The 288,358-nt window shown below is 38.5% G+C and overlaps 2 protein-coding genes across 2 annotated transcripts; one reads left to right on the forward strand and one right to left on the reverse strand.

The window, feature by feature from the left end:
• Nucleotides 1-5,885: 5,885 nt before the first annotated feature.
• On the forward strand, nt 5,886-9,003 carry POU4F2 (POU class 4 homeobox 2). Its single transcript, XM_080343732.1, has 2 exons — nt 5,886-7,358; nt 7,778-9,003. The coding sequence occupies exons 1-2, from the start codon at nt 7,056-7,058 to the stop codon at nt 8,717-8,719; spliced, it is 1,245 nt and encodes a 414-aa protein (XP_080199858.1). The 5' UTR covers nt 5,886-7,055; the 3' UTR covers nt 8,720-9,003.
• Nucleotides 9,004-42,423: 33,420 nt separating this feature from the next.
• TTC29 (tetratricopeptide repeat domain 29) lies at nt 42,424-221,123 on the reverse strand (the record flags this gene model as incomplete). The annotated part of the gene is made up of 12 exons (XM_080343825.1): nt 42,424-42,509; nt 79,550-79,781; nt 84,402-84,525; nt 89,767-89,858; nt 105,340-105,425; nt 108,351-108,563; nt 127,312-127,497; nt 137,467-137,690; nt 152,776-152,859; nt 156,555-156,651; nt 159,581-159,974; nt 221,019-221,123. The coding sequence occupies 12 exons, from the start codon at nt 221,121-221,123 to the stop codon at nt 42,424-42,426; spliced, it is 1,923 nt and encodes a 640-aa protein (XP_080199951.1).
• Nucleotides 221,124-288,358: the final 67,235 nt, after the last annotated feature.

The following is a 288,358-nucleotide window of genomic DNA, read 5'->3' on the forward strand; positions in this document are numbered from 1 at the left end:
GTTTGTTTCTGGGTATCATTGATTTTCTTTCTGTATTTTTTCTTTATCTTCATATTCCCATTTTCTTATCTATCCTCTTTTCTGTGTCTATATTTGTAGTTCTTAACACAGAACCATTTCATCGTGTTTGATGTTACTGGCAAAACTCCCATTGATTGCCTTGATTGCCTTTGGTAAGAGATTTCACTGGAATTTGATTGCTGTCTCAGGACTGCGAGAGATACGTGATAACATAGCCCTAACAGGCTGTTTCCAATAGGAAATGTTGATATGAGCTTCAGAGGCATTTCACAATTTGATTTCATTGTATTAACAGTCTTCAGAACATACAATATTTCATTTATAAGAAGGGACAGGAGAACACAGGCAGATACCTGTCCATGTGCTGTGTGTGAAGGGAAGGGCTTTGATGTATGCCCAGAGGTTGTAGGAAAGGTGGAATGCATTTCTACTGAATTTTAAGAAAAAAAAAAAAAAAAAGAAAAGAAAAAATGTTGAGGATTTGTGACTAGCTTTGAATAAAACATAGACAAGTGGCGAAGTCCATATATGAGGTGAACACCCGCCAAACCCCCAACATTATCATTGCTCTTATGCACAGACAAATCTTTCGAGAATTTAAGCCTGGTTTTCAAAGAGGATGAGCCTGTACACCACGTCTGAGCTCAGTGTCCCTGGGCCTGCAAGGATGGATACTTCTGCATATAGCTAGTATTTCCAGCAGATGCCAGGCCTAGTAGGCCTTCCTCACCAGCCAGGATCAAGACGTGTATGCTCTGATTGTGTGGACATCGAACCCAAGGGAGAAAGCAGAGTCATTCAGAGACATTTTCCGCTACCCATTCACAAAGCAGGATGAGTCTGTGCAAAACTTCACCAAAACTATGGAGAATGTGGAAAACACAGAACATACAACAGTGCTTACCATATACCACAGCTGAACATTACACACCTTTCACGTGGGGTGGCAGGACCCTGACTACCTAGGCAAGTATTTTATTACGCTATTTAATTACTTTAAAACACAAACACTGATCTAGTGACACACCTGTTAAACCATGTTTAAAATTGTATGTGTCCACTAGTGACAGCCTTCTTAGAAACATGACGTTTCCATCACCCTTTTCAATGCTTATCACCTGTCATAGTTTTTCTTCCTGGCTAAAATGGGAAGGCTGCTCTGTGGTGCCAGGTGAATACTAGGGATGCATAAGGAGATCGGACAACAGTTGACGTTGTGGAAGAGAGAGAAAAGGAACTCAGATTTACCCTGAAAACACTGCAGAAGAAGATGGAGGACACTGAAAATTTGGAAGGGCTAAGGGCTTTGAGCTAAGAACATGCCCATGTCAACAACCAAATGAAAAATCAAAATATTTTCTCTGTATTAGAGCAAGTCCCAAAAGATAGGTGACATGCAAGCACCCTCTTTTGTCATACTGCCTGCCTGCCACCAGCCTCTTGCCACCGGGCTTGCCTGTGCAGCAGTGACGTGCTGAACACACGCAGTCTCATTGTTCCACTTAAATGGCATATGGAGGTAAAGAGGAATTTCGTGCTTAATTAGTGGATGTGTTTGGAATATGATTTGTGATAATACATCTATAACCAGGGAAACTAATGAAAATAATTAATGAAGGGTAATCCAAGATACCAAGGTTTTGTCTAAATCAGCAAGAATAGAGTCACAAGGACATCCACAGTGTGATTTATAGTTGTTTTTTAATGACCCATGAGATCTTTATGTCTTCAGTGCAAGGTGTGGTTGGGGAAGTGGTTAGGAAGGAATCTCACCTGTGAGGCTATTTGTACAATAGGTTCCTGTGAGAGTTAAATCTGAATCCGTTATCTGCTTTGTGTTGTCCGATACTTTCTTTTCCTTCAGAAGCCACTTTATGTCTGTGAAATTCCCTCTTTACAATATTATCTATATCTGTAAGGAAAAGCACTAAAGTTTGCCTTATATCCACTTGTTTAATTTTATACTGTTTTTGAACAGCAGGTACATCTCAAAAAAAACCCCAGATGAACAGGAACACTTGCAAAATCACATCCTTGCAGGATGCTCAAGAACCTTGAGCTATAAAGCATATGATGGAAACAAATTAAAATGGGTGCATTAAAAACAACTTCTGTAAGGAGCCATGGAAAGCAAAGCAGATGACGTACAGTGCTGATATCGGCTGTCATTAAGTAGCACGGCACAGCACAGGGTGGGAGAGTCACCATTGCCACTGGTGCTAGCCAAGGCTATGGTTGAAAAAGGCCTTTTCTGAGGCCTCCAAGCCTGGCAGAGCCTCATCAGAGCCCAAGGAGGCATGAGGACATTCTTGGTCTCCCCTGCCAGACTGGGCCCACCTCAAACAGTGGCTCCAGCAAGAAGGAGGGGTTGAAATCCATGACAGACACCACTGAAAAGCCCTGTACAAAGGCAGGACCTGCCCTCCACCTCCAGCCAGCTTTTACTCTTCCTCCTGGAAAAGTACCTTTTGGATGGTGCCCTGGGTAGCATGGGGAACATGTGCTGTACGCAAGTAGAAGCGAGGCAGTGTGAGCCGGACGGTGCACAGTCTCACCTCGGTGGCTGCTTGGCAGTCTGCTCACATCTTTCTCCCATGAAGAATATTCCACTTTCTTTGTCTAAAATGTTGAGTGGTTATGAATAGTAAGGATAGACTATCTGTAATTATTTTTAAATTATTAATGGTTTTGTTAGATCCCTTCACTTTTACATTACGTTTCTGTTAATGTAAGTTAAATCAAAATGTACTTCAGTTTCCAGGCGGCTCCCAAATGTATTTTTCATTCTTTCATAACATTACTTCAACTTCTCTATGAGGTGTCTATGATAAAGTTTGCTCTTGAGCCAGCAGCCTCCCAGTCCTAATGAATTCAGTGAAAGGCTTTGCCGAGTGGCCTCTCATCCGCCAGATTAGATGGCAAATGAGGCCATGGCTGCGTTGCCAGTTAATATACTCCCACCAGCTAGCAGGTGACATACCCTATTCATAAGAAGGGCTGTGGAGGCCACAGAGGGATCATCAAAGAAAAGGGGGGAGTTTATCAGAATAACTGAGTTACTTTATTGGCACTTTTCATTACACTTTGGAGACTCAGGTTGTTACGCCAGACACTCCTGATCAGAAAATATCGGCTGAGTGCCTCACTCAGGGCTCAGACCTTGCAGGCAGTGAGGAAAGGGTACTGCACAACTCCCTGCCCACATCCCTGTCCCAGGAAATGCTCTCAGACGGGGGGACTCAGCGCCGGGCGACCCCAAAGCCAAACGCGGCCTTCTTCAGAGTCGCTCCTCTCCCCGCTATGCCCCTCGGCCCAGGAGAGGTCTGGGGAGCTGGGGGCGGCAGCCGGGACGTCGCCCCGCGCCGGCCAAGGAGAGCAGTGTTGAGGAGAGGAGCGAGCAGAGTTGAACGCGTGCATTCAACACAAACGCCACGAAAAATGCCTGGATAAATTATGCAGAGGGATTTCTGGATTTCTTTCAAGTAATTAAGTTTCGATTTCTTGCATTTATTTTAGTGCCAGGAAGCACGAGGCACCACAAACGGCAAAAAGTCTTCATTGATCGTTCTGGGCTTTAAGTTTGACTTCGTGACTTGACTTGGCTTCCGACGGCAGCGCGGTCCTGGCGAGGCCGAGGGGTCAGCGGGAGCCGGCGGGGCCGTCACGCCACAGCGGGGGCGCGATGACGAATGCACCTCCATGCACCGGCCCCGAAAACATTTCTTGAGGGGAAGCAGGAGCCGGCACAGGCAACGATGCCGGGGTGGAGGGGGAGGGAGGGTGCTGGGGATGCGGAGGCGCTGCCGGAGGTGGGGGCTGCCCCGACAGGGCGTCCCGGCGCGGTGGCTGCCGCGGCTCCGCGGTTTGCAGCTGTCCGCACCCGCGGTGTTCCCGCGGCGGCAGGGCCAGGTCGTCCTCCGTCCCGGAGTCCCAAGGGAGCGGGCCGGAAGCGGCGGGGGTCGGGACTGGTGTGGGGCACCGGGGCCGCTTCTCCGGCAGAGCCGGGGCAGGAGCTGCCCTGCGCTAAAAATAAAGGTAGAGTTTGCTCGAAGTGTAGCATCTTAATGGATTAAAAATTCATAGGGCGCATTAGGTTCGGTAAAATATGAATGCGAGGCTTTAAATTTTAATCGTAAATCAGAACATGGATACATGAGAGGCGACAGTGATTTCTCCCCAGATGTCTGCGTGGGTCAGAGTGTGGGCGTGGGTAAGCGAGGCGGGTGACTCTCCTTTTATTCAGGTGGCCCACCGGTGCTCAGAGCCAGCTGCGGGGCCCGCGGACCCGGAGGGCCGGCGAGCTGCCGGGTGGCGGCGGGGGCTCCGCACCTGCTTTGGCCCCCTCCGGCGTCCCTCACGACAGCGGTCGGGGGTGCAGCTGGGCATGGTGACTTCTCTCTCTCAAAAAAAAAGCCCCCTCAACATTTTTTTAAAAGGGGGAGAGACGGGAAAGGAGGCGTTTGCTCGGCGGCGGTGCCGCGGGCAGTGCACTGCCGGCAGCGGCAGCGCGGCGGGGCCGGAGGCGAGTCCCTGCAGCACGGAGAGCGACCGTCAGCGCGGCATCCGCGGGGACCCCCGGGGCCCGCCGGGGTCATCCGCGGGGTCCAGCATCGAGGAAAGTTTTCCTGGCTATTCCCCGTGCTGCTCTGCACCCCGCTGCACCCCCGTGGCGGCCGTTCGCAGCAGCGATAAGCGCTCAGCGTTTTGGAGATCGGTTGTCAGTTGCTATTAAAATCAAGATTAATTCATATTAACGATATGCATTCTCAGTTCTCCCGTGTGACAGCATACATTAGAACAACTATTGCGAGTAATTAAACTCAATGCGGGAGGGGTTAAATGTATAGCGTGGAGAGGCTTTTCTCCTCTCCCTTCTCTCTGCCAAAGTTCAGCCGAAGAGCCGGGCGGGCAAGCCCCTTCCGCGGCTCCGCGCACCCGGCAGGCTGGCTGTCCTCGGACTCCCCAGCGCCAACGAGGTATTTCCTTTTATTTTTTGTTTTCCCGGAAAGTGGGAGACTTTCCTGCTCGGCTGGTTTGCCCGCACACCTCCTGGCACGCCTGTGCTGAACGGCGAAGGGCTGCGGCCGCTGCCGGGGAGGCGGGAGCGCAGGAGCGGCTGGGTGCGCTGCGGGGACTCCGGCGGAGGGAGGCACAGGGGCAGCTGCCTCCCTGCCCGCCACGGGCGGGCCGCGCCTCGCGTGGGCTCTGACCGGGATTTGATGAAAACACGCAAAAATATTGATGGGTTTTTCTTGGGCGTTGAAGATGCTCGATGCTTTAGACTAATTAGACAAGCCAAAAGCCTTTTGAAGATAAAGCAAATTGGACAACCCTTGTTAATTAGAACATAATTTAAAGTTTGAAATTATATCACTCATGAAGTCGCCTAATTAGTATGACGATATGTTAATAGCCTACTGAGACACGAAGAGCGGAGGTTTGGCATGAACTCCTTAAAGGCTTGCAAGAAAATCCTCTTTCCTATGTTGTCATTAATAAAAGATTTCTATAGACTTCAGCCTTTCAACGGTGACATACAATTTATAGTACACACAATGCATTAGCCCATAGTGCTGCTCAATTTTTTTACTATTATGAAAACTAATAAATTCGTCAAGCTGAATTAAGCATACAAATCAGATGAGGCATAACAGATTACATATTGAAGCGCTGTGTCTCCCGAGCCTAAATGAAATTTCAATCTAATAATTCCTTCCTGGCCCGGCCATAATTTGTTTAGAGATGTTGTTCTACTTCTTTCCAAGCGCTATTCGCACCATAATTAAATGATACTCAAGCTTTTAACTTTGATTTATTTCATTTCTCCGAGCTGGCGACAGTGCGAGCTGATACAATGTAATTTTTTTTATTTCCCTTAAAATTACCAAGTCTGCTGTTTAGGTGAGAAATTAAACACCTAAGCACTTATTTTAACCTTCCCGCTGCAAAGTGAAATTCATGGAAATAAACCAAGCCACCTTCAGGAAAACTGTCCTCTATTTTATTCATTTTCTTTGTTTTGGTTTGGTTTGGGTTTTTTTAACTGTATTTTTTTATAAATCTCGTATTTTTGGAATAGAGAGGCGGGAGGAAGTTGGCGGGGCAGCCGTGCGCTTTTGCGGAAGGACCCCTCGCCACCCCGCAATGTGGGACAGACCCCGGCCGCCGTTCTCTGCCTTGCCCTCCCGGCCCCCGCGCAGCGCCCTGCGGCCAGCGCCCCCGCCGCCCCCCGCCACGCCGGAGCGGGGAGCAGTGCCAGGGCAGCGCCCGGGACAGTCTGTGGCTATGTGCTGTTTTGAGCCTGGACGGGACTGTTCTCTTTCCTTTCTCACTTTTTATTTTTCTTTCTTTTTTTTTTTTTTTTTTTTAAATGGAGGGTGGATTTAAGTCGCTTTCCCCCTCCCGTGTTTTTTATTTTATTTTATTTTTTTGGCTTTTTCCCTCCCCTTTCGGGGAGGCGGCGAGGCGCGGCGCGGCTGTGAGTGTGGGAGCACGCGTAGGCGTGGGCGCGGGGGTGGCGGGGGGCGGGCAGGGAGCGGCGGAGGAGGGGGCCAAGGCCGAGGAGGCAGGCGCGGAGGGCCCTTCCCGAGGAGTTGGGCTGTAGTGACAGGCGAGAGGGGAGGGGAGGGAGGGGAGAGAGTAAAACCCACAGGCGCGGCGGCGGGGAGGGCACTTCGCGAGAGGCGAGGGCCGGCGCCGGAGCGGAGGCGGCGGCGGACGGCGGCGAGCGCCCGGGCGGAGGGCGGGCGGGCGGGAGGCAGCCCGAGCATCCCCCGCGCAACCCCGGCTCCCCGGAGCCGCCTCTCCCGGCCGCGTCCTCCCCGGCGAGGCTCGGGCAGCCGGCTGGGGGGCGAGTGGGATTTTTATTTTTTTTTTCTTTTTTCTTTTTTCTTTTTTTTTCGGGGGGGTGGCGGCGCGGGGGCGGGCCGGGGCTCCTGTGGCTTTTCCGGGGGGTCCGGGCCCCCGGCCCCGCTCCCCTGCCCTCCTCCGGCGGCCGCTGGCTGGCGGGCCGGGCCGTGGCGGCGGCGAGCACCATGATGATGTCCCTGAGCAGCAAGCAGCCCTTCGGCCTCCCCCACGGCGGCAGCGGCCTCCACGAAACCAAGTACTCGGCCCTGCACACCGCCTCGCCCTGCCCCTCCGCCGGCGCCACCGCCCCCGCCGCCAGCTCCCCCAGCAGCACCGGCACCGGCGGCTCCGCCGGACGCGGCTCCAGCTCCGGCTCTGGCTCCGGCCCCGGCGGCGGCGGGGGCTCCGGCTCTGGCTCCGGCTCGGGCTCCGGCCCCGGCGGCGGCGGCGCGGAGGCGATGCGGCGGGCCTGCCTGCCCGCCCCTCCGGTAGGTGCCCGCCGCCCGCCGCCCCGCTTTAAGGGGAGCCCCTCGGCGGCCCCCCGGATCCGCCTGATGATTTTTTCATGGCCGCGCAGCAAATCACCCGGCGCCGCCGGGCGCTCGCCCAACTTATGCATGCGGCGGCTCCTGCCGCCCGTATTAATTTTTATGACCTGGGATGCTGCGTGCGGCTGGTGCGTGTGTCCGTCCGTCCGCCCGCCGCTGGCTGCCTCTGCGTGCGAGCGGCTGCGCGCCGCGCCCGCTCCCTCGCCCCGCTCGCTCCCTCTTCTCTCCCCCACCCCCCCCCCCCCCTTCACCAGGATTTCTCTTTTAACATGCTGGGGAGGTTTTAGTGGCACGGCGGAGTGCGCGGGGAGGCGAATTCCCCGCTGAGCGTTATGTGTGCCTTCTATTTGCAATTGCAGAGCAATATATTCGGCGGTCTGGACGAGAGCCTGCTGGCCCGCGCCGAAGCCCTGGCAGCGGTGGACATCGTCTCCCCGAGCAAGAGCCACCACCACCACCCGCCGCACCACAGCCCCTTCAAGCCGGACGCCACCTACCACACCATGAACACCATCCCCTGCACCTCGGCCGCCTCCTCCTCCTCGGTGCCCATCTCCCATCCGTCCGCCCTGTCGGGCACCCACCACCACCACCACCATCACCACCACCACCACCACCAGCCCCACCAGGCGCTGGAGGGGGAACTCTTGGAGCACCTGACGCCGGGGCTGGCGCTGGGGGCCATGGCGGCCCCCGACGGCGCCGTAGTCTCCACGCCCGGCCACGCTCCCCACATGGCCGGCATGAACCCCATGCACCCGGCGGCGCTGGGCATGGCCCACGCCCACGGGCTGCCGGCCCACATGAGCTGCATGAGCGACGTGGACGCCGACCCCCGCGACTTGGAGGCCTTCGCCGAGCGCTTCAAGCAGCGCCGCATCAAGCTAGGGGTCACCCAGGCCGACGTGGGCTCGGCGCTGGCCAACCTGAAGATCCCGGGGGTGGGCTCCCTCAGCCAGAGCACCATCTGCCGCTTCGAGTCCCTCACCCTCTCTCACAACAACATGATCGCCCTCAAGCCCATCCTGCAAGCCTGGCTGGAGGAGGCCGAGAAGTCCCATCGCGAGAAGCTGGCCAAGCCCGAGCTCTTCAGCGGCGCGGAGAAAAAGCGCAAGCGGACCTCCATCGCCGCCCCCGAGAAGCGCTCGCTGGAGGCCTACTTCGCCCTCCAGCCCCGGCCCTCCTCCGAGAAGATCGCCGCCATCGCCGAGAAGCTGGACCTCAAGAAGAACGTGGTCCGCGTCTGGTTCTGCAACCAGCGCCAGAAGCAGAAGCGTATGAAATACTCGGCCGGCATCTGAGACAGCAGCGGAGGAGAATCAACATCGTAATAATATCGATAATAAACATAAAATTCAATAAACAACATCAACAAAAAAAAGGGAAAGGAGGAAAAAAAAAATCACAACCGCGTCCCACCGCCCCCAGCCCACCCCATCACCCGCCCCGCGCCCAACTTTCGGGGGGACTTCCCCGCGGAGCCACCGCCCGGACCCGTCCCGGCAAGTACCGCTGGTTTTTATTCTTAACAGACCTCGCCTGAGGGCAAGCGCGAAACATGCCCTTCGCAGCGGTGTGTCCGCAATGTCATGGTTTTCTCGGGACCCAAACTTGAATTTAGAGTTGAGGCTTGCGCCGCGAGAGACGTCTCAAAAGTATTTTGATTTAAATAATAGTAATAATGATTTAAAAAAATAACAGATGGCAGGTTTTTCTGCGTTTACACTGCGTATTATAAATATATAAATATATATATATTTTTACTGTGGTTATTATCCTTTTCCTTCTCTGAAGTTCTAACGCTTAGGGAAAGAGCTGATCCTGCTGTGTTCACTGGTCTTCAAAAGCTATTATTAGATTACTGCCAAACAACCCCTTGTAAATTATTAATTTATCTCTCTAGCAACTTCATTTTGTGCTCATTCTTATTAATTACACCTCTTTAATCTAAGTCTTGATACAAGTAAAAAAAAAATGGGTAGTGAGAATCGAATATTTTGTGTTGGTAGGATTTATGAACGTGAGCTTTTCTCTTCTTCTCAATGTCCCTTTTGGCCATCTGTAAATTGTCACCTGAACCTAAGGTATTTCTCTGGCGAGTATTCTTATTCGTACGGCGTCGGCACCCTATAGTAGATGTTCTACATTATTTGTGTAGCCTGATTCACTGTCCGAGGTATTTGTTTACCGCGTTACATATTTAATGGGGATTCCCATATTGTCCCCACCACACGCTGCTCCCGAAGCGAGAAAGGACGTGGCCGCGTAAGGTGACAGCGTGGGGGGTTTGTTGCTTCGGGTTTCTTGCCAGCACAAGATCCGTCTTTCTCGATTTCAAAGCTGTATCGCGACGGTTTGCAGACCGGCTCGGTTATTTATCTCTCCGATTGCTTTATTATTTATTTATTTGGTCGGTCGGTTATTTATTACCTTTAATTGCAATACTTTTCCGTGGAGGAAAGTCCATTTTGGAGGTCTGTTTGTAGAAAAGCCAAATTTAATTTTGTAGGAAAGGGAGCGAGCGAGAGAGACTGCACTGCCTGTAAATTCACAAACGGTTTGGTACATTTCTTTTGGAACAACAATAAAACGAGGGTACTCGGTTTGGTACCTGTATGTATTGTAAATATTTCATTGGCGTTGACGCACATATAGATATATTCTTACAGATTCCGCTGTATCGCTGTTCTATCCGAGACTGTTTGAAGTCTTAAGTTCTGTACATGACCCGATTTCGTTGGCTTTTTTTTTTATTAATAGGAGGTTTATTTATTCTAGTAATGTACTAAGTTATTTTTAAATGTTGTTAAATTGTCTTTCATTAAAAAAGGAAAAAAAGAAAACAACAAAAAAAAGAAAACATGATTTTAACGTTTTATTGGCAAAACGCGTTTGCGGCTTCTTGTTTCTCCACCGCGAGCCTCTGCCCGAGCTCAGAGCCGCCTCCGGGTCGCGGGATTTGCTCAAACCCCGCGGCATGGGCGGGCGGGGAGGGGGTTTGCACCCCCCTGCCCGCCCGCAGCAGCGCGGCCCTGCCCGGCGTGCGGCGGCTCCGAACTGGGGGGGGGGGCCGGGGGGAGCGGGCTGCAGCACCGCGGACAGCTCCGCTCCGCGCCCCGCCCGCCGAGCGGCTGTCGCGAGTGACCGTGTGCGTGGCTGTGATTGTGATGGGGTCAGGGGGTGGCTAGGGGGGGCTCCCCGGTCGAGTCCCCGCTACCTCAGCCGCTCTGCCTCCCGGTGTGAGGGAGTCAAAGGTGTCACGCACGCACGCAAAAAAAAAAAAAAAGCAAGCCCAAACCAAACGAACCCACAAAATCCAAACCGAAACAACAACAAAAAACAAAACCCAAGAGGGGAAAGAAAAAAGTAATTTTCCCGCGTGGCTCTCACAAAAGCTGGGGAAACCCGACGGCGGCTGGCGGGGAGGGAGAGAGGAGATCATACACAAACCGCTATTAAATATTCATATTGCCGCCCAGCCACCAGCTACAGCTGCATCTTCAAAGCCGCCCGGGCACTCCGAGGGTGCCAGCCTGCGGGCATGGCCGGGCGGTGGCTCCGCGGACGCGGAGGGGCTCGGAGGCAACGTCTCGTCCTCCTGCGGCCCGGCCGGCAGAGCCGGGCGCCCTCTCCCTGACCCCACAGCCCCCTGAGAGGTCAGCGCTTGTCGTTGTCGTTACCGGCATCACTACCTCAACAGCCCCGAACAAGTCCGCGGGCGCGCAGGGCTTCCGCGGAGCCAATGCGGCTTTTCCTCCCCGACTGTCCCTGCTAGAGCTGCAGGCGCAGGGCGGCTGTTTTGGGGAGGGGAGGCGCTTGCCTTGCGCGGAGCCTGCGCATCCCTGCGCGCCCCACCGACCGGGCAACGACCGGGGCTGCGCCCCCAGGCGACATCTCCCCCACAGCGTGGGCAGCGAGGGGCAAATGATGTCGCGCAATATCTGCGGTCGCAGGGATCGTTTTAAGAAGCAAGGAGGGCAGGAAGGGGAGTGGAAAGCGGCGCGTTGGGGGCAGGAGCGAGCCAGCCCAGCAGGGCCACAGGCCGGTGGGACCCCTGAAAGCAGTAAGGGAGCCCCCCAAAACCGTCAGTAGGCGCAGGCAGCCAGCAGCCCCTGAACTGCCGCTTCGCCCTCTTAAATGAGCCATTCACTTAAAGGCTATTACGGGCGAATTAATAAATTACACAGCGAATTATTAAATCCAGATAATTACAAGGAATAAGTAAGTAATCATTAGTTATCTCAGCTAATTACTGTGGGTCAGAGCGAGCGAGAATGTGAAATCCTCCTCGGGAATTGAAATTAACTTTGCACAGTGAGTCTCTCTGCTTGACATCCCCAGTCTGTAGGCACATGGCAGCTCCCCTGTGAGCTCGGCTTTCTATTTAACTTGGAGAGAATGGAAATAAAATTAAGTGGCGATGTGATAATAGGAAGCTGCTTAGAAAGCAAACGCTGTGGGTTTTATTTTTTACCGTTTACTGCCTGGAGATAGACTGCTCTCTAGTTTCCCACATTAAAAACCCGGGGCAATTAGTCGACGTCTCCCTGTACCTGCCTGTCCTACACATGCAGATTATGAGCAAAGGAAAACGCACGAAAGATCCGGGGGGGCATAGGTACCTGGGCTCTGAGAGACCCAGGAGGGCACCTGGGCAGCCCCTCTGCTGCCGCTCGGCAACACCGCATGGGCCGGGAAGGTCTGAGGCAACGGCGCGCTTTGTTTTGGGAGACAATAAGCTGTCGAGCCCTAATGAGAGTCCCTGTCTCTTCCGCTGATCTTTCCGCAGATCTCTCCAAGAGCTAATGTTCCCCCCCCACCCCCCTCCCCAACACCCATCTATAACATCACTTCCCGGCTTCTCTTCACGTGCACCTTTTGTAAACAGCAGATCTATAGGTGGAGACGCTCACGCTGCCCTCGCTGGGCTTTCCCCACATTAAAACAACAACAACAACTGCTGTGTGTGCGCGGCGATGAAAAAGATCTAGGCTTCTTTGCCTTTATCAATTGCAATTAGGTGGACAGTCTTTCCCCTCTTCCCTTGCTCCAGTCTGGGATGATAATTAAAATTTAATGAAGCCTGGGAGTAGCAGAGCTCTGTCTGGGGACTGTGGAATAGAATATTTTAACTGTACATTTACACCAAATGTCTGGCTTCAAAGACGTGACTGCTTTTAATCTCGAATTAGAAAACCACAGACCTGAAATTAAATATTAGCCACCCTCGGCTCCCCTTCCTTCTCACCACACTGTCACGCCTGTGTTTTCCTGCCTTACACCACGACACGCACACACCCACGTCTCGAGTCTCCAATTACACTCGCGTTAATAATAGATGGCTTTGAGAGGGTGCGGATTTTTCCCTTTCCTTTTTTTTTTTCTTTTTTTTTTTTTTTAAATAGGGTTAATGCAATATTAATTGCTCGTAGCTGCTATAAGAATGCGCCGCGTATTTCCAAGAACAAATCGATGGATCGGGGCAGCGAGTGCGGAGCAGGGAGCGCAGCCCCGGGGCCGCCCGGGTGAGTACGGCCGCCAGCGGGGCCCTTCGCGCCGGCGCAACTCCCGCACCGTGTCCCGCCGCGGCGGGGCCGAGCCCGGCAGGCGGCAGCGCGCCCCGGCCGCGGGTCGCTGAATGGGGTGGCGCGTGAAAGGACAGCAGGGGCACCATTTTTTCACCCCAAATCCCCTCTCGGTGGGGAGAGCCCGGACCCCCGATCACCCCCGGACACCCACTTAGCGCGGCGGTGGCAGACCCCAGCAGCCGCCCGGCTCCCAGGGATGCCCGCTTGGTTTGTGGTCCCGCCACGGTAACTGGGGGAGTGAGGACTGGGGAACAACATTCCTCTCCCTCCCTTCTTTATTGTTATTATTTTGGCAGGTGAGACCCCTAGGCTCTCCCAGAGGAGGGAGCCCGGAGGCGCAGGAGGGGAACCTGCCCCGCGGCTCGGCGCGTCCGGCAAAGGTAAACGCGTTTTTTGGAGGAGGACACCTCGCAAATAAGGTGGGCCGGGGGAGGAGGAGAGGGCAAGAAAAAGAATCCCAACCCACCAGCCAAAAAAATCCCCAAGAAAACTGCGCGGATACCCACAGACAGCTGGGACCGCCTCCCGTGGCGGGGGCATTGCTGACCTGCTCACACGGCTCCTCGGTGCCAGAGGCATCCCGGGGGTCGGGGGCTGCCGTGAGCTCGGGTGGGGTGGGTCACGCCTTTTCTCTCCCAGGTCCGGACCCACAGCTGGCATTTGTTGCCAAAAGAAAAATAAAAAAAAGGCAAGGGAAAAAAAAATCCAACTAAAACCTGCCACAAAACTCCGAACAATCCCCCAAACCAGAACAACGGAGGAAGAAAAAAGGTGCTGCAGGAGCGCGGGGCGGCAGAGCCACCGCCAGCTGGGACAGCCTCGGAGCTTGTGTGCCTGCAGGAGCGGGCTATGCAGCTGGGCCCCCGCCTCGGCCCTGCCCCAGCCCTTCACGGCCGCGGAGCCCGCGGGGCGCAGCGCTGCCTGGCCGGGGAGGGCTGGGCCAGCCCAAACCCCCGTGGGTGTCCTGGCACCGTCCTTCCCGGCGGGCGCAGCCGCCGCCTCCCCTGAGCAAACAGCCCCGGAGCCGAACGGACTTCCTCCTCCTCGCCCCAGCGAACCCGCTTGGACGCCGAGGGGGTGGTGGGGCCGATGCCGCTGCGAGCCCCTATGCGCGGCGGAGGGGGGTCAGGAGCAGGTGGGGTGCGGAGCTCCGCGCATCCTCGCGGTGTTTGCACAGCGGGCGGGGCCGGGGGCTGCGCGCCCCGTCCGGCTGCGGCACCGCTCGCCAGCGCGGCGGGGCTCGGCTCGCCTCCCCTCCCCGTTTATACAGAACAGGATCATTTACATAAAGTCCTTAAGGCAAATAACTGTTGGGGCTCTAATTTATATCTGATCGAAAATTAGCCGTCATTATGCGCTCCATTAGCAGCGTCTTTAATGTGCTTCTAAGCACCATTTGTCAAGCGGCTTGTTAATATCCTTCAAGTCTTTAAAGTTGAGAGCTCATTAAAGAGTGCGCTCTGTTATTGATGTAATTTAGATGAGTTTGGAAGAGCAAGTGCGCCGCGGACAACCTGGAGGAGCGGGAAGAGACTCGGGCTCCTCCCGGGGCTGCGGCACCCCCTCACCGTGGCTTGGGCCGGCCCGGGGCTCGCCTCCCTTCTTGGGATGGGGTGCGGGGGATGCCCCGGCAGTGGGGAGTCGGGTGGAGCCTCTTTTAGCTGAGGCGGAGTAAACCTGCTTAATTATGCGCAGACACGATTCCGTCGTCTCTCCTCACTTCATCGGAAGAGCATAAAGGCCAATAAATTACCACCGCTGCTTATCTGAAAATCCGCGTATTCTGTCATACCTTTTTTGTTTCTCTTTCTTTCCCTCTCCTTTTTTCCCCCCCTCGCTGGCGCAGATTGCGTTGGTGCAACACGGCGCAGCAGCCCCGTGAGGGCGGGCTGCCGGGGAGTACCCCGACGGCTCCCCTCGGGGCTTCCTCCCTCGGCCCGTTGGCTCTGCGTGATGGCGGGTCCCGGCCGCCTGCGGAGACCTGCTCCGCCCCTTCCCGCCCGAAATCCTGCTGAAAACCAGGCGGTGAGGGGAAGTCCCGGCTGAGCTGTGCCCCCCTCTCTTTCCCCGGGCGGTGCGGAGCGCGGCGGGGGCTTGCGGGGAGGGGTCGTCCCCTGCGCCGCCGTCCCCGGGCTTCCCCCAGGCGAAAGCAATAAAGCGGGTAATTAGAGTGCTAAAGACGGATGTAAATAACGGGGAGGAGGCAGTGGTGACAGCCGAGCAGCGAGGCCGGTTCTCCCCGGGGAAGGGACTCGGCGCCCCGCAGCACCCGGCCCGAGGCCCCGGAGAGGGGCGCCCCGCTGACCCGGTGGCACTCGGGCCCCTGCAGAAGGGGATGCTCACCACGCATTGGAAAGGCCCCTTTGCCCCCCGGAGTGCCCCAGAACACGCAGGTCGGGGCTCAGGGCAGAAGGGGTTGCGGGGTGGGGGTGGTGCAGGTGCAGGTGGCAGTAGCATTTCAAACCCTGCTGTGGCCCGACAACCCCCCAGCACAAACGCACCCACAGGGGCTCTAACTAGCTTTCCGTGCAGACCTGTATCAAAGGAGCACTTACCTCACACAAGGGTCCCATATGCACACTGACACCCGCGGGGAACATTTATCTCCTCTCCAGCCAGGAGCGTGGTGTGTGAGCAGCCGCACGGCTGCATCCAGCCCTCCCCACCTCTTGGGCAGCGAGGCCGGGGGGTCCCCATCTCTGCGGGGTGGGGTGTGTACTGCTCTGACCCCCCCACACATGAGAGAGGGCTGCTCCAGGGTCATTGCCTGCAGCGTGAGCCCCCTCCTACAGCCACCACCACTATGCTGGTCCCAGAAGCTCTCTGGCCAGACAAAAATACCTTCAGGATGATGAGCAAAAAAATCACCCCGGGTAGGCAAACATGAGGCATGAAGAGCCACAAGAAGGCCCGAGGCTGACGTGTTGCACTGTACATGCAGATGTGCTCACAGCTATTGCCACCAGGAACGTGAAGCAGGTGCAGCACAGAAGTATGTTGCTGGGCATGTGTCCTGCTGGTATGTGTTTTCCTTGTCCATTTACATGTGACATTTGGGGATCAAGTCCTTTCAGGCATGTGTGGGTGCATGCATGCGGCCTGCTGGATTTGACAAGGGCTCCTTGCATAGTGGAAAGCCCTTTCTTACCCATGTACTCACTTAAACCCCTTATAGCTTTTCTCTTGCTTCTGGCACCACGTTGTTACAGAGGGAAACCAGGGAAGTAGATGGGATAAATTTAACATTGAGAACATAACGTTTTGGATGGGTTTTTTTGTTTGTTTTGGTTTTGGTGTGTTGTTGTTGTTGTTGTTGTTTGGGGGGGGTGGTGCACTTTACAGGGAAATGTCTGCCTGCATTTAAAAAAGCCATTAAAAACCATCATGTCAAACATAGCTGGGTGAGTCAGTCTATGCCAGATTAGGGAGGGAAAACCATGGGCAAGTCTTGACAACATTTTACAGCAGCTGTGCTTACAACGTGAGCAAGTGAAAAGAAGTTCAGTTGCTTGCCTTATTTTGTGGGCAGAAATGGAGGGTGTATAGCAGTGAAAGAGCTGTGTACAGGTCCCATTCTCCCATTCCCACCCCAGTAATGGCTGTGGCTCTTGTGGGTGGACTTCTGGCAGTTACATGTGTGGCAGTGCCCACTGGGCAGCAAAACGGAACCCAATGGCCCAAAGAAAGGTGTGATGAGGAGAGCTCACGCAAACCTTAGCATAATAAAAGCCTTCATCCCGCAGGTGTGCACGAACACACACAACAGATGCTGTGCAAAAAAAAACAAAGCAAAAAATGTTGCCTTTTGAAATTGTTTTTACATCTCAAGTTGTAACATTTCTTTCCTGCTTGCTCTTTTTAGAAATTCATATTCTTTAAGAATACATTCTTAAAATGAAGCATCTTTAAAAATGACTGTGAATGGACATGCCTAGTGCCTTGATCCATAACTCTCCTGAGTTTCTTGTACTTAAATATCTTATGTGAAGATGCTCATAAACCCTTCCCATTGGACATTCCTTACAGAGAAGAGGCATTGCCACAGGGGAGGCCCAGCTGGGATCCCCTTGCTAATTGCTGCAGGTCAGCAGTGATGGCTGGGGTGGCTGCCTGCTCCCTGTTACCCTCCCACCTGACTACATTTTAAACCACTATTCATTTCAGCTTACGCTGACAGGCAGATACAAAGTGGATGTCAGTAGTGGGCTGTGGTGGTGGATGGACGATGTGCATGGTTCCTGTGTCTCTGCCCAGGCTGATGCCTTGTCTGCTCAGGAAGGCTGGGAAACACTCACCTCCCGTGGCTGGGGTGGCCGTGTTCAGAGAGAGGTGACAGCTGAGGCAGCCCAGCCTGCACAATTGCTGCTGTCCCTGACACTATTAAAACTTGTGTCAACACCTATGCTACAAGAAGAGTATCACCATTCTCCCAGCATAGCTGAGGGGATGGCATCCTGGGAGGCCATCTAGTGCAGCCCCCCAGAGTCTAGGCTAGCATCGCAGGTCAGCACCTCCTGGGTGACACCAGCACCAGAAACAAAGCAGGACAGCACCAGCCTGACCACAGATGGCTTTGGCTCCGCTCTGCTGGTCAAAGCCAATAAACACCCTCCCAGGCAATGCTTGGTCATGGGCTGGGAACAGGATATGCTCCAAACAGGGAATTCATTTGTGCCCACAGTTTTGGGGAGGAAGGGGAAAAGAGGACGGGAATTAGCAGTCGTGCTCGCCTCGGGGCTGGAAAAGAGTTCCCAGCTGGTTTGGCAGACTGGCAGGGGTGCAGCCACCAGAGACCACCCACCACTTACCTAAAGCTTTTTCTCTTCTAGAAAGCCTCTTCCTCGCTGGGGTGGTCGAGCTCTATTTGGCTTGGATATGAAAGCCAGCGCCTCTCCCCTCAACCTGCTGAGCCACATTTCCCCCCTGAATTAGCCAGCGTTACTTTTAACTTATTGAATAGTCTGGGTTAGAGCCAGTCAGACAATGAGCTCTTGCCTAGATGCAAGTTTGTGAGTCAGCAGCACCAGGACTCGGTGAGGTCTGGACCTTGCCAAGTATCTTATTGCTCATTCTTTGGATGAGTCCAGAGCAGCCCAGCGCCCAGTGGCCTCTGTATGCTCCAGGGCAGGCACGTGCTGGAGCTGAGCGGCCGCTGTCCTGGGCAGCCCGTGTGGATGGAGTACCAGGCAGCCCCGGGAAGATGGGGAGAAGGTTTTACTTTTTTAGACAGCTGTTTAAATGTTTTCATTTAATCAGCCGTGATATGTACGCCTCAGTTAAACAGCTGGCATCTGAGCTGATAAGCATGGATGCGTAATTTTGATTCTTACCTTTCTGTTTCAAAGCTGTCTCGTTTTGAGCACTTTGATCCAAAGACTAAACTCATTGTGGCATATTTATGTATATGACATTTTCATTCACTCCTTTATTTATTTATTTTTGCAAAACACATCACTTAACGAGGTTTCTAGTGCCAAGACAGCAGTGCTCTGTGATGGAAAACACACGGTCCAAACTTCAAAGCTTGCGTGTGCTGCAACAGTCCCATTTTACACGTGTTGCAGGCTCTCATTGCAAGGACAGTGGCAGTGCGTGGAAGGGAAAACTGTTCGGGGGGTGAGTGACAGTATATTTAACACCATGTCCCAATGGACTGGCTGTTTTTTTTACAAAAATGGATTTCTTTTTTTCTAGAATATTACAATTCTTTCTGGGTCTCTATGGCAATTCAGTGCTTTTGCCCCTCTCTTTGGTAGCATCAGTGTCTCAGGATATTTAGCATATTGATGCCCACAACAAACCCTGGAGGCAGGAATGTGCTGCTACCCCACTTCACAACAGAGGAAAACAGAGAAGTTTGTGAGTGATGAGGAACTGTAAAGAAGTCTCCCAAGAAAATTTGCCTGCAAACATCCATAGGTGTACTTGGAAGTACAAAGGCAGGAAGAAGGGATCTGGAGGTGCTCTGCATGGTGGTCCCTGTGTCTTTGTACCTCTGTCCGTGCCTCTCCTGGCTCCAAAACTGGTTTTAAAGCCGTTTTAAGCCCACTTCAAACAAACGTAACAGATAGGAAAAGGGCTTAACTGTGGTTATATACCCACAGATTTTGTGCCGTAAAGCAACTAACAGAGGGGACAGACCCCATGTGTGTCCCACTGAAGGAGAAAGGCAGAAAATGACACATGTACCAGAAAGTCTACTCCAGGCAAGAGGTTTTATTAATGCTCTATCCTCAGGAAAAGCATCACTTGGAGTTTGTGCCTTATTTGACATCAGAGAATCCAACCAAAATACACAAATCTGAGGGAAGCCAGCTTTTGCTGTTCCACAGCCACTCCACCTCCCTGCTGCAGTACCTGTGAGGCTGAGCTTTAAAATGGACTGCTGTGTTGCTGCTGGGGAAAATAAACCATTGCTTGCTGTAGTTTGAGGTGAATTTGTATTTTGTTGGACTCGTCATACTCCCAGTGTCCTGGGAGGAATATATTTAAGCACACTACTGGTACAGCTCTCTGGACATGCTATCAGATGTGGCAGTGTTGGCCCCCTGGTCTGAGCGCTCCAGGCTTCCTAGGAAGAAGATGCTGCTTCACCTTGCCTCTAATTTCAAAGTTACAAGTCTTTCCTCGACCTGGGAAAACACTGTGCTCAGATTAAGGCAAAATACAATGGACCAACATCTTGGTACATGCAGTTCTTTATTTTGAGGTGTCTGGGGGCACTTTTGGATGGCATTTCATCGCATCTCAATCTTTGTTCTACTGAGGCAGAATCACTTTCATACACTGTAACAGCAATGTTGCCACCTTACACCCTAGGCAGTAAGCTGTAACTAAACCATGTACATGCAGCCCGATCTTTTTTTGTGCCAAATACCTCTGCAACGCCAGCTGTATAACAGTGTCATATGTATCAGCCATTGTATTGCCCCACTGACAACCCCAGGTTGGAAGTATTTTGCTTTTCTGAAGCTGAAAATACTCCTGGAGTACAAAACTGCCAGAAGAATATCAATTGCAATTACCAATCTAAACTAAATACACAGTATTGTGGCCTTTTCAATATTACATTTCTGTGGCAAGTTTTTCCATTGTGCATCGTTCAGTCATGTTGGGACAATTTGTTAAATAATGTAGAGGCACTTCATCATGAAACAACATTTGAGGTGATTTACAGTTTGGTCTTTTAGCAGCACACCTGTAAATTGCTATAAATAATGCTAACCCCTATTAAGGAGACATCAGGGTGCTTCCAGGCTGAGAGAATTAATGGGGAGGCAGTTGTGGATGACACTGGATAAAAGCACTACCGGTTTACAACTGATTAGGTTGCCCTGATTACACAGATCTGTTAGCATACCCCACAGCCAGGCCTGAAGATGAAGGTTTCTGAAGGGCAGAGCTTGGCAGGCATTTAGCAGCAGGCTAAAGAGATCAGGGATAGTCTAAGCTTAAGTATCTTCATTTTTCTTGAAGGCATAATGTAACTTCTACAAATCAGCTGTTTGCAGCAAAGTTTAATTAGAAATAACTCATCATCTTGTCACAATATCAAGTTTTCATTCAACAATCATACAAGGTTAAGAAGGAAGGAAGGCAGGCTACAAAGCAAAGTAGATGGACCAAAATACCATGCAGAGCAAATCTGGCTATCTCAAAGGTTGCTGACACCTGAAAGCTGGGCAGAACAGTTGCGAAGTCAAGACTAAAACACATATAAACATAACTTATTCATTTTCATATTGGAAAAAAGAGACACTGGTTCCTCATAAACATGAAACTGCACACATCAACTTTTTGGCAGGTGATGTGAAGGGTGGGTCAATGTGCTTCTGCAGAACCCAATGTTAATCAAAATTGTGAAGACAGAAGGAAACGCTGACTGAAGGGCAAGAAAGAAACAAATGAGTACAAGGAAAAGTGGGGACAAAAGTGCAAATGGGAAAGGATGCAGCAGGCTCAAAATCTCAGTTTTACTGTAATTTGTATTCAGGTCTCAATGCAAAGCCTTTCTGCTGGGGAGTGAGATTCTAACTCAGTTCTGGTGTGAATATCCATCTACTTTAGCTCTGGATCAACAGCTTTTTTTTTCTCATGCTGCAATGCTGCATGTGGAAAAGGGTGAAAAAAGACGATCAAGCTCCCAACCAAGCGATCAGTCATGGCAAAACAGACAAAAGCATGGAAAATACTTTCCCCACAAATGGGAGATCATTATGCATGAACGCAAAAGAACAGCTAAACATGGTAGGACCACTTTAAACTATGAAGTGAACTCTTTTTGGCTCATAGAACTATTATGAACACTTGTGTTTCAAAGGTGTTGAAGATGATTTACAGGTAGAAATTCAAAATGCCTTAGTACAACCATCAGGAAGCAAAGGTGTGAAGACACATAATTCAGGGCTACCACATGCAGATTTTTACTTTGGCTTGCAATATCTCAGAAGGCTTTGAAGCCTTTGCTTCAGAAGTCAAGAGATGACGTGAGAACTGTAGCTTGCATTACAGGAGTAATTGCAAGAGTGAGCTTTAGCATACATCCCAAACAAACTTCAAAGGCTCAGAAACCAGAGGAAAAAGTAGAAGGACATCAGTGTGTCTTCATTGAACACAGATTTTAGGAGGATTTCCTGACTTACACAATGATTTGAGACAATGCATACTATGAGCATATCTGAAGAAGACTATGCACATGTTCTCGTCTCATAGAAGATGAGAGAAAACCTAAACTATTATATGAAACTTTCTGTCCATTCATATAGCTCTGTGGTGCCACCATAGCACTACAAAAGGAAAGGAGATGAAATCTTTGCTACCTTGTGAGGATGAATTCATGCAGACAGGAACATCACCAGCCCAGCCTTGCAGCAGGCATAGGCCCTCTCCTCTGCTGGGCTGCAGCTGTTACCAGATTTGGCCATCTCCAGGCAGCTGCGTGCTGGGCCAAATGCTCCAAACTACACCTGGGATTTGGCCGAACCGAACTGGCTGTATTTTAGATGTGTGAAAGCTTCTTTCTGTCTCACTTAGTCGATACTATGACAAGCGCATCATGTGCAGCCCAGGAGTCTGGCCCTGGTTTCACATGCTCTGTCAGCTGATGAAGACCGCTATGGAGATGCTATTTCCAGGATCCTTTTCCTTTGAAAAAATAGTTAATGCCACTCTCACAGTCCTGAAGATATTTCACTCATGTCCAATATTAAGAAATGTACAACAGGGACTGCAGAAATGAATCACACCATTTGATGGTGAGATTAAACCCAGCAGCTTTCAAGGGAAAGTGCATTGTTTCACTGATGGAAATACTACAGCTCCCTACAAGGGGGATGTGGGATCTGGGAGAAACAGAGCGGGTGACCAAGGCAAGCATACTTCTTGCAAATATATTGGTTTAGTTTTTTCAGTCTTTTACTTTGCTCTCCTTCACCGTCTGCTTTTGTATTTAGTTTGCATAAACTACTAACTTTTCTGGCACAGATTGTCTCAGAAAGTAATTTTCTGTGCACGTGTACAATTTTCTAACCAGAAAGAAGGATGAAAAAACCCTAGAACATGATCATACAAGTGACCCCTAGCAGCAGCACTGATTAAACATCATCTGCTCTGAGGCAGTTTGGCGTGTGCCTACGCATAGCTTGTGCCAGCACAGCACTCCCAGTCCCTGACGGCTGTGCCAAGCCTGGTATGCACAAGTTATCCCAAAGACAATTCCTAGTCCCAACGTCTTACTGGCTCCTATTGCACTTAAAATATTCACAGTGATCCTGGACATCATTCCTCCCACTGCCTGAGTCAACTTTGCTGGCCCACAAGTTTGTGTTTCAGGAGATGGAGCTGGCTTGGTCCAGGCAGGTTTCACACGAGTGCTATCAGCTCCCTGGCTAACGAGAATTTCCCCTATAGGCACATCAGTAAGGCTTGTTCGTGGTGTTTCCCCTTAGTTATTCAGAGCAGGCAGCGCCAAGGCTGGTTGTTTTGCTTATGTAGAGCCCCAAGCACTGGTGGTGTGGTGGGTACACAGCTGCTTGGCTGACCTAAAGCCATCATTTTAAAGAAAAAGCATTTGCCACATAAGGGAGCTGCTGTCTGCTGTTAGAGCCCCCATGCAGCCAGCACAGGAGCAGTTACAGTCCACAAGCCTATGTGGGTGTCACCTGTGCACATGATCTACTCTGTGTCTGCTGGCAAGAACATACGCACTCCTCTCAGCTCCCTGTGCGAACAGGGTACATTTAGTGCTGGATTCCGGCATGACAGGAAGGATTCAAAGTGCTATAAATCCTCACCCCTTTCCTGCTTAACTGTCCCCATCTCAAGCAGTTGTTTAGCTGTTTCTGCCAAATGCACAGCAAAATGTGAATGCATCCGTTATATCGCTCTCCCAGAACAGAGGCTGAGAGAGGCAAAGTATAATAAAAGCAAAGGCTCTAATTCATCAAAATATTCTAATATCAAAGAGCTCCTCTGAGGGTATCAGGGCTCAGAAGACATGAAAGCTCATTGCAATTCAGAATGTAAAAGTGAAAGAGGCTGCTGTGAGAGAGCCGGGCCTGGAGACAGAATCCATGTAATCCTGAACTTCCCTTATCATAAATAAACTTTGTTTTAATCTGTACTCTGAGCCTGGCATGAGCCTGTTCTGCTGAGATAGCAGACAGCAATGCCAGGGAAACTGATTTTCTGGTACTCACATGGAAAGGGAGTGTCTAATTTTCTCAGCCAACTGATGCTGAGGAGCAGAGAGGCAGACAACTCTCGTGAAAGAGAACAAGAAAAAGTAACAGTGATCACTGTGCTTCAGGGAGAGCTCTCTGAAAATGTTTCTAGAAGCACTGCTGTGGTTAAGTCCAGATTCCAGCCACTTCAACTACAAATGGTGAACTTGTGGCCAGAAAGGGCAGTGTTTCTGAAAACATCTAGGAAGACCAGGAAGCAATGCTGCCAGGGATAGAATAGCTCAGTCCAGTAGGTAGCAACCTTTCAAAGGTGATATACCCAATATATGGGTAAGTATTTCCCAAATAATAGAATCATTTTGGTTGGAAGAAACCCTCAAGATCATCAAGTCCAACCATTAACCTAACTCTGGCACTAAACCATGTCCCTAAGAACGTCACCTACATGTCTTTAACACCACCAGAGATGGTGACTCACCCAATACCCTGGGCAGCCTCTTCCAATGCCTGACAACTCTTTCCATTAATAATTTTTTCCTAATATCCAATCTAAACCTTCCCTGGCACAACCTGAGGCCATTTCCTCTTGTCCTATCACTTGCTACTTGGGAGAAGAGACCAACACCCTCCATGCTACAACCTCCTTTTATGCCAGTTACAAAAGCTGGTGTTGAAGGAAGCTGCCTGTCAGAGACAAGGCTTACCTCTCATCGGTCTGTTTGGGGTAGGAGATCTCAGTCCTAGCTGGGTTCAGAGCTAAGTGGGAGCCAGGAGCTACTGCAGTTCCCAGATGTTCCTCCTATGATGCTCAAGTTCCCAGTCCCTAGCTCTTCCATGTGCTGCTGAAAATCTGCTGTCCACTGGTTTTCTGTCTACCTGTACTGCAGGTGGCCAAGCTACAGAACTGATCTGGAGAATCGGTAGCTGTTGGGACAACCTGAGATTTCGTTTCCCCTTCTCTGTGATCCAACAAAGACCTGAGCAATTCTTCTGGGGCTGCATGCCCTCAGCTCCCAGGGACAGCTAGGGCCATTGCCAGCACTTCAGACCAACTTGAGGTTGCCTGTGCTTGAAAGCTGCTCTTGTTGCAGTCTCCTGCCTTTATGTGGTAATGAAGCAAACAGGTAACTTCATTGTTAACCTTGGTAAAACAAGCCTAAAAATTCAGCAGGGACAGGGGATTTTAGTTATTAAATTGCATGCTCACCTATTGAGATTAATTCCTCCAAAGCAGCACAGCAGCAAGTGGGTATGAATATGGGACTCATTTTGTCCATCCCACAGCTCAGTGAAGATTAAACAGCAAGCTTTCAATTAAAGGCATACTCACACCTTTTTCTCTTCTAAATGAACTTGAGAGCCCACTTGACCAACAGCCACTCTGAACTTTTATTTTGTAATTTTTAAAAATAAAGCTTAAATCTTTAGAAAGAGAAGTTTATCTCCAAAGGTTAAACTTCCGGCGATGTGCTTTACCATCATAGCCGCTGGGCTCCTTCATGCTCAGCATCACTCCAGCACTTTGCCTGTGTCAAAAGAAGACTCACACATGGAAATATTCATTAACATGTTTATTTGTTTATCTTCAAAGGCAGCACATACGTTTCTATCTACTTGTAGGTATAAGTGTGGCAAATACAGAGATACTATGAAGTTATGCTGTCAAACAAGGCACAGTTCTGAAAACAATAAATTGTCCTCATTCTCTTCTTTGTAGGAGCTGTCTTCAGAAATATGAGACTGAATCTCAGGACAAGGTCTGTGATGTACACCACTCTGAAGGCTGATGAGTTCTCACCTTGTGTAACAGCTGAATTTCACATAACTACTTAAGACTTCAACCTATGTCTTGCATTTTTACATGTATATTCTTGTTTCTTCCAGTTATGCTTTACTTTTTCCTAGCAGGAAACTAAACTGTGGCTTTAGTAATACCTACAATTAATATTATTTATTCCATCTCTTTCCAGGTATTTATATATAGTGTATTTCTTAAGTCTATATTTAGATGGCCTATTTAGAAATGAACGGATTCCTTCCAGAATGGCAATGACCCTTCTGTGACTCAAACATTAATTTTCTAAATGGCTTCACAGGTAAATGGTGAAATACCTTATACATAATTATAATTAACAAGATATACCCTATTAATGGTCAGAAAACATGCTTTTAATAATTATAAACAGAATCTTTTCTGAGGTACAACCTTCCCCTCTGCTATGAATCCTCAGTCAATACCATCTGATACCTCCACAGTGACACCTATGAAAATCCTATTAAAAAAGCACTCTTAATTGCCAGTTTCACATACCTTAGGCACCCACAAGATGTAGATTTTAGAGACATCAATTTTACATTTCAGAACTATTCAGAGATCCAACTGCTATAATATGTTTGACAAGTCTTTGTTTCGAAACAGACAGCTGGCATTATAGGCTAAATGGATTTACCTGCTTTCTTAACTTCATTCAAGTCAACTATGCCTATAATTTCTCAGAGCACGGAAAAACTTGCAACTGCAATTCATACTCTCCCATGAGTCCTCCTTTGTGATTGCAAAGTCTTAAGGGTCAGGGGATGAGAGGCTTCCTCAAAAAACTTGGTGGAAGGATTGCAATGATAATGAACAAGGCAGAGTAGAGAATGATTCTGTTCCATATGAGGAGCTCTTTAAAGAAATTAGAGCACCTCTCACATAAAAAGACAAAGGACAAAAGTTCCATTATACTAATTTGAGCTGTGATCTCAGCAAGTCTTACAAACAAGACTAAGGAAAGGGATGTTGGAAGAAGCATTGGTAACTCTGGTGGTAATTACAGAGACATGGTGGGACAGCTCACATGACTGGAATGTGGTCATGGATGGCTGTGTCCTTCTCAGGAAAGAAAGGCCAGCCAGGCGAGGTGGTGGAGTTGCTCTTTACGTGAGAGAGCAACTACAATGTATTGAATACTGTCCAGGCACGGATGAGGAGCAAGTTGAGAGTCTATGGGTGAGAATTAAGGTGCAGGCTGGCAGGGGTGATAATGTTGTGGGTGTCTATTACAGGCCACCAGATCAGGGTGAGGAAGTTGATGAGGCCTTCTATGGGCAGCTGAGAGTGGCCTCACAGTCACAGGCCCTGGCTGTCATGGGGGATTTTAACTTCCCTGATGTTTGCTGGAAGGACAACTCAGCCAGCCAGCCACAGTCCAGGAGGTTCCTCCAGTGCATTGATGACAACTTTCTGATGCAAATGGTGGAGGAGCCGACTAGGAGAGGAACACTGCTGGACCTCATCCTCACTAACAAGGAGGGTCTGGTTGAAGCAGTAAAGGTTGAGGGCTGCCTTGGCTGCAGAGACCATGAAATGGTGGAGTTCAGGATCTCCTGTGGCAGGAACAGAATAGCAAGCAGAATTGCAACCCTGGACTTCAGCAGGACAAACTTTGGCCTTTTCAAGCAATTGCTGGGGGAAATCCCATGGGAAAGGCTGCTTGAAGGAAAAGGGGCCCAAGATGGTTAGCTTTCAGGGACTGCTTCTACCAAGCTCAGGATCAGAGCATCCCAACACGTAGGAAGTCAAGGAAGGGAGCCAGGAAACCTGCGTGGTTAAACAGGAAACTTCTGGGTAAGCTCTGGTGGAAGAGGAGAGTGTACAGATCATGGAATGAGGTGCTGGCCACTTGGGGTGAATATAAGGCTGTTGTCAGAGGATGTAGGGAGGCAACTAGGAAAGCTTAGGCCTCCTTAGAATTAAACCTGGCGAGAGGGGTCAAGGACAACAGAAAGAGCTTTTTCAAATACATGGCAGATAAAACTAACACCAGAGGCAATGTAGGCCCACTGATGAATGGGGTGGGTGCCCTGGTGACAGAAGATACAGAGATGGCAGAGTTACTGAATGCCTTCTTTGTCTACTCTGCCGGAGGCTGTACTGAGGAGCCTTGTACCCCTGAGGCCCCAGAGAAAGTCAGGACAATGGAGGAGTTTGCCTTGGTTGATGAGGACTGGGTTAGGGAGCAATTAAGCAATCTGGACATCCATAAATTCATGGGTCCGGATGGGGTGCACCCACAGGTGCTGAGGGAGCTGGCTGAGGTCATTGCTGGACCGCTCTTCATCATCTTTGCCAAGTCCTGGGAAACAGGAAAGGTGCCTGAGGACTGGAGGAAAACAAATGTCACTCCAGTCTTCAAAAAGGGCAAGAAGGAGGACCCAGGTAACTATAGACTGGTCAGCCTCACCTCCGTCCCTGGGAAAGTGATGGAACAACTTACCCTTGGTGCCATCTCAAGGCATATCAAGGATAAAAGGGTGATTAGGGGCAGTCAACATGGCTTCACCAAGGGGAAGTCATGCTTGATCAACCTCATAGCCTTTTATGAGGACATAACCATGTGGATAGATGATGGCAGAGTGGTGGATGTGGTCTATCTTGATTTCAGTAAAGCATTTGACACAGTCTCCCACAGCATCCTCGCTGCTAAACTGAGGAAGTGTGGTCTGGATGATCAGGTAGTGAGGTGGACTGTGAACTGGCTGAAGGAAAGAAGCCAGAGATTCGTGGTCAATGAGGCAGAGTCTAGTTGGAGGCCTGTATCTAGTGGGGTGCTCAAGGGTGGGTACTGAGACCAGTATTATTCAATATATTAATCAATGATTTGGATGAGGGAATAGAGTGAAGTGTCAGCAAGTTTGCTGATGACACCAAGCTGGAAGGAGTGGCTGACATGCCAGAAGGCTGTGCTGCCATCCAGCGAGACCTGGACAGGCTGGAGAGTTGGGTGGGGAAAAATTTAATGAAATATAACAAGGGAAAGTGTAGAGTCTTGCATCTGGGTAGGAACAACCATAGCTTCCATTTTAAGTTGGGGAATGACCTATTAGAGAGCAGCATAGGGGAAAGGGACCTGGGGGTCCTGGTGGACAGCAGGATGACCATGAGCCAGCACTGTGCCCTTGTGGTCAAGAAGGCCAATGGCATCCTGGGGTGTATTAGAAGCGGGGTGGTTAGTAGATCGAGAGAGGTTCTCCTTCCCCTCTACTCTGCCCTGGTGAGACCACACCTGGAATATTGTGTCTAGCTCTGGGCCCCTCAGTTCAAGAAGGACAGGGAACTGCTGGAGAGAGTCCAGTGCAGGGCAACAAAGATGATTAAGGGAGTGGAGCATCTCCCATATGAGGAAAGGCTGAGGGACCTGGGTCTCTTTAGTTTGAAGGAGACTGAGAGGTGACCTCATTTATGTTTATAAATATATAAAGGGTGAGTGTCATGAGGATGGAGCCAGGCTCTTCTGGGTGACAACCAATGGTAAGACAAGGGGTAATGGGTACAAACTGGAACACAAGAGGTTCCACTTAAATTTGAGAAGAAACTGGAATAGGCTGCCCATGGGGGTTGTGGAGTGTCCTTCTCTGGAGACATTCAAAACCCACCTGGACACATTCCTGTGTAGCTTCATCTCAGTGTTCCTGCTCTGGCAGTGGGATTGCACTAGATGATCTTTTGTGGTCCCTTCCAATCCCTAACATTCTGTGATTCTGTGATTCAGTAAATGGTGATTTTTCTTATAAAGCAATACCGAATTGATACTGCAGCCAAGTACCAGTGAGCACTGTGCTTTTGGCTGGATGATGGGAGGCATTACAATGAGGTCTGCTCATCACCCATGGAGCTGACTCCTTCCAAGAGCTGAGCATTTATTCCAGGATCCTGTCTGAAGCGTAATGTATGGAACAACATCCTGCTCAACGTCCTTGCCCCATTAATTTGAAAGGAAAAGCAGAGCCTTTGTTTTCTCTGAAAAAGTTTGCAAGGAACAGAACAACGCCTGCATCCTGTCAGAGAGGTAGTTACTCGTCAGACAAATTATTACTGGGATCAGAAGCAGCTACATTTAGCTCAATAAAAATAATTTTCTCCCAGAGCTTCCTAACTCTAAGGAACACAACTTTTCACTTACATTATTATAGGATGATAGTAGTCCCCTTATTTTTATTAAAAGCTTTACCGCTTAAAAGTATAGTTCAAGAGTATGGGAGTGCTAATACTCTAGAGGATTAATTTGTGACCATTTTTTCACAAGCATACAAAAGTTATCACTTAGTAATGAGTGCAGATTGGCAAAAAATAGTGATGATCACGGATGCTATTTAATATAACCACATAATAACTTCTGGGACACATACACAGGATGTTCACTTGCCACAGAAACATATGTGAGGCTCAAAATCCTTAAGAATTTAGAAACTTGTCCTTGAAAAAATGATAATCATATTTACTGGAATGTCTGATAGGTTTATTTTTTTATATATATTTCTTTACTATGAAGGATAAATTCAAATACTCAGTTTCTAATATCTAAAAATAGCAAGGTCTTACAAGCAGTCTTGCTATCCTTATCAAGATTAGAAGAGTTTGCAGATTAATGGGATTTTCAGATGTTATTTGCAAAGTTGTGCTATTTTAACTATGTTTTTCATATTTCATATTAATAATATTAAAATATCAGGGGTAAATTGGACACTGTTATTGTTTATACTTAATTCATGGTCCTGTTTTCCTTCCTTGTTTTCATAAACTGTTTACCTCTTTTTAACACTCTGTAAAGAGATTTGCATGCTTATATGTGTGCATAATTGTAGGTAGGAAGATTGTTATATAACTTTTCAGCCTTTTAAAAACATTCTAAATGAACATTGTTGTAATAAGTTTGGTGTTCAGACAATAAAGACCTCTAAGTAAAAGAATAAAATTATAAAGGTATTTGTGTTTACATTGCATGTACACAGCATCTTCATCAAAAATGGTCAAATAACAGCTAGTTAATGATACACTTTCACCATGTCTTAACAGGCAGAAATCCTGTTGTCACATGTCAACCAGTTACTCAAATTGCAATGCTGAAGAAAACCAGTGAATTGAGTTATTATTATGGCAAAAGAAATTGCTTGTTCAAAGACTGTCATAAAAACTGATGACGGGTCTAATGGACCTTGCTTCAAACTCTGAATCTGCAAATCTCCGCTTAAAGAAAGTAATGGTTGATTACTGGGATTCATCGGGCTTTGTTTATGTAGTTTGAAAGAACATGTTTTCTAATGCATGAAATGATAAAAAGGTTCCAAATCCTGCTTTTACATATGTTCTGCAAAGTAATAACTGCCATCTTCTGTTCTTTAACTGCTCTTCAGGCCGGCAGTGATGGTAGCTGGAAAATGCCTTCTGAGGACTGTGATGGCCACACAAGTCACTCCAAAATCAGTGCTTTACATTATTTATCACAAAGAATCTAAGCAGAATTTTAGTTTATCTGATTGTGTGAATGAACACAGACTTTGCTAAAAGGGGAATTCTGGGTTCAGTTTTGAAAATGTGACATACAGGTATTCTACCAGATGCACTTTTATTGTTAAATATAGTTGTTTCAGCTGTGCCTATAGATTGATGTTGCACTTGGGACAGTCAATGGCATTTCAAATGCCTTGATTGTACAGGCTTGCAACAGTTTCATGAGCGTGTTCAACCAGATTTTAAACAAAATTAGTTTTGTTTTGGGCCCAACTTGTGTTATAGATTAGATCAAAACTGCACCATAGTGTGCCCTCCAGGCTGGATCTATTCTATCCAAGTTACAGTTGAACCACAACTGTTAAGCACAGGTACTAAAATCACCGATAGCCCTACAAATAAGGCATCAAGCTTGTAGTTTATTTTTTTCTGAAAGGGACAATAATCTGGGATTTAAAGAAAACTCTCCAGACACATTTAGAGCCTGATCTTACAAGGTATAGAGCATCTTGGATTCCCATTCAGTAGGCATAAAGGATGTTTAATACCTGAATAGGAGGATCTCAACACTTTGGAAGGCAATAAGCATCAGAGGCACAAAGTGCAGACTTTCTATTCTATATTACTCTTTTGTATTTATTTCAATGACACCAGCTATTTTTTATAAAAATGTGTAATACACTTCGAAGTCACACTTCAGTCATAAAAGAACTTAGAGTTCTCCGATATTTATACTGCAACACTGTGCTCCCATTTAAATGACAAAATTCCTACCGAAACTGCTACTTTGTTGCATGACTCTTCAAAGATCTTCCTGTACTCATTATACATCTGTCAGCTTCTCTGTCAGCAAGCAGGAATTCTCTATAATGAAAAACAGCAAATAACCAATAGTAAATGTTGTAAGTTTCTATATACACTTTGATAGCTACGTATTTTATATTTGGGTTCAGCACCTGGTTAACAGATTTGTTTCTGCCTCAAAGGGTTATTTCTGTAAATTAAAAGCAATTACATGATCAAAGGCAATTAAATTCTAAAGCTGGGAAAACAAGCTAAAAATCTGCAGAAAGTGTAATTTTGTTCATTTATGAACAGGAAAAATATTTTCATTTGGACAAAGTAAAACAGAGATAATGTACAATTGCTTGTCATAATCAAGTTAAATTTTGATACCAATGACATATCTGCATACTGGTATATAGTCTATGGATTAAGAGCAAATACTGTACCAGAAAGGATCTAGAACTGGTGTCTTTGGAAAAAGATCACAGGGGTTTTGAAGCACTTGCTTCTTTATCAAGTTCTGTTATTAAAAAAAAAAAAAAAAAAAAGTTAATGCTTTAGGCTTACAACATTCTTATTAACAGTAAAAAAAGCCTAGTTGTTTTATTTGAAAAACATGTAATACAGTAAAAAGTAACAAGAGAAGGAACTCTTTAGACAACACAGAGGTGAGCCACATAAGATACAGAAATACAGAACTCCTAGGGATTTCTATTCTTGTTTCTTGCACTCTTGTGTGGCAGTTCTCAACCAGGCTGGTTGTGGAGGATAGGTCCAGGTGGGACCAGCTGTGGACCCAACAAGGAAGATGCATTTGGGAGAAGATGATGGCAAAGACAGCACTGAAAGATAGCAGGCGGTAAGGAGACCATCCAGGGGAAGGAGTGAGCAGTGCAGAAAACACGAGCAGGCTGAGGAGGTTGGATAAGTAAAACTGCCATCCCTCAGTGGGGTTCTCCTAATGGGACGTGACCAAAATAACAGGTGGCTGGGAGGCAATGGCTTAACTGCAGAGCTTTTGGCAGCCACACGCGCCCTTTGCTCCTGTGATGGGTGATGCTCAGCCTTGTTCCTTCCTTGCTCCATTTCCACGTCAAACTCCCGCCTCTGAGCTGCACTTTCCGCTCTGTTCCCAGCGACTCCCCGCCTAGTTACAAGATCCCTGGGGCATTGCTTCCTATTTTGGGAACTACTGATCTGGTTTGCCTCCTCAAATGAAGAAAGTGCACATATATCTAGTCCATCCTTGACATCTGTTTGTCAAATCTATTCTCAAAGGCTTCTGATGAAGGCCATTTTACCACATCCCTAATTTAGCGGTTCCGGTGCTTCATAATCCTATAGCTCAGTTTTTCCCCTAATACTTAAGATAAATATTTGTTGCTAATCAAGCTGTGGGTTTTTTAATTGTTCTACCTTTGATAGACATGAAGAGGAAAAGAACACCATCCTCTTTTATAATAACTCTTTATAGCTTGAGAGACTCTTTTCCTTCCCCTAATCTTCTCTTTCTTGGCTAAGCAAACACAGTCTCTTCAGTATCTGAAAGGCGCTCATGTTTTCTGACGTCTGCATCATCCTTGGCTGGATCGTCCTCAACTTGTCACTACCCCTTCGCACTGTGATGCCTCAAACTGAACGCTGTCTTTCAATCATGGCAATACCAATGGCGCTTACATGGCATATGGATTTAATTTATGTCTAAAATAAATATATGGATCCAGTTCTGGTGGAGATGAAAAATAATGTTCAAAGCAGTGTCACTGCTGGTGCAATGTCTGACACAGATGCGAACTACTGGACCACTCAAGGTAAAATTTGTTTTGTCATATCATGGGCTTTTATTAAGTATAATGGCTAACTAGGACTTCATCTATAGTTGTATGCAAGTAAGAATAGGATAAGTAGACCTATGAAGAATATCTAAAAAATAGCGTAAGTTATCAGATGAAGTCTCATTTTGTATGAGGCCAACATGTACATTAGCAGTTAACTCTGTATTTAACAATGGAGTTATTCCAGGTAACATTTTCTGAAACCAGAACTAAAGTACATAGATGGAAATCACTTTACTGGCAGACCATGTCTAAAAACAATCTAATAAAACCTAATTGAACAAAAGGGGCTCTGTTCATGGCTGCAAAGTCTATAATTTCTCAGGCTGGCTTAAGAACACAAACACAGTGAAGCAGCCGAGAGCCTCACGCAGTTCAGATGTACTAACAGGGAGTCTGAACTACACAGCCCACCCCACCCCAGCTTCACGCCAGTACAGAATTATTGCTTTTTCCAGTGGAAGCTCACTGTTGAAAAAGTGGTGGGTGACTCAAGCCCAAAATGTGACCAGGTATGTAGAATAACATATGTATTTGTGAGTAAACAACACATTAAAGTGTGTCTCTGACAGCAGTGTATCTTACATACACTGACACATGCAAAAAGCAGTGGAGATGTGCACATGACAGATGGGGAATTACAGCATAAATTGCTTTTCTCATGCACCTTTTGGCCTTTTGCCTTCACACTTGGACACTGAGCTATTGTTGTCTGATTAACGGTTCTACCCTCCCAGTAAATACGAAGCATATCAAAGATAACTGATGGAACACTGAGCCCTGGCATTTGTTTGTCCAGTGCTATATGGGAACAATAAAAGCATCTCATATTCATAATGACAATACACATATACCACCACAGATCACATCATCAAGCATTCTCCTTCTATCTTCGTGTGATGTGCAAAATGCAGAAATAAACATTAATATGTACTAATAGTATGTAAATGTAATTAATCATAATAAGATGTTCCTGACATATTATCACTGCTGTTGATAAAATATAATTGAAGTTGCCTAGTCAAATTTTCAGTGTAGCTAGAATTGGCATCTCTGTTCTTGCTGTTTACATGTGTCTATGTAGATAGTTACACTTCTAAAAATTTCATTATTTCATCCTGCTCCTGGGAGAAAGCTAAACAGAGCTGCTAGTCCTTTACACAGTACAATTAGTGAAAAGTCATATAAAATAATTAAAGCCTCACCTACAAAGACTGAAGCTAAAATGATCACTAACTCCAGAGCGGACAGGAATTTTAGGCACTACTTTCTCAAAACATTATAAAGAAAACAAACGAGGCAACACCCATGTTCCTGAGCTTGCATGCCCATGCAATGGGAAAGCATTCAAATCCAAGTTTTGCACTGTTCAGAGGCTGTTTGAATTTATGAAACAAAAGCTGCACTGAAGAGCTCCATGAACAAATGAAGAATCATAAGAAGACTGTTGTTTGGGGGAGCTGAAACTGCTTTGAAAAAAAATGACGATAATTTGAGGAGAGGACAAGAAAAGTAAAAATGAGAGTAGAATGCAGAAGGTGACTCAGAAACCATTTTTCACTGCCTCTTCCAATGAAAGAATGAGGTAGGATATACTCAAAGTCACAGGTGGTGGGCTTGGAGACAAAGGAAGAGGTTCTTTGTGCATTGCCAACTCATCCGTGGAACTCCCTGCTGCAGGATGCTGAAGTTGCCCTAATTTCTGCGGTCTCAAGAAGTGACATGGTGAACAAACAGGAGAAAAGTCCATATCCTCTCCTACATTTCCACCACAGCTAAATTGCTTAAGTGGCATAAAATCCAGCAATACAACACCTCAAACAAAAGACAGCAACAGTGCTATTATGTTTTCAGATGTATTTAGGTACACATTTGCAAACAAACCCACATTTGCAACTGCTGTTAATGTGAGTGAACTCTTACTCTATTGTACATGCAAAAATAGTAACATACAGCAATATAGTGACATCTATTTTCCTTTAATACAATTAATTCCACATATTCAGACTCACTATTAGCCAAAACTGTATTTTTGTCACAAAGGGAGAGAGAAAAAGCAAGATTATCTCACCATATTCTTTATATCCTCCTCATGGTTTGGCAGCGTGTGCTACGTTATCACGTTGGCATAACACAGCTGATGAGTAACCCATTATTGTAATTTTAAAATTACTTGCATTTTTAAAGGTCATGCAGCTGTTTTCAGTTATATAATCTGTAGAATGACATAGTGGAGTAGCAAAAAAGCAAATCCAGCAGCAAATAATATGACTGCCAACACCATGCACATTCCACACTTGTAGATCTTCCTACTTTTTTTTTCTGTTGTGATAAATGAAAATCGATGCAATACTTTTTAAAAAGCAGATTGGGCCAACATGTTTAGCTATGTATCCTGACCAGGTTCACTTGGAATGGATGCAGTTGTACTTGGAGGTTTTATGAATATAGAGATTAATGAATTTGTACAATTTGGGCATGCAAAGCATTTTTATCAGGCATATTCCATTTAGAATAAGCAGTAAACCATATATAAGGGTTGTGTCAAAGTTTACTGAATAGGGCCCTTGGTAGCTAATGTAACATTTCTCCAACAAATCAAAGGTATTGTTCTATGCTCACATGAATATACAGTAGCCATTACCTTAAATTTAAAACTCACTGTGAGCAGCAAACACATGGTGGGGATATGAAGGCCATATTGTATCAGCGGAGTCTGGAGAGATTTTCTTCATATGGCTTTGCCTGGTTGAAATATATGTTGCAGTTGAAAGCTAAAGGGATTACTTTTGAATAGTCATCACAAAGGTTGATTATATTCGTATATCATTTAGCTGGACCCTGCAGGCTATTATTCCATTAGCTGTGCTGGCCCTACACTGTCAAAAAAGTTGATCATATAATGTAAAAAGGTTACATGCTCTGTTAAGGTATGTGAAGAAACTTGAAATAGTAATCTTTTCAGAGCACTACAGCTTTGTACTTGAAGGTAGATTGCATTTAAAAGAAATACCTGCAAAATCAAATAAATACAATTAACCTACCTGTGTTTTCTATTTTTCCTATTTTTAGTAGGCTGTATACAATTTGTCTAAGTTAATTGTACAAGGTAAGATATTGGCTACAGAGTATTTTTTCAACCTCAAATCCAAAGAACTGTACCTCAAAATAGCTGCATCTTTATGTGAAATGCTTTCTGAAATGATGTTTCTGGTGAAAAAGATTTGCTGATTACATTTCCCTTGCACATACAAACACACACATTTTCTTTCACTGCTTAATAAAATGGATCTTCAGATGGTTCCATTATGTGGATGCCTTAATATTATTTTATGCTAAAACATGGACAGCGCATTAGATTGAAAGCATCTTACTGTTCCACAAGGCAGAGTAATCATGGACTATCCCTGGATAGCGAATGCTCCCATTGGGGAAACAATACCAACAACACAGGCTAATGAATCACAGCAGTTATTAATCATGGACATTTGTAAGAGCCACATATAAAGGAGAAGAACTCTCAAGATTAGAGAGGTTAGAAAGTGGGACTGAGAAAAAGGACAGAAGACTGTCCAATTGCATTTGAGAATAAGCTTATGGGTATTTTCTTCACTGCAATTGTGCCCATGCTTGCTTCAGTCTTTCTGAGCCAGCCCAAAAAGATAAACAATTCAGTCTGCTCGGCTCAGTTAAGCTTTCTGATCCTTGTAGGACAATTTGGCGAAAATAAATAAATGCATGCACACAGGCAAGACCCTTAGGGCGTATGGCCTAGTTAGAAATGAGACAGTGCTTCTTTTATTAGACAAAGTTGTTTAATTTAGATTGTAAAAGCGAGAGTTGGTTCTCTTCTCAGTATACCGTATATATAATTCAGGGCAATGAATGAATCTTTATGAGTACAAATGGGAGCCTTTAATGAACTACAGCAAGCAGTTGAGCAGGTAGGTTTCTCTGAATAAAGGCTTTGCAGATGGGTGAGTTTATGAATGAGAAGTGGAATTTATTTTATATGCCTTTAAAGAGTCAGACTATGGCACTGTAATGAAAGAGCAAGGTTTTTCTGGTTTGGATAAGAAAACTAAAGGAAAAGTGATTTTTTCCCTGTCTAATAACTTCCATTGTTTACTTAGCCATATTCAACAGTCCTCAGACAAGTTAATCTTCCTCTCCCACATAGTTTGGGCACGTGTCAGACTTTTGTACAACAATGGAAATCTCTCTTGATCTTACATTTTTCAGTTCTGTTAATTGTGAAAATTATATGTGACAATATAGTATAGCAGCATCTCTTACATAAATCATTTGTTGAGTATCAACTTTAACTAACAGTTCTGTGAGGTCAGACTGTTGACTGTAGGTAGAAAAATGGGATTTTCTCAAGGCTAAAATACAACACTGTATTTTGTGCACCTGGAAATCAGAGCTACATCAAAAAATTCTACACAGTCATCAAGAATTCTTCAAACATGAAGAAACCTAAACAAAATGGCAGACAGTTTTTAGTTTATAGTTTTACCTTTACTGTCAAAAAATTTTATAAGAAATCCAAACTATTATTTTAAAGTTTCCATACAGCATCTCATCTCTGGCTCTACTCCAATCCAGGTTAGGGAGAAATTAAGGAAACAATGTTTCAGATTCAGTATCTTGAAACTTTCTCAGTTTAAGGCAAAGTTTTCCGGAAAGGCAAAGCAAGCTGAGCATCTGCCCAGCTGGGTAATCAAGGTTTCCACAGTGCAAAGGAGAATTCCCAGAAGGCCCAGAGAATGGTTTCTTTTCCTTCACCCCCACCTAGCTGCAGAATAAAGATCACAAGTGGAACCTGCTTGCTCGCTCCCAAAGACAGGACATGGCCCAGGAGAACTCCTGAGAAAGCAAAGTTCTGAGCACACAGGGGCTGCTCGCTCTCCTCGTAGAAGCCAAACACACCCTCTGCTACCTCGAGGAGTTGGTGAGGAGGCAACATTCAAGCAGTATAAAAGCACTTCTTCTACCTCTCTGCTGAGAGCCACCACTAAAGATTGAGCCCAAATGCTACTTAAAAATCCTTATGAAAGGAAGTACTTATCTTGCTCATAGAACTGGTATTTTATAGTCCTGAAGAAATTTGCCAGCATTTTAAAAGATATTCCTACAGGCTTTTCCAAAAATTTGCATATCTTAAGTTTCTAACACGCATCTTTAGAGTTATGAATGAAATAAAATATCATTGCAAGGGGCAAAGAAGCAGTAAGTGGACTGGTGTTTTAAACAACATAATGATCATAACAGAAGCAGCATATTTGTTCCTAATTCGTGTGCAGAATCATCATTGCCACATTCATTGTACAGCAAGGCAAGGTATATCAAGTGCTCAGTAAATAATTACAGTACAGTAGATGTGAAAATACAGATTTCAAACATAGTGGTGATTCTAAGACCAATTCATGCCCAAGTTGATACACTGAAAAATTCTTGCTGTCTTACCCCAAATCACTACAGTCCTTGTCCTATAAAACTTTCAAATACTCTGCTTGAGAACCTACTTTATGCACTTACTGTGCAACCTTATTGCCTGCCTACACATAAAACCTCATATCTTATTTTTTACTCATATAAACATACTGCATCAAGTCTATTAAGTATTTGTCATAAAGGCCCAAATAAAAACTGCAGGACAGGAGAGAAGGACAGTTCATAACTGCATTTTGTAAACACCACCTTCTACCCATTGAGCAAAATATGTCACTGAACAGAGCAGTTCAGTACTAAAATCACTGGTAGCATGTGATATTTATTTATGAATATGCAGCTTGATGTGCCTTCAAAGGATCTAGCGGTCAGAAAGTGCTTAGCACCCCTTTCTCTGCAATTCACGTTCCTCAAAGGTGTCCCAAAGGTAGGGAAAGCTGGAAAGATCAGATTACTTAAACACGTCCTCTTGCTTAATTATATGCCATTAGCATACTGAGGTTCAAATATAGTGTCGGACTGCTCTGATTAGAAGCTCTGATTTCAGTTCTTTTTGCTTTTATCTCTGTATTTTGATATGAGTGCTGTATGTAATTTTGTTGAGAATTTCTTGTTCTGCAGATCTCGTTCTTTATATTCTGATTTGGCTCTGTGGTTTTCTGGCCTCAGAAGGCTTACCTACTCTTTCTAAATGTACGTAGGAGTACTTCTTCATGGTTGAGACTTCTTTATTTCAGCATCTCCAGTGACTGCTTTGCTTGGTGGCTCACAAACTGCTTATCATCTGAGGCTGCTAAAAAGTAGGTTCTTCACTTGGGAAACTGTCTTCCAAGAGCTTAGCCAAAGGTATATTCTGAATATAGAAGCTGAAGCCAGTGAAGCAGAGAAAATTCAGCAATACATCTGCTACAAAAAACAAAAAGGATGCAAGGGAGATTTTTTTTTTTCTCCTTATCTGACTTGAGCTTTACATCTTCTAATGCATCTTAGGCATGAGTGCATCCTCTCTGGCTAAGGAGATGTAGGGGAAGCATCTGGAAGATTATGTTCTTTAAAAAGAAGATACAGAATCCCTTATGGAAGTATCATTTTCCTTGAGACTGAGGTTTTCTAGGGAGAATACCATCCTCTGTAGCAGCTAAAGTTCTGCTCTAAGATTGGTGCAAAATGCTTCTACTTCTCTCCTCTCCTAAAAAAAACCAAAAAAACAAACAAAACAAAACCTACTGGAAATTAAGGTTCAGGTTCAGTTGGGGTCCTTGCATTCAGATGTGATGACACAGATATAATGCTATTGTGAGATACCTCTCCCATGGACACTTTGGAGAAGCTTCTTTGTCTTAACTTCAGACCAATTTCTCTTCACCAGGTATTGGGAACAATACTTTTGGTGGTAAGAGCATCACTCAGTGTTGTTGAGTGATTCTCCCTCTTAGTTTTTGGATTTACGGTCATGTTCTTCTAGACAACACAGGACAACTTGAAAGGCAACTATTTGTCTTCTTGTGTCTTTACAGATAAATAGAAAACTCCAGCTTTCAAGCCAGTCATCCACTTCTGTTGAGAAACAGATTTGCAGTCAGCATAAGACTTGTGAGCTACTTTAGAAAGTTATAGAACTACAGATACTTTTAAGAACATGCTAGTAGAAACTAGAATTTAAAAATAAATGCTCTGGCTAGTCTAGGCTCAATCTTCAGGTGATGCAACGAATGCAGCTTCCCTAAAGTGAGCATGGTCATGTCAGCTTTACCAAACTACTTCAAAACAGATCTTTTTAGAAAACTTATTTTGGTAATTTTAAATTCAATTGGAATAATGCCATACCAATCACTTTGTTTTGCTGTAGGGACAGCAGAGCTTAGAAACATCCGCCAGGCAAACAAACGTCTTCATAAAGTAAAAGATGCCGCCCTGCCACTCCACTCCTTGACTGCAGTGACAGTTTCTTTAGGACCTTTCCCCCAACCACGTTGCAAAGGAAGAAAAGGAAACAGGGTTATTTCTGGGTTGCTGCCATAGGTTAGGCTGTTAAGGGAAGATTCGACTCTCAGTCCTGTCCCTCACAAAGGCATCAGTGGAAGAGGAGGCAGACAACATTTCAGTTGCAGCTGCTGCCAGCTTGAAATGCCTTCCTAAGATGTGCTAAATCATGTGAAGTCACCAGCTGAGAAATAAGGAAAGAATTTTTCCCCTGAGGCACAAGTCTGAGAAGGATTCTGGCAGGCTTTCCTCCTCCTTCCCCCCCCAACTCCATTTTTTTCCTTAACTGTTCTCACAATCCAGGGAATCTGTTTTGAAATTAACATAGGTTTGAAAATAACACAATTTCAACGAATTCACAAAGTGAATGTGGAACTTAACATGATTTCAGCTATCTGAATCTAATACAGATCTGGGGACACCCTGACTGCCATCATCCTCTTCCTGGGAGGAAGAAAGAGTCTCTTGGGAAGCTGAATAAATTCCACACATTAGGTAGAAGACCTGGGCAACAGCAATTTGATAATGTAACACCAGGCTGTACTCAGATGAATGTTTGGTGCTTTGATAGGAAAGCAGGTCTTCTTGATAAAAAAAATAAATACATAGCTTTCCTCTTAAAATCCATGCTGGAATCTGTCTGTTCTGATCAAATCATGTTCCTACCTCATCACAAAGTATAACAGACAAAATTTCTTGCTATAGGTTACAATAATACACTCCTGCTTGGAGGTTTAAGAGTCTTCAGAGCCTTGTTCTAGCAGAAGTAATATTTCATAGGCACAAATTTTGAAGGTTGCCCTTCTTCCAATAGCAGAGCCCCAGTTTGATCCTGGTGTGCAAATTCATTTATATTAGGCATAAAAATAGAAACTGTACTTTAGCTTCTCCTGTGTTCTGTTTAGATTGTATCCATTGTATTATGAACCAGCTAAGAAGAATCTTTGTAATGCGAAAAATAAAAATGCCAGCCGTTCGCAGAGGCTTTATCTGAGCTGAGCTGGTTTGTGGTGAACTCGACAGACCGTGCTAGAGCAGCACCAGGCCAGCGCACTCTGTAACAAGAACAACTGTATCCTTGAGACGCATCCTCAGCGAGCACATAAATAACTCAGCGAGCACCAAGGGAGCACAGGGGGTCACATGCAAGCCTGGCAGAGAGGCGGCAGCGGGCGAACAGTCTTGGAAAGGTTTACTTGCCTGACTGCAAATCTCTCTGGTGAACTGCTTGCTATGGCTTTATTTAATTCTTAATCTTTGCTTCTCTGTTTAATTCCTAGCTGCTTTAGAGACCTGTTGTAACACAGCAGTTAAAAAAAATATTCACATGTACTGTCGGGCCTCCCCAAAGAGCACTAACTTGACACGTAGGCCGTGACAGCTGGGCTTGGACTACTAAGAAATTTAATCCAGGGTTTCCATCATCTTAGTTGTTGCCTTCCTTTCATTACAGTTTGACTCAGCCCCTAATGGATTCAGCTTTATAAAAATCAGAAAAAGAGGAAAAGAAAGCAATTTATTCATGTTTCACTAGAGCTCACAGAAGACACGAAATTTCTCTAAAAATGTAAATTATTTTGTACCACACAAGTGAGACTGGGCGGCTAAAGCTCTTAGAGGAAGGCTCTTTCCCAGGGCTAATGTTTTTATAGCCAGTGATTGAATAAATCAATCCTTTTATTATCACATCTCTTTTACTCTCCTTTTTCTTCAGAAGAATTTAGCCAAAGGTACCAAAGCGCCTTTTTAATTCCAAGAAAATTGATTATGCGTGTTAATTTTGTTTTTAATCCCAGACATATCAAAATAAACACCATAGACACGTGTAGCAGAAATCAATATCTCTTAAGCATCAAGTTGGTAAAAACAAGGATTTAGTAAGAATCCAAGATGTAAAAGACCAATGTACAAACTAAGCCCTTATTTATGTAATGTGCCTTTATATAAGCTCCAATATAAACCTGAAAGAAACAATTTCAGGAGAACAGAAATGGCTTACTTGCACTGCATCAAAAATGACCCCATAAGACCTCCTTTACTGAGATAGCCCAGATATTTAATGTGAACATATGTTTTTAAAGGATTTCTTGTCTTATGTCCAGTCATTCTTGTTAATTCATGGGACAGCATACTGCAGATGTGCTCTTTTTTATGTTACATAAAGCAAAAATTACATTTAACAAGTGTAAGGTTGGTCATAAAAAATAAATAAAAATAGACTCTTAAAAGCTAGAAAATCACAAAGTGAAGCTATCAGTCATTCTTATTGAGAAGGGTGAGGACAATGTGAAATAAAACTTGTACATCTATGAACAGACATTTCTAAAATGCCAGCTCTTGGCTGTTATTTCACATTCTCTATAGGTTGCTTTCATCAGCCCCAATATTTCTTCCTTTAGAGTAAGATGCAATGCACATTTTCACTAGATGTCATTTCTAGTCACTGACTTCAATTTTAATAGTAATTAAATCAAATATTTTGAACGTTTCTGCAAATCTGCGTACTTGAAAGAATAGAAAAAAAAAGTCAATGTAAGTTTTTTTGTGTTCTACTTCTGGTTAAAGAACTTAAACTACACATTTGTTTTAATAGTATTCTTCATTAATGTGACTGTTTAATATGCAAATAAAATAACTTCCACAATTATTTTTCTAATACTAATCCAAATCTATATACCAATTTGTGCACTCTTGCATATGGACACTAATTATACCATTACTACTAGTATTCTGTATGGTTTTACTCCTTCCTGAGTGCAGATGAGATAAATGGTACATATTCTCTCCTGGTTTTGACTGACACTGAAGGTCTCCATCCTGCATACATCATTTGTAGCCAAGTACTATTCTCTCCAAAACTTCTTCATAAGCTGATGTAAGAAGCCATATTCAAAGACTTACTACAAGGAACTTATAATTAGAAGCTCCTCTAAGAGATTGGTTAGAGTATGAATTTAAGTCAAAACATGGAACCAAAATGGCTTGTGAGGCACTGAAGTCTGTTTTCCTTTTATCAACACACAGAACAGACAGACAAGTTGTTCCTTTGGACCACTCATCACCATTTGACACTACCAAAAATTGCTGTCTCACCTCAACAAGATGGATGGAGTTAACAATAAGTCAACAATGAGACTTTTACACAGTTTGAATCTTGCCCAAAAGTGGGCACTCCTGGAATAACACAATCCCAGCACCAGCCCTCTTGGTTGGAAAGTTCCACAACGATTATTGTTGTTTAATTCTTTGTAACACCCAGGTAGAGCCGTGAAGGGGAAAGATCAGACTAGATGGTGCCAAATGGCAGCAACATGTGAGTGATTTGCACAGACCAAGAGGTTTGATTTCAAGCACAAATGAACATCTAATTTTGATGTGTTATTTATATTATTGATAACACTACGCGATTCAGACCAGAACAACTACATCCATGGAGACAAATCTGCATATTAGCCAAATAATTTCTGAATTGTGGTTGGTCTTTCTTACTATTCATTTTTCTAGACATCTAAGTGAAATTCAGAAAGGGGAATAATTCTGTGGTCTTCTCGGACATTGTTAGTTTAGAGATGGCTAAGTAAATCCACCTATATTAAAAGAATAGGCTTATCAAATACACATATTTTTGATATATTTATATTCCTGTTATTGTTTCTAATGTAAAAAAAAAAAAAACTTCACAATTAATAATTATATGAAAAGACATGGCTAGTATGAAATTAGTTTTCCTGTTTCATAGGAAAAACATGTCGCAGAGAGCAATATTTACAACTCGGTTCCCTAGGAGCTTTTAAGTAGTGCTGTAACAAAACAGAGTATTTTATGATAACTTATTCTGAAGTTAAATTACATACACACAGAGAGGATTTACAAGTAAATAAAGACTACAGCTACTGGCACTTTAAAAGTCATTTTAGTAGAGAAGCTTGAATTGTGAAATATGAGACATATCTTTTGAAGAGTTCTGAATCTGTTTATGGACAATTGATTTCATTAAGACAATGCTAATTAATTATTTTAGTATATAATACATTTGCAAGGGTAAACAAACATCTTATTCTGAGCTACATCACTGCCAAATTAATGTTGCAGGTCTGGACTGAATCCTGAGTTTATAAAACTTTGCGAGTCTCTTTTTTATCTACTGGGAGGATTTTTGCTAAATGGTTGTAATTTTAATAATATGAACTGAATTCATCCAGTGATGGTAAGTGAAACATGGTGATTTTAATGACATATTTTTTTTACAGCTAGATATTTTCTGTAAAGTGTTAGTTTGAGGTTTCTACCTCACACTCAAGTCAACAAGGCAATTCAAAATGTTAAAAGTATATTTGTATTCCATCTTTCCCCAACTATACTAAGATTGAAGTTGAACCTTGCTTCTAGCAATGTTATATTAAAAAAAAAATGGTGATAGGGAGAAAGGAAAAGCACACTAACTAGATCCTCAATAGTCTTAAAACAGACCGTAAAGAACTATCTTCAATGCAAGTGATCTACGAAGGGTACACTAAGCTGCTCTCCCAAAACTGAATCACTGAATCAGGCATCAAGGAGTGCATGAGAATCTCAGGTTTAAAGCTTTTCAGGTTATAAGCTTGACTCAATACCCTCCGAATTTTTAGGGTCATGATCCAGCTGTAGCATTCACATGATATAATCTTGTTCATTGAAGTATTAAGGTCTACCTTAACAGAAGTCTCCAATGCTTTATTTTTAGGGTTTCTTCAAAACTTCACTACTTTTAATTCCTGACCTAAACCTACCAATGATCCAGTTCATAAAAAGAAAAAAGAAAAAAAAAAAAGAAGTCTGTTCTTGTGTTAACATTATCCTTTAATTTAAAGAGTCTTCTAACTTGGTATTTATTCGTTTGTGAGTGTGTATGCACTCTGCTAATTATGGTGGGATTTGGAACATGCACTAAGTATTCCATTGTATGCAGGACTTACATGAGCAAGATTAAAAGGATATCTTTCTGGATTTTTTTTTTGTTTGTTTGTTTGTTTTAATATTGCATTATAATGCTACTAAACTAACTTGAAAGCAAAGAGGCCTTACATCTGCAGACAAGGCCCTAATTCAAAAAGTTTATATAATCTCAATTTAAGGCAGCATTTTTGCCTACATTCTCTCATATGTTGTTCTTTTACATGTAGGTCGTGGCTATGTAAAGATAGTAAACACAAAAACCAGCAAGCCTAGAACACTGTAAAAGATCAAAAGCTAAGCTGTCGAAACAACGACATGATATTTTTGTCATTTTCTGTTCCTTAAATTTTTTCAAACATTTAAACAAATAATGACATCCTAATTCAACCATATATCATATACTTGTGAGAAAATGTAATTTGGCAAAAATGTAATATGCCAGCTTTAAAGATAACTTTGAAAAGCTCAGCTCATACTAACGTACCATAGAGCACACACCACATCCTCTGAATGTTCAAAACAAGTTAGCAAGCCTAGAACCTTTCAGGGCACCTTCACAAGCAGAAGATCAGCCCCCCATCAATAAAAATTAAAAAAAAAAAAAAAAAAAAAAAAAAGAGTAAAGGATCACGAATTGAACTTTGAATTTCTTTCCAATCCCTGCCCCTCCTTTTTGGGTGATCAGGAAGAACGCTTAAAAGATACAAAGAGATACAAATCTTTCCTTCTTTGAGTCCTGATGCTGTCTATTGTTTCACTACATTTATGCATTCCAAATTCTTTCTCCCTTTCTCTCAAGTACCCAAAGACTTCTAGGATAGCTTCACTCAACTATTTCCTCCACTTGTTTCCCCAAAGGGCTTCAATTTTTTCCTCCATTGAATAACCAGTAACTAATGCAGTGGTATTTGCCTAAGCTGGCAGACAACTTGAAGAGATGTCCCTTGAGGAGTAAGCTGCTTCTTCTGCTCTTAATTTGATTTATCAATTTGATGTTATCTCTAAATTCAAATAAAGACATTTTGCTATCAAGCCAAACTTAATCTCTGATTATTTAACCGGTGCTGTGAGCAAAGAACTAGGAGTGAGAACTGAAGTCCCTGTGAGCAAAGAAACGCAGGGAAATGATGGAAGAAAGGCCTTAAGATAGCTAAAATGTGAAAAGAAGAATGAAAGACCAAAGAGCGGAAATGGTCATGAACAATGCAACAATATTTTTCAAACAACTAATGAATAAGACAATATAGTGAAATAACAGTAAGTCGCTAAAAATTCAGTTACCACGTAAGGTTTTATTCTGTCTCTAATTACTGTGGAAGCTTCCCCTGGACTTTTCAACATGTAAGAAAGAAGGTACAGGTGTCTCTATCATATAGCTCTTAATTAAAAGCAGAATCAGGACCTCTGTAGTTTGCCATGCCCGTCAGAGATTCCCTTGGATGGCATAGAATGTAGCTGTTTTGCAGTCACTCTGTATCCTGCTCATTTGCCACCGGCACAGAAACCTGCTCGCTGTTACAACCCAAGAACAGCAACTTGACACTGTCACTGCACCTACAAATAGCTGATGACTACATGTTTTTGAACTGAACTCTAATGTTGACTTTCATGATGCCAAGATACTAGAGACAATTTTCTAAAATATAAAAGCTGAAAGATTCAGGGTACAGGCATAAAAATACAACTCAGTCCATTGCTTTATTTTATGCAGCTCACACAAAGATAACACAAAAGCTCACACAAAGATAACAGAGCGCAGACTTCAGGTCCTACATCTTCACAGGTTGCCTTATTTTCCTATTGCTATTTGTGTTCTTACAATAAAACAGTGAGAAAAAGCATGCTTTTGTTTGTTTGTTCGTTTGTTTTAAAAAAAGAGTTAAAAGAGAACCCAAGGAATAAAAGATAACAGCAGAAAGGCAAAATGGATTAACACAAACTGAGAAATGAATGGGGCATGAAAGTGGTATTTGCTCCAGAGGTTTCAAAAAGGACACATACATGGATATTTCTTAAATCAGCCTCAATACCAGAATAATATTAAACACCAAACAAGACATTAATTAAAAACAATAATGCCTGATGGGAGGAGAAAACAGTAAAAATCTGACTTCCAAACTGAGTAAATTAGCCACAACTCTAATAAAGGATATAATGATAGACAAGTGAATTAAAATGCTATAATGAGGAAAAGAAATCAAGATAGCTTTTGTAGAGGTCTCATGAGATTATTGTTCTTTTGAGGAAAGCATGATGATCTGGATGAATATTACCTGGTTGATTAGATTCCCAGAATGCTTCAGATATCTTCTCTGGATTAAAAACTAGTTAAAGGCAGGAAACAAAGGTAAGAATAGATGGATTGATTTTCACTACGAAGACAGATCAGTAGTGAATTCAACAGGGATCTGTGGCAGAATTTGTACAGTTCAACATGAAAAAAAAAAAAATACAAAATGTTAGTGAACAATCAAGTAACAGAATCTACTGCTGATAAAAAATTACACAGAGTAATCAAAACTTTGAAGAACTTCAAAAAGATTTTGTGACTGGGCAATAAAGCATCAGATAAAATTCGGTGTTGATAAATGCAAATTAATGCACATGTGAAAACAGTCTTTTATGCACAGCGAGATTGCAAGTGTCAGCTTCATAGAAAGATGACAGGAAACATGGTGGGATATAAAGAGATGTACCTATTTTCATAAGTGCTGTGAAGCAAAGGAGTGGGAAATGATAACTCACTATTTCTCATGAAGTAAAAGTTGAGGGGAAACAACTGAAAACGAAAGCCCATTAAATACAGTGGGATCTACATTCAACTTCTTCAGAAAGCCCCTAACTTGCAGGCTGCTGAAGACATGGAGGGAATACCAGAGCAAAGTATTGCTTCCTAATTTCCTGTTCTTATATTTTTCCTCATCTCTTAACCAGTGCTAGACAGATACCAGACTAGATGGACCTTTGATCTGGCTTACTACAGTAATTTTTTTGGTATATCATGTTACTACAAGAAAAGTATGATTTCTAATTGTGGAGATTAGAGAAGGGTTAACATAAAAAGAAGTGACATGGGAACTCTCCCAATTGTTCACTGTATGAAAACAGACAACTTGCTTCTGCTAAATGCTATCCCAGGGTTTTCAATGCTCTTTAAATTTTGGGGGTCTGGCCAGTAAGACTCATTCTATTAAACTTGCCATTTTCTGAGCATTAACACCTACTTGACTTCACTCAAGAGCTACTAACAAATGATGGTTTATGAGCACTGGTCTTTCCAAGATATCAAATAACTGTTTTTACTTGCAAAAATAACACTAATTCTACCTGCTGTGCTAAGGCATTCAGACTGTTTTTCAGTGCTTTTTACCAACAACAGAGCATAACAGCATTGCCATAGAAAGACTGGACAGTAAATTATTATCTCAACACTTTACCCAAGAGCTAGATCCTTTGCTCTGTATACTGAAATTGGGAGCACACTTACTAGAAGACCCAAGCCAAGCACTGATATTTAAAAACAGGAGCACCATTTCTAGAGTGAGTGGAGTTTACAGGCTAGTTTTCAGCTTGCAGATCATCTGCAGCAGCCCTGTGGGAGGACAGATTTTATAAATAAAATATTTGTGAACAGCGGTAGTCACAGCATTATTACGAAGTCCAAAAAAAAGATATCAAAGGGCACCGTTGCATGTGCTGAGCAACAAGTCTGCACTTTTTCTTCCCTGAACAGTTGTACACTTCTGTACTATGCCCAGAACAAAAGAATTTTTAAGGTAGTTTAAAATACAATGCAGGTCACATTTTAAAAACCAGTGATATCATGTTTGGGTATACATGGAATTAATTTTACTTACTGAATTAGTGACGAATGTTACTATTTCTACATATTTTGCATTTGACTGAGGATATGGTCTGAAATAATTGTCTACGACCTAGCCCTCTTTTTCAGTGGAAGAGTGAAAGGCTAGAGCAAAGGCTGAGAAAACCTTTTAAAATGAGGAAAAATTGCTCTTGAATTTGGTGTATTCCTGTGCTGTCCAGGCCTTCACACACACACTGGCTCTCGCTCAGAGTCCCTCATTCCTGGCAGAGTGACCTAAAGCAATTGCGGCAGGACCAGAGAGACTGGCGATGGGTAAAGAAGTCCACTAGAAAATGGCTAAAGCTCTAGTCTGTATCAACTTTCAGCGCTCTCTCAACAGCTGGAAAGTTGAAAATGTGCACTCATCTTCACGCTTTCAATTACTGTGTATCTGTTGTCCTCTTCTGTGAGGGAATCACACAGAATCACAGAATGTGAGGGATTGGAAGGGACCTCGAAAGATCATCTAGTCCAATCCCCTTGCCGGAGCAGGAACACTTAGATGAGGTTACACAGGAATGTATCCAGGTGGTTTTTGAATGCCTCCAGAGTAGGAGACTCCACAACCTCCCTGGGCAGCCTGTTCCAGTGTTCTGTTACCCTCACTGAGAAGAAGTTTCTTCTCAAATTTAAGTGGAACCTTTTGTGTTCCAGTTTGTACCCATTACCCCTTGTCCTATCATTGGTTGTCACCAAGAAGAGCCTGGCTCCATCCTTGTGACACTCACCCATTATATATCTGTAAACATTAATGAGGTCACCCCTCAGTCTCCTCCAAACTAAAGAGACCCAGCTCCCTCAGCCTTTCCTCGTAAGGGAGATGCTCCACTCCCTTAATCATCTTTGTTGCCCTGCGCTGGACTCTCTCCAGTAGTTCCCTGTCCTTCTTGAACTGAGGGGCCCAGAAACCAGGAGACTTTGATTCAGTGAGAGAACATTGGTCTATGAGGCCATGGGAAATGGTGCACAGAACAGTGTTTTTAATTGAAATGTTGTTGTGAAAACTGTACAGTAGTTTGCAAGACATCTTGAGGCTTGACAATGCTACACGATTCAGATAACTCAGGAACTGCCTTGATTCCCCATTTACATGTGATAAGATTATTTCCTAAGTGTCTGTGTGGAAGTGGGGAGGACTTAGTACAAGTTTCTTATTCTCTCTGTTCAAGCAAAACACTAAGGACTTTGGGATCTGGGTTATAATACAATAAAGAAAAAACCTTCTTCCTATGCTATTCTTTCTAGTATTGAACAGACTCAAATCATAGAAACTTGTGTTTGAATGGAAATGCTAAATAATTCTTGGATAATATGTTTATAATATATTTATTATTGGGAAGTGATAGACTAGAAACCTGTATAAATGTTTGAAAACAAATGCATTAAGATATATCATCCAGCATGAAGCAGATGCCAGCAGTGAGCCTGCTAGACACAGGGGCAGTATTACAATGCGATATGCAACCTTAGTGCTTCGTAGACAGAGCATTACAATGAGTTGATTAATGTGAAAAGCATGGATGATCCAAGAGCAATCACTGGAATTAAATATTACTACCAGACCTGCACATCACTCACTAAAAGCTGGCAGGATTTTTAATCCTTTGGAGTACTGTACCTGCATCACATTCCAGAACTTCAGAGATGCTGTCACTGAGACAAATACTTGTATTGTTCTTATTGATTCCTACCACACAATGTCATTAACTTCTATCAAAGACTGGAAAATATAGTTGAGATTTGATTTTGCATGATCACCAAGTGCAAGTCTTATGGGTAGCACTAATTTATGGCAAGGCTTTATGGCAATCTGGATTTTTAGTGTAACACAACATGCAAATAAAAATTATTGCAAGCCACTAGACTGGCATGCAGATTTGGGTCAGATTTTTCAAAGAATCTCTGGATCTCATGATGTTATTGGTACCAGTATTTTAGAAATTCTAGTCTTCTTCTGCTGTATTAATGTAAAAATGTTCAGTTTGGTTCCTAACAGTTATTGCCCACAACTGAGCATGATGTCATTGGTCACAGAAAATTGCATGTTAATCTCCTAAAATGATGTCATTTTAAATTTTATTTATTTATAGGAAACACCTACCTCAAGCTCCCAAAAACAAATTGCCCCCTGTTTTTGTAACTAATGTCTACATTTTAATGAAATATTTTTATAAAACACAGTCACTGCTATGTCCATCCTCTAGTAATCACAGTATCAAGCAAGTTTCCAGTGCAGATTTTGCTTCCTGTACAAATGTCAGTGTTGAAACAGGAACTATGCAGAATATTCCTGGATTATATTATCTGAGCTGAGAGTCAAATCCACCTTGTATTCCTTTTGTGGGAGTTGGAGAAGACTTTAGCTGAACATCATCCCCAAACAGGTTGTGGTTTTTTTTCAAACAGCCTGTTGTTCCCCTTTCACTTATTCTATCTTTGGTGTAGTATAGTATACATAATTTAAATAACCAGGGAATCTCTCTGGGCTCAAAACCACCTGCTGGCTTATATTAGCTAATTAATGGTGATTTATCCAAGTTACTAATTTGAATGGAGCTAATTGCCTTTAGGAATTTTGTGAACGTTGTAAGAATTTTGATTATAATTATGCTTATTTGATGGGCAGTCTACTTAAAATACTTAAAAAAACATTTGCCTGCCAGCTGATTTTTAACTGTTCCAAATAAATGACTTGGTGTTGTTTTGTACTTCAGATCATGAATTCAGGTAGTTTGTTTACTCTGCTGCTCAATTTCATCCTGTCTGTCTCCATATCATTTCTCTTTTATATTAGGGTTTATTTGCCTAGCTTTGAAACCATGACTGCTTGAAAAATAGTCCTGATCTTGAACCCGCAGAGCTTAATCATTTTCACAAAAACTAATATAGCAGATTCATTTTAGCCAAACTTCTCTGTCATGCTGACCTGATTCCCAGGGCCTGAAAGTGTGAATTTAATGGTGGTACAATGTCTGAGGTAAGAATATAATAGAAACCTCTCAGCAGTATATCTATTGGATCAGTGTAATTTCTTTTTTTCTCTCCTGGTCTCAGTGTCTCTTAAGGCAATCTAGTCTGCAGACAGCAAAGGAGACTAGACCTCTCTTCTCCTGTCATCCCAACGCTACTTATACTAAACAAAGAATCAACTCCCTAGACAAGGTATAGAGAAGACATCTGTTAAACACATAATCCTAGAGGAAAATTTACTCTATTTAAAAAAATTATTCTTTGCTGTGAATTTAAGAGGATAATCCTATGAGGTCTATCCTGAAGACCAGAAAATAAAAGTATTATAATTCAGCTGTATTATTATTGCTTTTTAATTTTGGGAGTGAGGAAGTTTTTCTCTTAATCTTGTTCAGGTACTAAAATTGAGAATTATACACTACTTTATCTAGAAAGTAATGAGAACCTGGCAGTACATAAGTTGGCCTCATCTACGCATTTGTAGATGAAAATTAAACAAAATTAAAGTAATTCACCAAACTGAAGCAATTATTTTCAATGTAACTCATGCATGAGATATTCTACTGATTTGTACTCTTGCTGGATCTACCAGCACGTTGTGCAAATTCCTTCTACAGAAACTTGTAGGATAAAGGAAACAGGAGTTTCCCAGCAGAAGTGTGCTCTCATAGCTCCTTCTTTAGACTAAGATTTCTGACAGAGCCTTGTCTACTGCTAACGAGATGTAGGAAATTGTAGACGAGCTTCCTTAAAGTCTCAGGTAATTTTTTATGAGACAGTATATAAGCTATAGTTTGTAGAAAGTGTCTTTAAAACTGAAATACTATATTTAGGCATTTAATGCCACATCTTTGGCTGAAATCCAAGAAGCACAAGATAATAAAAAAATGGTCCCGGAATGATACTTTTGATCAGAATCAACTGTACCTGAACCATTTTGGACTGACACTTCTGCAACATATTCTTTCAAAACCTCCAAAGATACACAGATTTCATTCTCTCCCTAGGCTTCTTATAAATAAAGTGTGTATTCCCATTGGGAGTTATGGGTAATCAACATCTCAAACTGATTTAAATATTTAGGTATGGCTTTCACTGCCTAATTATAAATAGCCAATATTAAAGAGATCTGACCTTAGGTTTCAGTAGGCTCTTTTCTTGACTAATGAAAGATTAAGAGAAGAATTAATGAATAACTGTGCTTTTCTGTGATTATTTAAGAAACAAGAAAAAAAAAATATCAGAGAGGAAAAGTGAGTTTTCAACATTTACAAAGCAAATCGGTGGCAAAGAGGGAAATGAATTGCTATCTCATACTGCACAACCCTCTGTGCCTTATCCTCTCCAGGTATTACTCTCTATGTGCTTTTCTGATAGTCTGAGTCCTTCCTATGGTGTCCAACGTTGCTTAGTATGAAAATCAGACTCCATCATTTTTGTCCAAAATAGGATGCTCTTCATTGTTAAGCTTTTCCTCCCTGAACAGTGTTTAGTGAGATAAAACAGAGAAATTCAGAGTAATTCTTTTTCAGTCTTCATTAATTAAAAATTATCTTACTGTTCAGTAAAAAGGGAGGCAAGGGGCAGAGATGTTAGAGTTCACTTCTGCAGCTGAACTGGTTCAGCTCCATGACAGTAAAAGTTACAGAGCTTTTGTTGTTTTCTACAGCAAAATAACACTACTGTTAGTTTTTTCACTACAAAAGCACACCTTTTTTGGCAGAGAAGACAAAGACAAGTCTCTCTCCACTTTCTCTACAATCTTTGATCTCTTTATTCCCCTTTCTCCTTCCTCTTGATGTTCTGGTCTCTCTGATCTCTATTCATCGCTACCATATATGTCCATGTAATCTCCCACTTGTAATAACTTTAGGACAACCAGAACCTCATTGTTTATTTCTGGCAGACATGCATTTTGTTGGAAATAAAAAGCTAGGCAACCTTGCAGTCTCATTTTGACCAGTTTGTGAATTATGTTCTGCAGGACTTTCTGATTACAACCACCCAAATTCAATGAGCAAGTCAGTGAATCATGCCTATGAACACCAGATTTATGAGATTTTATAGTAATGAAAAATAAGTACAAGAAAATACAAGGGACTCTTTATCAGATCAGTGTCATATTTAAAGCAGTGTCTGATTCAGCTCACTCAGTTGCTGGCGTGAACACGTGAGTTTCATTTAATATGTTGACAACATAATGCCCAGCTTTACTTTTTGAGTAGTCTTTTGATGCATTTACTTACAATGTGTCCAATAAAAAAAGCCTAATATTTCAATAACTAACTGACAAAGGGCATAAGTGTTATAGCTAACCTGAAAAAACATGATATATTAAGTGTGTGCCATCACCAAACACTAAAGCAAGGAATGAAAGTACAAGTTACACACAATAGCCTCAGAATCTGACGCATTCCACATTCTGAAAAGCAATTTATTGCAATATATGTGGCCTTGTGATATCTAGAAAATGCATACTTATTGATATTCCCTACTATCTTTATCCTCAGTTCTTCCCTCACAAAAATGAATACGCTGATTAATCAAATTAAATATTATTTAGCTGAAAAGCCACTGTTGAAAGGAATTAAATTATATCTTTAACTAAGTCCTTCACAACTTGAAAAAAAAAATAGAGCTCAAATTCAAACATCTAATCAAGGGATGAGCCAAACTGGCCATCTGTAGAATATATTTTATTTAGGCTCTATTCACATTTAAGACATCTTGAACTGTTTTGTTCTTGTGATAAAAATATCCTTTAACTCAGAGCTACTGTCCTGTGCAATGTACTTATTAAAACCAGCACATGCCTGTAGCCCAGAGGGCTGACAGCTTCCTCCAAAGCTGCGCTGCTGCTCGGAGCCAACCTCCCGGGGCTACTGGAGAGCGCTGCAGCCTTCATCCCCTCCCGCAGAGCCCCAACACATCATACTCACAGCAGTCTCAACCTCAGCTACCCTGAGAAATGCTATTCCGAAGGTGGCTACTGAACTTCACTGCTGGTAAAGAGGCACTTTGGCTGAGCAGAGAAGAAAAATAAAAATCACCTATCATTAAAAAAAAAAAAAAAAAATTCAAATAATTTTATGGAAGAATAAGAGGATGGGTTCAGTGCTTTTTTCCTCCTGCTTAAACACAGGTAACATTTGTTTCCATTATATCACTCATCTGTGACTTTTTATCTCACATGAAGAAAATATAACAAAGAAATAAACCTGCCAAACTCTGAGCTGTATGACTGAGGCAGGGGATGCTTGCAGACAGCACTGAAGAACAAAAAAAGCACTGAACAAATTCAGTTCAAAAAGGCTGATCGTATCCTGAGGTACAGCTAGGCCTTTTTTGTTGATGTCTGTTAAAAGTGGCATAAAATCTTTAGAGATTTTTTGTCTCCAAAGATGATATTTCTCTAGTTTACTAGATACACTCTTTTACTTTGCATGAACACCCTCTTTGACATTAAGTTCAGCCTTAGGGCTAGCACTGCTTAGCTCTGTTCCCAAAAATCCTCATATTTGATCGGCACATTTATTAAGTCAGACTCTGAACCAACTTCCATCATTCTACAGCCCTTTTCTCTTTTCCTTCCTCCTCCAAAACGTAAGCAATCAAATAGTTTAAACCCTGTAGCCAACTGGTGAAATTATAAATACTCTTTAACCATAATGTATTATAGTCTTCATTCATTTTTCAAATAGTTGTTTGAATTTCAAATCTATAAATATTTGTCATTTCTAGAAGCCAAAAGACATGGACAAATGCTCAAACATTTAAAATAGTATTTTATAACATACCGCCCCCCTTTTCTGTTTGCTTAGTTTACCTTCAAAAACCTTAATTTCTTGGGTAACAGACGCCTTAATATTGAGTCAAGAGAGAAACTACTACAGATATGGTAGAATTTCTATCTAATTCATCTTACTTGTTAGTTACCTACACTTGAAGTTGAAAACCACATTATATTGACGTGGAAACACTTCTAAATTGAAAAAATAAATTTTGATGAAAATCATACTATATCAGAATATTTGGTAGCAAGAGAAACCAATTTTGTGGGTGCATTTAAAATGCTGAATGAGAAAATACAGCTTTCAGCTGATACAAGCCAGTGCAAATAAGAATTCCATTTGCAGCATGTGGTCATAGAATGGTTTGGGCTAGAACTGACCTACTTAAATGTTACCTATTGCAACCCATGGCAGGGAGATCTTAGACTAGATCAGGTTGCTCAGAGCCCCATCCAAACTGACCTTGAACACTTCTAGGGATGGGGCATCCACCACCTGTCTGGGCAACCTGTGCCAGTGTTTCACCACCCTCACTGTAAAAAAATTCTTCTTTAAGAATAATCTTCAGATGTTAATTAGCAGAGGTTCTAGACCTCAAAAACGGGTATAACCAGAGCATTTTACCTTGAAGTAGCTTTAAAGCAGTCATTATGCAGTGCATTATTGGGAAAAAATGTCAAGACAAAACTGACTTGCCCTCGGAGAAGCAAGGTAGTTTCATAAAATGAAGTAAGAACAAGAAAGTAGGAAGTAACTTCCATCCTAAATTCTCACTTGCAAGCCACTCTTGAGCCTAAAACTACTTGTAAGCTGTTTTCGATGTCTTTTAAATGGGATCTGTGTGTCACTCTCCAGAATGATTTGCACTGGAGACCCCCCTTACATATGTCTCAATTCTACGGGGATGCCAAATCAAGGTTTTCATAAATAACTCCTACACAAGGGTCAGGAGCTTCAGTATTCCTCACAATACTAGGACTGAGCACAAAGGTGTTTTAGAAAGCATTTGGTAATTGCACTTCTCTTTCTCACATGGTGGAAGCTTTTCAGTATCTGCAGAAAAAAACATGTACGCACATACACACATGCAAGTGCCTATAGCTCCCATTTTGTTTACAATCAAACCATTCATGTGAAAAAACCCTGAAGAATACAGATCACTGCCAGACACTCAAGCCTCCCACCCTTTCCAGCCAAAGCTGCCCATGTCGGCCTTCAGGTTCTATGCAGAAAGGATGTTGAAGGCACTGCATGCTGCTGCTCCCTCATGAGCGGCTTGTCAGTTTTTGGGCATGGAGCCCAGGGAATAGCAAAAGGAGAAGCTGTGGATGTAGAGTATGTGAGTTCTCTTCACTTGAATATTTGCATTTGAAAATTTCTGTACCTGAGGACACAAACCCCACAAAACCAACAAAAATCTTGTACTGTGTAATCAGCATGTTCACGGAAGTGCCATTAATAGCAACTTAATGTGAGGTCATGTACATGGCTTAAGTCCCAAAGAGATGAAGGAAACAGAGACAAAGCTGAAAATGCGACCGCGTTTAGTACTGGTAGTCCTGGCAGCCCAGAGCCTGATAGTGGGAAGAGATGAAATGGCCTTGTGCTGGGAAGAGGACAATGGACACAGGGTAATGCCTGTTCAAGCAGGATGAAAAGGCTCATTTGTTTTTCTAGCCAGGAAGAGGAGAAACGGGCAGTGGAAGGAGAGAAAAGTATAAACTGCAGCTGTGAACTTTCCTTCTAAGAGGCAAAAGTATATTTCACTCTCAGTCTTCATAGCCTTCCCTCAGATTGAATCTGAATACAAAGCTGATCCCAGGCTTTTCAGCAATAGGCAGAACTGAATACTGTCGCCTCAAGGATCTATGGAACGAAAAAATTCACTATTTTGGTAGTCTTGAAATGGTTTCTGTGGAGAAGAGCAGGGATAAGAAGAGAAGAAAAAACTGGAGAGCTTCCAGGGAGGAAAGGATGAGAGGGTGAAAAGGGGTAGGCAAGGAATATCTCCCTCTTAACTTTCCTTAAGTCAAGAAGTATTTTGGGAAGCTATTTTATAAAAAGTAACAACATCTTAAAGCTGATTTCACAGATGGTCAAACTGAGGCACAAAGAAATGAAATGATTTACCCAACCTCTCTTAGGAGATGAGCATTTATTTCCAAGGAAAATGCACGTTTCTTTATTCCCAGAAAATAATTGCTCTTTGTTTTTGTCTCTACTGGGCTGCAAGATCCTGTCACTGGTATTTCACAGCCTTATCTCCAGAATTACAGCATGTTGAGAACACTGCTGTCCATATTCTGACATGAATGAACAAATATATGTAAAAATCAGCCTCATCATAATGGCAACTCATTAACCATTAAAACATGTGGATACAATAGACATCATCTAGTCCATTCCTCAAACTGTTACGAAGTTTTTCCCAGTGGCTAATCAGAAGCATTCTTCCAGTAATCACATTTTTCCAGTGTTCTACTTTTAGTTCAACCTATTATGGACAAAGAGAAAAGATCATGAATTATTTTCTCCCCCACTTTAAATTCTACATATCTCAAATCTGTTATTGTGTCTTCCTTGCGTCTCTTCTGTAGACACAGAAGCTCAAAGTCTGCCCTTAAATTAACGTTTTCTTTGTATCATCATTTTTAGCTCCTTTTTAACTTTTCTGAGTTTTCTCCAGCTTGTCTGCATAGTTCATAAAGATGATATCCAGAACTGCTATGATACTGAGACCTTATCAGTGTTGAGTAGAGCAGAAGGATTACTTCATGAGTCATCATTTTTTAATACCCTAGTAGGATGTTTGCAGTTTTTACAACAGCTTAACACTGTTGATCTAGGTTCAGCTTGTGGTTTACTGCAAGTCTAGAGTTTTTTTCCTCTCTACGGAACTGGTACTTGCTCCCTTTTTCTAACTACAAACTTGATTATTCTTGATGATATATACTCAGACATACACACACACTAACGCTGAGAAGATTACAACATATGTTTCTCAATTTGTCAAGGTCCTTTTGAATTGCAATACCATGAACCAGGATGCTTATGTTCCTTCCCTAGTTTGTGTTATCTGCAAATGTAACAAGCAGACTCCCTTTAAGTCTCCAGATAAGGAATAAAAATACAAGATAGTACAGACTCAGATCCCTGTAGATGCATGTGCTAAATAGCCTTCTATTTCTAATAACAGCCACTGATAGCTTTTTAGAGGCAGGTTTTTTTTGTAACCACTATTCGCCCACTTGATGGTAGGTTCATGTAGTCCATGCTTCCTTACTTGCTAATAAGTGTGGCGTATGATACTACGTCAAAAGCACCATGTGTATTCTCCTTATTGTAACTTCTGTACCCCGAAGTCCTGTTGCCCTGTTAATTATTTTGGCTTGACACAATTTGTTTTTGGCAAATCCGTTTAGGCTGCTGCATGTTTCCTTGTTTTCTCTCAGGTAGCTATTAAACATCTGATTGTATGTTCTGGTATTTTTCCATGACAGGATCTTAAGCTGATCGATCTGAAATTCCTTGACTCCTCCTCTTTCCCATTCTAAAAACAGGCATCAAGTTTGTCTTTTCCACTACTCTGGAACCTGACTTGACCTCCATGAGTTTTCAAAAATGGCTAATGACCTCAAGATTGTTCCAGCCAGGTTTTTAAGTGTTGTAAGATGAAGTTTCTGCAGCTCATCTGATTTGAAGACCTAACTCCTCTAAGTACTCTCTAGCCTACTTTCTCCTTTTCTGGCCCTGGATCTTGCTTTTTTGTGGCAGATACAAACTCTCTTTGCCACATGATCCCAGCTGACCTTTTCTGTGAAGATTAAAACAAAAAAAGCACTAAAGCACATTGGACTCCTCTAGGTCATCTATTAGGAGTTTCTCCTCTTTGTTGTATAGCAGACTAATACTCTTCTTGATCTTCCTCTGGCTAATAACATACTAATAGTTTGCTATCTTTGCTGTCCCTTGCTAACTCTATCTCTACCACAGTTACTCTTATTTTATCCTTTATCAGAACATGAATATTTTCTGCTACATGTTCTTCTTCCTCCATCACACTTCATTCTGTGTGATTAAAAAAATCAAACAGTAGTATATTGGTACATAAAAGGAGATATTCTTTTTGTGTGCACCAACATACACCCTTCTGCCTGAAAAATATCATGGTGTTATGAATTTTTCAGTATTGGCAGGAACAGAGGTGCTATATAAACAATGCTTTAACCATTTATTGATTGGTTCTTTAACAGCATCTGACTCTGCTACAATCACAACTAGGTGACTGGAAACTCATTGTTTTATTTAAACTTGACATCGCACCATTGCCAATATTGGAGGCTTGAGCTTAGGGATAAAAATTGGTGCTGACAAACAAATTCACTGGAAAGGAAATAATATCAAAATTAAGCATATCTCAGCACTGGACTTTTGGCATGTTTCTAAGTACAGCTATTTAGATGGGGGTATCACAGAAACAGTTCCCCCAGGGCCTGGCAACAGTGAGGGCACCATCTGGATTCTACGGTCTCAGAAAGTACAAGGAGAAAGGGAGCGAAAACTCAGGAAGGGGGGACGGGAGGGAAATGTTATGAAGGGAGATGACTGCCATGGCAAGTGAGAATAAGAGAGAGGGAGAGTACAAATATTTTGCTACCTTCAGGGCCTGAAAGAACTCCTGGTATCACTGTCCTTCAAATGTGAAATTTATGACTCCAATCCCAGAAATTATTTTTATCTTCTCCAAAACACATAGGAAAGAAAACAAGAAGGGGAATGAAGCAAAAATCAAAGCTTAACCTTTTAAAGCTTGTCTCAATATTTCAGCTGAACTATTTATTGAATAAGGGTCCACTCCTGACCCTTACTGCAATGAAACTACTCACATAGGCAGGGATTCCTCACGTGAGTAAGAATCACAAACACATTTCCTAATACACTTATGCCAAAACAAATTGGATCCATTTTTCTGCATGCTTCATGGATGCAATATGAAACAACGAAGAAAAGGCTTCAAAAATGATCTTATTTCTGTTCATCTTGAGTTGAAAAGCAAACAAATTAATAATTTGCAAACCAACAAGAATTCAAGCTTGAAGCGCCTCTGGTCATTAATGGTTGCAAGAAAGGAAAAACAAAATGCAAAAGAAAACTAAAGATTATATTTTAAAAATCAAGAAAAGAATAGCTTCTGTACAGAAGAAATGTTTGCTTTATTCTCTGCACAGATGCTGTACAAGCAAAATTCTCAGTATATTAATATAAACTGTCTGTAAAAATTCGACCCGATTTCATAAGACCAGCAAAAACAAAACAAAGGGAAGCATGACGTTTATGGGCTTTTTCCTCTAGCACAACCATGCAAGCTGAGCTGTGAAACTGTGATGGAAATATTAGAGCTGTTGTGCCTGAAAAAACGCAGTGATCATTTCATTCTTCCTGTCTTTTAATGCTCCAGGGTTTTGGAGACGAATAGGAGCAATAAGTTCACTTTGCAGAATTAATGCTGTAATTCTTTATCATAAGAGCGGAGCATTACCTCAATCTGATTTTTCTACAAAATGGTTCAAAGTCTATTTTTAATGATGGCCCTAATTTGTTAACACCTTTTAAATTATTAATCCCCTTTATATTCAAGTAGTTATTGCATGTCATAACAATGTATCTATGCAGGGAAATTTAATAGTATTTTCTGCATGTCAAGAAAAGGCTTGTTCTGCAAAATGCTATTAAAACTGATAATGAGCTAAATATTTGCCATAGCAAACACTGAAATTACTATATCAATCAACTTTGGGTTCTCTTATTCAATAAACAAAATTTAACCTATTAACTTTGCCTAATTTTAGGCAGGAAAATGCTTGTTTTCAGGCATATCTTGCCCTTGACTTCATGTCTTTATCATCTGATAACTACATTTTCCTGGCCAATTAAGCCATTGTTCTGAATCAGATGTAGTAATATAAGCCTTTTATTCTGTCCTGAATGCAACTATATTACTAGATCTTGAATTTTATTTTCTGTGAGCAAATTTAGCCTATCTTTTAAAGCACACATATATCACAGGAAAACGATAAGCTATGTTCCTGAAGACACCTTCCACATTTTTTTTTTTAAAAAGGCTTTATAAGGAAGTGAAAGAGTAAAATAAAGCCCTATGTTGCAAATCGCTTAACTCTTGAGATTTTGGCTTCTCCACAGATATGTCTATGTGGCAGGATGCTTGTGTTAATATTTTAAGAAAATAACTCCAAAAATATAAAAACTGCATGCAAGCATCACTATTGACAGGCACACGAAGGAAAGCGTCCTCTTTCGTGAGCATCTAAAGCATAAATCTGAATGCTGATTGAATACCTAACGTCCCATTCAATGAAAAAAGAGGCAGGTTCCATCTCCAAAGAGTACACAGCGCGCACATCAGCCGAAGGGGTTTATTGCACGAGACGAGAGCCCCACCACTGGTGGTGTGTGACGCTGCTGTTCACGCATGACATGGCTACATCCACCCGCTCACCGGCTTTTGTCATAGCAAGTCGCTGTGTGACCAGGCGGGACACGAGCGCACTCTCTTGAGGTGGAACGCAGTTCCAGGCACGGCTGCAAGTCACCTGCTCCCCTCGGCGCCCCACCCCGGGGTTGGTTTTGGCCCTAGGTCACCTCTTGCAAACCAAACCACCATAGATGGTCATAAGAAGGGTATTAAAAATACCACTTATGTGCTGGTGTCTTGATGTGAAATGCTAGAAAGGAGCATTCTTTTGCAAGTGCATCCTGCATAGCACTAGGATAGTACTGGTGCACAAAAATGAAAAGTAAGATTTTCTTACCCCTGCCTATAGTAAGTGCCCCAATTTATACATGCTGGACTCTGCCATGAAGCTCATAAAAACTTCAAAGAAAAATGTATCCTACACTTCTGTGTCATAGGGGAAGTGGAGTCAAAAGGCATGCTCCCTCAGTTTTGAGGAAAAGAGGTGTATATTCTAATTTGATAACCTGTGGTTCTTGCTCAAACACAATTTCTGAATACAAAATATTTCTAATGTAATGATGCAGAGTGACTCCTGAATGAAAATTAACAGTGCTTTAAGTGTCATTTAGGTAAGACAAAGCTACTTGTAAACGCTCATGCTCATTTATGTTGTTCCTCAACTTATTTCTTATTTTCTCATATTTCACATCCTCATACCTCACTGCTGCTAAATAAAGCCTCTGTGTGAAAGAATACCAATTTCATTTAATTAGGGTCAAGAACAGCATTAAGCTATTTTTTTTTTCTGTCTAAATTACATGAAGTATTGATTTAAAGTACCAAAATTTCCCTCAGAACAATACTGTCATATGTTAAAACTCTTAGACTTTGGTCTCCAAGACAGTATTATGTTAACTAAGAAACATTTTTCTATTAAAGCTCTTATTTTTCACAATGATTAACAAAAATGGTGACTTTCAAAAGGGTACCATGCATTGGTCATAAATACATGTAAGGTCTTAAACTATCTCATTGTTTTCTCCGGTTATCAAGATAGACCAAATTTTCAAGTGCAAGTTTGCAATCAATCATGTACACAACTGCACTTGGTGTAATCAAGGCTGAGTGCATATCAGGAATTTGTGCATAAAAACATTTACATGACAACGGAAATTATTCCCCCTCTGAGCATAATACAGCCAGAAAATTCTGAATTACATTAAGGTTAAACTTAAGAGAACCTGAAATTTACAGAAAGATTGCTGTTGAAGGTTCAGAAGCATTCCCACTTCCCGTGTAGTGACGTGCTACATAAAAGATTACCATTAGTGACTGTACTTTCAGTTAAAACTGATTTTAAAAAACCACACTTTGTAGTTTCAAGTATTTCTGCTTACAGCATGGCTAATATGACAGGAAAAACAAGGAAGAATGAGTGAATTTGCAACAGGGGAGTGCTGCTCACTTCTGTCTCATACTGTGCAGATACGGAGGAGTACCCTGTTGGAGGTACACCATGCAGAGACACGCACCCTCAGCCCCTAAACCCAGCCCTTCCAGGCAGCTCTTGAGACTGAGCCACTGTGACTTAATTCAAGATTGTTTTAAGGGCCATTTCTTTAGGTGATAATAATGACTAATAATGATTTGTTAATCTTACTTTTAGCATAGAAAAAGCTGGCTGAAATATCAAACTAGAGAAATAAAATTATATATAGCAAAGCAAACATGAAAGAATGTGATGGGTCTCAAGTAGATATAAAAAACAGTCAGATTCCCACATAGACAACTGCAATTTTTATTATTTTTTTAGAGTTTTTTTTGGTGCAGTCTGAAGGTACAGCCTGGAGATCTGCACCAAATGCAGGTGGCTTTGAAAAAGGGAAAGAAGAGTTTGGATTAATGAAAACCCAAATTGAGTTGGCAGGGGGAATGAATAATCCATTTTAAAATGAAAACTGTAATTTAAAATATTAAATAAAAAAATAAAGTTTCACTTGACTCTTGCACCAACCAAACATCTATCAACCACTGACATCTCACAATCACAACTAAAACTACGCTGATGGAGGGAAAGTTTTTTCATCAGTTTCCATGAAGCTGTAGAGCACAATCCCTCAGTCTTCTAAGCAATAATTACTTCAGAAACTTTTAAACCCTTGTTCTATCCATGGCCACCGAGATTCTCAGGCTCATAGCGAACCCCAGTCCAGTCTAAATAAAATGCAACAGCCTCTTTACTATCTAGACCACAAAGTTCTGTGTACACAGAAATTACAAAGTCAGGACAAAATGCTTTCCCTGTAACTACATGTTTATGTTGCACATTAGCAGGTCCCACACATGCATCCTCAGAGACAAATACTTGAAAACATTTACAGCTAGCAAGGCACTGAACAGTCAATGATTATTAGAACTGGAACACAAAGCTGAAGTTTATGGAAATCAGGAATGGACAACATCTCATTTTAAGTCTGACAGTAGGCAATGTTCATAGACAAGTTTTTTCTTTCCATTAGGAACACACCTCTCTCAAACACTCCCAAACACAGCAGCTTCTCACCATACAAAAACCAAACCAGCGTGTGTCTCTGCAGTGCTTAATGTACATGTGAGCAGAGGAAAGAAACATCCTTTTTCTCAAGAGAAGGTACATCTATCAGTCTGGAGCATTCACAGCAGAGTGAGATAACCGAAATTGGTAGAAGAAAATCAAACCCACCTTTGTTTCACATGGAGTGAAAGAATGTATGGAAAACCAGCTAACTGCCTGGCCATAACTGCTTCCACAGGATACTCTTTCTGTTCAACACCGATGAAGTAATTTTCCTGAAGCAGTGTCTCCCTGAGCTGAATGCTTGCTGGATGGAATGTGAGTGCATTTTATTGATCATTTGATCTATTTGAAGATGAATGCTTTTTGTACTCTCTTCCTTTAGCTATATCTTCTGCAGAAGACAAATATAGCCTTGGACTTTTTTCATGAATGAATCCTATGCAAATAATAGCCTTGCCAGACTTTAACTTAGGTAGAAGCTTCTCTGTAGGAAGCTCTTACTAAATGGAGGCAGCTATGTTTAAATTTTAGGATAGAAAGAGAAGTGACATTTAGATAAGTTGACTTGAGAACCTGGAGCTAGGGAACTACTGCAGATAAGACTATTAGAAGGGGTTCCAAGATAAATAAAAGGCAAAAAAGCCTTAAGCTGCCATGGGAGGATAAAAAATAATTGATGAAAAGGAAATAAAAGCATTTTATAAAGGCTCAAAAGATGAGTCATTTGGGTTGTAAATATTTTGATTTCTCTTTACAAAAGATTGGCAAAACGGGACTCAGTACAGCTTTATGAGAACTGAGAATTGTGATGGCACATGTCAGTACTGTAATTTTATTTATTTGAGGACATGGATCCAATTATTGAACTCTGAACCTGGAGAAATATCTGATTCTGTTATTTGAAGTATCAAAACATACAGTCTAGAATGGATATAGAGACTGTTCAGATCTCACGTCTGGGTTTCTAGAAAAAACATCCTCAATCATAAATAAGGATCTAAAACATTTCATTTGAGTTCAGCTGCATCTCTAGTTAGCATTGAAGTATGAATAGATTAACTCAATAAAAGGAATTCAGAAATTTAGCTGCTTTCCTGCTTTAGAAATTTATGTAAGAGTCCTGAATTATGTAAGAGACTTTGAATAACAAAGCTTCCCAGCACTTAGAGAGACCATTTAAGAACAAGCAGCAACCCTTCCCTCTGCTGCTGAAGCCCTTTTTCTTCCTGCCCTTCTGGAGCAGATACCAACCTACTGTGCTCAGATGAGTGATATGGACTAATCTTCCTGGACAATATAATTGGAAAATACATAAAAAGGAAACAGGACCCTTGCATCTTCTTTCTACCTCCTTCCACCAATTATGCTCATAAGCAGGGACTACATTCCATCATATCTAATCAATACTTAGATTAAGCAATCCTCATAAGTATTATTTTCAGAAAACACTGTAAAATTTTCTTCCAGCTTGTGTCAGATAATTCATTTCTCCAATGTTACTGCAAAAATAGAAAGAATGAATTCAAAGTCCTTAATGGAAAGAACAGATACGGAGTTTGAACTACAGGCACCTCACCTCATTCGCCTTTAGACATAAAAGAAAAACCTTCTAGCTTTTTTCCTTTTTCTGCATCATTTTACCCTTTAGAACAGATGTCCATGGATGCTGTGGAAGGTCCATTGCAAGACATTGCCCATTGCCCATTTTTAAGAACGGGCAAGACAAACTTCTCTTAGAAATGACATAAATACAGTTTCTCCTACCTTGGAGCAGAAGATGACTTCTTAAAGTCCCTTCCATTACTGTGTTTCTATGATCCTATGTTTATTGTCCTACCTCATTAAATTACACAGTTCTGGAAAATACTAGAGATGATGTTGCCAAGGTGATTTGAGTATCTTCAAATTAACCCCACAGGCTTTGGCACTGGGAAACAGAAGGACTGCCAACTGCTCTTTGTGTTTTCCCTAGCCTGCTTCTGATTCTTCTAACTGGCATCTAGTCAAAGTTACAACTGAGCTTTTACACCTCTGTGTTCAAATGAATCAAAGTCTCCTAGTTTACAGTTTAAAAAGCAGATTGCATCTATGTGGAAACTGAACTTAGCTTTGATTGTCCTATCCAAGTATCTCTAAGGAATTAAAACCTCTGTCCCACTGCCTTATCATATCCAACTCCCATGTCCTGGGTATTTACATCCTCATAAATGGTAAAGATTCCAGCTTTCTCCATCAGAAGACAATTCTTTCCCATTTAGAGACCACATTGAGGACAAATATTTTTCTAAGATTGCCATTAACATGTATCAAAAGAAACCCAGGGAGCACACACAAAAAGGGTGGCTGAAAGGTGCTTTACAATATATGAAAACAAATTAAGCTTATTAGTGTAACTATCATTACAGGGAAATATTACCATACAACTGGCAAAAGGCAACAAAGTAGCGGTTTGTTGTTACTTGGCTTACAATTTCAAAGGATACAAAATATTTTCTACTGTATCAGCCTTATTGACTATACTCAGCTTTAACTGTTCTTACTCAGATACAGATCAGCTGTTAAATGGTCCAGCCCCAGCTAAGGGGTTAAGCTATTGCACATATCTGTTATCTAACTCAAGGGTTCAAGGCTCAGCCGGGCAAGTTAACAGCACATTTTACAGTTATGTGCGTAAGAAGTACTTTAGCAAACACCATCTGAAGAAATACTACACTGCAAATGCCACAATATTATTGTGACAATGAATAGCACATGGTGGTCTCTTTCTACAAATGTCGAATGTCACAGTACACACAATTTACCTGCATCAAAAAGATGGTTTCAGACTTGCACTGTAAGGAATCTAAGTTTCTGAGTTGGTAGTCAGTTCAGTCTGGAATTGAAAGAGATGGAGAAATACCATGTACTGCATTGGAATCTCCTTTCAGCACTTCTAGAGGACTCACGCTGATGTCTTCTTCACTCTTACCAAGACAGGAGAGCCACAGTGTCCTGCTGTTTTGATTCTGTGGTGACAAAACTGGTATGAAGAAGGAATTCTACTGCAGTCCACACAGTATTACTTTATGCTGCAGACTGTGCACAGATGGCTCAGGGAATGAGGGATTTAATTTGAAAAAAAAAAAAAAAATAGCTGCAAGAATCTAAATGTAGAACTTAAATGTTAAGATCCTAATGGTCAAAAAGTAGGATCCTGGATCTGATGCACAATGTATCTGTTGAGACAGTCCAAACTGCATTTTAAGAAACACCCTAAAAATCATAGTAGGACTTAAAATGAAATTTAAAGAAAAAAAAGCCAAAACAAAAAAACAAACAAACAAAAAGCAGCTGTAAATCCTCTTAAAAGCTTAGGGCTACCTCAAAACCTCCTAGAAAACAGAGAAGCCTGTGGGATGTATTGTTGTGTGTATATAATGATGTGCATATATCTATATATTCTGTAGGTGTAACTGAGGATCAGAGTTCAAAATACCCTGGAAAATCTAAACATCTGGGTGCAAAGCCCCTAGATCTCTTACTCAATTGGGAAAAAATAGTCTGAAAATAAACACTTATTTTCTCTTCAATCAAAGGTTAAAATGACTTCATTGTTGACTTTGTCCATTTGCCAATTGTTGACAGCTGTCAATAGAGGGATTTGACTTCTTTATCCAAGCATCACAAACCCTACATTAGTATCTTCAGAGAAAGATCTTGACTGTGAGAGCTGCAGTTTCACTGCCCCAGCTCAATTACTGCATTCTTGAACTGCAGTGTATTCATTTGTGGGCACTGGGGCAGCCAGTGGGAGGGTATTGATTGGAGTATAATGTCATGTATAGCAGCGAGAGTAAGATGAAAAGTGTTTTCTGCTTAATGGGTCGGTATTAAGTAGGTGGGAATGGCTTCTAATTAGCCAACAATTGCTGTGTTTCTCAGTTTCCCTCCTTTCCCTCCTCCTGTCGGTCACCAGCTGCCAATCTCTCTCTCCTTTTCCCTTTTTGTGTGGAGTTCATTGCTCACTGCAGTGAAAGCCTTTGTTTAAAAAAGAGGGCTCCCAGGGTCTCATCTGCCAGGGTACAGCTTGCTGCCTGCCATGAGTAGCAACTGTCAGTTTATTTTATCTCAACCTTTTCATCATTCTGCTGAAACTGGTCGAGTGAAACCACCTGAGAGACCTGAGGATTCAGTACCTACAAGTCATTAGCCAGGACTGCTCAGTCTCTCCCCACACAGCAAGTCAACTGAACACTGCTTAAAATATAGTCCACTTTAACCCCATATTTTCCTATGGATGTATTAGAGCTCTGTGCATCTTCCAGATTTTAGTTTCATGATCATTCCTTAAACATACTACACCTATGATTAGTGAGTAATACATATGCCAGTGCTTCTCAACACAAATGCTCAAGCATTGTTCTTCAGAAATACAAAAGATAATAACATCTATTTATTACAATGCCTTCATTCTGAACCTTCCACCTATCTCAGTTATGTTTCCCAGCACGAATATCATACCTAGCAATACCCCCAATTACTTGAACCTCTGCTTACCTAGAAGTTTTTCATAATGCATCTCAGATAAAAGGGACAAATTCTGCTCATAGTTACACTTCTGCGATACACCCTTCTTCCCACTCCTCAATCAACAAGATTTATGGGGATAACAAAAAGCAATATTCGGCCCATAATTTTAGCATATTTGCAACATGGAAATGGGAACTCTCTTTGCCATGCAGTTTCTTTCTCTGCATGTACATGTACATGTACATATACTCCACATGCACATTTGCCTTCCAAACAGCTAACATCATTGCAGTACAATCATTAAAAACTTAGCAAAGTATGCGAGGAAAAGAAATATTTTATTTTGAACCAAAACAAAATCAAATTTATCTAAATCAAATTTCAAAATCATTAGCTTATACCATCTTTTTCTGGTAATCACAGCTAACTTGTTGCAGCCATTATTAACAACTTTAATACAGCAACTGCAGTGTTGCTTTCCCTCATGTAAACAGTGAGCCATTTCAAGATATATGAGAGATGACAAGGACACAAACCCAGTTATCCTCTAATATATCAGTTGATTCCCTAATGCTTAAAATCGTCAATGTTTCATCTCAATTCTGTTCTTACTGCAGCATAAGTGTGTGTACTTGTATGAATCTCGACAAAATAAAAAATAATTTTCTTTTATATTATTCTCAAAATTGAGCTAAAGGTACAAGTGAGGATAAACTCACTCTTGGGGAATTATACATCTCAAGATGCTGTTCAGCAGATTGAAAGGTACTGGAGCCAAAGGACTGGGCTCCACAGCATCCTGAAGTCACATTTTCTACCAGGAGAAAAAAAAAGCATAGAAATAAATGGAGGGCTACAAGTGCTGCACCCACGGTAAGAAGTCAGTGGATATCCCAGAAGTACCAACTCCACGCAGTATGCATGCCTCTGCCCTCCTCATTCCTACCATCTATAACATTCTGATTTTCTTTGACACCAGCTACTACGGCATGATCTAAAGTTTCTGTTCCTCAAATTCCTTGGGTGCACACCATGAGCTGAGCAAGACTACTATATGCCATACTCATCTTCCCTTTTTCAGGTTCAATTTTACATCAGCAATGAGTTGAAGGCACAGCACTATGACTTAGATGCCCGGTTGAGATGCATAGACACAATCAGCTGAATATCTATGTACATGTGATCTGTAAATATCAGGCAGTATGAAAAACACTTTCACAAAAAAAACCCCATGGTTTGAGCATCAGCTTTCACGGACATTATGATTAGCACACAAATAATCGCAAGGTTTAGATGTGAAAGGTGCTGGGCACTTGCAGTTCCCATTTCAAAAACTGCTGCAGAAGGTTTATTCCTCACAGGAGCTGTCATCAGCTACAGTGCATTTGACAAACATTCGTAGCAACTAGACCTCAAAAGTTAAAAAAAAATATGCCAGAGTTTTCAGGAAAAGGAATTGTACCAAAATACTGTAGCAACTGTGGAAAAAATATGAAAAAAATTTGATTCAGAACAATTTCAAATTGCCCTCCCCAATCAATTACCTCATCTGATACTTATTAATGTCACTATTACAGGGTAGTAGCTACATGTTCAAAATCATGTACCTGTATGACACACTATGGAAAATACTGTACAGTTACTTGGCTCCATGGCAAGACTTGGATGAACCCTTAAATGGGAATATTCTGTATTACAGATAAAATTGAATGCTTAACTGAGTGAGTACAAACAACTGTATGAGCCTAAGGGCATGGTCATCTACTTAAGTATGCATTTGGGTCTTCAGACTAATTAATGTGGTTGTACACTTCAACTTAGTCAATCCATTCACACAGGTGATTAAGATCTCTTTAAATGCTACGTTGATACTTCACAATTTTCTATTAACTGGCTTACCAAGATACCCAATATGAAGTGTCATTCTTTCCAGTGTATTCTCTGATCACAACAACATAGAAAACACAGAGCATGAGGAACAGTGCCAACATGGTAAATGTGAAAAAATGGAAACACTACTCTTAAAAAACCCATATTGGTTCTACCATAAGGACAAAATATTTACCTAGTGAGGTATAGATTGACATGCTAGCTACATACTAGCTACTATGAAAACATACATGAAATTGTGATTTGGAATGAAGGTGTGTGGCCAAAAAGGGAGAGAGAATAACTTGCAATTTCAAGGGGAAGAACAGGAGAGACAACAGAAGAGACGTAGGGCACAGAAAAGACAGTGAAGGAAGAAAACAAAAAGAAACCATTCAGAAAAATCACAAAATATTCCTGATGATTACAGAAAGAAAAAAAAAAGGTGTATTTGGGGGCAAAAGAAGTATAGTTTCATAAACACATTAATTGAGGACGTATGACACTTCACTTTTTAAAAATAGATTGGCTCATTCTAGAGGTAAATAATTTCAGTCTTGACTATCTTTAGACCACAGAGTCTTAATAAAAACAGCAATTTGTTAAACATAAGAGAAACATAAAACAATATGTCTAGACAGGGGAAGGCGCCTCAGAAAAAAAAAAACCCTCAACGATGCAGAGAAGAAAGCCGGCTTGGGAAACTAAGGAAAAAGAAGGTGTTTGATACACTGACTGTGACTCCTGAGATGACCTAAGGGTTCTGTTACAGAAAATATGCACTGAATACAGTTTCTCTGTCTCGACTTTGATTTTCTGCATCCAAAGATTGTTGGGGAGCTTTTGGTAAGGAAGGGTTTGCAGTAGAGAACGGTTTTCATGTTGACTTCAGGTCAATCTCTCTCAGCGGCCATGTTTGCAGACAGCTCCAATAAAAGGTTCTTGATAAAGTTTAAAAGTGATAACAACCCCCTCAATATTAAACAAAAACATGAAAGTCTGCTCTTTGGTTCTTTCTGAAGATCAATTTCCCTTTTGAGAATGAGAGTATAAAACCCACATCCTACGAGATCAGAGCAGGACTGAGCTTCTGCCCCAAGAATTTTACTTTTTAAACTGGTATGGAAATCCACTTTTGGTAGAAGTACTGACAGTGCCATGTGTAAAGCTACGCTACTTCAGTGCATAAAGCTACACTAAAGGGTCTGACAATGTACCGTAGTTTGAACACCACTTCCAACATTTCTTTTCCACAAGAAAGAGCAATTTGCCTTATTTAGGGAACCATTTTCTGCTGATCTAGAAAGCCTGTCTCAGAAAACACAGCAGGATGCCAGCACTGTTTAGCATGGGATGTGTCTAAAGCAAATGCATGGTGAGATTTAGACGTTTCCATTGAAAGTATCAGATGGCAGAAAAATCTAAATGAGATCCAAATTCTCCTCTGGTTAAGATGTTTTCATATAACTGTAGATGACAAGAACACTCACAATCGCATTAGACAGAACGATAATTTAGGAAGTCATAATACCACTTAGACATACAAGAACTGCCAACTTTTGGCAAAGACTATGAAGAAACTTCTCCTAACACATTGTTCCATGGTTAAACATTAAAATATTCTACAAAACCTTCTCTCCAATCTGGTACTGCCAATCCACAGACCTGGCCTAGATCTGATCCTGTCTAGCAATTTCCAGTTATTTAAGGCAGTATTTAGAAAGAAATAATAGCTGAAAAAATAGGATAGTGCATTTGTACAAAGCATAAGAGCACTGAATATCAGCATTCCCTTGTTTTTTTTTCAGACAAACTTTAGCCATCAGCAGAAAAGAGAAGCTACTGCACTCCAAACAAAACTGACACAGATGTTCAAACTGCATTCTCAGACTCTTCATTGGGAATCTGGTGTGGCCAGCCACTGATCACAATGTGCTAAATAACTTCCCTGTCACCCTCAGTTCTTCTCTTCACAACTGATTCTTTCTGCAGTCCAAGCAATAATCACTCTCACTTTCTAAAAATATCAGAGCATATCATTAAGCAAACATAGTCAGATACTTATAACCAACCACCAGTTAACAATAAATAAGACACATGAACCACATAAGCTGATTTTCTGAAACACACCTGTTCCATGTAATCAACACCTACATGTAAGCACGCTGTTTTCCAGCGCTTACTTAAAGGTATTTTGCATTAATTTCAAAGGTGCACTAGTACAAAAAATGACTGAGATTTTTTAAAATTGAAAGTGAGATAAGCTAAAATTCAGCAATTGATGAGTGCTAGGTTATGTAAATAAGAAGAGGCAATACAAGCTTAGAAAATTTCAAAGAGAAAAAGATAATGACTTAGCCATCACTATTTCTTTTTTCTGATACTTTTCCTAAATGTATACACTTCGGCATTTCTAACTACACTTTTTTGGGTTTTTTTCCTTCCCGAAAGTGAGCAAATTATCCTATTTGATAAACCCCACAAAAATGTGCAGAAGCCATCCTGTGAATCTCAATAGGAGACACTGAAGCATTTGAGCTACTTTTAAACATGCTTATTAAGAAGTGAGCCTTTGTGCCTCTGGCACAGGGACAGCCTTGGAGCCTGTGCTTGGTCACATATACTCTTTCCATAATTTAAAAATCAGTGTTTTTATTTAACAGTGTGAACAAGTGTATAATTCCCTTCTTTCATGTTCAGTTGTATTTGCTGAGAAAATACAAAAATCTGTCTCTAAAAGCTTTTCTATTTCTCATTATTTTTGGTCATATTAACAATACATTCTGAAAATTGAATAACCTCTCAGTTTGTATAAGTCACAGCGATTGGGAAGAGAACTATCATTTGGCCTGTTCCAATTCAGTCTAGCTACCTCAGCACTGACAACATCTACCTTTAATTATCATTACTCAACAAGTTAGTTACAAAACCCACTAATGTACTATCAAGGAGGAACATTAAAAGAAAATATTAAGACTGCATGATAATTTCAGTCACCAGACAAGCCTATATATTTGCCTTCTGTACATGTTAACTGCAGAATAGAATTTATTAAGTAATAAATGAGTCAAACAATATAACAGACACACAAACAGGGGCTCTGAGAGAGCATGTGCACAATTCCGGCAGTCTCACATCAGTATCATGATTTGCCAAAATCTATGACAGAGCTTTAGATAAATAAGCAGTGAAAGGAACCTTCTAACACGAGCCTCTGCCTTTCCACTGACATCATATAAGAACTATTTTAAGGATGGACATCTGTGTAAGGTACAAAGACTTGCTATTTTTGTAGTTTTGATCACGGCACCGTATCTTTTCTTTCTCTTAAATATTCTCAGATCAAAAAATCTGCTACCACTGATGAATATTTACTGGGCAAATACAAAGTATAATTTATAATGCACCTTCCTGATGAAAACTGGTTTTGATTTGCTGAAGTACAGTCAAGCATTTTGGGTACAGTGCCAAGGTAGAACAGTTTTATTAGCATGCATTTGAGGTAACTAACATAATTTATTAATGGAGGAAAGATGAGATATGCAATGTTAGAAGTTTTCCTGGAATTAGTGTACTTCAGAAAGAAAAGACAGTAAAAAAGCAGTTTATCACGTTACGTAGCAGACTGTTCTACTGTTGGACACTATTACCAAAATGGCCCATAAATTACATGGCTGTGGCAAGTTACAGTAGAGAAATGTTAATAGAATTTGTTTAGTGTAATCTTTGATCTCATATCTCACTTCTGACTTTACCATTTCTTAGGGATAATCCTTTTATTAATGAATGACAAAGTCACATGCAAGCCTAATCTAAAATGCACCTGGGAAGATCTCTTTTCTTCAACACATTAACAATTTTGTGCTAGACACATCTTTTACAAGAAAACGACTATAAGACACCTTAAAGATATTTTTTAAATGTAAATTGGTAGAATTACAATTTGACTTTTTACACAACAAAAAGGAGCCGTTCACATTATGGAATGCATCATTGTAACATCTATGAGCGGGAGCTGGAAAAAGAATATTGAGGGACTACATATTAGGGAGTAAGAACAAAAGCTCATTAGAGTTTATTTTCCAAGCTCTAGTTTTAGCTGGCACATGCATTTTAAATCACATTGAAGGCTGCTCAGCTATGGAATGCTAGAAATAGTCCTGAACATGCTAAAGCTGATGGTACAAGACAATTCAATTTATAATAAGACTTCACAATTAATGATATAGGTACAACAATAATATATGCTGCATTTGTAGCTATTAGTAAAAAACCAAAACAACACCAAAAATACTCCCCCAAACCCCAAACCAAAACAAACACAGAAAACCTACAGTAAAATATGTCAATTTTAAGAAGTTCTCCAAAGTCAAGAAATGTAGAACTAAATTATGGTCAAAAGCATATAACATTTCTCAAGAAAACAGCTGAAGACTTTTTAGTATGATGAAAATAACACCTTTACAATCTACTCTTAAAAGCGTTGAGATGATTTCAAGCATCCAAGGTCTCCTGCTGAGGCACAGCCCTGCCAGCTGCAATGACCTGGACAGAGAATCACCAGACTTACAGAAAACATAATTCCTGGTCAGCATTTCATGTAATCACTACCCAAAATCCAATCCAAAATTTCCCTGCCTTCAGCACCTTTAATTATTAGTCTCCCTTCTAGAAGGTGGCAAGTCAGGAGATTATTTATCGAAAGACCTGTGAAATATTTTCTCATCAGACAGTGTTACTCATGCTGTGAGTTCCTCTTTAGCCTTTCACATGAAGTCACAAGCCTTTTTGCTTACTGACTCTGCCGATAATAATTTTTTATACGTTTAGCTAAATGTAAGAAGATCAATAAAAATGTATTTGTTCTTGCAGTGGCATCTCACAACAGCATAAATAACTCTCTTGTAAGTGAAGTCAGGTGACTGAGTCAAATGCAGCAGATAGAAACACATTCTCCTTTGCATTTATAAATACTGTTTTCTGACAATTCCATCCCTTTTGTCTATGACAACTTTGGTCAAAGCGTCCATTTTAGTAATAATGTTGAGGTAAATTGAGTAATTAATGCTTCTTCCTGCCTGGTTATTGAAATGATTAATTTAGAAGATAAGCTTTGGTTGAAAGACATAAGGTATCTGGCAACACTTGAATTTAAATGTCATTGTTCCTCCACTAGACTAAGTATTTCTTTTGTCTAAGAATACAGAAACTACTCTTATTTATTTTGTCACAGCAAAATTAACCAGTCAGAATAGCTAGAAATAAAAATGTATTATCTTCCTTCTTCCCTTCATTAAACTCCCCTGCGGATCAGGAACTACCATTGTTTCTTGTCTTTAGCTGCTTTATCCTCAAAAAAGACTGAGAAAAATCTAGTAGACGATCGAAGTTGAGCTGTTTGAAAGAGCTAGAAATACTGTTCTATTATCACAGCAGGAATTTCCAAAGTGATGAGTTCATTATAGGATACACAGGCATTCTGCTGGAAGGTAGGATAAAGGCTATACCTGAACCTCAAAGCTGGTGAATCCGGATATTGAACTGGTGCCAGGTCATGTTTTGCCAGACACAGATATTAAAAATGTAATGCCAGTACTAGATAGAGATTTGGCACACAAAGCATGAAGAATGTTACAGATTGTGCTGACAGTGTGACACTATGTTTTCCTGGATGTAATCTGGGTATCCTGAGAGTAAGCTTGGTGCACTAATGAGAAGAATGATACTGAACTGGAAGAGCTGCTAAATATGCAGTAGCCACAGGGTTCCTGGAGTTAAGTGGAACTGAAATGAAAACCACAGTACCAAAAGTAACAGAGGGTAAACTAGGCAGAAATGCTGAAGGAAGAGAATCTCAGCAGGTAAAACTTGTTTCTGGTACCACGCTTGCCAGGACATAAAAGTCTTTTCTAATCATACTCTTTTTATCCCTGAAGTCCTGTTAAAGAGCAGCATGAAGCTCAAGCTTAATGGGGCACACATCATTTCAGGATATAAATGAGTATTGCAACAGTCTGGAGAAAGCAATATATAAAAGTTGAATAGAAAACTTCTTTAGGTGTAAGAAGTAAAATACATGTTGAAGATACAAAGATCATCCTATCTCTTCAGGGCCCCTTTTTTTTCTCTTTTTTTTTTTTTTCCTGTTGTCGTTGCTGATTTCTGTTGGCTTCCAATTTACATCAGCTACAGCTAATGATCCTCAGATGAAATGCATATAAAATTGCTTGACATTGCATTCTTCTTTGACCATCTCCTCTGGAATTCTTGGCATCTTCCCTACAGGTCTAGAAACTTACTATCCCTCGCAGGAGACACGCACCCAATTAACTCTGCCGGCCAACAAAATCTGATTGTGACTGTGCTGGATATTAACTTATTAAGGCAAAAATCATAAATATATATAGTCATTGATAAAGAAACACATTATCATTGAGAAAGAACTGCCCTGTTACCCTTACTGGAACTCTAAACAGAGTGCTAATTTGTTCTCTCTTTGGCATGCCAATCAATGTCCTTATTCCACAATTCTTAGTTGCTTCCAGTGTTGCCTCTGCTGCCCTGGCTCCTGTTAAGCCCCTAACATCTTCAATTACCAGGCTGTTAACCACTTATTTTATATATAAATATCACAACCGAAGCTATACTTAATTGTTTCATTTCCATGAAAGGAAAAGATACACAAGGAAAGGACAGACAAGCAGTTCTTTGAGAGTATGATAAATGAGAGGCAATTTGGACACAGTAACTCTGAAGCTCCATGTTATGACTTTGCCCACCTGTCATTTATTTCCAATGTACTCCTGATTCAGGTGCTCCACAGGAAGGCAGAGAGTAAAGTTCTAAGGTGGAGTAGACTTATCCCTCTTCCTTCCCCAGTACAATACAGTTCAGTACTATTAATACTTGGAGATAATGCATAATTCAGTTTGTCTTGTATGGACATACAGGACAGGGGAAAATAAAGTACAGAAAATTTAACCCATGAAGGAAGAGGTCTACTCCACCCAAAGTCCTCCTCTACTCTTTATTTGAGACAAGGAAACACAGTCAAGAAATCAGAGTTGCCCTTTTTTTTTTTTTTTCTCTTCACCTCCAATGTCGAGTATAAGGATGCCAAAAATAAAACAGCATGTTCTTCTGAATTCAGAACTATGTTCACTATGTCAAGCAGAAATTACTTCTTAATTTTAGTAACAGGGAACTTGTATTTGGATGCACTTGAAAAACCGACTACCAATGAATATTATTATTATATTTTTAAAGATTAAAATAATGATATTTGACTAAACAAATACACACTGCTTCCCTGTAACTGTCATGTTTTGGAAAACAGCACTGAAAAAAGTTACCCACCATAGCATATCTATTTGTCCCTGCTATATTGTATTTAAACCTATTTAATTCAGCCTATAAAATAAGCACACAAAGGAGTAAATCTAACCTCCATTCAACACAAGGATTAAACCCAGGAAATAATTTAATAAAACTCTACAAGAAAAACGACTTAACTGTAGAGGACAATACAGCACTAATGCGTTTCATAACCAATGTCTTACCGACTGTAAGAGGGTCAGTGCACATGTCACTTTTGTTCTCCTTCCATTCCAGCAGGTACTTGAGGCTGACGGGATCTTCTGCTTCTATATGGCTATTAAATGCCAACATCAGCTTATGAGCCTCCGCAATGCCACGGTAAGTCTTTGTTTCACCCACTGAGGGCAAATTATTTAAAGCTTTTGCTGCCTCAAAAGCCTGACTGGTATATTCAAAGGCTTCATTATAGTTCCCCTAGTAAAGAAAAGAAAAAAAAGGAAGAAAAGAACTGTAAAAACTACTTGTAGTCACCTATATTTTATCTCAACATTAGAGGCTGCTCCTCTCGCACCTCAGAGAGATCATAGCTGAGAGGCCAGCCCACAGAATGACTCATGGTCGGGTATTAAGCAAATCACTCTCCATCACTGCTTCTTAACTTCTGAAATCCAGATAACATTACTCATCTTCCTCAGGAACTGAATTGTTTTTCGGTTGTCTGTGTAGTATTTTGAACATACAAGTCACTGTATCAATGCCAAGTATTAATACTGATTCCAGCCAGGCCATTTAGGAATTGTCACTATTGTTTCATAAAGTTTAACACCTTTGTGGGAGGAAAGGTACTGATTTACTACTGTGATACTAAATTTTAGAAAAGAAAACCTAAAAATGGAAAAAGGAGGAGGATTAAATGATGGACATAAAGTATGGAAAAGAACAGAAATTAAAAACCTATAGATTTGTGGAGGAAAAAGAGGTATACCAAAACCCAAGGATAATCCTAATCACAAAAAGAGAAACAGTGGGAGAAATATAAGACAACTGTTACTAAATAGAAAACTTGAAGCTTTTATCTCTTTATCCTGCAGAATACAAAAATCTAGCATTCATGAATCCAGTAAAAAGGAGTATAAACTACAGCAGATAATACCTTGAGAGGAATTAAAAAAAAAGGTATAACAAGAACTAATTTTTATGTGAGATATACAAAGAAATCCCCTGAACTTCTTGACCAAAGAAGAATAAAGAGAGAACTAGGGAAAATCGTGATAGGCTGAACAATACTGCTGAAAAGCTAAAATACTTCTTGGTGTATTTCTTTTGAATATTTTTTACTTGCCATGGAGCGACTTTGAACTCAGAAATGGAGTGAAGAGATGCAGAAACAAGCTTCTAATTTAAAAAGTAGCATACAACCACACCTCAACAGTGTGTAAGTAAGAGATCTGAAGAAATCTAAAGACAAAGAGATAGAATTGCTGGGAAATAAATTACAGCTTTCATTAAAACTAGATAGTATAATCCAGGCTTGAAAGGTAGTACGTTTTGTATTGTATTATATGTGGCAGCATGCAACAACTTTCTGCTCTAGTATCAGTATCGTCTAATGTTTATTTACTGCAGAAAAATGTCAGGTGACATTTTTTGCCAAGATTGTCTAAACTGGTAAAAAAGGAAGATTTTTTGCAAGGCTTTGACAAATTTCAAAGGGACCTAATAATACTACCTGAGTGGTTATTTGACAGTAGATGAAATTAATTCTTTAGAAAAGGAGGGGTAATTCATACTGCCTGAAGTATATGTAACTTTTAACTAGGTTCTAACTAATTCAGGCTCAGGAAGGTGGCCTTGAAATAACATGGGCAGCTCTGCAGTGCCTTGTCCTAAATGCAAATCAGCTCTAATATCTAGCAAGGTCAAGCAAAATATTAGGATGCATCAAGAACGCAGTGGAGAGAGCTAGAGTAAATATAATATATTTATTTACATAAACAGTATATTAATAAAACTGGACAAAGTGAATATAAGCCAAACAGCAAATATAAACCAGAAATAGACTGAAAATTGCTACCAACTACAAAAGAAGAGTAGGGATAAACTGAACATAACTGTGGTGAAAGAAATCTATGGATAATTACGGACAGCTCTCTCCGATAGCGACAATCTTGATCACAAGCCTATTAAGGAGAAAGTTGGACATCCTTATGATAAAAAAACAAAACAAAACAAAACCAAACCAGCAAACAACACCCCTCAAAACCAACAAAGACGACAAGGCAAAAATAGGTCTTCCTGGGAGCAAGTAATTATGGAGCTTTTCATCATTTGCCTTACTCTGAAGGAATTAATTCTGGCTATTGTCAAAGCTAGACACAAACTTCTTGTGGCAGTTTCTATATGTCTGTCATTAATACTAATTATAGCCTGCCTGCTCTCTGGAAGATATCTTCCAGTTTTCCAGTTTTGCCCTGATGGCGCAAACTTCTCTGACTGAAAAGATTCTCAGAGCTGTCTTATCCTTTCATTCTCAGCTTGATTTAATAAGATTGAAATTCCCATCTGCATAGAGACCTGAAGGAGAGACTCCAACTGATACTTGCTGCACTTGAGATCAGAATTTCTATGATTGCTAAAATATGCCTGTAATAAAAAAGGAGAAAAGAGTAATAGAAATTTAGGTAGTCTTTATGGTTTGTTTAATACAGCAGGAGAGCAGAATTAGGTCTGTGAGGACACAGCAATGCATAAAGAATGATAAGTAGTAGTATAACAGATAAAATGCTCAACCATCTACCTACCGTACTCCTAAGAACTATAATAGGTTAAGTGATGCAATTAGTGAGAGGAGTGAGTCAGCTCAGAATAAGACATCTGAGAAAAGTGAAATGAGAAATGACAGAGTGTGTCATGCCAACTCCATCAGAGGTTGCATGTTCAGTAAGTAACCTGCTTAACAAACTGGGAGAAATTAGACCTAATACTCACGCATAATTACAAACATAGGCACTTTAGGAAACAAGAAACATTTGGGTAAAACAATCATGACTAGAGAGTGGGAACTGGAGTGTACAGCATTAAAGAAAGACAATGATGGTCATGGAACAGTGAGGTGACAGAACTGCAGAGATACAGCAACAGTGTGGACAGAGCAAAGTGCACTCGGTCTTAGTCACTTTGGGAAGAACAGTAAAAGTTATATCCCCAGTTTACTAAAGGTCTCCAGGGATAGATCTGGATATAAATAGAGATATCTTTAATTTGATGAGAAGGACAGCACTACTGCAAATTGTATCACCGTGGGAAGTATAGACTTGAATAAAAATACCTGAATAATGACTTAGAGAATACTGTCAGTGACAGCTGACACCAAGCAGGCAGTGATCCAAGAGAGGAAATGTCAATTTAGACTCAGTTTTGGTAAACATTGCTGACCTTGCAGAAAAAAAAAAGGTATAGAAAATAGGGAATCATAAAACTTTAAGTTTTGTTTTGTTTTGTTTTTTTTTTTAGTATATTTAAATTATGTATTTTATGTAAGTTAAACAGATTAAGTGTCTACATTTCTTCCCTTCTACACTGCTACCCCAGTTTGAGGCAGCAAATTCTGAACTAAGAAAGAGAATTTAGAGAATAAGCAAAAAGAAGTTAAGAATTAAAATATCACTTCTCACAGAATTGATTATTAGTAATGGTGGCAGAAGCAGTGAAATATAAAAGTAGTTAAACAGAATTTAGTTAATTATTTTTCAAATTTGGAGTAGAATAATTACACATAGTTTCACATCACACTACTTTCTTCTAAGTTGCAGATCCATTTTAAAGTTACTTCAGGAAGTTCTTGGAGACTTTAAAACCTAGTTTTCAATGGGAATTCAGGCATTTATGCTAAGAACATATGTAAATAGAAAGCACACAGTCTAATTTTTCTAGGAAATGTTTCTAATGCTCATGAAACAAAAAACAGTTATGAAACAAAAAACTTTGGTAGTGGGAGTTCATTGTAAGAGGAATCCAGAAAAAAAAAAAAAAAGAATCTGAGATAAAGTGATATTACACATAGAAAAGAAATTCTGACAAAGCCACAGGCAACAGAAGCAACAAAGGGTGATTTAGAAAGCGTAATTTTGTTTTGGTTTTTGTTCATAGTGAAAGTGTTTCCTAATTTCCACATTGTCCAGTCTGCAGAAAAATTATTTTTATTACTTACTGTGTCTAAATAATTTTGTGTAGCATTTCAACACTGACAGAGATGTTAAAAGGCTCAACATGAATCACTCTACAGTAATGTTTTTAACCCTTCCAATTTCAAAACCCAAGTGCTCCTGCAGCGCAAGTGCTGTATCTCCAGATGTGGTGAGAGTCACAGTGAGATTGGAAAACACCACCTGGACAGAGTCCAACCCAGAGGAACAATTCAGAGACTGGCACACGGGTCAGAAAGAAGCACCTCAAAAGACCTTAGAAACTACAATAAAGGGTATTTCTTAGCTCTAGCTTAACATTGTTCATCACTGCCTACCTATGGATTTAAATAGGTCAAATCAAAGCCATCAGGCTGGATGGAAGCACATAGAAGAGAAAGCCCTTCCACTACCAATACAGACCTTAGCCAAACTATTTTCTGCCAGCAGCCATTTCATAAATTTGTCTGAATGTAGTGAAGAAACTAAGCTGAGATTAAAAACTGCATACTAGTATGCAAAATTGTACACATTCATTTTTTAAAAACCCCACATTTTTTCAATGTCTAGGATAATAAAATTTCATTTGCATTAACTGATGACTCTTTTTGGTATATGAAGATTTGGATCCTGATTTTTCACAACATTGAAAGTCTATCATGATCCGAATTTGGAGTTTTTATTTACCAATTCTAGGACAAAACTGTGTGTAAAATAGGGTGTGAAATTTTCACCTTTCCCAAAAACTTAAGGCTCATTGTGTTTAGTCACACAGTATCTTCACCTTTGGTAACTCTGGTAAGATACAACATCCAGATCCAATTCTTCTGGGTTACCTCATATGGAAAACCAGATTTTTACCATTAACTAAACCCAGTTGTTTTACATCATTACTACAACCAGTACTTACTCTTTCGGTGTAGATATTCCCAAGTAATACACGTGCATCCACCTGGCTTTGGCTTAGATGAGCGTTCTCAGCAGCCTTCATAAACTCTCCCAGGCATGTAACAGTTTCATCTGCTTTTCCCTGACTGAAGCAAAGGACAGGGACAAAATTAAGTATTCACTCAGATGCTCTCTCCAAATGCAAAAGATCTAATCCCCCTGTTCTGAACTAACTTTACTTTGTGGTGACTCAGCCATGACTGAGCTTTATTTCCAGGATAGCTGTCCAGGTACTGCCTGTGCTGAGACCAACGAGACTAGTCCATACAGAACCTCTGAGGGCAGAACTGCATCCTCTGAGTGAAATAAAACAACATTCTTCTTCAGAATGTTGTGCCATATTTTAAGGCCAAGAATGAAAATGCAGGTGATTATTTTGTATGATTTTTGGAGTTTCCATTATTATATATATATATATATATTTCTACTGAGCAGCTGATAACATTTTCAATACAACTGGACTTCACATCCTGACAAAATAGGGGAAGGAGGTAAGAAGGCTAGTTCTTCAGTAAGACTTTCTGCTGCTGTCATTTAGAGCTGCCACTTCTTGCTCCAGAAGCCTGGTGGAACAGCGGCAGCTCCACAACGGTGCTGTGTCTTGGGTCTGGGGACGGCAGCCCTTCCCTGAGTGGGATGCTGCACTTTGGCTGGCTGGTGCAAAGGTTGCTGGAGTCACACAGGCAAACCTATAACTGTGGATTGCAGGTGTCACCCCCAAATCCCACAAGATCAGATAAACCTGAGGTCATAGCTGAATCTAAGTTAAAAATTGGCTAATGTACTTTGACAATAATATTTGCAGATTTCCTTTTTTTTAATAAAGCCGGTCATATTAACAATATAAGACTTCTGCAGCACGATTACAAAATATAGGATAGACATGTAGGTTTGCTTGTGAGGTATTATGCTCTTTTTCCCTTTAAGGCTGAAGCGTTACTGCAGCTGACCTCAATATTAGCCATGAACTTGAGTCACTAATGTAGGAGTGCAGCATGCTAAATGTCAAGCCACCAAGCAAGACAGAATGTCCAGTCTTAATTAAGAAATGCACAGAAACAGAAGTTCCTGTGCATGATAAAGAATTGTGATTTATTCACTATTTTAAAGCACGTTCAAACTATATTCCTGTAGCAAATGACTGACTGGGGTTTATTTATATTATGGTTTTTATTATAAACTATACTAGGGGTATGCACTTTCAAAATCTGGCAGAAGTCTCTAATTCCCTGTCTTATGATACCAGAGTAATTATAACAGCCTGCCACAGACCAGGACACACACCAAAGCACGGCTGCAAATTTACAGTATTGCAGTGATTATCTATATGTGACTGAGATGAACTACATTGCTACAAAAGGATGTTAAAACACTGCAAACTAACATGCTTGAAATGTTGAAGGATATGCTACTGTAAAGCTTAGGTGTCAATAAGCAGAATAAGATTTACTAAAGTTTCCTAATTTTTTTACTATCACAAAATATTAAATATACTGTACTGTAAACATTTGCCAAATGTCAAAAGGCTTCTAAATTTTAGAATTAGAAACAGATTCTTTTTTAAATCTATTTTTTTCTCTGAGAAGAGAAAATCAAATGTGCCCCCACAGAAATACAGCATATGATTTATATAAGTTAAAGGACAAGGTTAAAGTGTTAGACAAATATTAATTCCAGTTTTTCTAGTTTTCTATATGCAGTGCACAGGTGCAACTCGAAGAGCATATTATATGGTATAATCATTAAATCCATTCAACCAGACCTTTGAGAGTTAAAAACATATATTCTGAGGAAAAGGACTCCTCGGTCCAAGGAATGAGAATGAAACAGTGCAGAATATTTGTGTATCAAGGTGATTCCAGTTTCCAATTGGGAAAACAGGACTGTTAACACCCACATCCCCTGACAACTGTCCAATTATGTATATCACACTTGGCCTACTGTTTGCAGTAGAAGTAATCAATAAAGGATGTGGTTGAGTGAACATAGATTTTGGTTGAGCCAATGCATGAAAACTTAATCATTTACTCAGAGTGGAGAAATCAAATAGAGCAGAGATGAAACAGCCACTAAGGGGTTTGTTGATTGTGCCACCAAGTTTGTGGGCTAGAGGCTAAAAGTAATAAAGCAAATGGAATCAGTGACAGGAGAAAATGTAAAAAGGTTTTCTTAATTTCATGAATTAATAGAAATGTTTTGATGTATTTTTGGCCATTTTTTATATTTCACATAAAAACCTATGCTCCACATATAGATAATAGGAAAATTGTTAGGGCAGATAACCTCTTTCAAGAAATCAATTTGATACATATCAGAAAGATATTTCTTGCTGTTAGAACTTCACATATGCCAACTAGCAATTGGTTGGTACAGTTTAACAATTTTTCAAAGCAAGTACTTCTAAAAGCACTACGGCTTGAGATATTTAAAGTATGCTAGAAGGATTACTGAAACACTTTATCCTGCACAAGACCTGGTAACATGATAAACAGGTCTTTCCCACTCAAAGGGCTAATATTTTATAGTTCCATCAAAAATCTACATGTTATTTTATACAGCCATATACTTTCTATCTTCTTAGACATCACACTCCTAAATGGATAAAATGCCATTTCCTAAAGATATAGTCATTCATGATCCCACAGAACAGTTATGATGACTTCAGCAGAAGAGATTACATATCTACAGCAACTCATTTTCCAGTTTCATGCTAAAATGCCCTATGAGATTTTTACCCCTATTAGACTTTTATGAAAATATGCACCTTTTATAGGATTGCTCAGGTGATTGAATTGGATGTATAAATCATGTGTTCACAAGAAATCATTACCATGGTGGACAATGGCAGAATAAGTCAAGAACATTATGCTATTATGTTAGATTTTTCCCTGGAAAATGACATACCTAAATGCACATCATAGAGAATTTCAGTTTCCTGTGGTCTGTGGAAACATCTGTAGCAAAGATTTCACAAAAACTTCCAAAGCCATAGACAAGTTCCGAGTCATTTCGGAGGGCTCACCTACTTTCTCCAACTTGTCACAAGACAATCAGTGCAGATTCTCACAGGCATTATGGTTATAATGCATTATTTTAAGGGAAACACAGGTCATCTTTTCTTTGTAAAGATATTAACCATCAAATTTAAAATTATTTGCACAAGTCTAGTCTAGATCTGGTAAAAATACAAATACAGAATAATTACTGTTGGTGACAGAGTCTTCAGGCAGCCTGATCACTTTTTCTTTATTTGTATTTTTTCACATTACTTCACTGTCCGTTTCTGTAAGACATGCTTTATCAACTTGTGTATGAAGATGTTGCTGGAGATGGTGTCAGAAGCATTGCTAAAACTGAAGAGAAACAACACCCACCACTTTTCCTTCATCCAACCAAGCCAACTGTCTTGTTGTAGAAGGCTAACAGGTTGGTGAAACACGCTTTTCCTGTCTTATGTCCATGCTGACTATTCCCAGTTACACTCCTGTTCTCAACGTGTTTGGAAATCACTTCCAGGAATGTTCACTCCCTCACTTTCTCAGGGATTGAGGAGAGGCTGACCAACCTGTAATTTCCCAGATCCTCTCAAAGGCAGAAGTGACATCTGCAACCTTTCACTTCTCAGGAACCTCCCCCAGTTGCCACAACCTGACAGAGACAACTGAAAGCAGCCTCACTTTGGCCAACTCCTTCAACACTTGTTTCAAACATTGCTTATGCCATTTTCCCATGTCAAGGATACTTTATGGTCTACTCAGCTATTTTTGCGGCTTGTGATGTAGTAAAAGCAACCATGGAATTTCTCCATTTCTACATAAAACAATGAATAAATGGGTTTTATGGAACAGCATCTCCCCATGTGCGATACCTCCTTGCAAAATTTCCCTATGAATACAATGGATGAAAACTTCCTGAGTCTCTATGACCATCAGTCATGGAGCTCAAGCATTCAAGAAGACATAAGGCCCCCACAGAAAAGCAGATTTACATATCTTATTTGAGACTTTTTAAAGCTTTGGAGCACAAATCCAGAACTGTGATTCTTTGAATTTTTGGTCAACTGCATGTCAGAATTCAGTTGAGTCATAGGTGCCCAGATCTTTCTACATAAAAGTTTCTCAAATGGCTGAAAGATGCCAAGAATCATCACGATATTTTACAGGTCTGAGCAGTTAATGCCTATCACATACCTAAAGCTCTTCAAAGCAGGCACACATGTAAGCTGTTAATTTGGTTATTGTTCTCACGACATAAATACCGGATGGGTTTTATAAAAAAAGCTGCAGCAGCCATTTTGCAGAGGAAGGGTCTACAGCTGTGTCTTTATCTGTGCAATAGGTTAGCAACCTGACTTCAGAAGGATCTCCATAGCTGTAACTTCTGAGCAAATAAATGTACGTGCTCTCATTCCAAAATTCTTAAATCACAGAGAGAGGAAATTAATATAGACGGTTTTCTAGGAATGTCCTCTTGTCTGTCTTTGGCCACCCTCTACCCAGACTGCTGCTTTTCGTGAACACAAGGAAGCCATGAATGCTCCTGAGAGCTCAGACACCTTTGTACTTAAAATGAAGTCACTCATTGCAACAGCTGGTATCCCAGAAACTAAATCTTAATTTTGCTGAAGACACTTCTGAAAATGGGACCGTGTATTCTAAGTCTGTTCTTTGACTTGTTGAACATCTTACCTATATGCTTATTTAAGATGCCCAGAATATGAATAGCTATGAATTATGTGTCAGAGAGCTGAAGAGAGCTGTTATTGTGGCTGGTCTCTACATGCTCTGAAAGGCCAAGAGGCAAAGCATCCAACTCAAACATAAGAATTTGCTCCACATGCTGAAATAAATCTGGTGACAAGTCCTCCTCCATAAACAATTTGCCAGTCTCTATCATGCATCATATGCAATGAAGTCTTCAAACACAGGATTAATCAAGGATAAGCTGCAATCTTCACTTTAATATCTTTTTTTATTCCTCCTTCATATGATAATTGCATTATGCTTCTTTATGTCAAAATTACTTGTGTAAGAAGTTGGAGTCATTTCAAACTAATACACCCAAACTTGCCGGAAAAAAAAATACCCCCCAAATGTGGGAAAACAAGGGCATATTATAGTTTACAGGTAAAGAAAATCTTGGATCACACACTTTAAAAAAGTGTACCAGTTCAAAATAACTTTTGATGAAAGGATCGCTTACTGCAAGAAGGGCACTGCTTAAAATTTAAGCAGTCAGTAATGGGAAGCAACAGACCTCTAACAATTTAAGTCTTTCACAGTTGAATGAATCTGCACTGACAGCCAGACAAGGATGTGTTAACCTACCTTACCAGGATCTTGGCCATAGCTGCGTATGCTCTGCCTAGGCCAGAAGAATCACTAAGCTCTGTGAAGATTTTTACAGAGGTGTTCAAAATCTGTGAAATAGGAAAAAAAACCCCAAATCAACAAAACCTAATAAATACAAAGCTAAGAATTTCCACTTTTTTTTTTTTTTTTTTTTTTTTCAGTCTCTGTGTCCATATGAAACACAAAATTAAAGGTTTTCCCCCCTGTACATTTCTTGTTTAGTCAGTTGTAATGGGACTAGGGTTTTGATCTTTACTTATAGTTGGTTTGAACTCAATAATAAAAAATATAAAATGTATAACTTGCATTTAAATCCCTGTATTTTGACACTTTGTAAAAACCAAAGAGATATTACCTGATTTGCAAGATAAATATATATAAGATTTTAAGGGCTTGTGCTTTTATTAATTTCTGTTAATACCTTAAGATGGGCTGTTTTGCATTCAGCGTTTTAGAATGATATGCTGAAACACAACATACTATTATTTTTCTTTCTTTGATCTATCACTATGACAAATTTTCTTAATATGATTCAAATGCCTGAAAAGTGAATAAATTACAGGTTCTACATTTAAACCATGTTGGCTTAAAATACTGTAGATAATTTTGTTATTTTTGTGACTAATTATTCATGCACATGAGCAACTTGTTAACATTTGTTTGGAATGTACTCTATTATCATGATCTCTCCCATAACTGAATGCTTAGAGCTGCTGCATAAGAACTAAATGATATTAATTTAATTTAACACTGACATCATCTATATTGCATAATCTCTCTTTTCCTCCATTTTTTTTTCCAATGGTGATGATGGGAGAGTGCATATAAAATTAAATCCCATTCTTTCCTCCCTCCTCTTTGTTGCTTGACCCAACCTATTACACACATGAGAAAACAGGAAATCTCCAAAGACTATCTATGGAAATCCTTTTTGCACATTTCCAAGAAGGGAGTAGTGAATGTCATTTACCAGCTCTGAAGGGGGATGGGAGACGTCCAGAGACATACGACAGTATCCTGCATGCCCCAAGATGCCTATTTATACCGAGGTAAAAGATAGGGCATTTTCTGTTAAGAGTGCATTCCCTGTCATTGGCAAAGTGCGTGGTTCAAAAGAAGACAACTTGTGTGTGCTAAAGCTATGGATGTCACCATTTCAGTCACTGTTTCCACGGCTCAGATTTCCTAGTCCTTGAAAGAGTCTCACCACACTCAGGAGTATCCCTGGACAGGGCTCTTATTTTTTAGTTATAGAAGCTCACTGTGCACAAGAAGTAGCATTGACTAATGTGCACTGCACTATTTATCTTCTCTCAAGTACTTACCAGTTATGTTCTCATGTACATCCACATTGCATCCTGTACTTGAAGGTCATTGTCAATTGAGTTATCAATGCATAAGATATGACAAAAGGAGAGTGAAGGCACCTCAGTTAGGAACTTGTCACATCGATTCAGAACTCACCCTAAACTGAATGCATATGCAAAGTTGTCAAGATCTGCAGGGTGTCCTTTTATTATAATAACCCAGGCTGGTAACAGAAAAGCACAGAACTGTCCAAGAAGCAGGTTTTGGTTTTGCATTTAACTCAGATTTCCTACAACATTTGCTGTAATAATCATGGCCACATGAGAAAACTTGCCATAAGTGTTAGAAGGTTTTCAAAATTTTATGTACTGGACTGAAAAATTACTCCCACTTTAAACTGGCCTCTGCAACATTGAACTAGGACACAGAGGCTCTAATGGTTACTATCTGGCACAGAAAGGTTACTTCAGGACCTAAGGCTTAGATTATTGTACTTTTTTTTTCTATCAAAGATATCACAAAGCTTAGAAAGCACAGACAAAACCAAGGTGAAAACATAGCTATTAACTAAAGTAAATTAGCTAAAGTAAGAAGTTGGTTCACTACATCTCCGCAACAACTGCTAGAAAGAAGTAAGTAAAGCCACTCATTCATATTGATGAAAAGTACTGATTTTGGTCCCAGGTTACTATGCTACTGTATGCAAATCAGCTATTTCATTCTAAAAATGATTAATTAATTATAGTAAAATCATCTACGTGAAAGGGAGGAAATCTTGATAAATTACAATAGAAAACATAGTCTTTATGTCTGCATTTCAAATAACTCCTCCAGCTTCAGATACTATGTAGGGACACATTCTTGATGGAAAGGCGCTGTGTAGTGCCTCTGTACGCTACAATCGCCTAGTATCCATTTATGCAGAAGAAGTGAATAGAGGCTTCCTCCCCTGCAGTGCAGGCCTTACCTTCAACATTCAGGATAGAAAAAGAAGAGGTAGGGCAGGATAAAATGCTGGATTAACATGTAAGTATTATAGGTTTTCACTCAAAGTCTCCTGCAATCACAGCACACTTTTTCATTTAACTATACAACACAAATTTTCATTTAAAATGAAAAATTACAGAGCTTGCATACTGGCAAATCAAGAGGAACTGACACCATGTCTGTTAGAATCTGTAAGCAGACTAGAAACAACCAAAGGACATGGAAACTTTTCTGTTTGTTTACATGAGGTATGAACAACCAGCCCATCTAACTGGGTTCCTATGAATGCTACGTAAGAGAAGACACACAAGTGGCAAGACAGCATTGATTGGGCACAGCTGAGCCAGTTATCTGTTTGTTCTTTGACAAGTGGATAAATATCAGGAACTTATCCAACTTGTTATCAGTTGGACCTAATGGATTTCATAGGCCCCTATAAAAGTTTTTTTACTTTTAGACAGAAGTATAGCCAGAAATCAGTCTTTTATACATATTTTGGCCAATCTGTGCAGAGGACAGTGACATCCAAGGAAGAGGTGGAACATGTCAATAATTAATGCTGAAAGCTCCTATACAAATGTGCTGTTCTGCTGCCTTTATGGTCTTAGAGAATACAGCTACTGTTATACAAACAAAAAGGATGGAAAAATTCTTTTAGACAACAGAACAAAAGTCTACTTATTAGGGCAACATGCATCTGCTTCTGTATTTTATGCTAAATATTGTACACAAAAATGTCATCTTGGTAATTTTCTTCATGTTAATGAAACAAATAAAATTATATAACATTGTGTAAAGAGGTATTGAATGGGACTAAATAAGAATCTATACTAGTAACCTACAGTAAAAAGAGAGGGTTTGAGCATTATAAGAATGTGGTTGAACTTCTCAAAACTCAGACAAAGTTTTCAGAGATTTAGAGTTACTGAAGACTCAAAATGTCTTCTGTCGTTGTTGTTGTTTTTAAAATTTTATATGTACAAAAAGTTCTGATGAAAGAAAAAGTTGTGAGGTAGGAAGCTGTTGCAATAGATTGCTCCTGATCATGCTTGGCTCTGTTATAAAATTTCCATACTTTTTCAAAGAGGATTGGATACTCCTAGCAACTAGTGGAAAAACATCATTGTATATGCAGTTGAACAGATTAGAATAATGTACAGTTCTTTCCACCTCTAAAATGAAAACGTAAGTTTAACAATATAAAAATTACAACAACTATACTGATTTTGGTCAAAAATCAGTTTCTGGCTCTATGCGGCCAAGCACACTGACTGTCTCAAATTTCCTACTTCTGAGAGTCTGCAGTATAAATACTAGTAAAAAAAAACAACCAACAAAAACCAAAACACAACATCCCCCTTTCCCCCTGCCCCCCACCTCCCCCCTCGAAAAAAAAAGTCTAATACAAAAACGAACAGTGGGGTTCAAATCACTTGTTCTCATATGCGCAGGACGTGGGAAGGTGGCAGGGTGAAGAGTTCAACTTTGTCTTCCACATTACAGACGACTGTCTCACATGCCATCCACTAGTATTTTGTTGTATTCAGGAAAAAAAGTTTTCATGGCTCCAAAACACAAATAGAAAAAATTCAGGACACAGTCTACAATTTCCCTTGTTTTCCTGCTGAGCACAAAAAACTGGATGCAGGTGCACATGGAAGGAGGAGAGCTACTGTGGGAGCACCTATTTACAAAATAAACTCTCTTCCTGGGTCTTTGGAAGTCTATTGTAAAGACAAGTATTTACAGTGCATAAATAAAAAGGTCTACTTAAATCCTCAAACTAGAGCCTATTTGTGGTATAGCTCTTGCACTAATTCTCTAGATAGTGATGAATTTCATGTTTTCTTCCTTGGCCAAGAAAAATATTAGTCAGATCTCAGGGCCAGATTTGCTGCTCAGTTATCTCAGCATTGTGCCAGTGTGACCCCCTGGGGTTATTCCAGTAGTATAAAACAGATATACCAGCTCCTCCCAGAAGACTCCCCTCTCCCCCAAATCCCACCCTTTATTTTTTATTGTTGTCACACCTGTACTTCTTTTATATGTACATAAAAACATGTACACACCTCATTAGCATACACTGAGGATTCAGACAAAAAGCCTTAGGCTGTGCTGAACATTGATACATCTGAGGATAATGGACACGAGTAAAAATCGAAGGTATGAATTTATGCTGAATAGAGAATGTCTATCCAACTCAACACAAGATTAATGCTACAATCAGTATTTTATCATTTTGGTAAAATATATGACTCTGACAAAAACATGATGAGATAATATTGATTTATAATACCGTAACTTCAAAAAATACAAAACCATAGTTCTGCTCTCAGCTTTGCACTTGATATTGTTGTCAGACTTTATTGGAAATACATTTATTTTGATTTCTGAAAATCTAGCTGTGTTTAGCCATTTCACAGCTGGTGAGCAGTTAAGATGCTTCTGCCTCATTTACAGCTCCTGAACGTGAATCAGAAAATCAACTGCAACATTAGTCAAAGACATCACTAGCTAATGATTTCTGACAGGTGCTGCAGTAACAGGCCAAGGCCCAGCTTGGCCAGCAGCATCTGACAATATTTTTCTGAAGCCAACAATAGCTGTTGGTAGTCAGACAGTGCAATCAAGTGAGAACTACTGGCCTCATACCACTTAATACCTCTTAAATACTTCCAGAAAAAACACGTAGCTCTGACAGTCACTAAGTAATCACTTCCATGCAGTCCAGTGAAAACAGAAGAAAACAGAACTTCATGCATAGGCATTTTGCAATTCAGTGAATGCTCTCCAACAGCTCCCTAAGAAATGTGTATTTGAACATGCCTAAAAAGTCCATAGTGGAGTAGTAATGCACCTGTGGCCATCTGGAGTAAGGTCAAATAAGTTTTTCACAATACAGACCCAGAGGTATTCTTATTTTGTCCAAAACACAGAGTGAGAGAGGTTGGACAGCAACAAGAAAATTGTATGGTTCATATAATGCATTGATTACAATGAGCAGAGTTCCAGTATCAATGAAATGGCAGCCCACACGTTGTTAAATTCTGTAAAGGTGAATGCTGACTTCTTGTCTTCAGCCACATCCAATTACACTGGACTATACCGTTTTGATAAATAAATGGAAAAAACCTCAAACAAATAACCCCTCCCCAAGCAAACATCCCCCCCAAATGTACAAACTGTAGCACTGCTCCTATGGAGATAGAAAGAATTTGCTATGGCCAATCTGGTCTGTTCCAAAACTGTTGTTCCAGGGACTTTAATGTGGTATTTGGACAATACATAGCACAAGAGAGCATCCTGGAGCAAGGGAAGTGGGGACAGGGGTTGGGGAGGGAACGTCTGACCAAGTCAAACATCAAACACCTGTTCAAGACCTTTCACAGGCCCTTGCCAGGATGTGGCCACCACTGAGGTGTTGCTTCCTTGACACCTTCCCTGCTGGGCGACTGCTCCATCCAGCCCACACGCTTCCCTCCCCTCTTATACTTGGCTATCAAGTGCAACGTTTACTTCAATGCTCTATAAGCTTGTATAGCAATAGATGCTTCAAGGTACTCATGTCTGCATCTGCTTGAAGGATTAGAGAAGGGAAGACAAAAATTTCACTCATTCCTCTACAGGAAGGGTTCTTTCCCGGTGTCAACTCTTACTTGGATGCTTTGTGTAATATTCATTGCTTTTATTCTGAATGGACGATATGTAAATCCAAGTAACTAACTGAAAAAGTTCCTTTCCTCAGATATATTTCAAACTTCTGTTGGCTTCCACAAGGTCAGAAGTTGATCCTGTATGCTTTATTTTGCTGCATAGGAAACTTGAAAGCCATTAAATGTACAGATCATTGAATAAATGTTAACTTTTGTTCCCATCCTTATGTATTTTGTATTAACTTCTGTATTACTGTTCTTAATTGTGGCCTTCTGTGCCACTAACAATTATATTAATTATTATTCTCTATAACATACCTACAACTTTGTGGGAATGCAGTCATCATTTTAATATTTACTACAGCTCATAAAGGGTTTTATCTAAATAAAAATAAAAATCTGCCAGGTCCTTCAGAGCAAAAACCTATGCAAACATCAAAACCAGACATTTTAGTCTGTTATTACTGTACAATTTGAAATCTTTACTGCAAGAGACATTACTCTAGTAAAGGTTGTTGCAATCTTTTTTTAGTATGGGAAAGTAATGTTTTCCAAACCAGCCACTGTTGACATATTTCTTCAAAATAAAGCATGGCTTAACAGTCTGGAGTGAAGAAGCTTCATCTGTTACCCTTTAACAGCAACAGAAGAGGAAAAAACAGTTTATGTATCCTTTCCATCCTGACAGATGTGACAATAGCTGGAAACAGTGAGCCTGCCAAGAGCTTTTATCAAGTATGTTATAACAACTAGTAATAAGTGTAAATAATAAATGGCTACGATCTTATGGGAAATGGTGGCAATACTAAACAATTTTTGGTGCTTGCTGATGGGAGCCTGCTAGTCTTGGAATTCCCTGGCTTCCCAGTAGAGTTTTGGCCTGACAATAAACAACAGTTTAATACTTTATCTAATCCCAGCCAGGAGGTAAGTTCAACAGCAAGCTTTTGCAGATGTTCACATCCAATAATCTATCCATAATTGATGAAACAGGGAGGTCAGATGTAATGGTTGCTACTATTCCAGCAACAAATAAATGGTTATTGACAAAACAAGGCAGTGTGGCGCTGAGTGCTGAGCAGTGACAAGCATGAAACAGTGCTGAGACAGAAGTAGTGATGTGAATACAGCCCTTCATCTTGAGAATTCCTCAACGTGATGTGTGGCACAAGGGCCACTCTGACACATAAGCAGATGGAGGTGACTGGTAAAGGAAAAATGAGATTCTGCGAGTACATAAAAGACAAAGCCAGAGGTGGAGAAAGAAACGAGAAATGGGTGGACAAGACTGGAAATTTGGGTAAGTGCAATAATGTGAATTGTTCAGAAATGGTTTTGTATAACAGCACTGTGATCCAGATGTCTGGAGTGCTTTTATCACACTGTTGTATGTCTATGTGAATGTACCTGGCTGTCAGATTGCTGTAGCCTCCAAAGAGCTTAATATCACCCTGTATGTATGTGCATGCTTAAATTCCCGTTACTTCTTAGACAAAGCATCTATAAATATCCTGCTTCATGCTTATTAATATCTTTAGTCCACCCACGAACAGGTATTTTTAATTACACAAAGTTTTCCTAACTAAAAGCAAACAAACCAACCCTTAGATTTGCAGAACACAACAGAATAAATCTGCAAACTAGGAAGGTATAAAAAAATTAAGTCAGGTAAACCCCATTATTTTTCTTATACCTATATGGAAGTTAGGAAAAGTTCTCATTCAGCTGAAACCCTCATATTCTTTAAGTTTTAACTCACGTAAGAAATATAGTAAAAGGATTAATAGACTCTTTTTATTGACTGAATAAAACTTGAGTCATTTACATGCAAATAGACACTTGAAATCTTTTGCATCCATTTCAGTGCTAAGATAGTATTTTTACAATGTTTACTGTGTAATATTCTAATACGAAAAACAGCAGAATGAAATGGTGGCCGTTATTGCCATATGTAGTCATAAAAAGATTTCAGACAGAAACATTTTAAATATTAATATTACTAAAATCACTTAAAGCACCATGGAATGTTAAATCGATTTATTTAGAAGTGCAATTTATTTCACACTTTGCTACCAATTCTTTTGATCAGCTCTGAAATAATACATAAGCTGAAAGCAAAACAGCAAAACAAATTGCTTCTAGCAATGAAGCAGCAAGCTCTAGGTTTTATGCTGGCATGCTTCAGTGTTTTAACTTCTCAGGTTATTTATCTATCAAAAGATAAATTTTAAATTCCTTAAGATCCGATGCCTGAATCAGGATCTCCTCCAATCTAGCCAGTGATAGTTCTGATGAAGCAAAGCTGTTAAGCATTTGTTTACACCTGAGTATGAGTTGTCCCCTTCAAGCCAATAGGAATAACCGTATTGAAATTTAAACATGTATTTAATAAGTAAATTGCTGCAGCTTGAACTATACTAATTTGAGAAACCAATTTAATTTTAAAAGACTTACATTATAGAATTTTTTTAAAGCCTGTTCATTTGAACTAAACTTTCCAAAGGAAAACAAAACCTCTCAGGTTATGAATATATTTGCATTCAAGTACTGAAATTCTCGAGTTTGTACAGCGTGGGTACAAATGTTTCTTTTCTCAAAACACATAAAAATTCTGACTTCTGTAAGTATATTATCTAACTGAATTAGAAAATTTCTTATACAGTTTTTCAGCCATTTGCTGCAGGTCTGGGTATAATACGCGCAGTTTCACTAATGGAAATACTACTGACAGTTCTTAAGATCTTTCATGCTATTGTTTCTCAGATAATATAAGCTACAAAATCAGATGTGCTGTAACTATCTCTTTCGCTCAATTATATACAGCATGTAGGTTCCAAGGTTTAACACACCTAACATAGAAATCCAATACAGTCTAAAGTACATGAAGTAAATAACCTCCATAACATATGGTTGTATACTGCTTTGTCTTTTTTGTTCCTAGCCTGTGGGAATGAAATGAGTGGAAAGTTGTATATCAGCAGTTATTTAAAAAAAAAAAAAAGTATATTTTATTAGCTACTCTAAAAAAAAAAAAAGTTTCAATACAATAAGTAGAAAATGTTTGCCTAAATCACATCTTTTAACTGACAGAATAGAGTTATTAGAAGTCTAGAAACCTCAGGCAGTGCAAGCGGACTAATTCTAATTCTAACCTTATATCCCATAAAACAGACACTGTACAGCTGTGGTCACAATCTGGCTTGTGCTTTGCCTGGGAAAACATAAGGAAGAGTCACCTCTACTGGCCATACCCAGCAGAGTACAGCAGAGATTGTTACATCCCATTGGCTGTATCAAAAGTAGGACCAGAGTGAAGGCTCCATGGTTGCCAAGAGCTCTGCCCTCCACTCCTTGGCAAAAAATAGATGCAAAGATATTTTTATTGCCTTTCAGAACAGTTTGAGTTTTTATGGCTCAAGATATTAGAGAAAAGCAAACTTCCAGTAAGGGAAAATTTGCTTCAAGTTCAAACATAATATCTAGCAACAATTTCATGGAAATGGTTCAGAATCATACAAAGAATTCTCTTCATATTAGGATACCTATTATTATTATTAATGCAGAAGTGTGTAAATATTCTTATTAACGTTGCACTGCAGCCTCTTCCAGTTCTTTTGAAAACTCATACAGAGAGTGTGTGCCCAAGTGCAAGTGTACATGTTTATAAGGTAACAGTAAAACTTGTCATTTGGTAACAGATATCTTGAGTCAAAATCTTACAAAAAATAAAGCCTGAATTTTGGGAAACCACATCTGATGTGTTAAATGCCATGACTTGTAAATCCAGGATGTCAAATATATATATTATATATATATGAATTAAGGCTACATAAAACATATAAATATACAGAAACCCAGCATCTCTCATGCTGTTCGGGATTTTAAAACAAACACACGAAGCAATGTCCTCCACGCATAGCGCCCAAAGTTCAGGTTTTAAACTTTTTGTCACAAACTCATATTCAGATTCCTGAGAACTCCAGTGGTCAGATAGTCCTAAAATTCTGAAAAGGTGTTACAGCTTTATCTAATGGAGCATGCAGTCAAATCTGCAGCTCACTGCTGTTGTCTCACTCTTTTGGGATGTATGAATGATTAAATCTAAAATTGTACTGGATGAGATGAAAGTTTGACCATTTATGGCACTTTGGTAGCCAGTCTCATGGAACATGAGTCTCCTGAAGAGTAGGGTTGCTGTTGGCAAGTTACTAGTGCATTTATTTTCATTGTTGCTATGGGAAAACATGGAAATCTGATAATCTTCTCATTTGCTTGTCATCAAGTAATAGATTTTTTTTACATATTTAATATAATTTGTTTCTCTAGCTCTACATTTTTTGTATAACTTGACTACTATAATTCTGCAGCAGCACTGCATTTAAGAGTGTTTTCTTACAAAGGGTATTCTTGTGGTACATTTATTTTGACAAAACTTCACTTTACTGAGGGGAGTTATTTTGATGCCATTAACCAAGCAAAGTGCCATTTGAACCACAGACTCAAAAGGAAAATGATACCATGTTCCAATGCAATTGTAGTGGGCACCACGTCACTAAGGTGCAAATCTGCGCTAAACAGAAAAGGAGTAAAGAAAAACAGAGACATTACATCTCAGGGCTATTCAGAACATTTTCCCTGTGTGGTTTTTGTTTGTTTGTTTGTTTTCTTTCCAGGTTTTCAAGAAACTGTCTAAGATAGGAGAAGGGCTATCTAAATTAAACCAACAGAAGAAATCCTTCCTTCCCTAAGAAACTGTTAACTTTCACATCCAAATAAAAAGTTAGATCTTTCTTTTACTTTAAGAATTAAGTGCTACATTAACAACAAAACATTAATTGAATTATCAGACATTCACTTCTTTCCTGAAGTTTCAGGTTTTCTTTAAGATTCTCAACACAAATAATTTCAAATTTCTTAATTCTTAATTTGAGTCAGTATATTTTGTCAGGGCAAAGTTCACTACCAGTAGTAATTGTTCTCACACAATTTTGTTTGTACTATCTTCACCAGCCTAGTAGCAGTGGAACCTTTCAGAAACATCAAACTTAATCAGTTTCTTCAATAAGAAAACCTTTCTTTGCACATAATCCATTGTCAGTGACAAGATCAATTGGACGAACTTACCTTCAAAGATGACTCAGAGTTTTGCCTATTTTTTTAATCCCTCAGATATGAAAAATACAAAATTTCTACATAAATAATAAATTAATAAAAGTGAAGTCTCTAGGAATGATGAGACCTTTTCTTAAACTTGTATGCTAAAATGTTTTTTCAAGCATGTGATGCCACTTGCTCAGGTGACAATGTTACACTTCATTACTATTGGCCTCAGTTGTAGATGAACAAAGGAAAACCCAGCTGATTTAAAAGAGGCGGGAGGGGTTGAAATAATTTCCACTGAATAGTATCTTTTGATGCGTTTTGCAAGTCTCCATTTAAGGGTTTCTGTAGCAACAGTAATGAAAGCTTAAACCTAAACCCAGTGGTCTACCCAGACACCATTGACAGAAAGACATGTTGAAGTTCAGCCTTCCAGCAAAGCACTGCAACAGTGAGCAAATATCAAAAGAATGATGCTGCCTTTCACCATGTTTGGGAGAAAAGATCATAACATTCAGTCTACCTTTTTGAGTTCTTTTACTTGCTAAGATCCTCCTTGATTGGCCAAATTCATACATACATATGGTTACAATCTATATGATTAGATATAATAGATATAATTAGATAAAATATACTGTGCACACTAACTTTAGAATATCTGCATCCCAGATACACTTACTTATATTCTCCCTAGATGCATGAGTTGAGAAAAAATTTTCAGCTGTTTTGACATTGACTTTTTTAGACATTAAGTTTATAGTCATAAATCACCTCTGATTACTTTAATAGGGTCATTTTGAATGTGAAGATGTCTTTGTATGTTCATAAATTTTCTTGATAATTTTATGCCTGTGGCTTGTATATTGTAATTCTGACAATTCATGCATGTAGTATTATGTCATAAATTACTACATTTATTTTGGCATGAGTCTCAGTACTCATGAATGCTGCCGCTATTATTTAAATATGTAACGTATCTGAAACACCAAATTGAAAACCCAAAATAAAGGAATGCTTAGAAAATATGTAGTGCTCAGAGAAAGGATGAGGACTGGAATTTTCCTGATGATTTGAGATGCAACTCTAACTGAAAGAGAAAAAAGCATTGAGCCAACTTTAGCTATTCTTGAAAGCCTCATTTAAAAAAAACCAAACACCAACCTCCCACATCAAGCAATAGATTACAATACCTTACGCAAGATTTCTAAGGACACCTAAGTGTTTTACTTAATACTTAGCTTGTTGTGCAAGTCTGAAGAAAAACAAATAGACAGCAACTTTTACTTTAAAATTAGCCTAGATGGAGAACTCTCCCTGACAAAATCTATAATGTTTAAGATAAAATAAATCTACAGAATATGAACTATCAATATTTTGTGTCATATATTGTGGAAAAGCCATTAACTTGATTATAAACCAGATGATATGAAAAATATTATGAACATACCCCACTGCTATTGAACATAATTAGTTCTCAGGCTTTTAAACTTGCACACACTTACATTTTTACATCTGAGTAAGTCCACTGAAATCAATCAAATATATATCAAATAAAATTAAATCAATTTATACAGATTATAAACAAAATCAAATTATGTTAGATTATACACCAAGTGCCTAGCAAATAAAAAAACCTTCAGCAAAACTAGCCCACTCGATACAAAGTGACTGCATATTTTTTGATATAGTAGGCTGCAGCTTAATCATTCCAACCTTTAATTACTGCATCAGATAATGAATATTTGGAACATATGCTTCTCCACCCTGCTAGAAGACATGAATGAAAGCGAAACAAGTTTATATGCACGCTGCTGTGTGTGCACGCTGGGGGAGGGAGGAGCAGCTAAACAGCAAAAGGAACCGAGCGGCAACAATTGGAGGAAACGGCGTCTGAAACAGCTGCTCCCCTCAGATTCCCCTAGAAGGAGACTGCCCGAGGTGGGCCACAGCATAAAAGGATAAAGATGATGAAAACTGATGCAAAGCAGGAAAATAACTGCTGAGACCCCTGAGTCTACACCCGAATAGTCCCAAACTGTGTGGCAAGACCTCTTTAGCATGCTACAGAAGCTGGTGATGAACTACATATTACCATGAGGCAAAGTGGCTCCTAGCAGTATTGTCTGCGTGTTACGGGTAATGATAACCAGGAGCCCCCTGGGACCGGGATGCAATGATTTCATCTCCGTAAGCATCTGAGCTCCCCTTGGATACAGAGACCATTAAACTGAGAACAGAAGGGTAAATTTTAGGCAATGATTTCTAATTGGAGGGTGAAGACAACTTGTGCTCAACAGTACTGTCAACCATTGATATTTTACTGCTGTCTATATTGATCACTGTTAAGGACAAAAGGAAATAAAAATTTTCCCCTTTTCCTTAGTCCCATAACACAAACCGTGTTTTTGGAATGAAAGTACTTCATAGATTTGTTATGTAACATTATTGGAAATGTCATTATATTAGGAAATGCCACTATTTATAACATAATTATATTATTTACACTGCAAAGTATCGGTATTTTCATTACAGTTAAAATAAGATTGCATACTCTTAATATAATGTACCATTTATATTTTGCACTGCAGAGACTTTCCCTTTTAACAACAATGCACATTGCTTTCATTACCTGTCAGGTGTTTTTGTGAGACTAAAACCATTAGGCACAATGTATTACGTATATATTTTAAATTAATAGTAGTATATTACACAAATCAAAGTTTCAGAATCCTCCTTAAAAAATAATAATTCTGCATGTGAAAAAAAGAACTTCCAAATGATTGCTGTAACTTTCTGGCAGGATGCATGGGGGAGCAATGAAGGGAAAGCAGTAGCTATAAAATACAAGCAAAACGGATCCTGAGGAAACAATGCCAGGACATCTGATATTTTTGACATTTTCAAGGGTAGTTTGATACTTTCTATAACATGGAGACTGTGCAGTCTTGTTCCTTACTTAATTTCTCCTGAGATCAAATACGCATGCAGGCTTCTTTATTTAGCACATTGGTTTATCTTACTGTTCTTCATCATCCACACAGCTTATTGTAACTTGCAGAAACTTAACAGATAAGTTGATCAGGCAAGAATGCCAGCACATTTGTCAGTTAAAAACCAATGCAGACAAATTTCAGCACAGAAAATTCTAGTCTAATCTGCCAGACTACATTCTGGAAAGAGACAAAATATCCTCTTCTCATTGCTGTTGAAAACATTAGGTATCATTTTATACAATTATATGTAGCTTTTTAATTTTGAAATATTCACACATTCAGCTACAGACTTTGACTGCAACGGATGTGACAACAGGCACACACTTCCCAGCTTTGAGTTGATTTATATAGAAGATAGGCCTAGTAACATTGAAGAAGTATGCATAAAGGTGGTCAATAACTTTTGGATAAATCATATCACAAATAATTAAAAGCATGTAAGTGTATTTCAAGAAAGAAATCTAGAATGTCTCCTATACTGCAGAAGCCAAGCAAGCAAGCTTGAAACCTATGCCGAATTCACCTTGTGACTCCTATTGGTCTATTTCTAAAAAGAATAAACCACTACAAAAAAACCCCAAACAAACAAAGGAAAAACCCCAAACAACAAAAACCCCAACAAAATAAAACCAGAAACCACAACAAAAACCCAACCAACAAAAACAAACACAGAATGACATCTATAAAACATGTTCAAAAATATTTGCATTAATAAAATACTGAGTCAGTTAAAGGAACAAACAGAAATATTAATTATCTAGCTGATTAATCACAATAATCATGGACAAAATATTCAAACAACTTCATTTTCCACACAACATTTTGAAGAGGATCATGGAAGTCTTTGACTTATCTGATGACTGGCACAGACAAATCAAGTTGATGCTTGTCTTTCCTCTCACACTCATCTATGATGAACTAGAGGAACCTTCCTTCCAGAGTTGCCACATACAGAATTCTCATTGTCTTACAATTATGATGTATGGGAGGCCCAAGAGAGACATGAGAAAGAAGCTTGAATTCAAGTATCAACAGAAGGGATGGCATCAGCACTACAGATTTTCACACCAAAAGCAATTCATATTTCTTCTAAATTCCTGATGTTCTAAAAAGCTCAACATGTGGATTGATACATTTTAGTTGCTGCTCACAAATATGCCATATCAAACTAGATTGAAAAAATGGTGTTTTATACAAAAACCTAAACAAATAAAAACTGCTTTATCTGTGCATGAAAATGAAAGCTAGTCATATATCACTTGAACTGTCAATTTGTATTATTTCTACAGATCTAAGCATGGAAACTTGGACTATATCAGCTCTGAAATTTATTGGAACCATAATTGCTTAAGCCACATGGATCCCTGTCTACAGAACTAGATACAGCTACAAAAGGACCATAAGCCAAGTCTCTCCAAGTCTTTTCCACTCTCTGAAATGCATAGGAATATGCCAAGGAGGCATAGAAAAGCACTGGGAAAGCTACAGAAACTTTAAAATATACTTACTGATAATGCTCTCTCTTGTTCTCCAGCAAAATCATACGCTAAACTTAAGCAGTACGCAGCTTCTCCTTCGATCTTCATATCGCCTCCTAGAGAAAAGATTAAAGTTACAGTTACCAGCATAGTCTGAGCAGAATTATATTAGTATGGACAGTTCTTGCAGGTTCTTAAATAACATATAGATGTTTAAATATTTTAGTGATTTTTTCCTTCTTCTTACTGGTGCCATTTATCTCTTTCCAAAAATATATAGAGTGACAATTTAAAATAGAGGCTATGGATCTGAGCTAAGTTCAAGAAAGTTCAACAAACTCAGAGAAAATATCTTCCAGTAAGTGATGCAGAGCAATTAATTTAACATGCTGTAATGTTCTCTGTCATTAATTGTTTAATAATAGAGTATCTTCACATTAGAAAATCATAGCAGTCTCTCTATATGTATTCATGTATAGAAGTACCTACAAACCTATAAACACCCTAATATATAAACACAAAATATGTTGATCCATACACTTTGCTAACATGAATCTTAGTGAAACATCAAGAGGTAACTATCAGTAGACCAGGTTCATAATTCTTTTTCTCATGGCTATTTTGCAAGCTACTGCAGGCTAGAATAGCTCAAAAAAGAGATAACTTACACTTGCAAGCAGTAGTTGTCCAAAATTCTGCATAGGCCCACTGACATGCACGACACTTTTCCAGGCCAGGTTTTATTTCACTAACACTGATTAACAAATGCTGCTTGCTGGTCATTTTTTTATATTTCTCCCTCAACAGAAAATCTTCCATCCAGTACCAAAATTTATATAAAGTAATTACAGAAATGCTTACTGTGCCACACTATATTCAAAAATTTCCCTCCAGAACATGAGTATCCATTAAAAAAAAAAATTAAATGAAATTATATTGAAAACATTCAAAAATCTAGTCTTTCTGTTGCTCAACATCCATCTGCTTAAATACAATAGTGGAAAAGCAGCCTGAAGCATAACTGCATATCAAGGTATGTTTTAAAATAAGATGCAGCTGGAAAAGATGGAGAAGTTTTTGGGTACACATCTTTCTTCAGCTGATGAATTGTATTGGTATTCTCAGTATTTGGGTACGTACTCCCAAGAGGAAAGATCTAAATAGGCAACTCACAAAACTGAGCTACTAATGCAAATTGCAGATAAAACCAAAATAGGTTATTTAGTGATTTAATTAAAAGGAAAAAAAATTGCCAAACACTATCATACACCATCACAAATTAAACATTTGGAATGGAAAGGATTGAATTCTTGCCTCCAGAGTCCTGTTTGGTTTATTACCCAAAAAACACCATACAAAAGCATTAGATTTCAAATGTGTTTTGAAATACTACTCTTCATGAGATAGGCAAGATGAGAAATTTTGGTTCTTTAGAATGAATATAATTCAAAGACAATATAATCAAAGACCTGAAATAATTTACTGACACTTCTAAAAATAATAAATTGCAAAGTTCACATGGGCTTAGATGACTGAAAGTTTATTCATTTTTTCCAAGAGTATCTGCTGGTCTAATAAAGATACTTCTTTTTAGGAACTTGCCTTTGTTTCACTGAATACATTTTAACATTTTATACTTTTCTATAACTTGCTCTGTTCTACTATCTACATATATAGTTGTATTTTTATTCATGGCAAAACTTATTTTAAAATTTATAAAATATTTTCTCCTTTTTTTGCCATTTTTGACAGTTTAATTCTTTCTATCCCAACTACTACTCAAAGACTGGCTAATAGATTAATGTTGGGCATACATTATTAAATTTTAAAAACTAATGTATCTGGTGATAAATATTGAATTAATATTGTATATCACTTGTATGTGCAATTCATATACAAAATATGCCCATTAACAAATATCACAAAAGGCTCTTGAATTGCTGTGCATGAAAAAAGATGATTATTTGAGACTTTCTATCCCACTTCTGAGAAACACTCCAAAAATCATCTAGGATAATAATCTAGGAAAAGTCTGCAGAAGTGGACATCTAACAGCATCTTTTGACAAATGAGCATTATTAATTTTCCAGACTTTTTGGAAAACTTATGTATAAAAAAATTCAAATGCTATTCTAATTTCCCCCAATTTTAAACCTATCTGCACACAGACAAATCTTCATACAGCCATTATCTAGAGCAGGCATGTCAAACTCATTTTCACTAGGGGCCACATCAGCCTCATGGTTGCCTTCAAAGGGCTGAATGTAATGGTAGGAGTAGTTACACTTATACAGTCCTAACATTACTTTCGGCCCTTTGAAGGCAATCGCGAGGCTGATGTGGCCCCCTGGTGAAAATGAGTTTGATACCCCTGATCTAGAACAAGAAGGCAATCAGGAGTAATCAGCACAGACTTAAGACAGGGAAGTCACTCCCAGAGATACTAAACACTTGACTGAATGTAGGCCTGGTCCTGGGCAGCCTGGTTCAGCTGACCCTGCCTGGGTTGGACTTGATGATCTCCAGCTCTCCCTTCCTACCTCAGCTGTTCTGCAATTCTGCAGTTTTCTTCAAGTTTCAAAGTACTTATGGGTATTAAGACACAGAGAAGGGATCTTGTTTAATTATGATAGAAAACTGTTTTCTTGCAAGTACTAAATTACTATGTAGAGTGATGATGTAGTGATCCAGCAGATATTGTTGCTGAAATATTGCCAAATCAACAGTGCCTAGCCAATCAAAATCTCAACTTCCATGAGTCACCTCACTTTCTGATTATGGGTTCACTTTTTTATACTATTACTTCCCACAAAGTTGGTTTTTTTAGATACAAAGCTTTCAGGAATATAAGAGAGCCTTTGTTGTCACCAAGAAAGCATTTCTGCTTTAGTGAGATCTGGAGGTGTATTGATAGCATTTGCCTTTGAATTTCATAGGAAATAATCACCCAGTCACACACTTGACAATTTCTACTTTAGCCTTGGAAAAATCATAGCATGCACATCAAATAAAGGAATGTGAAAGTGTTATTTTCCACCTACCTTTTCCAGCTATTTCTAAAGCTTTTCTTAGCATGTTGATGGCCTGTTGGTGTTCTTTATTTTCTAGCATTTTGTCTGCTAGTAATGTATAAATTCTCCAGAGATGCTTACATGCCAGTGAATAGTACGTATGGCCTGTCTCATCCTTCCATGGCATACCCTCTGTAAGCTGATAAAATGCTTCATAATGTTTAGCAGCTTTCATGACATGACCTAAAAAATGTCATTCATAATTACAATCACTGTAATCAACAAATTCTTTAAAATACATTAACCTATAATAATTTTCTCATTAGAAAGTAAGTTGCAGCCAATAATTTCACAGATTTCTCAAGCAACTTCAATATATAACTTGCAGATCACTGGAAAATGCTTCCAAACCTCACAGGTACCAGTAACGCTGTAATTTAAACTTATGACATTTTAAATTAGCTTTCCTTTGTAAATTCACAATGTTGGGAGTATGTGATCTCAAGGATGGAAAGTCAGAACTTTCTAGAAAATATATCTATTAGAAATTCATGAATACAGCCTTTGTGGGTCTTATATTTCAAAATCACACCTATGCATTAATAATCACAATTCAAACTGTTCAAGTTTCTTTTTTCATAATGAAAACATGTGCTGAAAGATTTGAAATGTGGAAAATAGAGGTATCAAAACTGTGGGGGAAAAAACATATTTATTCAAATAAATAGATTAAAGAAAAGAATTACCATGCAAAGTAATTTATTCAACAGTTATTACTAGGCCACCTCTGGTGAGTTTATGTAGTAAATTTACCAGAAAAGCATTAACCACTAATGGATTAATTACTGAGCCTGAAGTAATACACTTTAAGGTCTTCAAATGTAAGTTACTCAAACATCTTAAAGGCAAAAGAAAGTCTGAAGATAAAGTTCAATTCATTTTAACATTCAAGTTCCTCCCTCCCACTATCTTCAGATAGATTTCTCTCTGTGTACACATGCAAGCTAGGAGATTTTCACACTTTCTGGACAGCCAAAGTTCAAAGCCCTTGAAAGAACAGAAAAGTTTTTCCTCATACACATGGGTACAGAAAAACTGTCAGGAAACAGGTAAGCTAAGACCATTTACATTAAAAAACAACAACAACAAAAGGCATTCTGGTCACATTTTGCAAAGAATGTTCTATAGCAGGGAGAACTCTGAATGTGACTCTTCCTTTGTAAGTTTGTTGTACGTGATGGAGGAATCTTGCCTCATGGATTATCAATGTAGCAATTGCTATTTTCATTAAAAGCTGAAGCAAACCATAAACTAAGTTTGTTTACATGTGTTTGCAGTTTACATCTCTTCTGAAACATGATTTATAAGAAACTATTACTATTTTCCAGACCATTTTTATGGTGCTGAATTCAAACTACAAAAAAAAACCAAACCAGCAAGGAAAAAGTTTTCCTCAGTTGTAGGAAACAAAGGGAGAGAAGCTGGGACAAGGGCCTTCTTTAAACACTCTGAGAGAAAACAAGGCTACTTTCCCAGGTCTCCAGTCAACCTAGAGGCAGCAGAACAGCTATGACGGATTCCTCTTCTTCATCTAGTTATGTCTTTTGCACATGTTATCCTTGTACAATCATGCTTTAAAATTTGCAATACAAAAATCTTATCTTGATTAGAATTAAATTTACATTCACATTAAGCTTCTCTGATGATTAACACGAGTCCAACTAAATCTGACAAGCACAAGAAACTTCTCTTTCAAAAAGCAATTAATTAAATAAGTTTCACAGACAATTCATTTCAGGGCTCTACAACCTATGTTTGATTTAAGAGTCCAAGAGGACACAACGAAAAGTGCTGAAGAGTGAAGGGCCAGGTGACAGGTAAGACAGCAGACGTTATTCAGTTCCACTCTATCTAGAGACAGGTACTGGGGAGATGGCCACTTTAAAGAGGCTTCCAATTTGAATTTGGGTTTCTGCCTATGGATAGCTAACTTCCTAGGGCAACTCCAACTTGGAAGTCAATGGAATTCCAGTTATCCAAGTTGATAAATGATTGAAAGTTGAGTTCAAATGTAATGTTAATAGCTAGACCTAGCATTGTATCCACTTGGATACTCATAAGCACATACAGATTCCTCCTTGGAATTCTCAAAGTTTATTGACTGACTGATTATCCTTTTGAAAGGACATTGCCATACATTTATGTGATCTAGTTTCATTACATGTGTAGTGGATTCTTTAGAGTAACAGAGTTTGAGTCATGTGTAACTCAAAAACATTTAGTAAGAATGGGAAGTAGCAAACAAATGAACGGTATCACCTGGATAGGTAATTTGGGACTTGTAATATAATCTCTTAATGGGACATGTTATTCAGGTAAAGAATATGTACATCCTTCAAGACTATTTTTTAGATTGTTAGAACTATCAGGTATCATAATTCTTACCCATGCTTACTTGTTTGCAGTAACCCCTCAAGAAAGTTTCTGTCAGACTAGAAATTGAACTCATATATTCCATGTACCTCATAGTTCTTAAAAGTTGACCTAACTATTAAAGCCACAACCTTACATTCTTTCTCCCAGATCTTGGCAAAACCTCTTTAGAAACAATCCATCTATCTCAAGCTTCAAAATACAAAAGAAATACAGTATTTTCAGGAGTATTCAAATGGAATCAAATTACATTTGGCTTCAGTCAACTATCAAAAAACACTATGGTGTAAAAACTAATACAATCTGCCCAGACAAATACCAAAAAGAACATGCTGGGACAACAAACACACACATACAGCATCTGCTGGTTTCCTAAATGAGGAAGCGATGGAATTCCTGTCCTGAAAGCCCTTACATGGCTGCGAATTTGCTTCCTGAAGACTCCTTCAAGTAATACTAGCTGTTTGAAGACACTCAAATTCATGGAAGGTAAAATATTTTAGATTTTGGAATTCATTCCTCCATCAAAATTATCTGAAATCTCTTGTTCTCATTGGCAAAGGGCAGATCAGCCTATTTATTTAACCCATAATGTTAATGTGCACCTCAAATGTTGTGGAAAATATTTTCAGGGGGATGGTGAGTTTACTCACTGTGATGAGTTGTTGCAGTTGGAATTGACCTGTCCAGCGCATTCCAATTTTTAAACACTGAACTACTGCAACTATCAGGTGCAGAGTTAGATGCTGCTGAAAAATCTTGAAAAACTTTAAAAGAAAGTAATAAGCCAATTACAGAACACTCCTGAGAGTAAATTCATTTTTATCTCACCTGAGCAGTGACAAAGCAGTTTTAAATGGGTTTTACTATCAACTGAAAGAAAAGAAGGAAAAAATCAAAAAGAAAGCAAAATGAGAGGAAAAACAATGGGTAGGAAAATAACTTGGAATAGTTTGTAAAGTCTATCTTTTATATCTCTAGGAATTCAAAGAGAAAAAATAGAAAGTGTTTCTAGGAAATTCATATTCGAGAAAAATCTATTTGCAAAATGTTACACAACGCAGTATAGCTATTTTCAGATAGCAACATCAAGAGCAATTGTGTATTGCTTTTCCCACGGCCATGCAGAAATTAGCTCAGTGTATACTAAATGGATTTTGAGAATCTCTGATGTATCTTCCCTGTTTATAAAAGGATTCAAAAACCAGTAACTCTTAGAATATATATACTAGCAGTACTAAAATGTTATAGTTTAATGTAGCTCAGGGCACAACAAAATAAACACTATCAACAATGGTTTAACCTTAAATAAGTGAGCTAAACATCATCACAATGTAATTTTGGGAGTAAAGAATTAGTTTTAAACACCCTTATGAATATAAGACATTACTCTGCCACTAACAGTATCAAATTTTAGAAATTACTCTTATTTTCACAGCAACTGCATATGTATGCAAAGATTTGTGCTACAGCTTTCATTGAGTTGCTTAGAAGTACCAAAAAAAATCTATTCATTCAAGCAAAAGAACTGAATGTGATTTTGTAAATGCTGAAGAGAAACGTTTTTACATTATCTAAAACTTCCTTTATAATCCCGCCTTTCTAAAACCCACTCCAAAAGTATACATTTGTTATATCAGAATAGATATCAACCAAAAAGGGTATATATGGTGACTACTATTTTGCCCTTTTTTTTTATTATTTAAGTAGAAAGATTGACTAGATATTAACACAAATGGGTTTAAATGTGAAGCTGCCATAAAAGCAGGCACATAAATGTAATTCTCCCAGCCGCTATTTTGATGCACATTTTTGATTCCATGAATATTTTATGAAATGGCCCAAACTAAAGCCATATAACATTCCTGCATTACTGATGCTTGCGCCCGTAAGCTACAAACATTAGAGGCATGATTGAGTGCATTAAAATGAACTCATTCAGCAGTGCATTGATTACTTGAAGGAGGAAAAAAAAAAGTTGTTACTCCAACTTAAGAAAACAGCACACAAATCTGAAGTTTTCAATACTGAAATTAAAGATAGCAAATTTGAATAATGTGATATTTAATAAACAAAGGCAGAGCAAAGCTATCTAAAGTTGTCTGTATCCAGTCCTGACATTAATTAGATGAGATGTTAATTAGGTCCACAGATTGCTTCCAGTAGCATACAGGCAATTTAAAATGTCATGATCTGCAAAACGCAGTGACTGGCCTGTTCTAGCTCCATGGCTCAGCAATCCTGAGAGCACCTAATGATTTCCTTTGCTATCAGCTCAACATTTACCAATGAAAATAATGCTACAGAAACAATTGCACAAAAAAAGTGACAGGTCTATTTGGTACATTTCTTCAGCAGCACTAGTCTAAGCAGAGAGCACATTTAATTACAAACTGTAAACAGTTGTTGAGGACTTTACAAAATATTCCACTTTAGCTTAAAACGACAACCAAATAGAACAATAAAGCTTTATGTATATTACAGTGTATTTTAATCTAGAACTAGGGCATCTTTTGTAACCAGTTATTTCACTGTACAACGTGGACATAACATCTTCTTGAAGCAACATTTAAATTTCCATTTAAATTTGAGAAAGTTCTTCATGGTGAGAGTGACAGAGCACTGGAACAGGCTGCCCAGGGAGGTTGTGGAGTCTCCTTCTCTGGAGACATTCAAAACCCGGATGGACACATTCCTGTGTAACCTCATCTAGGTGTTCCTGCTCCGGCAGGGGGATTGGACTAGATGATGTTTCGAGGTCCATTCCAACCCCTAACATTCTGTGATTCTGTGAACAGTTAATGGTGGCAAAAAAAAAAAAAAAGAAGCAAAATGTTATTACTATTTTTAAATATACAGGCTTACATTTCAATGTAACTGCTCAAACTACTTGTATAACTTTCAGTTTCCTCTGCTCCATTACAATAATTATAGTGGCACTATTCACACTGAAATAGTTGAGAATCTGTCACAGTTTCCACTGTGAGCAACTGTCTACAGAGGTTGTTATAAGTCTTTAATAGAGATATGTTGGGAAATGGAACAAAAAGCTCCCAAGGATCGTAAACCAAGGCTCTCATTCACTAAATAGTTGAGCAAGCCTGGTCTCCTGGAGTAAAATGAATCGCACAGAAATCACTGGGATGGATCTCAGATGCAGGAACCTGAGTTTATCAGCCATCTGCAAAAGCAAGACAAAAATTGTGAGAGAGATTTACAATAAATTGCTGCTCCATAACTCCATGAGATTCTTCGAGAACACAACCAAACATCAGACAATGGTCAAGGCGAGCATTTTTAAGATAAAGGATAAAAAAATATTTTTAATTTACTATACAGGAGCTGATAACATTTTCCAGAAAGGTTCCACAGGGAGTTTTAGCAAAATGACATAGACAGTTTGTGAGAATATTGGTAATGAACATGCTGGCTCCACATGGGGCATTCTGACAATTTCCCCAATTTGACAAGACACCAGTAGATCTCTCCTTAGACTCTAAGCTGCTCAAGGTTAACTGAAAGTATGCCTGAGAAATCTTGAGGATATGAAGGAGAAGAAAGGAGATAAAAGGAAAGTTGAGCATCACAAAACCTGAGATCTGGCATTGATGGACTGGAGATAAAAGGAAAGTTGAGCATCACAAAACCTGAGATCTGGCATTGATGGACTGAGACTGCTGTGCAAAAGAGATGGTATTTTATGTTCCTTCGTCTGGGTCAAGAACTGCTGAGCTAATCCTTGGTATTGCAGTTTAGGGAATGACATATTACTTCTGCTGATGTTAACTAAGTATCTGTTATCTACAAACACAACTATAGGAATCCAGTGAGCCTTAGATCATATATAGTCAGGTTCTCTGAAGACCTAAGTTACTTGCCTTAAAGCTCAAATACTCAAAATATACTTACCTAGAGGGCAGTGTGCATTGTGGCACCTACAGTAGGACTGCTCACAGTATGTTGTACCTCATCATGAACATATTATGATGATAAACATATTATGATATTAAACATAAACATTAAAAATGCTCTAAGATGATGTTGCTTAAACGTTTTTTAAGAGACACCTCGCAAGCTAGGCATAAGACCAGTTCCCCTGGCTGCTTGCCTGTCTGCTCTCTAATCCCTTGCCCTGCTGCTGCCGACACTACTGAACTGCAAAGGCAGGCTTTCCCACAGGCAGCTGAAACGACAGCTGCTTTGGGGATAGTTTTCTGTGGACCAGCAAGAGAAAAAAATTGTAACTAGCTGAAGAGCACATTGCCAGGAGAGGAACTGCAGGGAAAAATACAAATCCTCTAATTCTTACAAGAAAGCATGAAGAGTAAACACAGGAGGAAGATGCAATGTTGTAGGGGTGACTGGAACAAATATCCTACTCTGGTCTTTTTTCCAGTTACTACACTAGCCACTGTATCCTCAAAATTCTGGGTTACCTCCCAGCCTTGTTAAGTTGCTTCTGCGTCTACATAAAATCTTTCTCAGATTTTCTCTAAGAGATATACACATATTCTGGAGACTGATTGTAACGACTCAGAGTAACTCGACAAAGAAAATCTGGTGTCAATTACATAATTTCCACCAAAACTATAAGCACAGAGAGCTCACACACACTTTAAGAGTGATACAAAACATAACATATGGACATATATGAAAGACAATAATAAACCAAAGAGTGATTTCACATTAACTGTTAAATCTGAAAGTTAGAAACATACCTGTAGTTACTCTTGTACTATCTGAACTACATTGTAAAACTGATTTTTTTCCTTTGTTTTAGGCTTAACTGTGGAAAGAAAGTTCTTCTTTCAGGGATTTTCACAGAAGTTTAGGTCTGAGGTGAAATCTAGAATCTCTGAAGGCTTTGCAACACTGTAATTGCACAAACTGTTGTAGCAGCATTTTGCTGACATGCAAACTACAATAAAAACTATACTCTTACAAGATCAATGCCCAACTTCAGGAAAACCTACAAACAAACAACACAACTGGACAGGTCACATATGAAAATCCCACTGACTTTTCTGTCCTACATACATAGTCAAAGGAACCAACACAGAAATTTTGGTTTACAATTTTAATTTATATTTTTAGGTTAACATATTTTATGAAAGCAACATTTGTCAGATGCTGCCTTCTGATTCGTTTATGTATAAACACTTTTTGATGTATGTCAATTTTAATCAAGATGAGAACATTGCAAACAATGTTGAACGCTAGCTGAATGACAACATACCCATTTTAAAGAGAATGGAATTCTTCACAATAACATTCAAACCTTCTTCTTTCATGTTTGCAAAGCATCAAAGTGCTTCCTATCTACAGAGGCTACCTAAGATGCCAAATGTATTCAGGAAGCTGACAATGTTAAGGCTCCAGGCCCTGAGTAAGGGCCGGCCCATGCTCAGTGGGATGCTCACACTTCAGGTTTCACAAATATTGCAGTGTTTCCAGGCAGATGTCCAGATGCAGAGAGGGGAAGGAGGTGAAAACGCAACGAGGAATAGTGAGCAATGGTACACGCTATATATACAATTCTATTTTTGTTTTGTTTTGGTTTTTGTTTTTGTGTGGGGTTATTTGTTTGTTTGGGTTTTTTTAGCTCAATGGAGATAAAATACAGAAAATAATACAGAAGCAGGCTAGTTGTGCTCTACATTACTTTTTTTTTTTTAACTCATGTCAAATGCTTCCCTCAGTTTAAATATTTTTTGGTAGTGATTTATGTATGTGAATGTAGCAACATTTATTCATATTCTACCCCTGTTTCCCTTGCTTTTCACAGCTTTCAGTAACAAATTCAATATCAGATGCAATGCTCCAGCACAGAAGCTGTTCTATTGTGCAAATAACCTACTTCAGAAGGATGCTTTGAGTAGCAAGGTTGGACTAATGACCTACTGAGGTCCCTTCCAACTTGAGCTATTCTATGATCCTCTGAAGAGTAAGATATCTTTCTATTAATCGCTTCCTAATGTTTGTTTTACCTATGACTTCTACAGATAATTGATAAGGTCTAAGGACATGTAACCCCATCAACTCTCAGTCCCACTGAGAAGGCACCTCTGGAGACAGCAGCTCCCCCAGCAATTACTAAAAGGAAACGCTGCCTCCAGGAAAGCTTATGATGACAACTGCAGGTTCAGCTGCAGTAGTCCAAGACCTTGCAAAGCTTTGAAGCAAAAAAATCTGTTAGTGAGCGGGCAGCTTTGAATGAAGCTTCATCTCAGTACTACTCATTAAGCAGTAAATAATTAAAATGGCCTGGAAAAGACAGGTAAAATACAAGCAGCAATGTCAGTAATAGACATGAAAGAGAAGAGAGGGAAAAAGAATTTAAAAAAGCAAAGAAATAATTCATTTGAAGTTTTAATAAAGTTTCATTTGCAGTCTTGTTTAAAGATATATCAGACTTTAGGGATGTAACCTAATTACATTTTTATTCTAACTTCTATTCAAAGACCTTGGACTTTGAATCTTTAACACAGATCAAACATAGTATAATTTACTCATGGCTATCAATACTTTAGAAAGATCTCTTCATTAAATGCCATATCCTCATGAATGTGCACATAAAGAAAACAGAGGAACATTTGATACCAAAACCACCAAGAAATAACATGTTTCTTGCAGAAGTGTATATATAAAAAACTCATTTGAGTGCTATGCCTTATATTCAAGCGTACATAAAAAGTTCTTTTCGGAAACATTTTTGAAACTGTATATTTCACAGTTCAATGTAAACAATAGCAACACTTTTTGAGTAATTTTATGAACTATTTGAAAATGAACTTTGCATTCACCAAATACCTAAGAACACAAACTAATTTAAGGGTTTTTTTGCATGTATCATCATACTTTTATAGAAAACAAAAATTACAAAGTTTACAATTAGCATGATTGCATTGCTGTGAATATTTTGAGGAGCTTCTCATTACAAAGTAAGAATACAGAGTTGTCCCCAGGTGTTACATCAAAATGGAAAGATTCTCAATTTGAAGAAGTAGGGTAGGAAACCAGTGGTGACAGTGAAAGGATTAACGAAGCTTTTGGCAAACCTGCTTAGTTTTTCATAGTGTAAAAAAATACTATTTACTTCTCTGTGCTTAAAAATAAACCTTGATTTAAATCAACTAATGGAAAAGCATGACGCAAGTTTTCCATTTTCACAGTGTGTTTTTTTTTCTAGAAGTGAAAATAAGAACCCTACAGAATTCTTCCTGAGTGGTCTTATTCAAAACCTCTTCATTGTCAAGCAACACTTTTAAAAAAAAAGAATAAAAATTAATTATATGAAGAATATTTCTGATTAATTCAACAGGTCCTTTTGTTTTCTTGTTGGATGTTCAGAAGCTTCTTTCAGACTTTCTTAAGAACATACTAATTTGAATTGAAAACATATCTAATTTCTATAACATCAATTCAATATGGTACATACTGGTTCAACACCAGTAACAACCCTGTAATAATAAAATATAATTTATCTGGGTACTACATTCTGCACTTGCATGAGGATGACCTCAATTATTTAATAAACCATTTAAATCTCTCCTCCCCAAGAACGTATCTGGATTTATGTCTGCTTCTGTCTGCCACTGACTGACAAAAACAAGCATCATGTGTGAAGACCTTATATCCTAGGAATTTGCTGCTTATTCTTTTTAAATTATGCTCTACAATCAAGTTTCCCCCAGCTCACTTACATATTCAGAAAAAACAAACAAACAAACAACACAACATAACTGCTTTGTGAAATCGTGTAAGTGCAGAAGAACAAAGAAGAGTTAGCTTCAGTAAATATGATGAAAATCATTTTAAATGGTCGAACTGAATAAGCAGACTTCCATGTCCCATTATGGAAAGGCATCTTTTTGTCTCTGAAGTTCCCTAATGTAAAGTATCTGCCTCTACATGAACTTAAAATTTAGCAATAGGTATATGTAGCCAAAGATACAGAATTCAGAGACATGGAAGTTTTCAGGTCTGAACTATCCCTACACTCCTTTTTCTGCAGAAGTTGTTTGGAATAATCACAGGTAGGAATAATCTTAAAATCTAGCAATCTAGGACATGCAACCTACAAACATGCAGGTTTGCAAACCTGCAACATGCAAAGGGGAGATACGATAAATCAATGATATATGGTTACTACTGGATATGGTCTGTCATACAGAGAAAATTAAAAGAATCAAATGAAACATGCTATCTGTTTTATCCAAATGATAAATAGTACATAAAGACATTTCTAGGTTAGTTTCCAAAGGAAACAAGCCTATGTGATCATCTTGTGAACTTTAACCGAATTTGATAAGTGGTTAGAAGTCTGTAGGACAGTTAGTTCCCACCAGGAACTAACTGGTGGGATACTCTTGAGGATAGAGATTGATCCCAATTCCAGACAGAAAGACAGGTAGAACTCTGATGTAAGTATTCCAGAGGGCAGCACGCTGCTGGGCCAGCCAGCAGAACATTCACATACAGCTTTTACTTTGTCACAGCACACATGGAACCTTACTAAGTGAAGGTGCAATAGAAGCATCTAGGAAGTGGTATTGTATAAACACAGAGAATAAAAAGGTCACTCCTGCCTCAAAGGATACACATTCTCTAAATCTCTAGAACTGAGACTCTCCTTTAGATCATTGCCATATTTTGACTAGCACTCAGGCTTCCTATGAAAAAAAAATACATAGGCATTTATATATTTTAATCCCTTTTCTCTTTTTGGTCTGCACTATGAAAAATACCATTATAAAAATAAAGAGAAAGGAAATAATGAGATTAATCTTTTATCAAGAAACACAAACTTATCTGGGTATCATTTTAGATCAAAAGAAGTTGCTTACAAAAAGGAAGCTCTGACACAGACACAAGGATAGACACAACCAAAAAGGCCTTGGTTAGCTATTAGCTGGTAATTTGAGTTGCTGTTTTGACTTTTGTTCCTGAAGAGAGAAGTGGGATTGATTTGAAGCTGTCTTCCTCTAGTGTCAGGCCTGCACTTGTGAATACAACAGCATGGAGACCTGTAGAGCAGGGGCGTCCAGCTCATTTTCACCCGTATAAATATAACTACTCGTAGATTTACACAGTCCTAAACTTACGTTTTGCCCATTGAAGGCAATCGCGAGACTGATGTGGCCCCCCGTGAAAATGAGCTGGACACCCCTGCACAGGCTATACACCTTATAGTGGAAAAATAACAGCATTAAATAGGCAGGTTGGAGAGTTCAAATGCAGCAATACTGTTATGAACAATTCTGCACTCCCCAGCTGGTAAGGAAGAAATTTATTGCTCTTCATGAATGTCCCACTGTTTTTTTTTTACCAGTTGTTTCTGATTTTGCAACCAAATTGTAAAGCATCACTTTTCATTTCTACATTATACAGCACAATGATGATTTGCTATTTAAGTGGGCTTGGCAGACTTGTAACACAGATAACATTATAAAGTTTTATTAATGTAGAAGATGCATGTGGGCCATCCATCCCACAGGGGAATTTTATTCTGGCTATACTTAGGAATCTCCTAGCAAAAGACACTACATGTTACTGTAATTAAAATGTGCACACAGAAAAGCATTAAAAAAAAAAATGACATGGAATTTTAACTTTTGCCTTTTAAACCTTTTTAGTACTTCACTTTGCAATATTAACTTTTTTTCTTCTTTTAATCTGAATATAAATTATTTTTGCCTGAAGGAAAACCAATTGAGGAAATTCTGTTTCAACATGCATATTTACTCTGCACAGATACGCACGAATGTATGCCAAGTTTCTCTTAGTTTATACATTACAGTTTTTAATTGAAAAACACTTGCCATAAACAATTCAAAATACAAAAATCAATAATTTCTTAGCAATACATTAAATAGGATCTGCTAAGAACAAGAAAATGATCAGTTCACACTTTTTATGTGCAAAGCAAAAAGATGACATTATGAACTTTCTTTAAGTTGTTTACCAAATATATCTAGTAATTAATACTTAAGCTTCAAAAGCTCAAATAAAATTCCCATTAAACTCAATAGGAATTGTTCCACCAACTTCCATAATGTCTTGATAAAAAAACTTCAATTTCAACAGTATGGTAAAATGATAGGTAGAATCCTACTCCCCAGTCTTAATCCAGATTGTCAAAGTCTGTAAGAACCCAGTGGATTTTTTTTTCCACAACAAATTAATTAAATTTATTTACAACTCCCTTGTGTTCAGTAGGCCTTTCATCTAGAAAAAAACTACATCAAATTCTAACAAAAAATACTGTAGGTTACCCATGATTACTGACAGAACAGTTACACCTTTCTCATAAATTAGTCCCTTTTATTAATATTTTTGGGGTGAATGCAGAGGGATTAGAAGTTCTCAGCTCTGACTGAAAAGCAACAGGAGCATAACATTACTTATAATCAAGGCAGAACAGGATTAGGACTGAACACGTAAAACCCATTCATTAATTTTCAGAATGCAGTATATTTTTTAACTGCCTAAACTTACTTTAGAAAGGGCTAAGGAGACCCTGATCTAGAATTCTTCACGACTTGCATCCTAAAAACCATACAAAGCAAGACAAAAATCGGGGGTTACGGGTTAGCTGCTCGTTATAGGAATCAGCACTGAGATATCTAACATCGCTATTTGCTTTGCATGCTGTACCTTTCTCTCAGTAGTCCCGCCTGTCTGTAGTCTTTCTGGTCTGTAAGCATGTCAGAAAAAGTATTGCTTCCACTTTTGTTGATCCTTCTGTGCTAGCAGAATATAAATCTGACCGCTAATTCTAAATCACCAGTGCAATGAGATTAATGGTATAATTTTCACACATCTCACTCCTCTCATACTAGGGAATATGCAGTTTCTGGCATGGCACTGATTTACAACTGGAATTCATTGTGGAAGTTTTATTCAGAAATGCTTTCAAGCACTGCAACCAACAGGTATCGAAAGGTACAACTATCTTAGTAAACTCCCTTAGCCTTCAAAACAGCGTGGCTGCTGGCAAACTGCCCATTAAGAAAAGTCCCTGAAACACTCCTAATTACCAAACTGTGCCTATGAATAACTGCAGAGCAGGGAGTTCATGTTAGCACAAGCTAAAAGCATGTGCAGGACTATTAACACCACTTTAGCACTAGCCTATGCTCCAGTGCTCATAGACATCCCTACACATAGCTTAATTTACTTACTTTACTTTAAATTACTTTAAATTTACTCTTTGCAGGAGAGCAACAACCATGGCCTGTGAACGTCGATGTTGTTGCTATTGTCTGAAAGGTGCACATTCAGATCCTGGCATCATTCTAGAGTGAGAGCATAGAGATTTATAGTAAGACTGTAGTGATGACGTTTTCGTTGCTTCCTCCAGAATTCTTGCCATCACAGATCCAGCTTCCTTGACCCACAGATAACGTAGCACTAACCTGTCTGTTTGTAAGGCTGTGCCTTAAGGAAACAAGAGTCACGCATCTGTATTAGAAAAACACCATCAGATATGTTAATCAGTTGTCTCTAAGCCACTCTCACAAATGCAGAATTGCTTGACATTAAGATTGAAACGTTGGTATCTGAAGTACTGGCTTTAAAGTACTGGCTAAATTTGAGTGTGTGTACACATCTATAAGCATATATATGCATATATAGATGTGTACGTGCACATACATGTACGTAGGTTCGCATCTATATACACACATTTATACAAACACCTGTATTATGTACAATGGACTTGATGGTTGCTTTTAGAACAAGCACACTTCCAGATATCTGCTTTTGTTATGCTTTTTGATAATACAGAAATATATTTAATTTTGTTATAACGTATTTGAAGCAGAGCTCCTACCAGTACAAATTCCACGTATCCCCTGGGCTGCCTTTGTTACTGATTAAGTTATTAGAAACTCTGGGATGCATATATTTAAGTTCTACATAATTTCATTTATATTAGATGTTAATTGTTTAATATGAAACAGAAAGCACTGTAACAATGAGCACTGGCAGTGTAAGAACCTATACAAACTAGAACCAACCATTGTGTTTATCAATACACTCAGCCCGTGTTTCTTCTGCAAGACACAGTGTAAACCTGAAGCTCACAATTAACTTCAGTAGAGTTTACATGAATATATCACAGACTAAAATAACTTTCTTATTCTCTGATATGCAGAAAAATACACACGTTGAAAATGACTGATATTACTTCTAAAAACATTCAAAGCACAAGAACAAAAATATTTTAAAAATTATTTTTCCTGAGATTCCGCCACAAAGCCTGTGCTTAGTTGGATGACAATTAATGCTGGACTTAATGTGAAAAAAAAACCAGAAAATATGACATTGCTTTTTCAATGTGTTTAAAGCACCATTGGCATATTTAACAGCTATATGGGAAAATAACTAGTAACCAAATTAATAATACAACTTATCATCAACCTCCTGAGCAAAGACAAAGTATGGAGCACACACAGCTGATTGAAAAGGATCATAACCTGAACACTCCTGCAATAACTGAAAAGTAGCATTTCATTTGGGTAACCTGTAAACAGAAACCTTATCTTGCAGCTTTTTAAAGAAGCGGTTAAAATCTCATTCTGCAAAGAACTGCCGCTAAAAACACGTTTGCTCCAAGCAGAATGTTACATTTGTGTCTGTAAAAGGCTACTCAATTATTATTTTTTTCCCCTTATGTACTGACAGTCACTATGTGCTGACAGCCACTAATCACCTGCATCCAAATACCATGACTGAAGTCTACACTGTTGACACCTCAAATATTTAGCTTTGAAGATTAATGAACATCCGATTATATCCAGCCTTCAGGACAGAGACCGGGCTGAAAGTCAAAGAACTTTAAATTTGATTACACAAAAATTACTCAGCAAATATATTGATTTGTTTCCAAGGCAAACAACAATCTTTACAAGTACATGTTTGACTTTATACTCCCAAGCAATCAGTCCTAAGCATATACAGACAGCTTCTGTTCACATGTAATAAAAAATACACTGTTGTGTGAGAGAACTGAAAAGAACAGGGACAAGATATTTACATCTAAAAGGATGCACATATGAATGTCTGTAAGATTAGATTTTAGTCTTGTAAATCCTCCCGTCTTCCTAGCTGCACTATGAATCAAGATAATTATTATAGATATAATTATTTAAATCAGATGAAAGCATCACATACACGTTAGACATCATTCACATACCTACACACACTTCTCTGTCTTTGTATAGATACACATACCTATTCCTATAGGCATATATTAATGCACACATACAAGCACATACATATGTATCTATTCCTGTATATATCCTCATAGGAAGCAGGCATTTGATGCATTCAGTTCACAAACAAATAAGATCACAGCATTATAAATAACCGAACAACAACAAGAAGTTTAATTTTCAAGCGATATCTATCTTTTCCAATATAAAAATTAGCATGTTTTGAATTTTACTTATAAGACCATTAATACTCATGCAATTTTATACAATCCCAAGTCAACATCTGCTCTTACACTTTTTTTCTGCAATCAGAACTTGTGATTAAATTTTTAATCTGCTGAAAATAAAAAGTGCATGGAATACATCTGCTCTTTTTCTCAGTGGTCCCTCAACGCCAATCCTATGCTTACCCTCTCAGCTTCTTCGTTTTTTTGCCTCTCTCTATAGAAATACAATATTTGCAAAGGACAGACCCTACAGACTCAGTGGAGCTTTATCCTGGGCAGTGAAAATGCATCTTACTATATTCCTCCTTACCAATGTTATAAAGAAGCCTCTCTTCTCTAAGTTTCTAATATTTTACAGTCTGAAAATGAAATTTCCCCTCCTCTGAGCATCTTAAAGTCTATTTCATAACTTTACTTACACACTTTTGTAACAGACTTAAATATATTTAAGCATTCAACTTTTGCTTAACACATCATAAAAGCAGGAAACGCTACTTTTTTTTTTTTAGGCAGTGGTTGGATAACAGTAGTGAATCACACTCAGTATGAGCCTTTGAAGCTACGAACAGATAGGGATGTTTGCTTTTATGCATCTTCTTAGACTTTTATTTTTTAGTAATTGAAGTACGAAGTGAAAAGGTTGCAAAAAATTCAGCAATTTCAATAATTTTATTCTGTTAAGTATCAGACAGATAACCGAATTAAGCATTTTTCACTCACAATGAAAATTACTTTATTATAACTGGCTAGGCTAAAGGCAAGAGCTCTTTTATCTGCTGGGAAACTGGATTTATCTTAAATTCCTGGAACAATACTGGAATAAATACATAGTCAAAGAGATCATTCTCAAGCATTTAGAGGCAACATGAAAATATAGCCAATGCCAATACACCAAGAGTAAATGCCATCAAACCAATCTTCTATTCAAGTTAAAGTTTAGAGATTTTTTTTCTCACTGTTATCAACTTTCTCATAAAGCATTAGGGAAGCATAGTTCACCTGCAACTATTGTTAGGTGAGTGCAAATGGGACAGGGAATCCCATATAGACATTAGTTATCAGTAGTCCATTGTCAGTATGGAAAAAGCACCCAGTGAGGTTCCACAGGTGCCTGTCCTAGGGACAGCTTACTACTTAGTATTTGCATTAAGAATCTGAATTACAGGATAGGAAGACTGCTTTATTAACTGTTCAGATGATACTGAACTGAGAAGAAGAGAAAGCACGTTCAAGGACAGCTTCAGAATTCAAAGCAATCTGGACAATTTCTAGAAACCACCTGAAAACCACAGGATGCTATTCAGTGCAAAAGGAAGCAATGTATTGCATTTAGGCAGAATTAACTGGTGATCCCAGAGTGAGGAATAGAATAGTTAGTAAACAGTTCTTCAGAAAATAACATAGAGATTACTGAAGGTCATGAATTGAGTATGCAATTTATGCTGAAACAAAGAATGTCAATGTCATACCTGAAAACAAATAAAAATACAACTTGTACAGAAAGTAATCTTTCCATTCTATTGATCACCAGTATGCAGACAAATTTTAAAACTAAATTCAGCTCTAGGTATTGCAGGCAAGAAAGATATGGCAACAGTTCAGAAGAAAACATTGTGAATGACCACCAGTCTAAAAAATATGAGGAACTATTGATATAAGTTTCTTGTTTCGGCTTTAAGAGAACACGGGGAAAAAAAAAAAAAACCAAAACAGGACAACAAACTTTCAATTAAAAAGAACAAAAAAAAAAAGGCTGCAGGTTTTATGTCCAGTTTTTTTTGCTGGGAAATTAGGCCATCTTTTAAAACACACCCATTCTGTCAGTCATTGACTGAAATTACACTATTTTTATATATATATGTGAATTTTATTTTTTGTCCCTGAAAAAAAGCCATTCTATTTGAGAAACCAGCCACAAGCTGAGATCAAAGTTGAAATTATTTTAACCCACAAAGTCAAACTTAAAAAATAAAATGTAATGACAATACAAATCACACATGTTTGAATCAATGATTAGATGTCAAGTACCTGTAAGAGTTAGAACTAGTCTATTCACTTTATAGAGGTTCACTCATTGCTTGTCTTCCCAGAATAGGATAGGATTTTGTACAAACACAGAAAACGAGTTTTTTTTTATACCTAGACTGATACACACACACACAAACCCCCTCTGCCATGATAGGTAATGTATGTTTTTAAATAGAGAAGCAAAGTTCATACTGATATAAGAAAGAAATAATTCTTATAGTGAGAACAATCATTCACTGGGACAACCTCCCTGAGGATATGACAGAGTCTCCATCACTGGAGGTTTTCAAGATGGGACTGGACAGGGTGTCAACTAATCTCATCTAGGCTGCCCTTCTCATGAAAGGTTAGACCAGATGATCTTTCAAGATGCCTTCCAACCTGGGCTGTTCTGTGATTCTAGTTCTCTCTAGTTATTTCTATGAACACCTTTTCTAATTTCAGAGACTCACAATTTGAGGATACAGATACAGGAATAGAGAAATGGAGCTCATGGTGAGGTATAAAGCTGAAGCAAACACCAATATGGCAGCCATGTACAAACAAACGGGGTGTCATTTTCAGGCAAGAGAACCAGAAAGCAGTTTTTAAAAAGAACATAAAAATATAGGCTGTTTTATCCGCATGCAAATTCTCCATTGCTGAGGCTGGATTAAACTAAGTTATATGTTCATACCTCTTTTAAAATAACCCAATTTGTGTAATGACAGATGCCATCCTACTCAAACATCCCTGGCCTGAGGCAGCACTACCAGTCTCTTTGTCAAAAACAAGCAAAAGGAAATAAAGTCAAACCCAAAGAACCTTTGCATTAAACACGTGCTTCCTTTAAACTTTTTGTTATTCATCTGACTGAGTACTTTCAACTGTAGGCAGAATGTCAGAGGAAACACATCCGTGAATATAAACCTGTCTTCCTATTAGATGCTCCAAAAATTAGAATTGCAACCGTTTTAAAACTTATTTTAAATTATGGTTGCAAATCAGTTTTACACTGAAACACTGTGCTCTGTGATGAAGTACAAATTGCCAAATATGACTGTCTCAATGCTGATACAATGTAGCATTGTGATCTCAGTGACTTACCTTGTTCCTCACTGATGAGGCCCATATTTGCATGGGCTTGTGCCTCTCTTTTCCCACGATCTTTTTTTACTAGTTTAGCAGTGTTAAAGCATTGCTCATAGAAGTAATTACTTAACCATTTTTCCTCAGGGTCATTGAAACAGTAGGCCAAATTAAGCTGGTTATCATACACCTTCTCATATTGCCCTTTAAAAACAAAAAATACAATCAAAATGTTAGATTATCATCAGCTTTCAGAAATTTTACACATTATAGCAATAACCATATAATTAAAATTAAGGGCTATCTGTATTTACACCATTCAAATATCACCAAGTTCTCCCACGTATCCAGTCAAGGAAATACGATAAGGGGAAAATTACAAACTTCCAAATCAGGCAGAATTGAAAATTATTTTAGCAAAACTGCAATAAAGTGCGCTCATTTCTGTATGCACAACCTGGATAAGACATCGATTAATCAAAAGAGAGAAGGCAGAGTGAGCAAAAAACCATTCCCCTGAAAATGACAGTTCACCAAGGTATTGCTCTCAGAACAAATGCAGAAAGCAGCAGAGACTCAAAGTCACAGATCTCCTTTATGATCTGAAGAATTAGTTCCTACTCTTTATAATTTCAAACAGCTGAATGAACATACACTATCCCTAAAACTTATAAAAGCACCTCAAGTCCCAAATCTAAGTAGCACTGCCATATTATCAACAAATACATTATTCACATTTTAAAATTCCAGAATGAGAGCTCCTACGGAATTAGAGTTATTTCTCTCAGAATATTCTAAAACTATCTTAATTTGGAATAGATATCTAAAACTGCCCTGACAACTCTTATCATACTGCTTCTCCCTAAGGGGGATTTGAAATATATATTCCCCACATGATGCTGAAGAATCCAAGATAATAAAGAGCAGCATAAACTTCTATGTTTCACAGTTCAATTTATCACTGGCAAAACTAAATGAATTTTCTTTCCAAACTTTGCTCATGTCAGATGTAAATGCAAATAGTTAGCTAAAATTCCGGTGCAGTTTCGGTTGGTTACATAGTGTGTTTGTGGCTGCTAAATGAATGTAAGCCAAACAGCCAGTTCTTATCAGAATTTTCATGCAGTTGGGTAAAGAAGGAGTTAAGAACCACAAGTCTTGCAGCAGGTAAGAGACTGTTTGGTTAAGCTTGATGTGTGAACAGAACTGCTTTGCTTTCAGGAGTTCTGTAATCTGTAAGCTTTGCTCTACAAAGGGAGAGAAGGGGGAAAAGAAAGAAAAAAACCCTTTTACTCCTGGGTATGGAGCACAGAAATCAGCTGGGGGAAAAAACTGATTTCAATACAGGCAAGGTCTCACTCAAAGTCAAGATATTTTCTAAATGTTTTAAAACAGTGATACCATATCAAAATACTTCGATCAAAGTATGCAGTTAAATTCCATTTGTTTGTTTATTTTAATCTACAGGAGAAGTGTGGAAAATGCAACTTTCAAAAAGGACTAATTGCTTGACTGTAAATTCTATCATCTGAGTCACTTGCATAGTTTGGAACAAACAACAGCAATTACTCAATAAAGTACTTCGAATGCATCACTAAACCACAGAAGAGATTGTTTCCTCAGCCTCATCTCCAGTATGTTCTGTTTCCAAATTAAAAATGACAAATTACATATGGAAGTAATCTCTTATTCCGTCTGTTGTCATGACTAAGTTCTTTGATTTCAGAACATCTTGATAAAGTTCTTCTAGTGTCTTACACAACACATTAAGAACTTTATTGTCTTCTCAAAGAATCCTGTAACCACTTAATCACATGTACAGTCTTCAACAGGTTTAGCTAGTTTTTTTTCCCCTTCACTTTTTCATCTATCTTGGACATTTTGGAGAAAATTGGCTGAATTTTCTCTGCTTAAAATTTTCTTTTCCCCATTCTTGTAGCCTCTCTGGTTTTGTCTTTTGATTTACAAACTCATTTATTTTCTTTAATGGTAAGCAAGACTTTCTATTATTGATTTGTTGTTGTTGTTGCTTTTCTATTTATTACTTTGCTTTCCTATTTATTTTCTCAGTTTTTCCTCCATTAAGGGGTAGTTCATACTTCCACTGTTTTAATAATTCCTTTATCAGTTTTCATTGAAATATATGAAATTATTATTTTTGAACAAGTTTGTGTTGGACATACATTTCCATTTCTAGTATTTTAAATAAGATGACACCCTTTCCAAGGAATTAGAATCTCAATCACAATCGAGGATCACAATTAGAATCACAATCTCCTTAGGCAAAAAATCACCAAAACAGAAGCACACCAGGAATTATATCTAGATTATCACCTCAACATTTGTATATAAGGTTTGATATCAAAACATGCCAAAGCATCAGTTTATGTTTAGAAATTTGGTTTTGAGAGGAATAATTATCAAAATATAAACTTCATGCATTCCTGATCAGAACATTCTTCATGGCTGAGTTTTCATGCCTTTTGTTCCCCCTTAAGGCTGAAAAAGTACTTCTTCGGAATATGCAGGAGGGAATACCACATAAAACTTCTTCACACGTTAGAAATTAAGACTATTCTGGTACAATAGCCTCATAAAAATCTCTGCAAATGATGCAAGTAACAGAACTGGTTCAGGCTTAAGGCACATAAGTGTGTTTGTCTGTGTGCGTGCATGCACACAAAAATGCATATATGTAAGCACATATGTACATATGTATAGATAAAAAAAGTCAAGACAGTTTGGATTCATCAAAACTAACCAATTTAGATATAGCTGTGGGTTACTTCACTCTCAGTGAAGAAAAGCAGATACTGCTTGGGTGTGATTTATCTCATCGAACTTAAACATCTACTGCAGCACAAGGCAACACTTTTAAAGATTATCTCCAAAGTAAAAGGCACAGGTTCCCAGGACAATTAGAAGTACACAAACAAATCACTGCATGAACAGAGAAATAGAAAACCTAATTATACTCACTAACACAAAGATAACAATTCACATTATATACTAACTACAACTAAGTGAAAATGAACTCAGAAGATACCAGAGGATACTTACAAATCTTTACAATAACACAGTAAAGATGATTAGATTGTCATTGGGGTAGAACACTAGATACAGATTCGTTGCCTTTGAAATCTTTGCTACAAAGTACCAAGACACTAATGCTACATAAAATTATGCAAATAACTTCAGGTAGTGCCCTACGAATCTCAAGAGATGGAACTGACCTGAGGCAGACTATTGCTACTGCCATAGCTTTGATTGAATGAACTTTAATGTGACCCTCTGATGACTATCCTGGCAGTGAATAACAATGGGAAGTACACAAAGACAACCATTTCTCTGTAATTGTCTTGGACAGTGGCTGACCAGATATGCTGGTCACAAAATAAATGCCAAAAGACAGACTTTTAAAAGTCATATTGTCTTCTAGATTCAAAGTCTCTCTGATTTAAAAATCAAGAAATTCACTGATGTTAGTCTGACAGTGGTAAAGCCAGCATGTCAGACTTGGTAAAAGTGAACTTTTTACCTCCACAGGAGAAGAAAAAATGAATAGGTAAAAACTCTCTTCTATAAATCTCCCATGGGTAGTTCAGTCATGAAAGCTTTGACCTCTCTGGTTTTGGATAGTAAGTTCTCTACATCTGATAATATAATACATGTAGACAAATAATCTTTGTGCATCTGTTGATAAAAAATATATATATATATACACACTACTTATCAGAGAGGTAATGGAATGTGGCACTAAATGAACAGAAAAGAAAAGTTTCAGTCACACAAGCATTTGTAAAAGAGTTCCTGCAAGACAAATTCATTTTTTAAAATAAGAAACAATTAAGAAAGCATATAGATAAAGATTTAAAGGTCAACCCCATTAATCTTTCAAAAATTACATTAATTACATTACATTAATTTCATGAAACAGTGGAAGTTAAATCCAGAACAGTTAAGCCACACAACTGTGAGAACACTTTAAAGATTAACATCTACCAAAATGACAGCTACATAGAACAAACAGAACTTGATGGAGCAGATAGTAAGGCCTGATAGTTTGCAGTTTTGGACTTAATTGAAGATCTGAAGCAGGGGTTAAGAACACATCTTCGCGGCAATTATCCAACACAACATTTTTTCCATACCAAAATACCAAATTGCAGGCAGTAATATTTGACAGAAATTAAGCAGAAAACAAAAGATCATGATATGTTGCAGTCTTCGTTTTATAATATTTTATTATTTGTATGATTTTGTCACAGAATATAAATTACAGAAAATGGACTTTTTTCATTTTGTTTGATCTGACGTTTTAAAAATATTTTATTTCCGTAGTCCTTTGTAATGGAAAATAGCTTTGAAATTGAGCGTCTATGCACAAAAGGAAAGTATCCCTATGAAGCCTTGCTGAGGGAATCATGCCTCTGCACCTACAGAAGAGGACCACCCGTTCATTTCTTTTTCCAGAAAGTTTATCCATAAGCCAAACTCACACAGAATTAAGAGGTTGCTGTGGGGCAGCATGCTGACACCACCAACTTTCAGGCACAGCCTCTGTTTCCCAGGTACAACAAGGCAGGGTGTACCCAGAGCTCAGCCCTCCCGAAGCTTCTAGGTACATAAGGGGAATATATTTAATTAAAGTACAATCTATACAAAGATGGTACGGAAATGGTCAGGATATAATTTCGCCAAGAAAGGATAAAGCTATTTAATTATAATGACATAAGGCAATTAACTAGTAATCTGGGATGCTGAAGAGGGGCTCCAAGCCATTGCAATGAAAATACACTACTTAAAAGTTCCAAGAAACGCTGCTTCTGTTGAAATCAATGGTAGTTCTACAAATGACTACATTTTGAGAAGGCTTGGCTTCTTTCCTGAGGAGAAACATCTCACTTTTTGTAACATCATTACAAAAATAATAATCTCCTCCATTTGTCACTATCAACTACTGCTTTTTTTCCTGCGATACAATATTAAGTATGGAAGGACAAACCTGCTTAGAAAATAGAAGTGTTATTTTCCCCATGCCCCCAAAACCAAACAAAACTATGCCTCCTCTAAGCAAATATTAAAAGAGGTTTTGGTATGTTTATTCTTATTCTTTTTTAATGCACAACCTCTCTCACTTTTTTTTTCCAAACCAGCATGAGTAATATGGCTATTGCAATGTTTCTAGCCCAGCCTAAGGCATACGTGTGAAATCTTACAGAAAAGCTTTGCACTGTAAAATGCTAAACTCTGTTTTCAACCTTAACTACCTCAGACAAAGATTTTCCAGTGCAAACACATCAAATACTCATGCTTTCTTCATATAGTTTATGAAAAGTCACCTTTTACAATGACAACAAATGATAACACATACTGTTGAAATTTTTCCCTAAGCTGAAGTGAGAGAAAAAAGAGCCAAATTAGCACTTCCTTCTAATTCTATGTATCTGATATTCTGTAGAACAAGGGTCAGCAGCCTGTAGTACACACGCAGGTTCATAATTTAGTGTACAGCATACTGCAAAGCTTGCATGGGGTTAGGAACCAGGAGCAGATGAAACCTGAAAAAGTCAAGGTTTCCAGGTCTTAACTCTTACCTTCCACCAGCTGACCCGATGCTCAGCTAATAAGCAGTGTCTTGTCCCTTCGAAGGCACGTTCATATCAAATATTAGTTCTGTGCATCGTCTTTGGCACAGTGAACACAGTGATCTGCCATGACGGTGCTGACTGCTCATTACATGTTGCAGCCACTGAACCGGGGCATTTTCCCAGGTTTTGCTACCCTGCTCTGGCAAAGTAGAGCCAACAGGTGAGATGTCTCCTCCTTCAATTGCTCTTGAGCTGTAAAGTGCCTTGCATTCCTTTCGACTTGTACAATACAAGTAAACCAGCTCACTCTGGTAAGCACTGGTCATACGAGCTCTTCAGGGCCTCTACTAATCCTAGGTAAGGATTCAGTTAGGGTTCAGGCCTGCATTTAATATGTAATTCAGATGTAATCTGAAGAGCAACAATTTCCAAGCACTCCTCAAATAATAATAGGACAGTTGACCTCTAATTTGACAAAAAACAAATTGGGCACACTACCACTGAGAGGCTGGCCTCAGTCTAAAACACCCAACTGATGCTTGCAGTAAAATCTGCACACTGCTAATCGCTCTTCTGGGAGGCTCAGTGCTAACTAAAGAAATAAACGCAGCTACACAATACTTTGGTGAGATGATTCAAAGAAATGCCTTAGCCTAATTAGCATACAGACCCAACAAATAAATTAGAAATGCATGTTGAAACAATAAGAGAGTCTGTAACAGCCAAGTGATTTAAAGAATCAGTTACATTCATTTAGTAAAATCTGTGGAAACACCAGCTTAAAGGTTTTAATTTCACTTTTAGTATTTTAATCTGAGAAACAGCAACATTCATCATTATAATGAGCTGTTCTCCCAGGCACACAGTAAACTGGGTGCTGTTCAAAAATTCCAAAATATAAGTAAAAGAAAGACTTTTTAGTTGCATCTCCTTTGTTCCTACTTCTTCATGATGACCCACCCAAAGACACAGAGATATAAAGTCAAATTTTGTCTGAGTCTTAGATAAAATGGACAAAAAGAATTCTATTCAGTTGGTGCCTCTCTGTAGGGTCTGGTCATCATTCATTCACGAGGTGTCAGCAGCCAAAGGATATTTCGTTAGTAACCCTCAATGGCAGAAAAGGATGGACTGTGGCTTCAAACTCTCCCTCCTGCTAACTTGCAGAACAGCACTGAGCAGGGGCCAGGGAGAGCAACAACAACCTGCCAGCGCTGTATTATACCTTTAAAGGCCAGTTATATCTTTAAGTGAAATTACTCCAAGCAGTACAATCAGGCAGGCAAGCAGGCCATCGGGTAAGGCCATTCTATGGCCTTCAAATAACTTTGTTTTTGAAAGAAAACCCAACATTTTCATAAACATGTCAAAAAATAACTGCACACATCAAATGCTGAGCTATGTAGATACATTGGTTTGTCAGTTATCCTACATTCATCTGCAAAAATCCCTACAACTATACATATTTAAACAGCTAAAATACTCCTTTTTTTATTTTTAAACTACTCAGACCAGAATTAGTACAAAGAAATAATTAGAAAAAAATGAATTTTTAAGTCAGAAACATTTATTTTCATCAAAAAAGACCAAATAGGAGAGCAGTCATGTTTTGCCAATATTTCTGCCAGTGTTTTTGGAATAATGTTGGGCAAAATAACCCTGTCAGCTATTTTTCTGAGAAGCTTCAAGGATTAATGCTAGCTTTCTATTTTTAAGTACTTGGGAGGTATTCAAATACAATGACAGCGAGATTAAACTGGACAAAGATATTTTCTTTGCACACAGTATAATACTGGTAATGGCCTTTAGGGGAAAAAAAAAAAAAAAAAATAAAGAAAAAGAAAAGACGGCTCCTGGACTCCCCCGTCGTTTGAAGTTCAATCAAAATGTTCCGCTAAAAATGAAAATGGAGAGAATATTCACTGGTGTATGTTAAGGTAAACAGTCTGTACAATGTACACTAAAAGTACAATGTACAGCTGGTAAACAAAATGTTTCTATTTTCAAACCCAACAGTAAAGAAAATAATTGTTCTTTGGTATCATACACAGGGACATTAGTTGGACTCGATGATCCTTGTGAGTCCCTTCCAACTCAGGACATTCTATGATTCTATGATCAGCCTTCACGTTGTGATGGATGGTGCTGATTCTGTCCAAGCATATACTTTACATCCAGCATTACAGCATCATATCACTACAAACTCTATCTATAGCTATATATATCTATAAACCACATATTTCACCAATAAATATGGAAAGCAAACGGATATCTAGTTTTCTCCATGCACTGTGGTAGCAACTATAAAACTCTAAACTTAGGAGCAGCAGTTCTAAGTTATACTCACAATTAAGACAGCAACACTCTACAATACAAAATTATCAGGTGAGAAAAATTAAATAATAAGAAAGTTATCTACTGACATAGTAAGTGAAGTTTTGTTTTCCACTTACCACTTCAGGTTCAAAAGCAATCCCTCTGTGAAATTTATATTTGTCAAAAAACTTTAAAGCTATGAAGAGTTTTTTTTCATAATTTATACCTGCTATCTCTTCTTCAACACAACTGTTAGCTCAGGACACCACATCAGACCAGAGGGAGACTTTCAGCTAGACTAATGTTAGTGACATCAGCCATGCTGTGAAACCCACACTGTCTGCAGCCCCAAATATTACTTTCAGCCTTTTAAGCTTGAACTGTGGCCACTGAAGAGCAAATGCAGGTCAGCTGCTGTTGTTACATCATGGTAAGTTCCAGCTGAGATGAACTGCTGAACACTTCTTAAGTGGTGTCAACTAGAGTTGTCAGGAGATCATAAGCCAGAGCCCCAAGCAATTTGATTAGAATCAGAGAGTAATTGGATAAGCAGAACTACCAAATTAGTACTTGATGAGCTGTATAATTCATATGTTATCTTCACAGCACTCCTAGCTCTAACACCTGCAACATGAATTCACATCCAGCCCTTCATAAGCCAGGTGACTCAAGCCTCACTTAAAACAAACAAGCGATTTGTACAAAGGTTTGCATCGAAACTGGTGAAAAAAAAAGAAAACTAACTATACTTTGATCTAGAAATTCAGTAAAGATGCTTGCCAGCTCTACTGGCACATTCTCATTCTTTTTCTCTTCTTTCATTTCAACCAACTTTAACAGGCAAAGCTGGGAGATTTTTTTCTCCTAGAAGCGAGATGCCATCAGTCAGACAACGGGTGGTATCTCGTCTCAGTGACAGCTGAGACTGGCAGAGCTCAGCACACAATGAGCGCTGGATTCAGAGAGAGAAAGGGCCTCTCCGAGGGGTGGGAGCTGCACAGCCAGCAGCACCTTGGCTCTCTGGGAGCATGTTCACCAGCTCTGTTGTCACATATCAGTTTGTAACACTGAAAAGTATCTTGCACTGAAGGAAGGCAAAGTGCCCTCCTCCAGCAGCTGCAGGAAGCAGGTCTTCCAAGATAAGCCACATCTACCACGTTTTGAACATCCAAATGTTGGCAGAATGTGTCTGTCAGGGCAGGTGGAGTGCAAAACTTCTCACTTGTTCTCCTGCAAGCTACAGGAGTGCTTGGTCAGGTTTTAACCATACTCCAGAAAAATCTGAAGATTCCTTCCAATCACAGGCTGACTAGATTTCCTGCCTAGAATACAGTTAATTAAATAAACACAACTTTTGACTGACATAGTAAACACAAAACAAACATCTTAAATGAATATGTTTTTACGTGCTGAAAGGTGGGGGTTTTTGCTGTTCCTTTTTTTTTTTTTTTTTAAAATGAAGTTGCGTGTTCCCAAATTTCAGTCAAAAAGCTTACGTTCCAAACTCGCAATCTTTACTGTAGATTTTCATATTTGTAATGATCAGAATGTAACTGAAAACAAGCCAACTATAATGAAATCAGCTCAGCTATGAAACAGGATTGCAGTTAAAGCTTTATCTGCCTCCATATCTACATTTATTTCAAAGGAGAAAGACAGAGTAAGTTATGTTACTATTTATAGTAAAACTAAATTATAAATACGAGCTTAGTAAATAGTAGGCAATAGAGAAAATACAGTAATTTGGAGTTATGTCTTCACTAATATTCAGTAATTCACAGGTAGCATGTTACATCTGTGCTGTATTTTATCTGACATGTTCACAATCTTTTATGAGTCAGTCACAAATCCAAACACAATTAGCAGACAGGGTATTTAATAAAATCAGATTTATAAAACTATTACTCTGTGAAACAGCATTTCACCTATTAAATTTTTCTAATACAAAACCAGCTACACAAATCAATAGAGAAAAACAATGAATAATTAAATGATGAGAAAATAATTGAGATGTTCTCAAAGCTTTTCTGATGATATAATGCAGTCTATATGTTTTTCCTTTTTTTTTTTTTCCCCTTTGCAAAACCTCTCCTGCTATCCGCAGTTTCTAATCATTTATTCCACAAATACAGCTTAGTTGACTAAGGCTGAAATGTGCTAAGATGCGGTAATGCTTCAAATTCATACATGAAACAATTTGGAAGCTTCCCCCAGGCACTGGCGGCTGCGGCTCCCGCTGCTCCGCTCCCCGCAATCCCCCACGTACCTGCTCGCCTGGCTGCCTCGGCCCTGGTCAGGAAGTGGTGAAGCTGCTCCAGCTTCTCAGGCTGCTCCTCCAGGGACTTCTGCTGCCATATGGCTGACCCAGGCCCCGCAGCCTCCCTCAAGGCATTCCACTTCTGGATCAGAGCAAAGAGCTCCGAGAAGGACTCGTGATAACCCTGGCGCAGCATGTCTATGCAGATGTTCTTCTTGTATGAATTCCTGTGCCTGGGAATAAGAAAAAGACAGATTTTTTAAGCCTTTAAACCTGTATTCTGTTCTCCACCGTACCAAATCAGTACAGATAGCTAAAGCAGCTTTCAAGAAGAGACTTCTGCAGTTCCCCAGCGTGGAAGAGGTATTTTTTTTCACCTGCTCCAAAAGCATTCTGCTAAAATACAATTATGAATGTCATACCCTAGGGAAGTAAACGTGGCAATGGGGAATAAATACCAATACATGTATTGAAAACATTTAAAAAATATACTGGTATTCTTTAGCTGGTATTGGTAAAAAAGGCTGGCTGATGGCAAAAAAAATACAGATTTACATTATTTTATGAAAACACAATGAACTTTTAGTTTGCTTTAAAATAGTGCACAGGGAAAAATGAGGCACATTCCACATGTCAAAACAACGTATATGTTAAATAATTTTGCTGTAGGAGACAAAGGCTTGGTTGAAAATGTCAAACAAATGTTATGCCAGAAACATAATCTTTAGATATTATTTTACTTCTCTTTAGCACAGAACTTCAGCTGGGACTGGTTTTCTGATGTGAAAGTTTGATAATTTCTCCCTAATTTTAAAATCAAATGACACAACAATGAATTTATATGAAAGTTATCTCATTCGTAAACTCTGATAAGATATTAATATCAAAAAGTTGTGTCATCAAATGTTCTCAAGAGATAATATATCATTTGAGGCATTATTTATGGAAATAATCAAAATATTTTTTTCATGTGGCACAAAACAATCATTGTGTCCTATCCTGAAGAAAACAATGAGTCCAATGGGACTGCCTGCAACACTAAAGTACAGATGTAAATGTTTGCAGGCGTAGGTAGCTAGTGTGAGAAAACAAACCTTTGTGCCAGTAAAATGGCAAGGGCCCAACAAATGCATTAATTTTATTTCACATCTTCTGTTATGTTTCCAAACTGTTTTCAAGAACATCTTTTTAGATTAAAATCCCTTTAACTTCAAATTCTCAGCAGCTTTAAAATAAATATGGAATTCTGAAAACTGCTGTCTATGGTGTATGTAATAAATTCAGATGACATCATGCTAAACAATGCCCTAATGAGACTAATACTTTCAGCCTAAAAAGAGCTACTGTAGTTCTTTAACAAAGCTAATAAGATGGAAGTGATGTAAAAAAACTCTTTAGCTAGATGTCACTGAAATAAACCATAATGTGAGATGTAATAAGTAAATAATCTGCAATATTTAATATTTAATATGTTTAAAATAAAATCTATTAATTACTACATAGATGCACGGTAATCCTTCATAGGTATTTTTTACATATCAGTTGCAGAACTGAACACAAAAATACTACAAAATCCTGATACAATTTAGACTAGACAGTACTGAATTTATGTTTAATATATAAATAGGTGGGTTTTGAGATTAAAAAGCACACATTGTTCACACAGACAAGGGAAAAGATAGAACTATTCTGTACCACAAAACATTTGCAACATTTATCTTAGAAAAGTAGATGACAAATATCTTAAAACATTTAAATTTTAATTTGCCAGAATATGCTATATTTGTCATCTATCAGATAAACAGTATAAAGCTTAAAAATACTGTAAAGATATGATATTAATACAGCAATGGAATAACAATCTGCATAGCAGACACACATGCATATTTATTTTACATGCTGTGATCTACATATGTGTACATGTGTTTATGCATTAGGTCATTAGATGTATTGGAAATAAATAAGAAAACACTGATAAAAGGTCTTAACAGTCACTAAACAAAATATTCAGTTCATTTTTAACACTCATGGCACACTCACTGAGCACAGTACAAATATTTATATTAACAGAAAACCTGTGTCCATGTAACGTTATTTGCTGTAGATTGATATGTTCTACTTGAAGTCAAGGCACATTTTCTCCACAAGACAGCATTATTTGCAAACCAATATAGTAAAACAAAACATCCAGGAATACAGGTCAGTTTTATAAAGAAATTGAAATAATGCTGAAGCAATCATACAGTACAGCGCACATATTTTTTTTTTTTTAGGCAAAGATAACTGATTTTAACTCATGCAGTGGGGCTATCTACTGTATAACCATCCAAATTTTAAAGGCAAAGATAGAAGTTATCTCTCATTTATACTTAAAAAGAGAAAATACACAAAGAGCAAAATAAGAATACTCCATTTCCTTAAGTTTCCGCTATATGTAAGTTACAAGTGACAGATCACACACATAAACAATATCATAGGGCTAGAAATGAATGACATTACAGGGATGAATGGTATTTGAGACACCTAAGAGAGCTTGACACTGCAACGAGTTCTGAAATTGTTTCAATTATCAAAGTGGTTCCAAATGAAAACGCCAGTGTCCTTTTCCCAGCAAACAGTGCTTTTGAATAGAGGAGTAGTGTAGGTGACAGGAGTAAACTTTTCATGGTATCTTGAGATAAACTATACATCCTCAATCCTCAAAATCATTTTCATACTGCTTTTTGTAACATGCAGCATGTAAAAGGAGAGGTTAAACAGAATGTATTATTTTTTAACATAACCGAAGATTACTTTATTCCTAATATCAATATAAAAACCTGATACCTAATTAAATGTACATTATTTATTTTGATTCAACTGTTAACAGTATGTTGCTACTACATCAATAAACTAAACCTTTTGAACCTTCCTACCTAATAAATTATGATGTATTATTAAACAAGGAAGTTTGTTTTTCTAAATCGCGTCCACGCCGATTGCAGGTTTCCTTTGAACAATCCTGTTAACTCCGAGCAGCAAAATGAAAAAAAGACCGGCCTTCCATCTGCTGGAAGCGGAGCCGTTCCAGAGGTTTAATGGTCTCTGGGGGCATCTACTGGCCATGTGGCAAACTGCAGCCGGGACGCTCCTCAGCGCGCAGCCGGTGCAGCGAGGCCGAGGCTGCAGAACAAAGGACGGGCCAGCGCGCCCCGAGCGCACTGCGCGGAGCCTGCGCCACCCGGCCCGCGGAGCCGCCGCAGAAACCCGCCCATGTGGCCTCACTGCGTGCGAGCAATTGCGCCAGGCCGATTAGAATGAGCAGGCGGCTTTGGCATGTTAGCTGTGGTTAATTTTAAAATTCATCCGTGATATGAATATAAACCTGAAGTCCTCTTTCCCCTTTGAATGATCACATGTGCGCGCTAGGAGAAAACATCTCAGATGAGTTTTTAGAAACAAATTATTTTTCAATGAAATCGGGAGCATAGCTATGTATTTATGATTAAAACAAAGAGACCGATTAATCTGTTTTAAATTTAAAGCAGCACATTTTTTTCTTTTTATTTCATTTTTTTTTTATAATCCATGAAATTCAACAGATGAAAACCATAATACTTAATGCCAACATAGATGATACTGACATTCCACTGTTCCTCTGGCTGTACGCTCATCTCTGTCATTACCAAAACCCTGTTGATGTTGCGAGACGTTAGTTTACGCAACTTGGGTAAAACGGTTAAATGAGGCCCACTGAGTGGATCTGGTTGGGTACCCTGCATTGGTCCCACCGCAGCAGTTACTGTGATGCAGTAGTTGCTGAGTGATGCATGAGTTGCTGAAAAAATTGCTGCTGCGTGTTGCAGCGGGGCAGTGGGTGTCAGAAGAATTTTCAACAGCAAATAAATAGCCACCAAAAGTTCAAGTTGTCATTTTAGTGGTACCAAGGTATAGATTATGATTTCATGGGGTATAATATCACAGAGGTGGAAGCAGCTATTGCATGTGGATCTGTGAGCTTGAAAAAGCACTGCTACTGTTAACACTGTGCTTTAAATGTACCTGGGTATTGCTACAGGCATCTTACTTTTCTTACATTATACAACTACCTACATAATTTTCTTACATGGATTTCTTTTATTATTATCATTGCTATTCTAAAAATTATCTAGAGTTATGCAGAGAAATCTCAGAAACCTGATTCTAATCTGCTCTACCAGTGCAAAAATCATCAATACCCATCTTCAGTGAGGCTAATGAAATTACATTCTTGTTTCAATCTCAAGGCCTTTACTATGTTATGGTATTGTACTTCTACAAGACTCTTAAGCAATGCTGGGAGACCAGGACAGTACCATTCTACATTCCCTTTAATTGATAATCCTGCGCACCAAGGCTATTTGCATTCTAACCTTTACATGGAATGAGAAAACAAACAAAAAAAAGAAATTAAGAGGCTAAGTGGCAGGTACTGGTGTTAGAAATAATCAAAATAGTTAGTATAGCATAACAGAATTATTTATCATCAGCTTAATTCTCCATGCCTCCTGTCTGGTGTGGTGGGTTTTTTTGTGTGGTTTTCGTTCATATCTTTAGACGTTGTAGGATTTAATTAGTACTACAGGTTAATGTCAACAGCTGATTACAAGTGTCCTGTAGCAATCCCATTTTGTAAAGCACAAAATGGTATGGATTAAGCAACAAAATCATTACCAATTATTATGATGTTTAAAAACTGTATTCAAATAGATTCATCCACTTGGGATTTCCTTGTGCAGTTACCAAGTCAGTAACTGATATAAATGACTTCGATAAGGATCACAAAATTGTGAAAAAAATAAGCAAGATATTTTTGCCTCAGTTTATTTAAGCAAATACATAGTAATTCCCCTCTCCACATTTCCTGTCTATAGAACTACAAGAAAATTAAAAACACTTCAAGTGTGAATACTTAGATACGTTGTATTTAACCTACACATAAACAAACACACCATAAACCAGGAGACATGAGAATTTCTTCACTGAAATTTGAAAAATACATGCACTAAGTGAAAACAAATACTATACAACACACTAAAAAGCCAAGTGTGCTTTATCATTTCAGGCTACTTTGCCTAAGAATCAAAAGAGGAATTATTATTTAGCTATAGTTTGACGGACAAAAACTGTAACAGTTTGGTAACACCATTAGCGACCCACACCTAAAATATATTTAACACTTCTGCAGCGCATTGTAAAAGATAAAAAGCACTTATGCAAACACTTAGTAGATATGGAAGCTAAGATTTGACTATCGCATTCAGCGATGCTGTGATCCAGGTTACAGTGGTATAAAACCACGTACTCTGTTGAAATTTACCTTGTCACGTGTCTGAGCTGCAATCCACCCAAGTGAGGTAAACAGCTTACTTGAAAATATAACTGAGTCACGTCTATGAATTTTCACACTGACCTCAGAGACTCAGACAAGTACCTCAGTCGGGCAAGATAGCCAAAACATTTTCAGCACATACTGCTACCGATACAAAGCTATTTAACTGAATTGGGATACAGACCTCTTTAATCCTGGTTTAAAGACTGTCCGTTTAAATACTTCTCTTTTAATGAAATATTTAACCAAGAGTAATACGTTAAATTGTAGAATATAGTAATCTCATTAAAGAAAGATATGAAAGTACAGTAAATGCAATTAAGTAGTAAGAGACAGTTAGCTTACACATCAGAATTTTTGATTACTACAGCCGAGAATTAAATGATATTAGAGGTGGGATCCATGTTTTTTACTTCCAAATTATAGAGCTGAACTAGCTAATGTCCTAACACAAAAAGCATAAAATTCAGCAAAGCCTCAAATATTATAAAAAGAACTCCCTAAATAGTAAATAAAAAATATTGCATGGCTATTTGTATATATAATGAGAGGGAAGAACATCTACTTAAAACTGACTTTTGTAACTATTCAGATCTTTTTTTAAATAAGAAAAGGTTTATGGAGCTGTGATTTCAGAACTATTAATAGAAAGATTCAAATGAAGTATATCAGAAAATAAATATATCAGTACTTTGTATCACATATATAGGTACAATAACTTTCAGCATAAGTAATTCAGTATTTTTCTGCCTCACAGACTCCAGATGCTGTCAAACCACACTTTAACCTAAATCATGCAATCAAAGGTGGATGCATAACCTGTCAGTAGGATGCTGTAAAGAACATATATATCGAACCCACTTCCTTTTGTTCAAAGCTACGCTGCCACTTTAACACTACATAAAATGAAAAATTAATCAATTATAAACATCAAAGGATGACACAGATGAAGTATTTTAAAATGAATGTAAGTACTGTAATAATTAAGAAACCTCATTAACACAGAAAATGGAAATATAAATTTAGCAATGAACTTTTGGAACATTCTGTCCCCAAACATAAATGCAAAGAAAGCACTAAAAAAAGATAAAAGTGCTACCCTTACAAAAATATTCCTCATACAAGGGCACACACACCTCTAATCTTTACCTATTATTTCAAGCATAATCAGAAAAAAACCATTCTCTTCATTAATCTTTCTGCTTTCTTTCTAAATCAATTATGTTAATTAACAAAAGGAATTTCAACCATATTTTATGGACTATTATTTATCAAAATGAAGTATTTCTCAACTTTCCCCTTTTATTTCAAAGCTGACCTAATGGACTAAGAGCGAGAACTTGTGAGTTTGAAACCCTTTGCATTTGACTTGCATGATATCGGAGAGGTCATTAGATTTCTCCGCAGATTTCTTTCAGAGTGTGCAAAATTATTCTTAGAAAAAGATGATAATAATTATTTACTTTCTATATCTTCTCAAGATGATGCCCTGAATTATCATAAAATGCTATACAAGGCTATGCATTTATTATACTATTGCTATGAACAATTCTCACAGTATTTTTGCTTTTGTTTATGATATCCTATTCAAGTCCTCAACGGAATTTACTCAGTAGTCCAAGGACAAACAGACCACACAGAGATTAAGAGGAAAAGAAAGTATTTTACACAATTCAGAAGGATTCACTGAGAATTATTAAGAAGTCATAATTGTACCGTGGCAAATTAGACTGTATTTCTTTATTTCACACTCTTTTTGTACGTTAGAGATGCTTCAACTCAACGGAGTGTTTTAAAAACAGAAGTCAGTTGTGTATTGCTTGTCCATTATCTTCAGTACTGAATACTGTTCAACTACTGAGAAATGAAAGCACTAGAAAACCGTACGACCAAACTTAGTAAAAACAACAAGTTACATAAAAAAAGAAAAACTTCAGCTCACTGTGTTCTTCTTTATTAAAGTATGTCATGTATTTTATCTTGGCAAGAGTTTGATGAGTTTTTGCAAGTAAAATTCTGTTTCCTCTATACTTGCTAATAGTCATGAGAATCTGTAGTTTGCACCTTCCCATTAAAAATGTATTGTATTTTTTGAAATTATTCACCCCGCCTTTTATCCAGATCATGTCTTTGAAAGGAGGAAGTAGATAATAAATGGAATAATTCATGATTTCCCATTAAATATGAAACTTTCTTTTGCAGAGTTTAGAAAATGAAGTTCTACATAATGTACAGAAGTTGATTAGAACTTTTTTTAACCTTTTCAAGAAAAACCTTTCACATTACGCAAATGCACAGAGAAGTTTCTTTAGGAAATGCAAACCATTCACTTCCCACACAGTTCTGTTCTTTAGATCACTGCCTAATTACACTAAATAATATGTTTATCAGACTCGAAATTCACAGAGATCATTCATTTGACCAAAAAGAATGTGTGCCTCTAAGTACTGAAATCTCTTTTGGAAAGTTGATGAATAAACATTGAATCCTGGTCAAGGCAAGCAAGACTGTTAGGAATTATTCAGACAGAAAAAAATACATATTTAAATAATATTGTGAGATAAATTTAAAATTTATCTTCTAGCTCAATAAGTAACTTGTGCCATCTCCCTTTCCACAAGCAACACATCAGCAGGGAGTTTGGGATAGAGTGCCTTAATTTAAAATTTATTTTACTATGAAAGGGGACATTTCTTCGGTTCGATTTACTCTTTTCCATAGTTTTTAATTTAAAAGTGAAGAAATATCCTTATAAAATGTAAATGAGTTGACACAATACGCCATCAGTTTTCAACCAGAGTAATGCGACAAAGAGTGTTCATGGGTCACATCCAAAAACTGAGACGAGCAAAAAAAGCAAATCTTGCTGCAAGTCCATCACTTGATGTTGTGACTACATCAGTGGACAAGGAAAGACTGGACTGCTGTAAGGCCTTTGATATGGTCTACCACAACATCCTTCTCTCTAAATTGGAGAGATACGGATTCAATGTATGGACTGTTCAGTGGAAGTGGCTGAATGGTCACATACAGAGTGTAGTGGCCAATCGCTCAATGTCTGCATGGAGACCAGTGATAAGCCATGTCCCTCAGGGGTCCATATTGGAACCAGTACTGTTTAATATCTTTGTCATTGACACGGACAAGGGGATCAAATGCACCCTCAGCATATTTGCAGACACCAGGCTGAGTGGTGCTGTTGACACGCCTGAGGGATGGGATGCCATTCAGAGGGATCTGAACAAGCATGAGAAGTGGGCCCATGTGAATCTCGCGAGGTTCAACTAGGCCAAGTGTAAAGGTCCTGCACACAGGTTAGGGCAAGCCCTGTTCTCATTACAAACTGAGGGATGAAGGGATTGAGAACAGCCCTGCAGAGAAGGACTTGGGGGTACTGGTGGATGAAAACTTGGACATGAACTGGCAATGTGCACTTGCAGCCCAGAAAGCAAACAGCACCCTGGGCTGCATCAAAAGTGTGACAAGCACATCAAGTGAGGTGACTCTGCCCCTCTACTCTGGTGAGACCCCACCTGGAGTACTTCATCCAGCTCTGGAGCTCTCCGTACAGGAAAGATAAGGAGCTGTTGGAGTAGGTCCAGAGGAGGCCCCAAAAGCGATCAGAGGGAAGAAACACCTCTCCTGTAAGGAAAGGCTGAGAGAGATGGGGTTGTTCAGCCTGGAGAAGGCTCTGAGGAGATCTTATTGTGGCCTTTCAATACTTAAAGGGGGCCTATAAGAAAGACGGGGACAGACTTTTTAGGAGGGCCTATAGCAACAAGACAAGGGCTAATGGGTTTAAAATAAAATAGGGTAGATTTAGACTAGATATAAAGAAGATTTTTTTTTTTTTTTTTTACGATGAAGGTGGTGAAACACTGGAACAAGTTGTCCAGAGAGGTGGTAGGTGCCCTGTCCCTGGAGACATTCCAGGCCAAGCTGGATGAGGGTCTGAGCAACCTGATCTAGTTGAAGATGTCCCTGCTCATGGCAGGGGTTTGGACTAGATGAGCTTTGAAGACCCCCTCCAACCCAAACCACTCTGTGATTTTACGACCTGATTATGAAATGGAAAGCACGATTTACATCCTTCCCCTTTGGCTGTTATGTCTTTCTTTACCTGCCTTGAGCTCTCCTCTCTTCTTCTGTCTTCATAGTGATAAAGAAAGAAGATATGGAAGCAGCTGAAATCAGTGCATCACTAGAACCAAGGACAGTGCAATTGAGGACTGAAATACAAGGAAAAAACAAAATCTGCACCTATGCATTATCTGTCTGCGTCTGAAATTGCCTTTTACAAGCTTTCTATTAAGAGCAGTTACCCCTCCTTCTTCTGTGCCATAACACCGTGCCAACAAGATATTTTTCCTAACGCTTATTCTTGGCAGTGCTCCTCCCCTGTCCCTTGGAAGCCTCACAAAATGGCCCAATCCACTTCACAACACAAAATTCTCAAGTCTAAATTATGCACATTCAAATTGGAAAGTCCCAGTAAAGATTTCAGGTTGCAAAAAGACAAAATGGCAATATGATAAGCTCTCAATGGAAAAAGGTCCAAATCCACTTGTTGCGCAAAAGATTTAATAGGTCACCTATGAAGTCACCTTACTAATCTATTTGGTAGAGGTGACAGCTACTCAAAAGTCTGGATTCATTAAAACCCTAGTCATCTATTCATATTTAGCTTCCTTAAAGAACTGGTCTATTAATGCGAAAGACTAGAATAAGGAAAAAATAGAAAACCAAACAAATCTACACCTAAGTACCAAAACTCTAATGAATTAAATAACTTATAAACAGAGGACAAGATCAGAAGCCAACTCTAATGGTAGATCTTACTAGTCTGTCACGGCTGTGATGAGAATAAACAATAACTCACCCTTCAAGCTAGGCCTTCTTTCCATCAGCCCACCAACCCCATTCCTCTTCCTCAGTGGACCCTCCAGATCATCCTGGCCTCTAATCAGGTGACATCTGGATCCTCTTTAGTGTTGGAAGACAGGTGGAGTTGAATATTCAGAGACCAACTGGTAGAACAAGGAAGGATATAGAAGAGAAATCTCTTATATCTGCAGTTACCTTGAGCACTAACACTTAATCCCTCATTAATTTTCTGACATATTTTTTCCATAAATCTACCTCGTAGATATTGACACCCAAAACAGCAGAAACTTGGGGAAGAAGTGGGTGAGAGGGGGGTCAGTTAATAATTTGTCCCTTTTTATTTTCTGACTGAAGAATGGAAAAATGATCTTCTATGAGATGGCAGTACCAGATTTAAAATGGATGCCAGGTCACTTTTGTTCTAGGCTTGACAACTTCTTGCAAAAATGCTGCCTTAGGAATCAGTGAATGCAATGCTCCAAAACTTGCACCTCATCCTTTTTAAAGCTTTCAAAATTCAATAGTTCTCCAGTGTGGAACTCAGCTGCAAATATACGTGTCTAATCTAACCTGGTCACACTAAGTGCTCTATATCAGCAACGAAGAGAAATTCAAAAGTGTAATTTACCTTATTCTAAAGCAGTTGTCTAAATCCTAAAAGTTGTGGCTCAATCAAATTATGTATTCTTAATTATTTTCATTGATCATATCGGGTGATTTACCTAGTTCTATGGATTAAACTTAACCTGTTTCCCTGAAAATAAGACAGGGTCTTATATTAATTTTTGCCCCAAAATGTATTACTTTTTTACAGGTATAGCTGCCTGGACACTATTTAAATTGACTTTTTAATGAACTGTAACTAGGGCTTATTTTTTGAGTAGGGCTTATATTTCAAGCATCCTCAAAAAACCTGCCAAGTCCTGCTAGGGCTTATTTTCAGGGAAAGAGGGTAGGTGAAACCTTCTTTGCTCTTATTGCACAGAAGGACAAAGGTTTACGGAAGCAAATGAATGCTACTATATTCACCAGTCATCACTCCTAGTGCAAAACAAGTTATATTCCAGTTTTCAGTATACAATCCGCAAAGTAGCTTAATGATTGATCTTCCCAGTATTAGCTAAAATGGCTGGCAATTGCTCTGGGAGATCACAGTCCACTAGAGACTGAAAGCCTTTGCCTTTTTGTGTTCCAGATTATCCTGAAGTGGACCGGCCTTCTGGTGAATTCTAAGCAGAACAACCCACTATATCTCAAAAACATCTGATCCAATGCATATAAGATAATCTTGTCTCCTGCTTCAAAGAGTCATATCAGAGCATGCCTTCACTGACAAATTTATCAAGGCATAACTGCCAATCCACCACTCACAAGACAGAAAACACCAAATTTCTGCATATCTAGGTCAGCCAGTACCAGATCTATATAATAATTCATATGTCATCTAACTAGCAATGAATCTTGAGAGAGAACTAGAACTTCATCTTCTGATTCACAGAAATGCATCTAGTGAAATCACGAATGTAATATTTTTGTCACTACTAAACACAGCTGTTCCTCCCATCAAAAAGATTTCAAAGTCTCTCTTTCTAGTCTTTAACTCTTTTTTGATTATATGGTATTGTCTGGATGATTTCCATTTGTATGAAGAGGAGAGAACTATTGCTTGATCTTTCTAGTCCTGACAAGAAGACCAGGAAACAGGAATGACATCAAATTCTGGGCCATTCTAGGCTCCAATCTCATTTGAAGAATCAACCCTGGAATAAATCTTTGATGGAAAATGCCTTACTTCACCATTCATCCTGAACCTTTTGACTCTTAGATCAGTCATAAGGACAATTTTAAATTTTTACTGCAACCCAATTTTGAGCCATCAGTGATTTGGTGAGTCAAAACGAAGAACAGAAAGCATCAGGTACAGCACACTGAAGGCAAGTGAAGTCAGCCAACCTCCTCATAAGCTGACAAATGCCTAATTCTATAGCAAGAAAGCAGCCACATACCGCATTAACGGGAACCTTTACCTTTCTCCATTTCCATCTTCTTGCATCATATTCATTTGTGGTGAAACACATCAACAGAACAAAAATCAATGAAAACAAAGTAATAGCCTGATTTAATATAATTAAAGTACTATCTTTCTTAAGCGTTGTTTTTTCTTCATTTTCTATCACATCATCCAACGAAAAATTATTACAAATTAAAAAAATCCTAAAAGCATCTCTATATTTTTGCACAGAAAAAAAATAGATTATCACATAAGCACACTTAAAATAATTCTTTTCATTTGAAACAGAGTCCAGTACTATATGATAGAAGAACAACTGCAAGCTTTTTTTCCCAAATATGAAGAAACTAGCTTATCTTAATTTTAAAGAATATTGTGCAGGATATTGTTTTACAAAATGGCTTCAAATAATGTTGCTTGTTTCCATAAATGCAATACTACCCATAGATCCCTTTATTTAGAAGGTAATAAATTTGTTTTCTGCCTAATATGCACCAAAAAATATTAAGAGTGTTTAATATTTAGCAGGAATGTGGCTACAAGAATTTGTCTTGACAAAATAATGACATACTTATTAAATTAACCTCCATATTAAATAGAGGTTAATTATTATTAAGTTTTTATTAAATAATAATGATTTATTATTAAATTAACCTCCATATGAGCACCAAATAGCTTGAAAATATTGTCCTTTGAAAAGGACAGTAAATAAACTCATATTTGTAAGTATATTAGTAGTAGCACACCAGCTGATTTTTCCACTTCCAAAATTCTCAGACTTCTTCCATCCACACACCCCAGTAACTGCCAGTACAGAGGATGCAGGACTCATGACACCTAATTTGAGAATCTATTTATCAGTACATTCTTATACTAATGAACATGTATCTAAACATAGAGTACCGCTGACCTCCATGTGCATAATTGCTGTCAGCATAAGCACAAATGAATGTGGATGAATTTGTTTAGTTCAAAAGAGTCAATTTCTGACAAAAGTCTTGCTAAACTATTTTGTCGACCAAACTCTATAATGCTATCACATTGCCTAACATTGGTGTTTTTCTGTTCTGATTTTAAAACATTCTCAGCAATAATTTCTCTGGAGAAAATGAAACAAACACCAAAACAGTCCCAAACGAAAAAACCTTCATCATACATTATTTAAAATTATGACAATTTCTATTTAGGCAAATATTTTAAGTATCTTAACGAAAGTGCAGGTATTTAGGTGGCAAAAGGAAGGTATCCTGTCCCTTTATAAAGAAGTGTGATAGTCTACTTTTGGAATGGAAACATTATTTTAAAAACTACACAGCATATCATAAGCTATTTCTCACACTTTTTTTTAGTAAAAACATCTGTTGTCTGCTGAGGCACACAAAGCATAACATTGATTTCAGTAAGATCATTTACAGATATGGCATTGCCTTACTTAATAAATTGGTTTTAAATTACAGTTGATACATTTTGGTTTTTATAACTAGATTAGCCTAGTACTAATGTAATTACACTGTAGCTGCTAGTTTGTTATCATTCATTTGCTCTCACGTGATTGTATCAGGTTTATAGAACAGTATTACTTAATTACATACTACAAAAATTTTGTAACTGCTGAGCTACTATCAAAAACTAGAATTCTGAAAATAACGAAATACACAGAACATGAATGTAATCTTTTAAAAGATGTACTTAAAAATCTGCATAGAAATAAAACAGAATACATTTGATATTTCAGTTTAATCTTCTAAGAAGCTTTGATAACTGTGAAGAACGGCATATTACAAAACACTAAGGAAACGCCCCACTTTGTGTATGTATTGCAGAACAGATGATAAAATTCTCAATTTATTGTGGATTTTCTCACTGGTTTCCAAAGTTCAATTTGTTCCTTTGTTTCTCTTGGTGAGAAGGTCCTACCCAATCCCATCACTGAACTAGCCTATAGTCCATTTTTTAATCTAATTCAAATAAAAGTGGGGCAGGAGTGTGCTTTAAACATATTGCTCTATTAGATCATCAGACCAGATATATTACAATCTTCTTTTGTGACAGTCAGAACACTTACTAGCTTTACCATGTTACCGCTATATAAACAAAGTCAAATTGGACATGTATCCCATTAAAAGAAAGTGTGACTTCTGGCTGATTATTATATGGTATGGATGCAGGACACTGCTAAGGTTATTACCCCTCAACTCAAATGTGGTAATTTTCTAGATTTTCATGTGAAAGTTTTTAGGGAATGTTCACAGGTACATTCTTAGGCTAGGAAGGAGAAAAGAAACATGTTTTGCAAGAAACTAGCTAGTCAAATTACTGGCTAGTTGATGGAATGTTTTTATACAGCGAGGGTGATCCTGCAATATTAATTGTTCAGGTGCCTAGAGCCCTTGTATACGCGTCTTTTTATTATTTAAATATTGAAATAAATAAATCATTTCACTTAAGCAACCAGCAATTAGATTTGTTAGAATTCGTTCATTAATTTTGATGGTGCTGAACCTCGGATCTGTTAAAAGACTCCAGAAGAATAAGTCAGTCGTAGTCTCTTGTAACTTCTAAATGTAAATACTTCAGCTGCAAGAAATCAAAAGTTATCTAGATTTCTTTCATTCACTGGGTTTTTAAATAACTAATGGTGTATTAAATGCTTCACAGCAGAAGTCAGCACTCGGGTTTGGCTAAATAATAATTCAAAATTACAAGAACATGTATGTCGGTATACGAAGGTTCCACCCCAGAGGACATGTTTCACAGAGGCTCAGAAAAAAATTAAAAGTAGCACAATTTCACATATAATTACTGACACAATCTTAATGATCATGTTACAAATGTGATATAATACTTCGGTAAATACAGAAATTAGTAAAACCAGGAAGCTAAATGCTTTGATATATTTAAGATCAGGAGGAATGAACCATCATTATTTAATATCAACTTCAATTTTTAAATGCCAAGTTTCACTAAAAAGGGTAGGGCCTAGGGAACTTTAAATTTAAATGATTATGATGACTAGAAACAAAGGAAACAATAAACTTATGGATGTTAAAATGCCTCAAAAAAGCCAACTTACGCGGCAGCTTCTTGTTTTGACAACCCTTTGATATTCTTCGCCAAATAATCATCTATGCCATCTTTGTCTTTGATCAAATGAATCCTAAATTTAAATGAAAAAAATTAAAAGGAAAACTGTGAGGTGCTAACATAGACTTCTGCAGCATGTATAATATATTAGTATTGCCAAGCAGAGCTAAATACTGAAATATTGACAAAGTAATATATCAGACATTCTATAAACATACACAAATATCTTTTAAATATTTTGGTCTGTAGCTATTCAAGGCTTTCTTTCTGAAAGAAAACAAAGTCAGTATTAGCTTTCAAGGAGCTGGTTATCTGATATTTATGCCTAATCTGGAAAAAATTTTGTATTAGCTAAATCAATAATAATTCATTAAGCTATCCATACTTCAACTGTTTTCTAAACCAGAACCTTTACATTTTTGATAATCAGTATGGACTGGAGTGGTCCAATCTATTTTCTATTTAACTTTTTCAAAATTAATATAAAGAAAATTGACAAAAAATCCTAAACCCAGCTCAAAATGTTTTCCTTTATGCAATGCAGACTTTTAAGACTGCTCTCAGCTTTTCACAGTTTGAGCAGCATATTGCAAAAGACAGTCCACTAAGAGGGTAATCCAAAGGGCATTAAAATAAACAGCAATGTTCCTAAAAATTTCAGGGTGCATGGATCTAATGTTAAGATATGAACTGTACATCATTTCACTTTTCACTTGAGACATCATCTCTTCGCATCTCCATTCTGATGCACAAGAGATGCCTTGAATTTCAAAGGATTATATGCACTTACTGACCATAAAATGTATTTATATCGATTCTGATAGTGCCACAGTAGAGAATATTATCTTTTTAAAAGTAACGTGAATTTATTTTTATTCTCCTTTAAAAGAGGATAAAGATTGTCTTGTTAATCAATCAAAGATAAAAGAAATTCAACATTAGTGTTCCACATAAATTTATTACTTTCCTCTTTGTCTGTATTATGCTGCTGTCTTTCATTAAAGGGATGAGAGTAAATTCTTTTCATAATGTTCACTAATATAAGCGTCATGCTCCTTATTGCTCTGAGAATGCTGAAGACGCTTCATGAGGTTCATTTAAATGAAAACAGAATAGCTAAGCAATGCAGAGATATTTTGACACGTCTGTATTTAAAACAATGTAATAGTGAAAACTTCCGGCACAAATAGGGCACTTAAATTTGTTCCAGAATTTACTACTATTGAGCTGCACCAACAGAGGCTTCTGTTTTCAAGCTGCACGTAACACAATCCCTGAAAAATGTACGGCTAATGGATATTGTCATAAAAATTCAGTTACAATCAATACCAAAAGTGAATCAATATAAAAAATTTCATACCAAAATAGTCACAATTTAGGAAGATACACAATGTCATTACGATACTGAAGATAAGGTAATTATCGTATATTTTAAACTGATGTAAAGCATATTTTGAGATACACTAAGTTTACATGAGGTAATAGAAAAATTGAAAAGTAGTATCTCTGGGTAATTAAATATGAACTATTCAATAGTCAACACAAAATGACTTCGTGGCTGACCTTTGTGTTTTAAGAGTACGAAAATGAGCTTTTAGCACATCAGTAGTATCTAGAGAACACACCAGGTGAGGGGATGGGGGGGAGTCCAAACCCCCAAACTGAAATAGCTACAAGTGAATTCCTAGGCATCACTGTCAGCTTTCTGCAATTTAATCTACACTGCAGTTAAAAATCATCTCAAGCTGGAACAAAGGAAAGCCGGATGCTTTCTCACTATCTTCTTAAAGATGTTTTAATTGAAAAAAAAAAAAAAAAATCAGGGGAAAAGCCCCCAGAATTATATATAGTTTAAAATTTCACCTACCTTATAGACAAGATATAAATTTCTGAGCTCTGACTGGAAACAAAAAAAACCCACAAAAGCAACAACTTGCACACCGATTACTGTTTATGTAAGTTCTGCAATACCCTGTGTTGGACTGATGCAACTATACACATGGCCATCCATCATAAAGAATTTAAGTTACTGAAAATAATAAATACTTCTCTCATCCTGGCTATTATTATTAATGATGCTAATGTAGTAATAACCAGAAAAGACAGGTAGATAGGAAAAAATACACAGTAGAAAATTCCGTCACCTCAAATAATCATTATCTAAAATGCCTTGTTGTATGCAATGAGAATTAAAACCAATAAAAGTAATTAATCAGAATAACAGATCGTGACTCAGCATGGACAGTGTTTCTTAATAGTGAAATGAGGTGCGGATGGCACAGGCTAATAGGCATTGTTTCTTCCAGAAGTTGCCACTTCCTTTTCCAAACTGTTTTAACCTTATTTCTCCAGTTTTTCAATGATGACTCACTGTATTTCATAGTTTATAAAAGAGTCGAATTCACCTGTAAATTGACTCCTATTTAATTTTAAATTGATCACTTATTAAAAAGAAATGTATTTTAATCCAAGGGACACCTATCCCATAGTTAACATTTTACACATATAATTATTTCTGTTACCAGTCTACACAGGAAAAAAAAATAGATACTGTTTTTTTTTTCCTAGAAATAGACTTACTGATAAATACACTGGGCTTTTTAATCAAAGAACAGTACAAAGTCGCAGAAAATATGAAGGACCAAGGTCTCACACAACTTTCTATCCCCAGTGCCTATTCTCTTAACTCAGACACAAGTTGCTCAAAACTTCCTATTGAAGAAAGTGGCAGAGCTTTTCTCGCTCCAGTCACTATGCACGTACAGCATAGTCTAGACCATTACAGAATCACACATTTATTTTCTGCAAATAGGCACAACTTCTATAGGACTGCTGCAGAATGATCTTCTAGAACGCGGAACTCCCCAAGCAAAGGAACGAAATGAGCCTCCTATCTCTGGGGTGAGTTCTCCAGCAATGTTGTTACTGGAAAAAAGGATGGCTGCAAAGCACTGCTCCAGTCATAAAAGATTAAAATAAATAAATAAATAAATTGAAAGACATCACTGCATGTCTTTATTCTATCAACATGTGAGAGAACACCTACCAGTAGGAGATACCTCAGAATGTCTAGGCCCAAGGATACCATGTTTCTAGATCCTTACTGCTTTTACACATGGACATGCAGGTGTGCAACTCTGAGAAACAGCCACAATTCTTCCTGAAATGCAGGCAATTTCAGGTAAAAGAGCACACTGGGGCAGAGTGATAACTGGGAGACCAGTACTCGGTGGGGGAGCCAAAAATGTATGGATACAAGTAACTGAGAGAAGGAATGAGTACAACAGAATGGAAAGCCATGCAGGCATCTGCAGAAAGAAGACGGCTTGCAAGTATGGCACTGTTGTTAACAATCTCAGTTATTCAGTATAGGATAATGTTTTTCAAATCAGTTTTATTCATTATATTTTAAGACACAATAAACTGAATTTAAAAAAAAATTGTCTCTTCATCCAAATAAGCACATTTTCAGTGACCTACATTTGTATCAATGCAAGACAATATTTGCTAATTGGAAGTAACTTCCTACAGCTCTTGAAAGGGTTTTGAAAAATGACGATGAAATATCTACCCTAAACAGAACACATTTCCTTTGTTATTTTTTCCCTTCTTAATTATGAAACTTTCCTAAGAGAGATTTTTTTTCCTTGCCTCTGATTTTTGCAGCTTTAAATATTGCAAAAAAACCAAACATAATTTGTCACCTTGCCATAGCTGATTGAAGCTATTCACAGTGAAATGATACTCTGAAGGAAAAGAGGTACATACCTTGCAAAGTCTGATGAGGGGCAAGCAGTCTGCTCTAGGAACCTGGGATGCTCCCGTGGGCTTTGTAGGATCGCTTGAGGCAACACATTCATTTTAACTAAAACAAACAAACAAAACCAACATGACTTCAAACAGTGTCTTCCCAGTGATGCAGTTTCTTATCCTTCTTGTGCTGCTTCCCAGTCAACTCTTATTTCCATTGCCTTACGTGTAGAACTGGACTCCAGTTCCACACAAATTGTGTCAGGCCTCAGAACTGCTTCACTAGGATATAATGCATAGGAATGGTCATGATCTTACTTTCAATGGTTTTCTCTCTTTCATGGGAGTGCTCTTGATTTGCACAGGGACACCTCACTCAGCAGCCTTTCTTGCATGCGATTCCCTGTGCTTCCTCAAGCTATCTCAGTCCGAGCGTTAATAATATTTTAATACATAAGAGCATGAATGATGGAACATGTAGTATGCAATGCAACAACAGGCACTGTATTAACATTCAAAATAATACATAATTGTAACAGTAACAATCCTTTGAATAAAAAAATGTAAGTAATACTACACTTACAACACAAGGTTTTACTTAAAGCAAAAGCTGAAAGCCCCACAGTTATGTAGAATCGTCTAGCTCGTCATTTTGAAGTACATAAATGCTAATAGGACTTTTTTGTCATATAGAGCTACTGTGTTTTTTCCCCAAGTATTCAGTCTACACTTCCTACCATTAAAGTTTCAGCTGCCAGTTCCTTCATTTTGCATGTCTGTGATCTGAGGACGTTAGCAGCAGGAGCACCCTTACTTTTAAATTTGGTTTAATGTAGGTATTGCATGCCCTGCTGGTAGGCCTCAAGGCACAAACTTTTAATAGGGATGGGAAAACAGAATATAATAGGAAGGAGGGAATAATTTAACTATTTGCTACATTTATTCCCTGCAAAATATATTTCCTTTCACTAAATGCTAGATATGAATCATCTGGATACTGAATGATCAGCATCAGAGCAGCATATGTTTTACATATTAGTCTTCCTGGGATCAAAAGCCATTTAATTTATGAAAAATTTTGCTACAGTTAGTGTAAAGCAATTTTAAAAATTGTGTTACTTAGACTGGAATAACAAAGACAATTTTAGGTTAAAAAGATGACAGGATATGATGTTTCTTTTAGGTCTTAGTACTAACGATAACATTTGTTACAGAAAAAAAAATTATTTATAAATAAACTGATCTACAATCAGACACAGGAACATTTTACACAAGTGTCACCAAAAAAAAATCAATAGAATGAAAACATATGGGTAATTCATCACTATGAAATATTATACTTTTTAGAGAGAACGACAGGTTTGTATCCAGCAGCAATTTAGAAAGGAAAATCTCCTTTTAGGAAAATGCTATTCAGTGAGAAATAGTAATTAAACTTTGGAACAACAATACTGAATCTCAGAGAAGATCAAAAGCTTTCTACAAGCCTCTTAGTTTTGAAGCATTAGGTGAGGAGAAGCAAACAGACCATGTCTTAAAGGCAGCTGTTGAATCTGGCAATACAGGAGAGCTGACCATCGGTAGCCATGGGGCAAAAAAGGCAGAGGAAAGCAACTGAAAGGAAGCCCTGAAAGCCGTGGTAGAGCTTCTGCAACCATAAAAAGCTCTTGCTGGGAAGGTGTGGTCTCTGACATGGCACAGGTCTGAGGCTCCAGGTTGCTCCCACATGGGACCTGACTGGAGCATCCAATAGCTCTTTGCTGGGCCCATGCTCCAGCTTCCCACCTCACAGAAATCAAGTGTGTGATAAGCGAGGCTGGCACGCACACGGGTCTCACACTAACATGAGAAATATGCAGACATTTTTTTGAGTCCATTACTGCTTCGCAAGGATTAAAACTGTTGCCCTGACTCCTATTTCAAACTCAAAGCTTGAGGAAAAACGACGACAACCAACAACAACAACAACAAACAAACAAACAGACAGACAAACAAAACCAACAACATACCAAAACAAACAAACCACATCGAAAAACCTACAGCACAATAATATCAATTTCATTTTTATTTTAGAGGTGGGAAGTTGCTTTCAGTGAAATGGATGGTGTTTTCCCTCATTTCCAAGGTAACTAATCTTCACAGGTAAATTACAACCACAGAGGCACGTGACAGAAGTACAAGCAAACATATTATTCTGAAATATTTGCTATTACATTCACATAACTTTCTTTGCTGATCAGTTAGAGATTGCTCACCCCTTTACATTTTGCTCCATTATTGCAAGTCACAAGCCACAATCTCATTTACTTAATCAAACATCCGCAGAACTCAGCAAACACCAAGACAGCGCAGTTTGTTCCTACCGAAGTGCTACATTTAATCACATGAGCAGGGGAATCTCCCTGCAGGCTGGAATCGCCCCAACAGAGTTGAAGCTAAAGGTAAAATGCAAATTGATTGTAAGGGCCTTCCCCAGCATGTTTTAGGAAACACCTTGGCTGCCACCTAGCTCTTCCTGCACATTTCCTTCTCACCAGAGGCTGTTTCCCAAGAAGGGAAGCAGTGTAGGAAGCAGGCATGGCTACATCCACACACCTTTGCAGACACACATGCTGCTGTCTTGCACCTCACAGAATAACAGGATGTCAGACAGACTTACAGACCCACCACTTTATTGTGCTGAAAGTGCTGTTGTGATCGAATGAAAAACACAATACATTTTTAAAGTCTATAGCCAGTATTACAGATGTAATATGCTCCACATAACCTGGAGGAGTTCACAGCCCCAAGCAGTGCTTGGTTTGGCAGCGCTCAAGCCGTACGTCCTGAACCTCCTCCAGCGCTGTGGCTGTGGCGAGCACAGGCAGCTGTTTCCCTTACCTGTGAACCACCCAATACGCTACATACCCTCAACTGTTGGTCCTGCTACTGTCTAAGCCCCTGAGAAACCAACCAAACAAAAACCCACAAAACAGCAAACAAACCAACGCCCAAACAAACCAGACAAACGAAAACAAAGCCCCAAACGCACCACCACCACCCACCAGTTAGCTGCAGTTCCTGGTTGCTGGACAAGCTCTCCCCGGCGGCCCCGCCGCACTGGCCTTTACCGGCTCCGTTGCTCCCCGGGGCCGCTAGCGGCGGGTGCCGGTGCCGGTCAGCGCTGAGGGGGCAGCCGGTGGCCGCCCCTTCTGCCCCCGTGCGCCGGCACCGACCCCGCGCTCCCCGGCCCGCCTCGGCCACGGTGCCGCCGCCTGCAGCCAGGCGGCTCCGCGGGACGCCCGCGGCCTCGCCATGGCGACGGGGGCGGGCGCCGCTGAGGGGCGGTCCGCCGGCTGCCCGCAGCCCGGCCGCGCCAGGCCCCGCCGCCCGCCCGAGGCCGTCCCGGGGTGAGGCAGCTCTGAGGAACAAGCCCAGCGGTTCCCTCCTGGCACAGGCCTGCGGGCCAGGCGAGCCGCCAAGCCGGGTTTAAAGCAAAGGCGGCGGATGTGAGAAGTGAGCTGGAGGTGCTCAGCAGGTCTTTGCGCGCTTGCTTGGAGCTCAAACGGGAATGTCTCTCAGAGCTAAGTGACTGAAGTTGGCAAGCAAAGAATCGATGGCAGTGTCATACTGATGCTTAAGGAAGGCTGGGGGGCACTCAGGTGACAGATGAACGCTTGCAGTGAGCAGGCTTTTTTTCTTTCAGGATCTTCTCCAATGTTCTTCAGGACCAGAGACTTTTCAGTAGCCTCTATTCTCCTGTTGGAAACTCGACACCAGCAGAGGAGGCCATTTTTTAGCACAGATTTGACCTAGTTTTTATTGCAAAAACTGGTTGGAAAACTGGAATGTCAAAATCTATTGTTATAATCTATTTTGGAAGGATCAAGTGGACACAAAGCACTTGAAAAATGGCATTATCTGTTTCTGAGCTGATGGCAATTGGAAGCAAATGATCTTGAATGTTTATGGGTCAATGTTCTAGCAGCTAAGTCAGAAGTTGACAGGGTACTTAGCTGATATGAAATCACACTAGAGAACAGCATGACCTATGCATTATCCATCTACAACATATAGGGAAAACACTGCTGTACTGAGGTGAATTTCAAATGGAGTGACATATGCTGGAGTTCTCATGCTGCCAGTGCTAAAATGTACTTGGAATTTCAAAATATTTTCTATGTCAATTTCCCAACTCAGAAAGTGTTGCACCCAACACATGGGAATTCTATACTAGACCTTATCTTGATAGATGAAAAGGAACTGATCATGGAACTAAAAATTAACTGATAATGATTTGATCACATTTGTTATGTGCAAACAGAATTAAGTCCAAAGCAATAATATATATATTCTTACTACCTTGAAAGGGCTAATTTTGTAAAGGTGAAAGCTATTGTAAGGTAAATCTGTTGAGAGAAAGAATTTGATCTGAAATGGGAGAATAATAATTGGAACCATTTAACGATGTTAGCCCAGGTACCCCCAAAGCTATAATCCCACAACTAAGGAATTTGCTGAAAAGCCATGGTGGTTTACGAGTAAAACATCCATGAAACAGAAGAAGGGATGTGGTGTCATACATGTACACTGGAAGCTAGGAATCATGGAAAAAATGTACTGTGGGAGGTAAAAGGTTGTAAGGGAAATATACATATGGTCAACAGAGTTAAAATGAGGAAAAATAAAGTTGTTTTCAAGTATAGGATGTAAGAAATTATCTGAATAGTGAGCACACCCTATTAAGGGATGAAGATGTCAGCTTTAACCATAATTAGTGACAAACTTGGAATGTTAAAACATTTACATATTTCTTGTGTGCATTTGGGAAGATGGCAGCTGATATACTTATGTTGTATGGTACTGAAGAGTTGTTTTCTATATCCAATGATAATGTAGGAGGACGGTTCAACTTCTGTTACTAATAGAAAGCTGGCATCAGAGAGTTTTGAATGAATGTGTCAAAAAGTTTTATGTGCTATCAATTTTCATATTCAGAAGGTCTTGGAACACCAAGACATTTACATAAAGTGGCATAAGCTAGTATTGTTCTAATACTTTTAAGTAATAAATGGGGTAACAGGCGTTTGTCAGTGGTCACAGGCAAAGTACAGAACAAGCAATATAAAACTCAGTTAACTCAGAATTTAAAAGAAGACAGATAATTCCAGTTAACCTGGGCTTCTGCTAAATATATATATATATATGTGTATATATATATATATATATCCTGGCAGAAAAATAGAGCCTGGCAAACAGACTTTGTTTTCTTAATGGGGCTGCAGGTTCGCATATTGGTGCAATTTAGTTAGACTTCAGTAAAGCATTTGACTTATCATATGGCTTTTTAGATGAAACACTTCAATGATACAGTTATTTGTATCCTATACATAAACTTACAAATAAAACTTATAAAAACTGAAGAGATAAACCAGCAGATTTCAAACTACTGGTAATATTCTGCAATGATATCTCAAGTATTTCACAAGCTACCATTTTACACTATGGCTACATCTTCCATGTTAAGCATATATAAATCATTTGACTTGAAATAGCACTAAGATTTTTTTTAATAGAGATGTGTTTAGAGGATCCTGGATGCCAAACATTATGTAACTTAGACAGGACACTCTTTAACAAAGAACAAAAGGCAGTCTACATCTATATAGTAATATGAAGAGGCAGTGGCCTTTCTGTGGGCTTTCTGCCCAACTGTTCATCTTTGGTCCTTGGTAGTTTTGATTTTCCTATTATCTGTTTATCTCTCCACTGCAGAAAAAGAAAAAGAATTAAGTGTCCTGACTCCTCTGCTCTAGAAGAGGGGAAAGAGAGAAAGACTTGGTGAAAACTAAAGTGATCATGGAGAAAAATATGAAAAAAAACAAATGAGGAGAAAAGGTTGAAGTGTCAAAAATACAAAACCAAGGCACTGAAGGGGGCCAACAGTGATGATGCTACTGCGCAGCAATAAATGTACACAGATGTACAAAAGCTAATGCTGGTTGCGGTGGCTGCAGGTGTGGAGACATGACAGGCTGATGGAATAGAAATAATCTCTAAAGTTGCCAGGTTTTCTTTAGTCAAACTTCCTCCTCCAATGAGAAGATTCTGCAACTCTTTGAGACCTTGGATGGCACACTATGGTAGGTGCTGGTTTGGCATGAACTTTAACCAAAAGCTGACTGTGGCACTACAGTTGTTTTTCATGCAAAGTGAAATACTCTGATTTTTTCTTTATGGCAAACACATATTTAGATTTGAATAATATCTCACTGACTAAAGACTTCTACTAGTTTTCTAATGCAGCACTTGCATCTTGTTTAACCAGCTTCAGCAATGCCTCTACATCATGTATCTCCGCTTCTAGTTTTCTGTTTGAGTGATGAGATGGAGACAGCAGTGCTGAGGAAGATCAAACAAACTTTCAATGTAAAAATTACTATAAGGATCTCTAGCATGATATTCGTTATATTTATGTATTATGATTCAATATACTAGGTCACTGTCAAGTTCCATTGCTGGCACAATAGGCTCAGGAAAGAGCCAAATATTTGAACGGGCAAAAAATTATCCCCTTCAGGTCTTATTGTTCTGCATACGTAGAAATTTGAGTTTTGTGTTGTTAAAAAGAGGGTAGAAACATTCATTTGCAGTCTGGAAGGTTCAGAGATACTGTACTTCGATTTTATGGCTGTAACAAATGATAATTAGATTCAGGGTAACCTAACACATTTCAAAGGTGTCTAAATGAGTGTTTCTTTCACCTGAGAGACACATACAGGATAAACAAAGAGGTACCGTTGTACAAAGGTTTTATTAGCATTTGCTTGTGATCACCTTATGCGTGATAGACTTGCAAGTAATACTGCTTTCCAAAACTCATGCTGTTAAATCTTTTATATCACGGCACTGTAGGTCCTATATTTTACATGCATTACAGAGAAAACTGTCCCAGCATACACTTCATATGTTTGCTTCTGCTCCCTTTCCTACGCCCTCTCTTTAACAAACCAAAATTTATCCCATTAATATCTCCTCCTGGTTTTGTGGTAATGTTTACTTATTTCACCTACTAGTACTTACAGATTTATAGGTATGCATTGGATATATTTTCGTCTGCTGAAACATTTGTACATTATCAGCTTATTTGTTTTGCCTGCTTTTGAAAGCTGTCTAGAAAGATTTATATAAAAAGTTAATCAAACTACATCACTGACTTGGCCCATCACTACAACTTTTTCATCACTATAACAATATCCATATGACATGTAGCTTATCATCATGAATTATGGGGGAAAGGATAAACAACCCATTAAGAAATTAAAGGCCCACAAAGGTACAGTTTGATAAAGGATAAAAAAACCCCACAGGGTACATATAATAAGATCTCTCTCCCCAGAAGAGTAATTGTTATCTTTCTTTCATGAGCGTCAAAGACCTGGAGCTTCTCAGTGCCTCAGGCAAGTGAGCTTGAAGGTCTCCTTCATGATTGAATGGAAAATAGTAATCAGAATTAGGTTAAGATCATTTATAGTATAGAGCATTTAAAAAAATGTTTTATGCGGAGAACTGATATTAGTATGTGATAGAAACAACCACTGTAATCACATTTAGAAAATTTTACCATGTTTTGTGTATTCAGTGTGTCATTTGTGTGTTTATTCTGGTATATGTTGGGACAAGCTTTGTTTCATGGAGAACTGAGCAAAATAGCTCTAATACATGAGTTTGTATAGTCTTGATTCTGTAATCCATGGAAACCTATGTAAAAGAACAGTGACTTACAGATAAAGATGTCGTTACAACACCAAGATAAGTAAGTTATTCTTAAACAAGTTTTCATTTTCTGAGACAAATTATACAGTGAATATCCTTACTGTACATTAATTAAATATGTCTTCCTTTATACTAATTTAAAACAGTAGTATTTACAGCCTTCCAGATTCCTCTGAGTGATTTTCATTCTGTATGTGGTATGACTTGTGGCTGAATGAGAATTTAACTAAATCAAAGGAAGTGCGATCAAAATGAATGACTTAAGTGATGACAATAGAATTATCCTGTACAGTTCCCTTCTTCTTCTGATAGATTATGCTTAAAGTGGTGAAAAAGTCATTTGAGATAATCAGAAAGATTGCTAGCAAAAAGTGCTAATATTAATTTGCATTGAAGTATAATTTTTTTTCTCCCCAGTAAGCTGGATCTCTAAAGCTTGGCACTTGGTCTTTGAAGATTGTTTATTCTTAATAGCTATTAAACTCTTCTTCCATAATTGTTTTCTAGTTCTGTTCACACCTGTTGATTACCTCTCATTTCAAACACTGACACAGACAAGTAACTACATTGCATGATGGGGCCTAGCCCTGAGACCTTTGTATTCTACTGCAGTGTAAATGAGAAATAACAATGTTAACTGCATAAAACAGATGTCTTTTGAGGTCAGGGCATCTGAAGTTCTCTTTCTAGCTGACTTCTGGAACGCTGTCAGTGACAGCCAGCATTGCCTTTGGCCCATTCTCTGTTGGCCTGTGGTTTATATATTGTATTTTATGTGGGAGAGTACTCAGCAGAGACTTGCCTACATTTTAAATACTCACTCACTGAGGTTTATAACTTAAAGTAGCAGGAGTGAAAGAGGCATGGAAAGGCCAAATGTTGTGTTGTTATGTAGTCCTAAAACATTTAGTGTATCAAGCCAGAGATAGATCAAATCCTTTGGGTTCAGCAGGTCTGGGGATTAATGGATGGGTTTTTTTCCCATGGGCAAACTCTTTTGTATCCATAAGGCTAAGAAGTGTTGCTCTTTTTAGGTATAGTAGATGTTTAAATTGAACTTCGGAAACTTTGGGGTTGAAAAGCACTTTATACAGAATACGCTTCCACATTAAGTACTTCTAGGTACATACCTCCAAACTGAACTTAAAATTATGCACTGTGATTAAAACCATTGCATGATAGTAATGTAATTTTGTCTTAGTGTCCTTACCAAAATATTTTATGGAAATTTCTGGTACATTACATTGCTGTTATCAACCAGCCACAAAAGTGATACTGAAATTCTAGTGGAGGCTATTTTAACATTTCCTATCAGTGACATAAATATAGGCTTCATTATTAATTGTAGCTGATTAGCCACAAGGCAAACATCTAATTAAACCTTGAGAGACAATAACATTGCACATAAATTATCCATTTAAGAGCACATAGGTCTTTAGATTTGATTAAAAATTGTTTAACCAATAACCACACATCTTAAGCTCAATCTGTATATGCACAGATTTGAAGTCAGAAAATCCCCTAGTGCATTGCTGGGGTTTTCTTGAACATTTGTTTCTTGATGCATTTTGATTTGTATTTACTTACCACTTGTTCATGTTGCTTTCCCGATTAGTGGGACTGCCACTCAAATAATGGATTAACAATTGATTTTAAAAGTCCTACTGAATTACTTACTTTTAAAATTATTGCAAAATAGTCTAAAAGGTACATTAGGTGGTCATGGGATTCAGAAACAATGTTATATTGCTATATATTGAGGGTTCCTGTTTGAATTATTTTTGTCCCTATACAGCTGTTTTCGATTCTAGTACTGAGAATTTTTTTCTTTCCTACAAGAATACATGCTTATTCTTTTATACATTTTTCTGAACACTGGCAAATTAAATGCATCTGTGAGTATGAAATTAAGATTCAAGCAACAAGATGACTGCTTAACAAAATGCTCTATGAGTCTTAACATCCAATTTTCCTTAAAAGGCCCCATACTTTCCATGGGCTTGAACAGATCATTATCTGCTCTGTGAAGTAATCTTGAGAAGTGGGAACAGCCTTAAAATACTCGTGGTCAGTCATAAGCTTTGCGGGAAGGTCATTTTTCTTCAGCATATATCATCTACCCACTACATTTTCTGAATAACATAGACTGAGGCAAACATATCTGACGAGTAGGTGAAGAAAACAAAACTACCTGACAAAAAGAAAGATGGTTTTGATAACGCAGTGCACCAATTCTTATTTCATATGATTTTAAGACTTACAGCTCACACTCAGAAGTATTTGATACTGAATGCTATTTCTCTATCCTATGGTAGTATATAAGGAAGCATGATCTGTGGTGTACTTGATTTTACCTTCAGTGTACTTCTATTTATGTAAAAAAAATTACAGAACTATGAAACACATTTATGTGTATCAGAAATTGCAAATATTTTCTGAAAATCAATGCCAGTCCACATGCCTGTCTTCTTCTTTACCTGGATATTATCTGTGTAGGCAGTACTCTCAGAGCAGGGATCTTGCCTCTCTATTTTAAAACTGTCTTATTTTTAGGAGTACTAGAAAGACAAGATCTACTTAATTGTGGGATGAAAAGACTTCTGAATATCAGTCTTGTGGAGTACTACTAAAGTGTTGCAACTAATTACTGCTACTGCTAAGATCTTTAAACTACACAGGCTACTATTACTTATAATGGATATTTTTTTTAAGAAATTCCTGAGCTTAAGTACATGAACTCCACCAAAGCAACCAGTATGAGGGCTAAACTTCTTAGGTCAGGTAGGCCCTCTGATATCTCAAAGTTTCCCTTTAGCTTTAGGGATAGGCTCTGGGACTGCTTTCCTATGTATATATTTTTTAAAATATTATTTTAGATTTGTAAAGTGGAGGAAAACCAGCTAGAAATCAATTATCAAACAAAAGCAGAAAACAAAACAAAACACACACAAGAAAAAAACAAAACCCAAAAGCTGAAATACAGTAGATTTGCACAACTGCCTGTGAAATTAAATGTAGGTTACTTCATTCATGTACAAAGATCGTTAGCTGGCAAATGAAAACGTGCTGCTGTGAAGCACATCACATTCATATATAATTGAAGCACCTGAGAATAAAATACTGAGGCGCAATAGGTGACAACTGATAAAACAAGAGAAGAAGTATAAAACAGGATACAAAACTCTGGGGAGGACAGAGAACATCTAACACAGGCTGAAGAACCCACAATAACTGTATCTAAGTTACCAGATAATATAAAAATAACAGCTGAACTGCTGAAGCCAGAGAATTCAGTGAAGCACAGAGCTTCTGTTGGAATGATACGCTACTGGAATCAGTAACATTTGCCTGATTTTCTTCTCTACCATGCAAAGACGAGGGAGATTTTTAACTAGTTGCAAGATGTCCAGAACAGGGAAGCAGCAGTTCACCAGCATAAGCCACTGTCCCTGTGTCCCTAGAACAGCTTCACTCATTCTTTATGGATCTGCTTCAAAAGAAAGTGGTGGTGGAGGTGACATATATTGTCCCTCAATTTGCAGGAGTAACTTGAGTTAATACTGATCCAGTTAAGCCTTGCCCATTTTCTTCTTGCTTATCTAGTCAAAGTAACATCTTTTGGAGAGTGAAATTGAAGGCAGCTGCTGGCAATGACAGTTTAGGACCATGAATCCTGAAAAAGACATATTGCTATGGTAATAGCTGATCTTGGATCTATGTGCAGTTGCAGTAGGCTTTGACGTAAATGCCTTTGTCTTGTGGTGGCCACATGGCCAAAACCATTGAGTCAAATTCTTTTCTAAATGTGAAACAGAAGTTTGTATCATACAATTTCTTATGAATTAGGTTTTAACAGAGCATGCTGTTTATTGAAAATGGATGTTCTTGGCATTGATTCTTCTGTATTGTAACTGTAGTACACATGTATCTAGCATTTTTACACCACAGTTTCCTCAGACTCAAAGAAATCAGGCATATTGTCTACCTTGCTCTATCCTGGCCATCATTTTTCCACAAATACACAGGCCTTTTGAATTTTAAATCTCTCAGCCCCAGAAAGAAGAGAGGATGATGCTAATGGCTCCTTTTCTTGGAATTTGACTGTGAATTCAAAACCTTTACAACATTTTATTATGTCATAACAACATCAGTCTTTAGATATGTCTTAAATGTTGTCAGATAGTAATATATGCTATTAGAGGGTGATTAATGATAATTCCTTTGAACAATATTATTTAAACAGTTTCAGCTAAGTACATAATATTTCGGTCTAGAAACAAGCTGCACTGAAATTGTGGTTTAGTAATATGGCTCAGCTGGGAGATAGATTAAGGCAGTTTTCAAGATAATACTTCGAGTTTACGGCAAGAAAGATTAGAAGCTAACATGCATAATGAAATTCAACATTGTCTCCTGCTGGATGATACACTGTAATGTACACAGCTGCCTTTGATCTTGGATTCTTTGAGAGGAATTTCTGGTCTCCAAAACCCAGAATAGAGGATTCAGCCAGGATGTGCCTGTGCCTCATTGAAGTAACTGGTCAATAACTAGTAATGCCAGAGGATGACATCCCGAAGAATGAAGTGTCTTGTTGCTTGGAATAGAATGGGAAGAACTAGCTAGAGCTGCTCAGTCTCATGGGGAAAAGGGCTTGGGTGCATTTTTGGAACTGGCAGCAGCTGAATGCATTGTTAAACCAAGGCTAACCAAAGAAAAATGGTAGAATTGGCTTGGGATGGTGGTATTGAGTAACAAGTTTGGAAATCAACAAATTCCTCCTCATGAGCTTTGGAGAACCAGGCTTTTCTACTGTAACATCTTTAAAAGGTCAGGGCTAAGAATCTTGCATAATGTGCGTTTATAATCATCTACATTCTAATTTTTTAATGACCTAACTTTGTAATTTTAATAGCTATCTTCTTGTCCCCTGTAAACTTGGCATCTGAACTCTCAATAAGGCCTCAGAACGAAACCTTACTCTTTTCAACCTGGGCACAGTGCAGGCATTGCCTTTCGGTCTCTGCTCACAGCCCTACCGTGCAGTTTCTCTGTTTTGCGTCCCTGCTGTCCAACCAGGACTCATTACAAAGACAAGTTCCCCAAGTGCCTTCAGGAAATGAGTATTTCTTTTCTCAGCTGCAAGTTACTTGGCGTAGGTTCTTTAAGTACCACAGCAGAGAAGTGTGATGACTGAAGTGTATGAAATACAGGCACTGCAGAGATCCTACACTTGTTTTTAATTTTAACAATAAACAGAGCTGGACAAAGATGTGTGACACAGATAGTTATGTGGCTGGTTTTCAAACAGACATTTCTAAAGAGCTAGTCATTCTCCTTGCTTGCATCTAGTGTTTTCCTTCAAGTACTCATGTTTCTTTCATTTACAGCTAATTCTTCATTCTCCCTTGAACTCATAGCAAAATAGACCTTCCTGTGAGAGCAGTCCCTTGTTTTTGCCATCTTTATCTTAGATTTTTCTCAGCATGTTTACATCATCTCTTGAAGAGGGACAAAATTCTGTATCTGTACAGACAGGGAATAGGCAAGCAGGGCTGCAGGGACACCCAGAAATGCTGAGAACTGAGTACACAGCCAGGCATGCCCAGAAAAACAGATTGCACTGCTTATGGCACAGTCATTTCCATGTGGAGGCTAAATAAGAGTTATCTATTTTGTTCTTCCCAGGAAAGATTTAGTCAAGGCACATCCATCTCAGATAACTTATTTATGTACATGAAAACACACCAAGACACCATTGACAGGTATGTAGTACAGGTAGTGGCAAAAGCAGGATATCAGCATAAAATTGGTTTGCTTGTAAAGTAAAATGAAGCAAAATTCATTAAATAATGAAATAAAATGAAAATCACATGTAAATTCTTATGTAGCCACTGATTACTTAATGGAACAATTTTTATTTCAACTTTTGAAGATTCTGTTCAGCTAGTTTTTTACCCTAAAATCTTGTATGTATTTTAAAAGGTGGAATAATCTCTCATTATTATAAGACTAGTAAGTGGCAGATTAGAAAAACAGTGAACTATGTCTTTAGAAAAGTTCACTTTCTGTTCATATTTTTGATACCGGCAGCTGTATTTTCACTAATTGATTAAAATGTGTCATAGGGTAAACAGCAGAGGGTGTATATATAGTTGATATTTGTATGTATGATTTGAAAGTTGAATTGACTACCTGTTGTTAATTTTCCTGTGCATAAAACAGTTTTGGGGATGCATATTACATTTACCTGTAAAATCAAGAATTTTTCCACCTTTTTTTAAAAAAAATATTACTACAGGATTTCTGTAGCAATGATTTAAGACAGCATAAGTAAAAATAGCAATTTGCAGTAATTACTATAGAATACTGTATTTTATAAAGGTGAGACTTCCTATTTCATCCAGTAAGCCTCAGTTTTTCATGGTTTAAAATTAATGTGCTAAAAAGTAAACATGTAAGAATTCAAGTGCACAGTTACAATTATGCAGGCAGATAAACAAGTGTGAAAACATAGACTTTCATGTCTACATTTATATATATATTCTATAATCTGCAAACAGTTGTAATTCAGCATGATATTATTACAAAAGGGCGAGAAACGCTTAGTTTTTTCTGGAGCTGCATCTTATTACTAAGGCACAGAGTGGTAGCTAATACTGAGAAATAGAAATGTATATAGGTAAGAATATGTAGCTCTAAACTGCTATATGCAAAACACCACGTAGAGTATTACAGAGTGTTTTTTTTCTTTTACAGACATTTGAATTATAATCTGTAATTGGTAATCTTCAATCTAATTACTTTTGCATGGCGGACAAACACACTAGGATGCACAGCTTTCTGTGCTTCCCCTCTTATTTTTATTTGCTATTAAAACAATTGTTGCAGTATTAGTTGTGTTGGTAGCAGCCAAATTACTCATATGGGGACAGATCTTTAGAATTTCATTCTGGGAATAAAATACTGACCCAACTGCATGTGTTTCCTCCCAGGATTAACTGATTTTTGTTCAAGCTCAAATCCAAAATAAGAAATATGTATTCTGGTTGTGAGCTGGACTTCATCATAATCTGTATAGAATATAAAGCACTCAACTAATGTTTCTTGATTGTTGTACTTGATAGTTTGCATCTTCAGAGTAAACTGGGTAGTAAAAGCTGCAGCTATGATTCACTTCTGAGTGCACATGATAGGATTTAAGTTATCATACCATCATAGTTAGGGTTACGTACTGTAAGTTAGTCCAAGAGAGTGTCCTAGGGGGTCTTCGTATCTAAGAACTTTGTGTGCTGATGAGAGCACACTGCTTGCTTTTCCATACAATTTTTTTTTACTTTCAATCATTCTGCATCTTTCCTGCACATATATGCATGGTATTTTAGTACTTATTTTCTTTTTAAGCATTAGCATCATAAGCAGAATAAAGAGCTGATGTCAGGTGTCAGTTTGCATATCCTTTTTTGATTCCAGTCTTGTGCTCTGATTCAGGCATTCCCACTGCTTATTCCAGTTACAGCTTTTGAACTTCCTATTGCCATATAGATAATTGGATATCTTGAACAGCCTTTTTCTATACGGAGTAAATGTGCCGTTGCTGGGTTATAAATACAATCTACGGTCAGTTCTTATGCAGTATTTATGCGTGTCTTTCCAGAAAGATTATTTTGATGTTAATTTAGGCCACTGAAGAGCAGTGAGCCATCACTAGTAAATTAAAACCTGTAAGATTAGATCTGTTATTTCATATTTTTCAAAATGATGACAACTAACAACTAAATGATGTGTGACTAACACACCTATCTCCCCACCAAACCCTTCTCAAATCCTGTCAGTGACATACAAGTTTGCAATTTTTATGGTTTCATTTCTGTGAACATTCCCAGGGTTCTACTATTCATGAAGTGGCAGCTACCTCTGGAAGGTAGGGGTTGATGTAATATGTAAGAGTAGGAGAGAAGATCTTGAGACATACAACTTTTTCCACTTTGTTTGCCAGAAATTTGCAGTTACAGCTGGTAGAAAATCTGAAACATTGATTAAATATATTATTTGGCAAAGAACCATTGTGTATAATATTTCAAAACTGCTTCAGCATTAAGGATGAAAATATAATCAGAAATTTTACATTGTGCTATTCCTGCAGCCCTAGTAAAAGGAAGCAAACTGTGGCCATGTAATAGAATTTTGAAGTTGTGTGTGTTTGTTTTCTAGCGACATCATTGATACAATAATGCAAATAACTCTGCTAATGTTGCCATGCAAACCTCTCAATTTGTTTTACTTTCTTACAGTTATGTATTATTAACGTTGCATTAGTATATGCACTATTTATTTCCCTAATTGTAACAAGCACTTAATTAATTACACTATAACCTTTTGAATCTGTAGGCCAACTGTTGCGTCTTTAGTTAATATTTTAAAGTCTCATCTTCTTCCGTTTTTCCTTGTGTCTTTGATGTTTTGTTCCTTACGCTTCTTGTTTGGGTTCTCCGTGGAATAGTCTCAGAATAATCCTGCAGTTCTCTTTTATGACTGAAACTTTGCATTTTAACAGTTGTCTGGAGATAGTTTCTTCCTTGTGAAATATCAGTTTTAATAACAAGAAAAGAAAAATGCCATAAATCTGCACTAACCACATAAAGCTGAAGTCTCTGAGAGACTGATTAACATTGAGACTCCACACAGGTTTTTCAATAATTAGGGGATGTGCTTGCATGGAGCCATGACTGCTCTGGCCTTGATGCCATTTCCCAGGGCAGACAGCAATTATTACAGCCCGCAGTAAATTTCCCACATTCTCTGCCTCCAGCCACTGAAGATGTTTTTGGCGTAAAGGTCTCTTAATTTTCCACACTCTTGTCATCAGCTCGGATTAGCAACATCTTCTGCTTGTTTTCTTCAGTAGGTTTAGAAACAATTGACAGCTACTTTTCTGCTGTAGTGTTTTCTCTTCACCTGAGGTTGAAGAGGTCGTGATCACAGCTTTCATTATATTAACATAGTAGATAACAGTCTTGGCATTTTCAGCAGGGCAGCTAGAACCAAACTGTTTCCACTGTCTTTGAGCTCAAGTGAGTCGCTTCTCACTCAGTACTCTCAAGCTTTCTGGTGGTGATTATATTTATTTATTGTTCTCAGATTTTTATCACCTCCATGGTTCACAAATGAATTATTCACTGAGGTAGAGGGCTCTTTCTTCTATGATACAGTGTCTTCGCCTTGTTTGTACATTCTTGGTTATTTTGACTAGAATTTTATTGTACATGGTATTTCAGAAAGATGGACCCAATCTCAAAGATATAGTGACTTCAAATTGGGTCCGTCTTTTTGAAACACTCTGTATTATAATAACACAAACTATAAAACTGACTCACCTGATTTAATATTAAAAAAACCCCAACACAATAACAACAACAAAAAAAACCAAACCAGCAACAAAAATATATAGTCATGGCCAATACATTAAAAACTAAGTGGTTATATTGCTCTTTAATCATACAGGTGGGATCCTGCTAGAATTCTTAGTAGGAAGAAAATGTCCAGGCTGGGCTGCGTAAGGTGCGGGAGGCGTTGCTATAATATATCCTGCAGAGCTCCAATCTGACCAGAAGAACGGGCAGACTCACAGTATGCCGTTATGGGCAGATGGTTTCACCCCTCCTGCTCTGGCATACGTCATAATTTGCCTCTACATCTGATGCTGTCAGTTCATGCTAAGCCACTTCACAGCGTTGTAATTAAATATAGCAAAGGAACTTTTTAAGCAAGAAGGGAATTCAAACACAAGACCTGCTGTAACCAACTGCATAGGTGCTTGTGCTAATTTTTATACTTTCATCAATGGTTTGAGCTGACTTGAAACTTATGGTGGCGTAGACCAAAAGATGTGGCAAGTGTGAGTCCTTAGCATCTTCTAGTTGTTTGTCATCCCCAGCTGAGTCATGACATGTAAAGATACATCTACAGCCGTGTAAAACAGAGCTCTAGCTCTCTCTGAGCATACTGCTGCAACCGCACAACTAGAACCCTGGCTCCTGGCTGCTTTATGCCTGTTAGACTTAAACTTTAGAAAACATTAAGATGTTTTATATGTGGCTGCAAACAAGAGTTATGTTTCTTATTGCTAGTTGGATATCATGACAACATATATACATAGGTTTGCCTTAAACAACTAACAGCTGCCACAGATACCTAGCTGGGGGGCTCAGTGCAAGCTGGGCATAATGCAGACAAACAGTAAGCTGAACTGAACAATGAAGAATAATCTCCAGAAGGAAGAAAGAAATATAACTTTATGGATTAGCAAACTGATTCGAAATCCTTTGTAGAGGGAAGTAGGTTGAAACTGAGAATGACTTTTCAGAAGAAGATAAGGATTGAAATAAAGATTGACATTGAGATAAAGATTGAAAGGGGAGGAGAGAGAGCATAAACTTCTAACATGAAAAAAAGATAATTCAAAGAAATAGAAGTGGTTAGTGAAGAGAGATCAGGAAGTGTGGAGGAGGATGAAAGGTTTAACGATAGTAGTTAGAATGTGAAGAAAAGAAGGCATAACTAATGCTAGTGAAAGACGGTCAGTTATTAAAAAGTTGTTGAATGAACTTCTCAGGGAAAAAAAAAAAAGAGGAAAAACACTGTCAGGCCCTGCATTTTCTGAGAGAGAAAAAAAAAAAGAGTGAAAATGCAAGTAAATACAACTCTATTCAGTGGACCAATATCAGTGTTGCCAAGTACAGCACCTGGCAGTTTTGAAGAGAAGGTGAAATGTCTAGGGCAGATTTAACATATAGACAGACTTTTCATTCTCAGCTAGTTTCAGTAAGTTTGAGATATGAGGTGGGAATACGCTGATGAAGGAAATATCTTCTTATTGCTCTGTCTATTCCAGATGTTAACAAGATCTTTGGTCAGGCACCATTGAAACACAGTAACGATTTTATCTGGCATTTATCTTAAGGGAGGAGAACATAAAGTATCCTTTTAGCATATCATTTCATCTGCAAAAAACATTAATATTGGTGCCTTTGATTTATATCTTTGGGTACCAGGGAAATTGTGCTGTGTTAGAAGAAGCTGCTGATGTTTATGCTTCATGCTTTACTAAATAAAAATGGAGGAAAGAAGCAGAGTCTGCAATGGAGGAGAGTGCTCTTCCTAAGCCACTTCAGAAAGACGAGACACTAGCACGGTTGCACCCAGCTGAGATGAGGAGAGACATCCAGTACTAGGTAGAGAGAAGGCCACAAAGTAGTGTTGCTTGCAGATGACCTTTTCTACACAGCACTGCAAGAGCTGAGATAAAGGAGTGACTGATGATGGAAGAAGAAATTCAGAGGAGGAAATTCCAGCAAAGCAAGTAGAATTAAAGGAGAAGAGAGGATTTCTGTTTAAGAATCCCCATGTAAGATTTTGGTGTGACAAACATTTTTGTAACAAACTTCATACTACTGTATGTTTGTAATAGGTTATTTGCCATAGAATATGATCAGTTATGGCTGATAGAGCAATTAAGCATAAAATTTACAATTATGATATTGATAAAGAACATTCCAGCAAACACTCAAACCCAGTAGCCAGACTTGCAGCTGCAAAGCAGTGGCTGCTCAGCCCAGTTGTTCAAACCTGTTTAGCTGGGGATAAAGATAAGTCAAAGCAAGCCCTACAAATCTCATGCCTTAGCATGGTGTTAGCTGCCAGAGCACGAGGGGGAACCTGTCAGGTTAGTACACGCAGAGGTGGCCTGTTTATTCCTGCCAGAGATGGGATTGGCTGAGCTGAAGGTGACTTAGGAAAGTGCCAAAAACGGGACACTGATAAATCCCTTTTAGTTCAAGATCTCAAATGAGATTCCAGTCAGAACTCTGTTCCAAGGCGAAGGAACTTGCGTCCCTGTGCCACCTGCCTTGGACTTCATGCTTCCAAAATTGTCACTAGAAGGTGTCATTCCCACCTATTACAACTTCTTTCCCCAGGCTTTAAATATTTATGTAACGATCATTCTGAAAATCTTGCAGAAACATTATCCACATTTAGTCCCTAAGTATGTTATTTTGTGTTTTGTACTTTTAAATTCCTTGCCATTGAAATCAGTCCAGCCTTCAGTGATATTTATATCCTTCTTTGTGTTTAAAACACTTCATCTCAGCTTTGACTCATTTATTCCTAATTGCCAAGACCACTTTTGAATGTATAAAATGTGGTTTATCCCCTCACCACTACTTTACAAATCTTATGTATTGCCTCTTTTCAGCTTGGCTGTTTCTCCTTAAACATAGTATGTCGCCATGTCCTCTTCAGTGAGTTCCCCATATGCTTTCTTGTAAAAATTCCACTGTAAAAAGTTACTCTCATGGAGCACTGGATTTGGCTCCATTCTGAGGTGCAGACAGGAAATCTTTTGCATTTCTTTTATCTAGAGGGAACATTGATTATGTTAGCAAAAATTAACATCAGGTGTTAATCCGATATTCATTCCTGTAATAACAGGCAGCATGCTTCAGAGTTTTCTGTGTATATATAGCACAGTTCATTGGCTCATACTCTTTACATTAAAAATACATTTTAAAAGAGCAAATGAGTAATGTTCAGAAACATGGGGGTAGATTCCTAACTAGCATAAAACATTCCTCTTTTAGCTATGCCATTTTTTGCCAGCTGAGAACATGGCTTATGACCTCTTTTCACTTATTTTATCATGTGATGGAAATAAAAACAAATGAAATCAATGAGATTTTCAGATTTAGTCCCTAAATAAATAAAATCAGGAAAACAGATGTTGCAGAGTCTATGCTATTTAAAGAATATTTTTAGGAAACACAATATTTTTACTTTCAGAATGGTTCATAGTGCATTGCTTTTTAGTTGTTTTGTAGTTATTGACACCGTAATTAATGATGGAACTCTATCCAGTTTTAAAAAGGGCTAGAGACTTCATATATCTGGTTCAGAGTGTAAACCACTAGGAAGCGGAAGTGTGAGAAGGAAATACTCAGAGGGGGAAAATTGTGTCATAATTTTGCATTGAGATGTCATATGCTCTTTTATACATGAGAGACATGCTATCACAAACAGAAAACATCTGTTTCTGCCTGATTTGGCAGCTGTTTTGTTATGCTGTTAAGGATAAACAAGTGATACTACATAAACACTGCAGAAAATGTTTTAGTAAAAAATTATGATACTACAATGTGGTATTTGGAGATAAAAATAATTATTAAGAAAGTATTTGACCATACTCACAACTTCTGCTTTTGTTTCAGGGTAGTGGGTGGGTCCACAGTGGCAGAGACAGTGCACCTATTTAACGTAATTAGGAAGAAACAAGTTTTCAGACTAGAATACTGAATAAGGCCCTCATGAAAGAGTAGTTGCTCAGTTTTATGTGGTCAGATCAGGGGCTGTGCTGGCTTTCCACAACCGAAGTACAGAGTTTCCAAGGGTGCTGTGGACTCCTGCCTTGCAAAGCTGGTGCTGCACCCTTCTTTGTGGGCTATTGTGTCCTGTGCTAGCTGGGTTTAGCTAGCTAGGGATGCTGGCACATGATAATGAAGTCATGTCTTTATTTCACTAGGTAGACAGCTGCTCTGAAGTTAGGATGTTATGGGATTCCAGGATTTTTTATTTTTTTTTTAAGGTAAAGCAGGTAATGAAAGAGTTTGATGTTAAAATTGATGAAACAGACTATCTAAATAGATTTGTTCAGAAATATGGGCAGAAAAGAAAACAATACACTGGGGTAAAGTGGCACTCAAGACAGATTGATCAGAGGGGGCAGAAAAAGATATAGTTAGAACTGAAGACTGAATAAATTCTCAAGCTGTTTAGTATTATTCTGGAAAAGCATGGCTGTCTGTGAGAAGACTGTTCTGAAGACTTAACAGAAGGGGTGATCAAGGTCACATTTGAGAGACACTAGAAAAACCATTACATTGAAAGTAATTGAGATTTTGTCAACAGGAGGAGCAGATACAAAGAAAAAAATGAGGGGAGGGGGGATATATCATATATGACATCACTGAAAGAGGGGCTAGTTATATTTTTCAAATTTGAGTTAGATTTTGAATTTAACCCAAAATATACACAGACAAATTAAAATAAAACTTAATGGAAAAGTATGTTAAATTTCCTCTATGCTAAGACATGCACTCCCTCAAATATTTAACGTCTAAAAGTATAGTTTCTATAATGTTTTCTCTTTAACTTCCATACTGTGTTTGCTCAGTTTACAGCCCCAAACAGGTTTTAAATCTTTTCAGCATTGTAGCTCCCGTCTGACTATAGTCTCTTGGTTTCAGAAATCATTTTCGCTAACAGAAAACCAAGCTCAGCTCCAAGAATGCTTTTTGCTAGTGATGCTGCTGAAAGCACAAAGCATGCAGTCAGCCCCTTGAGAGCAAAGTAACTCCCAGGGCACTGCTATTGGAGATTGACATGGCTCTGGGGCGGAGGAACTGATCTGGCTGTGCATCACCCCCACTTGGACCTTTGCTAACTCCATGGCAGGAACTTGCCGTGTCTTCTGCTTTCCTTGTTTTTATGAGCAAAGGTACCCCTCGCAATTACAACCAGCACTTTTGTTGTTCTTCCCAGCAGCGATCACTTTGTGTCAGACTCGTGTAGTCTTTGAAGAACATTGACATTTTAAATACTTTTCTGAGCTGTCTAAAAAGATCTGGGCATGTTGCTCATGATTTAGTGCATGAGGAGTTTTCATTCCTAGTATTGTGCATTTGTATGTTTTGAAGAAAAATATTTCATTTTATAAATACCTGTAATTTCCAGCATTCAGCATGTTAACAAAATAACAAGAAGAAACAAATTGCAGTTTAATACAGCTTCTAAAATGCCCTCTCTAAAGTCCTTAATGTTAGGCTAGAATAAAAATACTCTTAAGATGATGAGGAGCAACAGGATGTAAAGAAATGGGTTGAAAATATAATCAGACTTCATTAGAAGAAATGTTAGAATGCTACAAGTAAGATCTGACAAGCAAATGTGAGGAGGATGCATAAGATAAAGAGGGACCTTTTGGAAGGCAGAGAAAATTGTGTCTTATTACATGATTGTTCCCTACTGTAGCCTCTGAACCTCTTCGAATTATCTAAAAAAAAATAAATATTTAAAATAAAGACTATTGCTTATCATCTGTAGCATGTTACAGAAAGAGTATTTTTTTCCCTTAGATATGCTCTGTTTTGCTTATTCCTGTAATTGTATTGAATCATATTTCTGTTTCCTTATTAAATATATTAATGATTAAATATAAAAGGACTTGAAGTTTAAATTTTATTAATTTAATTTTACAACTTTACTTCAGGGTCTCCAACTTCATGCTTTCCAAAAAAATCACCCTTGAAAATTTTGTTGATAGCTCACTAAAGAAACAAAAAGACAAATAGCAAGAGGCTGTAATGTTGTGTATGTGTTGATATGTGTGTGTATGTAATGACAGTTTTAACTGAATATTTCTCTACTGCTTAGGTTTATGATATTGTGTTTATGATAGAGAGGGACTTTTTCTAAAGGAAGACTCTAACATAAAGAGAGCATAATTTTACCGAATCCAACAAGATTCAGTTGCTTGTGACATTAATTTCATAACACATCTATATGTGGGAGGGACTCTACCCCTTCTTTTTATTAAGAGCCCCATAATTTTAAGGGTAACAGTTACTGGTGAAAAAATTATCATAGAAGAAAAGGGGATTTTCCTTAGTACCTATAGCCATTCATATGAAGTTGAGTTCCACTTCAGGATATGGCAGCCTCCAGTATATAGATAAATGCCACTTGGCCACTTTCACAGAATCACAGAATGTCAGGGATTAGAAGGGACCTCGAAAGATCATCCAGTCTAATCCCCCTTCCAGAGCAGGAACACCTAGATGAGGTTACACAGGAATGTGTTCAGGTGGGTTTTGAATGTCTCCAGAGAAGGAGACTCCACAACCTCCCTGGGCAGCCTGTTCCAGTGTTCTGTCACCCTCACTGAGAAGAAGTTTCTTCTCATATTTAAATGGAACCTCTTGTGTTCCAGTTTGTACCCAATGTTCGTTGTCCTATCATTGGTTGTCACAGAGAAGAGCCTGGCTCCATCCTCCTGACACTCACCCTTTACATATTTATAAACATCAGGCACGTTCTAATTTATTTGAAATTATTTACGCTATCTTAATAATGTTCTGTCCATAGCTGGTGTTCAATTATTTTCTCTCTAGTTTCCAAACTAGAAGGACTTCTATCTCTCACTGGCCATCCAGGTCACATCTTTTTGTTCCTTGAGTGGCTGAGTGTAATCTTTTAAACTGAGTTTCTCTGATTCTGTTCTTTTCTCTAAGCTTAAATTAGATTGTTTTTAAGACAGTTAAAAGAATGTTTCTTTTTGCCCTAAACCCTTTTTTGATTTGGGTATCAGAAACATTCTGAACCTCTGTCATTAAAATAATATCTGCAGAAAAATCCCTTTAATAGATTATAGTAATATGACTCGCTAAAGAAAATTGCACATAGTCTCCATAATGTGTCATACTGTGTTTTAGTTTCTGGACCAACACAGATATGAAACTTCACAGGTTTATGTTCCTAAGAGCAGGACTGACTGGGCAGACATTCTGGGCATTCGTCATTTTCTGGGGAACTAATACTATGTATACAGCCGTCCTGTTCCCTGTGGCATTCCTCCTGGAAGGCCGTCCTTGGATCTGTGCATAATCATCTAGACAACTGAGTGTACAGAAGAGTTTCTGGAAGAGGAAGGCTTATATAAACTAGAAAGAGTTGACTAAAAGAAGACAAGCTGGAGGCCCGTATAAATATCACTAGTATGAAGAAATTGGTTAAGGAATGATTGTTCATTGTCTTTTTCGGAACAAATATTTGGGAAATAATTTCTTGCAAACATTAGATATAATCTGATAAAAACATTAAGAAACCATCCTCATTCACTTAAAAAAAACCCTCCTAAATTTGGGGATACTTCTGAAATTGTCCTTTTTGGCCCTACTGCAGTTCTCATACAGAAATCTATTTTGAAAGGATCCATAAAGATGACCTCTGACAGACTCCACTGTACTCATCTCTGTATGTTGTTGCATAGCACAGTGTCACCTAAATGTGTTTTCTTTTCCACGATTTGAGTAATAAGAATATAAAGTGTGCATGAAATCAGTACCCCATCTTTCTTAGGGGAATGATACATACATAAATATTGTGTGCAACTTTCTCGGCTATTTCTGGAGCTCCCCAAATTTATATAAGCTTAATTGCATTATTTTATTATTTACATTCTATTTTGTTATTTAGTAAGCTCCTAGTTGGCATAAGAAATAATGAGAAGGCTTTCAGAATGCACATTAATGCAGGAGTTTTTTTTTCTCTGGCTGACATTTCCTATAGACCTACTATACAAGTGTCATCTGGGAAAATAATATTTGTCACAAATGTATTAGCATGAGGAGCAAAGTAGAAAAAGATTTTAAACAAAACCAAGTTGTTATGTGTCTCTGTTTTTCTTTTATTTGTTTGTTTTTTAATGGAAGAGCTGTATTTCTCACACCGTTGCTAGTATTGCAGAAATCACGGTAGAGATCACTTCATCACTGACCACTTTGGCAGCCAAAGCTTTGACAGAGCAGGCAGTGCAAAGGGTCACATAATACTATGCAATTCTGTTTGAGCCTGGAGATTTGAAAGGAGGATCAGCCACGAAATAGGGAGGTCTTTTCCCATGCTCCATCATCTCACTGAGATTTAAATAAAACATTGGGAAGTGAAACAAGTTGAGAGTTTTTTTGGAGAATGTAAGGAACAAACCAAGTAAGCAAAGAATCACTTCCCTGGCACCAGCAGGGCACCTCTCTGCCAGTCTTCCTGAGCAAACAATTGCCTGTAATATAGGTAATACAGTCATTCTCATGGCAAAATACTTTTTTAAAGTAACTTTAAAATGTTTATTTTTGTACCTGACCCTTTGTATATCTCTGTAAATTGCCACAACACTCTTAAACACAAAATCCACCAGTTACAATCTCTTGGAATTCCTGCCTCAGTCATCAGCTGTTGCTCTATCATCAGTGAAATAAAATTGTCTAGAAATCAGGGCAGTATTGCCAGTCCAGCTCTTTCTACAGAGGCTATCAGAGGTAGGGACTTTTCCTAGGTCAAATGACTTTTATGGTGAAATTGACAGAAATTGTCAGCCTAGCGTGAAACAAATAGCGCTGTATCCGAAGTCATAGCAGAATCAGGATTTTACAACTATTAAGATTTCTACAGCTGAAAGAGAAATGCCACAGCTTCTGGGTGCCCTTCTATTCAAAACTAACACAAATTGTTTTATTTTGAACAGAGGTGTTAGAAATTGCACTTAAGTAACTCTGCTTTCAAAGTAAGCAAATCATACACCACTGAGCCATTTCTGTTGCCAATACAATACCTTATCTCTCATGTCTTTCTCTTGCTTTTAGTCCACTCTCTTTGCCTTCCTATGCCTAGCTTTTGATCTGAGAAGTCCCTCAGCTCGAAGGAACTATCCTTGAGTTTGATGTTTTGAAATCTTGCCTGGCCTCAGACAAATGGGTGTAACAGCTCAGCCTGTTGTAGAGATTAGAGATGAAACAATGTGGAGCCCAGATTTCCTCCAAACCCCTCCTATCCAAACAGAACGCTTACCCTATACAGTCACCTGAATGACAAGGCCCTTCATGTTTAGCACCTTCTCTGGATAGTTTAACATGAAGTAATTCCATTAATGATTCATACTCTTGTTTCATTAATTTTTTGAAGGAAGAATGTATTATTAAATGTTCATTCCCTTCTCTCTTATCAGTTCAATTAGGGTACAGGAGGTACATCCACAAAGATGTCCTCCAGCAAAACCGGAATTAACATTTGATATTCTGAGGATTAAGAAGGCTGGGAAAACCACAAAAACCAAAGGTTTTCAAATGCATACATAACACACAGAGGAAAAAAAAAGTGCAGTTACTCTTACTAAAGAAAAATGTTTAGGTTTGTTTTAGTTGTAACTTGCAAATGTGATATAAAATCCCATTTTTTTTAAAAAAGTGTCTTTCTTGATTAAGGCCTTTCTCAAGGATATTCAGCCTTTGCTTCCCATGAAAAATTTTGCTCTCAAAGCACAAGCCCTTCTCTCCACTTTTGTTAGCTTTCTTTGTCCCCTTCACATTTCCACCTACCTGTATTAAAATTCCAGTGTTGCTCCCTAATTGTTCAATTTCAGTCATTTTTAGTGCTGCTTATTACAATTATTTATTAAGACAACCTACGGCCAACGTAACTGCGTGAACTCTGTGCTCCCAACAACCACCACGTCTATTTAGTTCCACATCTTTGTGTGTGATGCAGTTCGTTCTGCTCACCATAATTCAGCTGACTTTGTACTTAGATTATACAGTTAGAATGAACAGCCCACCTCAGCATCAGAATGCAGCTATAAAACACCGCTAGTTCTCTAAAATGATAGTCTACTGCATATGGTAGTTACAGTAGATGTAAAATCACTGGGTATAGGATTTTCCCTTCGGTGGGTGGTAGAGAGGCAAAACAGCAAAGAGAAGTGCAGCATTAGCACCTTAAGAAAAGCAAAGTTCATGGAAAAGCCAGTTTCACTAAGTCTTGATGCACAGAATGCAGCTGGGTAGTGGTACCAACTGCTTGAGTGTCTCATGCAGGCTGTGCAGAGACCGAATAATTCTGCCCCAGCAAACCCTGACAACAGTCTCCTGCATAAAAGTAACTTGACTCAGGATTGGGCCATCTACAACCTTTCACCAAAGCTATAAAGCAGGTTGTCAGAGTTCCCCAGAACTGATCCCTTCTGTTCGGGCTGGGACTGTAGAAACCTCAAATTCTCTTCAGTCACCCCCACTTCCCCACACACCATGCATGGCTCTTCTCCCTATAATTCCTTCCTCCTATATAGTGTGAGTAAAGATGTAGATTATTTTGGTTTGGGCTTTTTTAATATGCTGTGCTTAATGAGAGCATATATTCCTGTGTGTATGTTACAGAGTGTTCTGTGTAATGCCAATCATTCCTTTGACTTTATTGCCATACTTGGGAAAAAGTTTCTGATTAATGAATCTTTTTATCCATGCAGGCGATAAACAAAGAGATACCATTTAAACCCAGTGACTTGTGGAGGCAGGCAGAGGGATCAGCGTAGTGCTGTTTAGGTGGTTGACTGACTGGCAGCTTGTTACACAACCAAAATAGTCAAAAAATATTCTTACTTTACCTTTTGATAGAGCACTGTACTGTACAATGTTTTCATCTACTAAAAATGTTTTTTATAAAGTATATTTAAAAAAAAATCCCACTTGCATAAGCCTGTGCATCAATGACATAGGTGGAAGCACTTTATGAAACAATGTATTAACTCAGTAAAATACAAATGAAAACTGTATATTAATTGTTTTATATGCCCCCCTGTCCTCATGTTTTATTAACTTTTTAATATTACCATGTATCATGCTAGCATGTGATACTCTTCCAAATAAGGTACTATTTTTACTTGGTTTATGAAAATAAATGAGCATTTCAGATTAGCATTTTGATTTTGCATGAAAGCACATAATGTTTTTTCTTGTATTCCCTGGTTGTTTCAAGGGCATTGTATCATACCATAAAGCTGAAGGATCTTTTGTCTTTCTTCAGACAAAGTTGATAATTACTTTTTACATTATATTTAAAGACTTTAATATTTATTATTACTATCGTTACCAAATCCTAACGTCAGTCGGAGTAGTAAGACACGGAATAATTTTTTTTTTAATGTTTCTGTTACAAAGTACAGTCATGACATACTCTGCCTCCACCTCATTCCCATCTCTGACTAGAATTTTATCAGAGTACAAATGTGAGGAAGCCAAATGAAAATACAGTTTAATTCAGCCAGTTAAATTGCCTGAGAGGAAACAGTGAATACAGCTTTTTTAAAGCCTTTCCCCTCAGGCTATTAACTAAGAAACTGGTCACTAACTGCTGGTAACAAACCATTTTGGAGGGATTATTGGTATTACCACTATTCAGTGGTTTATGGCTACATTTTGTTAAAGATGTTAGGAACTGTAACATGGATGGGCCCACAGTATTGGAAAAATCATTCTTTTCCCTTGTGATTAACAATAGTTTTCCTTCCAGTCTAGATGTCTCGAGTAGTGGGTTCATTATTTGTCACATCTCTCAATGCTCTAAAAAACTCTTTTCATTATGGCCAGGATGCAAATGAAAAGAGTGAAACTGTAACACTGACTTCTGGGAAAGTGTGACTCATGTAGAAAACACCACAAGTAGAATAGATTTCAACTGTTGCCCAGAATTTTAGCTGCCACTGAGAACTGGTTGACAGAACAATATACAGTAGCTTTCCCTTCCTGTGATCAGCTGTTTCTTGGTGAAGGCAGCAGCACTGCTGGAGAAATAAACAAAGTTATATATTCATTTTACATAACGATGTAGGGTAAGTTTAGGTGTAAGAAAGGGCTTTTGATCAGTATGTTTCTAGCACTCTACAACTAGTTCCATTTCCTAATTATTACAATTTACAGAATCTACAGTGTTAGCAAAGATGGGTCAGCCTTAGTTGTAATTGAAAGTGCAGAATCGTAGGATGTTCAGTGCTGTAATGAGAAAAAGTTCTCTGGAGCTAAAAAAAAAAGGAAAAAAAATTTCTCTTTTGTTCTTTTTTTAAGGAACTCCATCTAAGAAGGTATTTTGACAGCATAGTTGTACAAGCAATATTGTTGAGTTAGAATACAGATTACAAACACATTATTTGCATGGGAAATGTGTTTTTCACTCTATTGTATCCCCCTCCACCCCAATCTTTTAATTTTTTTAAAAAAACATAGATCAGAACATATCATTAGCTTTGCTTCTTAGTGAACCTGACTTTCTCGAGAAATTTACATCTTTCTCTCATTTTCTGTTAAGGTTTCTTACCCTGTTTTCTCACCTAAAGAATTATAATGAGGTAGAGTGAATGAGATCTATGGGGAAAGCAGTGGACCTAGAGACTAAAGGTAAAAGGATGATTGATGGTATGAAATTACCATAAAAGTACAATCAGGATCAGATTTTAAAATGAATTTTTAAGCAGCCTAAGAGATACTCTTTGATTTGTAGTCTGGTGGAATGGATAATGTCTCATTCAGTGGATAAAGTTTCTCACTGTGTGACTTGAGCTTTTTCTGATCTTTCTGACTGGGAGTAAAATGGAACCAAAGCATAAAGTGGTTTTTAATGCTGAAAATATCAAACACAATATTCTTAATGTCAAAACCTAGGCGTAGCAGGTGAGAAAAGAAAAATAAATATAAGAAAATTATAGTGTTGGTATTAGTGTATTAGATAAATACACTATCTTTTAAGCGCCTTCTTGATCTATAAAATTATTTAAACTTAAGGAAAGAGTTAGATCTTTATGTTAATATGAAAAAACACAGAATCTTTAAACAGCTTCAGATTTAAATATTTGTGAATTTGTTAAAAAGAAATCAGTATCTCCTGCCAAAATATTCAAGTGCAACAAATACTATAATTTACATCTATCTGAGCAATGCATGTCATAGGTCTTGTGATCTCCATATAACTAACAACAATTTATAGTGCATTCAGTGGGTCAATGAAAACAGAGCTTCGTAGCTATTTAAGAGTCTGAAGTATTCTGTGAAATGATTCCTATATAACTGCATCAAATATTGAAATAAATTTAGGAAAGTCTTAAACTGAAATTAGGACCTTTTAACCTTTCTAATTGAGTACAGTCACAGGAAGCAACTAATTGGCTCTGTAGGACTGACATTAGAAATTAATACTTTGTGGACAGGCTTTTTCCTTTAAAAGAGCTCTTGCAACTGTGACTTTTTTTTCCTTCCTCTCCGCCCCTCCCCGCCCCCCCCCCCCCCCCCCCCACTTTAGTTTTATTTATTTAATTTAGTGGATTTAAATATGATGGTAAGATTTTAAAATAGGGATTAATTTTGTAAGCAAATTCACTCTTCTTTCAAGGAAAAGGATTGATTTCCTTTCTACGACATACGTGATAAAGAAGGATGTGTATACCATTTATGGTAGAGCCTCAAAGGATTCTATTTATTATATGGATCCATATTATATGGCTGGGTATTGTGATGTTAAAATTACAAAAAATATTTTAAAATAGTTTAGCATCATAAAAAATCCTAAGATTTCCAACAGTTGCTTCTCATGACAGTTTTCATTTTTTTCCCTCCTACTGACAGTTCCCATAATGACTTTAATCATATAGTCTGGAAATGGAGCAGGTTACTGAACAGCAACAAACTCACTGGTCAATGTCGGTGTCACTTTTCTGGGAGCAGGACTTTTTGAGCATCAAGGAACTAATTTTAACAGCCTGCTGGAAAAGTGTTAAGTGCATTAAGTCTCTGTCAATCACATTTTTAGCATGCTGGCCAAATTATTATTATTTGGCTCGAGACATTCTCTTGAAACTTATTTGTGTGGTATTCTTATCTGTGTACCTTATGTGACTAATGATGATTGTTTATGGAGAGGTGCCTGTCCAATTATTTTTGAAGGAACACAAGAATGCAGAATGACTGGAAGCATCAGGTTTTTGCCAGAGAATGCCTCAGGTAAGAGGAGAATGGCTAGAGGCTATAAGGAATCACAAGAGACAAGTCAGAGTCGTAAATTGGGAAACTGACATATCTCATCTAATATACTTGCTAACTAGGCCTTTAAAAACCTTGACATTTAACTAAGTTTGTGGAAAAGTTAGAGATTTTGTCCTTTTCTATTGGCTATAACTCATTAATATGATGAACTGCGGTGTTTATAATCATTACCAGCATTAGCAGACTAGCATATGGGATCATTTAGAGATCCAGTTAAGCACCTAACAACTGCTCCGTTGTTTATGGAGATTGTGCCTTTTTCAAAGTCAAGTCAGTCAAAAATGATACTGCAAGTTATTTACCCTTTTGGTACTTTGGTGTGTGAAATGGGATGAAAGAATGCTGGTATTCAGCTGAGGCATTTAAATAATGCTTTGGAAGTCCTGGCCTGCTTAGAACAGACTGCAATCTTTATCGTAAAACAGAAATTTCTGATGGTTTCAAGAATAAAAAAAAAAAAAAAAAGGTAGTATAAAAACAAATTTGCAGTGAATGCTGCCTAATAACTCAAATCGATTTAAAGACATTAGGGACTTCTTTTCTGTGAAAATATACTTTGTCTTTACCTATTAATGTTTCAAGAAGATATACTGTGTAACTAAATAGATAGCCTGCCCTGATTCTGATCCTGATTTTTATGTGGGTGAAAAGATCTAATTTCCGTATAAAAAATAAACAAAAAAAACCCCAAGCCATAGAATTCTGTGAAGTGAACAACAAAAGGAACTCATTGCAGTATGAAAAGTGGAGATGATCACAAAAAAGGTAGGAGGAGGCACTACACCACAACAGCTAGAAAACAGTAAGTTTTAATTTCTGAATAGCTTTCCTATCTGAAGAATTAATTTAAAACAATATACTTCGCAAGCAACCATTTTTATGCTTAGGAATTGCCATAATTATTCCAAAAAGCAGGGAAAATGTGAAGCAAGCTAGTCAATGGGGGCAGGAAGAAGCTATTAGGGTTTGTTTTCCAGGGCAGGGAACTGAAACTCAGTAGGAAATGGCATTTTGACAAGCACTTTGTATTTCCAACCACAATGGAATCTTGCTCATTTAGTGCACCTGGAAAACAGTTAATTGAGGCAAAAGCCCCACCTTAATCTTACACGTGAGAAACTGTATTGACATTTATAGGATTGGAGGCAACTCTTCTAGCACTAAGAGTTCATTACTTTTACCAAATGTACTTTGGAACATGAATAAATTATACTGTAACATATTACAGTAGGGGAGAAAATGACTACTGTTCAGGTTGTGTGACGTTTTCCACACTATCCCATTTTCAGCAGCTCATAACTTTCTGAAAACTTCTGGCTGCTGGGTGAAATTTTCTTAGTTTAGATATTTGTTGGATGAAAAATATTTTTTGAAAGTTTGAGGGACTGGTTCCATTATTTCTGTATATACATTAATAGAAACATATGACCCATCTTGCAAATATTCTTGTTTCTTTTGCACTATCCTGTTGTCCAAAGCGAGTGTGAAAGAGGGATCAGCTTATGTGAATTTGTGGACTGCAAATGATTAATTGCATCTCTGCATTTGAATGGCTTAGTAACTTTTGAAAATAATGAAAATCTTAAAGGAATTTCCAGTTTTGCCCCATGTGCTGCTATATTGCCTAAACACTTTGTCCTCAGCATGTTTATATTTTTCATGTGATAATCACAGAAACTGGTTAAGTATGGTGTTCTTTCACTGGTCACTTAAGATCAACGATTACTTCGCAGTATTTTAACTGGTCTGAGATTGCTGAAGACTGTATGTTGGGTTGTACTTAAGTACAACTTCAGATGCAGCAAAATGAAATCGCAGTGTTCCGGTAGGTATAGGCTCCCTGAAATGCTACAGATATACCCACTAATGTCATCATGAATCTGATCTTTCAGAGGAACATGTTCAGATGGCATGTTAACTTTCTTTCAATTACAGAGGAAGGCATTATCCAGTTAGTGAAAGGAATAAATGGAAGCAACTTTGAAAATACATTTATGCTTGGAAAAAATAAAAAGAATATCTGACAGCTACTATTGTTTGTCCCACTCTCTTCAGCTGAGGAATTGAGTTCCACGGGTGTTCTCGTAGGAACGTTCATAGAGATAACAGACTCCTAAAGATTAGTATTTACACCAGATACTTGGCTACAAATTATGCCCAGCCAGTGAAGAAATAGTAAGCATATGATATCACTCAATGTACACGGAAAAAGAGTAAAATATTTTAGCAAACTGCCTGCAGGTAATCTGCAGGACAAGAATGATTGTAAAAATGACTTGGTATGTAAGCGCTTTAGGTAAGAAAGGAAATAACTCTTATCTCAAGAGGTTGCAAATTAGGCAAGCATTCAAGACAAAGGACAGGCAAAACAAGCATGAACATATATATATATAAGTGTTTGTGTGTGCTACTGTTCCCTTTAAAGTTCCCTAATCTTTTTTTGTGAACAGAACATGAAAGGTATGTGAAGACAACTGTGAAACCTTCAGGCAGTATGTTCCACAATCTACAGATATTGTCTTTGAAGAACAATAATTTTACTATGAAGAGCAGAGTGTAGCAGTAAATACACAATATATAGGCCTCTTATTTCTGCTGTACTGGTTCCTGTCACTGAATACTCTGAAAAGACCTTAGCAGATCTCACAGCTTGTTCACACTTTCTTTTGTCAGAGAATAATTTTTCTACTATTAGTATCTCAACATGAGAAACTTTAGCACTCGTTCAGTATATTTCCTGCATCTTCTCCTTGTTCTTGTGGGCAGGAGAGGACAGGAAATTACAGGCATCCCAGACATACTTAGCTGTGCCATTTCCATCTTTAAAATAACAATGTATCATCATGCTCCATAGACTTCCCCTAATTCTTGATTATATCTTCTCCAGACAACCTTATCATTCATTTGCCTGAATTTAATCGTAGTGTTCTGGTTTGGTATCACTCAGTTGGTGTTTTGTTTATCCTACATAGTAAGTTCTTCTGATGCCGCATCAGCAGGTCTTATAAAGTGTTGTTAGCACTGCCTTTTGGTAGATGTTCAGAATCAAAAAACTCTGAAAACAAAAGGTCTAGGCATTATCACTCTGCCTGCCACAATCTTTCATTTCTCACTGGTAATACAATTTTGTCAGTAGACAGTCTAGTTTCCCAGACTGGCATATTATCTTAAACAGTTCATGTGTTGCCACTCCCTGAGAACCTTTAGGTTTTGCAGATACCATGAATATTCTTGGGGAGGCTCTAACAGACGGCAAATCAAGACTGTGGTGGGCTGCCCCTTCTTGTTCTTTTAGCTTTCTGCTCTTGGTTTAATTATTGAGCAAATGGGTAGCATTTTGGTGGGCATCAGTTTGGGTAGAACAGAACATTTTGGTGGGCATCAGTTCAAAGGTCAACATCTTAGAGTAAACATTTTCACATGAACTGTTTAAGATAGTATGCCAGTCTGGGAAACTAGACAGCTGAGAAACAGTCAGAGAACCTGATCTGCTGCCCCAGCAAGGCACAGAGCTGAACAGAGGGGTGAAATGCTGCACATTGCACCACAGCTTGTAGGACAAGTGACATCTCCTTGGGTTTTTAGTTCCAAGCACAGCAAGGCTGTTTTATCCTACAAATTTAATGACACTTCTGTGATTTTTCAGCTCTGGAGATGGGGTCATTAATTTAAATAAAAAGTCTAAATAAAGGTGTGTAAGGGAAATACTGACTACAATCACTGGAAATAAGCCCTTCTGAAGAGACGATGCTGAGGGGAGGACATCTTCCCTCTAGAATTAAAAAAAAGGATGTGAAAGAGTTGCTTTTTTTCCTTCTTAACAGAATTAAACACCTTAACAGATGAGACTTACTTGATAATTTTGGAAAAGAGATTGGGAAAATGTTTTGCCTTCAATTCTGAATGTAATCTCCTCTTCTTCACTTACAAAACAAATTTATTAACAGAAAAGAGGAAAAACAATATTCCAATTCCTGTCAATTCTTTGCATTTGGATTAATTCTGTAAAATACATCTCCATAAATGAGAATGGATTATTACATCTTTCCCTGGGAAGTCCTGTGAACCACACTATGCCAATTTTTTATGCTGGATCTAAACTTGCCTTTCCTTTAATGTTATGGACTAAAACCTCAGTACCCAACTTGGCCAAAAGTCTAGCTCCAGCCTGAAGCTTCATTGCTTAGATAGCTTATCTTGTTTTGGTATTATTTTATAGCTCCTATATCCTGCTTTATATTGGTTAATTGATAGGAATATGTGAGTAGATGTTAGGTTAATTATTTGGAGTAATAGCAGCAGTAAATTATAAAAGAGATCTGAAATGTCTTTGCCTCAGTATGAGGTGCTGTCTGTTATTGCAAACATCAGTGAGGTTAGCAAAGTTAATATAAGATGCATGCAGTATACGAGACAAATTTGAAAAGCATTTTCTGGACAGGTTTATGTATGTCTTCTGGTAGAAAGTGTTGTTAATAAAACAGCGGCTCAGTACATTCAGCCCCTACAAGTGTCTAAGAGCTCTAAATGCACTGGAGTGCCCATATTGTTTTCAGACTGGCTGTTCTGTTCAGCATGCAGGGTTAGCACTGTGCGGGTAACAGCTGCTGACTTCAGTGGGGCCTTTAATCCTACACATGAGTATATCTCTTTCTGCTTTATGATTCCAAAATTTATTTTTCTGATCTGAGACATGTATCACTGGACATGAACGGAATAATTATTGAGAAGGAACTGGAACTGTACATGGAACATTTGTTGTATTTTTAGCACAACTACACTTGTGGATACACTTTATAACTAGTACTTATATTTGCTTGTCTTATTAGGGTGTATGGGAAGAGAACAACAGGGTGTAACATGTTCTGTATAGGTGCTTCCTTAACTCTGTCCTATATGGACATTTAACAGTGAGGAGTGGAGAAGCAGCAGCCATGGCATCCCTTGGGGCATTGTGACTGTCTTCCCAACCTCCATGCAAACAGAAGCAGAGATGTGCGTTTATGTAGTGGCATGGGAGAACGGAGAGACAGCGCTGGAAGCTGGTTGAAGCTCTCTGCCTCCCATCCCCTTCCCTAATAATGTCTTTTTTGTACTACTGTGCTATGTGTTCCATTATTTTAGGTGGGTAAAGAGGGAGAGTTATGTGAAGCCTCAGAACTGTGAATCTGGTACAGGGAGAAGCATATGACAGCACAGATGGGATGTTAATATGGAACTAGAGCTGGGATGCAAGGTGAGAAGTGAAGGCATTGAGGAAGAGAAGACAAAGCATTTGGACTTGCTAACCAAAAAACCCAACCAACAAACAAGCCACAAACAAACAACAACAAAAGACAAAAAGGAATCTCTTTTGTAGTAAAGAGTCATAACTAGGCTGGAGGCAACAGATAACCTAATATATATTTCCCCATAGCAAATTTTTGTGTTCTAAGATTCCAGATAGTTTGTTTTGATACATGATACATATGGTAGTTATTACATTGCTTGATCTTGACCCACTTGAGTCAGTGAGCACTTTTCATAGAATCACAGAACATATGAACCTGCATCGAACATAGAAGCTGCTCCTTGCAGGGCTACCTAAAACAAACCCATATGACTAAGGAGCATTGTCCAGATGCTCCTTGAGCTCTGACAGTCTTTGTGCTGTGACCACTTCCCTGGGGAGCCTGTTCCAGTGATCAACCACCTTCTCAGTGAAGAACCTTTTCCTAATGTCCAATCTGAGCCTCCACTGATGCGGCTTCATTTTATTTCCCCATGTCCTCTCGCTGGTCACTAGAGAGGAGACGAGCCCTTCCTCCTCTGCTGTTCCCCAGGAAGAAGGTGTAGACTGCTTTGAGGTCCCCTCTCAGCCTTCTCTTCTCCAGGCTGAACAAACCAAGTGACCTCAGCTGCTCCTCTTTCACCATCTAGGTTGCCCTCCTCTGGACACACTCTAACAGCTTGATGTCCTTAAATTGAGGTGCCCCAAACTGCTGCTAGCTTGCAGGACAAGCTTGTTCTAATCATGTAACATTCAGTGTCTTTGTTTCCTTGTTTATAAGACTGGGATAATAACTTTTATTTTATCTGTAAATATACAAGAACACTTCAGAGAAATAGATGCTGTGATTTTTAATGGAATCAATTATGCCTGAATCCCAAGGTATTTAGGCAACACCTTTCACTGGATGAATGAGGTCACCAGGCTAGATAGAACATGTAAGTTCACATGACTGGAACCATTAATTTAATCTACTTATTTTTATCTTTTTCTTCTGCTATAATTGTACACCTGGTACTGTTGAAGACAGTTGTTTATAAATAACACACGACCATCTTTGCAGTATCCAAAGACAAGAAACATCCATCTCCCCTTCATTCTGTTCCAGTCAGTCCCTTATCTCAGTGCATTCTTGGTACATGTGCAAGTAATCTATCTGGTTTGTGAGAGGGTACAACATCTGATTTTATCAGAAAAAATGGTTGAATTAGCCTTCCTTTCCAAAGATAACCCTGGAACTCTGACATCTCCATTAAATTCATGTCCATTTTACTGAACTGATATTCTTCCAACAGCCTATTATGTTCTCCCTCCTTTCATTCATTTATTGCTAATAAAGCAGCCCAGAGAGACACTTCAGCTTAGTCTCAAATTATCTTTAGTTGCATCAACAGTATTATTTAGATGAGAGTAATGCTTAATTTCTTGTGCAATTTTATTTTTATCAACACTTAGGTGATTTTCTTTAAAAGACAGTTGTTAAATCTTCCAAAACTTTCTGTCAGCGTTTCTGTCTGCTGTCTTTTAGATACAACTGTCTGATACTCAGTATGCCTGGCTGTAGGAGGCAGCATTTATTTTCACTATTAAGAGTAAATGATTTCTCAGAAAAGAATTGCAAGGAGCTTACATCACTTTTTCCCCTTGCAGGGGTTGCTTGCAGCAGTATCAGGAAAAGGCCACCATTTACTGTATTCAAAAACTGCTTACCTATTGCAGGTTTAACTGCAACAGTCTTCTGGTAACAGAAACCTTCTTCTACAGCTAACCTAGATTCAGTGAGGTTAGCTCAAAGACCGATGTGTAGTTGATATTAAAAGCACAGATTAATTTTAGGAAAGCAGCTGGCCTCAGTTTTCCTTTAAAGGATTATATTCACCATTCACTCTTTAACAACGATTGCTTTCATGAGCTTTGTTTGCTGCTTAGAATCCCCTGCCACCCCCAGTTTAGGTTTTTCTAAAACTCTCAAAAAGATTAAAAAAAGATATTTCCACCTCCATACTGTCAAGGAACCATCTGTTACCCATTTCCCAGGACAACCAACACTAGCAAAGAATGGAGACAGTCTTTAAAGCACATGTTTTTAGCCTGCGAGTACCAGGCTTATCAGTGAATTTTCACCAACATCGGTCTGTTGTGAAATGCATTGTTATCCTAATTTATCAATGGAGAACTGAAGCAGAAGAAAACAGTTTACTCCATCTCATACTGAAAGGTTATGATAGAACTAGGACAGACCCTGAATTCCCTGAATCTGGTAGAAAGCTTTAACCACACATTGCACAAAATTGCTAATGGAAAAGATATAAAATTGTCAATCAAATTAATAATGCCTCCATCATTATATGAGGAGGAAAATAACAATTTGTCTTACTTTAGTACGACACTTCTTATTTTACATGTCTTTAAGTCTCTATTAAATTGCATATGTTTTGGAGTGTCTGATTGTATTGGGGTTGATTTTGGGGGGGACAGGCAATTTCTGGAATATTTAGGGACCAGTAGAAGACATTTTCAACTCAGCTTTAAGAGTGGCAGGTGCCAGTGTGTTTCTGCTTTACACAGCCTGTTTGCAACTATTACTAAGGATTTGTAGATCTATTGGAAGAATGAAGCTGGAAAAATAGTGTTTGACGGCTGTAAAGCAATTTATATTGGATTATTTGTGGATAAAAAGAGACTCCTCTAGTGCAGCTGGTACCCTTCACTGGATTCTGGACATTGCAACTAATTAAAATAAGATACAGGTAGTCATTTTTCAAAACAAATGATAAGTCTATAAATAAAACATAACCTGTCTGCAAAGTCATTATTTTAGGGAATTAATGTGTTGCCATATTCGTTATAGCATGCAATAATATCTACATGTTTGTAAATTTATCTTATTAGTTCATTGGCACAGTTGTCCTCCCAGGCAAATTTTAAGACTTTGCAGGTATCGTGGTTTTGTCCTAGGTCTTAAAATTATAATCAGGTTTTAATATTGACCATGAAACTGCTGATGCATTGCCTATGGTAAATATAAACAAACTTACTGGGCAATGAATACCACGTTTTTGTTAAATGTATCTAGCAAATTAATGGAATATCATTACTATTATCCTAGTGGAGGGCAGAACATTGAAGTCAATATTTTGTGCCACTTTCGTGCCAAATTCTCTTGTGTCACTGTAAACAAGTAGAGGAGCACTGTAACGCACCCGTGATGAGAACCAAATCATCATCTTTTGGCGGTCTAGATTTTGTGCTGAGTAATTTTTATATCATAGACGTTCTTTTGTTAAGACAGGGTCGCTTGGAGTAGAACTTTTCTCTAATCTTAGAAAGATGCAAACAGCTCTCACTGAAAGCATTTTTTGGTCTCTAGGCTTATCTCTGCTGTGTTTTTCTGACTTTTTCTTATTGTGAGGCCAGTTTTTGAGGAGTGTTGAGAAAAGCCACTGACAACAGCAGATTCTTTAATCGTGTTATTCTTTCTGTCCTCTGACAAGGTTGACAATCAGCAACTGAATATGCAATGGCTCTAAATCTTGTGAAATGACTAGCCAAATGCTATCATAATTCATACACTCCTAAAGACTGAGAAGTGTTCTACCTAGTTGGGGTGCCTTTCCAGATTTAATTCAATTTACCTTTTGAGTCAGCCTAACTGAAACAGAACAACCACTTCAAAATAAGCAAGCAAACAAACCCTATTATGTGTGTCAGTTTTTTATGCTTGTAGGCCTATACCTACTGAAAGCTTAACTTTGAAGATCACAAAGGATCAGAATATATAAACATCACCTTTAAAATAAATGTCAATAAAAAAATAGAAAAAAGTAAATGACATCTCCTATCTTCCTTATTGTTTTCTGACCAATCGAAATACGTTTTTTTCTTGTGTTTTTAGAGCCAGGGGATTATTTCTTTCCCACTAAAATGGAGCAGTTATCTTTAGCAACAGATAACTACAGTCAAATTATATATTTTCCTTAGCATGCACTTTACAGTTGGAAAGAAAGGTGATAAGTAATTTTAAAAGCTATGTGTAACACTGTACTGTTTTTGTACTTTAACTGTTTCATTTTTCTGTCTTATGAAATATTCATAAGACTTTACTAGTGTTCATTGCCACGAGACTAAGCACACTGAAAATTTCTACATTTTGATTCTATGAAAAGAATCAACATTTAATGTTTTAGTGTTGTACAGTGACAAAGTGAACACTTCATGCTTCTGCATCCAAAAGCCATAATACCAAACAAGTATAGAATTAGACTCTTCAGTGCATATCTTTTGTCTCCCTTGCACTTCATGAATTAGTGTAAGAATTCTCCTGTTTTTTCTTGATACATGTGGGGTAATTTTGGGGAAAGCACTAAAAGGCATCTAGGACTTAGCTGAGCTAATCTGCAGCCATACTATTAAATCGTTAGGTTAACAACTAATGCGTTTACCGAAATTCTGGCAAACATCTTTCTGATGGCTATTTGGGGTGGAGATGGGCCTCTGACTGCCCCTAACCCTGGCCACAGTGAAATTATGTGAGAAACTTGTGTTGGGACAATATTTAAGAAATCGAATGAAACTTTCCAATGAAAAAAACACAAAATGGACTTAAATTATATGACTTGAAAATCATTTTGTCTAGGCTACTTTTCTTACTCACATCAATTTTCATCTGATGAATCCATGGGGAAGGCAAAGAGACACAAGCCCAGTACAGTGAGAGCTCTGATAGCCCTGTAGTCTTTCAGCCCACTGCCCCACGAGGCTATTGTGACCTGAGATCACGAGTGTCATTTAAAATCATCAGGCACAGGTGTCTGAGTGTCACTAGGCCAGATCCTTTTCAGGAATCATTCTACCGCAGACAGTGAATAGATAAGGAAGGTGAATGTTGATAATGAATTGTAGTTTACACTTCGATGCAGTTAACACTGTTCCATTTGAATGAGGAACATTTTTAAGTGAAGAGGTTACTGTGTAATCTCATTTTTATTTCATACTTATTGCTATATGCTCTATGTTTTTTCTTTTAAATACTGTTAATAATATATTTGACTGCATTGTATACAATAGCACATCTTCCTTTTGATTTATAAAATATGCGTATGAAACTAAAAGCATGTACGGTATTAAAATACATTAGACTAATTGATCCACAGTCAATTAAAAGGCTCCTCCAAAAATGTGGTTTATAGGCTCAACAAAGTCTTCAAAAATATCAGCCTGAAGCTTCTGGGGGAACAATCTGGGGCTTTTTCAGTCAGCAGGGAGCTGAACTCTGAGCTCTCACTGCTCGGCACAATTCATAGCTGCCTAAGGAGCTTTATAATTCAAGAATTTCATCTCATCTGAAGTGTCAAAGTAGAATACAAATAGAGAAGTGACCTTTAATCAGTAACCCAAACCATAAAACTCATATATTTGGAAACAATCTGGAAGCAACTGCAAGCTTCCCTGTGAGCAATCCCACCACAGCAAGCAAGCACATCCTGTACTACATGAAGAGACATCAGACTGAGCTCGGCTTGAATGCATTACAGGCTAGAGATGAATCTCTGATAGGAAAATTTGTGCTCTTCTTGGCCAAATAAGGGTATGAAGAAAACACTCTTGGCTTCTGTTGTTATTTGTCCATCAAAAACAGCCAAAACCCTAGTTTGCACACATCTCCACCAAAAATACATATTTTCTATCAGGTATATTTTACTAGAAGCCATTTCTTAATAATAAAAAGCAAAAACTCTAGCAACCATCAGAGTGGTTTTTGTCTCTCTGCACTTAGCAGCAATAGCTTCAACATGCATTTTATTGATTTTCATTTGAATAAAAGATGTATTTTTTTCAAATAAAATTTTTGATTAAGAAAGCAAATTCTTTTAATGAAAATATTGAAAAAGATCCCATTCAACTAATGCAACACAAAGTATTTCAAAATTATAAGAGAAGATAAAATTTTCTATTCACTTTTCAGGCACCGTTCCAGCAAACTAGATATACACAAAACAATCCTTTGTAGCTTCTTGCTTAAAGATACCCCTGGCTCCAAAAAAATCTCTATATGCGGGACCAAAGTATGCACACAGTGTCTGGTAGCTTTATTATACTTTAGAAAGAAAACTACAGAGGGATGTTCAGTGTAGTATGACTAGGAGAAAAGAGATTTTTAGATTTTCCTGTGTTTTCTCTGAGCGACTGTGTTGATGCTGTTCATATTAATTTAATTTTGTGACTATGTTTCTTCAGTAAATATTCAGTCCTGCTATAAGAGATGATTGGGGATTGCATTGGCAGAAGCAGCTTCAGCTTTCATTTTTACATTCTGCTGTTGGTCATTTCAGGCAGCGTTCAAGACAAGTGCATATTAAATGAAAGGCGCTTCAAGCACAGAGCTGCTCTTGCCTCTTGGTAGCTGTATGAGGGTGCCTTAATTTACGTCACTGGAATGTAGAACTAGCTTCAGAAGAGCAAGTTGAGGCCCATGAGGCACAAGTCCTCACAGGCTCACAGCCACATCTAGCTATTCATAAATACCAATGGGTTCTGTATGCACAGAGAGGCTCAGAAAGGACACATTTCCACTGTATAGACCTGAGGAAAAGACAGCTAAAGAGGAAGACACAGCCTGACCACAGGTCAGTGTCAACATTGGGGTGAATTAGGAGATAGGATATTTGTCAAGGAGAAAATTCTGGAAAATTCAGAATTTTTGTCTTGAGCCAGAACAATAAGGTGGCATTTCCAAATTTGCTGCTAAATTCACCCAGACCTTGGGGACAAAAGCTATTGAACAATTCAACGTAATATAAAAGTATAGGAGCAATCTATGATAACGCAAATAATTAAGTATCAAAAATTTGAAGATAATTACAGGAACTGTGAGAATACTGACATCAAAAGGTCTATGCAAGGTAGTTCCAAGAAAAGCAAAGTAGAGATTTATCAGAGTAACACTCAAAGCCTCATTACCTACAGCTGTTCTCCTGCCACTGGAAGTAGTAACAAAGTAGAATTCATATTTTCCTTATGACATTTCTTTTAATGTCAGCTAAAGTGAGGAGACTCCAAAGTTTCTTAATGGAGTTTCTTCTGCCAAAACAAACACACACAACTGTCATAAAAATCAGTATTAAGAAGTGAGGAACCGGTCATAAAAGACTCCCACAAAAACCATGGATACCCAGTTCCACATTTTATCGCATGGTAAACTGCTGCTAGAGTTTCTCAGGAGGAATCATCAATATAGCCCCAAGAGACCAAATGACATCTTTGTGACTGGCTATTTATCTTTATCTCACTTATGTCAGGAAAATTTGTACTAAAAGCATAACAAATGATTCTTGAATTTGTAATATCTAATTCGTGTGTTATAACTAACTGCTCAGTGATATATTAATGTCAATCTTGGTTAAACTGGTCCAATTTTGTTTCAGTTGCTGCTAGAAATGAATGTCACCCTTGCAAACTGTATTCATTTTGAATGCATTAAGTATAATGCAGTACAATGTTATTTCCAAAAACCTATTTACATAGGTTTTAGTGCATATACGTGTTAGTATGTTAACCTGTAACAGCCTTTTAGCCAGTGAGGAATTAAACCACTGAGATCAGCAAAACCAGATTTTAAATGTTTTTCTCTTCAGCTTTATCAATGTAAGAACTGGGGATGGAGCTGCAAAATCTCTTTTAAGTGCAGGTAGTTGCTAACACAGTGCAGTAAAATAGAGAAGGACACTGCAGTTTGAGAAAGAAAGGAGAGGAAAAATGGTGAAAGCAAATTTAACTGAAGAAGAATAAGAAAGAAGAGGCCTGAAATGGCCATATCCTTGCTGGCCTTTTTATATCATTCTGGTTTATATGTTTTTACAGAGCGGTGTCATAAAATGAATAAAAAGCATGTACTTGGAAGACTGAAGTTACTTTCTATGGGAAGGGAGAGGGAAATGTATCCTGTGCAGGGGGTACAGGGGAAAGATATGTAGGCAAGGAATGAGGAACACCTGCAGAGAAGAAAGTGGGAGCCATGAAGAAGAACTCAAAGGCTTAAAAAGAGACTGTAAGACATGTAGCATAAAAGAGAGAAAAAGGACCAGGACAGGCCAAAGACTGAAAATAAAGGACGTGGTTTAGAAGAAGGAAAAATGGAGCATAGCCAAAAGCTATTTTGGCCATATGAGAAAGAGAATGAAAATAGGTAGCAAATAGGATGAATGAATTTTACAAAAATATTAACAGAAGCATAAACTATGGGCTGTTTGCAGGATGCCCTGTTGCATGTAACCATCCCACCACGCAAAGGGTATCTTAAGCAGCCTTTGTGTGTTCTGGTTTAGAACTAAAATTTCTAAATTAAAAACATTTCAAAGTCTTGAAGTTGCTAAATTACAGAAGTAAATGAAGCAAAATATTATCTCTTTTATGAGATTTAGAAGCTGCATGCCAATTTCTATAAGATTTTGGATTTGGTCTGGCTTGCAGGTAGATGGAAACTATTAAGCAGCAGTGTTAATTTTGAAAACAGGACAGACATTTTTGAGCTTATCAAAATAATAATACTGAGGTTTATGAATTTTTCTTGCACATCTTGGGCAGATATTACATCTGAGCCATATTTCTTGCTTCAAACTCACACATGATGTTTCAGAACTGACCATTTAGCTGAAAGATCAAGTTAAACATACATATCCAAGACAATACAGCATAGTGACTTGTTTAGGACAGGAAAAACGAATGATTGTTAAGTGCCGTCAAGATTTTCTGGAGTGTATAAAGAAACTTTCAGCCTTTCTTTAACCTTAAAATCATCTCCCTTGCTTCCACAAAACAAGAGAGATTTCCCAGTAATTGCGTTACAGTTTTCTAGGGCTCATGGTGGGTGCTAGTATACATAAGCTCACTATAGCTTCTAGGATAAAAGAAACTGGACACCTCTGAAAAAGACCAGTCCCTGTTTCACTCTATGAAAGGAGAGAAATTGGTTGCAGGCAGAATACAGAGATATGAAAATCAAGCTTTAGAATCTTTGCCTTAACATGAATATGCCCAAAAGCAACACCCAAACTCTTGTCATGGTGATTTCAGGAATGTTGATATGACTTCAGAAATGCTCTCTGCGTTCTGCAGCCTTATTTTGCCTGCAATTACCGTCTCTATTGTTTTATGAAACAATCTCCAAGGCTTTTTGCATAACTCATTTGCATGGTTGCTAGCCAAATGTGTTACCTTCTACATGTGCACATTTCCTCAGTATCTTAGTTCATGAATGATTACTTGCTGAACAGGGCTTCACAGGTTGTTGATGACTGAACAAATGTTTACAATCACTGAGGACATACAAATATAAAGAATTGCCACAATTTATTAAGTGAAATTTAAGTAACTTCTAGAATCAGATTAAGCACATTTTTCTCTATGAACATGATGCAGCAATAAGCATCTGCCCTGTCCTGCAATCTGCAGAGAAGCTGATTTAGTTTCCAGTTTTAAATTAAGTTTCAGGAAGCATATAGTGACTAATTGTCTTTCACAGTTTGTGTTATATGTTTATCTCATGAAGGTTTACAGAGAGTAGGAGTCAAGCAGCTATGCGGCTACTTGAGCAGAAGTGTCAGGGTAAGCAAAGGAAACCTTCACTGTTCCCCAATCAAAGTTACATTTTGCAGATGTATGGACAGGTTCCCTCAGACCACAGCTTTGCCATTAAAGTTGGCATGCCAGTCTTGGACATTTTCATTCTCAGTTCACATTCGTGCAGCAGAATTATTTAGACAAGCTCCAATTTCCCCAATTTGGAAAGGGAGGAAAAAGTGTATGGTGCTGCCAGGCAGAAGATTATATCTTCTTTTTGATGGAGGTTTCAGGCTCTTTAGAGAGCCTCTGCTTGTGGCTGTCACTCTCTGCCACACTCAGAAGCTTTTTTTATTGTCCCTGTCAGTTAGCAGCCCAAGGTTACTGCCAGCTCTCTGTCAGTGCTTTGATTTTTGTCAGCTATGGCCAGGTCCTTTTAGTTATCTGCTATCTTTTCAGCTTTGTTCAGCCTGAGCTCTACTTGTCTACTAATTAGCTCTTTGGAGATTTCCCTTTTAAAACTCACTATCACAGAGGACAGGAACCGTTCAAAAGTTTTGTGCTTCATAGAAATTCCATATTCATCCACATCCCATACAGCCATCTTTTTAAAATTGATAGTGGCAGGTCAGGCCAATTTAAGGTATATAAGCAGCACAGCTTGTAAAAAGATACCTTTAGGTTCTTGATCAGGTATGTAGATGAATGACAGAAAAAGAAAAAAAGGTTTCCACTGAAAAGACCAAGGTATACAAATAAAAAAGAAACTATCATTCTGTGTAACATATTCTCATTTTCTTTATCTTCTGGTGTGCAAATATTGTGCTAGCTGAATCTAAAAGTAGCACAACTTTAGGGTACAGAAAAAAAAAAACCACACTGTAACAACATCAAGAGTGGTCTTACATCAAGGAGGGCCCTGAGGATGTCTTTGTTGTCAACTTCAGAAGAAAAGAGAGGAACAGAAGAGGAAACTGGCAGAAGGAATAGATGCCAAAGAGAACTCAAAGGATTAGGTCCGGGTGAGGTGATCGGTATTCGAAAACAGTCTGCCTTCTGGCTCTGATCTAAGGGAATAGGCTGGCAGCAAAGCCAGAGGGCATAACAGCACAAACACACCTTCAGCACACTGCTGGAGGCTTGCCTCAGTGCCTTAAAAATTGTGGTAGCAATTAGAAATAAAGGTATATAGGAGCAATAGGCGAAAGTGCTCTATTTATGAATAAAAGTCCTCTTTTTACATAATCCTCAGTCTACTTGTATCTTCTTTCCTTCTTTTTTGCCACTTAGTACGTTTTTCTTGTGGTATCTCATCGATGCTGTAAGTTGCGCCTACATTGCACTTACATAGTGTTAATGCCTGGAAGATGAAAGTAAAAACCTTTGAATATATTAATGCTATAACACAGATGTCTTACTTTTTATACTCTTTTTTTAGAAATATGGTGTGGTTAATAATGATGCAGATTGTGCTGGATGGATGAGCAGATGAAACAGGGGAATACAGATTAAATAAAAATTTCTTCAAAGCTTACGTTTGCTTCATAATTTAACTTCTGTACTTGTCATGATAGTAGTAGCTAGGTGCAACTGTGCATAATCACATTGTTCTAAAATATCCCGTTGAAACAGAACAAACCTAATCTAAACAGCACTGCCACACTTGTTTAGATAACTGGAAAAAAAAGTAATTAGGAAATGTCAGCTCAGCCCCATGGTTCATGATAATTAGAAATCTATAGTTACAGTAAAAAGTACACAAACAGTTTTACAGTTGAGAACCAAACAATTCTTATGGAAGGCAGGGCTGCCCAGAGACCACTGAATCATCTGTTCAGACCTCCTTTTTTGACACAACACCTCATGCATTTTGTGCCTTTTCTCTTGGTTTTCTGCTCTCATATTTGTCTTACACATTGGACACCAGAAAGTAATATAGATGTGGCAGCTTTTGCTTTGCTAGTGGTAAAGCTCCTTTCTCCTCAGGTTGCTGCTAACCAGAGAGATGTTTGGCCAGCATGTGGTAACTCTGCTTCCTCGGAGCACTTGCACTTCTGTCTGAGAGCTGTTTTTGTTCTTCAGAGCTCAGGTTTTCAGTCGGCCAGGTATTACAAGGAGTTACTGGTGAGGAATTACTGGTTATTCCTTGAACTCACCATATACATGGGGTCCTTGGCTCCTGATGTTTGGCCAAACTGTCAAACTTTCAGTTGCTTTTTTATATCTTTGGTCATTTTCAGCCTCTCATAAAACTGCTTCATGACTAGTCTGGTTGATAGATTTGGAGGCTTCACATGTTTTTTCCTTGCAGGTTGAAATTTTCAGACATATGCTATTACAATATTATCATTTTGCTGTTCTTAAGGTTTTCTGTCTTGGATTAATATATATTAGGGCCTATTAGTGCCATAAAAAGAACACAGTTATTTTAGCTGCATGCATTGAAAGCATTTTGAAGCCACTCCTACTGCTTTTAATAAAAGTTCTGGTTACACAAGCTCGCTTTCAAATTGATTCATAATCTTCAAATCTGAAAACTGAACTGGCCACATTTTGCATTTGAAAAGCCAGTTCATGACTTACTTAATTTGCATTCCATTGATAACAGCAGGATAACAGCGAGTTTGATATGAAAGTTACCTGGTGTTCTTTTTGGATAAGCAATGGCCCAAACACTTTCTCATTGGCATGATATATTTGCTTGTCCCTACTTTCACAATTTGGCATCCGTACATTAAACAGCTGGCCACTTGCTCCTAAAATTACATACTGGCTATGTCAAGCTGAAGCAGTTATGTCTGCATTGCATCTTTGTCCAACTGACCCCTTAAATACTTGGAAACGATTTAGTTCAGAAAACTTAGAGCTATTAAGTCTCTTAGTCTCTCCTTCCTTACTTCAGGTATGGGCAGCTGTCGCATTGCTTTAGCCTTTCCAGGTTCAAGAAACGCTCCTGACAGCAAGTGACCCTTGTATAACACTGTTGGCAGTCACCGCTTCTCTTGTTTGTCCCTTATTTTAATTATGATTCCCTAGTTTGCTCTTAGGAGCAAAAGGATGGTGCAGACATGATCTACCATGAGTTTCTACTATGTTCAAATTACCTGAGCATGTTGATCATCCAGATTTTTATCTCAACAAGTCCTCTTAGAATATTTGGCTGGCACCATTAATATTCTTTTACAGCAAATTTAATCCATGCTGTCTGTCTCAGCCATCCGTTTCTACTCTACAGTGTAGAGATTAGGGTAATTGCTTGCTTAATACAAAATTGTTTGGTTGTGAGACAGTCTATGCTTTTGTCAACTCAAATACTATTTTCTCAACTGCAGGCATCTGTTATTGAGTTCATCTCAGTATCATCCTGTATAAATGAATTGCTCTATGCAAATGTATATTGTCAGCTTTTTCACCAGCTGTCATGCTTCTTACCCAACTCAAGGGCTGTGTCTTTTCATTGAGTTTCCCCCTCTTCCTTATAGTGAAAGCATTTAATGCATCAGTTGAATAATTTCATCTAGTTCTAATACTACGTGTCTGACAGACATAACAGTCCTTGAAGTACCTCTCAGTAATCTTTTAATAGCTTTGTTCCAAGGCATGTATTTTTCTCTGATTTTATTTCTTCTGTGCTTATTTTACAGATTGTTTGTGCTATTATAATAACTGAGGCAATGCATACCCTGCAGTCAAGCAGTGATTCAGTTGGTCCTAAGCTGGGTGAGGATTCACACAATATTATCAGTGCATTTGCAGCATTCTTGGGAATTTTCAGAGAAATGCCTCATTGGCTGGTGTCACACTGGCAGATTTGCTGTACTGGACAGTAAGAGAAAGAAGAGGAGGACCAAAGAAAAACAGTCACTAGAAGGACATTACTGTCACAAGGAAAACAATCAAACAGTTCATAGTCTCTTCTCCCAAGCAGCAAGTGATAGAATGAGAGGAAATGGCCACAGGTTGTGCCAGAGGAGGTTTAGATTGGATATTAGGAAAAATTCATTCCCAGAAAGGGTTGTCAGGCATTGGAACAGGCTGCCAGGAAAGTGGTGGAGTCACCATCCTTGGAGGTGTTTTAAAGACATGTAGATGAGGTTCTTAGGGACATGGTTTAGTGCCAGAATTAGGTTAATGGTTGGACTCGATCTCAAGGGTCTTTTCCAAGTTCTAGAGACTCCCTTATATCTCTGACGATAACCGTTTTAAAAAGTACCTCCTCTCCTACAAAAAATAAAGGTCTCTTACCACTATCTTGAGATTGTCTAAAGATCAAGACTAATAAAAGAAAGAATACAATAGAAATTTTATTGACTGAAACTGATGTCAGAAATTAGGCTTAACTAGCAGACAAAACAATGATGGCTGCAGAATGCTGCTTCTTTCCCATATCCATCCTGCCCTCCCTGAGCAGGGGTCTATTTCTGCACAGAGAAGAGCAGCTTTGGGTGGTACAATGTGCATTGTGGCTGCATGAAGAACTAAAGGCCTGTACTTCACAGTCAAAGTTCATGAATTCTGTGAGCTCAACAGAATCACACCTTTTGTTGAATTAAAATGGTTCTCACACTCTTGGTCGTAAATAAAAGTTCCAGAATGTTATCTAGGTTAAATAAAATCACTGGTGCCTGCCTAAGTTTGCAGAGAACTGTGTTAATATTTGTGTATGAGAAAAACTGATCCATTCATCTTGTTCCTGCTTTAAGTGGCAATCAAACCCCGTCCCAGCAGGAGGATAACAGAATTAGTCCTCAAGAGGAGAGGAGACCTAAACTACTACTCTTATTAGTCCTGAAGAACAAAGCCACTCTTTTGGGGGAGAGGAGATCTCAAGTTATTGCTCCAAAAGCTCACCTTCACCCAAAATGTTTGTGTACTGAGGGCCACAGGGTCAAGGGAGTGAAAAGAGCCATGTCACAGAGCTGGTTCCAGGGCCCTTTCCACGTCACAAGGCAAGCACAGCTCCCTCTTGCCTTACGCAGCGCCTTGTTGCAGTGAAGTCAGCGGCACCAGAGCACAGGTACCAACCCAATGGAGTTATCTAGCAGAAGGGCAGATGGAAGCTGTGCCAAGGAGACGTTGCTTTCTGTTGTCCACACTGCCAGTTACAATCACTTCCTTGAGTGAAATGGCATTTTTTTTGTGGGCGTGAAATGCACATTTGAAAACAACAGTTAATTTTCAATATGAAACAAGAGATGTCCTTATTAATGTGTTTCTTTTCCTCTGGGGGCAAACATCTATTTTGCTGCAAGAAGACAGTAAGAAAAACAGCAAAGCTCCCATAAGCAAAATGTCACATTGTTCTACCTTCCATATTTGAAGTGCAAGGGATGGGAATAGCTCTCTATGGAAAGGACAGGCAGACACTAAATTTGCTTTCTTCCCAAGAACTTCATTAAAGAGAGCAGACAGTATTTTTTGAGGGCTTTAACAAATACTGAAATCCCTAAAATCTGTTTTTTGAGGGATGTAATTCTTAATATCCTTTACAGAGAGACAAAAATGAGACAGAAGTTTTAACTAAACATTTGTTAGTGGCCTTCAGTTTGGGTCCCTTGCATTTTGGATGTCTGGGTCTATATTTACTCCTGCTGTCCTCCTCCTTCATCTAAAAGATGCTGAGGACCCACAACTACAGGTAAGATCAAGAAGAGTTGTGTCAATACTCAGTGTCACAGAAAATTAAACTCAAATCATTTCAGGTAGAAGCCCAAGTGTTGAAAGTTTCAGTTGCACACAGCTGGACTCTTGGCATCTTACCCAGATCTTTGAGTTTTGATTACGTCTATCTCAGCACTCGTGTACCAGAAATTCATGGTGCTGCCACCATGCATCTATGCAAGTACAAAAAAAATCTCTTATTGAAAAGGCCAAAGGGCAAACAGCCACTGCATAAATACTTCAAAAGTCAGTCTCTGTTTCTGGGGACATCCACAGCGTTTCAAATAGAAAAGAGCCTACTTTGCTCATTCTCAAGGCTTATCAGGCATGGATCACTCCAGACCGAAACCTTTCAGCCATGGCTAGGGCTTGGATGAACCCAGAGGCAACAGGCCCTGCAGTCAGGATCAGCATTACAGTGATGTTATTGTTTGGCTTCAGCTGCCCAGACGGCAGGGAGAGCCTCTTATCATCCCATTGTGAAGACTTCATAGAGATATCCTGAACTGCTGTTGCATACTCTCTCAGAAATAAAGAAATATAATGTTACACAAGTCTCATCTTCCTCATCTTGTGGTTGGTTTCACACATTTTTGCTCTATACTAAATCATCTTTATGGCCTTTTCTTCTCTCTAATTTGTTTGTTTGTTTTCCAAAGACTGAGGTGCTCTGCAAGGTAAAGAGTGCTGTGGAGAGCAGGCAGAGCAGGAGTTTAGGAAGCTTGGGAGTTTTCCACGTCACCGTTTTTTTCTTGGTTGTGAGCACAGCAAAATAAATAAGATCCTTGTAATTAATATAATATGAAATCCATGTAACTTCTGACTCTGTATGTGCAATGTTACATTAAAAATGGTGATTCACCTGATTTGTGCTGCAAAGATGAAATGACATGCTTTACTTTTTTTGAGCAGTTAGAAGAAGTCTGTCAGTAAATACAGCATATCTACTTGACTGGTTTTTAATTTCCTAAATCATCCAAATCTTATTCATGCAGCAGGTAATATATTCATGGTTTTGTCTTTGGTGGCTTGGTAAATAAGGAACTGAGTCTCCCTATTTTTTAAATAGCAGCAAGAATTAAAAAGGTTAACAGTGAGCTTGAGCAGTCCCTGTGCCAGACTAAATGATGCAACAGAACTTGGAGCTGAGATCCCCACATTTGTTTCCTTGCAGACCTGCTTTAAAAGTCATTTGTGCTGCAATGTTTTCAGAACGCCCCAAAGACAACTGTGAGGTTAGTGGAGAGTTGCAGTTACATTTCACCGTTGCCTACATATGCACATGGGTGGTCTGCAGATTTTGTTGTCCCATCCTTGCCTTGTCTTTTCTCCCTTGCGTCTTGTCTCACAGATCCCAGTGAAGCTGGGGAGGAGCCCAGCTGCTCCAGCAGGGCCTAGTGATTTCATAAGGACTTCACTTGAGCAGATAAGTCCACCTCTGTGAAAGTGTAAGATACAACATAAACCTCCTGAATGCTGTTGCTCTCTTTCCCTTCAGGAATGAGGAAGCTATTAAAGTAAATGCAATTATTTGTAACGAAACTCACATGCCTGTGGTATTTGGAACAGACCTGAGATTAGAACTTTTAGCTCCAGTTGTAGTTTTCTGTTTTAAATCTTCTAGCAATGCTTCTGTCCTATAGAAGATCTGGCAGAACCCTGGGAAATACCAGCCCATTTTGTAACAACTGAACTATAGTTTAACTTTTGTCCTGACAGAACAAAAATCCTGGTGATATTTGGCAAGGTCTGGGAGAATAATATAGATGGTTATATAGAAGGGTTTGAATTTCAGAGGAAGTGAGGACAGGAAAACAAGCAAGCAGGAGATAATCTCAAGCTAAATGCAAATAATTAATGGAAGTTGCTAGGAGGGAAAAGAGAAAGACATGACACATAAAAACATCTATCTCATTTAATTCAGGCATGTTATACCTGTATTATACTATTGTTCTGAAAAAGGAATGAGCTTGTTTTCAGTCCTGTGGGACTGATGCATTTGCCTGTCACCTTTCTTTAGGTGGTCAGGGCTGTTGGCAGCACATGATGTTATTCTACTTACAACCTCTGCAGTGTGAAGAAACACCCCGTGCCTGATGTGTGCCACTTGGATGATGTTTTAGATCCTGACACAGAGGTGGTCACAAAAACCATGTAGACTATTCTGAAAGTCATTCCAGGAATGACAAACTAAGTAACTGTCAGCGGTGTTCTACGCAGCAATAGAGACCAGAAAGTAACAGGGGTTTTTTTTGGTATTTCTAGGTAAAACGTGGTAAGGCCTCATAATACAGATCACAGCGAGGTGTTACAACAGCCTGCAGATCAGAAGGGGAAGAGATCTCCAAAATACAGGACTGAAATGCATTGTTTCACAGCAAGAGCTATCATTTGAGATGAGCAAAAATCAAATGCCAATCACTAGAGTCAGCTCTCTGCAACCTCCAATTTGAGTAAGCAGTCAATCTACTATGTTCTGGCAATCACCAAATGTTTCAAAAGCAGTCAGACTCAGGGTCACCACAATTCTTACCTAGCCAGGCATTATCTTCAGACCACATGCAGAAATTAACCTGAGACAACTACTTGTTGCTGATAGAAACATACTGAATATGGATCATTCCTAGAACAGAGTGCTAGCAAGACATTTTTGTTTTCCTGGGAAGGTAGAGCTTACACACATTTCCCTCTTGCGCATCCCTGAGCCTTCTGCCAGCACAGGTGTGTCAGGGAACAATGCGGTGAAGTGCAAGCTTTGCCCAAAGCAGGTGATGCTTTGGCAGCAGAGGTCATCTGTGTAGCCACAATCTACTCTAACAAATCTCTGCTTTTATCACCCAGGAATACAGTGTTTAAACAAAGGGGTGATTTTTTGCTTGAGGTTTTTTTGGGCTGTCTTCTGGAAATAGCACCCTCACTTAGAACACTTTCAATACAGGCTTGAATTTTTTCTAACGTAGAAGTAGCCTGGAGGAGTGTATGAGGCAGCACCCCGCCTCCCCCCCTTTTTTTTTTAATGTGTGTTCCTTCTGTAGAAAGCACCTCTTGTGCTAATCTGAACTGCCTTGAATGAGGCAATTCCCACTTCCCAAACCTAATCACCAAGTTGAGGTGCTTTCAGCCTGGAGAGTAGACATTACTCACATTAAGCAGTTCTGTTTTTCATAGTCAGTTTCACAGGTTTGTATTGGTCCTCAATTTATCCAGCTGTTCTCATATACTACTAAAGATTATATATCATATTTGCCTTCTCAGAGAAGGAATGCATGTACATTGACAAACACTAGATACCACAGTCCAACATCCTGCAGTAGTCCCCTTTCTGAATCCCAGAAGACATGTGCATGTGCAGGGTCTAAAGCCACATTTTGGGGATCTCATTATTATTTATTCCCAGCTTCACAAATGACTAAGGTTTTTAGAAGGCACTAGAAATACTCAATTTCCTACTGTGTTTGTGATTTAACCTACCTATGTCCTGTTTCTAGACCAACAGATTAATGGGATGTAATACACTCAGCCTTACACTAATTCAGAATTAAACGCTGTTCATCCTGTGGCTCTAGCAGAGAACTTTCACACACATTTTATAAAAGGCAGAGGATATACCTTTTCTGGCAATCACAAGGGCATACAGGGATTTGCATGTATGAGTATATCAAATGATGAACCCCTTCAGGATTAGGATAGTAAGTGAAGCATAATCAAACTATGTATAGTTTTATCAGTGCTCAAGAAATAGACAAAACAACAATCAACATGATTTACATTTGATAGCACTTGTACCAATTCTCAGTAGTTCCATAATCCTCACCCTACTCAGGAAGAAAGGGTTTTTTTTAAAGAGGAAAGGGTGAAATTGTTTCTCAAATTAGGGAAAAAACGAACAAACCAAACCAACAACAAAAAACCCAAACAACTTTCAAACTAATCTAGAAAATGGATCACCTTACATGGATTCCATCTGCCAGTCCTCCTGGTCACCTGGCTGTATCTTCCTGGGCATAACAGGAACATGCTCAAGAAGGTAAAGGAGCTCTCACAACCCAAATCCATGAAATAAAGAGATTTCATATCCTCTATGTTCAGTTCTGGTGGATTAAAACTTTAAAAGCATTTTTGTGTCCCAGACAATGTAGTGGAATATGAGAAGGGTGAAAAGTATAATTAATACCAAGTAGGATATGGAAAAATGCAACTTTCCTGTGCCAGAGAAGCAATGAGTTTCTACCTGGTCCCTTTTGGGCTAAGCTGTTTGATCAGCTTCCTTCAGTCTCTGTGGATGTCCTTATACGAGTTTAATTGAAGGACTCCTGTTCACTTTTTATTTTTGCTCTATGAAAAATGCATTGGAGATGTCTTATAATGAACTTTGATATGGTGAAATGATAATAATGTCCTAATTATATATAAAAATGTAATTACACTTGCTACTATTATAGAAAAACTCCCTTTATAATGAAGTGTTATGTTAGAAAAAAAGATTTCATTATAGGCAGATTCCTTTACTTGTTAATTCGGCCTGTGATTCATCGCTTTAATATTAAAAAAATTTCTCTCTAAGTTACTTTTGATGTTTCTCATTTATGGCTCATTTCTCTGCTCTGGCACCTTAAGATGCCAAAATTACAAACTTATTTAAGATATACTTCAAAATGCACTAGTTCTTTAAAAGGAAGATGGGGAAAAAAGGAGTAAGAGGCCTTTTTCTGGTAAAAATATTTTCTAATGGAACATGGAACCAGGTTAAATACCATGGCTGCGTTCTCACTGACCAATTGCCTTTGCCTTTTTTTTCCCTCAACATTTTATTAAAGAAATGTAGTATCAAACACCTAAAATTGCTAATGAAAGGAAGGACAGTATTAAAAATAGACCATTTAGACAGAACAGTTCAATGAGAGAAATATCCAGTCACTTCTGAATGTTGCAATGCAGTGATGGTCCTGAGCAAAATCTGAACAAAAAAAGAAAAGAGGAGAGAATGAACGTAATGTGATCTCAGGAATAATATATCAAAACTGATATGTGTTCAGAATAAGAATCTATTCCCACTTGTACCATGAAAAAAATACTTCAATTGTTTTTATGAGCCAGCAAGTTTTCCTCTGTGTTATATCATAGTTTGCAACTAAGGCCCTGTCTAAAAACCAGAGCAGGAAGGTGATAGTAAGGCAGTGATTTGTTAATAATTGAAAAAGATAACAGCAATTTTTTGGAGCAGGAAATAGCATTTCCCAATCCAAAACATAAAATGGCTATGAGGTAATAGAATGTCTAATCAACTCCACTAAACTACACAGTCACTGTAAAGAGATATCTCCTAAGATTTTTAAGTTGAAAAAAAGGATTTTTAATAAAGTATAAATCCCAGTTTATATAATTTTTCAAAGTACAGAGCTTCAGTTTCCTTTAGCATGGAAATTCCCTGCCCCGTCCAGTCTTTTTTTTTTTTTTTTTTCTCCTCTATCGTATTCAAGCTGGTCTCACTAAAAAGGATCTTTCCCCACTAGCCAGCAGCTGTGCATTATAGAAGTAAAGAACATGTGAGGAAGCGGTCAATACACCTGAAAGCTGCTCTGTATTTTCAAATGGTATTGCAGACCTAATGGAAGATACTGTTATACCTTTTCCTACAAGCCTTGCCTCATTTCTGTCTTTAGACCATCACAGCTGTAATACTACTGATGACAAAACTTATTTATCTATGGAGAAAGCTAATGCATTCTGTATGACACTTACACTATATCATACTCCCCACTCTTGCTCCCTTGACAGATACTTTTGTGGAAATAGCTTTCTGCTCTCTTTATAGTTCACATCCATACATGTCTTCCAGCCTACACATAATGCTAGAAAAAAATCTGAAGGTCCATCTATTTGTGGGTTCAGTGTTGTCTCACATGTTTTCCTCATTTTACACTCTTGCAAAGCTGCACAAGCCAAGACCCTCAATCCTGTGAAGGTTCTCACAGACAACATCTAGGTACCAAGAGTTTTGGTCTACATAACCTTCCTTGCTTCATTTTGCTTATATGAATAGCATCCAGGAACACTTATTGTTTAACAAATATGAAAAACAAGTGAATTTGAACATAAGGATTCTAACTTAATTGAGACTGCATCTGTCTGCATACATGGTTGTATCTGCATTGGTCAGGAATTCTGGATATTATTTTCCTGGTCCATGATATTGCTAGTGTCTATTAAAGTTACTTAGATCATGTGGTGACTGAATTGGGTCTGAAATGTCAGTATTTGCATATCTAATATTAATTAAGAAAGAAAAAAAAAAGGGGGGGGGGGGGGGTGGAGAAGGAAGGGGAAAGTTGGGGCAGATGACATCAGACCAGAAATTTGGATTACTCACAAAACTACATGCTAAAATCCAGGCATTATATCTTAGAAGTAGCGTAGCTGTTTCACCCTGCCAAATCTGAGGAGCTCCCACCGAAAAAAAAAAAAAGAATATTGAGAAAAACTTAAATAAAAAGATAATCTTGCCCTCAGTGAAATTAGTGTGAAACAGGCAGTTGTTAAAACGATGTCCATGGGGATGGAGCCACTCTTGCGCTGTGTGACACTGCTGCCTGACATTCCGAAGGATGCTCTGCCATATGGTTACACTGTTGTACCACAAAGCAAGGTTATTTCTTTCCTGGTTAGAAAACTCACATTTGAAAAATTATTCCCACATGCAAACTTAAATAATATATTTAATAGAAAAAGAAAAGCATTCTGATAGATACCAAGCATGAGTGGTTGGTGTAGATCCAGATGTATAATATTGCGCATTTGTCTACAAGATATAATAAGTTCTGATCATGATACAAAACTATTTAGCACATCTAGAACATCCTTTCAAAACATTCTCCTAAGGAGTTCTTACAGCAACCCTATGTAAAACACTTAGTGATTCATTTCTTCACAATCAGCAAATCAGATTATCATCTTAGTGTGCATTTAAGCTTATATAATTCAGTCAATGAAAATAACTTAAAAGAGGCCCTACACCTGGAAGTCTGAGAAGGGAAGGGACATGTCCAAAGCCATAGAACAAATCAGTTGTAGGACTAGAAGGAGATGGGCAACAGCAACAGGATGGACTGTTCTTTCAGCTGTCCTAATAGAACAGCTGGTCTATTTTCCAGTTTAAAAATCCCAAACCTAATTGCAAAAATCAGCACAAGCATTTACATATCTAAGGGCCTAAGTTTTGAGAATATTTTTGGTTTTGCAGTTGGAGGGTTGAGGTATTCAATTAAAGAAAAATGGGATCAGCTTTAGAGTTGGTACTGAATAGATGCCTTTCTAACTAACCTATTGCATTCTACAGCACTATTCTGTCTTCAGAGGAGAAAAAAAAATAAACAATGATGTGAGGAAAGGCAAAATGGAGACTTTTGAAATGGACTGACAAATGTAGCCTGCAATAGAGCAGCAAGTGTTGCTGACAGAGATGCAATCTCATGTACTACCAGAATGCAGAATTCTCAACAATTTTTTTCTTCTTTTGTCAAAGCTGCATTCATATGAATAACTGCAGATAAAGGCAAATTGGTTTTATAGAGGAAAACTAGTTACCATTTTAATCACAGAAAAAGTCTGAATTACTAAAAAAGCATACTTTATTTGGTTCCGTTTTAGCACCAGGAAGAGAGTGCTGGGGTTCCTCAATGTTTTGATGGAGATGAGATTTTTTGAGGTTATTTCAGATCATATTAAAGTTACTGGCAAATGAGGACTTTATTTCCTACTTTGTTAAAAACACAGTGAAACATTGTAAGAAATGCCTATTTTGGCCTTAGTTATGTCTCTGCTACTCCTGGCTACACAACTTCTGATTCCAAACAGAAGTCCTGTCTGCCCACCATGCTTACCTCCAGACCCTTGCAGCATCTACCTCAACACACTTGCCTGGTAGCTGTGCTGGTGGGGCCCTGGCAGGTCTACCAGGCCAATGGCTACAGAGCTCAATGGGCATTTAGGACCAATTTACTGCAGTACTTCTGGCAGTCCGATATGCTAATGTTGACATTCAAGGCAAGTATTTCTTCTGTTAGCAAAGCCTCACATAGGAGAGCAATCACAGTGATTTTTGACAGAAAGCATACCTTTGAAGGCTTTAAGGTTCTTGCAGCCTTTAAAAATTTCATTCTAAGCTAGCCAGTTGCAAGATATTTCAAAAGCTTAAGCTTCCCATGATCAAAGGCACTCTTGAATAACACTATTATGTTCTCCTCCTTAAATCCTGTCTACTTGGCAGTGTTGGTGAGGAATTCTGCAATTTATTTCTTCTACTAGTGAAGCATATTGAAACATGCAAAGTGCACACATATAACTCCTCAAGTGTCACATATTCTGTTGGCATCTCAGGATCTGATAATATTTTGAGAAAACCAGACGACTGTTTACTACACCATTTAATTTAGAAAGCAGAAAAGCGATCAATGTTTAGTAATGCCATTGTAGGCAAGACAAATATGTAGTTGCCACTTCATAGTCATATACTTTGAAAGTAACATTGATTAGAAAATAAAATTGGGGACCAAATTTTCAGTTCCTGAGTTAAAAATTTTCTTACCCAGTTTTGTTTGCTGTCTTTTCTGTAAAGTAGAGTGTATTCAGACAGCTGATTGCAGGTGCCAGGTGGTTCACTTTGCCTTCTCATTAGTGTATACAAACACAAGCTTTGTGTTATAGCAACCAGATGTACATTCATATTGCTCACATACTCAGTTTTGCCAATAATGAATGCTGTTAGTTTGCGGTAGACCATACAGCTCCTCACCGGTATTTTATCCATACTGTGCTTATTAGCATAAGGTAAAAACATTCAGTGGCACAACTCAACATCACAACTTATGCTGGCAGATGGTCTCTCATCTCAGCAAGGCTGGTCCAAGGCTGTAATCTCCTTTGGAGGGCCCTTCTATGTGCTCTCAGAGTATGTCAGGCAGGCAATCTTTATCTCAGTCTCCTACACTTGAATATAAACTATTTTACCTCTCTTTTTGTATGAAACACTGCTGAATATAAATATGCAATTTGTCCATAAAGCCCACAAAATTATTCGTCATTGCTCCTATGACAAACACAACTTCTAATCAGGAGAGAAGAAAGAGAGTGGGACAAAAAAAAATAGGCATATTGCAGCCTACTACCCGGCTATAATTCCTACCTGTTGGCTCAGGTTTGAGGAACAATGAGAATAGGAAGGCAGGACCTGTTCCCACCAAGAAAATGAACTGCTAGGAAAGCTATCAACTAGACTCAGCTTACTTTTTTACACAATTCTGTGACCTACTGCTAATTATATTGTGTTGTAGTCTAAGTCTTGATCCTGGCTTTTAATTGCTTGGTTTCCTCAAACATAAAATAATTTAAAAATTGCAAAATATATGCACCTGAGGCCACCTCCAAAATATTTGAATCAGACCTCCATATTCTGCATGAAAAATGAACAGGCAAGAAAATATGTAAGCATAAGCATTATCATCTGCCAGTATCTACAAGTTTTACAGCTATCTACCTAATATAAATACATATCTGGCTCTGGTTTTATATATATTTGTTTATTAGAAGTTTTGACATTTTTTGTCTTACCTGAAGTCATACCAGGGAACATGCCTTGTTTTAGGAAGAACCAGCCATCTCCACTAGCAAAATGGAGAAAGAAACATCTGGGACAAACACTCTGGCAGGCCAATGCTCTGGCATTTCAAGTTTGTCCCAGAACTGATTTCTATGAAAGGGCAATATGAGATGTAAGCCTGTTCTTTAACAATTTGGAAAGCATAAGAAAGGACAACTTTAGATGAGATAACCATCCTAGATCAGCCGCTAAGGCTGACAGGTTTCTTCTTACAATACTATAGGTACAAACGTGTTCAGATTCAAACTCAGATTCAGATTTTGTACACACAGCAAAACCACTCACTGGAGGAAAAGACTGAATAATCAACGATCATCTACTTTGTTTTTCCTTACCAAATAACTTTAAGCAGAGGCCCCAAACCTGTTGCAGTCAACAAATTAGAAGTTACAATGAAATGCTAATGAGCTATCTTCTGGCAGTCAGGATAATGAGATTTTTAAGCTGCAGAAGAAATTATACTCTCTAGCAATAATATCTGACCAGACAGTTGATTTGTCATAAAATAAGCTTTTATCTACGAAAAAAAAATACTTCAGTAAAAGCTCATATTCCTTCTAGTTTGTATATAAAAAGCTGCCATTCTGTGTAGCGGCAGCAGTTGTGTTTGGGGAGAATCAGAAAGGGTAATACATGCCTCAGTGCCACAAAAACAGCTGAATCTATGGCTGTAAGGACAACACTGCTAACACTGATGTCCTCATTCAGAGAGAGATGCTGAGCAAGTCAGGGAAACAATCCAGGCCAGCCAGTGCTGTAACACTCCAAGAGCTGCAGATGAGTAATTGACACCAGTATGTGGATCAATGGTGCTGAAGACACCTGTCTACTCACTGTCTCAAAAGAGGGGTGGGGGCAACAGAGCCTTACCATGATCTCCAGCTGTTTTGGCAAATTTACTTTTACAGAGTAGACTTCTCTCATCTCCCTATATCATTTATGATGCATGGAAAATATCACAGTTACTTGTGCAACAGCTGTAGCTGAGAAGCAGAGAAGAGAATCAAAAGAATTATATAAATGATGCAAACAGAAGTAAACTACGACAGCCTCAATATAAAACAGAGGAAATAGAAATGCATTGAAGACTACTTTCCTGGATAGCTATTAGTTTTACTTGAAATAAATCCTATAAATTCCCATTCTATACAGAAATTAGAAGACATTTTCTGTCTTACTAACCTTCTCAAGAACAATAATACCTGGGAAAAGACTGCAGTTTGCAGTTTTAAATTCCTGGGTCTTCTTTACAGAGTGATTTAATGCATATCACTTCCAGCTGGTTGAGTAAGGACCAGCCACCACTGAATGAACAGCAGAGATTGCCAACACATTCTAACAACATGAATGACAGGAAAAAAAACCCCAACACACACCAAACCAAACCAAATAAAAAAAAAACACCTTCCCCTCCCCCCCCAAAAAAAAAACCCCAAACCCCTCAAAACAAACAAACAAACCCCAAAGCCCTACCAAACAAAAAAAACCCAAACAAAACCAGAACACCAATTGTAAATTTTGCAGAGACACAGGAGCAACTTCAATTAGCTTAGTAAGGAAGCACAGGTAATTTTCTAAGCCCTGACAAAACCAATCACTATCAGTCCATATAGATGACCAAACACTTGGAAGGCTGTAAGCAGAAGCTCAACAGCACAACAGAGAAAGTCACGCACACTCATGGCTCTTTTAAATAAAGCTTTGTGTTCAGTGCTGGAAAGTCACAAGACACTTTCAGTGGTTGTGGCATGAAGGAAGCACCCTCATCATAGCAGCACTAAGGAATTTGCTGTAAGTTGAAGTTCCTCAGTATAGGTTGTCACTTGCTTTATGAACAGTCCTCTAAATCCCATTTGGAATTAAGATCATTCACAGAGTGAAGTCCTAATCAGCTTGATTAAGCGCAGCAAAATACCCTAATGAAGTTTGCCAAGAGGTCAGGTATCTGAGTGATAACTCAGCTGTTTGACAGCTGGGAAAATCATGCAAACAAGAAACATCTCATAATAGAATATTACTTTATCATTCCAAAATAAATAAGAGCTTATATGTTTGGGGAAGAAAAATATCTTAAATCAAAAAATGGGGAATGAATGGGAAAGTTCTGTTAAGGTTGCATCTTGAAAAAGAAGCAACAGCAACAATGACTTGCTAATACAAGAGCCGCCACATTTCATTGTGAAGCTGCAGTGTCAAGCAGGGCAAACTGCTGGAGTTGACAGTGTACCAGGAAGTCAATAAGTCTGTATAGAAGATTTGCTAGCTTTTGAACACTGTCAATATGTAGTGCCATTCCAATTATTTCAATCAAAGAGTATTCATTGGCAAATGCCGATTTACCATCCATGATGAAGGTAGGAATTGGGGAGGGTCCCAAACACATTCGAATCACAAAAATCAGATCCTTTTTAGAAAGTATTAATTGAGAATTCCACTTGCAAATAATCTCTCATAGATTTTCACAGAGCTCTTTTCTTTGTTGCAAATAAAACTAACAATACACCTGAAATATACTGGAATATCAATTATACTTAGCCAGAGAAATGTCCTAAAAGACAGCTATTCTGCACCAGGAGCTGTACAAACCACAGATGAGTCACTCCACAGCAATCTGTAGCAAACAGCAATACTTAGCTAGAGCACTGATCCTGCCAATTTTAAAAGTCTCTTGATTTTGTGCACTGCCGACAACTTCTTATTCAGAATTATGGCAGCTTGAGTCCTGGTCTTTGGGGAATAACTGCAAGACACTTCAGTGTCTGATTCTCCAAGTAGCTCATTAGGGTGGTGAAAAGCCACATGATGAAGGGGCAGTGCCACGCCTGAAGAGCTAGGGGTTCCTGTTGTCTTGAATTATTAACAAGTCAATATTTAGTGGACTGTTCCTGCCTGCCTACAGCAGGTGGTACCCCACTGCCTTTCACTTGGAAAGCATCTGCTTGCTCTGAGCCTCCCCAGAGCTTGCTACAGTCATTTGTTCGATTTAAGACAGACACTGTCATTATTCCGTGCAGCACTTCACAGAAATATTTCCTACTAAATGCTTGAACCATCTGAGCAGCACTAGGCAGGCTGCAGGCTTCATTAATAATGCATCCCTGCTTATCAATAGATTTAGACAACGGGTATTTAGAAGCTTCTTCAGAAGGAGTAGGTTTTTTTCACACCAGTTAGCTTCATTCTGTCAGTTCCTTGATGTAGACATTACATCCAACTGAGTTCTGAAAGGCAGAGGTGCTAAAATTGTATTTGAGCTGCTCCCTTGCTTTGGAGCGCCATTTGACTGATGTAACTCTTAAGATCAACCTTTCTGTTGTGTTATTCTTTGCTAGTTTGGGGGTTTGCGGGGAGGGTTGGAGGCAAGGTTACATTTACATTAAAACAGGAATATGCCTTTATCTTACTTTGAATACATGGAAGCATTGGTTGCACATTCTCAACAAATTCAGCTTCCACTAAAACTTCCCTGGACTCGTCTCACAAATGAGGGAAGAAAATTTAGTATTAGTTGCTTTATGATTTCCAGAGGAGTGGCAACCACTTTTGGCAAAGCATTCAGGCTGCTAAAAACTGAGTAAAAAATATCCAACTACTGCCTGGATCAAACAGCAGTGTGGACAAAGTAGCTATTGCCATATTTAATATAGGGGAAGGGAAAACAAAAAAAATATATATTTTTTTTTTTCCAAAATAGAATTATATCTACAGAAGGAATTTTAAAAGTAGCCTTGAATAGCTGTGTTGTGATTACAGGGAAAATATGCTTGGATCTCTTTTGGTTCTGCTAGTATGCCCTCCTTCTGGATCAGTTTTCCTCTCCATCAACCCCTTGATGAATCCCAGAGCCTCCAGGCAGATTTCTGCAGTGCAGTTTTCTTGTTTTCTGGGCTGGCTGTATTTGCTACTCATGAGCCTTTTTTTTTTTTTCTTTTACGAAGCAGTCAAGCAAAGCATGTGTACAGATCTTACCTACACCGTCATCTTTATTGAAAGTTTACGGAAATATTTTTCAGCCCTGTTACCTCCAGCCCTCCATGAGGAGAAGCTGCTGTTTGCTGTAGTTCCTGCCTGCTCATCTCTAGAGAAACTCATCTCTAGCTGATCTGAACAATCCACTCAGCAACTTCACACCTTTTGGTAGACTTGGAATCTTTCACTACTTTCATATCCCTTGTCTCTGGCTTGCAGAAGGAATCCAGTCTGCCAGGTTTTCTTGGAGTCAAGGAGGGGCATTTGCTATTTGCTTGCCATAATTCCTTGATTCTCCATGACAGGAAATTTTCTAAGATTTTTTTTTTCCTTCAACTAAAGGAATTAATTAAATGAGACTTTGGCAAAAAGTGTGGAAATATTTATGAATAATGGCAATAGTCAAAGTTTGCTGTCAGGGTAATTGCAGATTGCTTTTACTATAGACTGGTTTATGTGTATAATTGCTGGTTGCTAAAGAAATAATTACATACCACTTTTTTTTTTTTCCAGGCCAGTAAGATTCACTCTGCATACACAGATTAATCACACCTGTGCATTAGATTTCATACCTCTTGAACCTATCATAGACACTGCGTACATCAAATAAAACGCCATGTGAACAGCTCTCCAATCTGCTGTCCAAGGCACAGTTCACTTAAATGGCCAGGTTGCTGACAAATTAAAGGCTCAGTCCTGTACCCATTGATTTGAGAAATACCAAGAAAAACTGGATGCTGGTTGTATACTGTACTTCATGAATAAGCAAATACTTATTAAAATGTTGACAGTGACAAGTGACTGGGGGCTGCTATACACAGTCTCAGCATTTGCTGAAGTTCATGGGAAGATGAAGTTTGTTCAAAAAGGGCAGAATTTGGCTGTAATTAATAAGATGATATTCACACTATGAACAAGGGAAGCTGAGCTGTAACTGCAGCCACTGCTGTGCCTACGCTCAAATATCTGTCAAGAATGGAACACAACACCCAATTCTGTGATGCTCCAAGAACAGAATACTGATACGGGAAATATAGTCACACTTAAAAAAAAATAAATAAAAAAATCTATTTTTGTTCTAATAGTTTTATGCAAATACATGAGAAATTAAATTATTTGTTCTAGCTCCTCTGAATCACACAATGGATTAAGCTTTTAATAATGACACTTATTACAAGGGATTGAACATTCATGCTGAAGGGACCTCTTTGGAAGGAGTTTGCATCCTATCCTTGTCCACAGCAACTAGGTCACACATGATTTCTCCAATGAATAAGAGCGTATTTCAGAAGGACAATTTCTGGATCAAAAGGCAGTTCAATCACTTTGCCTCTTAATTCCTCAGCTTAGCTAAGAGGTGTCAGTGGAAACTAATTTTTTCAAGGAATAAATTCCCTTACACTATCATTATTTCCTTCTCACAGGGTAAAATTCACCTGTTATGTAGAAAGTAAGCACCACATCTTCCACCCTATCTATATACAACCTTGATACATATCTTCACATCCTCAGTGGACAAAGAAAATGCAGTAGATTATCAGCATGTGCAGAAGCAAAGAAGGAAGAATGAAGCAAGAAATTGTGTATGCCTTGGTTTTTACAGATTCAGTGCCTCTAAACTTTCAGGAAGAGCAAAAGCTCCTCTGAAGTGGTACCCACCTAGGAATAGCACACTTCAGCTTGTAGATGGAGAACACCTTCTAAGCCAGTGTGTTCTTCATCAGGACAGTACAATTCCTCTGTCCCACCGTGGAAAATTGTTTCACCCTCAGGCTAGTCTGTCTTTTCAACTGCCATCAAATGAGAATAAAATTTCTGAATTTTTAGAGAGTCTTATTTCCCTGCTTCATGCACAGTTTAAGGAAAAATTGGAAGAAAAAAGAAAAAAAAAAAAAGAAAAAAGGAAAGAAAAAAAAAAGGAAAGAAACCTATAAAGCTGGTTTAATAATTTTTAAAGAGATTTTAAATGATGCTTGCTTTATCAAGGCTGATGAAAATGACAGTAGTGTCAGAGGGTAACAGGTTGCTAATAAATACAATAGTTTAGTAAAGTGCTATTCTTGTCATGGAAAAACATAATCTCAGAAAAATAATACCACTGTAATTCATTTTGGAAAGCTATAGAGGCTTCTTGGATGAGGAATGCAGTTATTAAAGGCAAAAGTACACAATATGTTGTAATGAAATGGTTGCGCTACACACTTCATTAAACGTTTTGTGAGCCACCTGGGAAATTCCAGCTCTCCTCCCTCAGAAGCAAATGTTCTACGAGGTTGGATCACTAGAGGGAGCACAGAGAGCAAGACTGACACATACCGCGCCTTAGTGACTCCAGCCTTCAAGCAACGCTGAACATGGGGAAAGATTAATCAAGGGGCTACCATAATTTGCATTTATTCTTCCAGTGCAAAATGTATGGTTGCAGGATTCATGGAGAAAGACCTGAATACTTCTAGCTATCAAAAATAAGTTGATATGGCAAGTGCTGAAGTTCTCTCTGAGCAAGAGAGTTGGGGAAAAAACTGACAGACTGCGCATTGCAGGTGTCCATTGGAAGAAAACTCGCTGTCACATGAGATGCTGAAAAGCTTAAAAATTCAGAAAGCACAGCAGGGAGTCCTCTAGGAAATTCAAAGAACTGATATGTTTTGGATGTTTTGACTGTTTGATTTGCAATATTTAAAGGTAGAAAATAAAGGGCGGAGGGAGGGGGAACAGACAAATTTTGTATGAACCTCAGAGGAACAGGAGCTATGGAAGGGATGAACTGCAGATGTGCTGTGATACCTACGGTATTTGCATGATCATCTCAAAAGCTCTTAATTTGTGTTAAAAACAAAATTTAAACACAAGAAACAAAGAAAACCAAATCCCTGACTCCGTGCTTCAGTGTTATGAGTAGTATTGCTGAAATAATACTGTTTACAAAGCACATTCTGCAGATTTATTTCACTTTAATCCACTATTCCTTTTAGGTGAGCAACAAAAGATACATTACAGACAAAAGAATCAGTGCAGAAGAAACTGTGCTTATATCACCAAAGGAAGCCAGTGAGACACTGAAGTGCTGTGTCTGTCTTAAAAGAATTTACAATCATGCTGTAACCTTGAGGTGTACACCCAGCAGAGTGTATAAGGCAAACATGAAGATATTGTTGTACAATGTTATAGAAATAATACATAATATAGTGGAACCTTCTGTTTTTGCTCCTTGTTTATCAAAGCCTGCAGCCTTTTAACTTTACTGTTTCCCCTCAACTAGAATTACAATACGAGATGCTCATACGAATACTGTGGCATAAAGATTGACATTTTAAATGAATACTTGCATTGGCAAAGTGCTTATTAGTGTCTCAGAGTGATTGCAGCAACAATTATCTTTGCTCATATCCATTGACTCACACTCAGAAGGACCCTGTGGATACAAAAACCGCCCAGCACCAGCAGTGTACCATGTGGCACCTCCAGGCTTCACTTCAACAATTTTACATTACTCAAAGCTAAACTGGGCTCAAAGACTGACTGTAGTTTGAACCACTCTTGCTCCCCAGTCCTTCATGGACTGAATGGTACAGTTACATGCTGACACAGCACACTGAGTGATATGTATGCTTGTAAAACAGAGTATTTCAGTCTTAAGTTTCTCTCCTTGGAACAGTAATCAGGAATTTTAGCAGTGAAATGCTATTAATGGTCATTAATCAAGTTTACCTGTCAGCTTCCCTCCTGCATCCTTCCACAAATGTGTTTTTGTGCATGAACAAGCAAGGACAGGGTTGTGCATACATTTCCACATCCAGCAGCATCATCTCTGTCTGGAACTCTTGCTGGGTGTTCCTGGAGGATTTTGTGGCAGGAGATAAACCCAGGTCCTAAACCGTCAGTAATTTGCCAATCTCCATAGCATTCATTTCTTAGACTTCCATGACTTTTGATGTTCCGATGCAAAATTTTCTTTGTTTAAGTAAAAGGTTAATCTCGGTCTATGGATAGTTTCTTTGACTGCTTTCTGGGATTATTTCACTGGTAGAAAGCTAATTTATTGAGCCATACCCACTTGGCTAAGAGTCTGTAAGACAAGCTTACTCCTGTCCTAACAGTAATATATTTTTGATGGTACACACATATATAATACAATTCCATCTCTCTCCATATGTGTGGACACATATATGACACAGTAAAATAAGTCTGTAGTATATAAAGTTTGCAAAGTCCATTGCTCTCCAACTGACAAAAATACTTTTTTTTTAAAAAAAGAAACACTGGTCTTAAGGTTACTCTTACAACCTTCAATTTCTCTGTGAAACACCAGTAGAGCACAATCCTAAATATCGTTTATCACTTTTTTTTTTCTTCCTATGAAATCACTGCCTTATTCAGCAAATGTTTACATATTAAATACTGTTCAGTGAATGGGTCATTCCAGACCTTATTCTCACAAACACTGCACATTACTTCACTAAGAATAAAAATATGTATATCTGTATCACTAGTTTTATGGTGCTTCACAGCAAGAATGCATGTATTTTCACACAGACAACCTCCACCAGCAGAAAAATTATTATTCCCATTCTATAGATGGATGACTAAAAGCCAGAGAGATGCCAAATGACCACTTACTTTCTTAGCACTGATACTGAAATTATTTCTATGGAACTGAGCTCATCTTCATTAACTCTGAGGCCATTTACTATCTTTCTTTTGGTACCGTAACTTCCTTCTGAATTTATTACATACCTTTCAAATGGGACAGTAAGAGAGGTAGCAGTCCTACAGACATGAGTCTGCTCTTGTCTTGCCTTTTTCTGAGAGACTTTTCCTCTTTATCACTGCACTAAGTGTAATGCCACATACAAGTCCCATTTAGCCTAAGCAAACTGTTTAGCTCCCTCCCAGCTGCAAACACAAACATGCATACTGGTCAGACAAAATCTTCTCAGCTTCAAGAAGGTTATTGGTGAACCTGAAATATTCTCTCTGACATAGAAGGGACAAGAATGAATGAAAGATATGCTGCAGAGAAATTTGTGAGTGGCAAGCCAGAGTTGAGCTTTGTTTATTGATATTCTATTAGCAAATACAACAAGCTCCCTGAAGAGGTCCTTACAAAATACACAGATTTTGGCAGAGGGAGAAAGCAAGAGGAAAGTAGTGGGACTATAACTCCTCTTTTAGCACTTCTCAAGTGATCTCAGGTGTATCAGGTGGGTTTTCCTGATGAGTTGTTTAAAGCCATCACACATGCATCTACTTAGTGTGCTCCTTGGAAAAGACACAGGATGAGAATTTTTCTTCCTTGTTCAATTTTTGTTTGCAAAGCTGAAGAGCTCTGCAGAGAACTGAAATTAATAGTAAAGTCTGGTTTAAAACAGCTTTTGGCCATTCTTGCTTCAGTTCTGTATCATTTAACCTCCAGGGCATAATTCTTCCTCCTAACCAATCCCCTTCACATCCCTTATGGATTCTCTTCTTACTTATAACACATAGTTTAAGATTATAATTCCAAGGAGATCTGTACTCCTTCCTACTTAAGTCATCTTGCTTGCTGCTAAAACTTATTTGGTTCAAAGTTATTATATGCCTCCTCCATGTTCAAATATGTAAGCTTCCCAGTGCTCACTAAATATCCTCAGTTTCTCAGTTTGCCTGGGGCCCCAGAAGTACAGATTTATCTTTTACTTTTCTCAGAAAGAGAACTGAACAAAATTGAATCTGCTCTAAGTTTAGTTTTTATGTCCAACCCCTTTATATCTTGCTGTTCAGTGAAACAAGCATAACACATCATTATTTTTTGCTGTTTTACTTGATTATTTGGTTTTTAAAAAAAAATCTACCTTCATTCACTTGTAAGGATATCTGAGACCTGACTTTATTGGAAAATACATTTCAGAAAAAAGTGACAGCATGCCAATGTAACTTTTTCTTCATTTCATCCCCATGCAACTATGACTCTTGCTTTTTTCTTGTCTGTAGCAGACTTAAGTAGTTAAGAAGTTTTACCAGCATCCTTCCCCAGCTTCCTAGTTTAGAGCTCCTTTTACGAGTCATGTCTGTCCTCAGCCTAGGAAGATCTTTCCTGTAAATTAACTGGAGTCCCTTATTTGAGGGAAGAAACGTAATTCCTACACACATCACAGAGACCAAACACTGTCATATCTTTACAAGAGCATCACATCTCAATTTGTCACTTTCTCTAAAGGCAGAGTCTGGTTCTCATGAGCTTCAAATGAACTAAACAGAAATGAGGGTTGATTTTACAGGGACACCATATAAATGCAAGCAATGTTTACAAGTATTATACTTTATCATGTGTGCAGCATCGGCATTACATCTACCATTAGTGGAAATCCAATAAGTAATTCATCCCCCTATCCTTGCAATATGCCTTCATATTCCATGACTATAGCTCTCTACCCACATTTTTTGCCACTTCTGTCCCAGTGGCCTCTGCCTATTACTGTTTCATTTAGGAAACTGTAAGGTCAGAGAGGTGCAGAGGAGAGCAGCAAGGGCCTAGGGAGGGTCTATTATTCTTTTCAGTCTGTTCAAAAGTTTTAATAGCCCTGATAGCAATTAAGTACAGTTAGTACAAATATACTCCCTTGTGGCACAATGCACAAGCAGGTAAAATCTCATAGCATCACTTTCCTTGCTTCCACATCTATCCCTAACCTTCTACTCCTTCCCAGGAGAGAGATACTTTTCAGGAGTATCTTTTAATAGGATTAGGAAAATAATATTAATTAATTTCATGCTTAAAGAGTTGACAATCCAAATGTAAAGGAAAAGAAACGTTGCTTCAAACTAAGGAACAGTAACACACACTTAAAAAAAAAAATTAATAAGGTAGCAAGACCCTACACGACAAAGCCTCTTGCTATATGAAATCCACATTTTGATCCACTCAGATAAGAAAAAGGTTCCATGAAACCTTAAAGCTCTCTGTAGTATTCCATCATCATTGCTCTTGTCCTAAAAGCATTTGCCTTGACATCCCTCACTGCTGTGGTGCCACCACACACTCACAGGCAATAGGGCACAGTCTGGGCCTTACACCAAGATGTGAAAAATCAATTGAATTCCCAGCAGATGGAATCATTGGTGCAGAAAGTGACTAAACACTAACAGTTATTCTGTGATACCAAAGTCTTGAAATAGTATACTGCAAACATATACACTTCAAGAAAAAAAAAAGAAAAAAGGTGATTTAGTTTACAATAACTCTCTGCATGGCATTGTTATTTTCGGGCTCTTTCTTTCCATAGAGATGCTACTATTCACTAGTAAATGAAGAACTTCTCCCCAAATATTTTCTATTCACATATAACACAGAGATATATGCTGTGATACACACTGATATACAACTTTATCATATCACGATAGTGAAACATACAGAATATTTCTATTCCCTTACTGTTACGCATCAAAAATAGACAAGACTGACAGCAGAGTCTTTACATACTGTGACAGGAAACATGATTTTTATTTCTGATTTCATCAGCATCTTTTCACCTCTCTCTCCAATTCTTTATTTCTCTCTTTCACTTCACATATTGCCTTATATATTTGTATTAACCTCCTGCTGAGCTGCAGGGAGGATTTTTTTAGTGTACTCTGTTTCAATCCTTTTATAACATACTCAGGATTATGTATTACATTGAAAGCTTCCAGCATAAAAATAAAGAAGTCATATTATCTACTCCCAAAAGAGTGTTAATCATTATCCTTTAATCATAATTATAATCATATAAATATTAATATATGAAAAAAATCATTGTATGCTTGAGCATGCAAATAGGTGTCAGAAGACAAATGTTCTCTTCTTGGTTTTTGCACAGTCTCGTGGTCACAAGAAAACTGACTGATCTTGTTTTCTAGTTCAGTTTATCTGTCAAAATACATGAATAATACTGGTCTACTTGACCAGGCAGTGGTTGATTCAGCTCATGTTTATATGGGTTTTGAAAACATCACATATGCTAGGCTAAAGAGATGCAAAGTATTATTAGCTGTCCATTATGTTTTATAGAAAACACAGAGGCTGAACATTCGTCAAACTAGTAAATTGGTAGAAAGGAGAAGAACAGAGAAAAGAGAATAAAGAGAGAAAACCTAAAACCTGGTTTGAAACAGAACATATTGGAGCTTGTCTGTAATCCAAGGCAACAAACTTTTGCATTAAATCTTCAAAATCTGCACAGCTACTCCCACCCAGAGTGTGAAACTGCAGCTTACACACTCAGATCTCAGACTGGTCAAAATGAAACGTCCCAGTTTCTCCAGCTTTCTGTATAAATTCTGTGCTGTAACTATGCTGATGCTAATGGTATGAGGTCAATTAACTTTGATCTATAATGACAAGAGCACTAGCTCCCTAATTTAGTGGAAAAAATAAACTTTCAGCAACCTTGAACACTCCCTATGCACCACTATATGTGCTTCCTATCAGGCTTATAATTGAGCACACTCTAGTGGTCTCTAGCATGCTGAGAAAACTGTGCACACAAAACTACAGTCAAACAGAATAAATGGGTTCATACATGTAACTGTGCCATATGACACAATGGTTCAGCTGTGGACCACTCACCCATGGTCATCCAGTGGTTTGAGAATCTCTGGTCTAAAGACTAATGATGTTTGTTATTTGCAATTTCGACTTTCTGTAGCTTGCTTCTCAACGAGATTATATAGTGCTTTATAATCTAGCTATGGCAATTTATGGAAAAAAAGCACATCACTAGATTAACCAGTTTGAGATCATAATTTCTCTCTAATGGCCTTTCGTTGACAACAAGAAAACAAAAGAAAATTAAAGCTGATAGGGCTGTTCTAGTAATGTCAGAAGTTGGCATTCTTTATCAGTCCTTAACTTAAAAGCAGTCAGAATAATGATAAAGGCATCATAGAAATTTTGCTTTTCATCTGTCTGACATATAAATCAATGATCCAAAAAACAAATAATTTTTTTTTTTAGTGAATATAAAAGAAGCCAGCTTGTCTACATTTTGTGTTTATCTTTGACAGAGCCACTTATACCATTTCTCAGAGCACTCACTCACTTGAAACTGCTCCCTCCTCCCAGTTATAACACTGACCCCGTTTAGAGAGCACATCACAAACAGATGCACTGAAATCGGTAGCCTTTCCAGGGTGCGAGCTGACATAATGGGCTGCTTTCCTCTCCCTTGGGAGCAAGCACTCTCTTTATCACTAGGACAAATGACCTGGAGGAGAGGTATCCAAGGCGAGACACTCTATTTCCTTATAAATGCCAGATCAGATCATAACACATTACTGTGACTCACTGTGTTAATGACCAAGTGCTTCGATTTGCAGGGAAAGCACGAAAACGCAGCAGACTGAAGTCAAGCTCTGTGTATGTCAGAGTCCACATTCTAAGCAGGCACTCTACTTTTAAAACTTTGCTTTCCCTTTCAGTACACAGCTTTGAAATTCATAGTTACAAACAGATAAAACTACTTAGATTATCAATAAGTGAGGCTTACCTTACAGCAATTGTGATCTGTTAGAAATGCTGTAAATTATGTGTTTTTCACATCAGAGAAGGTGGGTTTCATCTCTCAAGGGGGCTCCTCTAGGATTCTTCCCTTTGGATTTTTTTTTATCTGTGTGTATATATATATATTTTTATTATTTTTTTTTAATTATTATTACTTTTTTTTTTTCTTTTTGAGTGTAGGTCCTTGTTCCTCATGGTGAGCAAATGGCAGCAATTAGATATTCTCTCTCGGAAGTACAAGGCTCTACCTCATGCCTCTATAATCCTAAGAGTGGAGAAAGAGCCTAAAAAAAAGAAAGGAAAAAATTCCTTTTCAGGTTTGAATGAATCAGAAAAAGAGAAATAGAACTACTCCTTATTTTGGAGGAATCAAAAAAACCCTATGGGAACAATTAAAAGGTAAATTAAGAAAGAGGAGAAGTAGAGAAGGAAAATAAATATTATATGATAGAATATGGGACAGAGAGAAAAGAGGATGAAATCAAAAGCATGGAATCAGAAACAAGAAAATGACAAGGGTTTACTAATGATAAGGAATTACTAGAAACAAATATTTACTTTCCCTTTGATACATCTGTTAATGTTAATAAAAGTCTGAGAAAAATGGAAAACGTTAAATATCCACAGTGAATAGAAAAGCTTCCCAAAGAAAAAGCAGAAGAAACCTGGGAAATTAGAAAGATAATTGTGGGAAACTGCAGTGGGTCTGTGGAATCCTTGATAGAAAATATGAGAGTAGAGATCAGCCTTGAGATATTAAGATTTACCCTTGAGGAGGATGGGAGTAAAGGAGTATTCGGAGAGAGGAGAGATGTACCCGTGAGAGAGAAGGGGATAGAAGAATAACATGGATGATAGCAAGTTTAACCAATGAGATGTTAGTGCTGTAACTTGTAACCAATAGTGAAAAGACACATGAACTGGCAGAATTGTATAAAAGTGCACTTGTAGCAATAAATGGCATCTATTACTTTCATCTTGAAAGAATTTGGTCCATGTCGCTTGTCCGTCTCAACCGCGACAGATAATACATGCAGAGGAAAGGAAAAATATGAAGGCAAATGCTAAGTAACATAAGGACATAGGTCTTTACATTGGTCACCAGTTCAACCATTCTGTAATCACAGACGGCCGTGTCATGGAAGCCTAGTTCAGAATTGCCCACCAAATATTCAGTTCATGCCAGGCCACAAACTACTTAAGAGAGCATTGAAGTAAAAAAACTCCAAAAAACAAAAAACAAACCTTACTGCACCAAAATAATGCATCAAAGGCATACTCTACAGAAAGTGCTTATTACCACTAGCTTTTCTGACACGCTAACTGTCCACACAAAGCCAACAAGATATATGGAAGTGGAGGATAACAGAGACTTCAATTTAAGATCCCTTTATAACACAACTCTTGGAATGCACCATTCTTCTCAATGAAGGTATTCATAAGCTCATATGTGTTCTCCAATGCAATCTTCGAACACATCCTTAGATGTAGGAAAATATTCAAGTGTTTTGCCAAATTAGGAGCATAAGCATAACAGCGTTCATTTCTGTTCACATCAGATGGCTTATATTTACTTCCAGGTCTGAGAAATCTGTGAGAAAAGATCTCAACTGTTTGAACTCCTAGACTGTTTCCAGAAACTCTTGTTAACCGAACTATTCTAAAAAACAGTACTCAAACTTCAGTACCTATTTCAACAAAGAGCTGCTAGAGCAACGGACGATGCAGATTATCTGCCTCCTTTCTCTGCCAAGGCTATTAGTCTCCTGTTTACTGTGTTTTTATCTGTGTTTATCCTCTAAACTAAATTAATTGAAATCACATCTTTAACTTCAACTACTTGGAAGTTTTTCCCATTTTTTCCATCTTAAGGCAACTTCTTGTGAAGATCATTTTCTTTCCTATGAAAGAGGTATAAATAAGAGTGCATGGAGAAACAGAACAGGATTGGTAAAACTGGTAATAGCCAGTACAGTTTAGTTGGCTAAGTCTTAGATTTTCCACCATAGGAATTAGGAATCAAACTTTTCCAGATGTTAACTTTTTTAAACAGCAACTTAAAACAAACCCACTTATAATCAATTTTTAAAGCAAAATAATGTCTTCTCCGTATATATTATACAATGTGAAAGGTAAAGCAAGACAAGGTTCTGAAAATAAATCTTTATCTGATGTAAATAGCTTTTTATAGAAACTCTCACCAAAGCATTTCAAAATGATATACTGCTACCAGATAGCAAATTATCAAAGCCTTGTGGTTTAGTCTTGTTTTTGTTATGAAGACAATAAAAAGTTGTGCTTGCTCTCTTTTCTTCCTGTTACCTTCATACAACCACATGGAAATTCCTCTTAATCATGTTTATACGGAGCAAAAAGTTGCCTTCTGTTTTTAGAAAGCTGGATTACCCTTTCTATAAAGCTACTGAAAAAAACCAAAGTCACAGGAAGGTTTGGAAACAGCAAACAAGAGGGAATTAAAGCTAAAGTGATTTAATGTAAAAATATAATATATTTGAAATTATAATTTCTGATTTACGTTTACTTGCAAATGAATGTTCCTTTCCTTAAAATGTTCTTTAAAGGGGCACATATATTAAAAATCAGTTTGTATGTCACAGAGAAAGATGGTGGCGTTCATACATCAGAAGAGTTAGAAGTATGAGTTTTATATATAGATGTACTTGGACATATACATATATATATATACATATGGAGTTCTTGGTTCCACAAACAAAACATGAGTATATGCAAAAATATGTTTCCCTTTTCTACACAATACCAGACATGTGTCTTGTTTTGAGCAACACAATTACTCTTCCCTAGAGTCAGCAGGACAGATTCACTAACAACACCTAAAGAGTAAAGAATATAGATCAGTCCTTGTTAAATGTATATTTGATATGAGTACTACGTCAGAGAAAATGCTCATGCATAAACTCCCCAGACAGTAGATTGCCATTATTAGCTTTTTCCCAAGCAACTCTGTGACACTGGTTTTCAGGCATCCTTATGAACCAGAAGCACCTTCAAACACTTTAAAGAGCTAGAAACAGAAGAGCAGCCAGGATAGAGGAAGAGAAAGATCTAGACTGGACTCTTTGCCCCCAAGAAAAAAAAAAAACAACCCCTACCCTTGGTAAATTACAAGATTTTGTTTGGTTTTGCACAGCTTTGTTTCATTCTAAATTGCTGCATCTATTGTGCTTTCCTTGATATCTCTGTATAAACCTTTTACCATCTTACAGTGACACATTACATTTGCTTGAGCATAACTTCTGTTATTTAATATTAGTAATAACTTAATAGTTGGCAAAACCTTATCTTAAATTGTTTATTACTTTTTTTTTTAAAATAAAAGGTTACTGCAAGTGCTTTATTCAAATTCCAGAAGCATTCATGTTGATAGCATTTTACCAGAAATATAAATTCAGCAAAATAACAAAATACAGTAGTTAAACCATGATTTTTTTCCAAGCAAAAAAATTTGCTAAGCTTGTTATATAGATATTTTAAACATCTGTGTCAATCTTGTCAGACTTCATTTAAAAAAAAGAATTGACTTTGTGAAAGGGATATTTATACAAGGTCACTGTGATAAATAAATAAGTGCTGGAATTTCTAATCCTATGGATGATTTGCTGATGCAAACTGAGTACAAATGGATTTCAATCACTTTTTTAATATATATGGATATTGTATATATTTGATAGAGTGTAAAACTTCATGCTAGCAATTTGCACATGTAAGTCCACATATACATACACATAATGCCCAGAGTGAATAGTGTCAGAAAATTAGACTTTCAAAGTTTCCTTTTCAGCAGTAACAGAGAGTACCCTGCATTACATAGGCTGGAGACCCCTTGTACTCAGCTCTATTTAAAAAAATAATTTCTCAACCAATGAAACCATGTATCTTTTGTTCACTCTATGATAGCATATAAAGGTCATCCTTTGAATTAAACATATATAAAGCAGCAGTGATAGTGGCTAAACAAAGTTAGGCTAAGTATCCACATGAACTTATGGAAATGCATGTTTCATAGCTGTGGACAAAGATAATGGTATGCAAGGAATTGCTATTCCAGAAAATGATGTAGTCTTTCATCCTTAATAACCAAATAAAAGATGGGAAGTCAGTACTTGGGAGCTGCTCTAGCAAGCAGATCTCCAGGAAACAAGGCTCCCCACAGACTCTTCCTTGATCTTAAAGCTTAACGTGAAACATTTATATGCACGTAGCACCTGGCCAGAAGACGTGGGAAGGCACTTTTATCACACTGGCTGTATTTCTCCCTTAAATAATAGATTTCCCCTTTTTTTTCCCCTCTTCTGGAAATGGAATACATGCCTAATAATGTTTCTGTACTTCCCCCCCACCCCGCCCTGAACAAAACAGTTTAAGTACAACCAGACAATCTTGAAAACCTCAACATCACACAACCTTGAAAACCATTAACATTCCTCAAATTGTCAGGTTCTGAATTGCATCCCCAGTTTTTGAAAGCAAAAATATGTAGTCAAAGTAAGTTAAGCATTATGTGGATTAAGAAGTTTTTATGTTTTTTTCCAAAAAAAAGACATTAAGTTTAATGGAATGCTAATCTGCCACCCACATTTCCTTGACATCCAAGCATGTGGATATATGATGCACAGGCTAACTATGTCCAACTGAATCTATACAAGTCAGCTGAATTATGTACAATATTTTCCCAAAGACATTCCATAGGACTGAAGAACAACAGTATGTGAACCTTAAATCGCTGCTCCAAACTATTGCCATCTTCACAGAGGTTGACTCATTTGTGTCTTATGCAGGAGTTAATGTATCAAATATATATAACATGTATGTAAACCTGTACATCCTGTAACTATATCTTTGTATTCTTCAAATTATTCTTCTTTTTATCTACATCCTTGAGAATCAGCACACAACCAGTTATATATGCAAAACCTCTGTATACATGGACACTGAAAAACACAGAAAAATATACTTTTAATCAAATGACAAGTAGCTTAGCACAATACACGTTCACCTTTGCATGTAAAATGAAAGGTGATTTCCACATGGATTTGAATTATTTTCAGTATTAATATTTTCTTTACAAACAAGAAATCCCTAAATTTATTATCCATTTAGACTAGCATTTGTTGAGTACATGGGCTGAGAAAATATATCCATTTTTGTTTGGGCAAAACAACATTTCATATCTGCCTTGAATAAAAAATTGCAAATAAGCATTGCAAATAAGTCCAGTATTTTGGCTGAGAGCAGGGCAGGAAAAAAAAAAATCCAAGGTTACTCACAAGTTGAGGTATTTGTTCATTTGAGGTCCTGATTGTGACTCCATTGGTATTGCCATACAAAGAGATTTTTCTGTCATTTAAATGTGAGAGAACACATGGTTTAAGAGAAACTGTGAAAGGAGTTGTTACCTTGGTTAACTTCTATGATCTGGGGCAGGCAGAGCTTGGACACCCACTTTTAGCATTTAACCATCTATCACTAACTGCATGTAAGTAACCTTTGTCACTTTTTCAGGATTCCCAGGGATTTGAAAATCAAACACTAAAAAGGTCGTGAGTACACAGAAGGAAAAACAGCTGAAGAGACTGCATCCAATTCAGGCTGTAACAAATGCAATTAGGCCCAAACAAAGCAAATGAGGAATTACTGGAAGGTTTCACTGTCGCTCTCACTACAACAGAAATTTTTGCTGTAAAGCATGAGTTAGACTTGCATCACATAAGATTAGGATTTGAAACAAGAAAAAGCAGCAGCTCTCTTCCTCTACAGCAGGAAAAGAATGTGAAGTACCTAAAGACATTTGGGTTTAGTACAGCTATTGTAACAGCACTCATCTCTCCAGCTGATTTTCTGGATTTCCATATGTGTAGAAGAATAACAAATATTCCTCTTTTCTGCCTTTCCTCGTGTAAGGGTGTATTATTTCCAGTTAACATTTTGGAACCTGAGGCACAGGAAATTCTCTGCACAAGCCAGTGGGAAATCAGCACTCCCCCCTGTGCTCTCTCTGATCCTTGGAAAGTACTTAAGAGCACTCACCAGTTTCTCTCCACTGACCAGGAAAGAAAATTTAGAAAAATCAGCAAAAGTGAAGCCACCAGTTTTCAGTTAGACCATTTTGAATTTGGGCAAGTTAGGCTACCAGTATGAGTTCAGTGATCAGGAGTAAGCTGTTGCAATTGCTGGTGCAGCAGTAGGTACTTGGTCATCCCTGTGAAATGCTGCTGTGTTCCTTATGCTGGTATGTGGAGAAGCGTAGATACTTTTGGAATAAGATTTAAAAAAAAAAAAAGCCCAGCATAATGTGCAGGAAACTCACCGTATTTTGTGAGACATTAAGGGAAGTGAGCATGGTCCCAGCCCAGACAGCCATAGCTTAGTGAGCAGAGCCTTCTTCTGGAACACAGGTCTAAACTTCAGTCAGCTCAAACCTCAGCTTTCCTAAGCAAACATCGCAACCACCGAGAAGCTGAAGAGAAAACTAACATTTGCTTCCCTCTCACGTATTTTGCAGAGCCTACTCTAAGAACAGAAGACAGAACACCAGAGATGGGACAGGCAGAGAAGCCCTAGTTTTATGAGTTGTGAGAATTCTTAGAGAGGCATCTTTCCAGTACTGTCTCATTTGAGGCAGTTCAGATCATAGTCTGAACCAGAGCTTTAGGTACCTAGGGACTTCTAATGTAGATGAATATAGGTACACATAGAAACTGGCCAGGGCTGAGTATGGACTTGCAAAGACTTAAAATTTCGACACACACAGTCGAAAGGGCAGGCACCTGAATGAAGCATGAGCTCCTGATGTGAATTTACACCTAAAACATCACTGATAAAATGAGCTTATTTGACTTGCTAAATGCACTTATTAATCCATCTTCTTTACAGTGAAACAGTTGCTTGGCATGAGATTATTTCCTGCCCTCCTTAAGCATGTACAGAAAGAATTGCAAAGTCCTGCTCCGGCACTTTTACAGTCAGTCCAAAGGCTGGGTCTTGGTGCATCCATTTCAGGTGGAGACAGCAAAGATTGCTTCAGAATAGTATTACTTCCTCAAAAGAACTAAAGAGGAGCTGGAAACAGTACCTAGCTTCTTCATCAATCACTGTTAACTACTAGAGACTGCAAAAGAAAGGCCAGGCTTGTGGCCAAGCCATTTGTTTTGTGCTCAGTCTAATTCTTGGTACTAACTCAGCTTTATCTGTGACACTGGGCAAGTTGGTTATCAATTTCTCCATTATCCACCTGTAAAGAGGGAATTGAGAGTACCTCCATGTTTCTTCACCATCTGCCAGGTCTATTTTCATTGTAAATACTGGGCAGCGAATATCTTCTATTATTCATAGGCTAAGGCCAGACAAGACTAGAAGACCTTCTTATCTGACCTCCTGCATATCAAAGGCTATTATGTGTATATACAATACACAGTGGGGAGCTGATCACAATTGGGGTCTCCAGGTACTCTTCCAACAGATAAGAAATAGTAATGTTAACTCACACACAATCACTCACAATCTTTAACTTTCATACATTTTCACTATATGTCTTCAGTGGCAACATTTGTTTCCTGTATGTTTACAATAGTGTATTTAAATGGCACTCAACTCTATTTAGGAAAGGAGGAAATAAAATTCAGCTTAATGAGAATTAAGTTTACTCCTCATTTCTGCTGGTATAAAAAAACCCACACAACTACTCAAAGTAGTAGTAGAATTTTTGTATCTTGATGGACTAGAATAAAATAGTTCAAAAGAAAATACTGCAGCAAGAAGTGTGACAGAAGGTGTCATGTATGTACTAATACATCACCTGTTTATCCAGTTTATAATTGTATTACACACTACCATTGTGTCAGCTCTCAGAAAAATACCATCATATCGACAAAGGCAGTAATTCACATTGTTTATCTTCTGAGTGTGTCTGCACATATGCATTTTTCCTCAGGCTTTCCAATTCTTGTTTAAGGAACTGTGATCATCTCAGTGTCAAAATTCAACTTATCAGATGCTATATATATACTGAGGGAGTAAAATATAAGGGCTCATAGCATGCAAGAGTTCAAACAATATGATTTGATCATCCCCCATGGACTTAATCCCTGTGATTCTGTGACACCTAGCACTGAGGTGAGTGAGCTGGTAAGATGTGCTGTCTGTTTTCTGCCTCCTTATAATACAATCAAGATGATTTGACTATAAAATTTGAGACAGAATGTAAGACAGTCCTTGATCACACTCCCTTCTCATTTAACAGCTACATAAGTATCTTCTCCAAGAACTTATTTCAGGAAAGAGTACACTGAAGAAAGGCTGTATAGTTCATCAGATCTGAAAAGAAATCACAGTATCACAGTATCACAGTATGTTTGGGATTGGAAGGGACCTCAAAAGATCATCTAGTCCAATCCCCCTGCTGGAGCAGGAATGCCTAGGTGAGGTTGCACAGGAACATGTCCAGGTGGGTCTTGAATGTCTCCAGAGAAGGAGACTCCACAACCCCCCTGGGCAGCCTGTTCCAGTGCTCTGTCACCCTTACTGAGAAGAAGTTTTTTCTCAAATTTAAGTGGAACCTCTTGTGTTCCAGCTTGATCCCATTGCCCCTTGTCCTATCATTGTTTGCCAACGAGAAGAGCCTGGCTCCATCCTCATGGCACTCACCCTTTATATATTTATAAACATTAATAAGGTCACCCCTCAGTCTCCTCTTCTCCAAACTAAAGAGACCCAGCTCCCTCAGCCTTTCCTCATAAGGGAGGTGCTCCACTCCCTTCATCATCTTGGTTGCCCTACGCTGGGCCCTCTCCAGCAGTTCCCTGTCCTTCTTGAACTGAGGGGCCCAGAACTGGACACAATATTCCAGATGGGGTCTCACCAGGGCAGAGTAGAGGGGAAGGAGGACCTCTCTTGATCTACTAACCACCCCCCTTCTAATACATCCCAGGATGCCATTGGCCTTCCTGGCCACAAGGGCACAGTGCTGGCTCATGGTCATCCTGTTGTCCACCAGGATCCCCAGGTCCCTTTCCCCTACACTGCTCTCTAATATGTAATTTCCCAATCGATACTGGAACCTGGGGTTGTTCCTGCCCAGATGCAGGACTCTACACTTTTCCTTGTTAAATTTCATTAGGTTATTCCCCGCCCAACTCTCCAGCCTGTCTAGGTCTCGCTGGATGGCAGCACAGCCTTCTGGCGTGTCAGCCACTCCTCCCAGCTTAGTGTCATCAGCAAACTTGCTGATAGTACACTCTATTCCCTCGTCTAAGTCGTTAATGAATATATTGAATAATACTGGCCCCAGTACTGACCCCTGAGGTAATCCACTAGATACTGGTCTCCAACTAGACTCCGCACCATTGACTACCACTCTCTGGCTTCTCTCCTTAAGCCAGTTTGTAACCCACCTCACTACTCTATTGTCTAGACCACACCTCCGCAACTTAGCAACTAGGATGCTGTGGGAGACTGTGTCAAAGGCTTTACTGAAGTCAAGGTAGACCACATCCACGGCTCTGCCATCATCCATCCACCTTGTAACATTCTCATAAAAGGCTATGAGGTTGGTCAAGCATGACCTACCCTTGGTAAAGCCATGCTGACTGCCCCTAATAACCTTCTTATCCTTGATATGCCTTGAGATAGCACCAAGGATAAGTTGTTCCATTACTTTCCCAGGGACAGAGGTGAGGCTGAATGGTCTATAGTTACCCGGGTCCTCCTTCTTGCCCTTTTTGAAGATTGGAGTGACATTTGCTTTCCTCCAATCCTCGGGCACCTCTCCCGTTTCCCAAGACTTGGCAAAGACGATGGAGAGCAGTCCAGCAATGACCTCAGCCAGCTCCCTCAGCACTCGCGGATGCATCCCATCTGGACCCATGGATTTATGGATGTCCAGTCTATTTAATTGCTCCTTAACCCAGTCCTCATCAACTAAAGCAAGCTCCTCCATTGACCTGGCTTCATCTGGGGTCTCAGGGGTACAGGGCTCCCCAGGACAGCCTCCGGCAGAGTAGACAGAGACAAAGAAGGCATTCAGTAATTCTGCCTTCTCTGTATCTTCCGCCACCAGGGCACCCACCCCATTCCTCAGTGGGCCTACATTGCCTCTGGTATTAGTTTTATCCGCTATGTATTTGAAAAAGTTCTTTTTGCTGTCCTTGACCCCTCTCGACAGCTGTAATTCTAAGGAGGCCTTGGCTATCCTAGCTGCCTTCCTACATCCTCTAACAGCAGCCTTATATTCTTCCCAAGTGGCCAGCCCCTGCTTCCATGACCTGTAAACTCTCCTCTTCTGCTTGAGCATACTCAATAGATTCCTATTCAACCACGCAGGCCTCCTGGCTCCCTTCCTTGACTTCCTACGTGTGGGGATGCTCTGATCCTGAGCGTGGAAGAAGCAATCTCTGAATGCAATCCAGCTCTCTTGGGCCCCTTTTCCTTCAAGCAGTCTTGCCCATGGGATTTCCCCCAGCAATTGCTTGAAAAGGCCAAAGTTAGTCCTGCTAAAGTCCAGGTTTGCAATTCTACTTGCTATTCTGTTCCTGCCACACAAGATGCTGAACTCCACCATCTCATGGTCACTGCAACCCAGGCAGCCCTCAACCTTTACTGCTTCGACCAGACCCTCCTTGTTAGTGAGGATGAGATCCAGCAGTGCACCTCTCCTAGTCGGCTCCTCCACCATCTGCATGAGGAAGTTATCATCAATGCACTGGAGGAACCCCCTGGACTGTGGCTGGCTGGCTGAATGGTCCTTCCAGCAAACATCAGGGAAGTTAAAATCACCCACAACAACCAGGGCCTGTGACTGCGAGGCCACTCTCAGCTGCCCATAGAAGGCCTCATCAACTTCCTCAGCCTGATCTGGTGGCCTGTAACAGACGCCCACAACAGTGTCACCCCTGCCAGCCTGCCCCTTGATCCTGACCCATACACTCTCAACTCGCTCATCATCCACTCCTGGGCAGAATTTAGTACACTGTAGTTGCTCTCTCACATAGAGAGCAACTCCACCACCACGCCTGGCTGGCCTGTCTTTTCTGAAAAGGGCATAGCCATCCATGACCACATTCCAGTCATGTGAACTGTCCCATCATGTTTCTGTAATTGCCACCAGGTCATAATCTCCCAGCCGAACATAGGATTCTAACTCCTCCTGCTTATTCCCCATGCTGAGCGCATTGGTGTACAGGCATTTCAGGGAGCGAGCAGAGCACTCCCATTTCTCCCTAGGAGCATAGGAGGCCACCTGGTCCTCATCAGTTTTAGAATGCTGCCCCACTGGGACAAGCCCAGCTACAACCCCATCCCCCTTCGAGCCTAGTTTAAAGCTCAAAATCTACCCAACCTAGAAACAGGTAGGACAATAACTTGGCTTGGAGGGAGGTCACATTCAGGAAAACATCCCATGGGCAAGGGCTCCAAAACTCAGCATGAAGCCTGTTGTGCAGGATAGGATGAAGCAAACTGGAAGCAGAAGAAATGAGAACTGTGAGAAGAGGGGCAGAGTGGCACTACTCAGAGTAAGAATGTTTTATCAGGAAGCAACAGGATACTTGTAGGTACTGAAGAATACTGGGCTGAGAAGACAGCAAACCAGAGAGAACTGAACCAAGAACGAGCCAGGAAACTGGAGAGAGAGCGCCGAGATAGCTATGAGCAATAAAAAGAAGTGAGACAAAGAATTAAAGGAAGAAGAATACTGGGACAAAATGCAGTGCTGGGAAGAAGGATGAGGTAGAAGGTTGAAGCAGGGAAATGAGGAATAATCAGACAAGGACAGAAAGGTTCAGTCTCTGAGGATCTGGTCAGCTGGCCAAGATTCTTTTCCCAGGAACATGGATGGTATGGGAAATAGGTTAGGGAATCCACAGGATGCATATACTTTCTTCCTCAGATAACTCTCTGTCACTGCTGCCAATGACACAGTTAGTTTGAGTAGCAGATGGTTGTCAGATGTGTCCAAAGACTGCCACCTTGCTGGTGACCCCTGTGGGTGTTGTTATGATTCCACAAAATATAGTTTGCTGTTTTCAGTTTCTTCTCTAAAAATCTGAGGAACCATACAAAAACATTAGAAATAATATTATGCTTGCAAGTAAAGAATTTTTGTCCCATTTCTTTTTCTGTTGTTTTTGTTGTAGTTGTTTCTTGTCTAAATAATGCAGAAAATGAGTGGAAAGTTAAGGGGTTCACTGGAGGGAGAAAAAAGTATATTCTTAGGGTCAAGAGAGTTGAATGCTGCCTGAAGAATGAGACTCTATGTCTGCCTTTGTACATAACACGAGGCAGGACTCCAAACAGAAACCTTCACTAATGGGGTGGTCACTTAATTCTGTCACTTTTTACATGTCCCATGTAAAACATCTGGCCAAGTTTACTGAGTACTCACAGTTTCAGCCAAACTGTAACATATTATGATGGTTTTCTAAATATCTAATACAGTATGCTTTGAAAAGCATTCTCAAGACATCTCACCGTGAGCACCAAAATTAATAGTAGTTTGGCAATATTTAACTTTGTCTCACAACACAGTCCAGGTTGTTCAGTAACACTGCTTGATTTTATATGGATACTGTAAATGCACAAAGAAGTTACTAACTCAGTCATCATAACAGAATAAAATTAGTATATCACATCTTTTTCAATGAAGATAAAATAAAACATTGAATGCTGATGAAGTAAAGACCATCAGAGCTGAGGATGAAAGAAGATGCTGACATAAAAATAAGTGGTGTGTGTTTGTATATGTAAACACCACGTACTACTACTACTGTAGAAATGAGAAAACACAGAGTGCATGGGCAATATTAAATTTAACATGTGCTTGATTTCGCAGCCTTAGTGATCCTTTGTTAATCCAGATTTTTGAGTGCAATATGCTATAGATAATCTCATATATGTAGTTTTCAAGAATTTATAGGGAAGAGACAAACTCTCAAAAAGTTGAATCAGAGCATAACGCTTTTTGTACCAGTTTGGGAAAAGATGTAACCATAAGCTGATGTGTTACCTCAGAGCCACTAGCAGCACAAAGATCTGTCAAAGATTTGGGCTGGACTAACAAGAAATGCAAGATTAACTTGAATCATCCTGATTTTCTGGGTTCTTGTTTGCTCCCAGGAGGGTGCTGGGACAGAGGGAGAGGTGCTCGGAGCTCCTCCGGGGCGGGCGGCGCTGCCGAAGAGCGGCGGCACCATCTAGCGGGCGGCTGGAGCGCTGCCGCCCGGGCAGCGCCGTGGCTGCTCACGGGGCTCGGCCCTCCCGCCGGAATGGGAGCGGGACACACAGACACACAGACACACAGGTTCTCTAGGGAGAGATACCTTGGTATTGAGATTTTGTAATCGCTCTTTAGATACAATTGAAAGTTACTTTAGATAAATGAGGAGTCCCATGTAAAGCAGGGGAGCTGAGGGACAGACACACAGACATAAGGTTTTAAAGCATCCTGGTTTGGCCATAGATGTCAATTTAATGTTAAAAACCTCCAATAAGTCTCCAGTCAGCATACTTCCTTTTTTTCCCCTCCAGCTCCGAAAAAATAAGTGAAATCCTTGACACCACAACAACTCCTCTGTCAGATCTAAAAAAAACCAAACCAAACCAACACAACAAAAAGCACAACAAAAAACAACCAACCAACAACTAGAAAAAAACAAAAACAAACCAAGAGCTTCCTAATGAAGAGGCTATGATATATTTTCTGAAAACGAGGGCAAAAAATATTTTTCCCCTTCCTATCTCAGAAAGCTGTTTCTGGAAAGCATCATTCAACTGACACACACTGGGGAAACATGCCATGGAAATGCCAAGGCCAGATAGTTAAAACCTGGCACACAACACTCAGTTGAAAATAGAGACTTACAAGCAGGAGTGCTGAGCAAAACAGGCACAATTGCTGCCACTTCATACTCTAGCCCTTCAAAACTTACACAAGCTACACAAGGAGATGAAATTAATTCTGCTCTATTTTGTACCCCAGATGATTTATTATGTCCATACAAGTCAACCCAACATTTCTAAAAAGAAAAGATATTTCACTAAAATGTAGTCCTACTTGAATGACCTTTGAAAACCAGGAAATAGTATGTACCTGCCAAGAACCTGTTGAGGATTCATTCAATGTAATGTATCCATCAGTACACAAGATCAAGTCGTTGGTTAGTGTTACACAGTAAGGTTCTTTAGCTGAAACCAAACTTTTATTTGTGACCACACGCGCCCTGCGTTTATTTGTCATCCATACAGACAGTGAGGCTTCTGCTTCTTTTGGGGTTTGTACCAGAGCAAAGCTTAGGAGGCTTATACCATCATAGGCTTTAGTAAAAGGCAAATATGGCTGTGGTGGTTTAAGCTCTATCCACACATTCCTACTAGCCCTGGTTTGCATCTTTCCAAACCTGTCACTCCCAAATCTGATTTACAAGGGAATACACACTTTTTCATTGACATTTAAAGCTAAAATGCTGGGCTGAGACTCAAAGGCTTCTTTAACTCAGCTTCAGGGGAGGAAACCTCCAGCAGACATGCAGCACAGAGAGCTGCAGATTAAGGAAACAGTTCAAAGTACCCCACGAAGATTCACCAAAAGTTGTCAATCAAATCCTCAAGTCAAAAAACCTCAGTGAAATTTTTACAGACACCCACCTGGTTCACTCTATTCTATCAGGTGGCAAGGAAGGAGAAGAAAGAGTTTCAGAAAACTGTGTATAATGTATTTGGAAAAAAAACATCCACTATAAAACATATTGCAAGGCCTATCCACAAGTAACTCTATTTGCTGAGGCTTTGCATCTACATCACAGCGAGTAGTACCATTTTTTGACTACACAACTCCTTTTCTTAAAAGCAGTACACACATTCTTTATATACTACCAGAAACTCTTACACTTAAAGAGGGCCAGGCAAAATATTTTCAAATACTTGATGAGTCCTTCTGACTGAAGACTCAACTAGCAGATTTCTTATACAGAGAATACAGGGAGGCTTTCACAGAGCTATGCATATGTGTGGATAGAAGCTGTGAAAAAAACACAGCAAAATGAAAACCAGAAATAAATATAATAGTGTTGTTATTAGTTTTTAGGAGGAAAAGGAAAGTTTCCATTAAAGCACATGCAGGATTGTAGCAGTTTGTGCACGTACCAGAGGAAAACAAAACTTAAACAAAACAAACAAAAAAAAACAACAATAAAAAAATTACACAAGCCAAGCCCTTTGAGGGAAAAAAATCCCAGCCCTCTGAATAACTGAACACTGAGTCCTGGCACTAGTTTTTAAAGTTGTTATTCTTCTCCTATATGGCTGCAGTAATCTTGAATGTCTGCTTACCCTTCTGAGGTCTATGCAAGAATCTATTTATAACTGTGGGATACCAGTGCTAGTGCCTTGTGACACACAGCCTCTGTTACTGGAAATGATCCTGGCTGATTTACTAGCAACAGAATGAGTAGCTGACATAAGCTATGAGAACAAGAAGTTCAATTCTTAGACAGGAAGTAGAAGAATGAAAAGAGAAGCCTTAAGATGCACAGGTACTCAAACCAAACAAATAATAAAGAAATAAGGAAAAATCCTCCATTTAAAACACAATTGTCCTTATTTACTCATAAGTGACAGAGTAAAGAACAAACCAAAGACCAAAGTATCTATCAATTTAGTTACATCAGCTCTTGGATGTTCTAATTAAGATAGCAAGGGTATACCTTTTCAAAGGTGAAAAGCATCCATGATCAGAAAAATCAAAGCCAAGGGAACCAGACCTGGCATGGACTTTAAAAAAGCCTTGCTCACAAAACTGTTCATCACCACAGAGTAACAACACAAAACTAACTAGAATGGAACTCCTAAAACTAATTTCACCAAAAGTTTGTGAGCTAGCTTTCCCTGCAATCTGTCAGAAGGATATCTTCACATAACCAGAAAAAAAAAATCCTACTGGAATATCAGCTGACACATTTTTGCTTCTTCCACAACTTTCCCCTTTTGTATTCCCTTGAGTGCTGTATCAGTCAACACTTCACAACATCCACATTCTCTTATCAACAATCAGACACTAGTGTTCATGGCAGCCCCTTGCCAATGGATAGGCAAGTTTGACACATGCCTTGTTTATTTTGGAGATTTGATAAACTGTGATCCTTGGCTCTTGGTATTTCTAAGTTTGAGAACAGATTTATTTATCACCGGCTCTGAAATAAGGCTATAAAACTTCTGTGAAAATGTGTAGATGGTTCTTTAGAGGACAGCTGTAACACTGCTAATGAAATGGTTGACAATGTCTGTTAAATAATAAAAACACATTGAGCTAGCTTACTAAGGAGTAAGCCACACCAGTACTGATATGACCAGAAGGTTTGCCAGGCTTTGTGATAACAAGAGTCTATTTATAGACTTTGGAGTACAGAGCAGACGCTGTACTAAGCACAGGTAAGAGTAAGAATACACAGCTATGAGCAGTCTTATCCTTTTAAAACTATATTCTCTGGTTATATAAATTAATCACTTACAAGGTCTCTTTCCTAGAATTTGAGTCAATGGAAATCCACAGCATTCCCACAGTTGCAAGTATTTCTGGGTATTAAAACATCATCCAGTGAGAAAGCAGCTTCGCACTGCAGCATCAGCAGGAAACACTTACTATGGTTTCCAGAGGGCATCACCACATCACAGTGACTATGTGGAGAGAGAAGGGTATTTCTTCACGTATGGTATTTCCTCCTGAAGTATCTCAGTATGGTTTGCCTGTAGCATTTGGAGGTGTGTATTCGGAATAAGCTGCTGTTTCAGAGAGTAGTAGTGAGCAAACTGCTTTTGCAGAGGTCAGTGTTCCACAACAAAGGAGGCTGTTGCTTAGAGCAGAGTATTACCATAAATACCAGCTTCTTACAGTTATTTCACTTCTTGGTAGTGGTCGATATGTCGAGTGTCAAATTCAAGAACAAATGTGGTGACTACACGCTATATTGTAAAATCAATAAGGAGTCTCCTTGGGTCTTCCAAGTCTAATGCAAAGTCTGTATTTCCTTGTCTACAGCAGAAGACATTTATCCAGGCAGTCCACATTGCAGGAGTCAACAACAGCCTAGAGAGTGCTTTGCTTCAGTTTGAAGACGACATGTTCATCAAAGAAGCATTTCTCTAAGGAAAACTAAAAGAACTGGTTAAGAGAATGCAGACAGCCCTAAAGACAGAAGGTTTTTGCAACCAAGGTATTTAGATTATGCAGCGCCATCCTATAGGAGATTCAGGATTTCCCAGGCTAAGAAGGAGAACTTGCAGCTTAATTAGATAATTACATGATACATTTTATCATGGAGGATTAGATACACCTTCAGCAGGGTTATTTGGTGGTGTTTGTTTGGGTTCTACTATCTTCTTGCACAGTTGTGCAAGCTATTAAATTTGAGGCAATAACAAGACATCTCTTGCCTGCAATGTTTCCTCCCCCCAGATGAATTGGATACCCATTACTTTTGAATAGGGGCTGCACCACTGTTTCCATTACAGTTTTTTATCAGGTGTGCATTTGGTCTACAAGGTGCAATTGCAGTTTATGCATGCCCACATTGTCAGGAGTTCAGTCAGACAATATTAAGCTCTTTATTCATGTAATTCTGTGTCTTCCAAGAACTGTTAGTAAGAAGGTAGTTTCAAGCAGGCATGGAAAGACTTATGGAAGGAAGTTTTAGAAAGACACAATATTTCAAGACATATTGGTAGAATTTGGACTAGCTCATGCTAGCCTGGGGGATCAGTACTCTACAGCTGTTAGATGCTGGTAGACTTTAGGCTTGCTAGGGGAGGTGGGGCAGGAACTAGTGATAATAGAGGCATTAAAAAGGCATTATTATCTATTTATTTTTAAATGCTGATGTGATGATTCCTTACAGTTTGACTTTTGGTCAGGTACTGCTTTCTAGCCACCCTCTTCCCATATGGAAAATGCAGTAATTTGCAGGCCACGCATCAGAACATTAAAGAATTACCTCAGAATGGCCTGCCTAGCACCATACACTGCTTCCACATACAGTGTCCAGCACTGGAAAGCAGTTTCTCCATTTGAATATTAAGCACTTGCATAATCTACACAGACACCACTGTCCAGACAGAATCACTTTATCAGCTCTGCACATAGCTCCCTGATTGAACTACTGAGCTCTAGCAGATTCCCTGATTTGCCAACAGCTGCAGCTCCCCAGCACATTTGTTGGGAGCAGAAATGCTTCATCTTTGTTGGCTCTAAGTCTCCTGATTTCCCAGCCTCTGTAAAACCCGTGACATCCCAACAGTGCTCTGCAGCTGCTGGAACTTTAGCCAAATATATTTTTGGCACTCTACAGAGTGCTTCTTGAGGAGCTCAAGCCAACTGCCCTCTGAGCTGCTAAAACACCTCCACCTACAGACCCTTCTCTCTGACCTGTGTGTACAGCCAACTATAATGAGAACTGTTTCATCTCTTTCCACACAAAAATCTTACTGACTTCCTCACAGTTCTATAATGCTTCACATCATTCACACCTGACCCTTATTAAGAGAAAGGTATAGGATGTGATGTTGAACTACATATAGGGACATTACAAACCTTGTTGTCCTGGAAGGTGGCACACTTCACACTTTCCTAAATCTAAACCATCTGGGGGCTGAAAATTCCCAATTTCAGTACAACTCACATTAGAGCAGGGCCTAAGAAAGCAACCTTAAAGGAGATTATTTGCAATATTTTCATTGGGCTTTGTCTGTCCAGATAAAGAACTAGTAAGAACATCTTCATTTTCTTTAATCTGTTTTAAAGAGACACAGGCTCCAGGGATTTTTTTTTTTTCCTTCAATTTCTGATTGCCCACAGGTTAATCATCATGACTAAATAGACACATTTTTAATACCACTATTACTGTTAACTGATATGATGCTTTTCTGTTTATCCAGAAACAAGTCAGATAACTGTTACTATCAACAGAACTTGAGTGGGCCACAGCAGCACATTTTTCCCCAAATTGACCCAGAGAATACACTAAACATCTGTCCTCAACAGTTTTAAACTGTCCTCTAGCATTAATTTGGCTTTCTCTCCATGTTATTCTTTCGTAAACTCAGAACAACTTTTTCCAGTCACTCAGAGGAATCTCCAGTAAAAACAGACAAGTCGTGAGTTGATGGTTTTTTATATTTTTGAGATTAAAGAAGCATATTTATTTTTGAGTAAAATCAACATAATTCCTACAGATTGCAGTAGAGACTTCCGATTGAACTGAAACTTCATCTCACATGCTTTATGAGGGTGTATGTACATCTTAGTAAAGAGGAAAAGGAGAGTATAAGACTTATTTTTCTTTAAATTACAGAAACAGTTTAATTTTAACTAGCTATGTTTTTCTTTGCAGTCAATAATACTCCTTCCACACCACAGTTTATCCTAGGATTTTCACCCTCATACAAAAAGAATCCCACACTTTCACAGATACATGTAAGTTTGCAAGTTTTAAAACATACACACAGGAACTGACACATTACCAGTGAACACAGAAATTACCAAGAAATGGTTCATGTATGAAGAGGCAATGGTCAGTGTCTTACTGGATGACCATATGCCCAACAGAATTACCTTGACTGTAAGAATTCCTCTCCACATGGACTGAGGTGCTACTGAAGTGAGGCAGGTTTAATGTTGTCTACTGCAAGAATTAATTTTTTACTTCATAGTTTCTTCTAGCATTCTGTTAACGAAACAACTCCTCCTTGAGCTGTCTAATTCCCTAAGGCCCCAGCTGATAGACTTTCAAAAAAATAATTCTACCTAAGCATTGAAAGACTTGAATTAGACTGTTACTCCTGACTTCTGCTGGTCTAAGATCAGTTCCAAATACATGATAGAAGTCTGAAACAAGATTTCCTGGAAATGAAAATATTAATCTCCCCCAAAGGGCATGGGAAACTAAGAAAGATAAGGTAGTCTAATGAAAAATAAAACTTTCCTCTATTCCCCACACAATTATGAGGAACTTCTAAGCAGCTATAATTTACTATTTACTAAAAAATGCCCTTTTTTGAAAGCCAGCTTTTGGTGCTTTGTTTTAGACTTCAGTAGCTTATCAGATCAGTAAAAGAAAGCTTACTATCCTGAAGAATTTAAGGCTATGAACTAAAAATTCATACAAAGTGAACTGGGAGTAGCCACTTTAGCTACAGCACGCTTGCATGCACATGCCTTTACCTGGTAAAGGAGCTTTGCCAAAAATTTTGGGGCCCAGCATTAGTTTGCATATTTAGAGTCCCCTTTACTACATAGAAAACACATGCTCAGACTATTTTTTCTATTACATAGTTTATTTATTTTCTAAAATAAATAGCTACAATTGCTGAAGCCTTACAAGATTTTATGTACAGTTCAATTCTGTTTAACTGACATTGGTTACTGAGCTTATTTTTGCTTTCTTAGACTTCTTCCATGGTCAGCTGGCATATAATCATAGGGTTAGGACCCGGAATTCATTCCCTGGCCTACCCAGCTGCCAGCTGGCTGCCTCCATACCTAACTGGATGGCAGGTATCTTAGATTGTTCTATTTTGTTATTGAAAGTACTTTTTTATCCATTTCCTGCATTTACTTGTTTGGAAGAAGGCCATTATCCTTCCTGAAGGACCAAAGATGGAAGTTAGGAACTACTGAAAATACTACCTGGAAAAATCTTTGAATATTGAGTGTGGGTCTTAGCAAGAATAAGATAACAATCTTCAACAACAGACAAGCTGCTGCAACAAAGAAAAGATCAAATTTGTTCACTGTGTCCAAGGCAAACAGAAAACAAACAGTAGACTTACCCAGACATACAAAAAAGTGCCTCCTTTTTAATGACAGAATTAGTGACGTTCTGGAACAGTTTACCTAAAAAGCTTCTGACACCGGAAGTATTCAAGAACAGATGAGAGAAGTGTTGTCAGGAATGATGCAGGTACAGCACAGCCTGCCTTCACTGTGATCTCATGAGGTCTACTGCTAGCCCAGTTTTTGTAAATACTCCTTTTATTTTTTCCTATATCTTTAGGTATATGAAGACTCTTAAAAAAATAAAATTGGCTGCCTGCCTGATCAAACGCAGAGTGACTTTTGTATCAAAATTAACACAACCTGCAATTCAACAAGATTTGAGCAAACTGTTTAAGAACGTTCCTAGTGTTAGACACACATTCTTGCATGAGACTTTGATGACTAAGGATGGATTGATTCAGGCATGTGTTTCCTACAAAGGCAATATTTCATAACTTGGTTGGGGGGATGGGGGGGAAGGGAAAAAAAAAAAAAAAGAAAAAAAGAAAAAAGAACCCACTGCCCCCGCCCCAACACAAACACCAGACCTCAAATCCTAAAACTTCAACATAAAACCCCAATGAAAGACAGAGTATTTTTATTTCTTGCAATCTCTGCCTCCACATTGGGAAAGGAAATGAAAGCAAGTGAAGTAAAGGCAACTATAGCTTTTTCTTTGTTCCTCCTACGTATGCATGCATTAAAAAGGCAGGGGCCAGGAGGGAGAAGGAGGGCAACGAACATACACATGATGACACAATTACATTCCATTTCCTCCATTTTCTTCATCCGAAAAACCAAAGAGGTCAAATGAAACATGAGAAGCATCAGCCCAAAAGAAGAAAGTCTCAGGAAGTGTCAGAGGTTGTTATGGGAACAAGGACAGAGTGAGTTTAAAAGGCTTTCCAGAGTGCAACGGTTACATTAACATCCACAAATTAATTACCTCACCTGCCCTGAACTTTAAATATGTACGTATGTTAAGTCACTAGTGATCAAAACTTATTGATACAATGTGGTAAACTGTACACGTCTTCTGGGCACGTATGCTAGCAGCTTTAATCCATACCACTTAAGGCAGAAAAGGGTGCAGACTCTTAAAATTTACTTTTGCCACTAGGTATGTATGAAGTTGAGACACTCCAGTACAAAATACTTTACTTAACTTCAAACACTATGTAGAAGTGACCAATGCAGCACAACTTCGACAACACGTATAACGTATAACCAGTTTTCATACACTTACTATTTTCCTATAATGTCATCGGGTATCATAACTATTACCTGCAATCACAACAGATACAGAGGCTATCCAGGAAAACAACCCTTGACTGCAGTCCACAGAAAAGTTAAAATCAAGCAAAGAACTTTGATGCTGGCATGACCACCATAATAACCTACTATAAAAACAATGTACTTTTTCAAGTATATCTTCAACTATTTGCTATGAAATTGAAACTACATTATACTTGGTGTACAGTATAAATCACCTATTAGAGTTATTTTTTTTAAACATAAAAAATTACATTTTCCTTCTTCCATTAATTTTTCCAAGTTCTTCCTAAAATAAAGTGATTGTTTTGAACTATAACAGTTAAAATAGAAATATCTGACACAAACTTAGCTTTCTAGCCTGTGGGCAAAATATAAGTATTGTTAAATTTGAGTGGACCAGAAAATGGATGGTGAAACTGGTCTGTGAAACCTCTGCTAATAACAAACATTCATCCTGTGACGTGGTTTGTAAGTAACAGCCTATGACACTGTAGGTATTACAGCATTACAGCAGCAGGATTCAAGACCATTTTGCTGAATCTGAAGACCAAATACTTCTGGTACTCAAGATGTGTAAATGTTACACCATAAAATACCTCACTTCATTATATATATAATCTGCAAATTTTCCATGTGATGAATAAAACTCAGTTTTGTAAGCTTCTTAATGTTCATTTAATTTTTATTGTGTTCACTCAAATGTAACTGGTTGAACATCCCCTTTTAACATTCATAGCATTTGCCTCAGATATACTGCCTGTTTGAACCTAAACAGACCAAATTATTCTTTGAAGTGACTGGCAGTATAACAAAATACCTTACACTAGTGCTGCAGGAAAAAATCTGACAATTTTACTTCCAGTTGCAATAAATCTGTCAAGAAATCTAAGCTTACAATAAAATTGAAAAGTAGTCAGCATAGTAATCAAAACCTTTAAGTAGGCACTTGCATTTCCAAGCAGGATACTCTCATCCATTCCCTACTTGTTCATTGTTATTTGCCCCAGTGTTATGACTTTGTATTCCTTGTGCAAGATATAAACGAATGGGTCCATGATGTTCTAGCCTCATAAAAGATTGTGTTGAACGTGAGCCATCTCAAATATTATCCTGAAATGTGAACTAAACATGAACTTTTAAGAAGTTCAAAAAGTTAACAAATCCCCATTCTTCTTCATTTTAATAAGGCATGAAGTTGTTCTTCTATGGAAAAGATGCTGTATTTTTAATAAAAGAGAGATTGTTGGAGAGTTCCAGTAATTTCCAGAGCACAGAGGATCAATCCATTCATAAAATTACTGTCTCAAAAGTAAAGCCAAAATAGGGATGGTCCCAAATGTGAGCTATAGTCCAAGGCTAGATATTTAAGCATGCTGAACTAATTTCAGGTTTGACTGAAAAGCAAGGAGCTGGCAACTCCTATTCTTGTAAGGAGTCAAATTTCTTCCTCAGTAGGAAAAATAGCAGCCAGTTATAAGATTGCAGCTACTTATACAACTACATACATGAATCTGAGGTGCGTCACTACAGCTTGTAAAACTGTCAACCATCCGTTTCTTGGTATCTTGAAGTATTCTATGTAAATTCATTGCATAAATGTCAAAACACCCATCTGATGATCAGATATTGAACAGTCTTCATGGCCCCTGGTTGCCCTCAAGCACTAAAGATTGCATGATTTTTTTTTATTATTTTTTTTTATTTATTTATAAATGAATCATCTAAATGCAAGTACCATTACAGCTGTGATGGTCTGGAGATATCACAGCGAGAGGAAGAATAGTATCTTCACATTAGCAAAACTAATGCCATTGGAAAAAAAAATATATACAAAACTTTGGGCACTGAAGCCCTTTGTCCAATAAGTTATTTTTCCCAAGTGATATCGGTTGTTGGAATTAAAGATATTGTTTGTGCACTAAAGCCTTGCCTCAGCTTTTCTGGAAATCACACTAAGAAACACTGGTGCTGACAATGACCTAGCCACTCAGAGACAGGATAATAGCACTATAGCAAGGGGAGGGGAGTAAACAAACACCCCCCACCCCCACAAAAACAAACAAGCAAAAAACCACACCCAAATCAACCAACCAGTTAAAAGGCTGTTGTTGACATTCTTAACTGTTCTCCAACCAGAATTCATCAGTAGTGCCAAATCACTGGACCATTTCTCAGAATGAAGTATTTTTCTTTGAGTCATGAAATCTTCTAGGCTCCTAAGTATGAACTTGTGTTCTATGGTGTTAGAATCAGAAATCTTGTTATAGGGAGAAGCTTTTGCTTCAGTTTTTTCATTATGATTTATGTAGCTGAATTTTAAGAAGCAGTACTGTGCGGTTAGTGAATTCATCATTTTTTGTTCCTTTTCCCATCGCACAATTTCAATGGAAATAATGGACACTATATTCTGCCTGCCACTGACTGCCACCATGATTTCTAGAAGCTTTTGAAGTCAAATTATGTATTTATGAACCCTCTTCATCTTTGAGATGTGGCAGCCAGCTCACATAGAACATTTAAGAGCATCATGACCAGTTTGTTGAACTGTTTACTCAACATGGTTGAAAGGTTTTTTTCAGCTTTGGCTCAACATGATTTTGGTCTTGAGCCAGAAACACTGTGATCTTCAGGGGTTTACAAAACATGAGTAGCCTTACAAAATCTAGGCAGTTTGCCAAAGTCATAAAAAAACCCAAAACAAAACAAAAAACCAAAATGCACAAAAAAACCCCCAACCAAACAAGCAAGAAAAAACCCCAGACTTTGTTGAACTGTGGTGGAAGGTTAAGCATTTCACACAGTTTCAATTCTCCCTACCCCCAATTCGTCTTGTACTTAATGTTTTCTTGTCAAGAAATAAAGTAACTTCACATAATGGGATGGATGGAACCATTTCAGCTATGACACAGCAAGGATGGTATTACTTGAAATCTGAAACATATGTTATCCTCAATCCATCTCTGTTTAAAAGAAATAAGCATATTTAGCCTGCTGAAAAGTCTTTACATCATATGGTATCAATTTTCTTATGGCTTACTTTAAAAAATAAAAATAAAAAAATCCAACCCCCAGCTTTACATCATCCGAGAGCTGGAGTGCAGGAAGTGAACTGGTCCATACCAAGAGGCAAGACTTGCAAACTTGACTCGAGCGAAAGAATGTTGTTTCCAAAAACCACTATTGCACACATCATACAGCACAAGAAGGTTTCCACATCCAAATTTTAATTTATGCATGCTTTGTGGTACAAAATTCCGTCATTTAAGAACCGACAGAACAGAAAAAAATGCAACCCGTTGAAAATTTATATTTGAAAGCCCTGGGCCATATCGTGACATTGATTTTTAAGATTAAAAAAAAAAAAAATTGTCCTTTCTGAAGCGCTCTGCTTCAGAAAACCCTCTAACTGGATGTAGAAATTCTAAGTCCTGCTGTGAGCCACACAAATTTTGTAAATCAACCTTTAAGTGAGCAGGTACATTAGGAAAAAACACAAAACTAAAACAAAACCACAAACGGAACAAACAAAACCAAGAAAACCACCCAGGCTAATATGTAACAAAATGTATTTTTGTTCATTTTGACAAGTGTTATTTTATTCCTGATTGCACTTTGAAATGCTCTCATGAATGCACCCTGGTGTGTTTGGGGGCAGGGGAAGACAGTCTTAAGAAGAGGACTTTCGCTCGGTACCTCCGCTAAGGACCTTTGTCAGGAGATGTGAAGAATGGGCCCTGTTTGTTCAAAACACAGAATTTCTGAATTACCCAAGAGTTGATTTATTATGTCCCTTTATGACTATAAAGTTCAGCTACTAAATACCTAGAGATTTCAAAATGCAAATTTTATCCTCATAATAAGTTCTTGCTTAGAAATGTATACATAGAAAGGGAACCTGACACATCTTCCTTTAAGCAAAGAACAAATCAAAAGGTAAAGTCAACAACATTTCTTCCATTTTGTACTTCCTCTTCACATTTGAAAGGGGTCACTCCCATTTGCTCTTTCAGGCCTAACCATAGCCTGTAGCAGAGCTGTAAACAGCTGCATTAGTGGGCATTCACTCATCTGGTTTTAATGTATGAATAAATAGTAATGTGCTTCTTTCCTGGGCTGAAACTCCAGCTACTACATTAATATTTTCACCCATGAGCAACCCTTCTAAGGTCTCGTATGGTACATTTTCCAAATTGTTGCTAAGTTTCAAGCCACAATGCTAAAAATTCCTCCATAAATGCTTTTATTTCTTTCTTAATTTCATTTTTCAATAGCACCTTTCTATAAATATTCAGTAAGCGAGGGCACGCTTTGGTGGTTTTGCTCAGAGGAAGCATTTTCATTTGTGTCAGCAGGAGGTTATAGGGCTGAACATAGGACATTTACTGTGAACTATTATCTCCAAGTGGTAGAAGTTAGAGGCAAACACAATTCTACTGAGCAAGTTATTTACAGGTCTAACTGCCTCTGGCTTTTATGGAGTTACGTGACATTCCCTAGTTCATGTACTCCCTTCTACAGTATTATTACTAACATCAGTTTTCTCTCCATTCACACTTCACCCAGTTTGCAATGTTTCTGAAAGTGCTGGTCTTTCACTGAGTAGGTCTAATACAGTGGAGTAATTGTTCTGTCTTCCAGTTTCAACACTAATGTTCAATACAAAGGCACAGATCAGCACCCTATCCTCATGTGCAGCCTCAAGGGAACTGATTATTCAAGCATGTGTCACAAAAAGCTTATGTCTCTCACACTCATTTGCAAACAGGATGCAAAACTCCATGAAACATACTCAAATACTCTGGGGATGGCCCATACTTTGAACAGATTAAATATCATTATCAGTATTTTAAATTTTTTTTTTTTTTTTAATCGCTCCAACACTTCAATTATTCACTACAAAGATCTTACAGTTTCATTTGCTTGCATAATATTGACAAATATAACTGAAGTAAACTGTAAAGTCATCACTTATTTATATTGTAATTCTCACTTTCCTACCTATTGCATAATCTGGTCACAGTTTGGTGTCTTGCTTCTAATGCAGCATCCCATATGACTACATATGTATATTGCCAGAAATAATAATTATAAATAATTTACAGCTCAGACTCTGAAAACAATTATTTGAAGCAAACATACTGTTTATATCAACAGAAAACCTTTTAGTAACTATATAAAATCAACTATAGTATGTGCAATAAAAATGGTGCACTGTTCCATCACTCCATGCCTAACATTATTTATATAAATAGGTACATTTCACTTTAAGAAAACTGAAGGGCAGATTTCTACTATACAGAAAAAAACCCCTAACTTTCTCAGTTCCTCGAGGCTCACTTCTTCAGCTTTATCATAGAGAAAATGCTTATAATTGTGGCATTTCAAAAATTAAAGCTATTGATGGAGAGAATCAGAGCAAGCAAGCACATAGAGCAGTTCCATTAAAATATTGTAATTTAACAGTATATTGGAGAGGTGGGAAAAGGGAATAAGTCATTTGTGTGAGAGGCTGAGCTATCATACAAGCTGTCTCAAAGTGGTTTGAGGTTCTCTGACACAAATGCAAAAAGCTGAGCATTTATGCTAATGAAAACCACTTAGTCACTTGACAGTTATTAGACATGAAATTTTAACTGCATTATAGTCAGTTAATACCACTGGGTAAGCTAATAAATTCATAACATACACAAGCAATTTAGCCAAATACTTTGGACCGTATACTTAGGACCAAACTCAACCTTTGTTTACTCCAGATGTCCCCACTGGGGTGGCAATCATTGCATAGGCATAAACAAGGAAAACTTACATTACTTTCACTATGAGAGTTTTCCAGGAGCAGACAAATTATGTTCCAATCTACATATGTATGTTCCTAGCGATATCCAACAAAAAAAAGCTTAGTGCATGCAGCAAACAATGCTTACATGCAATGGATAAAGTCTTTCTAAATATCATTGCTAACAAGGATCATGGTTACAATAGATAGTGCTGGGACACCAAACTCCATTCCTCTGCTCAGGACTGTCCTGCACTGAGCAGGCACTGTCCTCTGTGACCTGAGAGCTCCCAGATGTCACACCTGTGTTTTGTGTACACACCCAGAGTTGTCAGACACAGACATCAGCTGGAATGCAGCTTAAATCTGCAAAGGGCCTGTACCACTCATTGTGCACAGAGCACATCTAAAGCATACAACAACCTGAACAATTGATCTTGTGAAAGGCCAGATCATCACACAGAGAACAGACCAGCAGTGAGAAAATTTACCTGATGAGCGAGCAAGGAGAATCCTCAGTTCTATTCTCTTACTGGTCATCCTAAATTTAGTCCAGTTTGTAGCTCATCTTACCTCCCATCACATCTGCTATCAGAGATTCTTATTTACTTTCACAAGTAAAAGACTGTTCTTGAGAAGAAACCTAACCAGATAAATAAGTCAAAAAAAAAAAAAAAAAAGTGATATCTTATAAGAGGATGAGACTAAACTGAAGCCTTGCTTTTGCCATACAGTTAAAGAGGCATCTAATGCAGACTGTCCAGTCATACACACATGACCAGCCTGAATTTATTAGGCCACCTACCTTGGTCAGAAAGCCCTCAAGGAAAGACCACTGCATTAAATATACAAATGTTCTGCTACTGCAATTTTCAGAATTTCCAGTCTGCTAATTTCCCCATAGTACAATTCTAATTTCAACATAACAACAAAAAGAAAGGTAGCATAAATCAAGTCTTCCTGGATAGACAGAACAACCAAATACCATATGTTTAGAGAGATGTTTATACAATTACAGTTTCAAAGTAAAAATAATCTGAAGATGTGTTAAAGGGATAAACAATACACATCAACTCTTCAAACAAAGCCAAAACTCCCAAGTAAACCTATTCTGTATTTCAATTTGCAGTATATCATTCAGGGCATAATGCATAACACTTTGATAACCCAGTTCACATATCTTCGTCTCACTGAAGAGGAAACTTCAGAGATAAGGCTTTATTTCTCTTCTAAGATTTTAATTTTTGGTACTCCTTTTTATGGATATAGACATGGAATATTTTCCCTTCATTCAATATAATCAGCAGATATACTAAAAGGACAAAAGACGATTATACCAGTAGCCTATTTAAACAGAACAAACCCTGAATTTAAAAGAAAAAGCCACCTTTGAAAGTAACATTTCTAGATGGTTAGCATAGCTACAAGAGGAAAAGATCTATTAACTCCAGCAAAAAACAAAGAAACCCATCCCAGAACACACAAAAAATTCCAACTTCCAAGAGATCGTTTTTCCATCAGCTTTCTGTGTATGCTTTTGTACTTTTCACTTTCACAAGAAGTACAACAATTGATACTAACAGTATGGTCTGTTTTCTCTCTTTCTGTATGTCTGTGCTGAACAAAGCTGCGAAGACAAACCATATGCAGGGGACAGCTTGTTAAAGTGCATATACAATACGACCAGTAGCACTTTTTAAAAGCCAGTTTGTTTTTTCCTATGTAAACATCTTTTCCTACAGGCAGTCTCAACCAAGACAACACAAAGTAAATATGCTTTAAGAACCAGCTGGGAAGTTGTGCTGTGACACCTGACAAAGACTCACTACCAATGTTGATGTAATTCTACATCTGTCCACAAAGTATGCTCATGTCTTCTCTTGCAGCACTTTTACTGGAGTCAATGCTGCAAAGTTGTCTATGCTTTGTTTCAAACCCCATCTTGTAGCTTCCATTAGGGACACTAGTGCCATTGCATAGTCAGGGGTCAACTGTGGTGTGTCATCCTGATGTAGTAAGATGCTGTTATCACAGTATTTTTTCTTATTCTTATATCATTCTATATTCTGACACATGTATTTGTCTTGGACATCTGCTACTTCTCATTCCTTCCTAATCCTAAGAGCAGTAACATAGTTCCATGTGTCTAATACACATAGTCTCCAGGCCTTATCACAATATAAACAACCAATGAGTACAGTGAATACTGCTGAAAGCAAGAAGTGTTCATGTAACTCATAACTCTGAGCATTAATGTATCACTTCCATCTAATTGGGCTCTTGACAACACCTTTTAGTAAAAAAAATATAGAAGCAAATCTTTAGATTGTGGAGATATAGTTGATCTTTTCAACCTCTGTGTTTTACTTTCGAGGTAAATAACCTAACCCTCCTTTTACTAGAAATGCTAATATTTTCTTGAGGAACATCAATGACTGCCACTGACCCATTCATGATTTCAAAACAACTAACTTTAATAAACAATCAACTGTTCTACAACTGGTTCTTCCCCCTCCACTATTACACAAATGTATCTTTAAATGGCTATTAAAAGCCTTCAAGTTCAAAACTCGTGCTAAACAAACCCCTAACCACTAAAACCTGTGATTTGGGGGTTTCAGGCTGTACTTTTGGTTTTCCAGGTTATCTGTGGTACAGTTAGACATTTAAGTGGGCACTAGTAACCAGATAACCTACTTGCACATTAAGTATACATGCAAATTTTGGTTAATATTACATACACGTTTGTGTGAACTCACAAACTTTTGGAACTCTGTCCCTTAACTTGCCTTATTGCAGCAATTAGAGTATAAAATGGTAACCCTGCATTTGTGTAGTAGAGCACTACAAGTAATTCTCATTGGTTACCTTGTGAGTTATGGCCATAATCTTACTAGGAATTCTGCCTGGGAAAACTGCAGTTCCATGATAATGCTCTTTGCCACTGCTGACATTTTCTTCTCTCAGAGCTAAGGAGTGAATCCCCATCAGTATTGTTAAGACTTTAAAAACTATTTACCTCTCAAGCAGCTGGCCATAAACTTCACAGGGAAATCAATCGACCTTCCATAGTTGGCAGTCAAAATGAGATGAGAGCCAGTGAAAACAAATACTTCAAGATTATACTTCAACTAGGAGCCAATTGTATTCTGTTTAATGTTCTTAAAATACAAGGTGGGATAACCACCCTCCTCACATTTTGTCCCTTACATGAAGGAGTGCTCTGCTGCTCCCTCCTTGGAGACCACAGTGCTCAAGAGTCATCAACTGACCCATTTTAAAAGAATTTTTAAAGCTATATTTATGAGGTGCTTGCAGGAATCAAGTTTTAGGCAAGTTTCAGATCTACTTGCACTGGTTAGTAGCTGTTTTGTGCTAGGTATAGCTTATTAATCAGGGCAGACACAAAGGGAAGCATAGGTATACACCTTCAGGAATTCGTCTTCTAAGCACTGAGTCAAAACTGATGGCCCTAATTTTCTTCATGCCAAAGAACCTCATAGAAGTCTATTGCAGACATAAAGCAAGGTTTTTCCAGCTATTGGCACAGAAGTGGAATGGCAAAAAGAACCTTTCTGTACCCCAAACACATAATTTTGTACAGCAAGCAACAATATAAGCTGTTTTCTCACACCCAGAGAACAGGGGAAAAACAAAACCCAACCACTCCCACTCTGCAATATATATGTGCAACTTTGGTTGACATCAGACAACACCACACACCCACAAATCAGTCTATCAGAGAAGAAGCTGCCTCCTTAACCTCGTACACATGGTTTCCATTTAAAACAGCTACAGTGGCCTTAGAGCTTCAAGCAATGAGGAAAAAGTTTGTTTATGTTCAGAGTCAAAGCCACAGTCCCCACACTGACCGTGTAACAACTTATCTTCCCAATTTGAGCTGTTTTCCCTCTTCATGCCAGAAGAGAACAGACCACTTTTCAGGGTGATGAAAACAACTTTAATCAGTCATGCACAGGACATTCAGGATTTAACTGTAGAGTTTTCTTTAGACATACTCTCCCTACAACTTGATGTTCACACATCCTAGATTAAGAAGCAGACTTAGATTTTTCTTCCTGATATACAACAGTTAAACTGGGACATTAAAAAAAATCGATAACTTCTAGACCAGATGTGTCAAACTTATTTTCACTGCGGGCCACATCAGCCTTGCAGTTGCCTTTAAAGGGCCAAATAGAATTTTAAGAATGTATAAATGTAATTTTAGGACTGTATAAATAGTCTAGACTGTGTAGTCACAGAGCATGAAGACAAACCCTTTTGGAAATAGACTGGTGGTGGGATTCATTTGATAGTAAGGACTGATACATTTGTAATGAAACAGAACACAATCAGAATTTTTCTTCATGCGACTTACGTTAATTTCTCTTGGTCTTTCACTGTGAACATCATTGAGTGCCCGGCTCTGCCTTCTCTATAAATTCCCATTAGGTAGTGAAGACAGCAGTAAAAGCCTCCCTTGGCCCTACCTTCTATAACACATAAGAGTGTTTCTTCTGATAGTATAAAGAAAAACAACTAAACATGTTCCAAAATAGAAACATTAATGGAAAACTGATTGAACGAACATGGTTTTTCCCAGTTAATGAAAAAATATGGCCATTTTGACTAGTTATCATATAACAGTAATAACAGCATATGCCATAGTATATGAGAACCAGTAGGATGTTATGCAGTGCCATGGGTTTGTTAACAGAGAAAGACTGTATCGATTTGGTGGAGTGACTGCATTGAATAGCTTGGTTTATTGCAAACATTCCTTATGTATCACATTCCTCACCATGCTAGAGCATTCATGGCCACGTCTAACCAGGTCAGATAAAAGATGATGCTACTTTATCTCCAGGAGAGGGGTGCGAACAGGAAATCACATTCTCCTTTAAAGCCTTCTTTAATGTGCAGGATTTAAAACCAGTTCATTTGGCTCTCGTAAGTATTCTGCTAAAGGAAAAAGAATGTTACTGAGTTACATGTACTCATAAATAAGAGACAGCAACTGGAACATGGTTTACTAGAGACGCAACCCAGCAAGAATACTTAAAGCCCAGTGCCTAACTTTGAGCAAGGGAGTGTCCTTGTGAGGAAAAAAGTTATAGCTCGCGTTCAAATTAGGCAAGTGCTTCAAATGCTTCATTACAACTTCAAGACTTGCATTTTCTTGCCTTCTAGGTTCAAAGTAAGCTTCAGTGAATTTACAGCAAGGTTTTGGGTTTGTTTATTTGTTTTGGTTTGGTTTTGTTGGTTTGTGAAATCCTTTTTTCACGGGAACAGTCAGAGGGAAAAGTAAGAGAGATATGCAGGAAACATCCTCTAACAAAAGAAAATATATTCTGAGAATTTTGACGCCTTTGTCAGAAAAACATTCACCACTTTGAGACATAAAATCCAGTCAGTCTTCAATATTTAATATTCTCATCCAAAATAGCTGCATCTTTCTAAGCAAGGTAGAAGAGAACACAGGAATCTCAGTTTGCATCTTCTCAGAGCCTTTTGGAAACAGAAATACAGGAAGTGGACTGAACATCAGGCTTTTCTGACTGAAAGAAACAATTAAATACATCCTTCAGAAATAATGAATTCATTTCTCATCTTTGAATACTTTGTATAGATCTATACACTGGAAATCTCCACAGCTAAGAGCAAAGTCTGTTTTCAGTTCAATTTAGTATTTTAAACTATTGTTAGGAATGCCAAAAAATCAGAAAACTGATGCCAGAGTCAACAATGTAGAGAATTCTGCCCTAAAGCTGTAAAGGTTACAATGAGGTTTCTTTCATGAAAAAAGAGCATTATGTTGAAACAGCTCTCCTAACCACTTCAGACTTTCAAAATTGTATGCTTTCAGAACAGATTCTCATTTCTTTATTACTTTCATCTTTGAAAATGTTTATAAGCAGAAACAGAGCTATTCATAGCAAAGTGTAGTTCATTCTTACTACTACACAAGAGAAAAACCCACAAACCTTCACGTAAGTATTGATCTTGATTATGTGATTCTGTCAAAATTCTCTGATTTTGTATCAGGTCTTTAGACCAAGGTCCACCTTTCCATTGGCACTGCTTCTGAACATTCATTGGTTATCTCATCCCCTACCTTTAAGTCATATTTTTTCTTGCAGAGCCATGGCCAGAACCCAAGAGTCTGATCTCCATTGAACTTTTTTTTTTTTTCCCCAAGCAATGCCTTGCAGAAGTTGTTACAAACAGCATATGTAACATCCTCTTCTAGCTGAACTAAAGATCAGCAAATTAGAACAGCAAAGACTTGAACTGATGGCTGGAAGGTCCAAGATTCAGGCTTTGCTCTTATTCCCTATGAGAAGATACTATGACAGTAAGCAGCAATGATTTTTCTAAGTTTTATGATTATTGGAGTTCAAAATTTCTCAATGAGAATACAGTTCTCTTACAGAAAAAGCAAAGAGTTGGGATTTTTGTTGTTATTGTTGTTTTGTTTGTTTTAAATAACCACCTCAAGAATTAAGCAATACAATGACAATTATGGACTAGTAGAAACTGCATAAGAGTGTGAACATCCAGAAAACTTTTACAAATATTTTTACAGGCTTTTACTCCCCAAAATGTTACATATTTTACCAGGTATCTGTTGACTTACTGTAACACACACCCCCCAAAAATGAGTAGCTGATAGGCTCTAGAAAAATACTGTTGACTTCTCCTAAGCATTTATAGAGCAAAGCAGAGAAGTGGAACACAGATGAATGCTCAATATCCCATTTTACACATTTGTCAATCACCAATCTAATACAAAGGGTGTGGGGAAGGATATAAATCACAGAATTATAGAATCCAGCCTTTTCTAATATATCCTCAAACTAACACTGAATGAATACCAGGGTATGCCCGAGGGAAAGATACTGATAGAGAATCCTAACAGGATTTTTTGTGGACACTTGTACCCCATTTATTGTTTTGGATATCTTAAGTGTATTGCATGAAAAGACTTAGTTTGGCATGTTTAGTTCCATTAATCAGCCAAGTCTGAACAAGCAGCAGAATCCAGATTTAGCTGCTAGCAAATAAAATTCATTCAAGTCACGGAAGAATGGCATAGGACTACATTAGAAGTAACACACTGGTAATTTTTTAAAGTTCACAAGCCCATTTCAGAAGAAAAACCTTGCATATTTTGTTCCTGCTCCCCTCTCTGGAAACAGAATATAGTACTTTGCAGAAAGACATGAACTTGCTACAAGTACAGATAATCTAATCCTGCCCTTAGGATTTGTTAGCATTCAGTACTGTGCTAGTCTTATCCACATCATTTTTGGTTAGCTCAACACACAGACAGAGCTTCTTCCCCTGCACCGTTAAGCAATCTTGCTTAGTTATTTTCAGAGTCTACCACAGCTTGAGAAATACGAAAAAAAAAAATCCATCATTTTCATAATTAGGAGGAATCAATAGACTTCTTCACAAGACAGAAACAAACTGAATAAGGATGAAGAGACTGTTGGCTTCTTAAGAACACATAAGGAGTCTTAGGGACACTAAATAGCAAATGGCATCTTTTTACAGGCAAGCTAGTAAGCTGTGCAAAGTGCTTGATTCTTATTTAGATAGAGTCCCTTCCCTTCTTCACCCCTCAGACAGAAAGCATCAAGGCTTTGTGAGCACCAGACAGCTTGTCATATAAGATGGCTTTCCACCCATTCACATGATGGATATTTGTCCATTTGCTGGGCTGATTCTGGTCTAAGTTTATGGAGGTCATTTTTTTCCACAACAGTTAGTTTGCAATAAAAAGCACTAAGTAAACAACACACCACAGCTCATATTCAGATGAGTCTGCAGTTGTAGGCTTAGAAAATGGTATGAATTTCAATCCTTTACAGATTTTTTTTTAGCTTTGTTTCCTTTTTAAAGGGCAGTCTGTTTATACACAGATTTGATTATATTTGATATGTTTTATAATAATTAACATAAGCCAGTGTACAGAAGCAGAGATGAAAATTCCCTCTCACCCTTTTAAAGGCACACTTATCTTGCATTTCAAAATACACCAGTCTCATTTATTTTTCACCCTGAAGGGCTACTGCAGTGATAAATCCCACAGAAAACAAGTTCTTGAGCCATCCTAGGTACAGAACAGTTCTGTAGTCAGCACTGCCACTAGCTTTCATCTATACCAGAGAAGAAAGAAGCTGTGTTCCTACTCATCACATGTCTTAAACTCCTTGTATTTTCTCTCTTACCTTCATAGCTCTCTCGAAGATCATCCTCATGACACCTGCACAGCAAGGATTGACTAACCTATTTTGAGAGATTTCTGTATGATGGGAAACCTCTATTTCTACTAGTTCTGTAGTTCTTCCTTTCCTGTTCCCCTGGGTCCATTCACAGTACACACATGACCCTCCAGGCTGGGCAACAGATGTGGTGGGTAGAGTTCAGCTTATCAAGTTTTAGCTGTCTCTAGCACAAATGCCTGTGCAAGCTCTGTCACAGATCACGTTCCTATTTCTGTCCATTGCCTAGAACACAGTTAACTTCATTTTTACAAGAAAAGCATTTTTTTCCAGATCAGTTCCCATCTGCTCAGCATGTGGCCATACTAACATCTATTGTTGGTGCACCATCAGAGAAAGCCTAGGGGGCAGGAAGGATACCTGGGAACTAGATGGGGCCAAGTACTTTTAAAGCCACTTTTACCTCTGAAGAAACACATTTGAGTTAAGGCTGGCTTTCGCAAGACATTCTCTGGCCAGCAATATCAGCTAAAGAGGCCTTTGCCCTGTGCATCCCACTTTCTCCTCCTCCCAACACCACTGATCACTATTCCACAGCTATTTGGATGCCCATTTTATAAGCCAGATTGGAGAGCTGACCTGCCTTGATAATAATATATAACATTTCTCCCTTCCACTCCCCCATAAATCTTTCTTTAAAATTAATTCTGTTCCCTGATCTGGTTCACAGCACAGTCACACTGGCAGAACCAACAAGATTATAAAAAGACAGAAAAACAATCAGCAGTAATTACCAGTCAGTATTGCTGGTAGGGAAATCAGCATGACTTTGCCTCAATCTCATTTCTTTCATTTCAGAATAGCACATCTAGTCTTTTTCCCCAAGTGCTCAATACTGCCAGACAGCTTAAAAGGCAACCACAAACACTCAGGCATACGCCACTTAAACCTAAAGTCTCTCTAGAAGTTTAATTTCAATGAACATGAATGCCACCTAGAAGCTGTTCATTTTTCATTTTTATGCCATAGACAGGCACTTTACCAGTGGCCAACAAAGGCTGACTACAGAGCGTGCAAGTTACCCCCTCAACACCCACTCTTTTTTCTAGCCACTCCTAGTTATACACATGTATTTTTATTAGGCACCCATGGATTTGGCTGCCTGCCATAACATTTGAGTACAGTCAAATATGCTATGGATGAGATTTGGGACATATGAGCATATCTTGAGATATCTGCAGTGCAAGAATTTCACATCTGAGCTGGTCACCTTGATTCCTTTTGGAGTCAACAGAAGGAACAGACACTGCTAACATGCAGTGCAATACATCCCAAGGTATTCAGCCCATACCAACAAGCTTAGTTTGTTCATAGAGCAGATGCTTGTAGAACTTGTCCACCTAGAGAACTTCAGGAGTTGGACACTGGCAGACAATAACAGGCAGCCAGGCTTTTATTCTTCACAATCAGAATAAAAGTGGCAAAGGCTGATCTGACAGACCTTGGTAATGGTATTTGCTTAAGTCTCCCAAGCACACAAATATGCATCTTCCCATCTCACTCCACCTACTGCTACTTCTCCTTTCTGATTTATTTCTAATCCACTTCTTTGTTTCCTCAGAGCATTCATTTTTCCTTCAGTCTCAAAGCTGGGCACCAGGAGCTGTACTAATGGCTCGCCAAGAACACACAGCATTCCACAATCTTACAGCCTCAACTGCAGGTTCTTGAGATTCATTCAATACTAAACGTACATCTAGGGATTGTTTTTTTTTTGTGTGGGGGGGGGGGGGGGGGGGGTGTGTTTTTTTGTTTTTTTTTTAATTCCCCCAAAACCAACAAACCCTTTGCAACTAAGTTTCAACTGAGCTTCCCTTACCCCGGCTAGAATAGCCTAAGGATGCCATACTGTATTGTGAGACCCAGAAACAATATTATATTCCCTCTCTGTAATGCTGTTCACATTGTGATACAATAGGTGGATAATCGATAATCATCCAAGTACAAGATTTCCATTGCCCTTGTGTTTTCCCCCTTTTCCCACTCTGTCCCTTCTGATATTTTCCTGCTTAAGGGTGGCTTGTCAACATCCTGGTTGCCAGGACCTGTCCCATTTGTCAGATTTCTTTTTCTAGCTATTTCCTCTCCAATATACCCATAATAACACACATTTTTGCCTTTGGCCTTACACTGCCTCCTCTCCTTTGTGCTTTTTTTTATTTTTGCCTTCTCTGGCTATGTTTCCTTTTTTCCATTTTGAGCCAGAGGGCAAATGAGCAGTGACCTCTGTAGCTGGCACCAGGACCTCTCCTGTGGCTAAAACGGAGCCAGCCCCTGTGCAAGAGGCAGCCAAGTCCCTTTCCCAGGGGAGGGCATTCACCTCCTCACAGCAGTTCCTCTCTGCTGAGAAGCTGAAAAGAGTCAAGACAAATTTAGATATTGATTAATCTTCTGTTTTTCTCTTTTCTTCTGTGTGAATCTATGTCCTCTTTCTGTGAAGCAGGGATTCTCTCAGGAAAAGGAGGTAACTATAAAGAGAGCTTTTTCTACATTTTTACCCCTAAAGTACAAACTATATCTAGAGGAAACCCATAAAAAATTTAGTTCATCAGATTAAAAAAAAAAAAAATAATTTAAAAGCTAATTAAATTTAAGTGTCTGGGTTGCAGCAGAGGTGTATCAGAAGTACAATAGTGCAGCTGGACAACTACTTTATTGTAAATAGTATTTGTTGTGAGATACGTGTTTCTTTCAGTAAGCAGTGTTTAAACATGCACATTTCTGCTTTTCAGGTAGGTTGCTCTCATGCTATTTACAAACCTAGGAAAAGCAGGAATCAGTGTAAAAAAAAACCCACAACACTCATGGGATAATTTCTACTTGTCATTAGGATTCAAGATTAATATTGAAGGAGGTCAGGTCTGACTTGAATAGGTTTTGTTCAAACCTATTTGTGAAACCACTGTCACAAATCGGCACTTATGCATCTGCAATACAAAACTATGTAACATTGCCCTGCATGGAGTCTCATAGCACCACTTTCCAAGTGGCATCTGCATTTGTACCACTCAGGCTGCGTGTTTTCTGGCCCTTGCAGGGCCTCAGGACAAGCCCCCGGCAACAGTAGCTGTTGGCATTTACACTGCCTGTGGCTTTTAAAAGTGCAAATTCGGCACCAAATTAATTGAAATGAAGAAGCAAAACTGCCTCCTTGTGTGTCCAAGAGTCCTAATGCTTAAAAAAGAAAAAAAAAAAAAAAATCTCAGAGCAACATGTTAGTTATGCTTTTGTTTTGGCATTCAGAGTCTGTATCACCCACAGGGTACTGATTCTGTTACGATCTAAGATGCCTTCAAACCCTTTTTTGATTTCAAGAGGAAATGGAGAGAATTATCATCATTCAAAGCTTCTGGCTCTCCCCAGGTTTGTTGTTGTTTTGAACATTCAGCAGGACCTTCTGTTTCAAGGTTAATTTTGACTTCACCAAATGAAAACAGGTCACTGTGACACGCAGTGCTAGAGCTGTCCAGCTTCACACAAACTAATTCTATTAATTATCTGCATTACTGTAGCCCTGTTTTGCCTCTTCTGCTGCAGTGTCATCGTCTAACCAGTTAGCACACGATAACTTCAGCAGTTATTGGGCCAAACAATTACAAGGATTTTATGTGGCAGACACCTTTTCAAAATTGATTTTAGCTGATAAACACAGGAATGGCAGTTCAGTCCCTGTAAAGGAGAGTGATGAATGGCACATCTGAAGTGCCCAGTGCTGGCTTCCTATCACAAGAATGCCACACTCCCTTCGCTAGGACTGTGATAAGCTCAACTATGTTTAGCAGCTTTCGCCAGCAGGATGCATATCAGAACAACCAAAGCTGCATTTGACATATTGGGTGTCCTGTCAGCACAGGACGCTTTAACCTTTAGCTGGTCTTGGACATACTGTGAAAGTTAAAGCCAGGCAAAAATCTAAGTATCTCAGGAAAATGGTGAGGTGGGAGAGCGGTTAAAAATTACTGTGGATTAAATAATGAATTGGTTTGAGGGAGCTGAGACACAGATCTCACTGTAGTACTTTGGTAATGAGAAACTGAGTTCATGCTGTTACTAATGTTGCTATAAAGTCCTGTGGGACTTATGGATTCCAAGTTGTGGGAAATGAACTTTATCAGAACAGAGAACCCTGGAAACCAAGCTTGAAAGACAAAACAAGATGGAGACACTAGTTTTCTCTACAGAAAAACTGTCCTAGAAAAGTAGATTGTGCACTAATAATCACAGAAATACGAAGTCAGAAACAAAAAGCGCCCTAACATTTTCTTTAAAGCTGCAAGAACTGACACAAAAGCATAACTGGGATGTGATCTGAAAGTCCAGCGTGATTTGCACTCATACGTCTAGACTTGTCAGCTGTTGACATCTTATTACCGAGGTCAATACCTTGACTTAAAAACAACAACAACAACAAGAGGAACTAAGCTACAAGCTAAAAACAGCTGGAGTTCTTTCTTTTATTGGTTAGGTAAAAGAACCATCAGAAAATTTAAAAATCACATTCGGTCAATAAGTTGTATTTGACTTCAGAAAAGTTTTCTTAAAAGTTAATAAATTTAAATAAAATATTATTTTGATGACCTAGATTAATTCTCAGAGCGCCTTATTCTGATATTCATAGAGCTTAGATTTTTTTTCTTTTGAAATAAGACCTATTTTAAATTTATTAAAGTAAAATAAATCTTGCTAAGAATTGAAAAGTATGAAGTCACCTGAAACTCTTATTTCAGGATTTAACATAATAATGCGTAGAACAGATTAAAAGGAAAAAAAAAAAAGGCATTCCAAAAAACTGTATTTGCAACAAGTAGCTTTAAATATCGTGAAAGAAAGGAGAAACCAAAGAACTGGGGATTTCTCCTAAGGGAGACAAATAAGCAAAAATACAGAAAGGGACAATAAAACCTAGTCATCCAATATGATCATTCTTTCTGTGATTAAAAAAATAGAATACGCCAGATTATCTTGATTGCCAGTAGTATACAAATTAAAAATGTTAATATTAAAAGCAAAATCTGGAATAAATTAAACAGTGGAATCTAGTGCTGCTCAGACTGAATCAGAGACATAAAACCGAATCATGACTGGTAGAAAAGATGCAGACGTTGGATTAAGATAGTCTTAAATACTCCCTGCCTTCCATTAACTTTTAAAAGACAGACACATGCAAAGCTAGCAGAAAGGCTCTCATCCAGGTGCCAACTAGAGATGCAGCAAAATATTCATAAGCAGCATGGGGAAAAACACAACCCTCCCTCCACTTAAATATAATTGTTAAGGAGCAATCAAACTACGGGACAAACAACAAAACTCTGGAGGAAAAAAAACAAAACACACACCTGAGCTGAGGCTGAAAATGAAACTATATCTGGAGTAACATACTATGGTTAAGTAACAAGAAACATTATGCTAAAGTTTAAAAGCAAGGGGGGAAAAAAGCGCCTATGTTCAGAAACCAACCATTGACCTGGAAGACAGTACTTTGATTATGATGATAATGCTGTTCTTACACCTTCATGCAGTATTAAGTAAGTCATTCATGACATTTCTGGTTAGAATAATTCCAAGAGTAGAGCACAATTAGCAGTAATCAGCACATTGCAGATGCAAATAGGTTTGTCCCAGGCATTTCTTCAGCAAGAGGTGTAAATGGTTACGAATAAAAACAAATTTAAAATTTTATTATAGCCAAGTTACACACACGAATTGGCAAACACAGGATTTTACCCAAGATGACAGCAAAGCTATGTCAGGTCAAAATCCAGTATCTCAGGCCTAGGAATAACACACTAGCCAATATGACTTAAGGGCGTCTGAGACACAATGAGCAGTTATAGTTGAAGGGTGCAGGAGTAAGCAGGAGATACAAAGAATTAAAATGAACATAACTTCTAACAGATGAAAGAGCAAATATCTTCTCGCTGCAAACCACAGACTGTTTATCTCCTTATTATAGAGGATTAACCAGATTTTTAAGAACTTGACCTCACTACAGTGACTAGAATGAACATAACAATGAAGCAGACTTGGTTTTGCACACTGCTTTTTTAGAAAGTTGACTTTGGATTCTGCTCAGTGGCCCAGGTAGAAGAATTCAAGCATATCATATTTTGCTATATCAGAGCAGTTAATGAGGTTGAAGACAGGTGTTGAAAGACCTTCAGCATAGTACAAAAGAAAGCAGCAAATATGTATGGCAGTACAGTTTGCACAGGGAGAGCTTTGCATCTTGGAACAGTAATGTCATAGCTCTAGCATTACTAGAGCTCACAACAGAGAAAGGGATATCCCAGAAAGCCAAAGCTTAAGTCAGTCACCAAGTGAAGGACCTCTTCAAACCACTACTGTTTGAGTAAAAGCCCCATCAGTGTGTTTGTTCCCGCAATTATTTCTGCAAAGGCTTTAGAATAAATTCACAGCTCTGCATACTGACCTCTATGAATTTGCTAAGACTGCAATAACAAAGAAACCAAAAATGTTGCTGCATGAACAAATTTTAAAAAAACAAAACAAAGTGGGTAATAAGCTCTGCGGTGCTAAGTGCTGACCCATTTCTTCTTTGTAGTTTTTGGATGCTTGCCACTCAAACTGAAGAGGACCAGAACTCAGCCATTTGACCTCTGAACAGTCTACCTTAAGATTACCATTATCCCTTTCTCAATTTTGGTGCACGTGATAAACAAGCCTCTTAAATGAGCACCAGATACTTGTAAGACATTAATTTATTTCTGATGTAAGAGAAGTAGCATACCTTGCCCTGAAAACAATGAATTTAGAATGTACTTATTTTTTTTCCTTCTTAGAGCTAATCTTTTTCTCTCACGCTCTCAAACCAACAGGCTGAATTTTCCCCATGGGTTATTGATGATAATAAAGTGGACTGACTGTTCACCAGCTGTGCCCTACTGCCTGCCCTATCGATTGGTTTCTCACATGCCTCTTAATAGGTTTATTGATATTTTGGATTCATTTTGTCCTGATTTTTGTCCATCTTCACATTTGCACAGTCAGGTTCCATTTTTCTTGAGGAATGGATGCAATTAGTCCAGCACTTAAAAGCCAAGTTCCCTTAGTAGTTTTAGCCAGTAGCTTGATCTACTCACTTACTCTTCCCTTTTCAGTGGTTTCTTGATTGTTTTTTGTTTGTTTGTTTTTTGTGGTTTGTTTGTTTGTTTCATTCAAGTATTAAGGTAATATCTGTGTATTATCTACTGATTTCTGAATGCAAGCAGCTTGGCAGCAACCAACCTCCAAACTAGTTTGGTTTTGGTTTTGTTTTTTTCTTTTTGTGGATCTCAGTCTACTATTCTTGTTTGACAATGGTTTAAAACTATTTTTAGATTTGTTTGATATTTTATTTTAACATCCACAAATTTAAAAATCCTTTGCTGGCATTAAGTGAAATAGCATTAACATTGTTACAAAGTAATAGTGCTTTACTTCAGCCAAAGATTACTTTCTTTGCCTTTAAGAAGAAAGCCTAACAAGTAACTATATTGAAGTCTGAACTGCTACTCATCTAGAAGTCTTACCAAAGAGCAAAAACCAGATCCAACAAAAATATTTTGTCTCTAAGATTTCAGGGACTATTGAAATTGTTCAGCTTCTGGAACCTCATCAAATCACAAAGTACTAAATAGGTTTACTGATCACTGACAAATATTATGTCATAAAATTTTTCGAAGTTTCTCACATGTTGATTATTTCCATTGATTTTAGATAATTTTAAAATATCATGTGCTTATTTTCACTATTCATATAGTGTTCTATTTGGCTTAATTTGAAATAAAGGTAGTGTTTACCTTAGTTTGTTTTCTCACTTTAGGAATCAACCTCATTTATAAGCCTTGTTTTCAGTTATCTTTATGACCTTTTTCCAAGATGCTGCTTAATTATTTGATTGCTTTACATTTTTCATACAACCTTGTTACTTAGTTTTATGAGACTGTACCTACCATTCATTTACAAATTTATAGTAACAAGGTACTTTGCAATATCCAGGTTTTTAAATCAGTATGACTGTCACTTGTAGATGAAAGCAAAACAAACGTAACTCTACCCTTCTATATTAAATGTCTACAAAAAGATATGTTACTTTAAATTCACCCAAGGAACAGAGGAAATCACAACAGTACACTATCTATACATAACCAAGACATAAAATATTTTCTCATGTTCTTAATACAATTTGTAATCAAATCAATTTAGAACAGACAAATAATAACCTGCCTCACTAGACACTCTGCTAGTAATTCTCTTGGTACTTCACAGATAGGTTCACTGCAAAAAGGAAGACTTTATTTTCTTAAATAAGATCAGAAAACTCAGTGTAACTTCTGTAATTTTGAATACTGATAGGGCAAAATGGAAATTTTACCTCTGACTTGCTCAAGTTTTCATCCCAGTGTCTACAACATTTCAGGGCCTGAGGAAGAACCAATTTAAGAAAGAATATTTTGAGGAAATTAAAGGCTTTATAAATTGTACTGTGAAGTCATTAACCTATTTTTAAAAGCCCTAGATTTAAACAAGCTGATAAATTAGGGAAAGCCTCAGCCCTTAGAATGGCACATAAGAGTTTTCATCTGAAAATAAGAGATTTACAAACACCTATGTGCTCATTCACTTAGTAGGAATTAATGTTGGGGTTTTGTCTTATGCTAGAGTAGGCCACAACAAACAAATCAGAAGTGACCTTTTGTTTGGTTGGTTTTTATCTTATCGCTTTTATAAATATGACTATTTCAAATAAGCATTTATATACATAATCATATTCTTTTCACTGTAATCCTCAGTGTTTCTTAGACAACTTTTCATCTGCTGTTAAAGTAAACAAATTCTTCAGCATAGCCACTGTTTAACATCTGGCACAATGAAATCCTACTTGTGAGGCCTCTAGGATCTCCTGTAAAACAAATTTAAATATATTTGAGAAAGTAACATTTCTTCAGGTGTTCCTCAAACTGTAGAGGACAGTAACACAATTTAAATACACATTTCTCAAAAGTAGGCCCATCTGCAAGTTACATTTATACATTGAGCTGCTTTGTTTTCTAGCTGAGTTAGAACCAAGACTGTGTCTGCCTTTTGTTTACACAGCAGGATTAGAACAGGAGGATAAGTGAGGGGTTCTTGGCTGGCTGAGGATTTTAGAAATAACAGAAAGACCTCATAAAAACAGATAGCATCCTGCCTTTTATTTGCAACTCCAAAAAGCTGAAGTTTGGCAGGCACACACAGTCGTTAAATCTTCCTTATTTGGTTAGAAAACAGCACTAATACTAAAAAGATTGATAGAGAAGCAGTGTTCTCTGAAAAGACTTAAGTTCAGATAAACTGAAGTAGGCATATATTAACTGGGCAACCAGACTGATGGTTTGATAACCACCAGTTCCAACAGAAGAGTTTGGACCCTCTGAAATGTGTTTCCAGTCAACTTTTATTAGACAGATGTATTTAATACCTGAATACAGAGTGCTTTAGCTTCCTTCTACTTTGAAGCCTGGAGTGTTACAGCTGCACACAAGCAGGGTATTAGAGAATACCCTTTGGTTAGCAGCATCTCTCTCACAAGCCATGAAGAGGCAGTGCCAGCTGCTGGTCAATAATAAGCCACATTCTCCTGGAAAACTATGCTCTAAAAATGCAAACGTGCAAACAATAGGGGCCAACATTCAGTCTGCGTCACGTTGCAAAAGTTTCTGCCATTTAATAAAATTGGGTCCTCAGAGAAATCATAGAATTGAAAAGGGCCTCTACAAAGTCTCCTGGACTGTCTCTTTGTCATGAGGCAACATCAGTTATACCTATGTCATTCCTGACCAGCTGTTACTTAATCTGTTCTCAAAGGCCTCCCATGACAGACACTTTGCAGGGCTGTTCAATCCAGTGATTCACCACCCTGTTAGGTTTCCTGAAGTCTAATCCAATTCTTCTTTGCTGCAGTTTCAGCCCATATGATTTATTGTCCTCCTACCCCATGCAAACATGGGAAAATTCATTGCAATAGCCTTTCATTAATAATAACCAGTGACTACACTGGCGATCCCAGTCTTCTCTAGACTAAGCACTTTCAACTCCTCTTTTTTTTTTTTTTTTTTTTTTTTTTTTTCCCCCTGGAGCTCATGGTTTCTAGACTTGTGACCATTTTTCTTGCCCTCATCTGGAATCCCTCTAATGGGCCCACCTCTACTTGAGAGGCAAAACCCCAAACCTGACACACTATTCTAGTCAAGACATTACCATGCTTAGCAGAACAGGGATAACTCTCCTGTCTTGTGTGATCTACTCTTGCTGTTATGACCCAGCACGAAAAGCCCCTTTGTGCTATGACAGTTGCAACAAAATAGTATTAATACAAACCAGTCCTTTTCAAACAAAAGGAAGAGCATATGAACTCATGTACAGATATTTGTGTACAAACATATAGGTGCTACATTTTCACACTACCAGAAGACAGCTCCAGTAAAAATACTTCACATTCACTTTTCCAATCCAGATCTCCCCAGTGATAACAAGTCACATCAACAGTCAGCCAGCTGCAAGATCCCACACTGGGATCTGATCCAATCTATTCTAGCTGTAGCTCAAATACTGTAAAAACAACATGGTATCACAATAAAGACTAGGCTTCCTTACTTGCGGGAACCAACATTTTCAGGCATGACTTATCTTTTACATGATTATATCCTTATGAATACAGATCTTTCATGGGTCAATTCAGCCTTCTACATTTGAGACCTCTAATTGAGTTCCAGGTGGATTTTGTAAAATCTCATCAGATGACTAAAGAAAACAAAAACCACAAAACAAACTAAGTATACATTTTCTAGTAAGAGCATCTTAGATGTTAAAACCTAAACTCAAATGGAACTAGTGGATAAGGATATTCCTGAAAATCCTTCTCCCTGCAAGTATTTCTGTAGTCATCATGGAATTTAAGAAGCTTGGAGAAAAAGGTAATGTATCGTATTCAGACTATATTCTGTTATGCTCAAGAGGATCTGCAGAGATGCCAACACCTTGCAGACCTCATATACATAGCAAAATACTGCATCTTTACAATATAATCCTTGGCTGCTGTTTCTTCTCCACATTTGCTTGCTGCAGCCCTGCTATCTCTTGTTTAGTGTCTTCAGAAGATACAGAGAGGCTGAAAAGGATCAGCAAAGCTCTGGAAAATCTCTGAAGCTGGGAGACTGGGTAAGACAGACAGGGGTCTTGCAGTAGTTTATTTAAGTTTGGCTGCTGGGATCAGCTTGTACACAAACAAAACATGTCCAGGAGTGACTCAAGGCCTAGTTACATTTTACATTCACACAGCATTCAAGAAAAGCTAGAACTCAAAGACAGAAATAATTTAGAGAAAAAAAAAAAAAAATCCTGAAAAGACAAATAGGCCATGAAGTGTCCCTTTTGGAGTCCTCATTCCTTTTGCTTAAGCTGGACATCCTGAAGTAGTTTGTAGAGAGGAGAACCAGTTAAATCTGTCCCTAAATTCCACTTCACTCGACCTGTGGTTTTGGTTCAGCAAAATCCTCTAATTGTTATTGTAGAAAACTGCAGCAACATCAGAGAAATTTGAAACAGATTTTCTGAAGTATTTCTAACGTATTTAACCTTTTCTCTCATAAAACTGGTAAGCACATTTCTTACACACATAGAAACAAACATACACATGCAAATGTTTATATGGAACTTGAAGGAGAAAAACACATATATAGTTCCCTAATTGTTTTCAAAAGCCACAGGTACTAGATATTTTTGTAAACAGATCTGAATGCCTTCATAAGGTTCAGTTGTATACTCTTGAGCTAATTTACAGTGTCATAAAACTTGAGATCAAGCAGTATTTAGAAAGATAAAAGCAGAAGATTAGAAATAATAGTATGGATTACAGCTCATGATAAATGATGTATTAATGCATCAAATGGAGGAGTCCAGCATTTATTTATTTCTAAAGAGCCTGGAAGTAATTATTAAAGCTGAAAAGCAGTGATTTTAAAGAACCTGGAAAATTATTACTGCTCAAAAAAATCCAATTTCATTATTTAAGGATATTTAGTAAACCAATCATTTGATTAGAATGAAAATATTTGAGAGCAGCAAATACAGAAACTGTAAATTAAGGAAAAAAAAAAAAAAAAACATAGAAAAGATAGATAAGTTGCACTGTGAAATATGCCTTACTAAGAAACAGTAGAGGTCTGGAGAAGCTCCTGGCAGTTAGTTATTACTGCAACATTGACTAAATTTCAAATGGACTTTGAGTGCACAATGTTCTTTGTATAACACTAGCAAGGCAATAGTGGGTTCTAAATCAAAGGATCCTTAATCATTTACCATCCCTTCTGCAGCTTTCTTTTCATTACAACAAAAGGCTGTTTCAATTAGAGATGTGCAGATTCTTTGTGCTGAGTTCGGTTCAAAGCATTTTTATGCAATGCCAGCATCTCCAAGGATTAGCTTCCCTGCAGGTCAAAGCTCTCCCAGTGCAGGGACTGCAACTTGCTTGGGTCAAGCTGTGCTTGCCATGTCTCTTAAGAGTATTAGTTCCCAGTGATGGGCCTGATCTCACTTCTTTCCAGCAAGCTAAACTCTGCAGTCTGTCACCCTTTGGACTAGATCTTGAGGCTACCATAGTAAATCAGAAAAGCACCCCTTAGTAGCTCTTTTCACCCCTCTCCTAATGGAGTACAGTTCCATTACATGTTTGGTTCTGCAGTTAACCCCATCCTTCTGTCTTCTACCTCCTCCATTTTTCAACCAAATTAACACAAGAGACCCAAATGCAATTGTCACCCTCGAGGTGCTTCTTAATAGAAAAACTAAAGGAATCCCAACAGATTTTCTTTGTATAGATAGATACATCAACTCAAATGTATCCACCTTGTTTAGAAAAGCGCATAAAACACACTGAAGCTTTGTATGCCTAATGACATCTCCTATAGCACAGATAAAACAGCTGACTTGGGCATGGAATGAATTAAAAACAGACTGGAAGTGAATATATAGAGATTTGAAACCGTAACACTGTGCATTGTTAGCAGCCATCTTAATTCTCAGAATTAAATATACTTGCCTCAGCCTAGGAGTTAAGATGTGACACCAATAATATATTACATTTCCTAACAGCTAGAATGTATAAAATACTTTCAGTAAATTGATTTAATGTCTGAGTCCCATTTGCAACTAAGTACAGTATTCTACAGGCAAAAATTAAATAGTATCTAACCTAGATGGCAAATGCCTGTAAACAGCCAAGTACTCAGAGAGTAACAACATAGTCATTCTGCCCATTGCTGTTTAAATGCAATTACCAGAGCTGAAGGAAATGCACAGGACACCAAGCTTTATCAAGGAGCTCACAACTATTGAGTAGCGAATAACGCAGGCACTTCTAGACAGTATTTTCAAAAATCAAATCACTTTGCCGTAAGTATGTTGGTTTGTAAATATAACAATGTAAAGTATTATGACAGGTTTATTAGATTGTGTCAGACTGTGACAACTGAATATAACAGGCTGCAAGAGCTAACACTGTTTATATTCACATATATAACATCTTTTCCACCAAAACCAAACTTTGTCCACTTTCCACTGTTAATGTTAAAGTATTTAGAAAGCTTTATGCCCAGCACCAAAGCTGAAACCAATGCACTCAAAGGTACATTCTGTTGTATAAGAATATTTTCTTCTTTCACTTATTTTGGTATCTCATAGCAAACCCTACATTTAGGCTAAATTTTTCAGTCTTAAAAGCTTCCTCTGACCTTTGCCTCAGAAGGTCTAACATTATTTTCATTAAGCATTTGAAGTTGCTTGCAAAGGATGAGTGGAAGACACCATTTTTGGAGATGAGGGATGTGCCTAAAACAATCTCCTCCTGCCACATGCATTCTACAAAAAGATGCTGGTAATGTCTCAAAAGAAAGAGATGGCCCTAACTATGGAAAGGAACTAGATTCACACCACTGCTGGGGCAGCAGCATGACAAAATCAAGAGTACCAAAGATAATTTTTTTGCTCTTCTAAAATACCTAGCAGCTCAAAGACTATTTCTAAAAATTATTTTCACTGTCTATGAGGTTAAGCCAAAAGCTGTAAAATAGTAGCTTTACAATTACCCATATGTCCTTATACAAATATGTTGTGATATTGTCCGATTAGAGGACTACACACAAATTTTCTCTACAAGATGTTTGTCTCAGAAGGAGAGTAGGATTAATGCATAAAATTGCAAACTGAGATAGCAAGGGCAATTCTGAATCCGGAATTTCTGAAATTTTTATGGATAAGTTTGCAAATCAAGTAATATTTAAAAAAATCCCACACTGCTGCTAATCTACAGTCAATAAAGTACTTTTTGGAACATCAGTGCTATTCCAGTTGTGCAAAATTCAGAACTAAGGCATGACTAGCTATTTTATAGATACTGTACATAACTAAAGACCTCGGTTGATATTTATATGATCCCATGGCTGAGATCATGCAGCATTCCTCTGGTTTAGATGTTATTTTCACCCAAACATGAGCCTTACTACTAAAAATTAGGAATGGTGATGGCCACGGATTGGCAGCGTAGAGCATCTTTGTTAGCAGCATTTAAAAAATTGCTTGTGGTGGATGCGCAAAAGATTCATCAGGTTTCTACTTTTTTTTTTTTGTAGGCCTTCTTTAGTTATGGAGGTGTGCTAGTTTATCATTCTTTCTTGTTCAGCTTTGGTTTCAGCAGTCAAGATGGGAACTATGGTGCTCATTCTGTATGTTACAGCTGGAAGCAGGTTATAGCTTGGACCTAAGGGGAAATCGTCATGGAGCTCTTGGAGAGTTCCTCAGCAAGCCTTTCTGTTTATTTCAGTGCATTATTTCACCCAGAACTAGGAAGTTAAAAACAAAAGGGGCCTGTTGCAGAGCACACGCACACACAGAGGAAACACATTACTGTTAAAAAAAACGTCATAATGAGAAAGGAGTAACACGTTTGCAAACTCTAAAACTCTAAGCTACAGGTAGTTTAAGACATACACTGAAAGACAACACCCATTCCAGTAAAATGTTGCAGACAAACTATTAAATAGATATACTGAAACTTAAAGAAAAGCAGTGATTAGAGCATCAAGTGAAATTCTTTATGCCTGCATTTTACAACGGAAAAATATTCTAAAGAAAACAAGAAGAGAGCTGAACTGAAAGAAAAATAGAGAGTTTAAGAAAAGCACTTAAATTTTCTCAGTCCTGATTCTTCCCAGTGAAGTTCAGAACATATGCACTCCCCCATACTAAAGACACTGAAAATAACCCATTCCACCACCTCTGGAAAATGATCAGCTCTTTCCCTTTAAAGGACTAAAGACATTTAAGAAGAGACAGTCTTTCATACACCAAAGTCCTAATTGAAAGAACATGGCATGACCTGAAGCAAAATGTTAATTAAAAACATTCTGCATTTCTTTTCCAAGTAAAGTCCTTTTGTCTGACTTTTATAGATTAATATGACACACTCCCTTCCCTTGCCTGGAAAGTTCTGGGATTTTTTTGTTTATACTGTGCAAAGCATGAAATTATTGTTTTTAATGCTTTGTTCTTTTTAATTGCATGAAATTTAGCAATATTTTGAAACATATTTGTAAGATGATGAAGGCCAGAGTTAACACATGAAAAACATATGGGTATGTCCATTTGCATGCACAAAACCCATACCCAATATACACAAAAACCTATCACTGCAGTGGCTGATATTTTGTCCTCAATGCACCTGTACTATCACTTAATACAACACACCTGCATGCTTCTGATGGAAAATCAGATGTGGAAGCACTACTTGTATAAACCCTTCAATCATCACACAACAAAAATATGTTCCTGTACTTGCAACACATAAGAAAGTTCTATTTTGCAAGCTTTTAAAGAAAACTCTAAATTTAGTGTTCTAATACTATTTCCTTTCTCTCTTAGGTCATACAGCTTCTTTTCTTTTTCAGTTGAAAGGATATCACACCCTAACAGGCAATGCCACTGAAAATGAGATCCATTCTATAATAATTCTGTATTCTTCTAACTTCTTAAGGTTCAAGCAGAATATTATAATTTTTTTAAATATAGAACATAACCAGGCCAATTTTAAACAAAAGTCGTCAGGAAAATCATCCAAAATACATAAACACCAAAGACAGATTCTATCTTCTCCTGGAATGCAACAAGATGAGGAGACTTGAATAGACCATTTTATTCTCAGTAAAATTTCTATGCTTTCCCTTTTAACACATCCCCAACCAGAAGAAATGCAGGCTGAAAAAAAACCTACAAGACTAGGGAACTTAACCCAAATTATTTGGGAATTTAAACAAACACCCCAATCACAAAACTGAAAAATACTTGAGGAGAAAAGAATATGCTGTTAGGCAGTCTTGTCAGATTTACTAGATTATCAAAGATGTTTCTAAACATAAATTACCTATTATAGAGAAAAATCAGTTGGCTGAAGAGAGTGTGCACCTTGCAAGCTCTGTCCCTACAGGAGGAGAAAAAGTGCTTCTGCCATGATAAATCCTGAGCCCAGGTGGCAGCAATCACCTCCCTCACCTGAAGCAGGGGCAATGCAGTAGCTTTAATAAGAACCTGGTAGTAAATGAAATGTTTCTCTGTGGAGGAAAAAAAGAGGCTGGCTGTGGGGAGATCAAGGAATTACCATCTAGGTAAATTTTATACAATCCTAAAATTATATTTGGCCCTTTGAAGGCAACTGCAAGGCTGATGCCCCCTCCCCCCCCTCCAGTGAAAAATGAGTTTGACACCCATGCTTTAGAGGATGACTAATGGATTATCTTTTAAATACCTCTAAAATGTTTTAATATGTTTAAACAGCTTTTAAATAAATGAAAGCTGTAAAACACTATTGTGCTTACACTGCTTGGCTGGAAATTGCACTAGTGTACCTATTTTGAATTAAAATTACATGAATGGTTACCTCTGAGGAATTAATTTCTTGGGTTTAATCTAAATTAGTTAAAGTGGATAGAATAACTAAACTACCTATGAATGTTTTGTCACATCATTCCCTGTGAATTCTGGTTCATCTGAAGTTTACAGCAACTTTATCATAAGAAAAACCCAGAGTAAAACATTTTCTCAGACTATCTCCTGTTTTGAATTTTGACTCAGAAAAATGAATAGACATTTCATTGAACATGTTTCTCCCTTCATAACAATTCCAAAATCAATCATAACAATTCCAGATCAAATAACATTTCAAAGTGCATGTATATAATCAAATAGTTGAGATGTAGTTTAAGACTGGAAACAATTTTAATTTTACAGATGACATAAGGAAACTGATAATTAAGAGACATAGAAATTTGTAATATTTTTCTCTTCAGACTGAATGATTTCTAAGACCTAAATAGAGTTTCTTGCCATATTTACTTTCAGGGATTTCTCTATATAGATTTTAATTAAGTGTTCCTATTAGTCTGGTAAAATTATGCTTTATCCTTGGCCAGAATTCATAGATGCAAAATTTTTGGAGATACCTAGTATACAGAACACTTGTTGTAGTCACGAGAGGAAAGTTTCACCAGAATCTTTGATAAGTCTAATTGATTTTTGGCCAGAGCAAAGGTAACAATTAGGAAAGCATTTTTTTATGTCAGTGATTTTACTCAGGCTGAACAAAAATACTCAGATTCCCTTCTCAGGACACTTTCTGTCCTTCTGTTACGTCCTTGAAACCAAAAGCTTTCTTGAAAATGGGCATTAGCAATCTGCTTGTGACTGAACTTCATCTCCTGAGTTAACTACTACAACAGTTTCTTCCCTGTTACATCATTCACAGTATGTAGCACCAGATCAGTTCTTTGCCTGCCTGCCTGCCTTTTTCTTTACAAGGAAAGAGGAAGCTGGAGGGACAATTGTCTGCTGTTGTTCTGCAGTTGATCTCTATCATTCCACAACTCCAGGAAGTGAAACAAAATGAAAGAGTATCAATATAACAATTATTTAAAAGGGAGATACCATTACAAAAAAATACTAAGTAAATACAAATTATTTCCTAAACTATCAGCATTCCCATCTAATATCAAATTATTACAGTCTTTTTACAAAACAAATCTGAAAATCGTGCCATTTTCCCATGATTTACTTGCAACTAATAAGTTCTAAACAATACACTTTTTTTTTTTTCCTGAGCCTGTGAAATGACTGGAAAAAATACTTTAATTTTCAGAAAGAAAACTCACCTTTTAAAATAGAAAACCTAATTTATCTTTTGAGGGCATGAATCGAGACATGACATAGGGCAATTTATATGCTATATAGGAGATTATCTAGTGGAATAAACAAGTAATCCAACCGGTTACAGTCAGCAACATAACTGTCCAACAGAGAAATGCCAAGCTGTGCAGGAAGGTAACCCAAGAGCCAGCAAACAGCTCTCGGGAAGACTGCTGAATCTCTGTTAAATATCTCAGCTGAGCTCTGTTCACAGCTCTGGAAATTTTAAAATCGTCTTCTCCCCTCCTTCCTAAAGCCCCTGAACCTTAATATTGTGCAGAACAAAAATGATCCTAGGCTCCAAAAAATGCCATCTGTGACATCTTCGAATATATGAATGGCCATATTATTTCAGATCAAGAATCCACCTTGTCCAGTATAATCTCTCAGCCTCCAAGCAGGAGTAGTTAAGGCATTTTTCTGAGCTTGTTGTAGTTTATCTTCTCAGCTACCACAATAGGTATCTCTTCCAAGTACCTGATAAGCCTCTCTTAAAATCTGTGTTGTGGAAGTAAAAAGTATAAAAGGTATCTTTTGAAAAGGGAGTCTCACAGGCCTACTAGCTGCTTGTTTTATCTAGTCGAGCATTTGTATGAAGTACAGCAACCTCTTTAATGTAGGGCTGAAGGGCCAACAGACTGAGAAAAGTGTCTTTACCTTCTCTTTACCTACACCAATGGCTTAAAAATTTCTTCCTTCTTTCATGTACTAATCGGCCCCATCCAATTGTACTTTGTTGTGACATTGTGACACTGTGCCTTCAAATTGAACATCCTCTTCACTCTTTTCACAAAGTTGCTCAAAAAGTCACTTTAGTCTTTAAGCTTTGAGGTTGCTTTTTATTTTTTTTTTTACAGAACCCACATTTGGACCATTTCCAAATCTTGATGTTTCTCATTCCAAAAACCTACAGACCTCTACCTTGTATCACTGGAAGTAAAACCTGATATCCAAAGTGCCATGATTATCCAGCTTCATTGATAGAAATTCCTTATCTGGCTTTCCTAACACCAGCGCTGCTCGGTCCAGTACAAATAAAATAGAGCCACAGAGACACTAGGAAGGGAGAATAGATAAACCACAGGAGCCATAGGTAGATTTGGAGGTAGAAAAACTCTTGTTCACCCCAAACACCTTGGGCTCTAGCATACAGCCAGCACAAATGGAGTCTTCAGGGACTATTGCTGCCAAATGCCCATAGAGATTGTACAACAGGAAAATTTCAGAGGCTTGTGATACAGCCATATTTAAGCATATTCCTGACCCCGGGCTGTCCAGCTTCTCAAAAAGATGGTTTTTTTAACCATTGATTAAACAACATGTTTTGCCTTAAACTCATTGACTACCAAACCTTTTCCAAAAAAATCAGCCTAAGGCTGATACTAGTCATGGAGAATTCAAGTCCGATTTTTTCAAGTTATAAGCTGCCATTTAAAAGGTCTCATAAAGGAACATGTTAGGTAACCTTAATGACAGCCACCTCTGCTAGCTTCACCTCTAACAACTTTTAACAGTAACAAGAATCTTATCTTTTGTTTTCTTAGCAAAGGACCCCCTTAGTTTGTGTTGTGTGACATTCTACAAAGGGTTCATGCAAGTACTTCCAGATTAGCTGGAAGTCAATGTTTCAGTGCAAATATTTTCTGATCTCCTATTGCTAAACAGTTTCCAAATTAAAATAAAAACAGGAAGTCTGTAGTAAGTGCATTTTTAACTGAGCCCCTTCAGTTGCACCCAGTTATTGAGGGCCCTTAGAATAGTATAGTACAGTAGTGTCTGTTTCCCTCTGATTTCCATAAGGAATAACGAGCTTAAGAAATTTAAACATAAAGAGAAGTATGGAAGATACTTTGTGTAGGACTTTTTCCTCCCTTTGCAACAGATTTGAGTGGTGTGAAGCATTTCTCTCGGACACTGAGTATAATTATAAATGAAAATTTCATTCTTCTTTCTCCTTGGAGAAACATTAATTGACTTCTCTTAATTTTAAGGTAGTTGGCTGACACAATTCAAATTTAATTACTCTTTCTGCATGATAAACTCCAGTCCTGTAAGCAAATATGTCTCATTTTTAAGTCTGGCTAGACGGCAGCCACATAATAAAGACCCTTCCACCCCTGGTGCAGCCTGTAGCTTTAAAAAATCTTCCCTAGATGACAAAACAGCCTCCCATACCATAGAACTTTCTCACAACATCCTTATTAAATAAACAGCTAATCCTAAAAACCTGTAAAATAATCAACTGGCTGCCAGCTATAATGACTTCTCCTGTCTGAATTTCTTGACATACAACCACAGCAGGT

This window comes from Nesoenas mayeri, assembly GCF_963082525.1.
Source record: "Nesoenas mayeri genome assembly, chromosome: 4".
NCBI lineage: Eukaryota > Metazoa > Chordata > Aves > Columbiformes > Columbidae > Nesoenas > Nesoenas mayeri.

Coding starts and splice junctions, on each gene's coding strand:
- POU4F2 (XM_080343732.1), top strand. CDS start 7,056: ATGATGATGTCCCTGAGCAGCAAGCAGCCCTTCGGCCTCCCCCACGGC. Junction 7,359..7,777: donor CCTGCCTGCCCGCCCCTCCG/GTAGGTGCCCGC, acceptor TTGCAATTGCAG/AGCAATATATTCGGCGGTCT.